This window comes from Homalodisca vitripennis, chromosome 1 (assembly GCF_021130785.1).
Source record: "Homalodisca vitripennis isolate AUS2020 chromosome 1, UT_GWSS_2.1, whole genome shotgun sequence".
NCBI lineage: Eukaryota > Metazoa > Arthropoda > Insecta > Hemiptera > Cicadellidae > Homalodisca > Homalodisca vitripennis.
The window spans coordinates 150,243,666-150,532,023 of record NC_060207.1 but is presented as its reverse complement, the minus strand read 5'-3'; positions in this window follow the sequence as shown (position 1 = coordinate 150,532,023).

Below are 288,358 nucleotides of genomic sequence, written 5' to 3'. Positions count from 1 at the left end.
TAGATGGGGCATCAGTATAGAACCATCACGTAGTATACTGATAAACCTTATTCAGGACCAACAAAGAAATTTCAATTAGAATACAAGAACTAAAAGGATAATAGTATTTCGTAAATTATATCAAATCTCCAATTTTGAAACGAAATCAATCAAATCAATCAATTTTAAACGAAGAATGCATAAACCGTTTTAACTTCTTCTTTAAAGCTTAGGCTGTAGATTAATATCAATAGTAGCGTATCGTTATCGTCATCCTCAGCCATAATTTTTGAAGTGCTTACATACAGGGAACACTCGTCGTAAATATCGAGAACAGCATAAGAGGTGCTTATGTGCGCTATCGGTCAGTGAGATTAGGTTGCAGGATAGGTTGCAGTAATACCTAAAACAGAAATTTTACGTTGTAGTTTGTTGTAAACAAACGCTGCATTATCTAATTTTTCAGGTAATTTCCAACACACTTGAGCTCATGAATCACTGATTAGTTTTTTAAGATCTTATCGATGATATCTATGTTCTGGCAGATATCTGAAAAACTAAAACACTAACCACTCACGAGCGTTCCAAAGTTATCAATTCCTTATAAATTATTAAATAATGGTAAAGTAAAATTTTTACATTTCAGGAACTTAATGTTCAATCTGACAGATGTTAATTTGAGAAAACGAAAACAAAAACGCTTGCACATTGTTGCTACGTTTACAATACTAATTACCCGTAGATAAATAAGAATTTAACCAGACTATTATTAACATAAGTAATAGGCTTCCATTGCTAATAGTGTCAGAATACGATAAAATTTACAAATTTTTTACATTTCCATCAATTTAAATTCTCGAATTTCTTGTTGTTTAAAAATAGTGTTTTCCAATAATAACATTCTAGAGGTTCCTTGTGCCGCTATAGTAAATTCCAATGGCGCAGTGTAGTGGGTACGGCGGTTATCGCAAGATAACCAGATCAAGCAACGCCGAGCGTGGCTGCTGCTTCGACAGGTGACCGCTGAGCGATCCTGTTCTTGCAAGCGGCCCGCCTGCCCGGCCATTGGTGGTGGTTCGGAAGTCACCTTTAAGCCGTTGGTCCCCAGGTTGTGTTAGAGAGGGCTTCTTAGCCCTAACTTCGCCTGGTAAAATAAGACATTCTTTACTTTTTTACTTTTTACTTTAAATTCCCATTTTTTCCCCCTTATTTTTCGTCATGAAGCTTTTCAATGCCCTTCGAACCCATCTTAAGTTTTGCGATTTTACGATGAGATCTTTTAAAACTTCCCTCAGACACTACCTCTTTGCTAGTTCATCGCTGTGGTCGAATTTTCAAATGAAGTGTAGTTAATTTAATAGGGATAATAAGTTCAAAAATTTTTTCAAGTAAACAGTTATTGCCTAGCATTGTATAACTTATAATGTCTGACAATTTGCATGTTAACATTCTGTACTTGCATTTAAACTGAAACTCATGTAAATGTAATAAATAGATAAATAAGTGCACCATTAATACAAAATAGTACGCGAAAATTTCGTCCAGTGTTTCTAGATCAGAAGGTTAACATTTGTTTCCTGTTTTTTCTACTCCCAACAAGATAATATACTTCATTTATCTCTGAAAATGACGAAACACAACATGCTCTCAATAAATTAACTTCACGTTCTATTATAGTGATTAGAATGTAGTATTCATTGACTTGACTATTTAAAGAGGTAAGATGGATCAGTATCTATGGTTATGTATAAAACTTTATGTTAATGTATAAAATATAATATAGCAAAAAAAATCAATATTTATTTTGTATATAGAAATTAACAAATTAGTTATTGCTACCAGAACGTACTTAATTATTATTTTTTTAAATAACCTTATATTTTTAAAGCTAATCTAAAAATACGATCAAAAAAGTTTCCGGAATTGTTAAATTTTTTACAAACGTGAGTCAATAGCAAATGAAATTATTTAAAAATTTATAATAATCTATATGCTACAGAAAGTTAATAAAAATAACGGTTTTCAATTCAGATTAGTGAAGGAAGTAGCGAATCCTGATTACAGTGCCGCTCAATATTCATTACCAGACTTAAACACAGGATCTCATACAATACCGGATATCACAGTATATCCCAGTAAGCTTCTGTATACCACCTGTACTTATAGCAGAGTCGATGAATGCATGCATAGTAAATACGGTCATAGAGCTGGACACCAACAGAATTAAACACGTCTATCCTGCTCTCTATACCTCCAATTCCATGTTATATACAGTTTTATCAAATTGGAAGTGTTTGAATTCTGCACCTAAAATTTTACACAAAAATTCATTAGCATTCAGATAGTGAAAAATAAGTTACTGAAATGTTATAAATATCTTTAAAATATAACGTAGTTATCTAAGTTCACACTGTCTTAAAAACTGGTTGATTATTATTCAGTAATAAGGTATTGTGTTTATAAAAAATTAGTTTATAGAAAGAATACAAGATTACTATGGATTTTTACATTACTTCATGCAAGCATCATAAAACAACAAGCAGTATGCAAAGATTTGTACGCGATTTCTTAAGTAATAACAGGCAGGCATGTCCTTATTAATTGCTTAATGTACATACTCTTGATCATAAGTTATGACCACTGGAAGATATTTCCAGTGCTTTAGTAGCGTTTGCATTGTTGCTGCGAGTACTAAAAGTTAAAAAGTCAAATTTGCGTAAAACGTTATTAGTTGTAGTCATTGTAATTTACTAAAGGTGTCCATAGTGCCCTAGTAGCGTTTGCTTTGACCTGCTCAAGAAAGTACACACATAAAAATGTCTGGAAAGTCTTCTTTGGTCAGAACTGACTGTGCCTTACTATTATAATGTACTACTGCTCTAAGTTAGTGTCGGGTCGTAGCAGCGTTTCCATAGTTCTCCCGATTAAGAGAATATAGAATGCTTTTGTTTCGGAAGTCTTATTCGATTAAGAAGTGACTACTTCTAGCCATTGGAATCTTCTTCCAGTGCCATTGTAGTGTTTCCATTGTTGCTCCTATTAAGTATATAAAACGTGTGGCGTGTGAAAAATCTATATTTTTGAAGAGATTAATTTCTGTGTAAGGCATGTTTTGCCAAAGAGTTGAAAAACAAAACATAATTCTTCTTAGGGCTGCAAAACCCATTTCAAACTACTATTAATATTTTATATTAATAAATATTCTTTAATTGTCCTATTAAACTCAAGAGTCCAATGTGTGCCTAATTTCAATTTTTTCGGATATCAGGAAGCTAGAGAAATAGTGATCAGTGAGAGAGTGAGTATGAAGGGAAATGAAACCTTTTATATTATATAGAGATCCCACAACAAATATTTAGTTAATTGTGTTTAAAAAACTGTACACCCCAATATTGAGCTCAACTGTTCCAAGATTATATAAAATTATAACAGACACGATATTTTCAACAAATTATATATTCTTATTGATATAATTCTGCTATATAAAGTCTCTGCATGGAATTGCATGGTTTCAGAAAGATTACGAGAATAGTATCCAAACTTCTTTCTTTTATTCTATAATCTTAGTCACATAAAATTATACAAATAAATGATTGAATTTATAAAAAAGGAATAATATTTAGCCAAAAATGTTCATCACTAGCTCCGTATTTCTCTAATAGATCATTTATCCCCTTTCAAGACTATTCAAAAAAGTTATGAATTTTAAATATTCATTTAAACGATCACTACCAACATGTAGGCTAAAGCAGAAGCACATATAAGTGCATACTTTGAACATATTCCGTCCGATTAACTGTTAATAAGTCTGACCACGTTGCGCTCATATTTGTCACAAAAATGTTTTATATACATATATATATATATATATATTTTACTAAAAATTAAGAGCACATTGGGGTATTCTCAAAAACAAAAATTTTACTGATATGTGGAAATATTTAAATACTGTAAATCAAAATTTTTCCAATTAAACTTTTGTTGGATACTAAGAGCCTGAATTATGTTATTATATGTATAACTGGTGCACGTCCTCCACAGTAAAACCTTTCATATAAACAAACTATTGGGTAGTTTATTCCTCGATATATTTCCACCTGATTTAAAAATTTGTTTACTTGATGTAAATTCTTGAAGAATGAAAGGTACAAGAAGTACAAGGAGGCGCCACTTGAAACATCGTAAAGTCGGATCGAGGGTTAAATTATTAATTGCAGTCAAAGAACTGCAGATTGGATTTTTATCTCTAAATCAGCTGACAGCAGACAGCTTCTGGCATTGCTACATTACACCGGCATGGACAATTACATCTTGCCAAGAATCAGTTTCAGGCGTTTGATATATATAAACATATATTACATATATACGTGACACTAAGGTACGACTAGTGATTTAGTTACTAGAACAGTGGTACTTGGGCTTTGTAACAATTTCTATTGGTGGACTCAGAATATGCGGACAGAGCTACAGAATATTAAGAGGTTCAAATTACATTTGGAGAGAGAAAGGAAATGGTACAATATGTCACTAGAACTGAATTTTGGAATCTACGCCACTACTCTTTCCATGGTTAGGAGTTAAAAACACCAAAATTTCAAAGCACGTTTGGTGTTAATCATTGGACTATTACATTTGTGACACAAATTAAGAAACATCGAATCTTAATGTGAATTAAGATCAACTATTGCTGACCAACAGTGGTCTGCAGTACTCACAACCAAAGTAACCAAAGCACTATTTAGATGATGTGAATAAGGATCATCCCGGGGAACAGGTTTAACTGTGGTGACGTTGACGGATAACCGTTTACATATTCCGAAAAACGATCACTTGTTACATGTCATTTTTTTACAGAGGCTTCAATAAGGCATTTTTTTAGAGGAAAATATTTTTTAGTTTAATGACATGTTAAGATCTTTATTTCTTCCACCTACAATTATACTCCAGTAGCTCAACATCAACGCAGGAGACGTCAGCAGGCAGGGTCCGGCTCAACCAGGTAACGAACACGGATATTCAAAATAAGTCCGCTGGAGTTCGCTTCCAAGTGCTGAAGCGCCTTACAGCGGACGGCTCAGGTACTATAGTATGTAAGTACGCAGTGCCTGGCTGACTCGCTCTATCAGACGGAGCCATTGAGCCGTCGTCGAGTCGGAGTCACCGCCCCATGATACGATGCGATAAGGTGGAAATAAGTCATAGCCGTAGTAGGCACTCATTTTGCCTACCAAAACACGTTTCTGCCTGCACTTGCCTAGTCACTAACGATACGATCAGCAAAGGAGGTTACGTACTTAAGCTGCAATAAAATATTATTTTAGATATAAAATATAGCAAGAAATTAAAGCAGTACGAAGAGGACTAAACTTTATTACTAGTACAAGGATCTTGAATTTAGCTTGTATGTTGTTTCACAATTCTTTTCGAGGCCGCTGGGTTGCTTGACGTACGTTGGCACCAGCGTTCCTTAGTTTCGAGCTCAAGTCGAGCTATGCCCCATTTCGAGCGAACTAGTGTTCGCATTTAGTATTTATTTAGTTTATCGTTTGGTTTCGAGGCCGCTGGTTTGCTTGATGTGCGTTGGCACCAGCGTTCATTACTTTCGAGCTCTATTCGAGCTAGGCGCCATTTCGAGCAAACTAGTGTTCGAATTTAGATTTATTTAGTTTATCGTTTCTTTTCGATGCCGCTGGGCCCCTTGACGTACGTTGGCACCAGCGTTACTTATTTTCGAGCTTAAGTTGAACTAGCAACTGTCGTGTTAGGGAACGTTTAGGTAGGATAACAGTCATCCTAAAGCAAATGCTGACGCCTTCCCTTTATTTCCTTCCGTTTCCGAGTCGGCGATGATGAAAGTCTGTTGATCCGTTGATCATCGGTGCTGTACTTGCTTTAGATTTTGGTTTTAATTCGGGTCCGAGCTGAACTTGGAAACTACCTCTCCCTTTTGAACCCTGGATTTTACCCCTCCCCGCTGTTCTATCCGGTATCTTAGGGCTATATTGTATTATAAACTATCCCTGTCCCGATTACACGTTATACACTTATAATAATTTTAGCTAAAATTACATTTATTTTATATATATATATATATATATATATATATATATATATATATATATATATTTCTTTTCTAATTTTTAGTTACTACTTTATTCTTCATGTTTTGTTATATATCAACTTCAAAATTGATTTTACTGGCGTACATAAATGATTCACGTACTAAATAAGCGAAATAAACATATATATGCACCGCCTAAATATATGAGTTGGTCTAATAGTTCAATTATCATTGGAAAAGTAATGCTGCGTTTACGTCAGCCTAAATAAAATGTTATACTAACATTCAAATGAATCATCCTAAGAAAATCTTAAGTTATTTGACATAATAATTTAAAAATTCAGCAATATGCTAAAAAAATACTGATTGCCGAATGGTCACCTGCGTAGAAAATAAGATTTATTTGTTTACATGGAAGGTAGACTGGCTGGCGTCCAACACCTCCCTCTGTCAAAACTATTGATTCCTGTAACTCCAGGAGGTTCAGGCTTGCATGCAAAAGCTATCGTTTGATATCATCGTCACATTTCTGCGTCATAACATTCATCAAAGAACATGTATCAAATAATTTAGATTAGATGATAAAAATGAAATTGTTTTTTAAAATCTAGCATTGATAAATATGTATTATACAAACACTTTACATACTAGCAGACTAGCATTCTTGATATTTGAGTTAACCAGAAAATGTCAAAGAATCTAGTCTCTAAGGAACACACACTTCAATCCAGTTTACAAGTTTTGTTATTTCTTTGTATATCCATTCAGAGATATTTTGAAATTTGGTCTTATTTTGGGGTTTAGAGTAATACTTATACGAATAAACTTTAAGATTTTGATAATTCTGTTTTTGCTCCACATGAGATTATAACATAAAGTTAAAATAAGCTTTCAAATGAAGTGATTATTGATTTAATTTTACTTATATACTTTTCGAAATTCAAATCCATAACTGAATTTCAGAAACACCCTGTTAATTGAATCAGGAACTAATTTTAACAGATAGCCAATCGCTTATTCAGCTATTTAGTTTAAAATTTATTTGGTGGTTCTAGACCATACTATTTTCCATACATATTTAGTGGACGACTAGTCTGGAGCACTTGGATTATTATCAACCTAATACTATAATATAAATTAATGCTAATCGTTATTTTCCTGCGCGCATCTCTGGCTTAAACACAGCAATGCTGAACAGGTGAACAACCTTTATTACATGTAATTATTAAAGTTGTTACTTGCCAAAAACAATAGGGCATTATAAATATCTCTAACAATAGACTTTATATAACGCTGCAAAGAAAAACAACACAGGTATGAATGCAACTTCAGACAAAACATTCGCAAAAGAAAAGAAAGGAAATGTGTGTCAGAGGAACGAAGACAATTGTGTAATAACGTTTCCCCACCTTATAATTCTTTAAGATAAGATTCTACGGCATACATTTTTTACTCTTTAATCGTACTATACTGTATTAAATTATATTTCAAGTGTTATAGTAATATATTTCAATTGCATTAGTTCTTTGAATTTGATAATATTTTTTACCTTACTGAATACATCGTGACATTGCAAATTCTGAAAGTAAACTGAAATATATAAATGTAAAAATATGTAATTGAGAACGCAAGAATTATGTTTTGTGTTGTTATAGATGTTTTGTATACACAAAAGAAATTTACGTAACCAGTCTCATGACAGAAACCAAACCAAGGAAAAACATGTCGATAATACAAGTTATTAGTAGTGAAAGTCAAAGAATTTTACACATATATTTCAAGAAGCGTAGGAAACATCCAGAACATTAAAAATTATAATTTTTTTTCTTTAGCTTCAATTGCTGCTACTGTGCAATCTTGCACTTTATTGCAGATAACAGTAACGTACTTAAGATGACGTCAGACCAGGGATGCGTACAGCAACAAAAAATCATCTTTGTATAAAAAAATGTGGAATATAATAAAAAATATTCTAATACCTTTAACTTTAAAAAAACACCATTTAAGTTTCACTGACGAACAGTTTAATGTCTACACCAATATCCTACCCATTATACCTACTCTCAGTTATACCGTCCGTCATTTCAATGAAAGTATGTGTATTTAGTTCTATAAGTTAAATGAAATATTACCGTTGTCAGGATGAGGGGCATGTAATTGATTACAGCTAAACTGATACATAGCTGGATAGTCTTTCACTCCAAAGATTAGTCAAGATATAATACGTAGCTCAGTTTCACTTAAGACGAACCTACTAAAACACTTTCTGCACAAATACTATGCACAAATTATGAATCCGTAATTTTAATCATAATTGGTATGCACATTCTACAAAACCATTCGGAAACGAATTAATTCCAAGAGATTTTATTAAGTAGATGCTATACATAAATAGTTGTTCAATATTTCATGGGCAAACTGGGCGTAGGTCGATAAATAGATCATAAAAATTGTTCTTCAAAACTACAATGCAGAGTTTAGAACAACGTTGCAACGACAATGATTCAAACTCTGTATGAATATTTCCAAAAAAGCTTTTGGATCCGATCATGTAAAGTCCCAATATAAAAAATGGCTTCCAAATTAACATAACACAAATTACAAAGACATACTGTGAAACAAACAAGTTAATTAATAAATGCTAATACATGCTTTTTGATCTTTAGACACAAACTACTTTCATGACACCTAATTTATTAAGTAGATGGGCACCCAAATCCTCAGTTTCCTGGAGGAATTGCTTCGTACCTATTTATAGTAATTACTAATCACTAATTTTCCTCTTCAAGTCAGCAATATACACTTCGATCGACTTCCAAATTTCAGCTTTAAGATTTTTTATCTGGGTCATATATTCCTCGCATTTTTTGTAGTAATTTGTAAACGCTATTGTTATTAACTTCATAGCTGTTAATTTTCGATTTTACCTGCTCATCTTCATTCAAATTGTCAATTTACATTGATCAACATTCTCTTTTTTAGTCAATGTCTTCTTCTGACATTTCAATACAAGTTCCATAAAAAATTTAGTATAGTCATTACACTAGATCTAGGTTTGACGGTTCCTAACCAATTTTTTAACATTCCATTAAGAATACAGTGTAACTATATTATGGGAACAATATTGCCAAAGCCGAACAATATTGTGGGAACACGCACAATTATTATATAACTTGTAGATAAGAACGTCCGGCCACAGAACATCTGCCTGTATCAAGCAGTTGCACATAACAGACGATAGTATACATATTTTCTTATTTTTAAACATATCTGGTGAGTTTATCAAATCTTTAAACGTAATTCATAGTATAGTAACAAAAATAAATTATGAAAATATTTGTTTCCTGCTTAGAGGACTCTAAGATGCAAAGTGACATCAGAGAACTTCATGACGTCATTAAGACGGCTCGTCATCACGCTCTCGTCCTGTAATCTGAGTACATTAACTAAACATTGAAACTTCTTATCTTCTCTTGCTCTGGTTCATCATTAACCTCAGAACTATCCGTCTACCGACTTACCATCTTAATGTGTTTACTATGTAATGTATATGGAACGTGTTATTTTTAGAAATGGTGTATATATTTCAATTTATACTCACATAACATCATTATGACCCGATACTAGGAAAAAGGGAATTATTGATTTTCTATACACATCAAATGTTACTAGTTTGGTAACATTTTTAATTAAATTACATCTATATTATGATTTGTATAAAAAAATCATTTTCGGTTTGTAAATACAAAAATCAGCGAAGGTTAAATTTAAATATCTAAAAGTTTTGCTTCAACACATATATGTTACAATTTAAACTAAAATTTTATCAACAATGGTATACCTTGGTTCTTTTAAGGATACACCTTATCAAGCTCTTTTGTTTACTTTCGGTGTTTGTTAACTTGGTCTGTTATTCAGAAGAATATTTTTTTAAACATATAACAATTAAAAATTTCCTAAGTCCTTACCATTCTTAAAAACGATAGCCAATAACAAAAAATATTTGTGCTCATGGTTAAATTTAATTTTATTCCAGTATAATAATTCAGTACAGAACGGGATCCTTAAATGAAGAAAATACAGGAAATCCTCTAATTAGATTTCTCAGGTATTCTAAAAATTCAAGTTAATAGGGTACCATACTCGTTCAGCAAGATAAGGATTAGGGTCGAACAAAACCTGAAGCTGAAGAATCTAGTATTTTTGCGTCAATTTTACTAAATTCTAAAGTACTAACAGTAAAATCAGTATCAGTACTGACAGTAGTATTAAAATTTAAGTGCTGTAATTTGTCATAATTGTTAAGTAATTCATAAACTCTGAATTTTTATATTTCTCGTTTAGTCGTTTACGAATTATTTCGAAAACAAATTTTGGTTTTCGTGAAAACCTTATTAATAGTTACATTAATTTCAGTGTCATAAAGCGATGCAAATTGTTTAGATGTTTTAAGATTTTAATCCATAATAAACTTTGTGATTGGTAAGGTTTTGAATATAGGTTAGAGTAATAGACAAAGCGCATATGTTTTTTACATTTTGTATATCAATTATTTTTTTAATGATTTTGGTGCACTAAAAACTAAATACCATTTTTGTAACTATAAAATAGTAATTATGTTACCTTTTTAAGGCGCGTACCAGGTAAAATGTTAGAACGGTATTGAGCAGAGGTATCAGTTTCACCAGTGCTGTTGTTTTATGAAGTCCGACAGTCGACAGTTGGTAATCCTGGCAGGTTTAAAGCAGCTTTTAACAAGAGCTTATGATATGTGACATTGATAGTGTGTGAAATACATGATACCGTAATATTGCTTACTCTTCTTGGAGATGGCAGTAAACTATTCCTATCTAAACATAAATTATAAAATTATACGACGTAACTATAAAAAACAACACATTAGATTTACGGGTATTAAATTGTTTATTCTAGCTGAGGTATTAGTGTTCCAGTTTGTCAAAAAAGAACCTGAAATTTATTCTGATTTGCAAATTAAATTTTGACATATTGTCAAAGAACCATCCTGAAATAATAAAGAAATGTATTTTTTCAGTATAGGGTTTCAGATTAACCACAAGAAAAGGCAAAGTAATGAAGACCTTATAACCATTGGCACCAAAATTGAATTTTAACTTTTAGTACCTTTTTATAACGCTCATAATCAATCCCTATGATGTGATATGGAATAAGTGCAATGGAATACAATAAGTGTCGGATTACGCTTTGGGCCTGGAAGTCGTCCAGATCGACAACAAGCGATAAGCACGATCGACAGGACAGTATGTTTATATAAGATATTGGTACAAGTGCATGTAATTTAATTATAGTTCTTATTTGTACACAATTTATAGAAGGTAAATTACATAAATTATATTCCCAAAATTGTATATTTTTAAATAGAGTATAAAAACCATGATATAACAAAGAACACTAAAATTATATTAGAGTATAGTATATTAAGTATGAAATGTCAATTACTTAATAATATCAGTGTAATTTTTGTCCGCCAATAATGTTTATTTTTGGTTCCTGAAAGATGCGAATGAACTAAATCCGATCTATATCTGTCTCTAGTCAGGATTGACCTAGAGGGTTGTAACTTGGTGTGAAATTGGTTTTAAGATTGAATAAATAAATAACCAATCATCTTAAAAACATGGAAATTGTTTTATTAAATAGCAAATTTAAAACAGTTTTATTACCAATGAAGGACAAAAAGATTACTGTTACTCATACTTTTACAAGGAAACTAAACTAATTCCACGTGCTCTCCGAGGTTTGCATGCAAAGTTTGTAGTCTAAATTCAACCTCACACCATGTGTTTCTGAGCATTGCTGGAGTTATGCTTCCAATAACCTCTCGAACTCTATTCTTGAGTTCCTCAAATCTTGAACTTTTTTGGCGAAGACTCTGTCCTTGACATAGCCCCACAAAAAAAGTCTAAGGGTGTAATGTCTGGGGAACGTGGAGGCCAAGGAATTGGACCATCCCGTCCAATCCAACGACCAGGGAACGTGTCATTTAGGTAGTCACGTACTATCTTACCCCAGTATGGAGGGGCACCATCTTGCTGCTAGTAAACATTTGGTTGTCTATGCTCAATTTGCGGTATTGCAAAAAGTTCAAGCATGTCGAGGTATACCTCTTTAGTGACTGTCGGTTCTGCGAATAAAAAGGGTCCTATCACTTCATCTATAGCCAATGCACACCAAACGTTTATTTTAGGGCTGTCTCTTTCTTGTTCTCGAACATTATGAGGATTTTCAGTACCCCGAATCCTACAATTGTGTCTATTCACCTTACCAGAAACATGAAAGGTTGCTTCATCAGAAAAAAATACTTTTTTCAAGAAATTGTTTTCTCCAATGTTTATTGTTTGTTCTTCGAGGTCAAGTAATCTAACAGCGAAATCGTAGCGTCGAGGTTTATCGTTAGGTTTTAGTTCATGTAATAAATGAATTTTGTATGGATGGAGCTTAAGGTGTTTGTGCAAAATTTTTAAGACTGTTGATCGAGGTAATCCTAATTCCAAACTTGCACGCCGAGTAGACTTACCAGGGCTCCTCGTAAACAATTCTCTTACTTGATCAACAATAGCTTCAGAAACTGGAGGTCTACCAGCACCTTTTCTATGTTGGAAACTTCCCGTCTGTTCAAACTGCCTATACCAACGTTTTATAGAATTGTTACTCGGAGGATTGCGGCCAAACTCTAAACGAAACCTTCTTTGAACAGTTATTACAGATCTGCTTTCATGAAACCAAAGAACACACCTTGCTTTTTCTTGCACACTAGCCATTTTGATACTGAGGTTAGTTTAGTGTTTGTTTAGTCAACTGTAATTAACAGCTGGTGTGGAAAGATCCATTGTTGACCAGCTGACTATGTCACAACACAAGTCATTAAGAAGAATCATACCTTACACCCACAGTTTAAGTGACATTTTTACTTTCTTTCTATAACTACTTTTTATAATTATTGTAATGTGTAAAATTATTAATTTTCAGTCAGTATATAAAACTGTTTTAAATTTACAATTTAATAAAACAATTTCCATGTTTTTAAGTTGATTGGTTATTTATTTATTCAATCTTAATATGTGTACAATAATTTATAACCACCCTGTATATCATATCAGTTCGTATATAGAATTGTCGGAGTTCTGTTTATTATCAGTATTATTATCTGTGTTATTATTAATTCTTAAGATGCGAGAAAAGAACTGGAGATAGGTCAAAGGTAAACATATCTCTATACAATAAAGTTATCCTATTTGATACCGTTCTGATCTTTGTTGCTTTGTTGTTTCTGATTTTCTCTTCTAGCATAAACCACGCCATACTGAATAAGATATATATATTTATATTGATATTTTAATTTAAATTCAAATACAAAGCTCATCTTTATACAGTGTTAATGTCAAAAGTTGGTGACAGGATTTTATGTCAGTGCACTTCTGTGTGTAGTACCCTACGTACCTCACCAAAACTTTTATTACTAGAACACTGCAATGAAACCTAACTTAATGAACGAAATGTTGAATTTATCACGTTGGAAAAATGTCTTGAGAAACATTTCATTCCAAGGTATAAATTTTCCATAAATCTTTATTTCAACATAGACATGAATTAATGTATATGCATCTATCCGATTTAGTTGAGCGTCAGTTCTGTGTCAATTTCATTTCTGTATGATTTTCTATTTGTCCATCTCTCGAATTAAATGTGTGCTATATATCTGAAGTTTTCCACACATCGTCAGTGAACCCTTTTATGCGATACGTAGTGTGGCGTACACCTATCTTGTTTATTAGTTTCTTAACTGATGGCATAAGCTTATTATGTGCAATAATTATGAACTGGTATGATGTATACGGTCTATTCTTTGGTAAATTATCTAGCTAGCTTAAAACTTCAAGATATAACCAGTTTTTCTTTGCACTAACAAAAACATCTTTCATGCAATAGTTATGAATACCAGAGTAGATAAAAAATACTCTTACTTAATCAAATATCTCAAATTATCATTATTATCATAATTACTCCAACAGCCATCGCAACTGTGCTCGAAAAATTCACGATAATTAGGTCTTTAGTTAATTATTTTGCAGTAGGATCTTCGGGGAGTCATTTTATGAAAAAACACTCATAAGGCATCCTACTAAAATGAAGTGTTTACCTTCCTACTTAGCAATAATAAACAACGGATTATCGAATGACCCGACAGAACGTAAAGAATGAGAACTTGAGTTATCGCACAGACGGACAGGCAGACAAACAATGACACGATTTTAGGAAGACCCACTCAAGTTCTTTATAATACCTTTATGTGGTGGTGCATAATTTCTGAAATAGAAACTAGAATACTTACAAAGGCCAGTACTTCACTCGTTGTAGTGGTAAGTTTTGGAAATACACACACGAGAGATATTTAGTAAATTTTATTATTACAAAATATAATTCGATTATTAATTCAATTTTCGTAACACTTTAGAGGGTATAAATTCATATTATGAATAACAAAAAAGATGTACTTGTTATTAAAAAGCTTAGAATTTTTATGAATGGCTTATATGATAATGATTTTCGTAATAAATTATGTTTCTGGTATATAAATGCATCTATTTTATTAGACTCGGATATTGTATTAAGCTAATTTAACGGTTAGTAGGTATTTTTAAATGTTATGTTTCTTCTGCCCCGCTGCTGTCTTATAGGAACGTAAATCCTTTGTGTGTGGATAATAACCTTTTACTAGCATTTATAAATACAGTTGGTATGACGAGAAGTGCTGATTCAATGCAAATTTTGATTTCAGCTCTTTTTCTCTTTACGCTTATTTCTATTCTATTCTGAAATCGAATGCTGTTACAATCTTAACTATTGAGATCTGGAGTCCACGTCACTCTAATGAGATCCAGAACTCCATTAATCAAGTAACTGAATTGTGCACTGATGAGAGAATGAGAATACCTCTTAATTTTGTAGTGTAAGTTTCTATGATGTCAAACGATGTAAAAAGTCTTCTAAGCTTATTCGTCGCCGTCTTATTTAGATCTCTTCGGACTTCAGATTTCAGGAGTATAGTCTAAGAAAGCATCAGATTTCAGACGCTGCTCTAAATGAGATGTGAAAAGCAGCCAAATTCATCATTAGTAATTAAACAATGTTGTTTCACTTCAAAGTTATTTAGACTTATTAGTGGATTGAAGTCGTAATTTGGTTTTAATTGCATTTCACGTGCACTTGTACTTGGTACATAACATTTTCTTTAACACTATGTATCCTTTAGACGAAATTGTTGAGCTATGACAAAATACCACAACGAACTAAAGACAGTATGTTGTTAAATTAATGTCTTGGCCAATTATAAAATCCATCTTGTATTATAATACAAAAATGTGAAAATTGATTATCAATAACAAAGCCGAAACCGTTCGAAAGCACTATCAAGAAAACTTTAAATATATAAACATCTTTTTTAGGATTTATTTTGCAATTATTTTTATACAACACTATTTAATAGTTAAGTCCAACGCAAGTTATCGTGACGCAACGTTTGGTTCGTGTAATAACGTAGTATATTATTAATGACGTTATCCTCTCACAGCATTAAGTACGATATGGCTATTTCTTGAGTAATGTTTGAATCCAATTCCGAAAAGTAGTACTGCTGGCGAAGAATGAGATAATTGATTGAACGGTTTCATTAGGACTTGTGAGCTGCCTGGGATGATGAATGGAGATGTTTGGGTTACTGCAGAGTGGCGCCACCTCTTCTAGGTCCTGACATGGCACCTCCATCTTCCCATTCTTGAGAACTGATCTCCTCTCTCTTGAAACGTAGTTTATAAGACCTCTACTTGAAGTCTTAAACATATTTACAACCTTTTTGAAAACAAAGTAGAAAACTTAGGTACATTTCATGATTTCATCGCCTTAACATATATCATATTACTTATATCGTCTGTTGCAAATGTGAGCAATAAAATCACGAAAAACTTGTGTTTTGTGTTTGTTTTAATGCCACATTGAACCAACATAATTAATACAATAACATTTATTCATATAAAAACTACGACTTTTATACTTATACTTTTATACTATTTTATACTTCTATTAGTTGTCTAGAATAGTATCAAACAGTTTTATACATATACAGATTTTATATATATATATATATATATATATATATATATTATATATATATATATATATATATATATATATAAAATAATTAATTACATTTTAGGGGTAAAGGTTTACCAATATAGAATCTTTCAAGCCACAAACAATCTGGAAATTTAATTCATTTTTAATTTAACGGTAATTATACGGAACAAATATTAGTTCTTCTAAAAGGGGGAAAATAAGCTTAGGAATTGTAATTCATGCAACCATTTAATAATACGAAAACGTTAGTTTTCATATCATAAATTCCACAGCTAAGACTCGCTATCGTATATCATTGAAAATAAGAATCGCTACCTTTAATCTGAGAGTTAAATGTAAAGATGTTTTGTCAATTAACACTAAAATAATACAATCTCACTAATGTTTAAAACTAAATTCCGACTTAAACATATCAAATTAACAAGATTTTGGAGGTTTGCTATCGTTATAGGGTATAAAACACCAACCTTTTATAACCTATAACGATGGCAAATGTCTAAAATACTGTTATCCTTTCAAACCTTCTATCGTCATTAACAAACTCTAAACAGAAAATATCAAATAAATTTTCTTTAATATCTTTATATCCAATTTATTACAAAATTTTATTAAGCATTATAAAATTTAAGGCCATATGTACGATATCCATCCGAGCTGTTTAAGCAAGTGTAACACGATTTCAATGTTTTTCATTATTAAGAAAGATATATATGTATATATACATATACTATATATATATATATATATATATATATATATATATGTATACATATATATATTTAGTTTACTTAAATAAAACTTATGTTTGTTACATAATAAATTACTTGACCAAAAGAAAGGAAATGTTTATAATTACTTATAGATGACCTTTCTATAAACATACAATGATCACACACTTTAAAATTAATGCGATTCTCAACCTAAATATTTGGTTACTTTAGTTTACTCATGGCTAGGTGGCCATAGTCGAGGAAAGATATTCTAATCGAGGGTTCTACCAACTTTTACGACTTCCAGATTTTTACCCCGGTAATAACTTCTCAAACACATTCAAAGGTTTCCTGCTCTTTTTGAAGCTTTCTAGATTACTAGATTAGCATTAGCCGTTTGAAAGTGAATTTAGACTATAAAATGGGGTGCAGCTATAAATTTTATGTTGCCGTTGGCTCGTTAGTTTTAAAAATTAAAATCTAATCTGCAGCTCTTTTATTAGGACTAGTATTTTAACAACCGATCTAAAGAGTCAGACAAATAAATCCTTGCTAAGGAAATATTATTGTGGTTGTATATCCCAATGTTATATGCATGAACTATACTGTTTTTCATACTCAGTTTGGTATAAATGTATACTGATACAATGGATTTAGATTCTGCTCTTGGAAACGTAATTCCTTTTAAGAATATACAATGTTCAAATTTGTATATTTTAAAGCAAAAACCAACAACGTTAAGTACGTGTATCCGAACACTTAAAAGATAGCGATGACTAACACTAACTAACCATAATTAACCTTAGCACACACAGTAACTAATTTCAACCTATATAAAGTGGAATATGTACTCTCATTAACTATGCTACTTAACATTTTGCCCCTGCGTTGAAATACATAGATGAAAATTTGCTCTGTTTATTAATGCTCTGGCCTTGTATGATTTATTTTAGAGGTTAAATCTTCATTTATCATCTGTTAATGAAAATGTTTTTATTAATGACAATTCATTTCCTTATTTTAATTTAAGTTTTTTGTGTGTTATTGGTAGTGCAGACTGAGGAACTCGTTTCCCCACACACAGGATGATGCCCATGTGGGGATAATTTCCTATAAGTTTTTTGTTATGTATTATATTTAACTCTGTACATAAATTTTGGAAATAAATCAATCAATCAATCAACGTTAAAAGTGTTACATATGAACCTCACGGTGAGGCAGACCTTATAGAGCAGACACGAATTCTATAATTAATAAATGCCCAGATTCTGATAAGGATATCAACGAAAGCACTGCTCTTGTAATGTGCTGTCTCAGTCCTAATACACTCAATACCAATCGTATAGTATCTGTAACACTGATATAAAAATATTTTGTTTTAGTATTATTTTTATTAAGTATGTGGCCTTATTCATAAATGTAATGAATACATTGGCCTGTTATACTAGCTAGCTATCGGCCTTCTTGCCCCTGATTGGTCGGAGATCAAGCTATGTTTTACACCCAATGGTCCAAACCCCTCTAGGCTACATTGAGCGAATACTGCGCGTCCCCTCGGCCGATTACTGTATTGCTTCTCGTATTGCCTATTGTTCTAGAGGGCGTAATCAATCAACCCCCTCAGCTTTGTGCGAATAAAGTAGCTTTGCCGCTCACCGCGTCAGTTGTTTTGCTGCAAAGTGCTGTTTAGTAACCAGATTTTCATGCGCATCTCTCTCTTTGTATTTTCGAGGACATCTCTATAACTGTTCCCTCCTCTGAGGAACTGTTCTGAAAGTAAAAGTGCCGATGTTAATTAGATATACTGTGTGCCGTTTACCTTGTTGTACTGGTGTGGAGACGATTACTACCTCACAATGTTTTTTAGTGGTCACGGCTACTTCCGGTCGTACCTAAACCGGATGGGCAAGGTCGTTTCGCCGGATTGCATTTATTGCTCAGGCGTTCCCGACGATGCGGAACACACTGCCCGCGTTGGGAAAGGCCCCGCCTTGAAGTGACTCAAACTTTCGGTATGATTTTGGTGGACACGGTCTGTGACCGGATGTTGGAGGGCGAAGACTACTGGTGCTGCTGGTCCAGCTTTGCAAAGGTTATACTCCGCGCCAAAAAGACTGATCTGGACCGGAACGCGGGACAGATCCAGGATCCGAACGGCTAGATAAGTGCGAGCCCTGTGGGCGTAAGCCAAAATTAGACCTAGTCCGAAGTTTTAAAGCGATAAGCGGTTTCCAGGCTAGAATCCTAAGAGTAGAGGAGGTTTTTAGTGGGTATTCTACGTAAGTAGGAGTCCCACACTACAAGCTGGCCACCTGTGTGCGTAAAAGTTTATTAGTGTTTTTACTGCCTCTCCCTCAAAAAAAAAAATAAAAAAGTCTGGTTTGGAGACGATAGCTTTAAGAATTTTCAAAGTCAACCTTCTTAGTTAATTTTTTATTGTCAGTTAAACAAACATTTTCATTCCTTCAATTTTAATTTCCAATTCTAATATACTTATTCATTTATGGAAAGAATACCTGTATTCCTTGATCAAGAAAGATGTGTTTCTGATATTTCCTTTTTGAAAAAAGAAAGCTCTATATATCTCTTCGGTTTAGGATAATCCGGTCGTATCCAATACATACTGTAGGGCTTTCCATCCTCCAAATTCACATTGTATTTGGTAATATTTTCACTGATAGTAAATATTGATTTGTCACAAAAAATTAATCAATCAACAAATTAATTTTATTCTAAAAGTGTTTCCCGATGTCGACACAAAATGTCAAATGTTATTTAAGCAGTATATTGCCATTTCTCAGTTTATTTTCTTTTAATAATTTGTGAAAACTGTTATGACCGTTGAATAAATAAATGAACTGCATATCCTGTATGAATATCTTAATTTCAAGCACAAAAAAACCTTTTAAACTATATTGACCATTTTTAAACAAACAAACATCCAAACAAACAAAGGTTTACGTACCAGCAATGTTAGAACAATTAGTTGTTAAAGTAAAACTCGTTTACGCACTAATACCGCCATAGCCGAAGTATACTATGCAGTTTCAATTCTATTAAATTAAAATAGCTAAAAATAGATTTTCACGTTACACATTCTTAAATTATTATTTAAATGGATAGCCTGGAAGTAAATGGCCTGAGCTTGAAATCAGTGGTTTTTTCCTAATAAAATCATGTCAAGCATCAACAATGGTATCTGCCTTATGGATAGACAACCGCTAAGCGAATTAATCAATAATAAGTAGTGTTTGCAAATTAAAGTAATACGATTAATGTACATACATAGTATAAAGTGTATTTATTCACTTATACATACAGCTGGCAGGATTACTAAAGTTGCAATACATCCCTACACCCCAATAATCCAGCTGACCCGATAAACGATCCAACACAATAACCTTGTTATTTCATTTTTGAGATGTTCAGAAAGGGTATATCATCAAATTGTTATGTGTTACTCGTAATTACTTTTTCTGTGGAATTTTTGATAACATAAAAGCTTAACTGTGATTATACAGATTATATACAATCTGTTAACTATTATGATACTTATGTAACTGTCCTGCTGGGGCGGAACTTATAGCACAAATTTAGGAACCTTGATATCAGCGCAAAAGATTTGAATAAGAATAATGACCAAAGTAAAGTTTAGGAAACATTCGTATCCCTTATTTGTAAGGATGAACATATTACCTCTTCATAATACATTATATATATACGCTACGCTATATATATACGTTTATAAAGTATTAAAATGGTTTTATATTACAAGTGGAAATGCTCTGAAATATGTAAATAAAATAGAAATGAGATTAAGAAATGCAAATAACTTATGTATACCCATGCCTCAAAAACACATTTTACAAATTTATTTTCGTTTATAGCTCCGAGGGAAGACACATAATTTATTGCCAGACTTGGTGAAAAATAACAGAAACATATATATATATATATATATATATGTTTTTTCTTAAATAAATTAAAGTATGGTTGATCGTTCCAGATGATATATGAGTATATGTTTTAGATAATAAATTATTGGTTAGTCTAGTTTGCCTTGTTATAATAACATGTAAATATACAATATACAACAAATATATAATAATTGATTATAATTGATTATAATATGTAATGTCACATGTTTAAAGCCTAATTTATTAATTGTAAATCACGCATAAATCCTTTTATTTAATACAGCACAATAATTATACTCAATTTAAACTTTGAAATGTAATACTTCATTATTTACTACATAAGTAACAATGAATAATTTTTATTATTTAATTCTTGTTTGTTTCCGCTATTTTTAAATTTTAATCTTTATGTATACAGTATCCCCAACACAGGAACAGTCTTATGAAATGCCTAAATTTCCCTTATTGTGTAATATTGATTGGCCTAGTAATTAGTATTAAAGAAAGAAAGAAACCCATAAAGTATTTAATCTACTTTTTGTTTTTTAAAACTCTAAGTCATACGTACTAATTGGAAATGAAATAAGTAGAATATAATTGTTTTTACATTTGTTATTTACTGTTATTGTAAATAAGTTGTCATTTTGTTATTTATTTTTAAGCACTGGCAATAATATTTGGTTGTAATATTGTTATTTTGGGGAAATAAATGATTTAATATTATTGCTATTATGATAAATGATAAGCATATGTACATTTTTAAATGAAAATTTAATATATGCATAGTGTTTGCTGCATATATTTTTATAAATTTACTAATTTTAATTTTTTAATAAATAAGTATGAGAAGGCATTTAAAATAATAACTTAAATTATAAGTAGAATTGTTAATGCATACGTAAATTTTAAATGTAATTACTCAAGAAAGGATCCGCAAAGGAAGGTTTTGACACAGAAAGACTCTATTTCTCTGGACGTCGTGTACAATATTGATCACAATAGGGTAGGCTATAACAGTTGACACTGAATTTTTTAACCTTTATGATTGCAAGGCTGGAAATCAATCATAGCCTTCGGTTATGATGGCAGGAGGTTAAGAAAGCGGCGGTACTTAAGGTTGGCGTATTATTTATATTTGTTTCAATTTTCAGCAGTTTGCTTGTACCTGCCATTCAATGTTAAGGTAATGCCCGTTAAGACACACTACTCAATTCGACTACTCTGATGTCGTTATGACCGTTGACCGCTATGACGGTCGTAATGACATGACCGTTGAGCAATCGGACAGACTCCAGCGTACTCAGAACTATTGTATAAAAACGATTTTTAATCTCAGATGTCATGAGCACGTTACACAATATTTTCAGCAATTTTCACTCATAAAATTTTATTCGCTACATTCTACAAATTCTACAATTCTACATTCTTTGTATTCTACATTTAATTATAAAAACCAAATATCCTGTTAATCTGTCGAATCATTTCAACTTTACCTATGATATTAGTGAACGACCTACAAAAAGCCACATTACTATCAATTCCAATTCATCGTTCTACAATCTTTAATAGGTCCCTTACTGTTCAGGCTTGTCGCCTTTGTAACGCTCTCACCTATGATATCAGATGTATTGCAGATCAAGCTCGCTTTGGGGCGGTGGTTAGGGGCTTGCTGCTGGAGAGCTGTAGGGGTGACGGCTGGTGCTGCTTGTTGCGTTCATGTGGTCAATCAGTGCGTTAGAGTGATTGAATGTTTCTTAGCTTCGTATTCTTCAAATTTAATTTTCTTGTATAGTGTATACAGTTTTTCTTTTGTATTTTAAGTATGTATCCGTTTCAATATATAGATTTTTATTTTAAGTATATTATAATTTCATTTTGTATATTAATTTTGCATGTTTGTTATTTTCTATTGAAAGAATAAGTAATAATTTGCCACAATTCTATCAGACTATTGCAAATTTACTGTATACAATATGAGATTGAGCGGTAGAGAGGGCTTGATATCCTTAACTTCGCCTTTTTAATAAAAGCATTTGATTTAAAGTTTAGTGCCCAAAAAGAGTTCCGTTTGGGGTTTTGTGTAAGTAGAAATCTTATATTAGAATCAAGATTTTCGTAAAAGAAATTTTTTTCAAATAATTAGGTTTTATTTTAGAGGGAATATTCTATTATTTTAATTCAATTTTTAACTGAAATTAGAACTTTAGCTTAATTAATGATACAAGATTGCAAGATACAACCAGTTCAAGTCGACTTTTGAATCACGTAAAAGACAGGAGACCGTGATTTCTAAGTCGCACTCACCACGCATCAAACTTCGATTACAATTATTTTTTGTAGAGATCGTATTTCAAACTTGGTAATCGCGTCGCATTTGAGTGCGACTACTTCTGTGACAACCTGGCGCTGGTTCGGAGACGAGCTTTCAATCTCCTAACCTCTGAAACGCAGTAGTGATAAGAGTTTATATTAGTGTTCATTTAAATTGGCTTATTTATTGTCCCACGTATTTACTTTGCCTTTCGCTTAGCTGTATTCCTTATTTGTTTTACTATTTATTAATTGTATCGTAGCTGTCCGTATTATGTACTTATTTACACCTATTTGTGTGTATTTAATTTGTGTTCGTTGATTGGTTAAATTTGTGTAATAAATAAAAATACAGTAAAATAAATAAGTATGAATACAGTTAAATGATTTTACAAGAGTATCTATTCCTACTCAAATATAATAACTAACTAAACTACCATTAAAAAGATAATACATAGACCAACATTTCAAAACCCTTCTAAAATGTAATGGCGGAGAATCCACTAGTTATCGCCCCATTACGGTTAGCTTGAAAATTATTTAAATGGTTAACAATATTTTTTTAAACAAAAATATTTATATAAAATTTAGTATTAAATATATTAATGTTTTCTTTAAGTTTATATTAATGTGGATCTACAAAGTGAGTTCTTTCTGAAAATGCCTTATCAATAATATAATATTAAACATTTGAAAATATTAATTTACAGGGCAATGAATGAGTTCTTTGATTAAAAAGTCTACTGTAAATGAGTTTCCTCATCTATAAAGATAAAAACCTACACTACCCTTTTCATACGTCAAAATAAATCTTTATTTTTTAACTACAATTATTGGACAGATTATAGCCGTATTATTTTTGTAATACAATAATATGTACTTTTCTCTTATCTTTGCAAAATATAATAAATTTAGAAATTTATTTTTCATCCATACGAACCATTTTATGTTGTTACTTCTACTTATTGAAATATTTTTCTAATTCTATTTGTTGAATTATTCATATTCTTGATAACAAGATATTTCTGCTTACATACCTTTGCTGTTAACAAAAGTTTTTAGTCGTATGTGCAGACGCTTCCAATGAGAAAAGGGCCTATATTACTTCAGGGAATGCGTTGCAATGTCACAAATATACTGCAAACGATATTCAGTTTTTATAACATCGCTCAGTATGAATTCCCGATAAAATTCCCATCAAAGTTTCTATCTTGGACCGTATTAAAACTTTACTTTAATTAAACATAATAGTGAAAATGAAGTATCAATTTTGATATGTGAGTTCAGTGTAATTACCAATACTCCTATGATAAAATTGTTTCAGTTACTATTTAGAAGGACACAAAATAAATTTCTTTTTATTTAGTAGTACAGGTAATAATAACCTAGAATTTTCAAACATACAAGTTTTATTTATTTCATACCAAACAGTAAAGATGGTCGAAAACCCCCATACAAAGACCTGTACATGCCAGAACTGGAGATGGTAAGCAACTCAATGATTTTTAGCCATATTAATTTTCAAAAATTCAACAGACAAGGACAAAACTTAGCACTTTATTACCTAATCTTCGTCCAGAGTTTTTTCCCATTTTTGAAGATGGTTTCTCTCTGACTTGAACTATTTAATTAACATATCAGCAACTATACATTCTATGCACTCCAAGTAAAAAGTAATACTTTAAGATTCAGTCATCAAAACTACAATCTACATCTGTTTTAATATATTTATGTAAAACTTTTACTGTTAATACATTTAGCGTGTATTCTCAAAATACCGATCTTTTGGAATGTTTAAAAGCCGAACTGATAGTAAAGTTAGTATGCAGTACCAACCCAAGTAATCAATATGCTATCCAAACATGCCCCTTCGATTGTTGCAATAACATGATGTTAATGAAAAATAATAAAGATAAATTTAATTACAAAAAGCACATCATTGAAATCGCTAAAATATTGATGACATAGATGTTTATAAAATACAGTAAATATGTAAGTGATTGTCCCTATGTAAATACGTGTTGTGTGTTCAGTTCGGTTAGGGACAGTAAAGCCAAGCAGGACAAAAGGACTCTGGACGCCATTATCAGGATGAGGAAGCATTACAGGACAGTCTCGGCTGATGTGACTCCATTACTTCCACCGTATCTATCTTCTGCACCTGAGTAAACTACACATCCTTACTTACAAACACTATCCACGTTAATTAAATAATTTGAATTAACAATTTTCTAGAAATTTAGAACATTTAATTATTTAGATAAAACTAATCATTAATTTATTGACTGTGCTTCAGCAAAGGGGTTTATTGAAAACAAACTGACCTATATACTAGAAATTGTTCATGAAGCTTCATTTCTATATGAGAAAAACTGTGTTCGAGGTTGGTACATATGGAGTTTGGCTGACAGTTAACGAACATTTTTACATTTGCCTTACACTATCATCATAACTATGATGATGATGGGATAAAGCAGAATGAAGAAGTTTGTAAGCAAACACAATGCACCCATAATAGATTCAAACATGTGACATATTAACATATTTATTTAGCCTAATTATCTCAACATATACAACACAGGCTTATAATAACTTGGTTTGTAACCCAGCAGGGATCACTTCTGGCTAGTTTATACCTTCCAGTTGAACCTACCACTGGGCACAGAAAAAACCCAATGTGTCACTTAAATCTGAGCAACCTTGTGGATGTCCAGGAGCGGCACATCACTAACCGCAATTGTCGAGATTCTGGGCTTCATGGGAAATTCAATAGGTCTAGTCTACTGTGGGAGATGACTGTTGGAGTTGGAGGGGTTTGTTTCCTAACCCCGGAGGTTCTTGCTAGCCTCAACAAGGGTGTGCCACCCCTGCCTACTTTGATTGGAGACGCTGGTTCAGAGTCTCCCCTTCTTCCGGGGAGGTATTACTTTCATATATAGTGACCTAATTCTTCCTCGTGGATCTCGATAGGAGGCGGCCCCTACTCCCTAAACCTTACCCATCCTGAATATCTTGTCACTTCGGAAGCAGCGCAAAGGTTCTTACAGGACTAAGTGCAATTTATAAGCTTCTTGTCCTAAGAGAACAAAAAAACTTGGTTTGTAAACTTTTATTATTTAAACATTATTTTATTACTATCTATCTGACCTCGAGAATTAAATGATCTATAGCCTTGAAATTTTGCATGCGACCTTAGAAAAGCCTATTACGCGACATGTGGTGTTGGGTACTCATACCTTGTCTATATTTAGATTCTTAAGTTAATTTGAAGATTAGGTTACATCATAAATTAAAAGGTCTGCATCAGTTTAACTTGTGATGGTGGTATCAAGGTAGTTGTTCTAAATTTTACATATTGTTTTTAGACACATAATAAAACTTAAATCAAGTATTGTGAAACATGGGGTAAAAAATTGAAATTATATATATATATATATATATATATATATATATATATATATATAATTTCAATTTTTTTCATATATATATATATGTGTGTGTGTGTGTGTGTGTGTGTGTGTGTGTGTGTGTGTGTGTGCGTGTGTGTGTGTGTGTTTTGAATTTTTGTCGATACTAAGACAATTTTATTGATGTACTGTGTGTTTGTGCCCGTACTATATCTCGATTATTAAAACCTATATAATTAAATTTTTACATGTATCTTTATTTTATGAGCGGAACATCGAGTTCGACGATGGTGCATGACACTACAGTATTGGAATAAGCGTTAGCGAAAAATTTTATATTGGTATTATGGATAACCATAACTGAAGAGAAATATCAGTTTGTATTTATATACATTTATAAATAAACTAACAACAATTACATGGCATTTATACATGTGACCTATTAACACGTCTAGCCTATTGAAATGAGCCATATACTTGAAATTTTCTATATAACTTTAATCCGAAGCCTATCACGCGATAGGTGGTGTAGTCGACTCCTAACTTATTTGGATATAGAACCATCAAATGTACAGGTGAAAGTCGTCTTTTAAAGTATAAAATTCTTCTTCCTATCAAACTGAAACTGAGGTATTTTCTTAAAGCACTGTTTCAGGTAAACACACATAAATATAAATATACATAAAACAATTTAAGTCATAGAGTTGATATATTTTAGAATCAAGGCTAGTCACCAAATTAATTTGTGTAACAATTAAATATTAGTATAAAAAATAGACTACAAAATTTGACATCGCTATACCTAGAGTCAATGAAAAGGTAAGTTCGACTTAATATTATGAGGGATATCCATGGATATTCCTTTATTAAAAACTTAAAAATTAATTCTCATTTAATAACAAATTCTATGCAATTTTCATGTATTCTCGGATATATTGAAATCTTTACTTAAATTACAGATTATTATAAATGTACAGACTTTGGTAATATATTAAAATAAAATTTATAAGAACAGTGCACAAGGAAATCAAATTATTATTTATAAAATCAAAATGTTTTAGTTAGTAAACGCAAATATTAACAATATATTAATGTAAATTGTACATACCTATATTATAAAACACACAGTCTATTATTATTTTAAACATCGATTAAAAAAATATTCATACAACCTTAAAACAACTTCATTAGCTATCTTTATTTGGTCCAAATATAGCTGTTACTCGCTGGGAGGTAAGCGGTTGTGTTCTCTTAACTGGATCATTATATATAATTTACAAAGCTCTAATTAACCATAGCTGTGGTGGGCTGAGTCTAAGGTAAGCAAGAACGATCTTTGATAACGAGGTTAACAGAAGAGGCGGCACCTTCTCCCAGAATCATTCCCATCCCTACAGTTTGTTATTTAAATTTGGAGTATGTTGAAATATTTTCTTAAACACATGACATTAATTATATTTAATGCTATTTTAATAACTAGATTCTTTAAATATGAATAATACAGAATTTTATAAGATGTAATATCAGTATGTGATACCTGTATTCCCTTTAAGTTCGAATTCATGGGTAAACTTCAACGATTAGGTAAGTCTATATAGCTTATATGAATCATCTACTAGCTATATAACTCATTAAGCTGTAAAAAAACGATATATATATATATATATATATATATATATATTTGCTATTTTTACAGCAGTAACTCTATGGTCATTTGCAAAAAGATAAGTTTCGCAAGAGTAATAAATAATTCAATGAGTGTCTATATATTGTAGTAATAAGTTAGCTTTAAGTTTAACTTCGATCACAAATTAGCGTCGAGTACGTTACATGTGTGGAACAAAGAGTGCATGTATAAGGTGAGAACACTGTAACCACTAGTTACTACTCTAACTATCTCATTGTGCTTTCCAGAACGAAAGACTAGTAATCCTCAGAGTTAAAGGTTTCATTGTGAAAGCGTAGTGTGTTAATTCAGAAATGGTGAGTGCGTTCCTTTAACGGGAGGATTATATATAATTAACAGAACCCTAATTAGCCCTGGCTGCATTATCAAGGGTAGAATGAGCCCAACTAAGGGAGGCTTTCACCGACCTGTAATAATGAGTGTAGACACAGGAGTCTTTCCTACCATACTTATGTTGCCCCTGTCCATTACTATACATTCTAATCATACAAAAATAACTAATTACAAATGAAATTGTATAAGGGCTCAAAAACACCACATATACTAAACAATATACGAATTAAAACTGTGTATAATCAGCATGTATTATTCTCGTAATTAAAATAAAAAAGTAAACAAAGTATATAAAATCATAATTTTTATGAACATGTCTCTACAGATTTTGTAGTGGTCTGTAATAAATTAAAGATAGAACTTATCTTAACAAAAATTATCTGAAACACTTAGACCTTGTTAGTATCCAACCTCGCATACGTTTATCCAAATTTATTTAATGTTCAGTTATATAAGTCGCAATTACAAAAACTAAATTTATGTGCAGTATTTAAAAAAACGAATTAATTTAATCTGGTATTACTTTTTACAAGTATTATGCATTTTGAATTTTATATTCACTACACAAGACTTTTGAACATGTATTAAAAGAACTGTGTAAAATATGGGATGAGCGTAAACTTTATTTCTAAATTTACTTTTCGATTTTTAGAAATCTATGACATTTTTGTTATTCTAATGAGCTTATTTAAATTTTAAGTACGTACCACGCGTATTTTTAGACACAACGTTATCCTCTCACAGTATCAAGTACGATTTAGCTGTTACACAACATAACGTGTGACACCGATCTGATATGTACTGCTCACAGACAGGGAGGTAGTTTATTGAACGTTTCATTAGGTTTTGTGAGCAGCCTGAGATGATAAATGGATATGTTTGGGTTGGCGCCACTTCTTCTAGGTCCTGACATGGAACCTCTACCTCCCAGTCTTGATCTTCTCTCTCACCGACGGCAATTTATAATTCCTTAACTCCTAATCTCAAGAAAATATTGAGTATAAAACTGTGTGTATTTTAAGATGTTCTGATCAGAATCTACCCCTTGGGGTATAAATGTTTCAAAGAGTATTGTTTTTTTTTCTTTATTGACTGGTGTTATTCAATGTAATTAATCATTTGACCTCCAGAGGACGACATAGCTTTATTTGGTATATTGCGACTACGGTACATTCAAACCGTCACCTTTGATCGAGGGCCTTATAACAATACCTGAGTAGGTAAAATACAGAATGTTATACCTCTGACCTCAACCCCAGGAGGATATCAGTAGAACAGCATTTATTGCACTGTGAAAGCGTCGTCTGAGGCCTATAAAGTAAAAGTGCTGTTTTCATTAAGTTGGAGAATCGGTTTAACCTTTTAAAGTTTGCAAACGTTTCGGAACAAGTGTTTATTTTATGTACTATTTATTGTTTATTTTCCAGATTTTTTCTAAAGTTAAATATGTGGTTTTGTATTAGTCAACATCGTTCGTGTTTTTTATTGCTCTTTAAATCGTGGTTACAAGGGAGTTTAGGTAATTTTCATACTTTAATGCTTTCAATTCTTTAATCGTAAGTAGTTATGGAAACCACAATTAATATTCAATTATTTCTATTACTTCTGTTTTCGAGGAAATGTATGATTTGCCAAAAAACTAACCTCTCGAAACATCAACATGACAGCGATTGCAACAGGATTTCTACGAAATTTGGATTACCAAAGAGAGATCTCCACCTTATATGCAATAAACAAGTCACTAAAATTCAGACTCCATTTTTTCAGTTTAATTATGCGTGAAACACAAGCATTATGCTTTAAAGTAAGTAATCCTTCATTCAACTTCACGGAAAATTTTGAAGCAAACAATAACTTCAGCTTCCGCTCTTACTAATTTTGTAATTAAAACCCACCTTAAAATGGCAAACGGCAGGCGGAAAAGCTTGCTCAAAAGCGGGAAACATTTGAATGTGTTTGAGAAGTTACAGGACGAATAGCAGGAAACCGTAAACGTTGGTAAATCCTCGGTAAGTTTATCTTTCTTTAACACGGCTCACCTTGCAAAGATTCATAGACAACTAAGACGTGAACAAGTCGTACTTAAAAATGCGGCGATTAAAGATCGTTGAGATAACTGTAAATGTTATTATTCAAGCACAATTACGAATAATAGTTTGAAGATACTGAAGAACCATTACTTTTCAGTCTTTATCAAGATTACTAACTATACGTGACAATAAGTCCAAGATCATATTAAGGCTAAAAATTGTAGTCAGTGAACAGACAGATAAAGTTTAATACAAACAAGCAGAACAGCTGAACCCTTCGTTTTTGTGATAGGTATCCAGATTACTGGTTATTATTTTCAAGCAAAACACTAGCGAAAACATAGCCTCAAAGAAAAATCACTCAGCCCGTTTATACCCTTTCTCAGACGTAATATGGTTTTACATAGGTGTTACAGTTAGAACAAAGTCTAAGACATGAGCATCATCTATAAATAATTTTAAATTTCAACTAATAATTGTTTTAATTTGTAACGTAATCATCAATAACAGTTATTGTAGGATTTTTTAAAATTATTAGGCAGCAATCTCTCAGCCACAATTCCTTTGAGTTTAATTTAAATATTTTTGTTAAGAGGAATGTAGAATAACATTTATTAGGACACTTTTTAAAACGTAAACTGCTCGATATCAGAATTACACACGTATTTTGTAGCTTTCTGTTAAATTTAATTTTGATGTATTTTAAAACTAATACAAATACTTGATACTTAGTTACATTATTGAACCATTAAATTAGTTTCATTCTGTTTACAAAAAATTCTCTTGTAGTTTATAAATAGATATTTTCAGGATGGGAAACTTCAGCTGCTATATTATATATAAGAAATCAAAATTTAGTACATCACGCTCGTTTGTATCTTTTAGAATTGAAAGAACCAAATATATTATTGTTTCTTAAGTATAAATAAATTTTGATTAGCTTTATATTATATTAAAATCATGATTGATTTCACTAAGAACAGCTACAGGCTTCGACCTTAAGATTCCTCTACATAAATAGGCTTCAAATAGTTAATGTATAACTTAAATCGTTGGAGCTATTAAATTATATGCATTAAAAATATTGTTTGGTATTTAGTTGGTATTTATAAAATTTGTTTAACTCTCTGAATTCAGGACTCCAAACAAAACCTTTCCGGTGTGATGCAGAAAGTAAGATTATTTTCCAGTCGCCATTAGGTAAGTCTGCAGAGGAATATATGACTATGATATTCCTATTATTCGGCAGTAAACTGCATGCGAAGCCGCGGTTAAATGCTAGCATATATAAAGTAGAGGAGATAATTCGAACATTTTTAAATCACTGCGTAGTTAAATGTCTATTAACTTATTTGCCATTTCTGTCGTATTAAGTAAAGGGCAAACGAAACATTAGCTTACGGTACCTAACGCCTATGTACAATAGTGAACCCAACAATCCAACAATTAACGAAAGAACTGTTTCATTAAAAAAGGGCTCATATAAATAAATAAAATCAAGAAGACCTTACAAACTTTTCCCTTTTGTTTTCACGAAATAAAAAGTTCGGATAGGTTTTTAAGAATTATGAAACAGATAAACGTTGATAATTGTTTTCTAAATTAACACCGGCAATAATGAAACAGTAATCAGTAGTTTTGCATGTTATGTCTGTATTATAGCGAGACTAAAACCCTTGAGTATCATTTTAAGTTAAATCATAGTCATGTAAACATATAACTCACTATATAACTGAAAGTTATAACTGTTTTTAAAACTAGTTCGCTGTCAAGGGTATAACTATTATTTTACGTGTCTGACGGTTTTCAGTATGCAAATTTACTAAAATATAACTCGAGGAAAAATATTGTTTTATATTCTTTGAGTCTCTAATCAAAAATAATGCTCCGACAACAAATTTATTTCTTACTGGTAATTTTCCAATCAGTTACACGGATAACTGGACTATGACTCATATACTAGATTAACAGTATGGGTCGTATAGTTATCTAATTATTTCATACCAACATCTCAAACCTTTTACGCTGAGAAATAGAAAGAGTTCACTTCCTTGTGAATACGTTATTAATCTTGTATATTAATTAAAAGTAAATAACACTTAATGTGACCATAAATCAGAAAAGAAGTACTTTCAGAGCATTATAACCCACTGTTTAGCATTTAGAAGGTTTTATCATGTATTATATTTTAGCACAACTACGACATACTATGTATATAGTATTGCATAGTGACTTATGTGTACTTTAAGAGGTAATTTGATGCCACAAAAGATGTGTGTTTCTGTTTAAACTTCATAACTTTCATATCATTTAAGTGGATCTATTTTTATGAATCGTTTAATTATTATTTATAAAACGAAATTCGCTAATTTAATACTCAGGGGCATTATTTTAGAAGTCTTCCTTACTGTTCTTTGGGACATAATCTGTTATTTATTTCGTTTGTTCCTTCAGGTTATAAGGAATTAATATAACAAGGAAACAAATTAAGAACTGAAACACAAACACATTCACGATGCGCACACACTGTGTGATCCATGCACGGATTACTCTCAAGATCATTTAATGCAATCTTTGTGATGTATTATGAATTTTGTTGAAATAAAAGTCATTCCTTTATTCTTAATTTTAAAACAGTTTGCGATATAACACACGGGAGTCGATGTTAACGTTCAACGTATAATTTATCGTTGTAAAAGATTTAATATTTGTAGGAGTAGTACAATGAAGTCTTATTCCACACAATTTGACTGTTCGTTTCTAAGACATTATATTTGTAGATTCCAGAGTTTAATACAGTTATGCAGTAAGTATTGTTCATAATAACTGAATTTCTAACTGTGTGCCACATTGTTTCTCTGTATCAGGTCAAGAAAGTCGAGGCCGTCGGTACAGGCCTGAGAAGAAATACCTGTTTAAAGTACCTCAGTATCCTGATGCCATTATTTATTGATGCGGTGAAAACTTAACCGCACTAAAGCGCATTTAAACTAAAATATCACGAGATCCCATGTATAGACATGCATCTTCGTGGAACTAATTCTTGTCCTATGTATAGATGAAGTTTCATGCACATATTAGAGTCTACAAATGAAATAGTTTTGATAAATTTAGCAAAGAATCGATACACAGGCAAATAGACGGATAGAAAGAAGAGCAATTTTACCATACTGAATTAAACTGATGTCTCACCAAACAATCCACCAGATTATCGTGTTAAAATACCAAATATGAAAAAAGTTCGCTAATGCTCATCCAAATCCCAAGGAGCTACATCCACCATCACCATACAAAATATAGTCTATAAAGATATAATATCATAGATCTGTTCATAATCGAGATAACGTGTGGACAAATAGGCAGACAAATGAAACTTTTCCAGTCCTTTGAGTGATAGGCTCCATTAACACTCAGCCTATTTGTAATAACGTGTGTGAAGTATATCTGGTATCTTCAATACTTTATTATACTACAAAAATTTACAATATTAATGGTAAGAAATTTAAAAAAAGTAAGATTCATATTTTTCAACCATGAAATAACGTGAAATTGCAACATTTCATGAAATTGCATTTTAATATTTGAGATTGCAGCATAATTTATTAAAATTATGAAATTATACTCTAATTTAATAGATCCAATTCACAATTATCGAAGAAAATTATGAGATTTTTTTTGAAATTTCTTCCATCAAATAATAGAAAAAATCTAATTTAATAGTTTAAGTCAAATACATAATTTAACTTCAATGAGTTAATTCAATCTTTGTTGCCATTTATGTTGTTATAAAGGTTTGCATTATTACAATGGAAAGAAAATGTACTTTGATATTATACCGACCACATCCCTATTCGGAGGAAAATGTTTTATATAGATAAACAGTATTTCTGTAATTTTAATTTTAATTTATTAACTTCAAGAAATGAGTTTCTATTATGTGATCTGAGCTGGTACTACCTCCAAATATGTTTTACTTTTTCCAACTAGAAGTTTGGGGTGCCAGGTATGGTCATTATAATACCAAAGTACCCAAGAGGGTTAATTTATACAAATTTAAAAAATGTGTGAAACCGTGAAAATTCGCTGTCCATACTTTTGTTAAAAAGTGGATTTTGTGTAGATTAAGTGTTAAAAAATAAATCGTTCAGTCCTTAATAAAAGCATTGAGAAGTAATTTATTCAAAATATTAAGCATGTAGTGTAACCAATAAACTACTGAAGAGAGGCATGAGATAAACTTAATAAATAACAATACACAAATGTATTTTCCTTGTATGTACGTACGTCTATGTTACATTTGGCCAGGACAGTAAAGCCAGGCAGGACAAAAGGTTTCTGAACGCCATTACCAGGATGAGCAAGCTTTACAGGACACTCTCCGCTGATGTGACTCCATTACTTCCATCGTGTCTCTCCTGCACCTGAGTAAAATATACACCGTTACTGTATACACACAGTGACCATTAAAAATAAGTGACTTCAATTAACACATTCCAGAAGTTCAGAATATTGTACTTTCAATTTCCTAATGTTTCCAAGATATTAGTTATATTGTAAACATGGGTAGAAGCTCTCCGCTCTTAGGACAGCACTCGAACTTGCGATCTTCAAAAGTAAAGAAGAGTTTATACATACGCTGATGCCATTTTACGTCAAAGAAAATAATCAAAAGATGTTCAATGAGGTAACTTATCATGATGGTACCGTGATGTTTATGACATTTTGTGTATACTACTTCTATGATCATATTGATACTTAATAAAAATAATGTCAAATATGTGGCTAATATTGAAGTGTTTCTAAGACTGTACAGAGGTATAAACAATTATATGTTGCATTATTGCATTTGCCATTATTTTCGGAAAGCTTATTAAACAGATTATCATTCGCAAGACAAAAATGTTATACAGTTGATACAAATTATAAAATAATTTTGGAACAAATGTGACGTATCTACAGGGTGATTCAAAACTAAACGGCAATCTTCTCGGGAGCTTATTCTATAGCTAAAAACAAGTAAAAAAGTTCATTATAACCATATGCCCGGAAACGCTTCGTTAGCGAGTTACGCCTAGCGAAAGATTTCGCCCGGATTTCAGAACCCTTGGTGAAGTCAGGCCGTATATAAAAATGGTAAAGATAGTTACAAAAGATACAAATACGATTGTTTTTATGTTTTTATATCTGACAAAATTTATTAAAATTCGTCCCCAGAGCTGTAAATGCAATACTTTCAGAGATATCTTACGTAAAACACAAGAATTGGTGCAAAGAAATAACACATTTTTGTGTTTAACGTAAGATTATTCCATAAATGTTAAAATAAAGGTCATTATTTTCTTAAACAGATTTTGTAGAAATTAAATTCTGAAAAGATTCATGTGAATTACATAGGAAAAAAATTAATAATAGGTATTGAAATTTAGCTTTATTTAAAAATAAAACAGACGCACAAAAATGCATATTCTTATCTGCATAAAATATTAACTAATGTTTAGTTTGTGAGTAACAGCTGATCATTTATTCTAGACTGAACATTAACATAAAATGTATTTACCTTTATAAAACTGTAATAATCACCTATAATAGTTGCTCAAAGTGTCCTCCTTTGTTAGCAATGCACGTTTTCGCACGACGAATCCACTCTTTTCTAGCGCGTTTCATAACGTTTGGAGCATTCTTGATAGTTTCTGCCGCCTCTGTAATGCGAATTACGTAACTCCTCAATGGTGTTAATCCGTTTTGAATAAACAATTGACTTCATCCAACCCCATAAGAAAAAGTCTGCTGGCGTGAGGTCAGGAGAACGTGGTGGCCATTTTACTGGTCTATTTCGACCAATCCATTGTCTATCGTATGTATCATTTAAATAGTTTTTCACATCATTAGAAAAATGTGGAGGTGCTCCGTCGTGCATAAACCATGCATTTAATTCTGTTTTGAACAGGAAATCTTCCAAGAGGGTAGGCAGGTTTGTTCTTAAAAAAATTTAAGTACGCTACTCCATTAAGTCGATTAGAGAGGAAAAATGGACCAATAAAATTATCACCCAGAACACCAAGCCATACATTGACTGAAAATGTATGTTGAAATGCCTCGTCGCAGTTTCATGTAAGTTGTCGTACGCCCCAAGTATGGGTATTACGAAAAATTTACCAATTCCATTTCTAGTAAAACAGGATTCATCAGTAACGAGAATACGCCGAAGAAAATACTGATGTCGTAAACAATTTCTTCTTAACCAGCGGCAGAACATCTTCCGTTTATTAAGATCTTGCGGTGATAAGTCTTGAACACGTGTTATATGGAATGGGTACAACTGTGCTTCATGAAGTGTCCGCCATACGCTTGACTGGCAAATATTTAACTGACGTGATAATCGTCTGGTGCTTGTGGTTGGTGATAATTCTACAGCATTTATTATTGCTTGTTCATTATTATAGTTCCTTTGCGCTACGTTGACGACCAGTATCTATTTCGCTTCGGTTTAAAGCTACCAGTTTCTCTAAGTCGTCTCTCCACAGCTTCAAATGTTTTGCGATCAGGTTGTTCTTCGATGTGAAAAAGTATCACGATATTCCTGAACTGCAGCTAAAACCATTCTTGTTAACTTTGCCGTAAATCAGTATCATGTCCGCATACTCTTCAAACGAATACATACCATTTACATTATCTGCCATTATTTACTAAGATAATTACAAACACTTTTATAAAAATATTTAATAAAATATTTTAAAAATAAATATTTACATAAAATATTTTATACAATTGTAATAAAAATATTTCCAAATAATCACAGGATCTCACAAAATACAATCTTCACACGTCACAATACAAAAACCTCCATAAAAGTTATTCAAATATTACTTCATGAACTTAATTGTTGATCAGCTGAATATTGCCAACCTTTGCAAAGAAAATATGACGATAAAAAGTGTTGAATAAATGATCAAGTGTTACTCACAACCTAAACATTAGTTAATATTTTATGCAGATAAGAATATGCCATTTTTGTGCGTCTGTTTTATTTTTAAAATAAAGCTAAATTTCAATACCTATTATTAATTTTTTTCCTAAGTAATTCACATGAATCTTTTCAGAATTAAATGTTCTACAAATCTGTTTTAAGAAAAAAATGACCTTTATTTAACATTTATGGAAGTAATCTTACGTTAAACACAAAAATGTGTTATTTCTTTGCACCAATTCTGTGTTGTTTTACGTAAGATATCTCTGAAAGTATTGCATTTACAGCTCTGGGACGAGAATTTTAATAAATTTGTCAGATATAAAAACATAAAAATAAAACAATCGTATTTGTATCTTTGTAACTACCTTTACCATTTTTATACGGCCTGACTTCACCAAGGGTTCTGAAATCCGGGCGAAATCTTTCGCTAGGCGTAACTTGCTAACGAAGCGTTTCCGGGCATATGGTTATATGAACTTTTTTACTTGTTTTTAGCTATAGAATAAGCTCTCGAGAGATTGCCGTTTAGTTTTGAATCACCCTGTATAATTCAATTTGTTTTATTAAATATTAACGCAATCTTAAAAAACATCATCTGAATATTCAACATAATTTTTTCTATATATATATATACGTAGCCGCTATGCGCTGATAATAAAGCGCTTCCCATAACTGGAGCATTATGTCTAATATAAAAAGCTGTGGTGGGCTGAGTCTAACGTAAACAAGAACGATCTCTAATGATGAATTAACAGAGGAGGCGTCGTTGGTTGCCCATCACAAATAGTCTCCCTACCCCAGTTCTACTAATTAAATTGGGTGAACTAATTATGTTACTACTGTGTCTGAAAATCGAGACACTTCTATTTATTTATTTAACATAGTACTAGATTACTTTAAATGTTTATTATAACAATTTTTTGGATCAGTAAACTTTTTTTATAAAATTCCATGTGTCATACATTTATGTTTTATATTTTAAATAAACATTTTAGAAATAAAAACTAAACAATTATTCTAAGTAAAATCAGGAACAATCAGGAGTACGAATTATGTCATTTCTTCAAGTATAAAGTTGTGAGATAAATTCCATTAAATAGTGACATAAATTTCCTGTGAATTTATTAAATAGTAGTACGCTTTATAGTATCCATTAAACATCACATTGATGCATCATTTTCGTAAGAGTTTTTGTGGAATTCAATAACAGATCTATTGGGTATGCCAGTTAGTTTCTTAAACTTATACTCCAATGTTCTAAGTCGGATTTATTTTGGCTCATTCGTCTTAAGGCTCTCAAGGTCGTCATGGGTAAAATGAGAGATGTAAAAGGTCGTATAAAAAGAGTGGTTGGGTATTTGTTTCGCCGGGATAAGACCAACATTAAACTATTATTCAGCAAAACAGTACAGTAATACCTGTAAAAAGCTAAAATTGTTTAAAGTTAATAGAATTATTAAATTTATTTTTCACTTGGCACGTCAATTTTTAATTTTAATCCCAACAAAATATACTTTTCACAAGCAACCCGATGTGGTTTATTTACGAAATTTGTTTCCGTGAATGGAATAACTATTTCAATATGAAAAATTCAAAACAAATGATCAAAATTTACAATATGAAACTACATTAATTATAAAAGAATAGCTTAGGTTTATTTGAAAGGATGTAATCTATTTTACTAGTTTGGTGATTTTTAGTTATCCTACTATAATATCAATCTATAATACCTTAACAGAATGGGAAAGATCCCGAGTCCGGAATGCCAGTACGGGGATTCGGATGCGGACGATGCCTTGCACACCTTCTTCAAATGTAGAAGGTGGGAAACGGAGAGAAGGGAGCTGGAGGCAGCTATCGGGCATGTTTCGCCGGAGACTCTTATAGAAGAGATGTTGTCCAGTCCCGAATCGTGGAACGCTGTGGCTGCGTTCTGCAAGAGGGTGCTAAAACAAAAAAGAAGAGAGCAGCTATAAAGCACCACAATAGCTCATGGTGGTGGATTTTAGAATGAAGTAATGCCCATTGGGCGAACGATGACACCCTCTTGAAGTAGTTGCAGAGATGCGTTCCCGAGAGGGTTTCCAATGCCTGGACCGGTAGGTTTTTAGTGGGTGAGAGTCCCACACACCAGGGCGAACACCTGTCCCTGACGGTGCATAATGCATTTTCCTATCGTAAAAAAAAAAAAATCAATCAGAACTGCGTAATTTGTTACACTTTATATTATTCATTAAAACGATAAAAATGCTATCTACCTAATGCTGTGTATCTACTTCCGGGTAATACTGTAGCAGCCTGGAGGGTTATAATATCTTTGGCTCAATAATAGTGTATGTATAAAGTGGAAGTAATATCTATAAGGAGGGACAGAATGGGTTTAACTAAAAATATTTCCCCTGCACAGCCTCAATGGATGCAATGTTCTATTTGCCTCAAATTGTCTCTTCCACTGGGTTAAATTCGAGGTAGCTCTATAACATGTATCATTATTTTGCTCATTTGTCTGCTGTATACTCTGTACCCTAGCTAATGCCATTGTAACTGACAACATAGTCAGTCTGGCCTCGGACCAAGGAGGTTTCAAGTTATCACGGTTGTTTAAACTACTGCTTTAATAATTGATAACCACGCAAAAGTAATATAAGGATTAAATATACAGCCTAGCCCGAGACCCTTAATGTTGACTAAACAGTACTAATTTAACAAAGTCTTTAGTGGCTGAAAAAAGAACTTATGTAGAAAGTTATGAACATACTCATGAAAACAGACAACAGTAAAATTTAGTTATATTACTTAAGGATGGTGTAAAGAAAGCGCTACAAAATGGAAAATTCCAGTTACAGTTAATCCTCCAGAATAGAGTTTGTATGATAAAATATTAAATACATTGTAGGATCTAAAAACCCAGTATGTAACAAATGTGTTGTAGTAGATGTTTTGATGAGTTCGTTTTTAGAATACAGAAATTATTCTGTAAAAGGAACGCAAAAACCTTTATCAATTATCAATTATAGTTCAAGCTTCAGTTTTTTAGTAAGTATTAAAAATCAAGGATCGAAATACTTAAAAAAAGTGTATAACTATAAACTACTTACTAAATACTACTACTACTACTACTAACTTATTTTGGTTATGGCCATTATAATTTACCTCGTTCTTAGTATGCTTTGTTTCATAGTTGATTTGATGTTTTAGCAAGTTTCAAAATGTTGTTTAGTATAGTTCTTGTCGACTGCTTCAAAGGGAGTCTTTGGAGTTAAATTCCGACCTTCTTATGTTTTAGGGCATATTATTAGATAGATTAGTACTTACCTAATCGCTGAAATCTAAAGTTGAAAAATATGATTTTTCTTTAGACATTTTACTCACTATAAATATAACCTAAAAAGCCCCTGGGCATTGCTGGAAGGCTCTATGCTCTTCACTCATCTAGACGTCGCGTCGCCCATCCTCAAACTCCGACGACGTACATCTTCTTTATCGTTTATCTACTTGTTATTGACTTGACCCCGTTAACTACACTTCAGCAAACGTATCATTCTCCCCCAGTACTAAAGTTTATGCTGAAATATATTGATGCTTCTACTATCCAGTAGTCATTGGGACATTTGTTTCAGAAACTGTTCTGAGGGGAAGCACCACCTCTTTCACGGTTCAGTTCAGTTCCCTCACTATAAATGTAAACCAACTGAAAATAATAAATAATGTACACACAGAACAGTTGATTACATTTGAAAGGATTATTAGATTAATATTACACAACTTTAGAGACCAACATGGCATTTTCGCTACTTTAAAGAGCAGTGGGGCCTAGTCCTGAGGGATTTTCGAAATAATAATGGGCCTATATTCATCCCAGGGACCATAAGAATGTCCATTTAAAATTTCAGGACAGTCAAACCGAAACAAACAAAGGCACTTTCTCATTTATAATATTATTAGGATGACGCAATAATAAGCACATCCAAAAAGTAGAAATGTATCACATCAATACTCGGTGTAAATTACTTAAATACGACCATCAGAATATACTATTCAAAATTATCATGATTAGTAACCTTGAAATTAGTTTTGAAACTGTTATGTCCAGGGCATCACTACCACAAGTCATTCTGATAAAGACCTTCTTATTTATTTATTTGGCGTAATTGTGTGGTATAGGTAAATTAGGTAAATTCTACTAAACTTACTAGGATCAACTACATTGGTGAAAAGCTGTTATAAATACACAGAAATTTTAAGAAATTAGCACTACCCTCGTAACACTGCGTAGTGTAACATTATGTTAAAATGTTAATTATATTTAATTGTGTTGTGTAACAAACAAGCATTGTTGTGTTGGGTACTCAAATTCAGGAGAGAGAGACGATGAAAGCAATGGAGTAACATCAGCTGAAAGTGTCTTGTAATGCTTCCTCATCCTGGTAATGGCGTCCAGAGTCCTTTTGTCCTGCCTGGCTTTACTACCTTTCACCAAGCTTAACATCAAAACACATATACAAAGAGAAACTTCATTCACGCAATCTAACCGATAAGGATAACCTTCAAAATATAATTATTTTTTGATAATAGTTTTACGATATTAATGACACATTTGATTTTCCAATTTAACGTCTTTTACATTTATTTTTTACTGTCCGCATAGTATTTTGTATATTCTAATCCTAATTATATTAATAATGCCAACGTAATTGTTTTATGTCGCGTGCACGCACGCGCTCGTGTGTGTGTGTGTGTGTGTGTGTGTGTGTGTGTGTGTGTGTGTGTGTGTGTGTGTGTGTGTGTGTGTGCGTGCGTGCGTGCGTGCGTGCGTGCGAAACAAATCGACCGAAGTGTAGTGAATTGTTTTTTTGTATAATTTCTTTGTATTCATAAATTTCTTATTATGAAAAACATCAAAACCCAAAGAATATCCAATTGCATACATTCTGAATATGTTTTATAAGCGGACCCGAATAGAATTATACAATCATATCTTAAGCATAGTGCAGTATGAATAAACATCGGAGGATACCAGTGATCATTCCTGTTAGTATAATTGCTGCTTTATTATTATTCATGCTAATTATTTACAATAAAATTACATACTTTTTATAATGCGTGTTTATGTTATTACAAGGTAAAGTACTCCTTCGTCTCACATGAATGAACAGCCTTCAATGAATTTGCATGAACAAATTCAAATTTATGGTTCATTTCGTTCTTTATATGTCCTGCGTGTATCATACAAAAGATGTAATTATGCTTGAGGTAATTATATTTCCGACATCAATTTTGAGTTTGCTTAGTTGCCACAATTAAGAAAATATGTTAAAAGATTTTAGTTATGGCCATTTTAAATTACTCCGTTCTTAGTGTTCTTTGCTAGGTTTATTTTGCCTGGTCTCTTGATCAAGAAAATACATATACATACACAGGTCTGACAAGCTGACCTCTATCAAAAGACACCAAAAATTGGTTTTATAACAATATTCTTCAAATTTATAGCAATAGTCAGACAGTAACTTTGTCTTTGATATCTGCATTACTGTACTGACCAATCATTCCATATTTATTATTTGCTAAAATTTTCAGTTAAAAGAATAGTTTTACTAAATATTTTATTTTTTCGCACTCTGTGCTCAACAGAATTTGCAGAAAAGATATATACTGCAACAATGCAGTAGATTACACTTAACGTTTAACAGGCTCTTTCAACTAATAATATTAGTTCATTCCAATGCAACTTTAGAGACCAGGGAGACGTAGCTCGGATTTTCAAAATAACAATAAATCTATATTCATACCAGATACCCATGTATATGTAATTTTTCCGTACAATTGATAACTTGGTTAAATAATTCACGCGTGAAAGCGTAACAACTTTTGTCTGTGCTGATGTGACGTGGATTGTGAATCATGACTTCTTTGCAGCAGGTGGATATTACGAAGGCTATCGTAATAAGAGACCAACCAATGGCGCTATAAACAGCGGCGGTTAAAACTAGCACAGAGATAATGTACTAAAGTCTTTGTAAATATATTTACTTCAGAATTATAAGACAAAGGTTGTCGCAAACCTCCCTAATTAAGTTCTGAGATATCTGTACTATAGTTAATGACGTCAGTTGCATCCCGTTAATTAAGAAAAACTTTAAAATGAAATTTAAAAGTAAAGCTTATCTCGAATTTGTTAATTTAATGGATTGTTTAATATATTAAAAACTACTAAAAAAATTATGGTTGCCTGTAAAGTCGGTTTTACGGGCGAAGATTTTACGTGACAACGTCTTTTTCTCGGTAGAATATTTATTGATATGAATATTATTAAATTGCACAATAGGAACAAGGAATTGAATGAAAATAAGAATTGCACAAATTTTAACTATAGAAATATATTTTGTTTACTAAAACATTGTACATAATTTGAAATTAATTAAAATTTGTTATTGTAAATGGTAAAGTTGAATAAAACATTTACTAAAATTGGAATTTGAAATTCTTGCTAAACACAGTTAAATTCTAACTCCGCGCGTGGTGATTGGTCGGTTTAGTTCGTTTGTTTGGTCGCACTGTTATGACAGGTTAGAGGTTATAGTTTGTTATTTTAAATGTTTGACTAGCAATACGCGCTGTTTCTTCTCAATCGACTGAATTACGATTGATTGCAGAGTGATTTAAACTAATAATTTACTTAACACTATCAACATTTGTCAATAGTATGACATAACCTATAAACTCAGTTTCTCAACTTTTGTGTCAATCTAACAATTAATCAATCAATCATAGTTTACGATAATGAAATATCAGTGTACAATTATTTACCTTTATTGTTGTAGTTGTTGTAAATGACGAATCTAAGCACTCCACATTTTCACGAATAAACATAGTTATCTGCTTTATCCCGTGCGGCGGACCCACAGTTATCTGCTTTATCCCGTGCGGCGGACCCACTGGACGGGCATCGTAACGTTACCGGGCGTTACACTTTTTCATGAGTGACTCCGAGCCGCAACCTAATTTAAGACGTTGTCACGTCAAAAATAAATCAAAAAAATGTTTTATTAAACTTACTAAATTGTTTTATAATTACAAGTTGTTCTTAAGTGGTAACTTCATAAAAAATGATACTGTACCCATGGCCTCTAATATGATTTAAACAGCTTTTTGCGCAATATTGAAAATCACACACACTCGCAAAGGACTCGCACGTCTGTGTGAAAACAACTTTTTCACACCTGTTTCCAATAGGAAATCTCATTGAAATCGTAATTAGAGTTTTAAACTATAACAATACTTTGGCATAAAATTAATGAGAAAAGGTTAAACAATTATATATGATGGCAAATTTACCATTTCTTTCAGTCCTGTATCAAATACATAGAAAATATAAATTATTATTATTTTCAAAATAATCGAATTTGAATATCGTGAGAAGTAAAGGTGCATTGAATGCTGATGAAAGGGATGCGAACATTTAGATCAAAGCTGTCATTCCGGGCGTGAATTGCTCTCTAGCAAACCGCCACCTAAAACAATTTCGTTAATTAGTTTGATAAAATACGTAAGCATTCCACTACATACGAACGTAGTTTTTTATGTTGGAGTTTTCAATCTCCTAGTAATTTATATTTAGATTGATTCTGAACCACCACACACACACACACTCTCACACACACACACACACACACACACACACACACACACACACACACACACACACACAAATTAGTGAAATTATGTTTTGTTATGAGAGGCAATATAAACTATCAGTATTTTATGCAATTTAGTAATGATGTATCTTTGAAAATCTGACTTATGATGATGTTTCAAAGGTGATGTTGCAAAATAGGTTTGAAAAGTTAGACTTCTGAATTACGTCTGCCTAAAGACTGGTTGCCACGGGATATTTCTTGATTGCATTAAGACTTTTATTACAGAAGTTCATTATTTAAGGTCCTTTTTTGAAAAATACTCTCGTTTAGACATCAAGAGTGAAGTACATCGCCGGGCCAAATGCAACATTTTCTATCAGCCTTCATTGTCACTCTAGGACAGTGGAGATCATTTCCTAGAATGTGAGTCCCTCACTCTTATCACTTAGGTTACTGAGGCTTTATTAAGAACATTGTGAAACATGCAGCTTGAATATGGTTTCCAGTGATAGTACGTTAGCATTACCTCGATAGATACACGGGGTATTGAATCGACGAAGGTGGAAGATAAATTGTATTAGGTTTGCGGAATTTATGTATTCATTTAGTTTCACCCATAAGGATGTAATTACGAAATTGAAGATAGTAGTAAAACATGTATGGAGCTAGTGACAACATAAGATACAATTTAGCGATAACTGCAACAGGAACATCCCTGAATTTGAAAGGGCTCCTACGCAGCTTTCTCAAAACAAACTGTATAGCATGACTATCACAAAAATAAGAGTATGAGGCTCTTGTCTAACAAGAGTTTTTATATACCCACACACAGCTCAAATCTTGCTTAGCAATATTGCATACCATTCCTAATTAGAGCCTATACTAAGGGCGATGTAAATTGTAAAAATATCGTCAGTCTTGTGGTTGTGTTGGTATTATGCCAGCAGATACGGTAACTTTATGTCTCAGTGTTATGAGAGAATTTAGGAAAATCCCATATAAACCGCTCACCGAAAATATGTTATATTGAAAGTATACCGATCTACCTGACTTCAGGATTCTTACCCTGCGGTACTTAAACTGCCAATACCGATTACATAAGTTTCAGAAAATTTATAACTAGATACCTTGTATTTGAAATTATTCAAAATAGGCAGAGATAACTATCTTTCCAAATGACTTGCAGGTTGCACTTTTTTTTAATTGTGCGTTCGCATGTGAAGCGCCGTGCAACATCTGGTCGTTAAATATAACCTAATAAATATCGTTAAATTAATTTTTGTTATAGCACTACATAAGATATAATAAAATTCAAATTAAAAAAATATTATTTCCAACATTATTATGCAATAGCAGTGCAGGAAAAGATAGAGCATTAACAATAGAGATATTGCATTGGTATCGATGAAGAAGTCTCCATAGCGCCTGGTACAGCGCATTATATAACCATTGACACAGTTATATCCGCTGTATTTGCCACCAGGAATGAACTTTTATCGACACTGATGACGACCATTATATTAAACTATCGAACTATTAACCCAAATGCACGGGACATCAGTATTATATTACAATTATTACTGCACACTTAATGTAATTTGTTCTGGCAAATTGATAGATTCATGCAATATTGGTTCTATATCGCTAATAGACGTATGAGGTTTACTAATAAATTAAAATTAATTTATTTTAAACAACCCCAAATTGTATACCCGTATATGTATATATTTCAGGCTTCGGAAACCCGTGCAGGTAAAAGCCAGCGTTCAAGAGTTCCTCGCCTCAGAACGTTAAAGCTTAAAGATATAAATGTCCAACTTTTAGATGATATGAATGCCCCTGACCTCTAATAACTCCTAAACTCTAATACCTCCTGAATTTTTATAACTCCTTATTTAAAGAACTAGCCTCTGGCAGCTTCTATGAATTCACTCCCAGCTCCTAATAAGATAATATTTGAAGTATTAGAAGTTCTCCTACAACGAGACTTCTTAAATTTAGATGCACTTGGTCTCTTGGAGTTTTTGGTTCAGGAATCAGCTCCACATAATAGGTTATAGTCTATGTGATGAGAATCCGTGTTTTTCAGATGCCTGAAATATGACATATTCTACCATAAAGATGCTCCCAAACTCCGGGCGCCCTTGCCTATGGGAACTTCTGATGTATGAGAGTTTGTGTGAGAGCCCTTGTATATTTCCAACTTGTAGAAACTTTGAGTAATAGGAACTTCTAAAATGAGTGAATTTCCTGCATCTGATTCTTTATATTCATAAAAATATAACTGAAATTCTGTTTAGTAAACTTCATTCCTTGTTAAGTGACGTATGAGTATAAGAATAACTTGTTTGTATGTTGCAGTGTTGTTCTATTGTTTATTATGTTTCATTAACTCCATTAGTTTCGTCATTAATAATTTTTAATGTGCTCTACTATGGAACAAATAAGAGTAGTGCTATTTTAAACGCTGAGTTAGTTGCATATAAGTGCAAATATAACAATAAAACCTCACGAAATCACAATAAAACCCGTTTATGATTAATCACTTTTAACTAAGAATACAACTGTACAACTACAGGACTGACACACCGAATGTATCTTCGTCAGCCACACAGCACAGCACAAACGTTTGAATCTCCTCAAGAAAGGATTGTAACAGGGTTTCGACACTGTCTGGGCACTTGAGAATATATTAGAATTTAAACAGTAGTCCCATGGTAGAGTGTAGTTAGGGGAGCGGAACATATAAACCTACAATAAGCTCCTGCATTTAAATAAATAACGACTAAATACACACACCTCGGAGAGAGGCAGATTTAGATAATCATTTTAAGAGGGAGAATGTCCTTGATCCAGGGGCGCCACTCCACAGGAGGCACGAGGCAAACTCTTGAGACACGCTTAACAAAGAAACGGTAATCTGATACCACGGCAACTTAATACAGTCTACAAGGCATGGCCAAATGCGTTGATCCCTGGCCAATCAGATACAAGAGGTGATGAGCTGATCATCCAGCTATTATTTGTGTGCATTTTCACGATTTGCTAATTTTCTTATCAAAAGAAAGACGGCGACGAAGAAGCTTAAAAAGAACCTTTACATCACTTTGACATCAGAGACACATACATTTTGTTCGAATTTCTTTGGAGTCAAATCTGAGATAGCGTCAGGTACCAGACGCTGCAATAAAGGAAGGTGAACTTGAGCTAAACTTAACATTCAAACTGAATCAACCCTTCATACCATAGCTGCGTTATGTATAATAAATGTTAGTTTGAATATAATTAGCCTATCCACAGTTTCCTTATAGTTAATAATGTATGTTGGCAAATTTAATTATGAATATGTAAAATATTGTTTTTAAAAAATCGTGATTACTGTTATTAGGACTATAATAAACTATATTTAGCATCTATTTCAATTATTTTTAAATTTATAAATAAAGAGTACCTACACATAAGTTAAACTTTAAATTAGATTTGGAATCGAACATCCTGCTAAGCGTATTTTGAAGGCTTACATTTTCTCTCATTAAGATAGAGACGATTTGGCCGTGGTGGGCTTAATTTTTAGGATTTTATCAATGCAAAAGTAAGAAAGCACCCACCCTTAACCGCTTTTACTGGTAGATTTGGAACAGATTTAGTATACTTACCTTCGAAAGTGGCATTACCAAGATCATGCCAACTATCTGCATCGTGGCTGTATGGAATTATTTCGCAAGAGGAACTTTTGTTTCCCATGCACAACCGTTACCCAACCTGAATATCCTATCACTTCGAAAGCAGAATATGTATAACTTTAATTGCAGTAAAGGTTTTATCTGCTTCTTGTTTTAAGAAAAATAATAAAAAATGAATACACATTTCAAGGCATTGATAGTCAATTAATTAAGTGTCTCTTACGTTATGAAAGGTACCTTAGCTTAGGCAGGGTTCGTTACGACGCACCGAAGAATTCTATTTCTCTTTTGCTCAATCCTGGACTTCATAGCCATTGTGGAATTTCAGCATCCTAAAATGAGTAAGATAATTCTGTAGGACCTAAATTTGTGTAAAGTATGAACAACAGCATGTACGGTTTGCTAATTTATTACTATCATAAATAATACATGCATACAATTATTAAATACTCCTTTTCTCACTGTAAAAGGTCTAAAAGTGCATATTAATTTTTTTCTTCGAGGATAATAAATCTTGGTCTTAGCCAATTTGTAATTCATGACAGATTCCATGTTTCGGTATACACCGTCAGTTCTGATTTTTGACCTTTCGATACTCTCTATCCGTATCTACTATTACAAAAAGTCTTTGCTCCAAATGTTGTGTCTTTGACACTGTTAATGAAGATAATGTTATAGTTTTCTGTATATGTTACTTATTTCGTTGCTACGTTTTCACTGCATGTTTAAAGTGAACAGTCCAAATAGTCTTAGTACGAATAGTCTTAAATAAATATTGCTAAACACAATCAGAAAGATAAATATACATAATTACTATACCTTCGTTTTCCTTTGTAATTTATTTTTAAACCAAAACCAAATGTCTTGTAAACTTTAATGCATTTTGGTTTTTGCCTCTCGTGAAGATTGTCATGTATTATGCAACTTCATGTTTGGGTAACTTTTATCACCAATTGGTAACATTTTACCTTAAAACAAAATACTGATTTATTTGTACACTACCTGTGTTTGTGTATTTGCAGATAATTTCCTACTAAACACAACCTTTGAAATTTACATTGCCGTGATCACTCACGCTTCTACTGTACAGCGCTTTGACCGTGATTTCAATCAGTGTTTGTTTGATCACTGCGTTTGGAGATTCGTTTGTGTCGTTCCGGTCTCTACTCCAATAATAATTCCAATCTTCTCTATGTGGCTTTACTCAGACCATAACACTGTTTGAATACCTTTGATTTAGGAAGCTGTACCTAATTTGCAATAAGAAAATATCTAAAAATTAATGTCTGTTGATTTTTTAATGACGTAGTTGTTTTAAATTTAAGGAACTCAAATTCTATAAAACTCAGTTAAATTTACACGATATATTGAATTAGAACTGTAGTAGTGAGTAAAATTTTAGATCAGGCAATTATTATGAATTAAACTTTTCATTGTAAAAGAGTGTTTTAAGTATTTGAAAACTTGTTATGATCAATAGGAAAACGCCTTAATATTTATGATATACGTAAACATTTTAAATGGCACACTAAAGAAATTAAATACTCTCCGACATTAATTAATGCGATCTCTTATCTTAAAATGTAATGTGTATATATATATATATATATATATATATATATATATATATATATATATATATTTCAATAAACATTGAATCGCAAAAAGTACTTGCTCCGCCGGGACTCGAACCCGGGTTCGAGTCCCGGCGGAGCAAGTACTTTTTGCGATTCAATGTTTATTGAAATAAATTAAATTCGGCTATTGCCATTTATACAAATTTAATGAATGTATATATATATATATATATATATATATATATATATATATATATATATTACAGTACACACCTAAACGAGTAGAGGGGGATTATTATTGCTTAATCATTACTTTAGTGGTACCAACAGTGATTGGTTGCAATATATTTTAATGTCATAGATTCAGTTGTTTAGATACTTTTTAAAAATACAATCAGTAAACAGACATTCACTATCCTTTCGAGGAAACTGCAAATTTTTTCACACGATTGAGATAAACTTTATAGTTACTAAATAAACGTACTGTTAAAGAAAGCACTAGCAAATTGTTTAGTAAACAAATTTTTTTATATAGATATCAAATTTTTGTGATTGCCAATTTTTAATCTAGAATCCTTATTTATCCATATGAATACTTAAATAGTTTCAACTGAAAAATAGTTATGTTTGAATTCAAGTGTACGAATATACAAAAAGAAAGGACACGAGTTCAAGGAGACGCCACTTGAAACATCGTAAAGTCGGATCGAGGGTTAAATTATTAATCCAAGTCAAAGCACTGCAGAGTGGATTATTATCTCTAAGTCAGCTGACATCACACATCTCCTAGGATTGCAACACCACACCAATATGGACACTTACATCTTACCAGGAACTTAGCTGTAAAAGATAAAATAATAAATTAACAATAGTAAATTAATTTAGTGCCTTTTCCTTTACATATTTGGTGATAAATTACGACTATATTTTTCCATGAATAATTATTAAAACCATAATAAAAATAATAAGAGAAACAATATATACCACAATCTGTCTCCTGTCACATAAAAGATTATGTATTTTGGCTTTATATTATCAGTAATGAATGTCATATAGCAAAAGTAACTAATAATAATAACAATATTTAGCACAAAGCTTCTTCCTTTACATAATCAATAATGCATTTTGACTACTCTATATATGATTATCAGATCGTAGCATATAAAATAGAAAGTAACAACATTAGTACAATCGTTTATCCCTGTGAGTTTTTTGTTTGTGATAATATAAATAGTGAAGAGATATAGAGTAATATGAATACTTAGCAAATATAATGCTAAGTATCCATATCACTCATATTTAGTATCCTCATATTTCAATGATAGCAACTGAACCTAATTTCCTGAACTGTATCGCTGAAGTCGGAGAGAAAACTCATAGTTTTAGAGAACACCTATATGTTAAGATGTAGGTTGATGCAAAAGTGGAACTATGGACTTAATAGTCCCTGAAGTTTAGGATTTCAATATTTTGTTCTTGAGTATTGTCAAGACCATTGAGGTGGAGTTTTACCTTATACAATAAAACTGCTTGGTAGAATTCACCATAACTGGTTTTTGTAGTTAGTGCACGTTGTCATTACCATCGTTTAGTCATTCCTTCAGTATATGACAGTATAGAACCATCAAGTGGAGTAAACTGATAAAACTTCATAGGCCTTTCTTCAAGACCACTATAGCAGTTTCGTTTAGAATGTAGGAACTTAAAATATAATTGGATTTCAGACATTATACCTAATCTTCAATTACAAGTTTTGAACGAAGAATACATCAACAGTTTTAAATTGTTTTTTAAAGCAACGCCGTAGGTAAATGTAAATGTTAGCGTATCAGCTACTGCGTCATCCTCAGCAATAATGTTGGCATGCTTGCTTATAGGAAACACTCGTAGAGAATATCGAGCAGCATAAGAGGTGCTTGTGTGTGCTATAGGGCAGAGAACTTAGGTTCTGGCAAAGTTGGTATAACTTGACGCATTAGTAGTTAACAAAAGCCGTCATTATCCAAGTTTTTCGGTTCGAACTCCGTTGGTACATACAGGTATATATCACAAATAAACGCAGGTGATCAATCATTATTACTTTTAAATACCTTATTGGTGATATTTATATTTTTTTGACAGTGGATATATCTGAAACTACAGCACCTAACAATCAAAGGTGATCCAAAGTTAATAATAATTAACAAATTATGTAATAATGGTGATTTAAAATATAAATATTTGAGGAACATTATTTTCAAGCAGACATACGTTACTTTCAGTACGCATGCAAAAAACAACGTGCATATTGTTGCTACGTTTACAAAACTAAATACTCGCAGATCAATAAGGATTTAACCACACCATTGACACGAGGAATAGGCTGCCATTGCTACTTGTGTCGAGATACACTAGTATTACAATATATAAATATTTTAGAATTTATTGTTTTTCTAAAAGGGAATTTTACCTGTTTTCCAATAATAAAACCTGAATTGTTGCGTTAACTCTTAATAAGTTCATCTCTGTGGCCAAATTTTAAAATTATGGATAACTAATTTTAAAATTTGTCCAAGAAGTTTTTTGAAACTGTTAAAATTCTTATACAAACGTAAGCCAACAGTTCATTATATTATTATTTTTTTTATAAAATGTAGCTTACACAAATTTAACAAAGATAACGGTTTTCAATTCAGGTTAGAGAAGGAAATAGCAAATCGTGGCTACAGTGACCTACTCAATATGCATTACCAGAGTTAGACACGGGATCTCATACAATACCGGATATCACAGTATATCCCAGTAAGCTTCTGTATACCACCTGTACTTATAGCAGAGTCTATGAATGCATGCATAGTAAATACGGTAATATAGCTGGACACCAACAGAATTAAACAGTTCTATCCTGCTCTGAGTGCTCCCAATTTCACATTGTATACGATCTTATCAAAGGACAGTGTTTTTATACAGCACATAAATTATCACAAACTATCACACAAAAATATTGCCAGTATTTAGATGATGAAAACAAACTGGTAAATGTTACAAATATTTTTTTATCGACTGATATATATATATATATATATATATATATATATATATAAAATCAAAAAAGATATCTAAATTCAGTTTGTTTAACAGACTGGTTGACTTTTATTTAGCAATAAGGTTTTATGTATTATTAAAAATGAGTTTCCATAAATAATACTAGATGTATATTAAGTTATAAATAATACTTAGCGATTTCCCATTTCATAATAGGAAGGCTTGATCTTTAGAATGGCTTGGTGTACACTCCTGACTATAAATTGTGATCACTGGAAGATGTTTTAGGAGCTGTAGTAATGTTTTCATTGTTTCCACGATTATGATAATATATAATAGGTTAGTTTTAAAAGTCATTTTTGCCTTAAACGTGACTTCTTCCAGTTGTTGTTATTTACTTCCGGTCTAAGGTACTTTTGGTGCCGTAATAACGTTTGCTTTGTTGCCCTAATCAAGAAAATATAAACAGCCTGGAAAGTTTTCTTTTGTCAGAAGGTAAGTAGGTCCTAACATTGTAGTTTATTTCTGGTATAAGGTATTGTCGGGTCGTGGTAGCGTTTCCATTGTTGCTGCAATTAAAATAGTATTTAAAACGATAATCTAAAAAATTATCTTTTGTTAAAAATAAATAACTTCCTGTCTAAGATATTTTTGTGACGATAAGTTTAAAAATAAAACATGGCTCTTTTAGGAGCTTCAAAGCCAGCCCTTATGCGTATTTTAAATTAATGAAATTTTTAAAATTTAAGTCGTGAGGCCGTTGTATGCTAATTTTAACTTCTGAGATATCAGGAAGCTGGAGAATTAGTGATTATAGACTGAGGGCTTTGCCTTTTATGGCAAATATTATATAGCTTTTATATTATATAGAAATCCTGCTATAAATATAAATTGAATTATGTTATTAAAATGACATTTAATAAAAAAAAATAAAAAATAAACAAGAAATTCATATTTCTGTGGTATTATCAATTAATAGTTAACATTAAGTTACATCTTTAGGAACTTTTACCCCAATATTGATCTTAACTGTTATAAGATTTGTACCGATTGTATTAAATTGTAATTCTGGGGTAACTTAATTACCGGTGGAAGGAGTAGGCCCAGAAGAATGATACGGACTGGACAGTACAAAAGAGGCTGCTGTCAGCGAGGCGCGCATCGCAGATGGCAGTGTTTGATAACGAAATTGAGAGATGGGGTGAGGTACCTCCCGTCACAGTTGATCGGAAGTAGTAGTAACGAGAATAGTATTTGAAAGTGCTTAGAGTTATCTTTTTGCTAATCGTCATCGAACCTGCGGGTAAGTGAACTTTTTAACTGGAGTCCAGTCAATATTCATTCTTAGTTATTTTGAATAATTTTGGGGAAAGAAATATTGTAAAAATTCAATTTAATGGGAATTTAGGAACTTGTCCTTTTGATCTGTGCAATATAAAACTTGTTGGTGCAGTGAGCACATGTATATAAAGTTTTATGTAAAAATACTAAAAGAGTTTTGTGGTTGTTACAGATGCTTTCAGCAATAAATAAAATTTAATTTTGAAGATAAATTAAAGTGAAGAATTGCCAGATCAGATTAGAGTGTGAAAGTTTTGAATTTTGAAAATTGAAAATTGAATAAAAGACAAGCTGTAAGAACTTTGTACATTTTTTAGTGACGAATATATTACAAGTTTGAATTTAAAAGTCATCAAGAAGTTTTATTTTTATTTTAAAATCAGTAATTATTTTCAAGAAGTTTTATTTTAGTTTGAACTTTATTTATTTCAGAAGATTTTCTTTTTCTTTTTGAACCTTCACAAAAATTTAAATTTCAAAGCTAACCCCTCATGTGCCAGTAAAACGGTACAGATTAAATAAAAAAATATCACAAAGAAGACCTTATCATCGAATTATTTATAATTACTGATATGAGTCCGTTATATAAACACTTTGTAAGGAATTAATTGAACTCAGAACAATTACTAATATAAGTATCAAAACTTCACCGTCTTTAATTCAACCCTACCCACATTCAAATATACAAGTACTGTAAATATTTGAATGTATAAAATGGGTTAATATGTAGCCTAACTTTTTATAACTTACTATGTATTTCTTTAATTGATCCTTTTCTCCCGTTCAGGATTATTTTAAATAATTCATGTGTTTTAAATATGAATCTAAAGTATCACAATCAAAAAGTTGGCTATAGTGAAAACTTTTATAAGTAAATACGTTGAACATTTTAATTCCCATTACTGTTGATATTTCTGACCACGTTGCTCTCATATTTGTAACATAAAATATTTCCACTGCATGAATATAAACGACAACCCCTACAAACAAATACAATGCATTAGACAATTCTCAAAAAAAGTTTACCGACGAGTTGGAAATATATAAAATATGGCAAATTTAAATGTTTTGCAACATTAAGTTTTGTTGGTTACTAAGATCCGAAATTATTTTATAATGTGTATAACTGGTACACATCCTCCATACCAAAAATGTTGATATAAACTATTTGGAAGTTTATCGCTCAATATATTCCCACTCGATTTATTTATGTTTCCTTTATATGAATTTCTTCGGGAAGAAAATACACAATATGAACAAAGAGACGACACTTAAAACATCGTAAAGTCGGATTGAGGGTTAAATTATTAATCTCAGTCAAAGAACTGCAGATTGGATTTTTATCTCTAAATCAGCTGACAGCAGATAGCTTCTGGCATTGCCACACTACACTGACATGGATACTTACATCTTGACAAGAATCAGTTTCAAGGCATTACAAGGATATATGCAAAACATTTGACATATTTATAAAATTAGTAATTTATTTAGATTTTAAAATTTAATCTTACCGTGAATTAAGACCAACTATTGTTGCTTGTATGGTCTGCAGTACTCACAAATAAATAATGAGATAACCACCGAAGCTTAAATATCCAATGATTTGAATAAGAATCATTCTAGGAATCAGGTTTAACTTTCTCATTGTGGCTATTTTTACTAATAACCGGGTACAGATATCCGAAGAAAAATCAGTTATATTATTGTGGGCTTTAACTATATTTAGTATGTATATTTTTTTATCATTTTTAAATATAGTTTTCATATATATTTTGTTAAATATTTATTCCACAAGCGTTTTTATAGACATACATAAAAGACTCCTATACCAAATATCCGAAATAAAATTGTGTTTCATCGCATAAATGAGTTGGTTTTGCATTTGAATGTTCTCTTGCAAGGTTAATTATCATGGCCCAAATAAAGCGGCTGACGTAAAAATCTAAATAAATTGCCATAATAATTTTCAAACCCGCTACCCTACTAAACACAATTTATTTGAAAATATCCCTTTCATACATGCAAGTCAGGCAATATGCAAAAAATTACTGATTGTGGAATAGGTCACCATCGTACAAACAAATATTTATATGTTTGCATGGAAGGTAGACTGGCTGGCGTCCAAAACCTCCCTCTGTCAAAACTATTGATTCCTGTAACTCCAGGAGGTTCTTGCTTGCATGCCAAAGCTATCGTTTGATATCATCGTCACATTCCTGCCTCATAACATTCAGAAATGAACATATATTAAATCATTTAGAGCAATACAAATGAAATTGTTAGTTTTAAGCTAGCACTAATAAATATGCATTAAACCGAGTGTATAACCTGCTATATACTAGCAACCTTAATATTTGATGGATATTTGAGTAATGTGACATTTTGTTATTAGGTGCTATTTATAATTTAAATAGTTTTGGTTGGTTGCAATACCATCTTGAGAGTTGTAATACAGATCGATTGTTGTCTGTTTACACAAGCACATAGTACATACCTTTATGTACATGCACTCATTAAGCATATATACCAAGTCAGTCAGTAAACCAAATTGTTAGTTAAAAAGCTGGCATTGATAAAAAGTATTATACAAACTTTTTGTTCTTCTTTACCAGCATTCTTGAGATTTGAGAGTAGCCTACTTAAGATTATAATTCATTAATATTAGTGATCTGCGAAAAAAGTTATCATTTTTCAAATTCCCTTCTCATCATTACGAGATAATACAGTTGTCCTTTATATCAGGCAGCATAAATTAATTATTTTAATAGGTAACGTAAACATAGACAAGGTAAAAAGCGATTTATTTATGTATTAGTTTAGAGGCACTTACATAATTTTAATGCATTTTAGTGTAAGTTTGAAATCAGCCCGATATGTTTAGTGGCCAACACATTAAAATAAGTGCACAAATTTTGATGAGAAATGCTTCAAAGTGACGTATCAGTGGACTTTTTTATTTATGTATTTTTCTAGATTCAAACCCATGACTCTATTTCAGAAGCACATTGTAAATTGAAACAGCTGAAACTAATTTTAGTAGATAGCCAATCGCTTATTTAGCTATTTAGTGTACAATTTATTTGGTGGTTCTAGCTTATACTGTTTTCAATATATATTTAGTCAACTGGTGGTCTGGAGCACCCTGTATTTATGGTCAACGTAAAAATATTACAAATTATTCCTACTCGTTATTCTCCTCCCAAGTGTATCTCAGGCTTTATCAAAACCAGGATGAATAGGAGAATGACATTTCTTACATGTAATTTTATTAAAGTTGTTACTTGCCAAAAACAATAGGGCATTATAAACATCTCTAACAATAGACTTTATATAACTCTGCAAAGAAAAGCAAGAAAGGTACGAATGCGACTTCAGACAAAAACATTCGCAAAGAAAGGAAAGGAAATGTGTGTCAGAGGAACGAAGACAATTGTGTAATAACGTTTCCCCACCTTATAATTCTTTAAGATAAGATTCTATGGCATACACTTTCTTATTCTTTAATCGTGCTATACTATATTAAATTATATTTAGGTGTTATAGTAATATACATCAATTGCAACAATTCTTTGAATTTGATATTATTTTTTACATCGTGATAATAACATCGTAACATCGCAAACTCTGAAAGGAAACTAACAAATATATAAAGGTAAATCATATTTAATTGAGAACTCAAATATTATTTGCGGTGTTATAGATTTTTCTTATAAAAAATCAATTTTCGTGACCATTCTCATTACAGAAACCCTAAACAAATTAAACAGAATACCTAAATAATATTCGTTATTTTCTTAAACTATTACTAGAATTCAATAAATAGTCTTTTTCACATGTCACAAAAGTCAAAGTAGAAATAGGTCTGTCCTGTTTCTAAATTGTACATACTGGACCGCCTGGAAAAATATATTGTGTAGTGGTTACGAATTTCTAGCTATAATTCTAGAAATGTTTTGATTTTCGATATTAAAAATAATTTATAGACCTCTCTCTAAACACCATTTATAAAAAACTGATTACATGTGAAAAAGGATTCGATGTTCCTTTTTTAGGACGTTAAAAAGATTCCACATTCCTATACTTAAGTTAAAATTTATGGATATTTTGTTTACTTTTCCAAAGTTAAATTTTTGGCAGGTAGACAGATATTTTTTTACTATAAACATGCTCATAAGGAAAGTAACTAATAGTTTGAGTTGCATTGAAAAAAAATTACGAATTAAGTAGTTTTATACTGATATTTTAAGACGGTTAAAGTTTAGAGAAGTATGTAAATATAACTTTTATACACTTTATTTTGAAAGATTTAAAAACTGTTTTACAGTTATCAATTTTATAAGCAATTTAGGTAGGTTGCATTATGTTTCTATAGTAATGATTTTCAGAGTTACTTGAAATTTACTCATCCATAGTTCATATAAATACAATTTTTTATCGTTACTTCAACCGTGTTAGGAATATTTGCGGTCAGTATGTATTACCTGGCACACACTAATATATATGGATTAATGAACGGATCTCTTGTAGAAATCACCTAGACAATGCAAATCAAGAAAGAAAAATCATGTTTCTACGAAAAGGTGTTAATTAGTACTGCAAGTTAAAGACCCTTTTGTACATCTATTTCATGAAACGCATGAAACATACAGACCATTTAAAAATAGAATTGTTCTTTTTTAGCCTCAATTGATGCAACTGTGTAGTCTCGCTTTTTATTGTAGATAACAGTAACGTACTCAAAATGACGTCATAACAGGGATGCGTACAGAAACAGACGATAATCTTTGTATGTAAAAAATAAATGTGTAATATAATAAAAATATTGAAAATCTTTTAACTTTTGAAAGTTCCACTGATCATAAGTTTAGATAGAGTCTATAATAGCACCAATGTGCTACACGACATTTTTACTCTCAGGTCTACTCTCCGATATTGTATAAAAACGTATGTATGTTTAGTTTTACAATTAAAATTAACTACTACCGTCTTCATGCTAAGGGACTCATGGTTGATTTATTTCAGCTAACATTAGGTAGTTGATACAAAGCTTCATAGTCTTCCAATCCAAAGATTAATCTAGATAATAATATGTACGAGTAGCTCAGTTTCATTTAAGTCACGGTTCCTAAAACACTTTCTGCACAACTATTCTGCACAAATTATGAATCCACAATTTGAACCAAAACTGGTGTGAACGTTCTCTAAAACCAATCGGAAACGAATGTACCAATCCGTAAGATGGGCAATTTATGAAATACATGTTATATATAAGTAATTGTTCAACACTCTTAAGAAAACTGGGTGAAGCTCGTTAAGTGGGCCATTAAGCAATTTCCTCAAAACTGCAGCAGATCTTATAGTTGCACTGAGTTTTAACGGTGATGCCTTGGACTCTGTAATAAGGCAGAGAATATTTCTGAAAGAGCTTTTGGATCCAAGCGTGTACAGACAGCCCTAATAGCAAAACAGACTTCCAAATTACCACGTGTATCGTGTAAAATGTACACGAATATCCTGTGGAAAAAATAAGAGTTCATTTATAAAACTTAATACATGCTTTATGATCTCTATGCATACAATGCTTTCATAAGAGATAAGTTATTAAATAGTTGGGCATTCACATCCTCAGTTTCTAACAGGAACCGTTTGAGGATTGAAAAAAAATCATTTGCACTCATATTCTTTTTTTATAAAGGCAAAATAATATAAAACTTAGGTTATGTAAAAATAAAATAAAATAGGTTTCTGAATATATTTCTGTTTAGTTTAGATAGGCGTACGTAATCTATTCCTTAAAATTTCCTAAATTTGCCTATTATTACTACATATATGAAAGAACATTTTGAGGGACTTGTATTGTTATTAATATTGTTTTAAAATGTAACTTTAAATACTCTTGTTTCTCATTATTCTGAAATAGGAGGGGAATATCAAAGTTTATCTTTTCTCTGAAATCCTTTGCCACTGATCCAAAGAATGTGTAAAACACATTTGATAACCCCTTAGCGCTTTCAACTAAAACAATTTTTCACAATTAATAGAAGTGCCATATTCAATTACTTGGTTTAAGATTTGTAATTTTTTTATTAAACATATCGCTTTAAAATAATTTGCTATAGTATAAATGTTTCTGATTTCTTACATGATTATATAGAACATTTCGTACAGCATTACATGTTGTTCTCACGTCCATTATGCTTTAAGCATCATTTTCATAACGTATTTTCCCTGTCAATTTGTCGAAACAGGTTGTCGTTTATCCAAGTATTAATTTAATTTTGGAATTCGGTTTTTGTGCATTTACTGCGTGATGCTTCCATGAATAACAATAATTTACTTATTAGTATGTCGCATCAACAAATTCATATATATATATATATATATATATATATATATATATATATATATATGTGTGTGTGTGTGTGTGTGTGTGTGTGTGTGTGTATCATTCAAATTAAATTTCTTCAATTACCTTGAAAGGTGTTTAAGATTTGTAAGTTCGACATTTCTTTCTTTTACAAAACTTCTCTTAACAGTATTATAATTTATACCATATTATTGATGGTCTGTAGTATCAACGCCCATTCATATATTCATACCCATACCGATATTAATCTATGTCGAAAAAATATAATCAATACATATAATGGAATTTGCTGTTACTCTTGAAGGTGAATTAAAATACGATAAATTAAGGCCATGACTTGACATAATTATATAATAATCGTCTGATGTTAGTTTCAATAAATCAATATTTATACCTATGACGATCACAATAAGGCTGGGGCATTTTCTTACTGTCAGAAAAATATTGAACTCTCCATTACAATTATGTATATTATATTCTAGAAATCTAGAAATACACGATATCTAAATCAGTAAAACTGCTTTTACTCTAATCTAATGTGAAGGCTAACATTATTGGCTGAGATGAAATTGTTGACAACTATGTTTTTACATTATAAAGTATTTTTAACCAAATCATTATATCACCAGCTCTTATTCTGTTGTTGCAATTTTTAAAAATGCAGTAATTGGGTATTTAATTTAGATCCACCTCGTTTACCTCTAACCATATTCCACCTAAACTAAGTATCCGGTAACCTGCCCATTTGACACTGCATACTTTTTAAAAAGAGATCAAAATGGTGTCCTGACTCTCTTTAAACTTTACTGGACTATCGCTATTTCATGTATGTATGAACTAAAAAAACAGTTAGTAAAGAGCTCACTCGTTGCTGGTCTCATACTTGCGGCATATATCCCTACGGCGGTGCGAGCCTCAGAACATCCACCGGTTCTAGGATTGTTTCTACGACTACTTTGGATCCATCTCCGCTCAATTCAACATATTTCAATTAGGCATCCACACGTACTGCAAAACATTCTCCCTCATCCACACCCTGGCTACATAGAATACTTGTTGACTCCCCTCACCTAGACTTCTCTTTTATGTAGACCAAATCAGCTTGGCAGTCCATGAATTAAATGTCCTTCGTATTCAAATTTCTTTTTATGTTTCTGTTTTGGAGTATTTCTTCTATGGTTGATCTCCTCACAAGCTTGACAATAATTCCTATAGTGCGCCCTGAGTTTCTTATTTACATCTCGCATTTTTTGTAATTTTTTGACGTCAGTAATGAGTGAAAGTGGGATCCTACCTGCGTACTTTTATTTTTATTTTTCATACATAGATAACAATGTTAGAGCTCTTTGTTAGTAGTCAATGTCATCTTTTGAAATTTGAATACAAGTTCCATAAAGAACAATAGTACAGTTCTTACATTGGACATTGGGTTGCCGGTTGCTAACCAATTCGTTACACATACACTGCACTTATCAGTAATGCAATGACAGAATAATTATCACTAGTTACAAAGCTAAAAAATATTGTGGAACGCGCCTAATTATCGCTTTGGGCTAAGAGCGGCCTGCTACATGCCCGTCTCGACCAGTTACTTATAACAGTCGATATTAGATATTACACACATTTGTTATTATGAAAGATATCTGGTGAGTTTATAAATGTTTATATAGTATACATTTAGAATGTGATAGAATAGTGAATCAATGTAATTATAACAATATTTGTTTCGTGCTTACAAGACTCTAAGATGCAAAACGACATCAGAGAACGTCATGACGTCATTAAGACGGCTCGTCATCACGCTCTCGTCCTGTAATCTGAGTACATTAACTAACCATTAAAACTTCTTATCTTCTCTTGCTCTGGTTCATCATTTCCCTCAGAACTATCTGTCTATCGTCTTATCATCATGTTTGTACTATTTATTGTTTATAGAATGTGTTATGTACATACAATTATGAATATGATCTATACTCACATAACATCACTGCAAACCAGTGAAAAGAAATTTCTTGATTTGCTATATCATATCAGATGTTACTAATTTGGCAGAATATTAAAATTAAATTACATCTATTACGTTTTGTTTAAAATAAACGTTTTCAGTTTGTGAATAAAACACTACCGATTATTACATTTAAACATTGAGGCTTTTTGTTTCATCATGGCACCCGGCAAGTGAGAGATCCGTGTTCGAGTCCCGGCGGAGCAAGTACTTTTAGTGATTCAATGTTTATTGAAAAATTAAATTAGGCCATTGTCATTTATACTAATTTAATTTATGTATATATAAGATATAAGCTAGTTTGGGCAGTGAAATATTACTAGAATTAGTCTTGTCTATCATACGGTAACTAGTACAAATATATTTTTAATATTTTCTATCATATATTTCCCATCACACTTAACCGTATTTCCCCTACTTGTTTACTATCTTACTCCAATAATTTTCCTTGATACATATATATATATACGATATATACGATTTTACACACACACACACACACACACACACACACACACACACGATTAGGAACGTTTCCTTTTAGAACACAGCTCCACACCTTACCTTGCTCTTTGCTTACAACCTTTCATTGTATGTGTTATTATTTTATCTATTTACCTTTCTACATTATAATACGGCTCTTTCATACTACACAGCAAGGGGTTACTAAGAAATGGAGAACCACGAGTCTAATACTCAACTCAAATTACATTCAGTTATCCAATAGCTCCTTACACTTTATCGTTGGTTTCCGCACACAAAATGTCTCCTACTTTACACTGTCATACTCGTCTGTTTTTATTATTGCACTTGTGTTGTTCTAAACTATGTGATGTTCTCTACCTGAATTTCAACATTCCTGATCTGTGGATTCAGAGTTTACCTCCAATTTATCTTTCGATTAGTGCAGAGTCTGAAATCTTACACTGTCATAGAGTAGAGTCTTTGAATCTGGAGTTTACGTCCGTTAGCAGAGATCTAAAACGGTTGGCGACGATGGCATTCAAAACGAACTCTGCATCGTTTCAACATCAGAAACACCTAGACTACAAAATAGAACTGTCTGGTTTACCTAGCAACTATACCGTGCAATGCAGATGAAGCAATATTTTTATTGTCTCGTTAGCTACACAACTGAGTGGCACTATGATTTTTAGACACAATCACTAGCACAGCAGAGCAACCGAGTTTTCTACATATAACGTGACTTGACTCAACAAGGATTAACACCATTTACACCTTAGATATGTTATGTCAAAATTCCTGAATTAATGTTGGATGAGCAAAATAATTGAAAATCATTCATAGGATAGATTATCTTACATTTATCACCATACATGTACTACACGGCATATTATGTACAACAAAAAGTAACAGTACTTGTATAATTTTATAAATTACTAGGTACAAAAGATAACTTTGTTCTTAATGAACAGGAACGCCACGGGAGAAACTGATAATCATGTTACCAGATTTGACAGACTGAAGTCCATTATTTCTGCAGGAAGTTATCAAAATTTAATTGGTGTAATCGGCTTATCCTGTCCACTACCTTTGCAGGTATTTTCGAAGCTGTACAAAATCATCAGAAGTACTAAAATATATTCTGTTATACCAGCACATAGATAGCGTAGTCGAGATTATCTGTAATTTTTTTTAAACACGATGCACCCAAATAGTATAAAGATTATTGTATCAATTGATTTCACGTTTTAGAATAAGATACTGAGACACAATATGTAATTTTCTGACAGGACTATCACCCAATTGACTCGTTATATCAATACTTAGTTAAAATCACAGCCAATGCACAAATTGACTGCTATCGATTACCTCAACTTTTAAACCAGTTAAAGCAAGTGTCATGAGGTATGTGACAATGTTAAATCGTGTGGCCAGCAATTTTCGGTACATAATAAACGACCCAGTACTGAACATCTAGATATAATACTTCACCCAAGTCTCCATTATCAATGGGAAGGGAGGGATTGTAGGTGTTATTGAGAAAAAATTAATAATAAGGTTTTGCATCCTTTACATTCTGTTTTAATATTACATTTCTAAACTCACAACTCTGTTTTGCCTTTATTTCGGTTCGGTATTTTAAAAGAAAGAAACTCCATATACAGTTAATCTTGCCAAATGTGCACTCTTACCAAGAACAAAATCATCCTTCAATATTTAAAAATGTGACGTTTTATAGCAACTAGAATTACTTAAAATGTTTTAAATAACTTAAAACTTAATTATACTTGCCCCTTTCTGTTTCCAATTAATCCTCCTAAGTTTATTCCAAGGTAATTATTTCTCAGACGTAGAAATTCTGGGAACTAAAATGGTCATCTCATATGAGTATGAAATAGATCATGTTCCCGCTGTCCAGGTCCGGACTAGTTTCCAGACATATGTCTATCTGCATCTATTGGTCACCAAGGGTGACTTTTATACTATAGGTACTATACTAGAGGTACTATACTCCTTCCGCCAAGACAAGGATCTATTTCGATTTAGTCCTAATTAAGCTATTTTTACATAAATGTAATTAAATTCTAAGTTACAACAGTAAAAGTAGTAACAGTATAACCTATGGTACTAAAACCCACAATGTTCACATTTCTACCTTACGGATTATTTAGTTAATAAAACTTGGTTTGCGCTAAAATATTACTAATTATTAGTTACATCAATTTTTAGTGACTCAAATTCGTGTAACTTTTTGTTTCGGATCTTTGAAGATTTTACTCCCTAATAAACATTGTGATTGCTAAGGTTTCGGACAGAAAATAAAATAATAAAGGACAGAGATCATATTTTATATATTTTATCTATAAGTTAAAATATTAACAGTGCTGGTGTACTAAAAAGTATCCGAATATCGAAGTATAAAATGGCGCATGTTTTGCCATCTTGCATTACAGGTAAATAAGTTAGCACGGTCTTATGTTGAACATAGATATCAACTTCACCAGTGCTGTTGTTTTATAAAGTCCGACAGTCGACAGTTGGTAATCCTAGGGTTAAAAGCAGCTTTTAACAAGAAGCTTATAGTATGTGACATCGCTAGTGTATATGTGTGATATGCTTCATATAGTAATATTTCTCGCTCTTTTTGGCAATAGTAGTGTTCCATTTTATCAACGCAGAACCTGCGGTTTGTTCCTAAATTAAATTCACAAACTAGAGTTTGTGAATTTAATTTACGCACATTAGGAAGAACCATCTGAGTCCAGCCTGAATTGATTATATATGGTAAACAATTTCAGGGTAGTATTTCAGATCAACCACACTACAAAACAAAGCTATGACATGTTATCTGAATCTCACCGATAGTAAATACGACTTCTCTACACTTTTTAAAAAACGTATAATTATGATAGTAACAGTTATTTCATTTCACGAACACAGTAGTTTTTAAAACGTATATATATATATATATATATATATATATATATACATATATATATATGTATATATAAACTGTATATATATGTACTGTATATATATATATATGTGTGTGTATACAACTCAATTCCGTATTGTGATATGAAAAAATAATTACTGTGGATTTACTACAACAAGCGAAAGAATAGACTTTGGGCTGGAAGTGGTCCAGATCGACAACAGGCGGTAACAACGGTAAGTGTCATCGACACTACAGTCCTGTTTACACAGGGAGTCTCTAATAATGGTACATAGAATAGAATGTAATATTGTTTAGTTATAATTGGTATCTGTACACGATTTCTTGAAAGGTGAATACATAAACTATACTCCCATATATGTATATTGAGAAATACAGTATGTCATAAACCATTATAGAATAAAGAGCAGTGAAACGATATATGTAATACTGTCGTGGCCTTCTGTGGTGATTTGTACATCTATTGAATTTGAGGACATATACATAAAATTTCATTTTTATATAACTTGTTCATTCAACATTATTAGAAAAACACTAATAATAAAAACCCTTTTATCGTTTAGTTTTCAAATGTAAAGCAGTTTACATTAGCAAATTATCTAACAAACAATTACAGTGAATTTTGAAATATTATAAGTACATGTTGATTCACAGAGTGCATTATTGATTTTTAATTTACAATTTCGAACTGGTGTATTTTCATAGTTTAATACTGTACTTACATAAAGATATATCACCTAATTATTTTCAGCTAGCAATGGGTCTTTGTAATGGTGCAGTTGATTTCCCAACGGGGGTTTTCTGAGATTCTTTTACTCTAAAATATCTTGTTCTTGAAATTAAGCCTTCAAATACAAAACATTCATTTTTTAAAATTTGTTTATATTGCAAGAAATGAATTGCGTGTGCTTTTACAGTGATGAAACAGTTGTGAATAAAATAATAATGAATTTATTGTGATAACTGTAACTTATGAAGATGGTTCTCAAGTCTCCACAAAACATTCAAACTCCAATCAAATCCTTAAAATAAATTTCGCAACTTATGAATGTTTGATGGGGAAAATTAAAAACATAAATACATAATTTGAATTAAATAATATTACTTTTATACTAACTTAAGTAAACATTCCAGGAACTTTTACGTTCTAAGAGGCGGTGTTGTTTTTGTTTAGTTTTTATGTAGATGATAACAATTGTAGTTGGTTATTATTTTCTAGTAATTTTAATGGAATATTTGCAGTACGTTTTAGAAATTTTTTGCAGAAATATATTTAATTTAATTATAAATAAACATTAATTATTACTGTGACAACTAACTATAACTCAAATTTTACTATAAAAACTCACTATAAAATAACGAAATATTACGTATGAATCTGAAATATTTAATAGTCTTTTTATAGTATGTTTTATGTGATTAAAAAAATAAAAATAAATCCTTGATAAAATTTTTTTTGCAAGTAAAAGTCTAACTAATATACAAAAATAAATATGATTCAAAAAATTACTTTGGCACACAAGCTCCAAATATTTTAAGTCATGAAACACAATGTTAGTTGACGATCATTCAGTACATAGATTGGTCAGAGTTTTGTTTATTATCCTAGCTTAATTCTCAAATAGCAATAAAAACAACTAGAGATAGGTCAAGAAAAGAGATATAACCCCCCACTATGAGTTATCTTATATTGGTTTATTTATTCTTTCAACGGAATTACACCAGTAGTACTCGTAATAAGTTAAAAGAGTATAAATGATTAATATAAATGATTTGTTATCGTACCCGAAATTACGCTGTATTACACAGATATGCGGTGTTTGTATATATTTAGTTTTAATTTAAAAAACAATTAAGCATTATATATTTATGCAGTTCCAAGGGAAAAAATATAAAAACAATCAGTCTTCTAACTGTTCATATTTTATGTATCGACATCACCGTGTCTGTTTTTTTTAATCCCATATACCTGTAGGAAAAACAAAGCCGAGATTTTTAAGTTCCTTATCAAATATTTGAAGGTTTAAATGTTTGTTAAATGGTTTAAATGTGTCCTCCGAAATTTAATTGTTAATTTGTCAAAAATTATAAATTTTTATTTCAAGAATGATACATTTATTTTTACATCTTGACAGTTTTTATTTTTGGTTTGTTTAGTATTCTTATTGTCTGAACCTTAACGAAGCCTATCACTCGTGGGCTGGAGTATGTATATTTATGTCTGTCTTGTCTGTCTATCACAACATATCTCAAATATATAAACACATAGTTTTGGAAAATTGTAAAAGTTTTGTCTGTCTATCCCCATATTTGTAATCAAATGAGCTATAAGGTTCGATTTTATTTTCTTCATACATCGTCAGTGAAGCCTGTTACGCAATATGTAGTGTTACATACTCCTACATGTGTAGTAAGTGTCTTAAACTGAGTGAATTTTTTTACAAAAGCTTATTATTTGCAATAATTATGAGCTAATATGATACACACGGCCTATTCGTGATGAATTATCTAGCTAGTTGGAAATTTCATTATATTTATCAAAATAATATATATATATATATATATATATTTTATTTTATTTTTTATAATTAATATGTATATATTGTATATATATATATTTTATTTTTATTTTTATAATTAATATGTATATATTGTATATATATATATAATATATATATATAATATATATATATAATATATATATATATAATATATATATATATATATATATATATATATATATTATATATATACGTATATAGGCTTGAAAAAATTCTATATCGGTTTTATTTGAGGCATTTTTCAATTGATTATTAAAAACATCAGGAAAACGCTCCATACACTGAGGCATTGAAAAGATGTGTTAATATGGGGAGCCAGTTGAATAGCATATTCTTTAATAAATGTTGAAGATAGGTCAAAAATTTCCATTGAATAACTATTATTCAAGGATAAATAGGCCTGTACTTTTTCTTGAAGTTCAATTTTGCAGAAAAGAAAGAATATGAAAGTGATGGAATTCAACTGAAAATATCTGTCTGCGATTTATTAACAGCTATTTGAGCATAATAATTGGCCCAGACGATCCGCAACATTAAGGAAGGAATCGTTTAGAACAAAAATACTATTTGCTTGGGACAACGCAACCCCTGCATATTCCAGCTCACACACTTCAACGCCCAACGGGATTCTTGGGATGGTCTGCAGCTATTAATAACCTGCCAGAATTGCTCTTGTACGGTTAGGACTGCGAGAAATTGATTGTTCTGCCTGTCTGGATTAGAAGCAAGAATAAGTTGTCGGTGACGATTGCTTCAGGATGTTGTAGTGGGCCCGAAGCTGATGAGCACCATCAAGCCGCGAAACGTATGCATCTTGCAAACTGAACATTTGAGCTGTCTTAGGATGATGAATGGAAGTGTTTGAATTACTACGGAGTGGCGCCACATCTTCTGGGTTCTGACATAGCACCTCTATCTTTCCAGTCTTGAGCTGATCTGCTCTCTCCTGGAAGGTAATTTGCAAGTCCTATATTTAAAGCTTTTAATATATCGACAAACTCTTTAAAACAAAATAGAATACCTATATATTCATATGTACTCATCTTAATCCACCGCGTACATGATAAATAATAACCATACATTTTGTTAATTTAAACTTGTATATATTTTATTGGTGCAATTTTAAAGCAGAATAAATGGAACCAGAAACGCACGAGTCGGAAAGCCTAAATATCAGGGATGTAAGAATTCAAGGATATAAAGGTCTATACATACATTTTTTTGGTTGGGACTCTAAATAACCTCTGATTCAGATATAAGATAATGAGGAGATCAAACTGCTGACAGATCCAGTAGTCTTGCATGAAGCAAACTGAGCAGTTAAAAAACCAGACACTTGTGTAAACTTTACGATGTTTACAATGGTATGGCTTCAATGTGTCTAGGAATCTAAGAAATTAAGATAGGCTATCTAAAGGAAAAAAAATACAGTAACAATCTACATTTTACGAAATGCTGTTGTAACAGTAATCTTATAGTATTTATAATTTTTTTTTTTATACAACAATGTTTTTCTTTTTTGTATCTGTCTTTTAGAGCCTTGTGTCTAAAAGAACATTTTCACACCTCAAACAATTTGACACACTTGTTTGTGGTAGTAGACTTATGGGAGATATCATAATATAAAATTATATTTAATACGCATCCAAACTTTGTATGTATTTGTTAATTTTATTAGTTCTGTAGAATAATATAATACTGTTTTCCACTTTAGTTCCACTGTTTGCTTCAATATTAATAAATTAAAAAATAGTTGTAAAAATAAAAGGAATACACGTTTGAATGCATATGAATAATTATTTGAACGGAGACAAATTCCATAATTCTAGATCCAAAATGTAAAGAGGAAAAGTTGGAATTAAGGTTGTTCTTAATGAGTTTTCCTGTTTTTATGACCAGATAATTCCAGATAATAATACAGAAGTATTAAATTTAAAATTTATTTTGGTTTGCTAATCATAAACAGTCTGGAAACTGACTTTACTTTTAATTTAACGATAACTATATATGGAAACAAAAATTTGTTCTTCTAAAAGGGAGAAAATAGGCTCAGGAATTTTTCAGAGGTAATGTTGGAAATAATTCAACTCGGTTAACTGGATACCAAACGCAAACAATGAAGGGTCGGCTGTTCTGCGTGTTTGTATTAAACTTCATCTGTTTGCTCGCTTGATTACAACTTTCATCCTATACACTTTGATATATTCTACTTTTGTGTTTTATTGGAATTTAATTTATGAAGCCATTTGTTATGAAAGTGCAAGTTTGCATAGCATAAATCCCACAGCTGAGCTGGAGGTAAGACTCGTTATCTTCAACCTGAATATTAAATGTAAAAAATATTTTTCTCAATTATCGGCAATGTGAGTGTACAAATCAACCTCAGTAATATTTAAATTGAAATTGACTTACAGGTATCAAACTAATTTTGCTTAATATATTTATATCAATTTTCTTATATAATTATATTAAGCATTATACAATTGGTGGCCTCTTGAACGAAGAGAAACATTTGTAACAAATAATATTTTAGTTTAATTAAACACATCGTATTAATAATTGTTGTTTAAATGCTATAACTGTAGAAAGGAAAGGTTTATATTTACTAATAATAGATTCCCTTCTTGCATGTACTAATATAAAACACTTTAAAATTAATACTTTCCTCAACCTAAAATATTTCGTCAATTTAGTGTATAAATCATGGACAGGCGGGCCGTGCCGAGGAAAGATATACTTATCGAGGGTTCTACCAACTTTTACGACTTCCAGCTTTTTCCCCGGTAACAACTTCTCAAACACATTAAAAGGTTTCCTGCTCTTTATGAAGCTTTCTAGACTAACGTTTGCCATTTTTAGGTGCGTTTAGACTATAAAATGATGATGTTATATTATTTTATTAATATTTTCATGATGTTGCTTATTGGTCTACTAATCGTGATATTTTTGGCATATTCCGATACTTTTACCCAGAATAAAATTGATCAAAAAATATTAAAGATATTAAAATATTAAAGCGTTAGTGACATAGTAGTGACATAGGTAATTCGGCTTTAAATATTTTTAGTTATTTGTTTACATTCATGTTAAATTGAGAACTACTGACTGGATAAACCTTAAGGGTTATCATGATGGTCACTACATTAGAAATTCTAACTGAGTTTGTTAATCATAGTATCAAAAAGATGCCTCTTATAATTTACCTTTCCTAAATGTCTAATCATACCGGTTATTGAAAACCTATCTATTAATGTAAAATTAAGATTCTGCAAGCACTATTGTCAACGTCAAAAATGTTCAAGGATCACGACGTCGACAATGATATATTATACCCTCTTTCAATTAAATAAGAGCCCCTTAAACACGAGAAGAAAGAATGCTGATTAAACATGGACATTGGATGAGTCCATTCCCACAGTATATACTGATTGTTATAGTTAATGCAGTGTTATAACATCTTCGTTTGTGTGAACGGTGCAAGTATTTTTATTTTAGTAATATCTCATACGTTTGAACATGTTATAATAATATTCAATTTATTACAGTTAATTATAATGTTGCTTTTTTTTTATTGCTTTAGTTACATTTATTTATTTTGGTTCGAATAATAAATGAAACTGGATCGTCGATATATATGTCCTAAGTATAAAAGTGATTCATACTTATATACCATTGTTTAAATAGTTCTTCATATTTTACAGTTACAGTATTACGTTAAACAAGATAAAGATTAAGACTCCATTTTTGTCAAGGCTAGAATACCTAATTTACTGAGTATTACACTGCAAGTAACAATGATATCGTAAGGCAATAAAAAGACCTAATGAGTGAATTTCAAAGATAAAGTCTATAATCATTCAGTATTAACATGTGCAATGTATCATTTAAAGTAAAAATGCGATTGTAATTATTTTTGAAAACCACTAAGTAGTATGAATACTTATTTATTTATTAGGATCATCGTATTATACTAGTATTAAGAAATGCTTGACTAAAATTTAAATTGAACACAGTATCTCCCTCAATATAAATACACATGTTTTCAGTGAGCTATGGCCACAAAATGAAACCAGGCGGCGGCATTATGTCCTACTAACTCGGCTGAGATTTGGAGATAAAAATCCAATCTCCAGTTCTCTGACTGAACTAATATTTTAAGAACCAATCCTTATGAGTCAGACCAAGTAAATTTCTTATTAAGGAAGTATTAATGTGGCTGACTATGTCAATGTTCTGTTCATACTTCTTACCTATACTTATTTTTCGTACTTACTTTGGTATAAATATATATATATATATATATATATATATATATATATATATATATATATATATATATCGATACAATGGATGAACATGAGCTCGTAAAAACTTAATTCCTTATAAGAATATATAATGTTTACATTTTTATTTTTAGTAGCAAAAATAATAAATAAAGTTGTTACATATGTGTATCCAAACACTTATATAACTAACACTAACCATAACTAACCTCGTCATACACTGTAACGGATCTTCAGCCCATAGAAAGTGGATTATGTACTTTCAGACTCGTATTAGCTATGCAACTTAAATTTTGCCACCGCGTTGAAATACATCGATGATTATTTAATTTGATTATTAATGCTGTGGTTATGTAAAAGCCCTTCGGGTTACAGAGCAGACAGGAATTATATATGAATAAACATATTCCGTTAAGGATATCGACGAAAACTCTCCTTATAGCTTATTTCTAAGAGGCTCAATTCTAATTGTATAGTACGAGTATTTATAACATTGCTTAAAATATAACTTTACTCTAATGATGTTTTATTAAACATGTTGACTTATAGGCTACATTATCTGGCTATACGCATGCAACTAATTTCAAGGATCATGTGAACGCTCGTTTTGTCCATAATTGGTCAGAGATTAGGCCATATTTTTAACACAATGGACCGATTAGGCTAGATTAGGCGAATACCATTGAGTCCCCCGCCCGATCGCTTATTCCCTGGAGTTTATCGTGTTTTTTTTTTATAAATGGCATAGTCCATCAACCTCATCATCTTTGAGCCAAATAAACAATAGTTGTCACTCGCCGACTTTAGTTTTTGTGCTGCAAATTCCGTTTAGTAAGTATCTTTCTTTTAACAGCTGTATCGTGTTTTTAAGGACATCTATTTAACTGTTCCCTCGCCTGAGTAATTGTGCTGAAAGTAAAAATTGCGATGACATTTGGATATACTGTGTGCCGTTTACTTTGTACTACTGTTGTGATGAAAATAGCTCTAAGGACTCTTCAACCCGAGGCAGTTCCGAGAACTAAAACCATTACTGCACTGTGCCATGTGAGAGAGAAGCCTTCGTTACCGTAAGTTAAACAACCAGTTTCGTTTTTATTAGGTTGGTACAAAAGTTCTCAAGGTTTTAGTAGGTAAATTTTAAAATGGCATAACTTCAGTAATACTGACTAGATTTAATCAAAATAAGTGCCAGCAGAATCAGTACAACTTTGCCCACGTTTTGAACGTCAATTGGATCTATCAGCGTAAAAATTGTTTGCTCGGGATTCGGTGAATTCGACGAAAGCCGTTTTGGCCTGATCCCAATTAGCGAAGGTTCCACCGGTGTGAAAGTGATTGAAGTGCTTGAAAAGGTGGTAGTCGATTTTCAGAGGTCCTGAGATTATAGTGACTGAGGCAGTACTTCGAAGTTCAGTTTGCTTAGTTTTCGGACGGTGATTTGTACAATGTGCGGACGGGCGTTGTCATGGAGCAGGGACTTCTTGTGTTAAACAATGCCGGCTACATGTCGTAAATTTCCTCAAAATAGAACTCTGCTGTGATGGTTTGACCAGGTTTACTAAACTGTTGACAATCACTTCAGCTGCATACCACCATACTGTAACAATAGTGTTCTTTTGATAGGTTTTCGCCTATGCGAAGTGATTGGCTAGTCGGCGTCCAACCGCTGTTCCAAACTTCTCCGAGTATTGTACAGGATTTACTTTTCATAACTTGTTACGATTCGATTTCGAGCTTTTTCTCCTTTGCAATTTACGTTTTAAACCATCTAAGCCTCTTTCTTGGTGACTGAATCCTAGTTTCTGGACAATTCCTCAAGCTATTTGTGACGGATCAGCTCCCACCAGGGTCCTCAACAAACAAATAAAAACAGTAACACAAAAGCCTGAGAACTTTCGTGCCAAAACCAATAATTCTAAGATTCTTATTCACCTAGGAAATAAAAATCTGTATTCAATCATCATTTTCAAGAAATATATGTACGTCTGATATTTATTTCTCGGAAAAAGACATCTAATTTAGGAGAATACACCATTTCTGGTACATCCATTCCACGGTCCCAGTGTATAAAAGACCTAGGCGTTATATTTTTCAGCGACATGGGATTTTCTGGACATATAGACCACATCAGTAGCAAAGCAAACAAGATGCTTGGTTTCTTAGCAAGATTCTCCAGAGGCATCGACAACCCTTCTGCTCTTCGCTCTCTGTATTGTTCCCTTGTGAGACAGCTTGTGGAATATGCAAGTCCCGTGTGGTCGCCTTACACTGTTGGCAATAGGACGAGACTGGAGGCTCTACAAAGGCGTTTTCTTCGCTTGATTGGTGTCCGGCTGGGTTTTGCCTATCTTGATGTGCCTGTGGAGGAACTGTCCAGCAATCTGAACTTGTCACCTCTTGCCCTGCGACGTGACGTGGCTGATGTTGTCCTTCTCTGGAAGATAGTGAATGGTCGCATGAACTGTCCAGATCTCCTAGCTGAAATCGACCTCAGAGTTCCGGCAAACACAAGATCTCGAGATCTGCTGGGTCGAAGATACCACTCAACCAACTTCGACTTCAACAGTCCTTTCGCAAGGTTTATTCGCCTGGGAAATCAGGTTGCGTCTGGGTGTGACCTGTTCTTCGATAGACTTCACCAGGTTCGCCGGCAGGCCTTCTCTCTTCTTTCTTGACAAACAAGGGATGGACGCTAATCTCACGAGGCTGCAAAGAAGTTACTACCTATCAGACTGAACGGACACACACGAATGAAGGCTTACTTAACAGCCCCGAGCTCCATCAGCTGATCGACATCCATATTCCACAGAAAACTCGCCTGACACAGACTTTTAGCAGACATCACTATCACACTGTGTATGCCTACCACAGCACAGTCCCTCGTTTTATGCGCTTGAGAAATGGATCTCAACTGGAGTTCTTTGGAATGACCCACCAGACTTTCAGGAGGCAAGCCCTCTCGCTTCCATCTGAGTCTAATCAATTTACTTTCTAAGTCGTTATATTATATTATTGTTTATAGTGTTGTATACCTTATCTTCTATATTTTGTTATTATTATTAGATTCGATTACCTTATATAGTCTATTAATGTTATTTATTACCACGAGTTTACTGGTTGCTTTATGTTAATGTACGTTAGCGTTGTTTCATTGTTACGGTTATGTTTGCTATTATTGTTAATACTGTTATTGTTATATAAATGATTTTCCTAGTGTTAACACTATTTATTGAACCACTGTTTCAGTACTAAGTTTGCTTATTGATTTGGCTTATAGCTACACATGTTGGTTGGCGTGCTTGCAACATGTTATTGTATTGTTCCTTATTTATACTTTTATATTTTTTCTATAATATATATTGTTATCTTAATATCCTTATATGTAAAATAGTATATTGCCGTTAATAAATAAATAAATAAATACAGTTTTTTTTTTTTTTTAAGAAGAGGCCGATCCCCTTTTAAGCCTTATTCTGTCCGTTCTCATGGGCCACTGGCCTGTGCGAGGATCTTATCAAACAGAACAAGGGGGAGAGTCGATACAGTACAAGGTCGAAGGTACTGATAAAAAGTGCATCGGCCACAGACAGGATTTGAACCTGCGCTATCTCTAACTCAGACCCAAAGTTCAACGTCTTAGACTACTCGGCCATCGGCACTCCCATTCATATCCAACATGTGCTCGAGTATACTATTTTCATCAGATATGCATGTTGTATTTGATAACCTTTACTCTGATACAAGTTGTTGATTTTTTCCCAAAGGTTAATCAATCCATGGATTTTTTTAAAATGTCAGGATATAAACACAAAATATCAAACTTACTATCATTACGTAATGATTGCAATAGCTTTAGCTTGAGTTGTATAATCTTCGATGGTGTTCTCTAACCATCCAAACAGATGGTTGAGGAATTTGAAGTCCTAAACCTGTACGTAAATTTTTGTGGACTGTGCAGCTTATATCCTCAAGCCTGCTCCACGTGATCTAGAATAAACTGTCTACCCCGGGACGGTTTTTAAAGCGCGTCCTATAACTGCGTTCAATTGCTAAAGTAATTACAGTTTTCACAAGTTTAAGCACACAAAACCTCTTCTAAACGATGTGATAGACCATTTCTAAACAATCAATCACCCAAACAAATAAAGGATTACGTAGCAGCAACGTACAAATAGTCAGCTGTTAAAGTACAACTTTCAAGTACGCACAAACGTGAAATGGCTGAAATAAATTACGCAATTTCAATGTTATTGATTTAGAATATCTTCAAAATAGATTTTCACGATACACTTTTTTAAAAATTATTACTTAAATTAATAAGCCTGCTAAGAAATAGCGTAAGCTAGAAATCAGCGGTTTCTCTTAAGAAAATCATGTCAAGCATCGACAACGGCATCTGTCTCTCGGCAACAAACTTTGAGCGAATAAATCAATAATTAATAGTGTTTACAAAGTAAAACAATACGATTCTTGTACGTACATAGTATAAAGTGTATTTATTCACTTATACATACAGCTGGCGGGATTACTGGAGTCCCATTATATCCCTCTACCCAAATAATCCAGCAGACTCGATAAACGATCCAACACAATAATCTTGTTATTTCTTTTTGGAGATATTGTGAATTGATAAATTATCAAGTTGTTGGATGTTATTTGTAATTGCCTTTACGGCTCTGTGCCTAATAAAAATTAGACATTATGTGGAAATGTTTATAATATAGCAGCTAAACTGTGATTATAGTTATTAAATACAAACTATTTACCTTATGGTAAATTAGTATAGGAAGGTGAACTGGAGCTTACCTCAACATTCACATTGAATCAACCCTTTCCACTACAGCTACGTTATGTGTAGAACACTCGTTTACTACACGGTGTTTAGAGATCGTATGTACGACTATCATATCATTGTACACTTCATGACCCAATGAGACTACCTCTTCACCTAGATTACACTTATTTTGTGGTCTAGGTGTCTCTGATGCCTAAGCGATGTAACGAATTCATTTTGAGTTTTTTAATCGCCGACTTTAATTGGATCTCTTCAGACGAACATGACTCCAGATTTCAGGAGTCAAGTCTGTAACTGTGTCAGATTTCAGACGCTGCGCTAAGAGAAGTGAACTAAAGCTTAACTTAAAATATATGCGAATATCCAGCTCCAATTCACCTTCCGCTTAGTGCAGCGTCTGAAATCTGACGTTATTACAGACTTCACTCCTGAAATCTTGTGTGTCCACATCCGTCTATAGAATTTAAAAAAAAGACCTCGGTGTCGAAGAAGCTTAAAAAGAATGTTTTGCATAGTTTCGACATCAAAGACACCTGGACTACAACATATATTGCAATCTAGGTAAAACAAGGTTCTCATTGACTCAGCAGGTACACAATAGTGTGCATTACGTTGTTTTAGACACGATCTCAAAGTGCGGTGGAGCAACCGAGTTTTTAAAACATAATTTTAGTAAACTCAGGCAAAACCTTATTTATAATTTATAAAGTTGTTTACACTTATTTTATCAAGTAGTAACTGAATTTAAATTACACATTTATATGGGAAGTGGGGCATAGTTAATTATGTTCAGTTAAAAAATCAATTTCAAAATATATAACAAACTATAAGTAAAATAGTTTTACAAAGTAATGTACGAGTGAACTTGAATTTAGTTAAGTAATCTTAAGATGGGCTTAGTTTTAACAAAGGTCGATACTTCAATATCAGTTACAGTTATTGAACTGTATATTGATATTGATATAATTGGCAATATAATGATATAAAATTATAATTATAAATCAAAATAAAAGTACGAGGCTACACAGTGTAATGGTATTTACCAAACCATAAGCACCTTAGCAAATATAATATAGTAACTAGATTACAATTCAAAGGATAATAAATTGTCTATAACTTCAAAAAATTCCCTTCCAAAAATAATAATTTATGCCAATTCCTTATAAGATTTCTACAACAAGGAAATTATTAATGGACAAGCAGTAAATGATCAGTCTGAAAGCATGCCTAAAGTTCCTTTCAGTACTAAGTGCAATAACAGTTTTCTCAGCGTCTCGTCCTAAAAGAACAAAAAGAGCAGTGAAGAGAATATTTCGTTGCCAAACCTACATCACCTACATGTTTTTAATTTATCTAGTAGTAGCCAGAGACACATGCTCTCCCGTGGTAAACACGGTTGCCTTAAAATGTCTGATTATTTAATTGATAAATAATATTCTTGTTCTAAACAGGACAAAACAAAATTATGTCAAAATAATATTGTTTATATTTTATACACGGACACGTATACAAATAATATTATATATAATTAATGGTTCCTTAAGTATTATATTAATTTGGATGTAAAAGATTATATTCTTATTAAAAATACTCTTTATCAGTGTAAAAAAATATTAGAAATACAGCAAAGTATTATTGTTTTACAGCACAATGAATTTAATAGTTTTAATTTAAAATCTACTGTCAATGATTTTTTTTTTCAATTTTAAAGATTATAAACCAACTTTAATCCATTTGACACGTTTAAACAAAACTTATTGTATTTTAACTTGGAATAACTGCACTTTCATTGTATTAAAACAGTAAATAGTTTTCTATTACTTAAAATAAAACATTTACTGTGCTTATTTAAATATTTCAAGTATTTATTTCAATTATTAATACACTATATAACCATATATTTCTTGTAACTTAACTTCGCAGATATTAAATGTTTTCAGTCTTGTGTGCAGAATCCAGGAAATACCTCGCATGTACACAAAAGTACTGCAATGTACTATGAACATGTAAATTTTATATCATCGCAAGTATGACTTCCCAATAAAATCCCAAACACAGTTGTTATCTCAGATCGTGTAAAAAGTTAATTTTTAGTAAAAACGATTAAAGCGATGTAGTATAAATTTTTATATGTAAATTAAATGTAATAAACCAATACTGGTACAGCAGAATTTTTTGAAATAGTATTGGGAAGTATATAAAAAAAATTTTTATTTTATTTTTGTATGAAAATTAACAATTTTTAATTTTCAGATATTCGAGTATTATTAATAATTGCAAGTCCTCACCAGCTTGTCGATATTCAGAAATTAGAAGTAAGGACGGCAATAAAGAAAACAATTATATCAACTTCTGTTGTTGGGGGATTTGTAGATGGTCTGTGACTCACTGAATATTACGCATTTTACCTTTGACAAAATCACACTGACAGGAACAGAACAAACTTGAGACTATAGTAAACTAATTCATCTTAACATAGATCTTTTGCCTAGTTTGGAATTTGGATCTTGTTTTTATTTAACTAACACATACAAATATACGAGATATACTATTTTTATAGTAAGTTATATAATAATATATTCAATAATGAAACCTAACTTTATATTAATATATAACTATCTAAAACCTTTATCGTTAATATATTAGGTGTTGTGGGATGATAGAGGGCTAATGTAAGTTTTGATGGGGGGAGGGGTTAATATTCACAAAACGCACATCTTTCGAGCCATATACAGGCAAAGTTAATAATAAGGCTAAGATAGTATATGTATGTACATTGCCCCTATTGAATACGTGTTTTGTGTTAAGTTTGGTCAAGAACAGTAAAGCCAGGCAGACCAAAAGGACTCTGGACGCCATTACCAGGATGAGGAAGCATTACAGGACACTCTCGGCTGATGTGACTCCATTACTTTCATTGTCTTTCTCTCCCTTTCTCTTCTGCACCTGAGTACACAACGCATCGCTGCTTACTAACACTATCAGTATAAAATAATAATTTAAATAAACACTTTTCTATAAACCCAGAATATTTCATTATATAGAGTAAATAAGCATTAATTTATTGGCGAAGCCTGTCTAGAACTAGAAGTATTTAAATTCTATCTGTTCTATGACGGTACAGGTCGAAAAATTGAATTTGTCTGAACGTCATTGAAACTTATAATTTAGTAGGCTGACACGATCTTTTTTTTCTCCAAGGGTATATCAAAGTTTATTTTCTGTACGATGTCTGTATGTTTTTTATCTGACCGTAGTACATCTCGCGAATGGAATTAGTGATGGGCTTGAAACGTTGCCTGCAACATTAGCGAAGACTGTTACACGTACACACGTGGTCTAGAAAACTCCTTCCTTGTCTATATTCAGAGGCTATATAGACTTGAATAAATAAATAAACTGGTCTTAATTAAAATTAAATAATAATAATAAACAATTATTATTAAATAATGTAAATTGTGATTACGGCACCATGATAACAGTCACAGCTACTATTTAAGGTTTTTAGTCCCTTAATGTAACGTAGATCAAGTATTGTAAAAACTGCGGGTCGTAATGAAGTCATCTGCAAAGAGACATTCAACATTTCTTTTTTCTCTTGTTGATGCTGGTAAATTTTTCATTGCTCTCTGTCTTTCTGTCCGCATGATATCTCGATAATGAACAGGCCTATAAAATTGAAATCTTACACGCAGTTCCGTTTTCATGCAAGCAACATCAAGTTCGATGATTAGGCTAGGATTAGGATGAGCGTTATTGAACAATTTTACAGTGGGTAACAATGACAGCAACGCGAAAATCTTAGTATTTGTTTGATTAAATGCATAAATAAATTGAGTACGTAAAATATGTTAAAAGTTCTAGCCTGTGACATAGTAACAAAATATAGCATATTGCAATAGCTATAGACTTGAAATGTTGCATACAACCTCAAGCCAAACCTATCACGGTACACTTCTACTTTCTTCAGTTATATAAAACAAATGCAGGTGACATTCACCTTTTAAATATAACATTCTTCTGTCTAACAAATTGAAATTAGGGACTTTATTAAAACTCTGTTAGAGGTGAAAAAATAAAAATAAATATACTTAAAATGGTGTAAGTTAATAGATTTTAAAATGGAGACTAGTCACTAAATAATTTGTATGATTACTAAATATAAATATACATGTTTGACTGTAAAAGTCGTTTTTGTTATGTACAGAGCCAATGACCCTGCTTAGGTACATGAGGGATATCAGTGAGGTAATGCGGATAAAATACATAAAAAAACGTTATTAGGTGAAAAACTACCGATATAAAAGTAGGACAGGGTTTGGTTAGATGTATAATAATATGATTGGCTTGTTAGAATGATCTCTCACACTAAATACGAGTATAATTAAGCTTTACTTTAAAAAAAGTTGTTTTGAGTTCTTTCATTTTATAGCACCAAATATTTTATTTAGTATATTCTAAGTAATGCCATGTACTCTTCTTGTACTATAATTTATATTTAAAATGTCACCAACATTTAAAATAAATATAATATATTAAAATAAAATTGATAAAATGTGTTCTCATAGAATTTCATTTATAAATTGGAGATGTTTTAATCGGTTCCCGCAAATATTAAAAATATTCTTATATTGTAAATGTAACAAAACTATATTTTAAAGGCATATTTTTGTAAAATATCTAATACATATAATAAATGACGTCATTATCCATCATTATTGGTCCAAATATAGCTACTACGCGCATCGAAGTAAACGCTTGTGTTGTCTTAACTGGATCATTATGTGTAATTTACAAAGCTCTAATTAACCATAGCTGTGGTGAGCTGAGTCTAAGGTAAGCAAGAACGACCTCTGATAACGAGGTTAACCCCGGCACCCTCTCCCAGAATCCTTCTCCAAACCTAAAATGTTGTTAATTAATTTTGCGGTATGACAAAACAGTTTCTTAAATACAGTAAAATAAATACAATTTAGTTAATTCAGTTAATTCAGTTAAATATTGATAATACGCAATGTTACAGAAATCATTTACAAAAGTCATTTAGCAGTAATTAATATATAAATATACGGTGCAGTAATAACTGCAGGATGCACTGTTTTCATATTTTATTCTTTCAGTGCTGTCTTTTAGTGTGCGTTTAAAAATTAGATACATAGGTTTAAAATCGAGACTATGATCCCGTATTCCTTATAAGTTTGACTTGTTTTGGTAAACTTAAACGAGTAGTTAAATCTGTATCGCATTCGTCAGATGAATCATTAAGTTGTATAAATAACAATAAGTATAGATGGTTTTTTATGGCACTAAGTCTATGGTTCATTGCAATAAAGATGATTTTCACAAGAGTAAAGAAGAATTCAGTAACTGTCGTCATATACTATGGTATATAAGTTAGCTTTACTGTTGACTTCAAACAAATCAACACCCAATATACACTCAAGCACGTTATATAAATCGTACAAAGAGTGCATATGTAAGGTGAGATCATTGAAATTACTATTATTACTACTGTATCTAACTGATTCTGCTTTCAAAATCCAAAGAGTAATGAATTACAGAGTTAAAGGTTTCTTCGTGCTAAACGTAGTTTGATCACTCATAAAGAGTGAGTGCGTAAAGGGAAGATTATATATAATTAACAAAACCCTAATTAGCCCTGGCTGCATTATCAAGGGTGGATTGAGTCTAACTAAGGGAGGCTTTCACCGACCTGTAATAATGAGTGCAAACAGAGGAGCCCCTCCATTGACGCTCATCTTCTCCCTCACTATCACTAAAATATTAATTTGAATTAAACAATGTAGCTGCAATGACTGCAGCTGTGTAATTACCCAAACACCACCGCGTATATTAATAATAATATATAAGAGTAATATGAGAGATTAAGCTGTGGACAAACGGGATGTAGGTTTGTAAATTATATGTATGTATATTATTTTTTAGTTATCTAACTTTCAATGTATGTTACAGTTCTTTTTGCACGTGTTATTCTCATATTCTTTTATTTTATATTTATAAAAAAATATTCATATTTTATAAACATAATTTTCACTTAAACCCCTTAAATCTGAAGAAGTCGTCAACCCGTTGACTTATGAGTAGGAAGTAAAATTAAAACAACTTCGATAGAGCCTAATGAAGTTTATTTTATTTATACAAATGTATCTATCTAATAAACTTATTTTATCTTAACGTTGTAGTAGTTTAAATGGAATCCTCATTATGTGGAGCATAATCTAAACATCAGAATCTGCATCATTAGCATTGTCTCCTTCACATTCAACATCAACTTCAACTAATCCTGTTGCATTATGGGACAGCACTATGTAAAATTAATGATAATTTGGGGGGGGTTCATATTTCGTTGCTTGTTTCATTGCCTTGTCAGCGTTAGAGTCGTTACTAAAAAAGATGGTAGGTCTCAATAGAAAAAGGATTAGGCACAGGGTTATGTTGATTCGGGTTCAAATATGACAGACACCATAAAATCTAAGGAAAAGTTCTAATCACCCTCTCAGCTCTGCGCGTATATATCGATAAAGCAGTCCAATAAAAAGTAAATAATGTTTTTTAATATGCTCGTAAACATAAAATTACTCATATATAAACTGACAAGCATGAGTTTGAGATTTATTATATATTTTTGTCTAATGAACAGAATATTAAATAATATAATATTGTTAAAAAATTGTACAAATATTAAAAAAAAAAAAAAACCTTAGGCCTATTTAAATTTTAGATTATATTAAAAATTATGTTCAATAAGTTATTAAAAACATTTTACAGCTATTATTCATTTACTTTTTCTCGGACTGCTTTATCGACATTCATGCTTAGAGCTGAAATTGTGTGTATAACTATTCCCTAGATTTTATGGTGGCTTCATTATTTGAACCCGAATTAACACAATCCTGATAAATATATAAAAAAACCTTTGCTGATGAGTGTATTATTTTAACTCTTTTACTATCGGTAAAAGCTTATGTTAAATAAACTTTTACTTGAGTTTTTAGTATTTACTAACCACACTCAGATAAACAGTCAGTTATGTCTGTACTTTCCCCCAGGAATATTAGGCATTGAAGAATCCATTATCAATGGTTCGTTATAAAGGATTATTTAAAAAATGTATCAACTATAACAATATATTCACTATTAAACAAACGAGACTAATACAACACGTGGTTTTGCTGCGGTTCAAGTCTACACGATACCAGTTAGAAGTAAAGGGATCCAAGTGGCACATAGTACCTCTTGCGCTCCAAGGAATGAACTATATTTTCTTGTTGGTGTTGGGGCTTCACGCAGCACTTGTAGTAGCATACGAGGTATGGCTATTAAATAACGGGACGGATATTGTAAAAAAATTTATATTCATTTTAAACATAATTACTTATTATCACCTTCAATATACACCCCTTCTCTTTCCCTGCAACGCTCCATGCGAATTTTCCATTGTTGGAAACAATGCTGAAAGTCATCTTCTGTCAACTCTTTCAGGAGTCTTGCCGCTTTTTCTTGAACAGCTTCTACGGATTCAAATCTCGTACCTTTCAATGCAGATTTCACCTTAGGGGAAAGATAAAAGTCGCATGGTGCTAGGTCTGGCGAGTAAGGTGGATGTTCTAACACTGGGATGCTGTACTTGGTCAGGAACCTCTTGACAGATAACGCGGAATGAGCTGGCGCATTGTCTAAAATATAGGCTGACTGATAGTTTTATTTTGAAATCTGTTTTACCGTTCCGTCCGTAATGTTATAGCACTACTTAATTTAAATCTAATGACCTTTTTAAAAGTTAAGTACAACCCATATTGTCAGAAACAGCATTACACTCTCACAATAATAAGTATGATATGGCTGTTACTTGACTAACGTGTGACACCGATCTGATATGTACTGCTGACAGAGAGGGAGGTAGTTTATTGAACGTTTCATTAGGTTTTGTGAGCAGCCTGAGATGATAAATGGAGATGTTTGGGTTACTGCAGAGTGGCGCCACTTCTTCTAGGTCCTGACATAGCACCTCCATCTTCCCAGTCCTGAACTGATCTCTCTCATCGACGGCAATTTATAATTCCTCCATTTCTTATCTCAAGAAAATATTGAGTATAAAATAGTAGTGTTTTTTTTTTTTTTTTAGATTTTCTGATCTGAATCTACTCATTGGCGTCCGCATTCAAATATGTATAGAGATTGAAAGGCAATAGAATAATAAATAAATTATTCATTCAGTACCATCATACGTGCTGTACGTATTTTCTTGTAAATGACTGATGTTATTCAGTTACCACCACCATTTGAGCTCCAGACGACGACATAGCTGTACAGAAGTATCACGGTTACTTTACATTAAAAATCGTCACCTAGGATTAAGTGGTTTTATAACAATGCTACAGTAGGTAAAATAGAGCGTTAAGCCTTTTGAGCTGAGCCTCAGGAGGGTATCAGTATGTTTATGTTTATTTTACTGTAAAAGCGTTGTTTTAGGTTTACAAAGTAAAGTGCTGATTTGTTTTCATTAAATTGATAATTTGGTTTCACGCTTTAGATTTTGAAAAACTTTAAGCACTAAACTTTGATTTTTATGTACTCTTCATTGCTTTATTTTAGAGTTTTATTAACAATTAAATCCGTAGTATTTTAATTCAATTTCATCGTCTGTTATCTGACGCTGTCTCAAACGACTCCTCGAATCTGGAGGAGTTAGTCTTGACATGTTAGTCTGCAATGGTCGAAAGAAAAATCTACGACGAAGAAGCTTAAAACAAAACAGAGACACCTATGAATAGGTGAAGTGGTAGTCTCATTGTCTCATCAGGTACACAACTGAGTGCACTAAGATATGATAGACACCATCTCTAAGAGAAACTTAGTTGCTTTAATTTTAATGGTTGGATTGTAACCACAACACGCCCTCCAATCGACGCACTTGTAATGTACCCATAGTAAAATTTATTCATGGCTAAAATGTATTATTAACTTTATTATTAGAAGAGACTTTTGCCATTTTAACATTTATCACAGTTTTGTGTCCAAATGCCAAAAGTCAGGCAGTCTAATCGCAATCTAGCGTCTACCTAACAATGTTCCAATGTCAATTTAAACTGTTTTGCTGTATTACGTATGATTAAGTATGTGATTGCCAGTCACACACTGATTTATTTTTTTATGAATTTGAGACACTGAACTGTTACTTGTAGTGTAAATAATTCAGATTAATCCATTTATACGGCTTAATCAAATATTAGCTTAAGCTAGACGCGCTTAGTAAACTATTAACTATAAAAATTATGTTGAGTAAACAATTTATTTCTTATTCTCATTTCTTACAGTAAAGGCCGAAATGATTATTCTGAACTACCAGGGAGAGCTAGAGTGAGCATTCTGTTCGGCAGTCAGACTATATATTTGGACAAAATAACCGGTTTATAAAACCGGGGGACCAGAAAATCATCAGACGTTAAGCTAAAATTCAGGCATGAAAAATATAGTACCTAAATTTTTTATACAGAAAACCTGGTTGAAGCTACGTGTGGCCATAGATAGAGGTTTCTAACGAACCTAACCCAACACTTAGCCTTCAATGTTATTTCAGTTTCTTTGCGCGTTGATCACAAAGATTATACCTTAAAGTAAGTAGTCGAAAATATGGAAACAAACAATAACTTCAGCTTCCGTTCTTACTAATTTTGTAATTAAAACCCACCTTAAAATGGCAAACGGCAGGCGGGAAAGCTTGCTCAAAAGCAGGAAACATTTTAATGTGTTTGAGAAGTTGTTACAAGGCGAATGGCAGGAAACCGTAAAAGTTGAAATCCTCGGTAAGTTTATCTTTCCTTAGCACTGCTCACCTTGCCAAAATTCATACACTAAAAATAATACACTGTCTTGTCTACGGTTAGGAATCCTTGAGTAAACCATCAATGTTTTATTATTTCTGCCAAAGGAGATAAGAATCTCATAGCTTAATATTTGTAGCTACTGAAGAATCATTTGTACTCGGTATTTATCAAGAACCTTAATTAAACGTAACAATAACTGCAAGATCCTATTAAAACTAGAAGCTGTAATTACCGAACAAACCGATAAAGTTTAATACAAACCAGCAGAACAGCTGACCCTTCGTTGTTTGTGTTTGGTATCCAGTTTACTGTGGTTATGATTTTCAACCAAAAGACTAGCCAATAAATAGTCTCTTAAAGAATTTATTCAGTCCTTTTTTATCCTTTAATCATAACTTATATTTCGTTTACATAAATGTTACAATTAGAATAAAGTCTAAGACTTGAGCATCATTTATAAACTATTTAAAATGTCAGATGAAATTATTTTGTTTTCTCACTTAATTAAAAACAACTGCTGTTGTAGGCTATTGAAGGTTCTTTTGCATTGTTGGGTATTAATTTTCTAGTTACAATGCGTTAGAGTTTAATTATATTTTGTAAAGGAGAAAGTAGATAAACATTTTAGGCCTACATTTTATTACGCAACATTTCGATATTAGAATCCCATATATATTTTTACGCTATATGTTATTTTGTTGTAGTTTAAAATTCTTAAAATAAATGTTTAATTTGTTATATTACTAACTCATTCTAGTAGTATCATTCTGTTTAAAAAATATCTTACAAAAAAAAGGTATTTTCGGGATAGGACACTTCAGTAGCTCTGTTATGTGCTACCAGCAATGTGTTAAATCATGCATTCTATAGAATACCTTGGAATGATATAAATTGCGTTAATGGGGGCGGTAATGTATGAAATTATAAAACTTTCATGGTTTGCCTAGACATTCTATAGAATGCCCAATGCGCTCCACGCAAAGTATGATGTTCCATAGTTATCATGTTATAGTGTGAATACGTCCTCCACTCCCCTAAATCCCTAGAATCTGGAGTTAATAAATAGGAAGGTGAACTGGAACTAAACTCAACATTGAAATTGAATTAACCGTTACTACCATAGGTACGTTATATGTAGAAAACTCGGTTGCTCCACCGTATTTAGACATCGCTTTAGAACATCGTAGTGTACTCAATAGTGCACCTGATGAGACAATGAGACAGCCACTTCACCTATTCATAGGTGTCTCTGATTTCGAAATGATGTAAATGTTCATTTTGAGCTTCTTCGTCGCCGATTCTTTGATCTCTTAAGACGAACATGACTCCAGATTCCAAGAGACAAGTCTAAGACAGCGTCAGATACTAGGCGCTGCAATAAAAAGGAAGGTGAACTGGAGCTAAACTCAACATTCCCTAATGTAGAGCTCGACATCATGTAGAGTAACATTTTTATAATTGCTCTTTAGTTTTTTAACATTCGGACTCGTCCACCATGGCCAATAACTAAATGAGCTACATTGAGCACAGTCAAAAAATACTAAAATACTCAAACACGTCACTCTGAAAAAAGAGCAAAGTTATAGCTTGTTTTTTAAATATTTATTTAATATGTGTCAATGTAAAGTATATAACACTTATAGTTCTCATAAATTAGAAAGGAAGCACTCTAAAATTGTTACACTCTACTATGTAGCGTTTAGAAGGTGTTAACTTGTAGTATACTCTGTTGTAACTATGATATGCCATATATATCGTATTTCGTATAAAATGGTGTAATGTAATGTACATTTAAGAGGTAATGTAATGCCACGAAATTTGTCTGTAAAAAACAGAAAAAGTCGAGGTTTTTAGTCATTTATGAAAAGAATTTGATGTTTATATACATTATTTTTATCGTATTCTTTTCTGCTCTTAGGAACACAATCTGCAACTCATTCATTTTTTTCCTGTAGATTATAATAGATAGAACAAGGAGACAAATTATCAACTAAACATGAACTCAAATACCACGCACTGATGTGTAACAAGGATAATTTTGTACAAACATTTGTTGTGCTGTATTACGTATGTTGTTAAAATAAAACTTTTTTATTTCCTAATTTAAAAACAATTACTGCATTTTACACTTGGTTTGTTGATTTATTCTAATTCTATCAGTTTTTATGAAGCTATATAGTCAGATACAGTCTTAACCATTTTTAAACCTAAATGGAGAAGTATAACTATTAATTTAAATACACGACTAAAATGTATTGAAAATATAAATATTAAGGTGTTACCGATAAATCACTTATTTATATCACAGCTGAAGATGAAAATTTACCAACTTAAAATGTAGATTTCAATTATATAAGCACCAGTGTAATGTTACCATCAACCATTAGCTTGGATAATAGTAAAGCAGTAATGCAAATTAAACTTTTACAAGTATAAGCAGTGTTATCGCCCAGTGCCGGTGGATACTGTTTATTGATTAAGACATGATTGTTTGGCTTATTTACATTGTATACACTTTAGTATAAGTCCAGATAGTATACAGAACCCTGCGGAAATTTATAGTGTCTTCTGGTATTGCAAAACATACTCGGCTGACTGAAGGAATGGATGGAATGGAATCAAATGCTTACAAATATAATATTATTAACAGTGTAATGTTCAGAAAACCTATAGAATAATGATTGTAAATCCTGTTAAAATAGTTATTTAAATAAACAATTCTGTAATTATGACAATGTAGGAGTATGCCACAACATAGGTAGCCATCGCTTAATTATATAGCTCATTTTCTTCTTAATTCCTGCAGATAGACTGATAGACAAGTAATCAGAGAGGAAATAAAGTCGACCAGCCTACTGAGGGAGAGACTGCATTGACTCAATTAGATCCCATGGAAATAATTCCTGTCTATAGATAAATTCCTGTAATGCAAATATCAAAGTTAACAAATGAAATCGATACACAGGCAGATAGAGAGATGAGGAATTTTTTAAAAACTCTTAGTGGTAGCTAATTAACATATAAAATAGTGCGTATTTCAATTCATTCTGAAGGTATCAACCAGAGTTGTAGGCTTTACTAACGGTCAGCCAAACCTAAAGTCTTACTAATCAATCCAGCAAATTATTGGCCTAAAATGTTACATGATTGGTTTCGATATGTTTTCAAATAGGTATAGGTTCATTTTATTATTTTCTACTTACCATAATGATTAAGCATAAATTCCATGTAAAAATGTTAGCTAATGCTCATCCAAATCTCATGAATGACATGCACCATCTTGATGTTTCATGCATATAATGAAGCTTATAAATTAGCCTATATTGATTTAAAATAATAATCTGTTCATTTTAGAGATACGGTGCGGATAGATAAACAGACAGAAATGAAAAATTTTCCAGTCCAGAGACTTCATTAGCGCTCACCAATTAATAATAACGTGTGTAAAAATTTCACATATTATCAGTATAATAATAAATGTTAGGCTTTGAATATATGTATATCTAGAAATACCACGTATGCAAGTAATTAAATAGTTATTTATGTTATAAAATACAGAATTTAACATAAAACTGCTCTAATTCCAATTAATTTCATACACCTTTTTGGAATATTTTTACGTTTCATATATTATATTAAGCATTGACTTCTAAAATATTGAAATAATAAATATGTATATATTTTCATTGTGATCCTTTATATTACTTTCTATAATTTTTTTCAGTATGATTTACACTATAACCTTGAATTTCCGCAGTAATTACTTTATTTTCATTGAGATTATATTGTAAATATATAAGTGATATTTGTGATTAATATCAGAAATAAAAAATATAAATTGAAAAATCGTGCTAAATATCTTGTAAACACAGCATCAATTGTTCTTCCTATATCCATATGACATTGTTAAATTTAGTTTATCTTTTAAAAAATCAGTCAACGATTTTGACGTTTCTTCAGACAAATTTCTATTAAAATATGTTTTTACGTAATCTATGTTTTAAGTAAGGCCCAATCTAAATATAAGGTAAGGCCCAATGTAATTGAGTAAAGATTATAATTACAATCAACAGAAAGGCTAATTTTCATCAAGGATTGAATTATACTAATTTTTTAGCTAGAAAATATCTAATCAATTTATTTAAATCCTTTTTTAAATCTCGTTAGGGCGAAACTAGTAGTGAACTGGAATATGAATTAATATTAACCGTGCTAAAATTCAATTTAGAATCCGATACTTAGATACCGATACGAGCTTTAAATACTGTTAAATGATGCAGTAATTTAATTAATTTTACTTTGTATTCATAAACAATTCTAAATTAGTAGTTTGTAAATTTTTTTAAAACCAGTATATTACCAAATTTTTTTAATTTGTTGCAAAGATTATTTTTTTGCAAGACGTTTTTTAGTGTGTTAAAGTGAACATAGCTACTAATAGCGGAGTATGAATTGATTTTTTTAATGTTTATAGCTTTTAAATTAGACTTAACATGAAAAATTCCATAACCAAGGAAAGTCTGCAGTAACAGAGATTGATCCAGACGATACAATATTTTGGAAAAAAACAATAATAATGTTGGTAAACCGTTAGAAAACAAATCATTGTCAAACACTATTAGATCCAGGGAAACGTTTCGTTATTTTCCTCATCATGTACAATGTGTATGTTATTGTGGTTTATATTTCCCTTTCAATCCTTCCGGACATCAAAATGACCGCGTTAGTCCCGCGTCCAGCGGCTAAAGAGCGAACAAGCGTGACTTTCCGTGACGAAAACGGAAGATATACTCCCGTGCAAAACAATCATCCGTAGTCCACCAAAAGAACTCACTTAAAAAATTGTCCATGTAATGGAACCAATAAACTATTTCATTGGAATGAAGAAAAGGATTTAAAATTCTATAAATTAGAATACAGAAATGTATTTTCCTTGTGTAATGCAGGTACAGTAAAGTGAGGCAGGACAAAAGCTCCTAACTGGACGTCATTGTCAGGATGAGGAAGCATTATAGGACTCTCTCGGCTGATGTGACTCAATTACTTTTTTCGTCTCTCTCCTGCACCTGAGTACAAGACACACCGTTGCTTCAAAAACAATGTCCATCAAAAATAAAAATTACAATTAATTCCAGAAATCCAGAATAATCTACTTTCAGTTTCCTAATTTTTCCAAGATATTAGTTACATTGCAGACACAAGTACAAGCATTCCGCTATTAGGATAGGAATTGTATTTACTATTCGTAAAATTAAATTAAATAAATAAGGACTTTTATACATATTTTGATGCCATTTGATGTCAATATAAAAAATCAATATAAAACTGTTCATTGATGTAACCTGTGATGATGGTGCCGTGGTGTTTGTTACACTTTGTATATATGTATTTCTATGATCTACACATATATACAATTATGACAACTATGTGGCTTATAATGAAGAGATTTCAAGATTGTGTAGAGATATGTCCAAATCTACTTTGCACACTCGTGCTATTATATTGTTACATTTTATTTTAAACACAATACAATTTTATATATTTTCAAAGCTATATTTCAGTGGATGTTTCAATAATTGCCAACGCTATCTTCAAAATACTATATACATATTCAACATCCTTTACCCATGTATAGCTCCTACGTGCTGAGGAAGCGGCTCCCATAACTGGAGCATTATATCTAATTTACAAAGCTATGGTGGGCTGAGTCTAAGGTAAACAAGAACGATCTCTAATGATGAGTTAACAGAGGAGGCGTCGTTGGTTGCCCTCTCGCAAATAGTCTCGCTACCCCAGTTCTACTAATTAAATTTGTAAACTAATGATGTTACCACAGTTTATTAATAATTTGGCTCTATTTGTTTATTGCGATAAATTATTAGATTAAGTTAAATGTTTATTTTATAAATTTGGGGAACAGGAAATATTATTCAATAAAAATTTATGTATCATACATTTATATTTTACTACAAAATGATATTTATAATAACATTTTTGGAAATCATAAAGTAAAACATTGCACTAATTAAAATTAGGTACAATCACAAGTATAAAATTCGTATTCTCCTCAACTATAAAAGTGTGATACAATCCAATAAACAGCTAAATCACTATAGCCAATGAATTATTGAATAGCTCGTTTGAAATATAAATAAACTATTGTGTCTTGTTTATTTGGTTTAATAAGAAGTCAATGACCCATTGAACATCACATTATAGAGAAAAAAATTTCATAAGATTTTTTTGTGGAATTCAATATTCTAGTTATTAGACATACCAGTAAATCTTTTACACTTTCTTTCTATTTTGGATTTATTTGGGACCATTCGTTTTTCGGTAGAGGCTCTCTCAAGGCCGTTGTGAGCAAAATGAAAGTTATGAGAGGTGGTATAAAGAGGTGGCTACTGCCTTTTATACATTTAACAGAATTTGATTTTGTGGTTTACAGTGATAATCTGGTTGATACTGTGGTTGACGTTAATGCAAAAAACCAGTACAGTAAAGATATTAAAGTAGTAATTCTCATAAAAACAAAATTAATTTAATATCGTTAATATTGAATTTCTCTTTTTGTACTTGGCATGTCAATCTCAACAATCTCAAAATTTTTAAAAAATACAATATTTATAGTACAATAATTATAAATGGATCTATTTTATTTTAGGGTGAGATTGACCTATATTCCTTTAGCCTCGTAGTTGTACTACTAAAAAGATCCTCGTAAATTATCTTCTCTTGGTTTATACTGTACTAGAATAAAGAGTTGTAATATCTCTGGACACATGATTATTGTACATACTACACTGTGGAAGCGTTGCCTACCAGGAGGACATAATGTGTTTAACTTTGGCACTAGCACTGTTCCCATGGCTTATACTGTAACCGACCTAAAGCTAAGACCAATAAAATAGTTTTCTATTCAGCCCTGCTGACTCCTAAAGGTCACTAAATTTTACACTGTGCATTGACATTCCACCTGTGAAACTTTCATAGTGACTTCAATTTTTAATTTCAATCTTTCTATTGTCGTATACATGTATGTCAAAAGTCAGTAGTACATTATACTTAAAATATAAAAATACAATATTTGTATCAAAGTCAAGCTGAATAAGAAACTAAATTTGCAATAAATAATACAAGAAAACAAATGATACAACAAAGTTTAGGCTAGAAACTCCTAAACCGAATAAAAACAACCCTCTAATAGTTATTCTTTGAGTTGTTTTTTTAATTGTTTTTTCTGTTATATTTTTTAAATTTCATGACAATACTCTACTCCAAAATAAAAATCGTTCAAGTCAGAATAGCGTGATTCTCTCATCACAGTGTCAACGACTGCACCTTTCTGTTCCCTTCAAACTTTCCCTTCCACTGAAATACTCGAAATATAATACGAGTATAATCTTTATTTTGCTCTTTCGTCTACTAACCACGCAAACGTAATATTAAGACTAAATATACAGCCTAGGCTGAAGGCCATAATTTCTAGAAAAAGTAGCCTACTAATTTAATCCCTGAAAACAAAGTTTTATAAATAGATGCATTCTCAAAGTGTTTGGTACATGAAAGAATATAATATTTTTGTAAAAAGTTATGAACATACTTTATAAAAACCAAAAAGAGAAAAATGTATTTAGAACACTTAAGGTAGGAAGGAAGAAGCGCTGCAAAATGAGAAATCTTTCATCATGCCACCTCATTTTCCAGCGTGGAGTTTGTACGTTAAAAATTTTTAATATATTTCAATTTAATTTATAAATTTACCCCTGTATGTTACAGATTTGTTTTAGTAAATTATTTTTTGAGAATGTACAATGTATTCTGTAAAAGAAACACAAAATCCTCTAATAACGTCTAATTTGTTACTACACGAAATCAGCGAAACTGTTAAACAAAATGATGATGGTTCCACATTTTCAGTGAAAAATATCTAACAGGTTTTTTTACATAAGCTAGTTAGTTCTCAATAATATACTGCAAAAGTATTGGTTTAATGTCATCTGAAATGGTGCTGTGGTGAAGGTATACTTAGGAATTATATAATCTTGCTTAAAAGAGAAGTTTGTTATACAATTTATTAAGATATAGTGTATAGATAATAACAGCCTACACACCAACTTACTATAAAGTGATGATGTATTTTGTGACAGGTTGGCTACATGTAGTTAATATGTCCAAGTTAGAATCTCTTATGGGTGTATTGGGTTCGTTTACAACTTGGTTTACCCGTAAGGACAATATAAAAAGATTTGCTTATGCTTAGCCAAATTCCATGGAGTGACTTGTACCATCATCGTATTAATTTTCTTCCTCATATATAAATGAAGCTTAATTAATATTTTCAAATGAACATGTATATACAATGCATACATATTCAGATTTTTATCTGAGAAATTTGTTTCTTCAAATAGACAATAAAACATATTAAGGTCAGTATAATAACATATATTTGATTCTGCCTTTAAAACGAAAAAGTATAAATTATAGCGTTAAAGTTTACCTTGAAAATCTTCGTGTAGCATGTTCACTCAGAAAGGGTGAGTGCTTTCCTTTAACGGAAGGATTATATATAATTAACAGAACCCTAATTAGCCCTGGCTGCATTATCAAGGGTAGATTGAGTCTAACTAGGGAAGCTTTCACCGACCTGTAATAATGAGTGCAAACAGAGGAGTCCCTACAGTGACACTCATCTTTCCCCTCACTATCGCTAAAATCTAGATACTAATTATACAACATAATTACAATAACACTATAAGCTGTCCTAAACTACCACTATAATTACATATAACAAATAGAAGAGTTTAATCCGTCCGTGTAGTTATTGTACGAGAATAGATAGCTAATTGAAACCAATAAATAAATAAATAGACTACAACATTTTGGCCGAAAAAGCAAATCTCTCACTCACTCACTCTTAACTAAATTTACATCTTGCCGGTTCTCAGAAAGTTCGGCTCACGATTCGGCTCACGATTTTATGCTCTCGAGATACAAATAAAAGATTTTTCATGACGATACACTACCCACAAGGATTCAAATTAATGTAGTTGCGATCCCTAGAAGAACTATATCAAATCTCAATCTTCTATAAACGTCAAATTTGAAACACATGTGTATTATGCTTTCCAAAGAACAAAGATGCGGCGTTGGAAATTTCTGACATCGGAATTACAAGACACATCTAGATTACAATTGCTGGTTGAAGCCTTTTGACTGAATTATTCTTTTTATACTAACATGTGTATGTAAATTCTTGATCGCGTCAACAATCAAACGCCGCTATGGCGCCATAAATACATTAATCCAGTATTAGATTATTATAATTGCAATTAGACGCTTTTTCTACCTAAGAAAACTTTTGAGACTTTTGTATATATATATATATATATCGTATGTAGCATACTCTTGAAACGATTTTACGGCACCGAAAGTATCATAGATCGCAAGTATGATACGTTATGAAGAGACGTTGTATCACCAAAGAATGCTTTTTACACCTATACATCCAATCATTAACTGGACCATTAACTAAAAGTAGATTTAAATGGTAGAGAAATAGCATTATTTTACCGAAGTTACTTTTTAGACAAACGTAAGTATATATTTTCTAGGTTGGGACAACAATGCAAACACTACTAAGGCATTGAGAGTAACTTATACAGGAAAAAGATTACAAGGATAAAAATTAGATACTTTTTGACTAATTTACGGTTCTCAGAGACTGACTTTTGACCTATTTCTTATTGTGGCAACATGGCAAACTATGGTTTCTGAAATATAATTAATTCCAGGCATAAATGCTTCTTCGCGCGCTAAATCTTAAATACGAGTAAGTCAGGGGCTATTTTATTTAACATTTAAACCTCTCAACAATAAACTAATAATTATATAAATACTTTAAGTATGTCCACGTCCGATTGAAAATTATCAAAGCGCTCCATTTTTTTAGTCGAATAGTCACTGTTGAGTTATATCTCCACAATTATTTGTCATGGTTTAGTAATACGAGAAATCAGTAATATTATGTTTCAAATCTACAATCTATCCGTTGCTGAGATTAATAAATAACCTACGACATGACTGCAAGTAAGATTGTTGTAGTTTTAAACTTAAACTGGTCCTTAGTTTTAAATACCAAAGTATTGATTTATATCCGGATACAGAAATATACGACCATACTTAATCTCAGGATGACTGATGTACTATTCTAAACTGACAGTTATCTGACGTGCTTAGTTCTCATATAGTACAAGAAATCAACGTATGTGAAGAAAATGTAACATCCAAATATATTAATTCCCACAAATTATAATAGATAAAATCAGTTCTGAATGAACGAGCACGTCTCAAAAACTCATTAACCTTGTTTTACGCTATGACAGACATGTCGATTATTTCTGCAGAAAGCCGACTACATCAAAATTTAATTGATGTAATCGGCTTATACTGTCCACCGCTTTTGCAGGTGTTCCTGCATCTGCATAAATCCATCCATGGGACTTTATTGCATTATGTTCTATAAACACATAGATAACATTGGCAACACCACCTGTCAAGTTTCATGGCGTACAAAATTCCAGTAATATAAAATTGTCATTTTGTTAAGTTCTTATTCTGATTTCTCCGTAATAATTATGCGTCGTTTTTTAATTAAAATCAAAATCATGCTACAGCATTGCATTATTTATTGTGCTCAATTTAAATAAAAACAAAAGGGTACTGGTGGTGATACTTATCACACAGACCTTATATAATCATCGAAGACGAAGAATAAATGTTGAAAATGTTTTGGAATTTATAAATATTAGTTATAAATATATTTTATAACTATATATTTTTATTTGTTAATATAAGTTTAAAGTTTGAAGCTCGAAAATATGTTTAAAATTAACTTTTATAAGTATTAAAGATTTATTCGTTGAATCACAGAAAAATGTATAGTTTATTTTATTTATTTCAGTAACTTTGGTGGAGACGACATTTATTTTAATTTATTACTCTCAAGTGATATTTTAGTTTTAGACCTGATCTTTATTTAAATAAATTAATTGGTGATTGATAATTTTATATAAAGTGAAAACTCAATTATATATTTTTTAATCCTTTTTATTGATTAAAAATATATAATTTCCAAGTGAACCTACAGTCTTTTTTTCCACGCAGTGAACCCCTACTAATATTTATTTTACTTTAATTAATATTTCACAACTAATAATTTGAATAATGATAAAGTTGATAGTTTTCTGTCTTTGTCGATTTCACACAAATTCTTGGTGTTAATTTAAAAGTGATACCAACCACTTCGAAGTGACCTCCGATAGTTGATATATGGATTAATTAATGCACAATAAATATTTTTGTTATTTTAAAAATTCCTGTATCATTTAAAATAATGGCAGATTATGACAGGCATTCGTTTAAGAGATTATTTTAGGAAATGTAAGAGACTGTTTTTAATAGAATTTCCCATTAATGCGTAAAAACTAACTAGAAAAAGAAACTTTTACATCTATCCACTTACACTAACTTTGTATTTTTGATACCACAGTATTTTTCTCAATCACATATTCTAACTCATTATGTGAATGCAAACAAAGTGGTGTTGTAGTGGTGCCATATCGTGACGTACTTCACGAATCAAACAAAGTTTAATCAAGTTTCAGATTTACCTTGATATCTCTTGATAAGATTTCCATTTAATTACTTATGAGAACTAATCTGGTATGTGCAATTGATGCACGTTTAATCTCCTTTAATCAATCGCTGTGAAAGCTTTGAGAAAATATAGCGCAGACAGGTATGTGTAGGCGGTTTTTCATGTTACTGTAAATGATGTGTAAAATAGGTCTTGAGATTTTTAGAGACTAGTAGAAGGTAATCGATCTTGGCTTTTCTATTCAAACTCAAGGTTCATTGGTTCCCCCGATTTTCAACTGATGTTGACCGTAGAGTCCACAAAATACCAGATTATCAAAACTGGATAGGTAGTATAGTATAACTAAATTAACTTATTCACCTTTTACATTCTTATAACTTTCTTTCGAGCAAAACTTCATAACTTTAAAATACAACTTTGCTGACACTTTAACATTACCTCAAATTAATAACAGTTAGGTTACTCAGAGCTGGTGTTTAATCTTACTGGCAGTGTCAAGGAGTGTTTGGATTAAAAAAGGACGATTTTTAAATCTTACACATCAGAAACTCATCTTGAAATGGCAAATCACAGTTAAGAAAGTTTCCTTAAGAGCAGGAAACCTTTTAATGTATTTAATTAATTGTTGCAGGGAAAAAGGCAATAAGTAGTAAAAGATAATAAAATGGTCGGTAATTTTAAAATTTCACTCCACGGTCTACTGTAACATGCAATTTGTAAAGTTGTGTCATAGAATTATAAGTATTATGACTAATTTTAAACTTTCATTGCTTATGAAAGTCAAAAAGTTTATGTACGAAATTGTAGATACGTTATTGTTAATTTCCAGTAGACAGTTTAATGAAAGTATACTGCGTATTGCTACTTACTTCAGATAGGAATCATACAGTAACCTGCCATATTTATAACTAATTAAATGGCTACAAGGATTTTAAAGATTAATATTTGAATCTATTAAGAAATGTTTTGGGTTAATAATTATCACGGTACTTAACCGAGGTATTATTTAAAATATTTGAGAATAAAACTATTGTCTCAAGTTGCACTTGCAGGTTGAAGAAAACTCATTTTATCCTTCCATAACTGTGGAATCGTCACTTTTATTTTGTAAACTAGTATTTCATATACACGGTTACTGTACTTGAAATTTTCAAACTCGTGTACAACTGCGGGAGCCTGTTAGGGAAAGAAGTTGTAATCAAGCGAACAAACAAATGCAGTTTCATGCAAACGTGCAGAACAGCTGACCACTCATTGTTTGTGTTGGGTACCCAGTTAACCAGTGCGAATAATTCTTAACCACGTTCTCAAATATTATCAAGTACTCATCTGAGAAATACCTCAGTTCATATCACCTTATATGAGTATTTTTGTAAATTATCATAATTAAATTAGATTTAAAGTACGTTGCGACCGTGTTTTAAACCAAAGATAACATTATAACAAAATTCAGTTTGAATGGCTTTATTATACAGGAAATGGACTGGTTGTGAACACGATTACGTTGTAAACACTACAAATTAAAGAAAAGAAAATATTACATAAAATATTGATTTTGTTTAATGCTAACTAAAGATTGATGCCTCTATGTCTCGGACGCTTTAAACTAAACTTGAAAGTAAGACTAAACACGCACCAAGTAGTTTTTAATATTAATATAAATATTACCATTGCCTAGATCTTTGTGAGCTTTCGTACAAATAACCATTTATTTACGCCCCATTTTTCAATTAAATTTATAAACAAAATAATATCTAATAACAATAAAACTGGTATAGTAATAAAAATTATTTAATTAATTTGCTTTGTACTACTTTCGGATTTTCTGTCACTTCGTTTGCGTGGCTATTCGGCAAATCCTTCTTTTAGTCTGTATGATTTTCAATACGACTGGGTTAATCAGTCAGTTTGTATGTAACACATGTTATACATGAAAAATCCATTTGGGTTTTGGATTAAATTGGTATTAAACGCAAACCATACTTTTAATTTCTTGTAACTTTGGTGATTTAAATTTCAGCTAGTACCGCCAGACCCTCACCAAGGAGTACATCATAAACCGCAAACGGACTGAAATTTATTTCATTATCAAAGTTTATATTATTAACCCATTAAAGCCCAAAACTTTTTTTTTCTCAAAATACTTTATTCACTATAAAAAATCAATTATTCCTTATCTAATTTACACTAATATGACAAAAAGAAATATTTATTTTAAACATTTTGGTACTTTTTTAACATGGGTCGTTAACGACCCGTTGGGAGTAAGGCCTTAGTAAAACACAATAAAGTGTATATAGTGGAAACTTTATTTACAAACACATTTGAAAGACATGTTAATTACACAAATGATTAATCTTTGTGGAAATCTGCATAACAGGTATCATGCAGTGGGACCTCACATCGTTTGCACGCTTTTACAGTTTTATTTTTACATACAACACACCTTCTTCTACTTTGACCTGTCACTATAAGATGACCTCCATGGTCACTACGGAGTGGGTTTGAAGCCCTCTTCAGTGCTCTTGTAGGGCCAGTTGCCTTAGGAGCCCGTCCAAATTTTTGAAGTAAAGCCAGGACCACACTTCTTGGGAAACTGAGACTGTCCAAAGTAACTCCTTGAGAGCGAGCCAGAAACCAAGAGTTGCTCATCACAACATCAAAAAGCCAGAGAACGATTGGGATATACCACCGTTTTCCACGAACGCCTATTCTGTAGTTCGATATATTATTGTCCATTAGATCGACACCTCCCATATTCCTGTTGTATTGCGCAATAAGATATGGCTGAGGAATGGAAACTTTCTTTCTTTCTGTCACTGAATATCTGAATATCTCACACTGAAGGGGTACCTCTCTTCTTAACTCTAAGTCTCCTTTTTCCCAGTTTCGAACATGGTTCATCTTTTTATTGGGTGCAGGCTTTTCCCGGCTTACTCCCCCCTTTTCAAATTTAGACCCCTGTGTGGCATTCGAAACGGGTTTTCCTCTTTCCAGTAGCTTTAGAATGTGTAGCTATTAGAAAATTATTACCTCTGTCTTCAACGCGTACGTCACTAAGATCACCACGTTGATCACCTAAATCACCTGGTGTATCTTCATCGTTTTCAATTCCTTCTAATCGAATGTCTGCCTCGGCTTGGAGCTGACAACGGCACACTCGGTCTGGGTCATTAGAATCTTCCTCTCCAGATTCTTCATCTGTGACATTGTGAGGGTCATCATCGTCGGGAGGACTTATATAGATATCACCTACGGTGTATTCTGATGCAGTGTCTCCCAAGGCTTCTAAGATCTCAGCTAGTGAAAGCGGACTGTCGATCATGAAATAACCCAAAAGTAAAAAATAAAATAAAACATTTTCTACATAAATTTTAATATTGTTTTATGTATAATGTGTATACATATTGATTTCAATTTACCACCGTGCGCTTTTTACTTACAAACTTGAAAAAAAGATTCAATGCTAGGTTTGAGGTTAGGCCTATGCTATGGGCTTGGTCCCAACGGGTCGTTTTCGACCCACTAATAGTTTGTCATGTAATAGTAAAAAGTCAGTAAGTTTCGTGAATTTCACTAATAAACATTTTGTTTACTACATATATTTATAGTAATATTCACTTATTAGATATATTTTAAAAGGACATGGTATGTATAAAACTAACCTATGAAGTGGAGCAGACATGATGTATTTTGCAACTCTCAATGTATCAGATTGCGATTAGTAGTAAGGGTGGGGGAAGAGGCCCCAAACCTTTTCTCAAGGTCAATAGACTAGTACACTCTCAGGTAAAAACATCACAGACGGAATAGTACGCTTTACTACAAAATGGTTTACAAGTATTTAGATGGGTCGAAAACGACCCGTTGGGCTTTAATGGGTTAAGAATGATATTTTTTTCTAAGAGACTTATTTTCAAGGTGTGTGATACAGTTTTTTAATATTATATTTTAATTTTGTATTTAAAATAGCCGCTAAACACGAAATCATAGTTTTAATTGCCTTTTCACTACTTGCAGTTTGCTGACCAAACAAACTCCAAGCTTGCAAAAACTATAAATGCACGAAAACAAATTTAAATATCACTATAAAGACAAACTGTAATGATTTATAATAGCTGTGTATGCACAAGTACGTAGTAGCTGTAGTTATCGAATAAGTATCCAAATCAAAATGTCTCTAAAAGACAAACTGAGCTCTAAAGTAGTTGCATAGTTATAGCTCACATATAATTTTCAAATTCGGTACTAAAATTATAAAAATATTAATTGTAATCTAACATTCAAATCTAAAAACATATTCTTCCAAATTCAACACTTAAATATCCTCGTTATCATATAGGATATATAATCATTATATAGGGACACGAATAACCTGTTAATAACCAAGTATAAGGCCTGCCACAATCTGTATTTCTGACAAAGCTATAGAATCAAACAATAGTAAATCAAGGCCATACCTGCCACGAAACATGTGAATAGCTTAAATCGTTGTGCACCAGGTTAATATAAACTACAATACCTCATCCTTTGGACCTAAAACGAACGAACGAAATTTGTCATGGTATAGGAAATTTAGATTAGTTTCATACTAGATTACCTGGTAAGTGCTAATATTTACATCATTATTTATGTATATATTGGTCACTGTAGCAGAGTTGAGAAAAACTTTAAATATAACCATATTTACTACTTTATGTTTATTAAAAGAATATAAATTTATATCAATTTTGAAATGGAGTAATTATGACTTAACGTACAGGAGAGAATATATTTTTGAGGTTGTGGGAAGATGGAGGTGCTATGACAGGACCTAGAAGACGTGGCGCCACTCCGCAGTAACCCAAACATCTCCATTCATCATCCCAGGCAGCTCACAAGTCCTAATGAAACCTCTAATTATCTCACTCTCTATCAACAGTACATATCAGATCGGTGTCACACGTAACTCAAGTAACAACCATATCACATATTAATAATATACGAATTTCACGGACAAAACGTGGTGTTCTGATAACATGCTTTAGACGGGAATTGATTCGTATGATGTCGTACGGTGTAAATCTTAATTTGTTTCTAATGTAATCGTGCAAAGAGAGATTTCAATTTCTGTTGCTTATAAAATTAATTGATTTCTGTTAATTTTAAGATCTGTTGCTATTAACAAAATTCCACATTTTCAGACTACAATACGTTGATTCGAAAGGAAAGTAGGATCTCAGACATTTGGCATAGTTACATTTTGTTTTATACTTTTTACAACTTAAATTATAATAAGTAATTTTATATATATATATGGAAGAAGGATGGAGGTGGGTAGGACACAAACAGGAGGTATAAGAAAGGTACAAGTGACATACAAACTGAATAATGTACAAGCGCCCTAATCAGCTGTTCTCTCCTTTAACTACCTCAGGCCCGTGCTACATATCAAGTTCACAGCCTTACGATCCGTCTGCCTGCACTAAACTCACGAGATATGTTAAAAAATCTGCACCTTCAAATAAAAACACGCCACAATTGTTATAAATTAATTAAAACCGGTACAAACCAATTATTATATTTGTGATGAATTGTAATCAGAGATGAACCATACGAAATTGTTACCTTCGTTCATGTGAATTCTGATTGGGGGAAGGGTAGACATACAGTTATTATTCACTCCTCAATTTACTCTTATTTTAGTTCTTGCAAACAGTTATTCAATTTATGGAACATTTTTTCAATACTATGTATTTTATTCACATGATAATACATCAAGGTTATATTAGTTCATGTATTACTCAAGATAATACTCCAATACTAAAAATTAACGTAATATCCATTATGATGAAACAGTTTAACCAATACAAAAAATGTAAAGCATTCTTATTGGATAAACTATATCCACGTAAAAATCTGGTATGAAAGGGCTGTGCATATATTAATATATTTCTAGCTTACATGTCATTGCTACAAAGTTACTAATAAAATACCAGTATCGGTGTGACCGATACTTCATATTTTCCAATATTTCATTTTTTCTTTCTATTGTTTAAATTTGGTTAAATTACTGCTTTGTCTCTTGTAACAGAGTATTTTATTCATTGTTTAGCAACGTATTCTTTAGCTAGATGTGTATCACATTTTAACAATATATTTCGTAGCTAGAAATGTATCATATTTTAATAACGTATTCTGTAGCTAGATATGTATCATAGTGTAACAACGTATTCTGTAGATAGGCATGTATCATAGTGTAACAACGTACTCTGTAACTAGACATGTATCATAGTGTAACAACGTACTCTGTAGCTAGACATGTATCATAGTGTAACAACGTACTCTGTAGCTAGGCATGTATCATAGTGTAACAACGTATTCTGTAGCTAGGCATGTATCATAGTGTAACAACGTACTCTGTAACTAGGCATGTATCATAGTGTAACAACGTACTCTGTAGCTAGACATGTATCATAGTGTAACAACGTACTCTGTAGCTAGGCATGTATCATAGTGTAACAACGTACTCTGTATCTAGACATGTATAATATTGTAACAACGTACTCTGTAGCTAGACATCTATAATAGTGTAACAACGTACTCTGTAGCTAGACATGTATCATAGTGTAACAACGTACTCTGTAGCTAGACATGTATAATATTGTAACAACGTACTCTGTAGCTAGACATGTATAATAGTGTAACAACGTACTCTGTAGCTAGACATGTATCATAGTGTAACAACGTACTCTGTAGCTAGACATGTATAATATTGTAACAACGTACTCTGTAGCTAGACATGTATAATAGTGTAACAACGTACTCTGTAGCTAGGCATGTATCATAGTGTAACAACGTACTCTGTAGCTAGGCATGTATCATAGTGTAACAACGTACTCTGTAGCTAGACATGTATCATAGTGTAACAACGTACTCTGTAGCTAGACATGTATCATAGTGTAACAACGTACTCTGTAGCTAGGCATGTATCATAGTGTAACAACGTACTCTGTAGCTAGACATGTATAATAGTCTAAGAACATCGTATTCTGTAGCTAGACATGTATAATATTGTAACAACGTATTCTGTAGCTAGACATGTATAATAGTGTAACAACGTACTCTGTAGCTAGACATGTATAATAGTCTAAGAACATCGTATTCTATGATTAGGCATGAATCATACGAGTAGTTTAAAAATGTATTTTGAAGTTGTTAAAGAGCAAGATTCCATTGGCTTGTTAGTTTGTATATATATTTAGTAAATATGTAATTTGTTTACAAACGATAGCAGAAAATCAGAATCCATTATGTACAAGAACACAATTATTGTATTGACTTCATAAACGAAGCCATGAAAGCAATACAAAATAACACAACACAAAATATATATATATAATAGCATTTTTTATTAAACGAAAGAGAAAAGAGAGAGAGAGAGAGAGAGAGAGAGAGAGAGAGAGAGAGAGAGAGAGAGAGAGAGAGAGAGAGAGAGAGAGAGAGAGAGATCAGTCTTCATTGTCTTAAGCAAACAATCATTTACCGTACTTAAACGAAGCCTATTACTAGTAAGGATGGAGAAACTTCATTCTCCGTCTGTGTTTTAATCAGTCTGTCATCTCGAACCAGAGACTTTACATTGTGCATGAAGCTTAATTTCTGTATGAAGAACACTGATTTCGATTACATTGGATGTTACTCCATTAGATTTTTATGAGCGGTACAGAATATTTTTACATTTTTCTTATGGGGTACCATGCTGCTAACGAGGAAATAGCTGAATCAATTAATTTTTCACTAACTTATACACCTATAAGAGATTCAAACATCTGACATATTAACACATGTAGCTTAATTAATAAACCAACAAATACTTCATTTTATAGTCATTTTATAGTTACTTGGTATGTGGGCTTTGTATTATTTTTACACTAATATCATACTCAGTTTAATGAACACAAAACTGAACGGATGCAATGTCCTCTCGACGATTTACAGTCACACAGTGAATGATGGTTCGTTGAATTATACTCGTACCAGGTCCCTCCGTGTTTGGTCTTCAGTAACTGTAAATAAGCCGCCTTACGATCTCCAATGAAACTAAATTCAAATGCTCTACATCAACTAGTTCACAATTTTCTTTATTCTGTCTAATCCAGAATAAATGAATGGGCTTGATTTCGCCACTGCTCCTATCTATAATACAAGTTAAACAATACTACATGCATCACTCTATGACAGATGGCATTTCTTCATGCAAATACAAAGTAATGTGACATTGTGTGTCTTTGCTCTATCACCTATCAACAATATTGCCCATCTCTAAAGTAAATAATTTTGTTTAAATTATTTTAAAATGTATGTGTAAGTTATATTTAAGAATAACAATATTTCTGTGTTCAATTCCTCTATCTAAATAATGCTTATGACAAATTTTGTCCAAATCCGTGCACTATATTTTGTTTGGTTTATTACCAAACAACCAAACATCCCAACAACTAAACACGTCTTCAAAAACACATTTATAATATACTGGCAGTTACCCGCGGCTTGACTTTGCACGCAATTTCCTATTGAGCAACAGGTACGCCATAGGCATGTCTTTTTTTTTAATTTTATAGAAAACATTCCTGAAATAATTGATGATCTCAAATGGTATTTCCGATTCCTAACTTTGATTCTTGAAACATATTGTCCATATAAATCGTAAAAAAGGTTTTGAGGAATTTGCAATAAAAAGAAAATAATCTGAACGGGAAGATTTAATATATGATTGATCTTCGACATCCACTACAGTTCCAATCCCCCTCTATTACCTATATACCTACAATCTCACAGATAAATAGAAGTGCTGACCTACTTGTGTAGCTTGCCCCTTCAGCAAAAGAATCAGGATATCTTATAGAAACATTTTTTAAAGTCACTGTGGTGCAAAATAGACTTCCATTACTTTTCTCTTGACTTATTAAGGATAATGACTTAGCCAGTTATTAGGTAAAAATCATTAATACTATTTGAACTACAAAACTTTGAAATAAAAGTTATCTCTATCGAACTTTAATAAAAAGTTATTTAAAACAGTTTTGAAATATAATAGGTTTTATATTTTAAGAATATCTTACAATTAGAATGTTTTCAAATAATATCATTCTGCACACTAAAATAGTCTGGTATTTGGAATTTTAATACGTCTGGTAATTACGGAAGTAAATATGAAGAGGCATTTTGCCTTCTACACCGGCAGTTACTATGGTGTAATATATCAAATTCTTCCACCACTGTTTTTGTCTGTCATTTTAAAAGAAGAAAGTAATGTTTAACTTAGTTTACTTAAGTGTTTTGGCCTACAAATCTTTGGAAATTATAGGTAACATCATTTTATGTTCGTATTTGAAAAGACTTCACAATCCCAGACCTCCTGTATTTATGCACACTCTGTATTTTAAAAGTGATGAAAATATTGTAATACTGCTTTTGAGAATATATTTTACTAGCAAACTGTCCAATTAATATATTTAGGACACCTTTTTTCCACAGTGGGTTTGAGAAACCCAACTATGTAAAACTCTTATATACAGTTGTAGTATAAAAAACTCAGTATTATCTTTAATTGTAAGCACTAGCCTTGGGAAAAATAAAAACCACTAATGTTTTAGTTGCTGCTTGTAATGATGTCATATAAGAATTCCATTACTATTAAGTTTTTATATCTTATTCAGTCCTTTCGATAACTGGAAAGTAACTACTCTACCGAACCTAATAAACTAACTTCGACAGAATCTGAAAACATAATAAAACTGCAGAAAACAAAGTAAAATTTAATTTGTATTTGTAAGGTAATGAATCTTTGTTGTATTTCTAGCGATTCGATAATAATTTTTTATTTGTTTATACGATATTTGATATGCTCCTGTATATATATAACTATATATATTTAGGATCTTCAATAACAATAGAAAAAAAGAAAAGAACATACAAATTCTCTATATTTCGTCTTAAGACATTTTCAAGAGGTAAATAAAGTATTATTATTATAAGTATTATTATAATATGTAAGTATATATATGTATATTGAATTGAATTGGTTTATTTCCAAAAGCTTACATTTCCAATGGCCCCGCTAAGTACAACACTTATCAGCGGGGTCCAAATTAAACTATCTTAACTAAACCATACAATGTATTTATTAAATTACGTAATCAAAATTGGCATTCATTACTTTGTTAAAGTTTACAAGCAAGAATAACAGCATACAGGTTTGTTTTATTTTATCTTTACATTTCAAATTATTAACACTGATAAAACCGGTCTCTTAACTCTTAAAATTAAGTTCATGTTCCTAACTAACAAAATTGCACTGGTCATATAGTGTGATTGGATTGTATGATTTATATTCAGAAGCAGTCGATGTCCTTACCCAATTCCAATCGGTATGAGACAAGAATAAATACCCCCTCCCATCAGGCGTTCCTTGTTCCTTGTTCCGCCACTACCAGTGTTTATTTCTGCAATTGCAATGCACGTGCAAAATCTAGCATGAATTTGCTCTAATTATTAAAGTTCATTTTAGTTGATTATCAATAAATAAATAACTATGTTAATTTATTTCACCCATGTGTAGCATTTACAGCATTCAAAATATATGTCAATGTGTCTATTTGCCTATTTAGTCTGTGATATGTGTTTGTGTTATCCCTGTGCTAACCTAATTGTGTTTTGGTATTGTGTTATTGTGTATGTGTTATTGCATTGTGTTTTGACGCATTTATATATTGATAATAATTCATTTTCCTACTCCTTCCAAAATTTAAGTTATTTTCATATTGCATATTGTTTAGTCATATCTAACGAATTTTCCATTCCCTAACCTCTCTTACTGCAGTACAGTACGCGGTCACCACAACAACCTGCAGCTCCTTCCCTCTTTAGTCTAGGCTTTCATACCAATGGCAAACCCTAGCAAACGGTTTATTATTGTATAGATAAAATTCATGTGTTATATTTGGGCATGTGTTTACATTAAAAAAGTAATAAATAAATAAATAAATAATAATAAGTAATAATATTTAAACTAATAAACTTTAACAAAAACAACTTATATATATCAACAACAAAAAACTATAGGCTATGCTTTATAAATATATCTGTAACATTTTCTTAACAACAATCCCATCACCACATCAAAAACATTTTAAACACATACAAACTGACAACATTACGTCAGAATCTGAAACAAAAATATTCAGTTTACTCTGTATCTGATTTTATCTATAATAGGGCAACCAGATCCACCATAGATTCATGAAGCTTAATCAGGTTACATAAATAATTAAAAACTATTAAGCTAGACTATAACACAATAAATAACATATTACAATAACTATATATACTAGGCCTATATGTTTATCATATATAACACAATCTAATAATGTTTATTCATAATATTCAAAAGCATAACAAAACTATAAAAAAATATAACATGGACCACAATAACAGATTAATATACACTATATGTTTATCACAGCAATAACCAAAATCAACAACAGACCCCAAACAACAACACTACAATAACAAAACTAAACTATAAAAAATAACAATATTATGGTATAAGTTTAACAACAAGTTAATATAGACTATATATTTATCACAGCAACAATCATTAAACAACAGTAAATGTCCACAGTAACATTTAAAAATAATAACATACATACATACCCTACATAATTACAAGTTCTCCTTTACTAATAAACAAAAGTAAGTTAATAATATCTAGAAATGTTTATACAGATATATATTCTAAATTTATAACTCTTCCATTAACCACCTGTAAACAAGTTTTTTTTAAACTTACAATAATTATGTTCATTAAAAATATAATTTGGTAGACTTTTAAATAGGCAAGGAACAATATATTTGGCCAATCTTTTACCAAAAGTATTTGTTATTCTATAAACTTTGAATTTTTCAATATTTCTTAAAGCTATAGAAGTGTTCTTGCTGTTTGAAATTTTATATTTATTGTTTGCAAAATAATATACAAGGATGCTATACTTGTAGTAACCCTTTGGTGTCAAGCTATTGGCTTGTATATACAACTGTTTTACTGTAATACCATTAGCTCTGCCATTCAACATCATATCCAGACATTTCTTTGAAGGCTTTGTATCTTATTGAGGTGGTTGTCTACAGCTGTTCCATATGCAATTATTCCATATCTAACAATTGACTCCACTAACGCCTTGTATACTGAAGTCTTGCTTTCAATATTCAATACATTTTTTAATCTATAAAATTACAGCAACACACGAGCATATCTTTTTCTGTATTTTCTCAATGTGTGGTATTTCCATGTTAAACCATTATCTATTGTTATCCCAAGATAATCATAGGTACATACTAATTTTATTCTGTCACAATCACATGAAGTGAGGTTATAAACGTGTGTGTAGTTGCTCACACATACATGTGTGGTATTTTAAAAACAGGCTCATTTCCCACTTTTTTATTTCTTAAGTGAATATTCATCATAACAGTCTTTTTTGGATTTATAACAAGTTCCATATTATGCAAACCATTTATTTATTTCATTAAAATCGTTTTGAAGCATTGCTTGGGCAGTTACCAGATCCAAATGAGATGCTACCAGAAGGATGTCATCTGCATATGCCCACACCTTTACATAATTAGTTACATTAAAAATATTATTTATATAGATATTAAACAGTAATGGACCAAGGTTACTACCTTGTGGTACACCACAGTTGCTTAGCTTATATTCACTATAAGTGTTTACTATTTTTACTCTGTAACCTCTGTTTTGTATACATGATTCGAACCAGTTTTAAGTTTACTCCAACAACACCAATGTTCTCCAGGACTACTAACATCTTATTATGATTGATGATATCAAATGCCTTTGATAGATCCAAAAAATAAAGCCAATACATAACACCCTTTTTTCTAACTGTTCAATTACATAGTTAGTAAAGTCCTTCAAAAGAAGTTCAGTTCCCTTACCCTTTTGAAAAGCATATTGATTCTCATTAATAATGTGGACATTGATTCAAGAACCCATTTAACTTATTCACAACAAATTGTTCATCATATATCTTTTCTTTACTGGGAAGCAATGACACTGGCCTATAATTCTCATTAAATTTCTCTAGAGCCCTTTTTTATATATAGGTCTCACTATTGAAGTCTTAAGACACTCAGGGAATATTCCTTCACTCAAAGACAAATTTATTGCTCTAGCCAATGCAGGTCCAAGTGAATGTGAGAGTATTTTTAAATCCTTTTGTCTTATTAAATCTATACCTGGAGGCTTATTTTCAGCTCACTGATTGTATAAGATTTATGATTTCTCTAGCTGTAGCCTTAGGGATATAAAGGTTTTCTCTTAAATTATTTTCTCTTATTAGTTCTTTAACTGTATTGCATCTATGAACAGCCTGTGTAACTCCCACGTCAAATAAGTAGCAAATTCATTTGTAATATTACCAATTTTTTGTTTCATCGAATTAATAATCAGCAAATCGGTATTTTTGTCTTTTCGTTCTTCCTAATAAATTATTTATGGCCTTTCACATTTTTCTTATATCATTCCTTACATTTGAGAAATAAGTTTTGTATACATTTTTTCTGTTTCTAAATTTCATATGTAAACCCTATTTCTAAAAAATGTATAATTATTTCTATGCCTAGCATTTGTCGGATCCGATTTCCATGTTTTAAACAATCTATCCCTTTCTTTGGTCAAATCCCTTAAAATAATCCGTCATCCACTCTTTTTCAATCCTTCTACCTGTATTGTGTTCTTGTACTTGTTTATTATTATACTTGTTAAATTTACAATTTTCATATGTTTTTTTTTAAAATTGGTTAACTATATAAATTCAAATGCTCTATTGGTATTATCTACAGGCATATGATCCCAATTAATATTCTGTAGTGCTATTTTTAACTTAGACTCGTCATATGTTATTTTACCTTAATTTAAATCTAAGCACTGGATATCTGATTTCATTTTAAGGGACAGCTTAAACACCAATAGGATAGTGATCAGAAATTTTAGTTTTCAGCACACAACCAAGAATTTCATTAAAATTAAAAAACGTCTCTCATGTACAAGTGATCAATGCAAGATCTGGTCACCCTACCTGCCTTGATTTCCTCTCTAGTAAAATCATCAATAACTCTAACAAGACCTTTAGATACTAACATTGTTTCATAATCTTGAGCTATATTTTCGGTATTTTCTATAATGTTGATATTAGTATCTCCCAAAAATACCACACTTCCTACAGAAAAATACTGTCTGAAAATATCATCAATTTCTGTCACAAAATATCTAGTTGAAAACCCTGTACTTGTAGGAGGAGGCCTATAAATAGCTATAATATGTATTGTACATTTTTTTTAAGTAGTAAATATTCTAGTTTACCAGCTTTGCATTCAAATGGAATCTACCCTTAGCTTCAACTGACTGAAAGTAAACATTTCTGACTTATAAAATTAGTACTAAGCCTCCTCCTCTTCTACCTTCCCTACATGAAATAACTTTCGAGAATCCATATAAATTGTACCCAACAATTTCGTCACATGGGCAAGCTATCTCTGACAGAACTATGATATCCAATCTATGAATGAATTTTTGCAACTGAATGTTTAAGGCATCCCTTTTTTTTTTTATTGAACCTTATATTTAAATGGAAAACTCTTATTTCAAGATCCTCAGAAATATGAGAAAACCAACTGTATATATCACTGTAATTTTCAAACCTGACATTTTTATCTAGATCTGTTTGAAGACCATCCATTTAATTTTGTGATGCATTACTAAAAATAATATAGGCTAACCTAAGAATCCTTATACACCAATTTTCTTTATGCCATCTAAGCTTCTGATTACAATTACATTTTCACTTCCTTCACCTATTTTTACAAATACCTTCCCATTTTTTAAACCATAACATACTTATAGTTATAGATTTAGCTCTTGCCTTGGTGTCTCTCAGCAAATTCTTGTAGTAGAGTGATAGGTTTTCATTGAAGAACACCTGTTTACCTGCATCCCGATCCGGAAAGTCGTGATTTCTTCCCTGCTTGAAGCCATTTTATCCCGCACTTGGCTGGAAAAGAAACTGTACTATTATAGCAGGAGGATTTCCATCTTTCCTTTTCTGAAGCCTGTGAAGCCTATGGATTTCTTCCGGTACAAAGGGAACGTTAATAGTTTACATAATTCCTTCACAACTTCATATGTATCTTCTTCTTCGACCTTGGGACCCCTCACAGGCACTCCATGAATCTCCAGGTTCACTCTTCTACCATATTGTTCCATTTCGTTGACCCTACTCAGTAGGTCCTTTACAGTAGCATCACTAACCTGCTGCTTTGCCTTGACTTCTTTCAGCTCAACTTTTAAGTCTTTATTTTCCTGACGAAGCAATTTAATTTCACTTAAAATATCATCATATTTTCCGGATAAGAAATCCAACGTATCCTTAATTTGGTTTTACTGCCGGAATGAGTGCCAGTTAGGCTACCTATCTTGGTCGTAACTTGATGAGATAATATTTCATCCTCTTGCGTCTGACTAGAGGTTCTTTCTTTGGACCTACAAGATACACAACTCCATTTTCCTTGTCCAGCCTTCCCCAGACTTTTCCATGACTGCGCCTTCATGCTACAATTATCAAAAATGATATCTAGACTGACATAACCTACAAAGTGCATACTCTCCATCTAGAGGGATATCTTCTTTACATTTGCCACATTTTACACCATCACCATTACTCGGCATTGTAAACTATATCTTTACAAGTAGATTTACCACAAATTAGTTGTATGCAATACGATAAATACTGTTAAAAACACGAAACACAACAGAGCTAGATTTCCACTGAAACACAGCTCACCACTCATATATATATATATATATATATATATATATATATATATTATATATATATATAGTATTATTATTATTTAAGACATATATAGGTAAATAAGTAAATATATCAACCTATGTGTATATATATATATATATATATATATATATATATATATATATGTACATATTAATGTAATTAAAATAACTAAAACCCTTTAAATTAAAACTTTTTATTACATACACGTGTTTCGGTTTTTAACCATCATCAGCGTACATTAACCTCTAAATAAATAAATAAATAATAAACAATTAGATATACACATGTGGACCTTTTAATTACATTAATATATATATAGATAACCCTATAAGTGGAGTTAATAACATAACATATATGTACATATATATACTATTGATGAAATTTGAACTCCTCAAGATACGAGTATACGAAGAAGTTTACAGTAAATTCTGGCCACAAAGACGAGCCCGCCATTACGTTACGCTTCCTCTCCTCTGAGATCAGGAGATAAAAATCCAATCTTCAACTCTTTGACTAGGATTCATAATTAATGAATGAATTCTTGTTTGAATCGTTCTAAGCAAAATCCATAATATTGTGGTCATCTATGTAATGTTTAAACTTTTAACTGCTTATATGTCATATACAAATATAAATACTGTATAAAACCTAAAAATATTGAATATTATATTTTTAATAATGGTATGCTCCTCAAGAGCATCCAGTACTCGAATTATGATATTTATAGACACAACAAACGTGTATGTACAAACCACCATTATAACTATCGTTAAACCTGGAGAACGTGGTGTGTGTACTTCCATATTAATGAAAATTTCTGTTCACGTATAAAAATACAATAGAATAAAAAATTAAAATAAAAAAACTGCAGTTGTTAATCAGGGTGCCGATTGCCGAGCGGTCTAAGACGTCGGACTTTAGAGCTGATTTAGACCTAACTTGGATTAAAATCTTGTCGGTGACCTTTTTCGATACCACTAACCTTAAACTCCTCTCACAGGCATGTGGCCAACAATTACGGCCGGAATAAAGGTGATCGGCCTCTCCTTTTCATTAAGAAAATAATAATGATAGTAATCACTGATTTATTTCCCTTTGGTTGATAATTTTCATTTTAACACTGGCTAAAAATGTAACCACTTTTCTCCTAAACTGATCGTAATAATCGACGATATACATAGTTTAAATTTACATTTATGTAACTTAACCATTTGTGGACAACCTGTCAGCGCTCTTACCTAATGGGTACAAAATTTACCAGCAGTAAAGATTATACGAGTATGGCTACTCCATTCATGCATGATATCTAACATCTTCGTCTAGAAAGGAGCCATCATCTGAGACCGTTTATTTGTGGTGGTTCAGAAATCAATTGCTTACATTTCATTGCTTTACAGTAAAAGCTTTGATATAAAACTGTCTACATGACATATCTAAACACCTGACTGAAACATCAGACTTGTTTAAAACATATTGCCAACTTTTGGGCAGGTGAGGTATTGTGACTTATTCACAAATCCTGCACAGCAAGGGTTATGATAATACATTACTATTTCTTATATGATGTTAACTCTTACGCTACCAACTTCCGGTCGTGTAAGAATATGATTTTTATTACTTGAAATATTTTATGTTGTCCTGCTACTTACAATTGTATGCTACGCCAAATTCTACGCCTTAATATTAGAATTATTGGAAGCGGTACGAATGGATATATTGCGAATACTTAGTTTCCCTCGATGACCATTTGATGAATCTACTTTCCAAGTATCTATTTTAGGTCTATAATATAATAACAATGGATGAAACATCTGGAGGACTACTCCAAATCACATATTGAGCAGCACGTTTTGCTGAAATGTTATTTTAAATCTCAGGTATATAGTTAATTTCTTTTAGAAGATATCCCTTGAAAATACAGGCAGACAAAAGTATTTACTGTCATCAAACTCTATCTTACATATATAAAAATTGCTAAATTTAAAGTTAACATTAAATTTTGTCTTAACATATCATGTGGAAGATACTAGTGGACAAAAAAACAAAAAAGTAACAGACGGAAGAAGACATAAAACAAACAAAAATATTTCACGTTATTAACTTAATTTGTTCTTGAGATATTATGCGGTAAGTTAAACTTCACTAATGCTCAGCCAAATCCTTGAGGCGCCATAATTAAACTCAATGTTTCCTAAATATTAAACGTTGTACAAAATCCAAGCATACATAAATTATTTTTCGAAATATTGTGCAGGCAGGCTGCCAGAAGCGCCATGTTTAGCCCCCTGAGTAAAAGGCTTCGCTAACTCTCAGCCGATTAAGTTTTAAAACATTTTTAGAAAATTAAGCCTCTAAGAAATTTAATTTGTGGCTTTAGGCTCTACAACAATACAACAACAACCAGTGAATAAAACAGCAACAGCCGGTAAGGTGTTTGCCGGTGAATTTCTAACATCTCCCAAATTGCATTATTTCATAGTAGTAATATTTGGAAAATATAACAAAAGAACTAAAACTTTCAGAAAATAATATTTTTTTTGTTGTAGTACAAGATTACATGCAATCATGCTAGTTTAATTCCAACCTGATAAACACAGTTTTAATTCTTGTATATAGTAAAACAGAGTATACTACTTCACCAGAATGACCAAAATATTTTAAAATATACACACCCTTAACAGCCGAATAGTTAGTGTGAAGCTAATTATAAACGATGAAGCTAATCATAAATGAATTTGACACGGTAAAATTATTATTAACATTTACTATTTATAAGTTAAAGCATAAAGTTAAGAAATGTTGCACTTACGTTTTCTAATTTGAATTAGTCTTCTTTCAAAAAATGTATTTAAAATCCCAAAATGTTATTAGGAAAATACTGTGAGGCTTATTATTTAGCAGTTTTTACATGTTGCTTCTGAACTTTCTTTATATTTTAGACAAATAGTTATTTATAACTTTACAAACTAGTGTCAATGAGGTGAAACAGTATAACTATTGATAATATTTATACATTATGAAGTGTATCTCTACTCCAAGCAGCTGAGCAAGATTACTGAAGTCCCAATGCAACCCTATACCCAAATAATCCAACAGACCTGATAAACGTTCGATACCAATTTAACAACTAAATATAGCTCATCTGTCTTATGGTCTAGATGAATAATTCGTGTAATATGTGTATTTTATTTATACTTGCACTCTTAACGCTTTGGCATTGTTCATCACGTGGAAATGTTTATAATCTGGATTATAACAATTATACACATACTATTCTTTATTGTGATAAATTATAGATAAAGGTTAGATGAAAAATATTAAATGAATGATAATTAATATGTTAATATTATAAAAGAAATTAATTTTAATTGTAGCATAAATAATTAAGTGGGAATTATTTAAATACTCTACTACACTTAGCATTTTAAAAGCGTTCATGTATAAAATTCAATCATGTAACCGCATCAATGACAATCGTAAACCACACACTTATCTAAGGTTAACGGATAGGACCAGATAGGATCATTCACTTGTGATTTTTAAGATTAAATTTTAGTATAACTTCCTTGTACCTCAATAAAATATATATATCTATATATATATATATATATATATATATATATATATATATATATATATATATATTTATTTATTTATTTATTTCTGTATCATTTTTCATTGCAATAATCCATATACAAATAGTTTACATATAGAAAAACGTTTACAATTACCTTGATGTATAAAAGTCTATAACTTTTCAGCATCTAATAAGGATTACTATATTTGCTATGGGTTATTGGTAAATTTATTGTTATTTTAGCACATCCTTGCAGTGAAAACAGTCTGTTATTCAGTTTTGTGTATTTATTATTGTTTTATTGTTATTTAAATGGTCCTGGTAGCCACTGAAATATTTGTAATAGTCACGAAGCATAATACAGAACGATTTACAATATATTCCTTATTGTCTTCAATTGAGACATTCTACAGCACTATACGTCCTACAAAAAGAACTAAAATATTTGTTTTTATATTTTTCCATCCTTAAGTATTTTTGCTAAAAACCCTGCTGAAATTTATAAAATATCTATTTGTAAGAAGTACTGTACCTATTTGGTAACGGTAAAACAATAAGCCACAATTGAGATTATATTTATCGTTTTCAGCCACGTGAAATTTTGCATGAAAATGCCTCAATAAAACGTGTCAACTCTCAGTTTTCTCCTAAAAGTAACAACTAATAATTAAAACTGAGTTGAGTATATTCTACTATATATATATATATATATATATATATATATATATAGAGAGAGAGAGAGAGGAGAGAGAGAGAGAGAGAGAGAGAGAGAGAGAGAGAGAGAGAGAGAGTAGAATATGAATAGAATATATATATGATGATTATATTTTTTATATATTTCCAAACATAATAAAATGTAATCCCAACTTTCCAAATAAGGAAAACGAACTTAACATATATTAATCGACTTTCTTTGCACGAAGTTCTTTTTTTTATATAAACCTTAGTAGTTGAAAATAACTGTATAACTTTAAAATTATTAAATTATAAATACTGTCCCAGTTTAGGCGAATGAAGTTAATACCTTCTAGAATATGTATTTATTCAAAAGTTTCAAAAACTTTTAGGGGACAGTGCCCACAAAATATTAACATACATGAATTGCATAAACGAAATAAATATTTTACAACTCACTCCAAAGGTGTATTAATACATATATGTTACTGGGGACTCAGCTCAGGAAATATTAAAATCTTGAAACATATAGAGTCTTTGTCAGATTTTGATCTCCCAAATCAAGGGTTGTCAGGAGAAAAGGCTCGCAAAGCCCAGTAGCTAGTAGGGCTTGTACTTCATAGTTTTATCTTTGAACACTTCTAGAGATTAGTCTATCACTGAGGCGACGAACGTTAGAAACTAGATATATACAGCGTGCACACCCTAGCGTTCACACTATTTTAATGTTTCTATTTTAAGTCACATAGCACATATTTTTCCAAGCGTAATAATATGCCTAATTATAACTTAATCAAGTTTTAAAAATGTAAATGTAAAATTGTTATCGATAATCATTAGTATGACTGAAGTTTACTAACTGTAAATTTTAAACAAGTATCAATATATTATAACCAAAACAATTTATCACAGTTTGCAATTTCACTATAGATAATTAACATATGTAAATAATAGTTAAGCAGTAATAATAAATGTGCCTTAATACAAGAATAGGGAATGGTCTCGTCTGCTGTTGATGCATACTGTATATTGATCAAGATATGATTGCACATCACTATTTTTGTTCGGTTATAAAGCACTATATATAATGCATGCAATCGTACTTTAATATAAGTCCTAGTGGTATACAAAAGCTACTATATGCATCCTGTATGGAATAAAAACCTCAGGTTAGACTCGGGTAATGCATATTGAGCTGGTCACTGAAACCGTTCGCTGTTATTTTTACATCCAACCTAAAATAAATACATGTTTCCGAGTCTAATAGTGATATGGTTATTATAGTCAGCCCGTATAAGTTAAGAAAGAAGTATTGTAACTGTCATCTAAGTAATATTAAATTAGAGAATAAAGCTTTTAACTATTTTAGTTTTTGGCCTCTTAATTATCTACTTATAAAGAAACACTATAGACTTTCACCTGCCACCCATAAATATTATCTGTCGCATTTTTGTATGGTTAGAGATAGAACAGAACTTTAAATACGAAAGCTACTCAGTTTTCTACGGCCTTTATTTGACGTGTCGGAAGCCAACCTCCTTAACACAGTGATTTATAGGCTATACGTATTTTTATTTTCAATGAAGTAAATTTTACGTGGTAGAACATTTTATGAAAATACAGTTATTTACAGTGATATTCTAAGAGTCCCAGTCGTCGCATCATTTTAAAGCTTGCGTCATGAAGTATCAAAAATAAGTTTTATTTTGGACTTGGTGCATGTAACACGAGTTCCAATAAAACTCGCGGTTTTTTATACAGTTTTACTACAATTTTTTAAAAGAGATAATTAAATTTGTTCTCCGCCAAATTTTTAGGATTCAAAGACCTTTAATGAGGTGCATCATAAAGTGTGTTTGCATTTGAAATTTTTGAGACCCTAACATGTAACCGCCTGTTTTCGGGTACTCTGTATTTTACAGACTTAAAATTATTTTAGACAAATTTCTTTAGGGTCTATTTAGTAGGAGATCCGTGTAAACTAAATCTAGCCGTTTTTCCGCTAGAACTTTGAGACGGTTGGTATGAAACCCCCTGTATGTGTACTCTCAGAAGATTTAAAACTCTCTACCGATTGCTACTAACTCAAATAAACTCGCCTCTGATCCCTTCCATATGTACTACTACATCCAAAACAATATAACGTTGTCTCAGGAAAATTTCATTATGATAACAATGGCCAAGCCACATCCATATCACATAGAGCTTAAAGCCTAGTCACCCTGTGTTTCGGGCCAAAAAGTAATTTGCACTTTATTTAACTTATCAGTTGATGGACAATATTTACATTACAAAAAAGATAACATTTAGTGTTAATGTTTTTTATAAAAATTTGTATATATTCATAGAAAACCTGGAATGCCCTTCAATTACCTTAAACCAGTTCCATACTAGATATTTTTATTGAAACATACATAACCTAAATTAACGTTAAAGTTCATTCCTACTGCTAGAACGTATAAAATATTAATAATTTATAAATTTTTGTTCTAACGTCCCTTAGTAAATCTTATTACCATATTTTACAAGTAACAAACGTTTTGATAACAAAGCTGGTCCATGAAGTGGTTGTTATATATCTTAAAAAAGGGTCTGAACATTTTTTTTCATACGTAACCTGTCAATATGGTAATTTAGTTATTATGTAAAGGCTGAGTTGTATTGTGGTTTATACATACAACATTTTATTTAGTTCTTACAAAACCAGCTACATCAGAGTTTATGGCATACGAGACATCATTCAGTAGGTCAGAGTACAATGTAAGTTATCGGCATATACATGATAGTATGAAAAGCTCAGATCTTTTGTTTAGTCATTGATGAAAACGGAAAACAGTTATAGCTCAAGTACTGATCTTTGGGGTACGCCTATACTGCCTATTGGGGTAACTCAGGTGTACTCTGCTATATTTATAAACCAAATATTGCGTTTTACTGCTTACACACGAGCTGACCATCACAATAACCACCCAGATAGTGATTATGATGTTTAGCTAAAATTATTTGATGATTAACTATGAAATTATTACAGTTTAATGAACTCATTTCAAATATATAGTAAAAAATACATTAAATATTTAAAAAATAGATGTTCTTAGCTAAGTATTTTATATATTCAAATGAATCAGATATTTAGAGAAAAAATATTAGTGTTCCCTTTTAATTGGGAAAATATTTCAACATACTACAAATTTAATTATTAGCATTAAATTTAATTATTAGGATTAAATTAGTAATATTTTGGAAGAGATTAAGGTTGCTCGACGTCTTCTCCTAAAACCTCATTATTAGACGTCGTTCTTGTTTACCTTAGATTCAACCTACCACAGCTGAGGTTAATTAGGGCTAAGCAAATTATACATAATGCTCCAGTTAAGGGACCACATCCGTTTCCTTCCCAGCACTTAGTAGCTATATTAGAAGACAACATAATTTTGGACAGTTAGGTTTCACTTTTAAGATTTTGTTGACTCTTGACAAAATTATATTCAGGTTATATATTTTCCAAAATAAGTTTTAATATTTGAATTAACATTGTATTAAATGGTTATATTTGAAATCATGTTTTGTTCGTTATGTGGCAAATAATATCTACGGAAGTAATAACGCTGCTAAAAATAGAAGAAATGGTGAATATATGCCTACCTTCCAGTAACTTCATTAAGGATGTGTATTTTCCATTATTTCCATAAAATAACTTCTTGTCCATTTCTTAAGCATAACATGACATCAGAGTACGAATAAACCCATTTATCGTATTTGTAGAAAGTTTTTGTCTAAGAGTGCATAAAATAAGTAATGTTTTTTAAAACTTTAAGAAACTGAAAATATTCTGAACTTCTGGATAAATTGTAAACAATAGCTAATTATTTTTAATGGACGTTGTTTATGAAGCAGCGGTGCGTTGTGTACTCAAGAGCAGGAGAGAGACGATGAAAGTAATGGAGTCACATCAGCTGAGAGTGTCCTGTAATGCTTCCTCATCCTGATAATGGCGTCCAGAGTCCTTGTGTCCTGCCTGGCTTTACTGTCCCTAACCGAACATAGCACATGAGACGATTCACACATAGTCAATATATTTGTGCATTCTATTCTATTGTAATTTAAAATAGAATATAGTTTGCTCCACTTTGGTGTAATTAATTTAATATTTTAATTATCCTACAAAATTGTTTGCGATTACCACACTGTTATTACCTAACGAATGTTTCTTGATAGAATTAATCTTTGTTTACTATTAATCGCTGTTTTAAGTTTTATAATTGTATGTATATTCCTTACCTTAATTTTATAATATTTCACAGCTAAAAATGTGTATGTTCTAAACGTTCAAGATGTTTGATTTGAAACACCCTGTATATTATTAATGACATTTATGAGTCATAGAGAACGTTCGATAACAGCTTCTTGTTTGCCTTCGCTCAGCATACTGAAATATACTATACTAAACTCACTTAGTTAAAACACTTTATGACCATATTAAAGACTTAACCAGGCCTTACCAACTAGAACTCCTTGAGGCACTGGTTAGAATGTTGAAGTCACATCAAATCCACAACAGAAAAATTGTCATGTACTCGTTGTTACACACCGCATAATTCAAATAAAAGTACTATTGCATAAGATTCTGTTTATCATTGTTGTAACTTATTATTGTAAATAGTAACAATTCCCCTTTAGATTAACCACACATTAAGTTCAATAGATTAAAAAAAAAAAAACGGAATTTTGAGTAACCCTATCAGAATTTTAAAGAAAACTTGGACAATAAAAATAGTAGTAATAGCTTATACAAACATTTTTAAGATAATTTGCACAATCAATAACGTACAAAGTTAACACATTGTATAAAACCACAAATAAACACATCAATAGTTTACCATTACAGTATTTAATAAAATTTCAAGAGACATTATCAGTTTTTGTACATCCAGAGGTAGACTGGCTGGCGGCCAAGCTCTATTATTCCTATATTGATTTCCTCCTTGTATTAAGTTCTGAGCATATATTATGCTCTGCCTTCAAATATCAAACACATATTCAATGTTTGTTTAGTGCTGTATATCAAATTGTCTGACATAGATTGTATTTTTACATCGTGAGCTGTACACATTATAAAAATATACAGTTCATATGTTTATGATTAACTGTTTATTGAACCTTCTTATTAGGGTACTTCGTAGGGTACAATAAAACCAAATGTACCCGGGCTGAAATAGCACATATTTTCAAAAATCAGGCGAATGAAGTATTTTTTCAGAATTTGTCTTTCTCTGTTATTATTAAACTCCTAATACGATAATCTTAATATATCATTTATACGCCACAATTTATTGTTTACACTTTCTTAAGACACCATTGACTTAGGATTCTAAAACCAAGATTCTTGAATTTTTTATATTCTAAAATCCTCTGAACTAAGAATTTACAAAACTTTCAATAATTATTTTGCATCAAATTTTTCGAATTACTATTTTTGCCATGAAAAGTGGTGGTCATCTATTTTTTCAGATAACAGTTAATATATCTTATTCATGTGTAAATACACACACACACACACATCCGTATATATATATATATATATATATATATATATATATATATATATATATATATATATATATATACTGAAATATACTATACTAAACTCACTTAGCTAAAGCACTTTATGACCATTTTAAAGACTTAACCAGGCCTTATATTATATATATATTTAGTATTCGTACATTACTTGTATGAACTATTTTAAGACCACATGAACGCCACCTGAAATTGAGTTTACTTTAACGACACCAATTCAGTGTTATGTGTTTCTGGTCATTTTATAGAAGTCAGATTGTTTTTCTTTAATCAAGAGCCAGCTGTAGTAAAACTGCCTTAGAAACCCTATAAGAACAATGTTAAAACTCAAACCGTTTTCACCTTTATTGTGCAACTTTTGGAGGTGTACTGTTTGAAAGATATAACTAATACGTACCCAAAAGTCATTTTTACAATTTGAACAGGTGTATACATTCTCTGAGCACTTAAACGATACAATACGAAATCGTTTGAGATGTTTTTAAGTAATGAATAAAAATATTGAAAGCGCTCGCATACGTATTCATCATATTTTTTAAATAAGATATTATGGGAACGTTTCGGCCCCCGTCTCTACGGTGTTTCGGACACCCCCAGAGACGATTTCTGGGTGCGCTACTATATAGCATGATAAATTCCTATTACCTAGCTTAGGATGAAGAATTTCTGTACGAAAGTCCATTTCTTCTACTCTATATCAAAATTTAAAATCTTCAACATCGGTCAATTGGGTCCATTGCCCAATCCGTGCCAGGTCCGTGGCAGGTCCTTGTGGAATAGGAGCAGTGAAGCCTCCCATGTTGACCCAATGTCTGGCGTGTGTTTCACCTTGTGTATCCTAAAAAATAATTACTATTCTTTTAAATATAAGGTTCATTACACACACACACACACACACACACACACACACACACACACACACACACACACACACACACACACACACATAATGTTTTCTCTAAAACTCTACGTTATTATAATAAGCAAATATTTCATCCAGCTTACACGAGTTCTCACAGCCCCATACATTTTCTTTTATACTTTAAAAATCATTATTTGTAATCTGTACAACCGTATGAAACATTAATTTTCAAAATGTTGGTGTTTCCACATTTGAGAGGGAATTTTTTTATCTTTAACAGTACAGTTGAATGTGAAACATCTATTAATTTTTAAACAAGCTTGTTAAAAAGTTATATATTTTTACGCTAGCTTACGGACCGTGATAATGGTTTAAAACCAAAATTTCTCTCAATAACCATCTAAAGATTAATTATTTACTTCTTTAGATCTAATAGATTGATCAAAAGAACTGCTTCCTTTTAAACGACCCCATCTGAGATATGTCAACTAAGTAAAACCATCTCTCCATTTTTCGCATCATCTGTCATCTAAAACATTAGCTACATAAATGATTTTTTGTTTTTTTTTTAACTCAGCGTAGTAAAATTTTATTATAATGGGTTTTGTGCAAATACATTAAAGAAAAGATTAGGTTACATCATGGTATCTCTGCTTTGAAAATAAAACTCATAGAAAGTAATATTGTCCTCAACTTAAAATACTTATTTTGTATTACTCTGTAAAACACATCATTTTAGAGTATAAATCATTGCAATATGGGCCGTGCCAAGGAAAGCTAAACTTGTCAAGATTTTACTAACTTTTATGACTTCCTGCTTTTTTCTCAGTAACAACTCCTCAAACACATTAAATGGTTTCCTGCTTTGAAGGAATCTTTCTTGCTGGGATTTTTTTAAAACTATTATTTCAGGTGATTGCAATTAGGGTAACAATGAAAGTTATTGTTCCATTCCATATTATATCCATTGCAAAACATACATTATCATTCACCAGTATTGGTATTACAAAAAAGCAATGTTCATTTTTCACATGAAGTAAAAAAAAAAATAAAGACGTTAAAGTTGAGCGTGAATTTCACATTTTCTGTGAACAAGTTGGAAAAAGGCATGTTTCATTAAATTATTGTTTTTTATATCCATGTCCATTCGATAACTACTGATTGATTAATATTGAACCTTCACGTTTTAAGGTCTTATGTGCCACATTATGTTCATCTCCGAATCTGACTAAAGATATATATAATTTAAGTAGACAACCCAACTAAATATATTAGTAAACTATCATATGAAATCAAAATGTATGATAATAACATGAAGGTGATGCCCCTGTTGGGTTAAATGGAGAAAATACGTTCTATAGCTACGAACATGAACGTATATACGTTCATGGAGGAAGTATCTACGTTCAGTATAGGCATTCAGAGTGTAGGAATTTCTCCAACAATAACGATTATAACGTCCAAAACTTATTTCTAACATACAAGGCGAAACTTGGTTAGTAGTTTTAACAACAGTGTTCTATGTCTACGTCTTTATAATTTGTATTTATTGGTTACGATTTCTTTCTATGTTACCTTGTATGTTACCTATTCAATCAACAACAATCACTTTCAGGTTTTCCATGTCATGAATATATCGAAAACTTACTCATACTAATAGTCTGCTCATGGGTACTTTAAGTGTATTCAGTAACATTTGGCTGGCTCGTATATACAGATTTAGTTAAAAATCTTTCATTTCAATAGATAAGTAGATTTTAATTAACTTTTATACAATGTTTTAAAATTATTTACGATAAAACACTAGCAGAACATTTTATAACAATTTTATTATAAAGGAATTTTGAGAACAATATACCGATTGCAGTTTAAATTTTCGTTACGTTGTGTCGTATTTTGTCATTTTGGACAGGCTGTATTATGCAAAATTTAATAAATATTTTCCCTCTTTAATTTCAATTTTTTAGCCATTATGCATCCTGTGTAAATATATACTTATTCGTAAATGTATCTCCATTCTGTTCGGTTATATTTTATTGCTTAGTTGATTTATAGAGCTGGCGTTGCTGAGGTTTTTTGTGGGCGTTTATTACTTTGTTAGTTTCCATTTCCTAGAAATGAAAAAGCATCTAAATTTTTTGTAATGAAAACAGTTTTAATTATTATGACTCAGTTAGTCAAACACAATGTGTTTATTTTTTTCGGATATTAAAACCTTACATCGCCGCTCGCACACCCACAGCAAACCAACAGGGAAGCGCGCGCCCATGGTGGCGAACGGGATGCCGGATCAAAACTAAACTAGGTAAAAAAAGAACACCGTGGTCAGTATACTCAGGTTCATTTACTAAGCCATAACATAGGCCTATCCAGTCAATATAAATATATATATATATATATATATATATATATATATATATATACTATAAATAAAAAAAAATAAAAAAAATAAAAAGTGCCTGCAGTAGTATATACCTCAAACAATCCTTGTCAGGTGCACCTGCATACAAAAATTAGAAACGCCATAATTTGAAACAAGAAATGCCAATTCCACCCGGTATCCTTCGGCTAAGGGCGGGCTCCTAATGAAATCCAAGAAATAACTAAATAATATCTAAAACTAACTTAAAATTAAATAACAAAATATAAACTATATAAATGGCAACAATAACAAATAAATAAAGAATATGAGCAGGGTATCACAGATGTTGACTAGAAGAAATGTCCATCATGGTGGCCGTCCTTCAGCAGAGCGCAAAAGCGAAGGTTCTCTGCGACCACGCATGATGGAGAGATGACAGGAGGAAATCAACTCATCTCTTGGACCTCATCAGTGAGGAGCCGTAAACTTAGCCGCACATGTCAGAAGGAAAACAGCTCAGCAAAACTAACAAAACACTTAATTAAACAAAAATTTTAAACTGGAGCTACTCCTAACTTGTACACCACGGCTCGGAGTCTTGACGCCACTCTACCGGAAAGGCCAAACGCCTTCAAATGTCAGTGGCCTCTGCAGCCAATAAACCACACACACATACACTATATAAAAACACACACATGAGCCGGGGAGATATAGGTATTGAACCGGCTCAATATACATGGAATTATAAGCTCCGTACTGTACGCAACTGTTGTGGTGTCAATTACCCATTCTTGACCGACGTGGAGCATCAGTGTTCAAATTTTCTCCAAGGGTTGGTTCACTTATTGAGAGAAGCATCTAAAAATTGAAAACCTTTTTATCCTACATTGTACACTCAATCTCAAATCACAAAGAGAGGGGTCCTTTGAGAAGGAGAGGGGATAAATATTATAGTAAAACTGGGATTAGTTAACACAGATGTGTTTGTGCATCATGAGATGGAGATATATTTTTATTGAGAATGATGAGGCAAAATGCAGTAAGAGGAAGCTTAAGCACGGATTCAGAGCATCCGCCCATAAATATCATCTTGTTCATTATATTAAATAGTTAATACGTTGGTAATAAAATCTATTGTTTTTAATCATATATTTACGCACTTGATAGTACAATTCGGTAAGTTTTTGTCATTTTTCAAATAAAATAGTTTTATTTTTTTATTTTTGGTAAAATTTCCCTTTGTGGGATTTTCCACACATTCGTAAAACTTTTTTTAAGGAATTTTACTTTCTATCCACGTATGTTGCTCATCTATAACTTTTCCGTTTGAAAAATCTACCAAACAAACTTTTCATAAAGTAAATCAAATATTTACTTCTTTTAATGTATTTCAGAACGTATTAACCGGCGAAAGTCCTGGTAAAATTGAAGAAAAGAAAATTGGTAAAATTCTTGAGGCTTATCTACGAGATTTTTATTTGTTAAGCAGTGATATTATGATCAAATGTAAAGTTTTCTAATTTTTGGTTAAATTATTGAAACCGTTAATAAACATTTATCATAGAGCATTATAATAGATTAGTTGATAGATTTTCCCTCAGAAATAAATTTTTCAATTTTTTCACTTATATCAATAATACCTCTGACAGCCGTCAACGTTTGTGGTTAATTTAATTGGTCTAGGTTATCATATATTATTATAGATGCTTACTAAGGAAGGTGAGGATTTTAAACAATAGCATGGTTCTCAACTAAGTGTAAAGCTGATTTTACTGCTTTCTGACCAAAAAATCGCTTTTTGGTCAAATTTACTTTTTAGTTTGGAGATAATAAATTTTACCCTCATATATAAGACTTCCAACTTATATGTTTCATAAACTAGTACAATATTACCTACCAAAATTAATTAAATTGAAATAAAACAAAAGTAAACGATGCCAAAATTAGTAACTGCAAGATTGTGTTAAAGGGGAAAATTGCAATCAAGCGAGCAAACAGATAAAGTTCTATACAAACAAGCAGAACAGCTGACCCTTTATTGTTTGTATTTGGTATCCAGTTTACTGGTGTGAATTATTTTCTCAACCACAACTCAAAGTACAACTCTATTACAGATTCCCATAAGGGATTCCCATTTCTCTATTTTATCAGAACTAATAATTTGTTTACATAGATTATCACAGTAAAAGTAAAGTTATTATTCAGTGTTTACACGCACTGAAACAGGAATAATTGAAAACAATCCACTTTGAATAATGTTTATTCAAGTTTTATTATACATATATTAGTGTAAGGCATTCCCTGTTCTCTGTTCTCCTGAGAAGACATTATACTGCAGACAGTGCCATTAAAGAAAACCAATAAAACACTAAAGGATTACTGTCACAGCAATACAGCGAAAAGTAGAGTTTAATCATTGTGTCTTTCCCTCTTCCTAGGTTTATTACTGTTTTTTTAGATCTGTTCACATCAAAACTGTATATATTAAATATCTTTGACTTTCTGTAATGTGAAGATCTCTAAGGTGCTGAGGTCTATAGCACGTAATTTCTCGTGTGTATAAATTAGTAAGGACCTTTTACTAAAATTATATAATTCAAATGCATAGAGTGCCACATACCATTTCTAATTCAGCCACTTTGCCAATAAACAACATGATTTACAAATTAAAAGAACTGTATAAAATTATCAATATTATGATGTTTTATATTATTATATTCATGACTTAGGTTAAAAAATATCTCAGGATTAGGCATTTTAAAATCAAAATTAAGGGTCATAAAACTATATGACGCCAAAAACGAGTCATATACTGTATTTACCCACACCCCAATGGCTTGAGCATTCGAAATTAAATACTATTTTTTTAAATGGAGAACACATCTGCAAATCTGCTTAGGAAAGAATATTGGAGATCAGTAATTAAATTGCATGGGTATAGTATATTTTGGTAAAAATTTTGCACAAGCATATGGTTATTATTAGTTTTATTCAAATATCCTCTAAATAATATATACAAACATATTTAGAAAAATGTGAGTATTAAATAAAGAATATAACAGTAAAAGATTTAGTTAAAATCTTGGTTTTTTTATATCTCAAGTTAATCATATACACGTTCTGCAGAAAGAAATTTTAATATTTCGGAATTTAAATCATGCTTTGCTCTTACAATTTTCAAGTTCTTGACATATCATGACCATAGTTAATGGTAATACAAAACTCCTCCCTTACAAGTAAAAATAATACCTACAAAATTGCAAGAGAGGAATATAAAATTCTAGATTTCAATGTAGTTAAAATTAACATATTATAATGGATAATTTTAACATTTTCCATGTCGTTTTTATTTTTCAGTTAACAAATGAGGGCAAAAAATCAGATAGAGAACCCCAAAATAGACCAAAATATAGAACATCTAGAATTTGGACATGACCTAATGCAAATTCTGGTTTAGAATGCTGAATTACAAAATGTGCTTTAACTTAGAGAGCCTTTGCCCGCCAGTGGAAACTTTCGTCTTTCATTCACCTTCGTCTTAAAATATGAATTTAGGTATTTAGATGTGTCAGCGTTCCAAATCAATAACTAATTAAATTTACTTCTCGGAATTAATTGTTCAAAAAAGTCTTTATGAGATCAAAATAAATAAAATCATCTGATTTGTTAAATATAAAATATCTTTTTTCCTATATGAGACACCCTATGCAGGGTGTTTCCGATAAAAGTGCGCTTTTTTTTAGCCTTGATAGAGGATGTGAATAACAAAATTTACTGTCCAATTCACATAAGGTAACAAAGCTTGGTTTCCAAAATATTGATAATTTTTTTAACACCTCGTTGTAGGCAACACGTAGTGTTCCGTTTGAGATTCGGCCAGAAAAACGCAAAGTTACTAAAACTAAATGTGTTTTTCTTTTTAATTACAAATAAAACAACCAATTCATGCAAACAGTAATGTAAAAATATAACACTAGTCAGAATAGTGGAAAAAATAAGACAGTCGATATTTTGAAGAACAAAGATTGGCATTGACAAAAAGGGGAGAAATTATAATTTGCTGTAATAATAATGTTTAGCATTCTTTTTCACGTTATTTGTTTCTGTTATTCATCATTACGATGGAAATATAGTTTTGTTTCAGAAGCTTTGCATTCTTGGTTGAATCTCAAAGAGAACGCTATGTGTTGTCTACAAGGAGGCGTTTGACAAATTCTCAATTTTCTTTAAAACGAAACACTTGCGACCCCATGGGTATTAGACAAACAATATTTGTATTCGCATCCTCCATCGAGCAATTGATATTTACAGCTCTGATGTCTTACGGAAACTTTTGTAGCCGCCATCTTGAATTGGTCAGAATAGACTCATCCATACATTGTTTGTCTTTTATTAACCCTCAATCAATTATCTTGCAGAAACTCAAAATTATAATTTTTCAAATATAAACATCAGCACGAAATAGTAAAGTAAATCTAAATTAAACATATGCATGAATTGATTAAATACGACACAGAATTTTATTAACTGGACTTGAATATTTGTTATTTGTTTCAAACAATAAAAATTGAAAAAACAAACAGTAAACATATGATTTAATTTACATATGGATAATACCTCCCTCTCTAGTTGAATACTTGTACCACGTTCTTGGTTAATTTTTCACCTGTTTTTAATGTTTAACCACAGCACGTTTTGACAGTGTAATTCGATTACTGCCCCTTGACTTGTACCACAGCTCCACTTGTTTTTCGCACTACTGTAATTACTCGCTTGCACCCTATCTCTAGGTTTCGTACACATCTTCGTCCCTTCAGCCCAATTATTTTATATGTTTATTCACTGCTAGGTTGCAACTTTTATTGAATTTGGGTTTGATTAAATAAATGTTTGTTCTTATTTCCTTTTCAAATACCAAATGGTAAGATAATGATAAGAGTACAATTTGGAGGTTAAAAAAGCTGAATGACAGCTCTCCACTTCAGTTAGGATATAAAGGGATGTCGTATTATGAAAAATGCATCCACAACTATATAAAATACTACTGGTTATGTTTTCAGCCAGCGTAGTCAACATAAAATCGTTACAAGAATCTGAAGGTTTTTATCAAGGGGGGGACTTGTTTTCAGAGGCATATTCTTGTTTTCCGCTTATTGTTGACAAGACGAGACCATTTTACCATCTATATCACGTTTCTTGTATTTTCACAGCAAACTTTATTTTTAAGATCTAATATTAGCTTACAATTCCTTTAGAGTTTATCTTTTCAAAAGGAACCAAACCCCCATAATAACACCCTTTAATAGGTAGGCCTGTTAGAATCCGATTCATCAAAAACCCATGTTAGTATTAAGTGCCTTTCAATTATATCGAAATTTCGACTGATTGTCCAGGTTCTAATGCTTAAAGCATTAGCATTGCTTGTGAGGTACAAGAGTATCTATTTGAATCTTCTCTTTAAAAACGTGACATGTAATCAACCTTGCAATAGTGATGTATTTCTAAAGTTTTGCAAGTCTTAATTTCTAGTTGTATATCTTACCGTTATTTAGTTGTATTTTATATAATACATATTTTTACAACCCTGCTACTCGTTATTGGTTAATATAAATTACATGCAATGTTCTTGGAACTAAATTCTTGGCGGATTAATAAGGTAATCGGCACGTGTATTATTTTTTTTTCTTTCGTGAACTTTTTGTCGAAACATCTCGCGCGCCTTGTCCGCAAATAAAATTTATATTTTCTTCTTAAAAATTAGCCCTTTCATGCGAGACATTTAATTTTGAAAGTAATATAAATTAAAGTTGTAAATAATAAAGTAACTTACCTTGGTTGATGTTTTATTTGGCAGATAAATATTGATAATAGTGGGGTGATGTCCTTCTGATGATACCACTTTGTCATGAATCTTAAGTTGACTCGATAAATGGCTAATACCGTCGTAATTTTTTTAGTAGAGGTCAACTTCGTCTTTTATATCAACTTCGAGTCTCTGATTTTAACTTCGAGTGCTTCCAGCATTCAAGTTTTAGAACTTCTAGTTTACTATCTTCACTTTTTCCGAATACAGCTGGAATGTCGAGCCAAGATGCTTGCGCTTGGGTGTCGACATTAACGTGAAGGGAAGTCAATTTTAACGTTTTAATAATTATTAAGTTCCTATGCAAAATTTCCATACAACATTGGAACCATTAGGCCCACCCCCATGATATCATTTAGTTCGTTATCACTCTATTTGGCAGCAACGTGGCAATACATCGTTTCATTTTTAATATTAAGTGGTGGTGCTTTTATGTTTATTTTCCACAATGAAAAATATAAGTAAACTTTTAAAATCGAGTATTCATTACTACGACCTCAGTGGTATCCAACCCCATGTGTTTCATCCATTCGGTACATTAGGAGTCTTCTTTGCTTCTTAAATTTTAAAATAAATGTTTTCATCACCTTCTCACACTTCGTTACAAAATATAATAAATAATTACACAGACTTTATCAACCAAATTTTAATGGTACAAGTATATTTTTGTTTCTGAAAAATTATTTCTATATGTAAAAGGCAAAAGTCCTTATTGATCCCTCTCTTATCCACTCATCCCTCATTCTCCAGGTTTCAGATATCCCAGAAATCTGGCACAAGTATGCCTCATGACTTAAGTAACAAAAACAAAGCATTTTCATAAATATCGCACATCAATACGGGTTGATATGAGGTTGCAGTTCTGAGTTTGCCTTGATACATCGATTAAGAAATATTTCGAAAACCCTTCCGGGCTATACCCGACTGGAACTTATATATTTTTATGTATTTCTAAACTTACTTTGACCAAAAAGCGTCTATTTTATTCTATTCCAATCTACATCCGGTCTTCTACAGGATATCTCCTGTACCATTGCATGAGTTTGACTCATTGTCCCAATAAAGAAAATATATTTACAGTTACACGTGGCTTTGCACACAATTTCTTAGGCTTCAAAGTGTATGTACTAAATGTGAGTAAATCATACTTCCGACGCCAATGTAGAGCTTTCCTTGTTAATATGGTCACGAAAATGTGTCAAACAGTGTATATTTATGGCATTTTAATTTGCTTCGGTCTTAGAATTTTTTTTTTTTTTTTTTTTTTTTTTGCTAATTTAAAGGTCAGTGGGGCGAAGCCCGGAGGGATATTCGAAATAAGAGTAAGCCTATATACTAACCAGAGACGATAATAAGAATGTCCTTGTAAACTTTCAATACAATCAGTCCAGTAGTTTTTACGTGGTTGAGAAAAAACATACGCTATTTCACACATACATGAACACCTAAACAGAAAACGTAGATTTTTATATAATATTAAATATATGAAGCACAAGGAAGTTAAAAATTCCAAAACTGAACAATTTGTTTTAATATGTTAACACAGCATGATTTAAATTCTGAAAAATTAAAATTTCAGTACAATTGGTTGAATAGTTTAGGCGTGAAAGCGTAACAAAGAAAATCTCTCTTTTGCAATTATGATATTATCAGGAAGCTGGTAGAGAAAGTCTACTTTAATTCTTAAAAAGTCTACTTTTAGACATTGTAGTATATTTTTGGTTTCAGTTGATTCTGGTGTCGAAGTAGCGTTTTCCTTGTTGCTGAGATAAATGAAATACATACACATATAAAAGTCTGAAAATAATGATTTTGTTAAAAAACATCTTCTTCTAAAGTATTTTCGGCATCGTAGTAGTATTTACCTTGTTGTCCCAACCAATAAATTGCGTGAATATTTTAGTCAGATCGGTAAAAAAGCAACTAATTCCGGCCTTTTTAACCTACTTCCGGTCTAAGATATTTCCAATGCAGCACATATTAATAGAGCGCGTATGTGTGCCAAATTACTCAAATTTCATGTTTCTAAACGAATAGGGAAAGTGTCAAAAAGAAATTTAGTTCATCTAGGGTTAAAGTAGAGTTTAGGATATGGCTGTTTGATTTGGATAAAAAAAATTTTTTTTCTTGAATTATTCAGAGGATGAGGCCAGGTTTTACAATTTTCAGTTAAAAATCCTGTATGCCATTGGGAACTTTAAAAAAAACTATTCTAGGCTACAACCCTCTTTAACTATAGGTAGTTAACTCATAAGAGACGGTGTGTGAAATTTAATCTTTCCTCAACATCGGTGAGTTTAAAAACAAAATATAGTTCTTCTAGAGGTTTAAAATCCATTTTAATTCCTATGGATGTTTTATCTTAATTTTCAATCTCATTTCAACCCCTATAAGTGGTTTATCCGTGGAAAATATGTACATTAATGTGGAGGGTGTAAGACACCTCATCTTTCTAGGACATGGAGAAGGTAGAGAATATAGTACTCCTAAGGGTTTCCAACTCAATTTCAACACCTATAGTTGATCGGTAAGCATGAAAAATTCGTTATTTTTCCTTCGGGAACTTAAGGTGCATTTGTGTCAAATTACATCGTTTAGAACATCGAAAAGGTCAAAAATAAATCATATTACTGGAATAGAAACCTATTTCAACCTGTATGAGGTGTTGATCTTCATGATTATGCTGTAGTTTTTCAATTCAAGCTATACGTGTGCCAAATTTCAGCTTTCTGAGATATCAGTAAGTTGGAGAATTAGTGATAAGTGAGTGAGCGAGGGATTTGAATTTTATAAAAATGTAATAAACATGTACGAGTATATGGTGTCATAATGGATGTTAAAATAGTTAGATATTTATGGAATTTACCTATAAGGTAGTAATAACAGTGCATATATAACTATAAGCAGCACGTTCTAGGCCAAAGTAAAAACATCTGAAGTTAGTATTAGCTGCTGCCTCGTCGCTGGTAACAGTGGCTCTCATTTTGCTACTAGGTTAACTTAAAAATTACCCAACTAACATAGAGACGCGCTTTTCTCTTTAACTAAATCACTCAATTCGTTTTATCTTGTCTTACCGCCGGGTTCTTATAAACTGGATTTCGAGGATAAATGAATTACCACACACATTTTTGTGAAGTCTTTACTTTTAAAGAATTCCTCAAAGTCAAAATCAAACCTGTAAAAAAACCCCGTTCCCAATTTATACGTAAACCAGTATATAGTTAACCCTCTTCTTCGCTTCGTTACCCATAGATTGTCGAACATGGGTCCTGGGGATATTATTGAGTTTAAAAAGATATTTAAGTATTATTTGTCCTACGATTTTAAGTAAGGTTATGCTTAACCAAATAGATACTTAGAACTTCCTATTCACGAATTGCCCATTATTAGATAATTTGGTACCTTATTACATTAGTCAGTAGACGTTTTTTATTTTATATATTTTTGTATGTAAAGGAACTATTTATTAAATACCTACAAGAGATATGTTGAAAACTCAAATACTATTAATCCTTTATTGTAATTATAATACAATTAATTGTAGACTTATTGTCTCCTTTGAAATATTTATAGCTATTAAAACGTTTTTCAGTATTGGTGTTAGTTTCAGGGGATACAGATACATAAAACTTTTTGCTTTGCATCTTTTCACAATTCAAACTTTAGAACCTCAAATCTTCTAGACGAATATAAATCATATGTTATATCATATTGACGAAATGTGATTGAAAATATCTCGTCTTCAAAGGTTGTGAGTGTAAAATACCACACAAGACCCAGTTCTTCCAGTCGACGCTGAACAATGTCTATGCGGGTGTAGTTGGCGTCACTGGCGGCTGACGCGATGCTGCCTTTGTGTTCCGGGCTTTGTTGATACACAGACAATGGGCAAGGGTTCACATACCAGAGTTTTGTGGCAACACAGCAATCAAATAATGGTATTCGTATATTTTATTATGATTTACTAACTTTAACTAAACTAAACCACGACATTAATGTTGTACTTTTTCTTCAGTTTAATAATCTCTAACAAGATTTTTGTTGGATTGAAAGGGGTTATTAATTGGACTAGTCAACATTGGTAATTCCATACTCTATTATTTTATCCAAACGCATAGGTTTTTGAATTATTCGTAACGTTGTTTCTTGTGAAATCTTATAAGTTAAACCTATTTAATTTAAATAACATTTATCAAATAATACCAAATGTATATATTTTCTTCTTCTTTTACTTCTACCATCATATATGATATGATGGATCAATGCATGCGTGTGTATGCGTGCGCGTGTTTGTATGTGTATGTGATGAATGTATATAAGCCGCAGCGGTTTGTGTAAGTCAGTAGTATTGTTCTAAATCCATTACGTACTTCAGAGGATCCTGTGATTCATATAATTTTCTTTCACTACATATCTCCTTTGTGGGATATATCTTTTAGTAACACAATGCACATTCTCGAGCTGTTTGCCAAACACTAGACACATTGAGGAAATAAGTTGTAAACAATTGCCTACTCCCTTGAGTATGTATCATCTTATTTTCACTTATTTGTTTCATGGAAGCTGTGTGTGAATAATTTACAAAAGAGTGATCGTGAAGAGATTACACAAGGTCAAAAACTAGTAAAAGCTTTGAAGCAGATATACAGGTGTTATTCGTTGAATACACTAACTTCGCACGCATAAACATCAATCAATTTTAGTGATATAATAATCACCTTTGAAAACAAAATAATTTGTATGAAGTTGAATGTAAGGACAATGGTATTTCAAATGTAAATTAAACATTAGTTAGCATGACAGATAGCACGATATTTTGGGCTTTGAAAATTTATAAAAAAATATACGAAACCCGTTTTGACATAGCTTATATTAAAAAAGTGGGTAATTTCAAATACGTGCTTACATATGCTCGCATCATTTTTTATAAACGTAAAGACATTAAATGTATGTTCTATTCAGTGTATGATCTACATATGTTTTTCATTTTTTATAGAAATACGATTGTATAACACATTGATGATCTTTTTTAAAGTGATGTATACACATTAAATACACACTCTCTTATATCATAATGCTATGAGAGGATAGTAACCTGCGAGATGGCTTCTAAGTGTCCTTGACAGTTATCGTTGTTACCGCCTGTTGTCGCTCTGGACCACTTCCAAGCCCGCCATCTGTGCTGCTCCTCGCTATTTAGCCTTGTTCCTCTATTTATTCATATCTTGTTTAAGGATCTTGTATAATATACAATCTATATTTGCTCTTAATTCTAGATTCTATGGTTTTGTTTTAATAAAATAAGAATATTATATATCCAGTTTCAATTTATTTCTTTATGAAAGACATAATAATCTGTTATAGTTTACATTTTACCGAAAAACATACCAAGATAATAAAGGCCTGCCTAGTGTAAATGAAATACTTCATATGGCAATAAGATGGACACATTCTTCATTATAGAAAACAATGAACTTAGTTTATTTCACAAATGTTAGGTATTTGTGTTAATATTCAGAATTAGTATTTCATCGATGATGAATAGAAAGTTCTCTATAAAGTCTGATACTAAAAGTCTCAGGCGAAGGTAAACAGTTAGTGCAAGATGATATTTTTAATTATTATTAAGTAAATGAAGAATATAAATATCCCTCCCGATTTAGTTGGAAGAAAAGAAGATTTCACATGTGGCTGTCATCAATAAATGTAAAAATGTATTTTTAGATAGTACGATGACTATGATAAGCATGTTATAATATAATAATATAGTTGCTTGATTTACTTAATATCAATACAAAAAAATTATGATTGCAGAGATCAAATTAAAATCATTTACATCAAATTATTTTGGTGTAAAGTGTCCATTTGTCATCTATACTGTGGTGTAATGTCCGAGATAAAAAACAAATGAGGTTGGGGGCCAACTTTTATTGTTTGAAACTACCTAATGGACTTTTCAAAACAATGTATAACTATTAATAATATTAAGTTTCGTTTCATTAGGCTATGAATTGAGGAAATTGTGCTGTTCACGATGATTTCCAAAGTCTTACTGAATAGTCTAGTTTTATAAACTTTCTTTGACTGGTAAGTGACATTAAGAAGATTTTAAAAGAGTCAGGCAAATGACCTGAAAAATCTTACATAAATTTGTGACTACCATCTTTAAAACGAAAGGTACTAAGAAAAATAACAAAAATAAAAGTAGTTTAAAGTTACTCTTATTATTTTGTTTAAAGTAATCGTATTTGGGTCTATTTATGAAAATAGGTGAGTGAAAATATTTTAAAAAATGCAATGGCCGCTATTTTGAAACATTTGTCTACTTAAAATTGGCTAATCGAAGTGGTATTCAAATATGTTCTTTTTTGTCTGTATATATTAAAATTACAGCATTCATCATGTCGCTCGCGTTATATTCCATAAGCCCTAACATAAATATACGAGTACATTTATATAAATATAACATACATATTGGTTTATGACGGTCTTAGACTATGATGGTTTTGAGTTCTGGAAGAGGCAAAAATCCCTAAGAAATTCTGTCGCGAGGCTGATGATTGTAAAAGGCTTTTTCAGTGAAATCTACCACATTCACTATTTGCCTGTTCACATTTATACTTTTTACACAATATTACTGTATTATACACAATACAGTAAACAACTTTTTTTGTGCTGTAATTTTTTTCCGATGTATCTACCAGTATTCCACAAATTTTAGTCAAATTTGCATTTAAGCTATTAGTCGTAAGTTTCTAAAAACAATTCTTGAATTTATTATTAATTGATATGGAGTAGTGACGGATTGGCCGTCTGATACACGCTGTTTATTTAAAACATACATTTTTCACTAAAAATCTCTGAAACTCCTCTTACAAAATGAAATAACCACAATTACGAAAAGCCTTACTATTACAAATATTCATTCATATTGTTGGCAATATTAAAAAACTTAAATTGCCTGGCTCAAGTGGTTCTCAAGGTGTATAGAGATCCAACATATTGAGAAATATTTGCACAGACAGCTTTTACGATTACTTGAGTAAAGGGAAACACTAGTATCATACTATTTAATATGTAGGGAGAGGTATCAGGGTGCTGTATATTTTACACAGTGGAGCTGCGGTAGGGATGTCACATACTGTAAGCTTCTTGTTAAAAGCTGCTTTAAACCTGCCAGGATTACCAACTGTCGACATAGCGGAGTTTATAAAACAGCAGGAATGGAAACTATGCTATACATGAAAACCTCCTTAATTATTTACTGGTTTAACATTAGATATCATAGTAACAGCCGCAGTGTATGATACATAAAAACTAATTAGCAGAAATTGTTACAGATATGCTTTTAAAACAACTTAAATTCTACACGTTGTCAAAATTTTACACATATGACATTGGTCAATATCTTATGTTTAACAATAATGAGGGCAAGATACGGCAAGTACAATGAGATGTATGGTATAAGCATGAAACTTGACTTCACCTTATTAAAGGCTGGGATGTACACAATCTGGAACTATGCTTTATTAATATATTCAAATATGGTAAATAAAGTAATCCAATAAAGTTTATTTAAAACGGAACTGAAAACGTATTAATAATATACTGTTTATTACTATTATATATTTTTTTCTATTATACAAATATAAATTCTATTTTTTATTACTTTATTCAGGTAATTTAATGTTTTTTTAACTTTACTAGTACGGTTGAATGTACATGACTACGGACACCACATCCTCGTGCCAACCAGATAAAGATTTCCGATGACGTACTATGTGTAGACTTTGATATGATCAAATATAGCCTAATAAGCTAGCTATGATTTACTCATATCTCATAAAGTAAGATTATTCAAAAATATACGGTTAACAGCTAGTAGGTATAATTATTTTAATATTTACACCAATACATTACATAATAAATTATTGTATAGTTTCATACAAATTTTTTCTCTGCGAATAATAAAGTAAGTAGTAAAAGTAAGTAAAATAGACCAAAACTAAAGAGGTAACTGAAGAAGTAAATTGAGCTTTTACTCTGAGCGGTCAGTTAAAAGAAGCAATTAAATTATCACTTGACAGTTTGTCACGAACATACCCATAGCGCATGGCGGAGTTACCGAGGCAGTTTGATGGTTTCTACGTTCAAACTTGTAGGTCGTGAGAAATTAACAAAACCTGCCCGACTAAATCTGTGATAAAAATTAAATTGTTTAAATAGCAGTTTTCAAAAATACACTCCAAGATAATAACTCTTATTAAGATGTACATAACGTGGCTAATGCCAAATGTTTTTGAACATTGCGGCCAAGAAAACATTTAATAGTAGTTTTTTTTTTTTTTCAAATAAATCTAAAATTACATATTTAAAAAACAATAAACTTATACTTATATTGCATAAGAACTTGATCGTTAAGTTTTGTGACTAAGTTTTGTGTTAAGTTTAAGTGACTATAAGTTTTGCGAGAATATTATAAGTTGAGGTTTGGTTAAAAACTGAAAATTATGGTTCGTAAATTATTGTATTTGTACTCCTATACGCAGAAATAAGGGAGTTTAACTTGGATGTAACTGTCTTTATTGTAAAATCACTGGTTACGCATAACGTAACTATGATGGAAAGGGTTGAGTTTAGCTCTAGTTCACCTTCCTCTTAGTGCAACATCTGGAATCTGTAACATATTTCACTCCTAAAATCTGGAATTCGTCTGAGGTGATTTAAAAAAGGATAAGGTTTCAGACGTTGCACTCAGAGGAAGGCGAAATGAAGCTATACTCAATGTGCATTGTTTATTTGTGGTATCTATAATAATCTAACTTGGGTATCTATAATTTTTAACCCTAGAGTAATCAAACGTTTAGACACGGATATACTTAATATTTTTGAGAGGTAAAAAGAACTAGGATAATTATTGAATAATGCCAAAAATAATACCAATATGCACCACATATTGAAATGGTTTGCTGTCTGAAAGTGTTTAAAAAACGGGTGGTGTCTATTAATGTTCTGTTCATTTTTATTTTCTATGTACGTTTTCAAAAAATATTTAAATCATATTATCTTCAAAAACATTACAATAAGTTTTAGCTCAATCTTGTCCTCAATGTGTCATGAAAAATTAATAAATCAAAATGAAATCGTTAATAACAAAGTATTTGAAAAGTAAATATAGCAAAAGCTTAAATTTGATTGTCTCAAACAGTTTTCACTGAAATACTTTAAATTTTACTGACTGATATTTTTGCCATGGACTTATATCATGATAGCTACTAGGAGATGACAGAATGTTAGAGATAGAAATATAACGAATCTAACTAGCTTTAAGCTCCGAGAACACCTGCAGGAGAGATGGCCAGAATAAGCCGATTACAGCAATTATATTTTAATAACTTCTAATTGTTACGTAATCAATTTCAGTTTGTTGTAGTGTAAAACCTATTAAAGTAGTTCATTATTGTAAAATGTACTATAGTGATAATTTTTTTATCGATTTGTACTTATTTTCCTGTATCTATAATTTTTAACCCGAGAGTAATTTCAGTATTTACAAGTGTATTACGAATAATCAGCTAAGATTAAGTTGGTTAATGGATTGAGAATAACTTTACTGCCTGAGTAATAATGTTTGTTTAGTAAGCTATTTTAATCAAAAGAAATATACTCTCCTAAGATTAACATTGGAACTTTGGAAACCTGTGAGGCAGAAGCCTATATATATTTTATCTTTAATACAGTATATGATTTTATCTTTAATCATATCATACGCCATATAAAATGATGTAGCGTATTTCAGATCCCTTAAAGACGTATCTAGAGAGTAAGAGCTTTCTATAGATACCAAATATGAGTGCATATTATCACATATACAAGGTGTTTGAAAAGTCTGGGTACGGCTTAATATTGTACAAACCATAGCAGATAACATCTATAAACTTTGCACCGTGTCATATGGCTATGTAAACTATTTTTCCTTGATATTACAATGACATTCCAACCATGGGGGGACGGCCCACAAAAGAAAACATGGAAATCTTAAATGAAAGCATGGATCGAGTGATACCTCATTTGAAAGAGCTCACTTAGTAGATTTGAATTCCGCAAACCGCATCTCAAAAGGTTTATCCAATCAGAAATGGCGGGTTTGTTTTAGGTACACATTGTGAAGTACATTATGCGCTGCCATTTCTGACTGGATCATCGTATTCTGATGCGGTAGGCGGCGTTTCACTCTACTAACCGATTTGTTTTCACTTACTTTTTTTAATTAGCAAATTATGTCATAAATTTATAACACAACAAATAAAACACAATAAATACCGATGTTTTTTAGTTTTATTTATTGTGTTAATTTATTGATAGTTATTCTTTTATAACTATTATGATAAATTTAATAGGTAAGACATTAATTAATAATATTCATTCTTTCAGCTGGTTATCGAGACTTTAAAGTAATAATCGGAAATGTTTGGTAGCTATTAAAATATTGACACTTAGATGTCCTCTATATGTGTGTGTGGCGTTCAAGAAACTTGTGCGGGTGTATATTTGTTTTTTTATTTTTAATTATAACATAAATGCTCTGAATTTTCATGCAATCACGAGTAAAGGAACGAATTAAAAATTAAATAAAATTATTATTTTAAACTCATTTTTTTACATTTTCTGTTTATATCGTGGTACATTATACATTTTCAAATTTATATACTTCCACTAAAGTAAAATATTAATGCAGCCTGTCAAATGATATCAAGTTCTCCGTGTAAAGATTGTTTATTATTTCAATTTATTTATATCTATAGAGATATATAGAGAGAGTGAGTTTACATGCGTTTAGATTTCATTCATGTCATAGATATTCATTTACCTTAAAAAATACCCTAACCATAAAATGGTCAGATATTGACTCCGAAGACTCCCTTTGAAACAGTCGGCATGAACTATGCTACATGAAAGTTCACTAGAATGTGCTTTTGAACTAATGTAACAATTACAGCTCTAAATTTTCTAAAATACTAAAATTATCTTTCAGTTTATAAATAACATAGTGTTATTGTTAACATACTTTTAACTGTACATTTTTAACAAATAATAAGTATTAGATATAAAATACAAATTTAATATTTAGCTTTAACAGTAATTTTAAAAACTTGTCAAAACTCATCTTAGTTCCCTTTTGACAGAAGTATGCTTCTCTGATATTTATTTTCTTGATCAGGAAGAAAGCGAAATTAAGTATGAAATTCTTAGTTATACTCTTAATTATACTTCTTAATTATACATACTAAGAACGAAGTACACGACAAAGGCCATAAATAGAACATTTTTATGTATTTTCTTGATCGTGGCAACAAAGCAAACTGAACGTTGGCGTCGGAAATAGAATTCACTCGAAACCAGAAGTGCTTATACACGTGCAACGCCTATTAAGATGCGTGCAAAGAAGCGGGTAACTGCTAGCAGTGAAGAAGAGAGAGACAATGTAGTTTTGTGTTAGTTAATTATGTGTTTTACTATAATTTAAAGACTGTTATGAAACCTAAATTAGCTGTCTTTTGAGAAAATTTGGCTTCTCAGAGTTGTGTATGTATATATAAGTTTTTGATCGGGACAGAGGCAAAATCAGCTATGAAACAAAAAATACTGAGATCCTAGTAAATTACAATGACCAAAGATATATACTGTTTAACACATTTTCTTGATCGCGGGAAGAAAGCAAACTCAACATTGCCGGAAATATAATTCACTCGAACTAGAAGTTCTCATACAGGTGCTAAACCTATGAAATTTCGTGTGAAGCCGCGGGTAACTGCTATTTAATTATATAATTCCCTTAGATAACTTAGTCTGTGCTGTGGTTTGACTATAATTTAATAGGAATATTGCGATTTAATTCATTAAAGATTTGAAAATTGATAATAATGTATTAGAGACGGTCCTGTGTTTTTCTTTCTTTTAAAGTACTTGAACATAATTTATAAAGACCAAACAGCATGAGTTCTGAGCAGGTGATAAGGAAAGAATAATATCCAATACCTTTATTTTGAATAACATTTTTTATTTTATTACCTTTTTATACAAATTTATATAAGCTTACATTTTAATAATTAATGCGTAATAAACAAACGATACATGAGGTTTAAGTCTATTCCAGAAACTCGTTTCCAATCGCGAAGGATCTGACGGATTCGGAGCTATTGCGTGAAACATTACCTCATATAGACAAGCAGCTGTTATTTACACACAAAACCCTCTTTAATGGGATGTAAGAATAACAGAGATTATGAATTATTATTAGAAAATATCCCCATATCTTCTAAGTTATAGAGTGAATATGTTCAAATACCAGTAAGGGAAAGTCCAGAGGATTGTAATCAATCTGGTGCTATTAGTGCACATGAATAAGGTAATATGAAATTTTAAGAATCACTATGGATTAAAGCATTTGATTTTGTTGAGATATAAGTAAACTATATAGAAAATCTTGAGTCAAGAGGTTATATTGAGTAACAAAACCATTCCTCGCCTATGGGGTGTTTCTACACAAAATTACACATTTTGATGAGAATTTTAAGAGAGACTGACTAAAATTACTGAAAGATTACTGTGTGATATGTATAATTTATTTTTCGAATGCTTCTTAGTATATTTGTAAGGCCATTTAAAAATTAAAATACCAATGTTTACCCAAAATTCACGCACATATTGGGTTTCGCATACTTGTGGCCTCTAGAGTGCATATCCCGAATTTTGTTTCCATCTTAAAATCTAATAATCCTACACTCCAAAGAAAAAAATTGGAATCACTCTTGTGAACTTTTGCATGCTTGTGACAACCTCATACGTAAATATTTGCGTGTACATACTTATATATGACGGCCATTCCGCAAAAACTATTTTCTTAACTCAAACGCTATATTTTCATCAACAATTTTATTTGTAGCTATCACAATATTAAAAATACGAATATGTTAACAATACGTAAGAAATAAATAGTAAGATGTAACTGATATTCATTTTATTTCTCAGCACGATACCACGAGCACAAAGAAAGGAAGAAAATTCTCTTTTGAGAAAATCCTTTGTTTGGAATGAAGCAAACACGTTCCTTTCTAATTAGAGTCTAGGGAGTCACATCTCTCCTTTTGTTTGGTTAATAATAATGTTTATCTTGCGCTTTAGATTATTGTGTTTCTCGAAACACGCCTACTTTTTCAAACAAAGTATATACAATCATCTCACAAACCACAAATATAAAGAAAACTCCTTTTAATCTATTTTATCAAAATGTAAAATCTAATATTTGGAAACATGTTAAACAACGTATATAATAAAATACAAGTATTGTATCATATAATGGCGTTATACAGCGATCATCTAAATATACTACTTACCATTGTTTTAGAGATAAGTGACTATTATGGCTAAGCAGATATTAAATTAAATCGGCCCTTTGAAACATAAACAGCTAAAGAAAGCTATTGGTATATTTTCTTTCATTAATACTGTACATGATAATATTTAAACATATCTTCACGACCGGCAACTCATAGTGAGAAATATACATACTATAACAAGTAATATAATTTATACTTCTTTCAGTTCTTTGGATAAATTCACATTAAAGTCAATTCACTTAAATTCACATTAAATATAGCCTATAATCAAACATTTTCGAGTATTTCTTGTAAACTCCTACAAAAACATATACCTCGTTTGCCGATTGACTTTCTTGGTCGTAACAAAAAGAAATAAAACACCGTATCAGAAATATATTTTATAGAATGTATATTTTAAAGACTGGAAGTAGTGTTTAATCGAATATGGTTTTCTAGACCTACATATGTAAATATTTTCTTGGTCAGGGCAATAAGGTAAACATAACTATGCATCGGAAATATTTCAAATTCTCTTAACCATACACTGCAATAAAATATAGTTACTTAAATTTGAAAAAAATATTAGATAGCCACATCATATTATATGACGAACTTCAATTTTGAATATTGTGGGTTAATCAGTGAGTAACTGCTATTATTATATAAAATTATAAATATAAAGTCAATAATTATTTACTGGTTTCTGAACTGTATTAGGTGTGAACGTAGGTTATTGAACGTCAAAGCTGATAATATATACAAATATGACAGAATAAATTCAGCTTATATACTAATAATCGACCTGCTTATAGAGAGAGAATTTTAGGAAATTTGTATAATTACGACTAACCACAACGTAACTTGTAATCCGCAAGTTGACAAGGGTGATAATGGTTTACAATCTAAGAGGTTACGGTTCCTGTTCCAGTGATTTAAGGTAATGCGGCTACTGTAATTGTAGCCATACTTATTTTTTTATCGTACCCAGATTCAGTGGTTTATTTAGAATATTTGTTTGATAAATAATCTGAAAGGACCTTTATTATTTGTACTTGTATGAAATAACATCTATATAAATTTTGGAATCATAAAAACTAGGTTGTAACATCGGTCGTAAAAGTTTGTAATGGTAAGGAAGATGCTTGTTGTGACCCTTCCCGTGGTTGTCGACATTGCGACGTTCCATCTGTCAACGTTGCAAATAATCTTGTGTGGGAATAGTAGTGTACAGACAGATTTCTGACCCTGCTACACTCGTCATCTTAAACTATTGTAAAATTTAGAGTGTGTTGTGAGAACTGTAGACTCAGCTATAGGTGCAAAAAAAAAACTCTTTATATATATATATATATATATATATATATATATATATATATATATATATATACTGGCAAGCAGTAATTGCTAGGGATAAAGCTAGTTACTAAGTATAACGCATTCTGGCTCTATTTTATATTTTCATTGTGAATACTGCAATGTACATTCATGTATAAATAATATCATATCAAAGGTAACAACATTGTTTACGACCAATAAATTACCACTATTCAAAATTATGTGACTTCAAAAATAAAAACTTACTTGATTAAACAATAAAACACACATCATTTTACTCGTACTTTTGTAATGTCTCTAAGTGTAAGGTCCTGAGGTAAGGAGAGAATGTTACTTAAAAATGCATTATTACAGTACCGTTATATCATTGTGTTATCTAGAAGCCACGTTCACTTTAAGCTAAACTTCTTAGGAGCTTCTTTAAGGAAATTTATATCTTGCTTTAAAAAAAATATTCTTGTTTCTTTATAGTAATTATCATCTAAAAATAATCAAACTCCAGATGAAAATAAACTTTTATTTTTAAGTTTAAATTTTTAAATCTCTATATCACAGGAAAAAGCAATTGGAAAATAAGATATGCTTTTAATTTCGTTCCCGTTTTCGTTTAATTAAGTTAAATTATGTTCCCTCGTTATATGTTCATCGATCCTCCCTTTGCCCAGTGATGCGGATAAACCAATCAGGATAACTCTAGAAGAATCCAATGTTACGATGCTAAATACACGTGAGGCCTTACAATGAGAGTGCAGAGTCTCAGAATCAATCCGTGATCAGAGCGATGGATAGGGATATCATTATCATTGTTAAGAGTTTCGTAAAACCTAATAAAACTGTGATTAACCCAATGGTCGCGGTGTTTGCAAACATTAAAAAGGCAACCTAAATCCGTACTTGCAGTCTAGATGCCTATTGGAATGTCAAGAGTGAGTGACGTTGGAAGTGGAGGGGCCTGGTGACCTTCAGCCGCAGCCAGAGCCTCGTTTTATGAAGTAGCACGGATATTAGAACACGGTTGTAGGGATCGCGATATGGATAAGTAGTAGATAGCCGGTGAAAAGGACCAGCCCAGCCTTTCACCCTGCGTTTCTACCCAGCATGAGAGTTTTTACATGGATAGTGTACGACGATTATTTTTAAATTGTTCAAATGCCTTGAAGTGCAGTTGGAGTACGTAAAAACCACAATGCCAAATGTAATAAGGCTGAGATTTCACATATGTCCAAAGGTCCTTACTCTTAGAAAATGGGTTCATTTTTCTGTAAGAGAAAGGATGCGTTTAATTATTTGTTTAAGCACATTTTCCTATGCGACTTTAAACGACATTTAAAATATAAATTGTTAAAACATTGTACAGAAAAATTTACGTCCAAGCTCCAACTGTACCACGTGCATCCGTGCTCTGTCCGAAACAAACAATCACGCTGTAACATGTTAAAATAAAAATAGTACTCCTCCACGGTTCCTAGATTTTGGTGATTTGTCCCTGATATTGGTGGCCCGAAAAGGAACCTAATACCTGACCTGGACATAACACATACAAATTCCAGCATAGAAAACATTACTCAGACAGTCATGTTATTTAGAGATTTTTATATGCCTTCAACCCTTCTAAAAATGTTTAGAAACCATATTTTAGATGAGGGCTATTAGCTTTTAAATTGAAGAAAGAAAAATAAAGATAATTGTATGGGTCTTGTAACCATCAAAATAGCTATTCAAAGATCACATTTTAGGTATGTTTTTAGCTTTTTTGGTAATAACTGTTTTGGTAAAGGCACATTGTAAACTTTTGCCTTGCCATAAATAACGGATTTGACGTTTAAATTCAAGATGTTGCTATCATCCAACCAACAAACAGAAAAGCGATATTGTGGAAACCTAATGAACAACATTTTTTTGTAGATGATTTATAATCATCTATACAAGTTATCCAAAGCTTCCATCCTTTTACAATCTGCATTTACGATTCATTTACAAATTTACTATTTGAGGGTTATAACTACATTTTATCCTCTAACTGTAACCAAAAAGTTCTGGAATCTTATTTTTCACAGATAGAGGTATTTGTAAACCCAAGTAAATATAACGTGGCTAAGATTGTTGGGCTTGATTCAATCTTAATGTTGGGCTTTAGCTTGTTACGAAGTGGTGCACGATCAATGGAGGATTAAAAACACAAATATTGAAAATTTTAAGCGAAGAAAATTCTTTAACAGTTTATCCACAGGATAAAGTAGAGACTGTTTAACGGGTATTTATAAGAAAGATATATCTTCGTGTTCTTATACTTAAATGTTATACTAACCATTTTGGAAAACAAGCAAAAGTAATGAAGACGAAGCACATTTTCTACATCTGCTTCAATCAGCTGCGGAAATTAAAGACCAAACACAACTTTTTTTTCTCTTAACAATCTCGTTTACTCACTACTTATTTTTTGTTTCTGTGTACGGATTCAAAATGAAGTATTTTATGTTTTTAAGAAAGTATCAGAAATATAAAAGTGTTATTAATACTCATTTTCAAAACAGCGTTTACATCCATCCAAATACATTTTACATCAATGATACAATTCGCAGGTAAAATTAATATATATTAAGTGTAAAATGATGGATAATTCAAACATTTTTGGTTTCCATTAATGTGTCTCATAATATACTAATTTAGAGGAATTAAGTATAGTAAATATACACACTAATGTTGTACTAAACAAGTTAGATTTCATACCAGGCTGAATTAATATTGTTTGTAAATTATCAATCTAAGACAACATTTTAATTAGCAGTAATAAAATAAGTATATATATATATATATATATATATATATATATATATAATAATAGTATATGTATTAGCTTATAATCATTCATAGTACGAGACATAACACTGGACGCTTGGCCGTTGAGCTTTAATATTTATTAATAATCTAAAGAAGACACAATTCGTAAGTTTAACACTTAACATTAAACAAAAGTGTATTTATTATAAACCCAGGTTTGCAATGACATGCCTCGTACTACAGTAGCTAAACAATGGTACATGAACCGTAACCGCATTGCTTGTAAACCACTGCCACCCTTGTCAACGCGCGGATTACTAGTTACGATGTGGTTAGTCACATTACACAACTTAGCTGGAACTCTCATCAATTGTACAGACCCAATTACTTTTATTTTTGCTGCATTTGTATTGTCATGTCTAAAATAACATTGTATTGTATCTCAATGTTCATCTCAATAAATATTTCCAAGCAATGTCATCATGTGATTTTCACTTGCTTTTATCATATAACACAATTGTTTCTTATTGCTAACATTGATATTTGATTGAAATTAAAACTGGTTTGAAATAGGAACTATTCCTTATTTAAAAATTACCCTTCATTGGCATTGTTCTTTTTTCTACCACCCCCTGCCACATCACCCCAAGTGTGATGAAAACTGTGTAATCATACTACATAAAGAACTATGTCCTTTTTATCTGTATGATTTTACTACCTCTGTATTGTATTTTCGTTTCACAGCGTTCATATATATTCATTCCTCAATAGTAGTGTACAGTAAGCAATTCTAGATTTATGTACTGTGTGTTGTGAATTCAATCAGCCAGAGTACATTTGCTGATCGGTACATACTCGTATACACGTTTTAGTCAATATTGTGCCAACAGGATAACAGATACCACAACCGTTACCCGCAATAACTACAGCAAACACTGAATAGAATCAGGTTTCACTGTGCAGCCGAGAGTTTGGAGATCTTCTATTTCACATTGATTTACATGAACGAGTTTTAAAATAAACACTATTCGCAAAGCAAATAATATTACAAGTTCAATTTTCGTATTTGTTTCCTTTTCCATTGGCATTAGTAGTTTATACATGTGTCGTGTAACAAAGGTGATTTGTAATAGCTGTACTGCCTCTCCCTCAAAAAAAAATAAAATAAAAAAATAACATGTCATGTATAGTGTATCAGGTATAGGGCTACCATTTACTAATAAAACAATGGACGCTGCAGATTAACATGTACTCCCCTACTTCAAAGCAGTTTCACTAAATCTAATCAAAGTGCTGTCATAGCTATTACGTCCTAAGGTATAAAGGTACTAAAGTGCGTAGGAGGGTCATACTTTCTATGGGGTCAACATCGCAGTATCTCTCACATAAGGACATCAGACCAGACGGGACAGCATTGAGAGTCTGGCCCAGACAGTGGTACAGTTGTATACCCAGTGTGTCATTAAGGTGTATAATGGTTGTGTATAACTACCACCAGATAAGTGTACGTCAGCCAATTATAATGAATGTTTGCATACACGTTGCAAATCAAAATTCAAATTTTACGTTGTTATCTCCAATACGCACTAAATAAGAACAAAAGAGATTTTAATAATTATTCTTTTTATTTTTGTGTTTATGACTGAAAAATAACAACAATGGCGTATTAAATTTCTTTGTATGATGGAACACAGAAACAATAATTACTTAAATCGCTGACAGATGGAAAATCTAATTTTGTATTTAGTGCTTGCTGGTGTTTGAACTCTGACGTTGCTGTCGATATACACTCTTTTTGTTTCTATTGCAAATATCAACTTCAACTTTTAAGGTACACTTTTTAATATACTCCCAACGTGTATGCAAGCATTCAATAAATTGGATGACGTGTACTCATCTGTTGGATGAGTAAATAATATTAAAACACTTTAGTGTGACAAATGGTAGTTAAATTATCTTATTAATCCAAGAACTTTAGTACCCTAACTCCAACAGTCAGATATCTGCCATTACAGCAATGTCTATTCAATTAAGGTGCTTTAGTAATACTAATCTGAAAGATGTGTTATTGCTTGTCTTTCTGTTGTAAGGAAAATTAAAAATACTAGGTATTTACAACATCCTAAATCTTATGAATAAGAAAAGAGAGTAACTAGGCAATATGACAGTCTTACTTCTATGTGTTAGTCAAGAGATTATGTCTCGAATATACAGTCTCCAGCTTTAAACACTACTGCATGTTACTTAAAGAAGAAACGACAGATTTAGGAATTCTGTTTAAATTGGTCTGAGTACGAGTAACATGTTCGATATCAGATATGTACAAGTACAAGTATCAGGATGTGGGCTATTGATAGAAATACTACTTTTGAAAGTGGAAAGCTTCCGCTTGAGAGCAAATGAGTTTTTTTTTTTCAAATATAAATAAGCTGTTTAACAGATGTTTTTAACGAATACAAAATAATTTAATATTTTTCTGAATAATAGGAGCTCTGAATAATTAGTACAATAAATATACAATAATAAAGTACAATTTGGGACTTATCCTCAGCTCTTCCCTACCTTCATAATTTGAGAGGGAATTTTCCAGGTAGACTCTTCAGTGTTATTTCTAAGAGAGTTGCAGGTTTAGGTGGGCGTTTGGTCATTAAATAGGTCGTCAACAGGTTCTGCTCGTTAAAGATTCCTGGTGGATATAGTATTTTTATAACTCTATTATGTTTCTTAAAGAATTGAGAACATTTCTAGTGTGACAGTGTTTTTGCACTAAATTTTTAGGTTTATAATTTGAAACCTTTATACAGTGGTCTCATTCATGAATAAAATAAAAATGGTGTTAATTAAACATACGCGCGCGCGTGCTCATGCCCACAAGCACACACATTTTCGTACATTCTAAAGGTGTTTTTCAACATTATTGATCAAACTAAGTACTTAATTCAATATTAAATCCAAGTTTTAAAGTTAAAGCAATACTTTCCTGGCCAAGTAAAAACAACTAAAGTTTGTATTAGCTGTTGCGTCGTTCTTGGCAGCTGTGGCTCTCGTTCTAGATCCTAAGTTGACTTCAAAATTACCTTATTACCATAGAAGCGTGCTTTTCTAGTTAATAAAGTGTCCTGACTTTATTCTTAAGATAATATTAGAATTCACTATTAAGAACTATGTCCACTTATACGGAATATAACAAGTCTTCTCAAATTCATTTTACTTTGCAGCAGCATATTTTATACCAAATTAAATAATTAGTTCATTTACAGTATCCACGTGTTAAGAACATATTTTAACGTCGCTGAACTTGCGGCGTTTTGAGTTGTTTATATCAATACACAACTTATTATTGTTATTTAACAATATGAGAACAATCTTGTGTTTGCAAAATAATTACTTTATTTTCATTGTCATTATATTCTAAAAATGAAATAATGAGTTTATAATAACTGGAGTAAGAAATAAAAATTCCTTAATGTAATCTTGCTAAATATATTTCAAACACAGCATCTATTGTTTTTGCATGTCTTGTAGTACTTATGTTTTATCGTTTAACATTGATACATTTAATTTATCTTTTGAAAAGTCTGTCAATAGTTTAGACATTTCTTCAGCAAAACTTTCATTAAAATCAGTTTTACGTAATTTATTTGTAAGTGAATGTAAAGTAAGCCCAATGTAATTTAGTAAAGGTGTAATTATAATAAACATAAAGCCTAATTTTCTTCCAAGATTAAATTACACTGCGGCTTTGTTAGCTATAAAACATTTAATCAACTACTTATTTTTAATCCTTTTTTAAATCTCGTCAAAACGAAACTAGTAGTGTACTAGAATAAGAATTAAGATTAAAATTAAGAGAAGCAGGGAGAGATCCAGATTATATGATGTTTCGAACAACATTTATATGAAAAATAATACAAGTAAACTGATTAAACAGTTAGAATAAAAAATCATTGTGAAACATTGCGTACAAAACATATATCCATAGCCCGCCAAAGGAAGTAGTCACTTCAAAAGTTGGGAAAGTAAAATATTATTTTGTTTATAATCGTTATAATACCTAATGTAAAGATTTAATGAACTTACAGCTTTGGCTAATATTAAACTATCAGTATAGCAATTTCTAAATATGCCTTTCAATATAGCGGCCAATCAAGTTTTCGGAATGAAGAGGTTAAATTATATCTCACGAATTAGATGCCGTAGAATTAAACTGAAAATGGCTTTTGAATTTTCAAATAACTTACCACTTTTTTAAAGTCATTTTTATGTTTCTAGGGATAAAATTAGTAGTAAGAGTAAATATTTTCTGAGAATTATATAATATAATAGCAGTAATACAATTTAATAATGAAGTTGTCATAATTTCTAATATATTCCAACCCAACTTTTAACAGGCTTCAAACTTTTATAATTGTATCCTTATATTATAACGAGTTTCGGAAACCAATCAAGATAAGATTTATATTTATGAATTAGATATACCTACAGATTTAAATATGATTAGTTCAAACACAGTATATGATTGATAATAGATTCAACGTGTTACATTGGTAGCCGTGTGAAGCTAGTAGCAATCAGCAATCAAAATATAATACTTTTATAAATATTGCAATTGTTTGTATAGGTTTGTTTGGATACTTTCAGCGTTTGCTTGGTATTTATATGTGAAGTATAAAACAGTGAGTGCCGCTACCTTTACAATAGCTAATTTTAGCGTTTGTTTGATATTAAGTGTGCAATATTCAAAAACGAAGTTGGTCCTACTAGTTCGCTAGCACCCATTCACCCAATTACACAAAAAATTAACGGAATCGTTTCTTTAGGTTTGTTTGGATATTTCTAGCGTCTGCTTGCCATTAATATGCGAAATATCCAAAACCGTGTGCGCCGCTATGTCGCTAGCAGCATCCATTCACCCGATACGGTAAAACCAAACGGAATTTAGAATCCAGAATCCCTTGCTGGTAAAAATAGCAACACTCCTTCTGGTTGTAATCAAGGCCGGCTCCAGCAGTATTGTCAACCTACATGTGAAACATTTTGCACCCTTATTAAAGTGCTTTTGCCTTCTTATAAGATCCAGTATATGCGCCTTCTTTGTGGTCTGTCAGGTAAAAAATTTAGAAAATATCGTTTCTGTTAACAATTTTATAACAAAGAATTTTATTTCATTACAAGAAAAGATATAAAATCTATCTATCTACATATGCAAATTAATAAATCGTTTCTCTTGATCTACTGGCACCCACTTTATATATAATGTTAATGACAAAAATAATTCCACAAACCTAAACAGACGCTGAAAAAACTATTTCATTAGTTTTGGCGTATTTTGGTTGATGGATGGTGCTGGTGTTTTTATGGTGGCTTCCCTTTATTTTTAAATTTCGCAAATTAATAACCAAACAAACGCTAAAAATAGCTAAACAAACAATTCCAATAAATATAAAAGTATTTTTGAAATGGGTGATGGTAGCATTAATCATTGTATACTCGACCAGAAGACCTAAACTAATACTGTTTTCAATTACTTATCTACGTACATTTAACTCATTAAACACTGAAGGAGTGTAGGAAGACTCAGGAATTAGTTTACCTGTGAAGTCACAGATATATTGAATTTATTGAAAGTTTTACTCAAGTTTATTAGTTTTTTGTATAATCCCAACGACCTTTGAATAGAAAACTTCAACTAAGAAAGCTTCTTTAGACCAGGACAATTGTAATGTGATTAAGAAGTTGTTACAGGTAAAAGTCAAGAAGTCATATGGTCTTTATAATTCTCAGAGGGCTTATTGTGATTGGGTCTGGTCAGATTTTCAAGGTTCACATTCAGAATTACGAAGATATAAGTATTACTTATTCAAAAGTTTTAGAACTAAAACACTATATTGGTTAAGTATCATTTTAATAGAGTATATTTATTTATGTTTTAATGGAACACAAGATAATTTATAGAAACATTACATTTTATTCATGTGTATTCCATTGACATTGGTAATATTAAATGATCCTTAGTTCTTTCACATCATAAACTCATCTCTAAGATAGAAATGGCAAGCCGCAGTTGAGAAAGTTTCCTCAAGAGCAGGAAACCTTTTAATGTATTTGAGAAGTTGTTGTAGGGCGAAAGGCAGGAAGTCGTAAAAGATAATAAAATGGGCGATAATTTTATATTTCCTCTCCACAGCCCACTATAATAATATGTTTTACGCTTTACTATGGAAGCATAAATATTATAACTAAATTAAAACTTTCATTGCCTTAAATTAAACAGTTGATGCACAAAATTGTTAGTAGATGCTTTTAATTTCCAGTAGACAATTTTAAGAAAGTAAACTGGGTTTAGTTACCTTCCTTAAGTTCAGATAGGGATAGTACAGATAACCTGCCATACTTATAATAAATTGAATGAGCCTAGAGATTTTAAATTGTAATATTTGTATTTATTGAGTAAGGTTTGGGTTAATCATTACCACAGTACTCAACCCCGGTATAAATATTTTAGTGTTCTATGGAAATAAAACCATTGTCTCACATTTTACTTTAAAGTTGAAGAAAACACATTTTATCCTCCCTTACTTTTGGGAAAGACGCTTTTGTTTTTATAAAGTAATGTTTAATACACACAGTTATCTAAATTACACTAAAATTTATAAAACTCGTGTGGAACTGCGAGACCCTGTAAGGGATAGAAGATGTAATCAAGCGAACAAACAGATGAAGTTTAATACAAACACGCAGAACAGCCAACCCTTCATTGTTTGTGTTTGGTATCCAGTTAACTGGGGTGAATCATTCTCAACCACAACATCAGGCAGTAAATTGCTTCTGAAAAATTCCTCAGCACGATTTTATTTCAAATTTAACAGTACTAATCTTTTGTTTTCATACGTGAGCATCCCTGTTAAAAGTCAGCGTTACCCTCGCTTAGTATAAAATTTATTAGGCATACATGTCAACAGTAAAGTCAATGAATCTAGATACATAACTTTTCCAACATTTATAAAAATTCATAATCTCATTCAAATCAAACTCAAATTTTGTAATAGTAAATTTTAATATATATATATATATATATATATATATATATATATATATGAAATTTCAAGCATTCATGCTTGTAAAGTTCAAAAAACCTAGAGTGCATAATTAGTGATTATTGATGTCAAAAATATAATTATCTTATTCAAAAATTTCTTTCCATTCCACAAGTACTTTTATACAACATAAATTTTTTAACCAACTTTTTTCACTTACTTGTAAATACAAAGTGAGTTAAGAGTATGGATACACTCGGTTTAGTTTTCATGGATAAAGATGGAGGGATGGACCTCGCGATACGTTTCTAAGAAATAGAATGAACTTTATAGTCAATGTTACAACTTTGCCCATTTTCTAAAATTGGGATTTGAAGTAGGGGGGGGGGGTGACTCAGAATGTTTAAATCTAAAGACCCATTAATTTGACACCTCAGTTTCCGTGTCCCTAGTTCCATCCCTCACTACCTTTGTATATGAAAAAGGAAACCGTGCATATACATACTTTTAACTCGAACTGTATTTTAAAAATAATGTAGTAATATTATTTCAAAATCTAATTATTACGAATTTTATCTTTAAAATAATTTTTTTTTAGAAATTCGTCTATTTTGAGTAAAATCCATAAAATCAATACAAAAAACATGAATTTTATGCTTCGACGTATCTGTAAACATTCAAATATATTTAACAGACAAACTGATTTAATCAAAACGTTTTAAGAAGGATTTTAGGCTAATAATTTACGAGTTTAAATAACGACGACTCTAATGTCACATTGAAGGATGGCAAAGAGCGAGGCCGACCACCTGGCGCTATACAGTGTGATGACCGCTTTAGTTAGACCAATCCGGTCAACTTCAAATATTATACAAAAATATTTTACATTATTACACATAAATATTATACAAAAAGGTTTTGTTGAGTCACTTTTTACAAGTATGATGTAGCTTTCTTCATGATATATTTAACTGGGATGGCTGCAATTAGAAACGTTTACAAAGTTATTACCAACCAGAAAATTAGTTTTTAGTTAGATAAATATAATTTTTCCAAACATCATCTTGCATAAAAGTTGTGAATATATTCACAACATAAGTAAAGAATCAGTACACTAAAATACATATTTTTTTAATATATCACAATTTGAATACGGTCTAAGTCTAAATTTGAAATGTATTTAAAATTAAAGTATACGTGCTACAAGCAGACAGATCTTTTAAATAAAACTTTTAGAAACTTTTTTATCTTATTAATTTAATTACCGTTTTGAGTTTCTTGAAACGTTTATTGCTCTTAAACTAATATTTACATTAATTATTTTAATTTACATCGTTTGTTCAAAGCTTAGCAGTATTTCGGTTGATAGTTTAAAACTAAATATGTGAAATAAGTATATCTTTATAAGGTGGGGAAAAGAATAGTGATTACAACTCTTAAAATTATATCACACGCGAAAATAGACCTAATCTTATAGTTAACCTTTTTATGAATTGTTTTTGTTACACAAAAATACAATTATCAAACTAAAGTTCTAGAAAAATTACATTTGAAAATCCTTGATAAATTTATTAAAATATAATAATAAAATTATTTACAATAACGATTTGTGGGCTGCTAGCACGTACACACCTCCTTTGGTAACGTATATCCGGATACTTTAGATATTTAACTAAATAACCATAAGATACTGCGCTATTTAATGTGTATTATTGCCCTAATAAAGCTTACCATAACATCGCCTATGTTGTTGAGCACAGTATTGCCTATATTCTTTATACCTGTCTGAGTATGGCAAACAATGATTTGTTTCTATCGGTATAACTAAATTGGCATTTTACTACACCGCTCACCATTCTGTGCTACCTGTTGACGCATCACAAGTATCACAAAGATTTTCTTTGACAACCTTGGAATATAATATAAGTAAAAAGCAATATAAGTAAATCATTCCTTAAGTAGCATATTTTATGTCATAAATTGTTGAAATTTACAATATCATACAGTACTAAAGTTTTCAGTAAAATCCTAACTGTGTATCATGCTTATATTATTTTCTCGAAGGGTGCGGAAGGTTGTGATAAGAGTACCACAGAATAAACAGCTTGGCGATACGACTATTTTCCCGGTGCTACTACTTCGCCAGGACAAGAACTCTCCGTCGTTTTCAAAAATCCAAGAAAAATACATTTTCTTTGTGACATTTCTGAGATGTTTATCATACGTGCGCCTAATTAGAATTTGGAAGGCCTTTCGTCGTCCGATCAACGAAATAACATTTTTTAAACACTGAAAGTATGTAATTATAAAATAAATTTACTTTTATAGTTGGCAATAAATACAGATCCAATCACAATTGAAATATTGAAACAGTTTTTGTTTTATTTATCTTAAAAATTAAGTTTTTGAAAATTAGTCTTGCACCGGTTTAAAAAAAGATTTTAAAAATTACTATTTCATTTTATAAAATAGTATGGACTTTAAAGAATATACATTCCGTAAATTTCATTACTAACATTGACGCCTCCGAACTTTATTTTACTTAATATACTGGGTTTGAAAGAATAATTCAAGGTTTAATCTGAAATTAACACTAAAAACATAAAATATAAAATACCTACATAAAGGTTATCCGGGATTCAAAAAGAATTAATGATGTCTCAAATTAATTCTTTCCTCATAGAATGTTTCCAAAGCTATATGGGAGATCATAAACAATCCAAATTGAGACTTCAACAGGTCTCAGTCAAAATTGGGTACAGACTTTCAACCCTTCAACTATCACAGCCACAAGGCAGTCATGCACGTAGACAGAGTCCTGTTGCCTCAATGGCTCTGGCTACTGTAGTTGAACTTCAGAGAGTTGTGCAGGACAGAATTTAAACATTTCTGAGCGGTTGGTTCTATCCAGTCTCTACATTAAAGAAACAACTTTATCCTGTATGTCTAAGTATGCCCTATTCAGTGGCCGGGACATGGATATAAGACAAGAGGGAGGGACAACTACCGTACTAGAAGACACAGAACGGTAATATATGTGCAATTCACAGGCAGGTGTTCAATTCTTCAGCAGATTGCCGATTTTATAAAAAAGATTTCCTACACGCAAGGCGTCCAACACTCGTCTGAAACACTTCCTAACGTTGAAAACATTTTACGGCATTGACGAGTTTCTGGCATTTAACTGAGAGACCACCCAATTCCATGACTGGAAGTGAATTGAAATTGGAGCTGGACAAAAGAAACTTGAATGTATTAATTTGTTGTAAGTTTGAATGTTGTAGGATTTTGGTGTGAGTGTTCCAAATCTCAGAAAAAATACGTTTGCTACGCAACGTTAATTGTAACGAGCAAATAAACGATTTTATTTAATTTGTAATACACTTTAATCATGCGCGACACTGTGACCTCAATTTGTGAAATACCTCATATTTCAAGACAGAAACATATTTTTACTGTATTCCCTTTGTTACATTTAGGTGTAATTTATTACATCATTTTATGGTTAGAATCTCTGTCGTAAACAATTTCAAGCAACCTTATGGTTGCGCACAGCAAACTTTATAGCCAGAAAAGGAATCGCAAATATATTAGTGCAGTGACGGAATATTTAACTTTCAGTAAAGGGCGAGTATTTAACATTAAATTTAATACAATGGTTTAACCATCATAACCAATTCACTTCCCTGCTCTGCTAGCGGAAAATGAGAATGCTCAATTATTTGTATGGGCACCGTCCTTACGACAAGCATTCCGTTCCCACATCCCGGTCACATTAGACGTCATGAGTGGCATTTTTAAGTTGAATGTGCACACTATTACATCCAACCTCAAAAACCGCCACACGTGCCTGTTATCGCATGTGTGCTCACAGTATCCTACAGCACATTAGTAATGATAAAGTGACAGTAATAATACTGCCTGTTATCGCTCTGGATCACTTCCAAGCCCAACGTAGCGTCGGTCTGGTGTTTAGATTATATTCATATCAGATTCTCGGAGCTCGTAATGTATCGCGTTTATTTTTCATTATTTGTTTTTCAAGTCTTTTTTCAAATATATCTATTTTTGATTCCTCAGTATGTTTACAGTTAATTCCTTAATGAGTTTACACATTTAATTTACTTTTTCCGTAAACACAAGTTACATAATACTATTAAATTTACTTTTACTTTCTGACAAGCGTCTTGATAATTTTTATATAAAATTTATACAGAGTTATTATAAATTGAATTTAATGCGTCCATTTTGTGTAATCAAAGCGGATTTCATTATTTTATATGACATCTAACCAATCAGGAGATCGGTTAGAGTTGTTGTCCAAATAAAGTAATGGTTTATTAAATCAGTTTAGTGTGCACAATTGGCATTACCAAATTATTTTATGGTCTTTAAGAGAATGTAATAAATAGCAAGGTTGAAGATAAATTTATAAGTAACAATTCCTATTTGTTATTGTTAAGTAATGAGAGGAAAGATTTAGTCTCAAATTTAATTTTTCTAAAAAAATACAATAATATTGTATAATATTTCTTCTTCATTGCCGGGTAAAACATATACACTGTCAACAATAGTTTAAACATAAAGTAAATTATATAATGAGTGGTATAAATTATGTGAATATTTGCTATTATACTTAATTTCTTCAATAAATATTCATTCTTACAACAGTACATATAAAATAAAAATACACTCTAGATGTGAGCTGGCGGCAAAGACTCTATAAGTGCCAACTTTACGCCATACATTTTATATTGGCTTTTTTCAAGACAAAAAAATTATGTGAAATTATTATGTGAAATCTTACTTATCAAAGTAAAAAAGTTGTCATCAAATAAAACATCAGTTTTACAGGGAATGTATAGAAGATACTATGTGCTATATATTGTTTGATTTTAATGAATAAGCTTCAGAGTAACACTCTGTTGCTTTCTGTGGAGAAAGGACAGCATATTTAATATTTCGTCTTTTTTTCCAAATTCCATAACATCTCGTTAAGAGAAGATTAAAAATCTGTTGTAATGTTGCAATTGGATTTGTTTCCATTGCCAATTATATTCAATGATTAACGTTCAAAGATTAATTTTAATTCACAGTTTCAACTTAACACAATTGTTTACTAAGTAGATCTTGTTACTAATGCCGTACTTGATTACATTTGGACAGATCCCCAACCGCAACAGAACTAAATTTCAACTAGATCGGATTTATAGTTTGGGAGTTATATGGCCGTTAGACAGACATACGAGTACATTTGCCTGATTGGTTTTACATACGGAGCCTACACAAATATTGAAGGCCGTTGTATTGGAGAAGTACATATTATTGCACTTGGCAACATCACTGGCATAGAACTATTCAATGAACTTCTAATTCTTAAGTACATTTAAAAGAGATAATTTATTAGAATTTATAAATTGATACAATGATTATATACAATGTATACCTGTTATTAACTTACAGATTAGTAAGTTGATAACTACAGTAATCTGTAACAGGACTAGCTAAAGGTAATTGAGACCATCCTGTGTACTGTTATTATTCTTAAGTGAGTTATTTAGCCAATAATATTTAATAAAAATAGTAGACTTTTAAATCTTTGTTCATCTTCTCACTGGCCACAATGATTTTGAGTCAAAATCAGGTCGTCTTCAACAGTAGACAATAAGATACAATAAATTAAGAAAGATACTTGACAGATCTCTGGGGGCTGTATTTGATAGTTTGTCCATATACCTCTCTACTAATAAGAAATAAAACGTATTGGTGGTACGACTATCCCATCTTTTATTTTTTGCTTTTTATGCCTTTTTTCACGTTAACTTCCGTTTGTGTTTCTGGCAATCAATCTTGTCGTAATGTTAAGCCAAAGTTTTCTTTTTCATTTAAACCTAGGACTATGGGCCCGAAACTGAGTACACCACTACTATAATGGCAACAATGTAAAGGCAAAAGTAGTACTTTCTAAAATTTACAAATAAAAACGAACAAGTGTAAGTGTAATTGCTGCAATTAGAGCAAAATATACTATGACATGGTAAATCTCACACAATAATGATGTCACGTAATGCAAGCTTATTTTTAAAACCTGCTTTAAACCTGCCAGGATTACCACCTGTCGACTGCCGGACGTATTAAAAAAGCACCGGTAAGCACTGTCGTCTATGAACAACAAAGTAAGACCTTGCTAACTTATTTACCAGCAAAGTTAACATGAACGATGGGAATTGACCATGACGAAGTTTTTATCAAAATTGTTCGTCGTTTGCTGCTAACAAACATGTTATTCTTGTGTGTGTGTGTGTGTGTGTGTGTGTGTGTGTGTGTGTGTGTGTGTGTGTGTGTGTGTGTGCGTGCGTGTGTGTGTGTGTGTGTGTGTGTGTGTGTGTGTGTGTGTGTGTGTGTGTGTGTGTGTGTGTGTGTGTGTGTGTGTGTGTGTGTGTGTGTGTGTGTGTGTATTCAAATAATGTATTAGTACCAAAAACTGGAATTATTCCAAATTTTTAATACTTAAACATTAAAGTTTACTGACCAAACAAATTGGTCTCATGACCTTTAGAGTTGTGTCCTAATTTCTTCATGATCTCCACAGTATTGAGAGATTATGAGTAACACTAGTTAGTTCAATAGAATTTAGGAGATTTTTGTCATATTTTAAATAAAGCAATAAGATACACATTACTTTTATACACCAATAATTATTTGTTTTAAACTATACAGGCCCTATATTTACCTAAAGAAACAAGAATTAACGCGCCGATAGGAGTATCACCGGAAATATGATTATTCCTTTTATGAGTGGATTAAAATTGGTATTAATCTCACTTCATGGTAGTTTGGTAATGCCAATTGTGCACACCAATCTAATATAGTGACATTGACTTTTCCATATACTCCTTCTCATACGCTGTAAGACCCTTTGCAGAAAGCATTCCTTACAGATAAAAATCTTGGTTTCAATGTGTGCTAACACGACTATAACAATCATTTTACTATATGGCCCTTCCCGTCTTTGTTAAACTACTCACACATGCACAGGAGCAATCGGTAAACATCTCTGGTGCCAGACAAAATCATAGTTCGATGTTAACCAAACGTTGATAAGTACTTCATTGAGAAAGTCTGCTGTTGGGATTGTATTATTTTTACACTAATACGTAAAAATCACATGATATTTTGCGGTTACCTCATCTGCGTATTTAAGTGAGGCATGGTATTCAGTTAAACTTATACTATTCGGATATTGTTTGGCGAAGCGTAATAGATTTTGTAACAGTTATTCTTATCTAACCAATGCCTATACTGCACTGTTCTTAAATCATTTTCATAAAATATCCTGTTTTAATGTTATTACGGTTTTAAATTGTTGTAAACCTGATATGATATTTTTCTGAAATTTTTTTCGAAACAAGTTCTAATTAGACTTAACATTTTCAAAGTGTAAAATTTGTACCTTTACTCTATTTAGTGATATAGTATTTCTGTAAAAAAACAAACAGACAGAAAGAAGTTAAACTAAGTAATATAAGACTATAATTTACATAATAGGTGTTACTTATTTCTATATAACAAATCAAATAGTGAAGTTTTAGTTTTATCTATTAATTTATGGAATCCCTGTACCATATACTGTACACTAACGTTAAGTAGGAATATTTATTTTATTTTCAAGTTAAACTCCAATGTTTCGCACGTTCTTAACCATGAGAAAAGTAACATTTAATGATAAGTGTTGAGTTCTAAATGGATTCAACAACGCAGCATTTTGCTATATCTAAATTCCTTTAAATTGTCTTTTTTCAAAGTTATTGTTTTGGAAATACTAATATAAATCTGTTGATACTCAACAACTTACTGACTCAGCAGCAAATAAACACTGCTAATATATTTAACGTGTAAATACTCCAACGAACCAATGGTTTTGTTTATTAAACCATTTAGATAATGTGGGTTTTAAGGAACTTTTAAGGAAGGAAAGCCATAAATTATTATCTTCTGATTTATTATGATCTATAAATTAAAAAATACTACAATTATTAAATTTTAAAATGATGAAGATACCTATAGACATTAATCAAAACTTACAAATAAATGACTTGTGAAAGCAGTAAAAACAAACCATGAGTAGTCGAAGCCTATAAATATTATACGTTTTAATGAAAATCTCGTATAAAATTAAAGCCCACTCATATTATTACTACATATTGCTACACTTGCTGAATTTGAGGACATGTAAATATCGAATTACTACAACTACTGTGGTGACATAAACTAAAGCAGAATGTGAAAATGGGACATTGGCCAAGCCTGAGTGTTTTCTACAACCTGGAGACTGTCCAGAATCGTGACTTACTTTAACATCGTTAATGTCATAGCCATTCTGCCACAGGTATTGGTTAACGTTGTCATAACAACCACTACCAAACTTTTACAGTAAACCAAACATTTATGTTGTACAGTTACTCCCATTATAATGTCAGAGGTTAACAATTACGCCGTAGTTTTTGTTTTAATAACAAAAATCATCTATGCTTTAAAATACTGTATGAATACTACTAATAGTGTAGTATTCATTGCCTGTGCTACGACATAATGCTAGTAGGCTGACAAAATGGACACTTGATCTGATAAATGTAACTCAATTATGCTAAATACCCTTAGTTAATTTAAATATCACAGTTTATGCACAGAAAGGGATGGTAATAATATAACTTCGGAAAGGGAGGAGATCAGTATAGGTATAAAAGTACTTGGCTGCCGGCCAGTCTAACTCTGGAGTCACAAAACTGATGACTTCAGAATTCCCATTCAACACTGAGTATAAACTACGGGTGATCTTACATATTTTAAGTACTTTACTTTTGTACTCATGTAAATGTTAGAAACCATGTAAGTTCACTTCTGAGTACAAACTATTTTAAACTTTTATCTTATGTCTCTTTAGTAAAACTTATTACCTCATTTACATCAACTTTTTAACCCTGTTTAATAAGGAAAAGCACAGTTTAAAAGTTAATTTACGTGTTATAAATGTCAATGTGCTGTCTATTTCATTACTTCCTCTCTGCTTACGTCAATATATTTTAAGGGATAAGCAGTGATATAATGAATTAAATGAGGACCAAACATTTGCTATATGGTTTATTTATAGCCTATAAGAAACCATGATCTATTGCTAATCTCATGAAAATGAGAGCCGCGTACAAGAAATAGTTCTAACAAGAGGTAACTCTGTTTGAGAAGTAAAGTTAGTGTATATTTTGTATGACGCACTATTACAAAGTGATAGTATTAATCGTGTTCAAGGTTCAGTTATACTCCATGTAATAAGATATAGTATGTAATACCTACTGCTTGAGTATGCGTTGTAAACAAGTAAAGAACGTATATAACATTAAGTAGTATGAATGGCAAACAATTTATTAGTAATGTTCCTTATGTTTTACTCAACAATTATGCGTGTTCATAGATGCGTTGTATTAAACAAATTATAAAACTATACCATATAAACTTAAACATACAGCGAAGCGAAGCGAACACAGAAGGTAAAAAGGGTAAAGGTTCGTCTTTCCCTGAATAAGTTGCAGAATCTCTTATACCTCCTTTCTCGGATCCATCACTGTGACTGATTGAGGCCGAGATCGTGTGTTGCTCTACTCTGTGTACAAGGTGATTCATAAAGGGAGGGTTTAACAATTTCTTGTAGTTACAAAATTACAGTGCTTTACTCCCCACATTACATTAAACATGCGTAATGAATAATCCGTGCCTTAACTAAATATATTATTAGTATAACAAATTGCTAATAAACTAAAAGAAATTAACGTTTTATTACTATAATGAGTTAAGTTTTTTTATTGGCTTTTCTCCTCATTAGTTTTTCTTTACAAAACTATATAATAAATAAATATATAAATCCTAAAACATATGTAATAAATAAGTAAACTATATTTCATGTGGAAACATTCTTCTTTATAAGAATTTAGTGAACTCTTCAGATTTTTTTTCCCATTTTCACGAACAAATGGCTTATGATCAATTACGTCAGTATAACTATTTATATCGTCGGTTGAGCCCAGAAACGTATAGATTGTGGCATCATTATGATATATTCATATTAACAAGCATACAATTATAAGATGTTAATAGAATATCATAAAAGCCCTTCATGAAAGGTTAAATATGGTTAGTTATTTTGATAGTTTTATAATATATTTATTTATTTATGTCATGCCGTTTTCTAATCTTTAATAATTTTAACGTGCTGGCGATCCCACCACAGGAATTTTTCCTAGGGGATAACCTATTTATTTTGCTTAGTTATGAAAACATAATGAGTAATCATTTGCAACCAATTGTTATGTTGGAAAACTTGAGTGTTTTTTATCATAGTTTGTTCAGTTAATGTAGTCAATGTACAACTATTATTTAAATTTAGATATAAGTATATTGTAATTTAGATGTTTGGGGTGACTGGGGTGCCCTTTGCGAGGGACTGTTTGTAATAAGTCAAAGTTTCTTGATGGTAAAATATGTTGATAGTTTTATAATATATTTATTTATTTATGTCATGTCGTTTTTATTATGGAATGGTTTTTTGCGGGGGGTGTTTCGGTTGTTTCGGGCGTCTAACATGTATAATAGCATCTCTAAGAATCGATTAAAAATTATCTTTAAGTATAATATAGTTATTTATTTTTGTACATGTTTAAGGGTGTAAAATACATATTCATGTAGAGTTGTAAATGTGTATTTAATGTACTAAATTGTATTACAGCAAAATAAAGAATTTCTATTCTATTCTATATTATGGCTATAATTAAAAATAACATAAAATATTAAAACAATTGTTATTATTTTTATCGTACTTCAAATACTATAATTACTATTAAAACTTGAATATAGTGAAATGGAATATTTTTACTGACGTATTTTTTCCTGACATTACGTATTATTATTAAAAATTTAATTAGAATTTCCTGTTAAATGACTAAGTTTCTGTAAACCTTTAATAAAGATTTTTATGATTATCTTTGTTTACTCGTTGCATTGATGAATTCTATTTCAATAGTTTCATTCATTCCATTGGTATAACGTCTGAATAAGACATAAAGCCTTATGAAAACAAATACTTCTTTTAATATGAACCCATCGTCTAGGCCTGCATTTAGCAATTCAGTATATTTTAATGAATTTAATCGTTAAAATAATCAAATAGTTTACAAACGAAACACGTCAAAGTCGTTATAGAAAATTTTGTTCGTTTCTTACATAGAACTTGGTTGATTTTTAAAATATTTTTTCCTGTTACTTAATTTTAACGTCTTTCGTCTGTATTTTTCAGTTTAGGATTTGTGATTCTCAAACAGATGTGAACCTCATGTTCATTCTTGAATGTTTGGCTTAAAACTTGTGTGATGTGACTTGATTTACTTTTGTAAATATGGAAGAAATCACGAATTGTTTTGTACTTGCTCAACCCTATACATAATGTCTTTTTACACCTAAATAAGAAGATAGGTTACAATCATTGTAACGTAGTGCACTACCATTGTAACACATGAAGATGGCAAAGTCTTAAATCCATAACAGTTTTCAAAGCGTATGATTGTGCTAATAATAAAGCAGAGAGAAACTATAAACTCTTAAGTAACAATTAAGAAAACTGTTTTCATTGTTTGTAAAAGGAATCAATATCATTTCAACCGAGCATAAAGCAAACAACGCTGCACGATAAGACAGTGACTTATTTATATGTATTACATAATAGTATTATCATATAAGCAATAGTAATTACACTACCGCTAATATAATAATAACATTACTTAGAGCGTTTGTACAGCAGAAAATATCAAACAAAGAAATCCCACTTTAACGTAGTTCACATGGTAATAAATAAGGCCAGACCAAGAAGTTAACATTACTACCATAAAGCGCAATACTAGAATTTTTTCTAGTAATAACCTCGGTTAGCCTTCTAGGTCTTGAATGTGAACAATAAATACTTTTTAAATACTTACAAAAACGATTTCACAGTACAAATGCTGGTAGTTCAACATAATTTGAAATTATTAATTCATAAACTCTTTGATAGTACATATCAAATTGAACTTAACAGGTAAAATGAAAACAAAAAGTAATACAACACGTAGTAATAAAACTAGTAAAAAAGTAGTAGTAAAAGTAGTATAACTCGTATAACAGCGTCACCCCTATATTTCACTTCTACTAGATTTTATGTGCAAAAATACCCCTAGTTTATATTAGGAAAAATTTTGAGATTAGGAGTAAGACAACATTTACAGCATTACATGTTTTTAATTTCAAATGCAATGGTGAATACTAGTTGTTAAAAATAAAGAGACTTTTAAAATCTATTTTGTTATAAACTTTACTTAAACTAATCTCTCATTTGTGCATACATTTGAATCCAATGAACAAGACACCCCGAGGCTCAAAGTTCGGCTAACGTTGCTGTGTTTGGTTCTGTTTATCTTCGACTCATACTGTTCGTATCCCACTTGGGGTTTAATATCTGATAATAAACAGAACCTCGCAGTCCCTCCCAGCGTCAGAACTTCCAGTTACTTCATTGCTTTCAGAATGATCAGGGAAACCGACAAGTGGGTACTATTGTTCACACGGCTTATATTCGTGTTCACTCTGTCAGATTTGTAACATTTTGTAAAGTTTTTATCATAACCAAAATAGGTTCTTCATTAAAATTTACATTTATCTCAGATGTATGGTCTCTTCAAATAATTTAATATTGAAGTGAAAACTTCTTTAGGCGCGTTGAGCGTTTTGGTAGAGGGTAAAATCCTCGGTTCGCGTCACCGACATGCTAATGATAATACTCTATGTAAAACAGCTGATCCCTATCAAAAGACAAACTGGTTGTTGTTCCAGGCTTGTGCAAGCCTACCTTTAACGTGGTTGTGTTTACTTGGATTGACGGAATTCAATGAAACAAGTACCGTTGGAATTGTAATGTAATTTTTCATTTAATTGGTGTCTAGTAAGTTTTTTATAACTGTACTGGTTTTTTCTGATTTGCCTTTAAAATTTTAACCGTAGACTTGGCCGCGGACTACTAACCTGCATGAAAAAGTCAGTCTCGCTGTGTTAAAACTGTCCCGGCGGAGTATGAAAACAGACTGCGAAAATCAGTGACCTCTACGGCTTCCTCTCGCGATTTAAAAGTGAAGCCAATGTCGTACAATTCTGTAAGATGCGTCAAATTAAAGCTCTTAATATTGGTAATCTATTGGTTACATTTTTAAATATTAAAAAAATTTCGAAATAATTTTGATTATTGTTTACATTTTACATATCGTTTACAATGACAAGAAAAAAGTAGTATTTGAAGTGAAAACTTCTTTAGGCGCGTTGAGCGTTTTGGTAGAGGGTAAAATCCTCTGTTCGCGTCACCGACATGCTAAAAACATTACCATTAATACAAATCTAAGAATAACAAATATATCGAAAATTCCAAGTGGTTTTCCATGGAAACGTTAAAAATCTTTGGAAAATTTGTTTATTCTATTTTAGTCACTTTGTGCTATTTATGATATATTAAACGCCTACGTTGTACATTAAGTATTAGAGTGTAGAATACATAAGTAAAGTTAAATTGACCACGTGGGAAGTTCAACTTGTGTGTACTGGATTTTGTTTTTTTTTTATTTTTTGGTCAGACAAAATTTGTCAGCGAGAAAGTTGTGTGAAAATAGATGAATATTTTTTTTAAATTTATCATTTTTTTATTGGAAGTTTAGTTTAGCCTGTAGTAGCGTATGAAGTGATGAGTGAACGTTTCTGCCGGAACTGTAGTTGGCGCATTGGCTCACTGATACCGTATTAACTCAATAAATTAGTTTATTGTGCAATAAAAATGCCTTTACGAAAGAACCAAGTTAATTTAACTAATTTATTAGTCTTAAAAATATGTGGGTTTAATTGTTAATGCAATTATATACTTTATCCGTAGCAATAACTGTATTATTTACAACGGTGTTAACTCACTTGTATTCTATGTTTAACTAACTATTAATATTGAGCAATTACAACAAGTATAATGATTGCATTGAACTTTTTTGCATTAAAATAATATTCTTTAATACCTACAGTACTTTTTTACAATGGAGCGGCGAGTTCCTCCACATCACTGGCGTCACTATCCTCTTCACTATCGCTGGTCTCAGAATCACCGATGTTTATTATAAAACTTTCACTAATACATCGACTATTTCTGACTGTATTATGTGCGCGTTGGACGCTTTTTGGATAAGTATAATTTTGTGAGTCACGTCAACAATACGTTATAGTAGCAGTACATTTGTATAATTTTTGCATATAGTTTTAATTACTCTCAACTTAATAGTTCCGTTTTCACTTATATCGGCAGTCCCACGACTGCTACTGTTTTTTTATTTGTATGTTTAGTGTTTTGGCCTTTAAATGCACATTGGAAATGATCAAACCATTGTCAAACTATAAAAATTTATAACATCCACACTGAATTATGCAAATAACTAACTTGTATATTAAGTTAAATTGCTTACATAGACTAATAAAACCATTCATAGGTCGAACAAACTGAAATTAAGCACAAACTATATATGATTGCAGAAGATTCTAGTCAAAATAGTGCATATGAAAGATTTTCGAGTGAGTCACATACCATGCCTTCTATTCAACGTGCAATAACTTGTTTAAAATAAATGGAGTTACATTACAATTATCATTCTACCATTTATATTAAAGAAAAAATGTATATTCCTAATATATTATTTACCTTTCAATAAAAACATAAGTTGAAAATAAAAATAGTGAAACTGATATATTTTTGTTTATTCAAAAATAAAAAATATACTTAATTTTCTAGGGTCAACTAATTAGTAAAACGGTTCATGTAAATTAATAGCTGTAAGAATATGTTTGGACCACTGTGGTGTTTATCTAGAGAATTTAGTGTATACCTTATTATATATATATATATATATATATATATATATATATATATATATATATATATAACAATTTAGACTTCTTAGTTTAAATTTCCTTTAATATTTCGGCTTTGCCGTTTTCAAAAAGGTATAATAAAAGGTATAATAAAAAGTATAAAACAAAAATAACACAGCAACAAAATTTACACAAGTAAATAAATTGTGTAATTTATTTACTTGTGTAAATTTTGTTGCTGTGTTATTTTTGTTTTATACTTTTTATTATACCTTTTATTATACCTTTTTGAAAACGGCAAAGCCGAAATATTAAAGGAAATTTAAACTAAGAAGTCTAATTTGTTATAATAGAGCAATTCTGCATTATACAACCGAAGTGAATATATATATATATATATATATATATATATATATATATATATATATATATATATATTCTCTTTATGAAGTTGAGGCTAAATTACTGGGTTTGGACTGTGCGGAGATGATAGAAGTCAGTTCCTTGTTGTTGTTTGAAACTCAAAGGCCGCTTGGTATATTGCCTGACGCTTTTCTACCACCATCAATTTGACCAATATTGGACTGCTTTGAGCGATGACTCTCCACTCAACTCTGTTATGTACCCTTAAACCTTCATTGATCTATGGTATTACAGTGCAAACGTCTAAGTAATACTGCTATAAATGTCTTGTCTCATTATGAATGTCTGTAGTACGAAGGGAAGGAAATTCTTATAACAGTTTGAACACAGAACCATGCAAATAGTGTTTTAGTATGAACTATTTATCACGTATTGATGAAATGACCGTAATATTTTAATACTGATGTACTTACAGAATATTTCATTTATATTATTAATATATAATTTATTACTCGTTGAATCTTAAATAATGTAGCTTGAATAGGTTTTGGTGATATTTGCGACAGCATTTTTGGATCTCATTTAACGCTATCTCCATGAAGTTACTGAAACAAAATTAAATTGTAGATATAATATTTGATAGAGATCTTTAAATCAATTTTTTGCGTTTTCTCCCTAAATTATAGACCGTAAAGTATAGTTTAGATCCATCATCCCCAACGACTCACATACTTCTCCTTCAAGTAGCCGGGATTATAAGCTACGTATTGTGCCAACCTGTTATAGCACCTACACGTGCTAGGGTCTCAGAAGATTTTATTGTGTGATCTCAATACTTTTGAGCAAAGCTATTCCAATGTTTTTGTCTTAAGTATTCTAGTAAATGTTTTGCTACTTGTCACTAGTTTTTTATATTTTTGGGAATGGTCTTTGAGCTTGGATTTGTGCATTTAATGCCATTAGTTAAGGTTATCATACTAATTCAAATTTTGATATTCTATTATTACTGATAGTAATGACATTTATGTTGTGAGTGATATGCCAACATTTATAATGGTGCAAGGCGTTTGGTGATAAATAAACATATGCATAAAGTTCTCTCCATAATGAAACGAATTTAACTATTACATACTTGTTTATATGAATATAATAATTTAGTATTATATTATGAACTACATTAATTTTACATATCTATGATGACTGTTTACAGTATTCGCCTGATTATAATCATACCTCTGTTTATTAAAACATGAACTCGATACGATTGACGTAGTTAATTAAAGACCCGGTCCTTGGGACCGGTGGGGAATATTTCCCCACGGAAATCCTATGCCCTTTTTATTGTGTATTTGTTATATTTATATTGGTTTACTAACTAGCCTATCACTCGCGCGGTGTAAAAATGACATTTCTATCTTGCTGTCTGTCTGTCCGCATGATATCTCGAGAACAAACTTAACTTTGGACATGAAATTTTACATGAAGCTTTATTTATAGCCTATATAAGAACAAACGAGTTTGATGAAGGTGCATGTCATTCCATGGAATTTGGTTAATCGTTGCAGTACATTTTTACGTTGGTCTATGGCAAAACCATGGGACATCACAAAATAAATACATTTTTTACAAACTGTAGCCTAATTACCCTCAACAATTAAAATATACTTAGTGACTTGGTGAGTAGAATTTTTACTTCAACACTGCTATAAAACCCAAACTAATGAACAATAATTTCAATTCATCGTTTTTTCAAAACAACCCTCTTAGTATTTAAAATGTAGACTTTAATTTTGCACGTTACATAGAAAGTAATGAGTTTTGTAGTGGTGCATGGTGAGTGAACTCTGTTATGCGTCACGTGGTGTGTTGAACTTCTGCGTTATATGTATACAAACCTTTGGAAAATAAATAAATAAACCAAACATTCTCTCTAAAATTAAGTTATTTTAGCTGTTTTTACTCAAGAGAGAGAATAAAGTAATTTTAGAAGGCCTTCATCCCCTCTAGTAGGACACCATATTTCTGAATTTCAGTGATCTCTGAGACTCACCTCTAGGAAAATTTCCCATGAATTTATGTGTCAAGTTCTCCAGATTTTTAGAACTTCTTGTATATAATTTTTAGTACGTGGAAAATCACAATCTACACGAAGTTTTAAGCCTTTAAACTTCCGTAACAAATATGCTAAGCTCTTAACCTCTGCCAGCATCTCTGTCTCTGAGGACTCTTGATCTCTGTAACTTTTATCGCCCAAAAGATTTAAATGTGTTAATCTTGACATTAACTCTATTTTAATCGACTTAGAAAAAAGGAAAGTAATACAGTTTCATCCGTCTATATGTGAATTTTTTGTGCTCATCCATTTCTCCAAATCTACTGAACCGATTTTTAATAATAATTTTGCCAGGAAACATCAGTATTCATGTTTGGCTTTGGAATGAAGTCACTATTGGAGGAAAAAATCCAAACTACGTCATACAGCAACATTCATTGTGGGATTGAGTGTGGAGATTTGAGTTTAACAAATCAAAATCAAATACCTCATGATTGCTATTTGGTGTTTTCTAGCCTACTAAATAAAGGTTCGAAGGTAGAGGCATAAAATAATATATTTCAACTAAACATAGCTTACTCCACAGACACGTGGATAATTTATTTAGGTATTTCATTTTGGATTTTGTGCAGAGATTATAATTTAAAAAATTACCCGATTAAATTTTCTAATCCACATCAGAGTTCAATAAAATGCTGCTGGAGAAGATATTTTGATAATGGCAAGGTGCGACGATATGAAATAGGTTGTCGTGATATATTCTTCAGGCTAATGCCTCAGAAAATATCGGCAATACTAAGAAATATTTCACTGGGGTAGACCAGAGTAATAAGAAAGGATAATATACGTGCTATTTTGGGGTAGCACCTTAATTTTTGTGTATATAAAATGTGGAACACGTGTAGCAGAAGGACAGTACGGAGTGCAGATATAGCAATTTCTCAAACTACCTAAAATCTCATACATGGTATGGGAATTCTTTCACTTTGTCCGAGTATTCAGTGCCGATACATTAGAGACTGTTTGACTTAGCATAAAACAATATCACGCAATAAACCAAGAAGTGGACGCAAATAACCAAGAAGGTTCATTTCCTCGATGTAATTAATGCCCCAATATGAATTGGGACCTTCTCCTACAAAAAGACACACACGCATACACACACACACACACACACACACACACACACACACACTCACACTCACACTCACACACACACACGCACGCACACACGCACACACACACACACACACACACACACACACACACACACACACACACACACACACACACACACACACACACACACACACACACACACACGGACACACGCGCACACGCGCACACACGCACACACGCACACAATATATATAATATTATATTTATTTAACATAGTAACTATATTTTAGATTTTAGTCCCTGAATATCATCTGCACTTTTAAATTTAAAGGTTTTATTTTCAGTATTGCATAAACACATTTTTAAATTTATTCTATTTGATAACATTAAACAAAAATGCATAGTAATAAAACGAGCGTATTTATTATATCAAGGAAACGTAATTACAAGGTTGGAAAAACCCAATTAGATGACACTGAGTGCCATGTTGTTGAATACAGCATTCAATATGACGTGTAGACCCATTCGTACATTTTAGGAAGTAGATTTATTTCATACCAAACCACTAGCTATGAACCGGCTTACTCAATTAGCTAGAGAAAAGAGACAAAGGCGGTACACGAGCGAAGCGCTCTGTGCTCAATCAACGTGAACTGTTCAGTAAGCGAGTCTGCAACGATATTATTGCAATTTTGTTTCCTCTTTTAAATTTATCTGTGTGTTGGGCCTTTTCTTATAAAAACCAGACTTTTATTTATTTGAAGAACCATGATTTTGAATATTTATGTTATTGTATTGTTAAATCTGTTTTAACTAACTACTTTTGAACTGTTGGAGAGAAAAAAAACTTTAATTATAAAAAATATTGCTAACCAATCTACTTTGTTACGTAATAGGCGATTAAAAATTTTAAAGTTGTATGCTTCCAATTTGAAATATTTAATGCTAACCAATTTTTTTGCGTAATTAAAACAGACGTAAAACAAACACGTTTGAATACTTTACAATATTTTTGTGATAGTTCTTTTCGTTTACAAGCTGTATGATTTAACTTGTCCTCCAACAGGACTATTTTTAAGTTGGCAAACTTGTATTAAAACAGAAACCCTGTAAATCATTTGCAAATAATTCATTAACACACATTTCACTGTTAAGTAACACAACAAAAGTATACGTAAACAATTAATTAGCAGCAAGCAAAGCAAATATAAACCTTTCAACAATTCATTTCATCAGAGACGTAGGGCAGCGCGGAGTGGTGGCAAGTTTTCACAAAGATTTAATTACGCCAGTTTTGGATCACAAAGCCCTAAAGACAAAGCCATCTCGGGCTCAATCACTGGAATCACAATCGGTTTTAAATCAAAGTCAGCATGGTTGATGCTGATTGGTGTAACGATCTGGTAAGGGGGGCTGTGTTTTACAAACGATTTTTACGCCTTTTCAGTTTTATGTTTTTACTTCACTAAAATAATTTCGTTAAAACGATCAATTAAATTTTTATTTCCATCTGTTGGTTGCCATTGAATGAAAGAATTTATTAGCTGAGCGTTAGCGAAGGTTACAATTTTTTACTCGATGGGGTGGAAAAAATCTCCTTTCCGAATGCCCATTTGCCATTTATCAGACTGACATATAAACTTGAAATTTTTCATGATTCTTCATTTCTATATAGATAACACTAAATTCGAAGATTATGCATGTCACGCCATTGATTAGGAACGATAGCGAATATGTTTACATTGGTCTTATACCACGGCAACGATAAAATATCAGAATAAATAAATTCGTAAAAAAATAGTGTACAATCCATACAACCACGAGATTTTAAAATATGACACTTTATTCACGCAGCAAAAAGTTGTGTTGTAGACCTATAAAACCTAACTTAATGAACAAAAATGTAAATATATATTGTGTAGCAAGATAACACGGAAGATTTCAGATGAAATTTTAAATTTTTCTTTTTAACTACATTTTTTACACAAACACGGATAAGTTGCTATATATATATATATATATATATATATATATATATATATATATATATATTCTTTTCCGATATTCTTACATAGTTTTATTGTTTTAAGACTCAATTTTTGTATTTTATTATATTTTATAGCGAAGCGCCGTACCTATTATCTGAAGTTGGAAATAGACGTTGCAGATACATTTATGGATCACAAATTAAGTCATATTTAAATTAAAACGTAATGGCTAATTATTCACATGCAACTATTGATTTTTCAGTTTTAGATTTTTATACGTAACAATTTACCTTTCATTTTTTTCAAAAGCCAGCATCCATATTTTGTTAGTATTCATATAATCATCAATGAACTCAAATTAGAGTTTTCGCTTTATCAACATAGTATTTTTACTTAAAGTTGGTTCCATATCTATTTACAGATTTTTAAGGATGTGTCGCTCCTCAGAAATTACAGTTTCCAGGAAATAATCCGTCTTTCTGGCGTAAATTTTTTTGAAAGTCAATATTTACTATGATTCATTAGAAAGGACATCAGGATTACAGATACTTGCCACCATCTACTCACTTTAAAATTGTATAGCTTTAAGTAAAAAAACAGTTCTAGCTTCATAAGCATGAAACTACCGAACTGGACAACACAGAACGGGGGTTTATGAACACCTGCCCTCACAAGCAGGTGTGCATTTCATCAACAAGCTGCCCAATGTGATCAAAAATGCACCATCGCCCCAGGCGGTCAAAACTCGGTTGAAAAGCTTTTTAGTGTCACAAGCATTTTACAATGTGGCCGAGTTTTTGGCATTTAACTGGGAGACCACCCAACAGGGAGATTGACTTTGGCTGAGGAGGTGGGGAAATTGGCGAATGGAAGTGCGATGAGTGAATGCGGATTTGTATGTATGAGTGTGATCTTGATGTGGGGAGAGTGGACAAAATTTTAGTTATTATAGTGACGTTTGCTATACATGTTATACATGTCTATTGCAATAATAAATGATTGATTGATTGATTGATTGATTGAACTTTTAAGTGTGTCCAATATATATTGGACTTGTTATTAGATGTTTATGAACTTGGTTGAAAATATTGGCATTCGACTTGGACTGTCTTTAACATTTTTACATTATACATCTAAATTACACAAACACACACACACACACACACACACGCGCGCGCGCGCGCGCGCGAACGCACACGCACGCACACTATATTTCCTAAAGAATCTACGAAATTGGCTCTCTTTAACAAAACAGATCATTAATGTATCAATGTATGCTACATTAATGGTATTTATGTATGTAATCAACCACTAAAGAATTGTATATTTCTTATTCCCTCTATAACTAATCTCTGTTTTATAAATTTTTTATAATTGTTTTTATAAATTCGATTCTTTATCGGTTTTAATAATTTAAGACTCGGTACACTGATTGGCTGCACCAGACTAATATTAACCCGTAACTTTGATCTTGCCTGGCCGAGGGCGGATATGACTGGCCCCCATCCCATCACCACCTGCCAGTGTATGTTTCGAAGTACGTTATATGCAGTCCCTACTGTAGAGTTCATCGTATGAAAATCATATCGCTACTCATTCGTATTAAAAATACTCATCCACACCTAGTGAAAAATACTTTTTATTTTGCTTACTTTTAAAGCAAAAATAACTTTAAATAATTCATGCCTACGGACAGTCTATGCCGTCCATGTAGGCATTCCTTGTAATATAAGTTTCCCTATCTAATTTTAATTATCTGTTCTTATGCTTTCTTATTGTGTTGATACCGGTGTGGCGCTAAATTAAGTAATCAATTTTGACATGACCTTGTCATACAGGTGACTAATTATCTGGTGTATATTACGATTGATAATCGATTATCACTTTATGTGATATGATCAATAGACGGGAGCCTGTAATGGGGTTAATTCAGCTCCAGGTCGGGTGCTTAATGGGTCATCCACACACTCTCGCACCACACGAATCGCAGCCTATGTGCATCTTAGTCAATTAATAATGCGCTGTTAGTTTCACAGTAATACTCAAGACACCTTGAAAACTTCAACTTTGTTCCATAATTGTAAGTTTAACTCTCCATAGACGCAATGAACCTTGGTGACTGATAGTAAAAAAATATAATTGACAATTTATTCACAAATAGGGGCCACTGTTATACCGCTTTTCTATGCTAAATCAATATTTACAAATCTTAACTTTTAGATATTATTTTTTATTCGCGGAATCCTGAAGTACTTCACTTTAAATTAGCAAGTGATGATCATCAAATCAAATCAAATCTTTAATTGTTCGTAACAATTTCTTTACATTGTATGGCAAACGTCATAATTATTTCTAACTTTTAAACTCTCATACCACACAACTACCACATTCAAACTTACGTAATTTTCATACATTCCAGTCTCATTCATCCTTCGCCAATTTCAACCCACTGGAGTCAGTTATCGAATTGGGCGGTCTCCCAGTTAAACGCCAGAAACTCGTCAACGCTGTAGAATGCCTTTGACACCAGAAAACGCTTAAGACGAGCTTTTGACGCCTTGGGCGTTTGGGCGTTTTTCATAGAATTTGGCAATCTGTTGATGAATTGAACACCTGCTTGCGAAGGCAAGTGCTCATAAACTACTTTCTGTGTCTTCCAGTTCGGTAGTCATCTCTGCCTCTAGTCTCATACCCGTGTATGTCACGTCCCCTGGTAAGGGCACATTTAGACAAACAGAACAAAGATGTTTCTAAAATGTAGAGACAGGGCAAAGTCAACAGTTTTCAAATTTTTGAATGCTGTCCTGCACGACTCTCTGAAATTCAACTTTGCGATAATACAAATCGCTTTTTTTTGTAATTTGAACACCCTCAGGAAATTGTTGCCTGCACAGGCCCCCCACAACACCACCCCATAGGAAAGGTGGGAGTGAATTAGCCCATAATATGCCGCAATCAATACCTGACTGGGGCAATACCGGGCCAAGGACCTCAAAACATATATTCCTGAGGACAGTTTGGTACACACATGGTCAATGTGGTTATTCCATGTCAACCCTCGATCGAGGAGTATTCCAAGGAACTTTGCGGAGTAGACTTCTTCCAATATGGAATCTGCCAACATGACAGCTGACCCACATTGGGAGTCCACTGGGCGCAGTGCGAAATTTAGCACGTTGGATTTAGAAGAATTTGTTTGAAGGTTGAGGCTGTTGAAATATTGAACACAGTTGTTGATATCGACAAAGGTTTGTAGTTCCAAACCTTCTTGTGAGTTATCTCTGAAACAGAGAGTCGTGTCATCAGCATACTGCTCGATTTTGCCATGCCGCAGCGATGAATGTACGTCGTTGACATACAACAAGAACAGGATTGGGTTGAGTATAGATCCCTGGGGAACTCCATAGCTCAGTTGCATTGGTTTGGAAAATTGGTTTGAGATCTGAACCACTTGAGCTCTCTGACTTAAAAATGATTTAAGCCATAAGAGCGGCACGCCTCTGATGCCATGAGATTGTAGTCTGTCAAGCAGTATTACATGGTCAACGCAGTCGAATGCTTTAGATAGGTCAAGGAACACACTTAATGTGTGCTCCTGACGTTCTAGCCCCTCTACAACCATATCAACCAGACTCACCACTGCGTCTATTGTCGATTTATTTTTCCTGAATCCAAATTGGTGTTCAGAAAGCTGGTTGTTTTTATTTAAGAAGTAAAGCATTCTCGCTAGAAAAAGTTTTTCAAATATTTTGCTTAAAATAGGCAAAATTGAGACGGGCCGATAGTTATTTATTGAACAGGGGTTTTCTTTCTTGAAAATCGGATGCACTTTTGCAATTTTTAGGAGTGAGGGAAAAACTCCTGAGTTAAAAGACAAATTGACTAATTGAGTCAGTGGTTTTACAATATGCCTTGAGCATTTTTTAATTAACCACATGGATCTCAATTCTAGATCATTTGATTTTTTGGCAGGGAGTTCTTGAATAATTCTATCGAGCTCTTCCTCAACTACGGGAGTCAGAGCCATTGAGGCTATTGGACTCTGTCTACGCGTGGGATTCCCCTGTGGCATTGATGGAAGAGGGCCCCGTCCACAAGCAACAGACGCAAAAAAGCCGTTAAACTCGTCGGCAACCCTAGAAGCATCACTCACAAGTGTGTCCCCAATTTTGACTGTGATTTGCTTGAATTCTTGATGTTTATTGTTAATGATGCCCCATACAGTTTTGGAAACGTTTTTTGAAGAAATAATTGATTTTGAGACATCATACGCTTTTGCAGCTTGGATCACCTTTCTGTAAATTTTTTTTTTATAATTTCGAAAAAAGATTTTGAATTGTTCATTGGCTGACTTTTTGTTTATTTCGGAGAAAAACTTGAGTGAACTTTAACCGTTTTTGTAGGGCAACAGGTGTTGAGGTGGAAACTCAAACATTCATTGAAAGTTTGGAACTGCTGCTCTACGGGATGTGACCAATTTAGAAAATTCCACTTTTGAAAGGGAAGCGTTGAGGAGAGCGATATTTTCTGGCCTTGTGTCTCTTATTGTTTTGATAGTTTTTGGTTCTCTCGCGATTTGTTTTCCACTAATGACAGCCTCTTGGCCATAGTGGTCCGAGATAGTTGTGTTGACCACCGACACTGTGACATTTTCAATGTTCGTAATGATATTATCAATAGCCGACTGTGTTGTGGCCGTCACTCTCGTTGGAGTTTCGACCAACAGTTCAAGGCCAAATGACCTCAGCAGATCGACTAGTCGCTTGGTGGATGGATGGTTGCTGTCCATCGCATCCACGTTGAGATCTCCCATCAAGACGTAATCGTATTGATGGTTAGTCAGGTCAGTGAGTAACGCTTCGAATTTTGAACAAAACTGATCTTCATTTCCACTGGGAGACCTGTAAATTCCTATCACAATTAATATTGACCTGTTAGTTTGTACTTTGATCCCAACTACTTCGAAATCTTTCGCGGTCGTTACTTTGATTGGAAATTTTGTGAAAACTAAATTTTGTCTCAGAAAAATTGCTACACCACCTCCTTTGGAGGTCTGGCGACAGTACGCTTCTGCCAATTTGTAATTTGGAATTTTGCATAGTTAAAACCGTTCTCAGTTACAACGAGAATGGCTGAATTTCATCCAATTTGTTGGTTGCGTACTGAGCGTTTTGGTGGAGTAGTCTTAGAGAACCTTGAACATGTAATTTTTGATATGTCTGATTTTGCCGATTTTGGTCTGTCAATTTAGTCCTTTGCTGTAAAGTGGGCTCCCTAAAAAAAACTGAATTCTCTTTTAAGTTTGCAGAGCAGCCTTTGCTCTGCAAAATGTCAGGACTGGGGGAGCGTCTCACGGCGTCCGCGTAGGTGACATCTTGTTTGCCAGCTGGCCGTTGACCGGTGGTCGCCGACTCTCCTCTGGCAGCAGCGGGCGTTGGAATGTTGTCGGTGGTTGCAGCCGTTGTACAATGATTCCTCTGGAATCGCGGCTGCGCCGTCATCCCCGGTCCTTGAGTGGCAGGTCTCATCGCTGCCACGATCTTCCCAGCCAGTAACCGTTTGCCCCGCCAGGAGAGATGTTGGCCGTGTCCGTGAAATACCTACGGCCGATATCATCAAAGTTTAGCACTCTAAGTTTGTGTATAACAGCCAGTTCCTCTATGTAAGCATTCACGAGCACGGTCTGATAGTGTACAGGGTGGGTTGGGTCCAGATCGTGGCGGTGCGGCAGTGTGGTGAGGATGATCTCGGTGTTGGAGGATCCAGCAGCGATGTACCCCTCCAGATGGCGGTAAATATTCCGCTGCTCGCCGACTGCCAGGTCGTTAGTGCCGGCGATCAGCACCTCGCAGCAAGGTCGGGGCTCAGATGACGTTCGAGCTGGACTCACAACATCCAGAAACCGGGCGCCCGGCACACAGACGCCGTTCACTGCGGTTGTAGGGCCGATCAGTTTTTTAACGAGCCCAGCGATGTGGCGGGCATGGCTGTCACCTCGAATGGTTATGTATTTGAACTGAACGTTGTTTTTAAGTTCTTTTGGAGCATGCCACGATTTGTTTGCGGTTTTTAGAGAGTTATTTGGAAAAGTTTGCTTTTTTTTCTTTTTAGAAAAGGGTTCAATTTTTTGTTAGGTTGCATTTTTTTGGTGGGAGATTACTAAGTTTATTTTGCACCGGTACAAGATTTTTAGGCTTCCTCCTTTTTATTTCTGTCCACCTGTTGTTCCCTTTATAATCAGCGCACTCGCAAGTTTTTAGCTGCAGCTTCAGACTTTGGTTTTCCGCCTCCAAGACCTCTATCGTTGTCCTCAGTCTGTCGAGGAGGTCAGTTCGTTCACACGTGCCAGCGGATGGCTGTTCCGGCACGTCGCACTGCACTCCGACCTCCACAGAAGCGGGTGGGCTGAGGAACGGCTCGCACTGCACACCGCGGTCCAAACTTACGGAAGCGTGAGTCCTCTGGTCGTCGCGGGACGAGGTGTCGACAGGGAAAATCTGATCCGTGAACTGCAGTAGGCGCAGTGGCGTAGCGAAGGGGGGGGTCCAGGGGGTCCGGACCCCCCCCCCGAAATTTTAAGACATATTAAAAAATAAAGCATAGAGCAGGAGAAAAAAGGAGAGTTATCATTAATCTTGTCTACAAACATTAAATTGATTGATTTAATTGATTAAAGTAACCGTTGTTAAAAATATAATTGTCCTTTCGTTTAAATCATAAAGTATCAAACGATACTTTTGGGGTCGGCCTTTTGGATAGTGTAGTGTAATCACGGTATTTCTATAGGGCGCGGTCACGTGACGTCGCAAAGTAACCTGAACCGTAACACGGTGAACAGTTTAAATTAGCGACCACTTCGTTCAAATCCGTCTTGGGGACGTAAAATGACAGCTTAGAATTAAGTTACGACGTTGATTTTAGGTGTCATTAAACTGTAGACATGTATATAATTATCGAAAGAAATATAGAATATCACTTTCGGTCGGAAAATACACTTGAAAAACTCTACTGATTAGAACTTCAACTAATTTGGACTTCAGTGTTTGACGTAAATGTGGTGTTTTCGATTGAGTTAGGACGACGATTTTTGTTATCATTAAACTGTACACTGTACCTATATAATTATCGAGAAAAAAAATTACTTTCGGTCGGTAAATACCGAAGAAAAGCTCTCTACAGATTAAAGTTTTGACGATTTTGGATTTCACTGGTTGAGTAGTTGAGGTAAAAGTGGTACTTAGAATTATGATAGAATATTGATTTTAGATATCAATTGAACGCCGACTGATACCTATATAATTATCGAGAAAAAAACAATAAAATCGCTTCCGGTTGGAAAATACCCAGGAAAAGCTCTACTGATTCAGATTTTGACGATTTTGGATTTCACTGGTTGAGTCGTTGAGGTAAAAGTGGTACTTAGAATTATGATAGAACATTGATTTTAGATATCAATTGAACGCCGACTGATACCTATATAATTATCGAAGAAAAATTGAAAAAATCACTTCCGGTCGGATAATACATCGGAAAAACTCTATTGATAAGAAGTACCGACTACTTAGGATTTCACTGACTGAGGTATTATTTCATTTTCCTTAGTATAATTAAAATCAATGTCCTAACAAAATTATAAGTACCACTTTTACCTCAACCACTCAACCAGTGAAATCCAAAATCGTCAAAACTTGAATCTGTAGAGAGCGTTTCTTCGGTATTTACCGACCGGAAGTGATTTTCTTCTCGATAATTATAACACTCTCGATAACACAGTTCAAAAAGAGTTTGAATTTTAACTGCATTATAATATCTATTTATCATTTTAAGGTCGTTATCTCTTCGATATTTAACGAATGGCGCATGGTAGATACTAAGACGTCAGCAGGGAATATAAGAATTTAGGGGGCAAAAAACACGTGTAGCCTAACTATCTGTAAGATATCTCGTGAAAGGTTTCGTATGAAGACTTAAGTAAAGACTTGCACGAAACTTTCTACATAGACAAGAATGAGTTATATGGCAGTGCATAGCATTTGGATGGTGGTCTTTGAAGCCTATCACTGAGAAGGCTGGCAAAATTACTCTTCTATTTGCCGGAGAGACTAAATATTTCTTCTTTTTTTTTGTTATGATTGTACATCTGTATGTCTATCTGCAATACTCCTCGAAAATAGAATGAGCTATAGACTTGAAATTTCCTTACCGCACGAGGTGTGGTGAGATACGAATATACGTTTTTACTATAATAAGATTTGGTGACATGTAGCATTCTTGCACTTCAAGAACGATCGTGTAAACACGTAAAAGCAAGTATAGATCAGCACGTTGTATATTTGTTTTTAAATAAACATTTTGTCTGAGGATAAGGTTCAATTTGGTATTGGTAAAAATTATAGCTACTTAAAATGAAGGCTACGTAGTAATTAAAGTTTTATATAATCTTAGTTAAATTTGTAAATGAAAAGAAATATTGGCATGTGACTTGTCTTAAAATGGATTTAAATATGGTGGATGAGTTCAATAAACCACCTCAAAGTATGTATGGGGCAATATTATAGGTCTTGATAAATAGAAGAGCCATACTCAGCTTGTGTGTTTATTGTAGTAATTAACGTTAGTCACGCTTAAGGTTTCATGCTTATGAAGCTATTTTTAGCTGTTTTAGCCTGAATTTATAAAATTTGAGGTGAGTAAATTATGGCAAATATCTGTCATCCTGATATCCTTTATAATAATCCATAGTGAATAATGACTTTCAAACAAAAATTTACTTTCGGAAGACAGGGGTTATTTCCTAGAAGCTGGAAATTCTGAGGAGAGGCACTTCCGTAAAACATTTGTAAATATATATATAGAATCAACTATAAGTGAAAACACGTTATTGACAAAATGAAAACTCTAATGCGAGTTAAATGAGGTTGGTGTTGTAGGTACCATCGCCCTTTGCTTTTATACTTATCTGCAATACTTATCTTACTTTTCATTTATGTCACTGACAATTAAAAAAATAAAACTCTCAAAAGAAAAAACATATGTTTGTTTTTCGTCATATAAATAAAATAAAATTATAAAGTTATAAATATCTCTATTTAAGACTCATTGTTTTAACTATGCAGATGTCTTGTAAATTTCTTAGAATTTCTTTTTGAAATACATATGTTAACAACCCTGCTAATAAGGCAACAAATAGGAAACATTTGCATATATTAAGGATTTGTCAGATCATCTTTAGGGTATGAAAACACAGAACGCGACACGACACGACGCGGAAAACTAGAATTTTGTTATTTTAATTGTCTATATTAGAAAATTATGGAAATCTGTATAAATATATTAATCTCCTAAGAATCAGATGAATATAGTCTACTAAATCTTTTGCCTTTAACTTTATACTAATAGTTTTTGTAAATTTTGTAATGGAAAAAATGTTTTATGGCTAATGTTAAAACATTTTGTCAACTGTCATTTGGTCAAAACCTTGATTAGAATCCATTAAATATAAATAATAAAATACATAAATATCTCACATGTTACATATCGCGATTGTAGACTAGAAAGTGTTAAAATAAATGAATGTATTAAGCACTTATTTCCGTTGTCCATCCTTTTCAGAACTCTAACTTTCAAGAGGAAAAGAAATGTACACAGATTCTTTTCCACTGACTCTTCAACAAACTTGGTCGATACAGCTTCTTGGAATATTGGATAGTTTTCATGTGCATTAGCTTCTCTATAGCAGCCTCATCTGGTTAAATTAGGGCAAGTAGCACTGCGAAAAAATAAATTAAATAATTTAGTGATAACATATAACAATAATTAAAGAATTTATTCTCTAGTTCTTGATTTGACAGTAGAGAGTTATTTATAAAAATTAGATTTAAAAAAATTTAAAAATATAATCATTATGTGTAGCCCACATGCAATTATTGCCTGATCTCCCTTCTTTGAGCCTACTAGAATCAAAACGATGTATTATAAATGCCATCAACTGGATACTGGTTTATGTGAATAGAAAAAAAACTAATTTTTTAAACGGTCGAATTCTTTATTCCAGATTAGCGGTCAGCCTTTGCCGTATACTGTTTATATGGTTTTTTTATGATTTAAGATAGCAAACCTTGAGTTTGTCGCCCTGAAAGACAAGTTCGACTTCTGAGACAAAGACAAAAGAGACAATTGAAATTATGTTGAGTAAATAAAAAGTGTTTGAAAGCTCTTGTACTTCACTCTCCCCCCGTGATCTTCATGCCCTTTGAGTATTAAAGTTGAGACTTGTATAGTTTGTTATGAATGGAAATATTGCGTTTTTGTTCAAAGGAATCTTATGTAACCGGAATATTTATGTACTGAAATTTAAATCAACACTATGCTGAAAAGAACAATCAAAGAAACTTATTACTGTTTGCAATGGTAATCTAGATACCTTTCACAATCTAAAACAATTTACGTGTTGATTTTCAAAACCACTGTTGTGAATATTACATTCGATAACATACAAATATAACCATAAATATATTTTTTGTTGTTGAATATACGATTGAACAAAAAACTAAAGACGATATTATAGTGACACATATCCGTCTTTCTCTTGAACGTTTGAACAAACAAGTTTTAATTATTCTACAGATTTTTAGCCCTTAGAATCATACCACGATCATTTTACCTAATGCAGAAAAACTTAAATTGTTAGCTTAAAGTATTTTACAAATTCTCAGCTGCACATGAATTTTCTGCATAAATTATTTAAAACTGTACGTTTTATAAGAAATGAGCAGTTACATATTATTTGCTAACTATTTTTAACACTTTTAAGAGGGTGATCGCCAACTGAAGGTGAGAATGAACTTGCAAATTTTAAGCAGTAACGCTCTATGACATATGTAGAAGTAACTTCTTTAGAAAACACAATTTAAATTATAATTGTATAAAACTCAATATATATTTAACCTATGAATTTCCTGGTCTTAGTAGAAGAAACTTACGACGGAACATTGTAACCAGGTCAGAGTGCCCCTGGCGCCATACTGGAACTGGAGCCCTAGAGCTACTAAATATAAGCGTATCTCTCACCATCTGCACTTTACTATAGCGGTTGAAAAGTAGCGTACTAAACTTTAAACAAGATTATTTCTCTACTCATTTTATCTCTTACAGCCAGAAGAGAACAATAAGTACTTAGGAAGACAAAAGAATACTTTCAAAATACTTTATTAATTTGCAGCTTAGTAAATTCAAACTAAATTGAACTTAAAAGAACAATATTTGTACTTTTACATATTCGGATTTAATCCACAAAACCTTACACAATCCCTCTTGTAGTAAACATTTTCTCAAGAAACAGTATTCTTCTTATAAATATATTAAAGTTAATTTCGTGATTAAAAAATAAAATCTAACTAAAAATTTAACTTTCTTAAAAAAACTAACTCTCTTATATAAAGTAAAATTTCTAATTTAAATCAAAATTAAATGTACTTTTCTTTGTTGTAATAGTATAAACAATTCTGAATAAAACTGATCTGAATACTCCTGAAATTTCTTCGTACCTCTTGGGCCACAACCTGTAACTTGTTACTGGTACAGCTTCAAAGTTTAAACTGTAAAGTTTATTCTGGCTATTGCGTACTGAGTGGTTATTATTAAGTTTTTTTATAATATTAAAATTTAAGACTTTACTTTGAACAATAATTGCAACGGCACTTGAAAACTTACGTTAGTTATTAGGTGAATTCAAATCTTCTTATTTCGCTTTTTGTATTAAAATTATACAGTATCCCTGTAAAAGAAAGGTAACATTAGTCGATAGCAAAACTCCATCTGAAAATCGCAATTCGACTATAAAACTACACATGCAGACCCTTTCTTTAAAATTCCCTTTCTGACATCACTAATCAAATTCGAAAATATTTCGCGTGTAATTTCTCCCATCAGTATTTAATAAATAAACTTTGAATTACCTATGTAGCAAATGCAACTGTTTCTTTGATTTTTCTTTTCAGCATCGTCTTCCGCTCCGGAGACAGGATATCGATAGGCGCCACTCCGGCGATTACGCAGACTGCGATTTCTGACACGGAGCGGAATGCACTCTGCCGGTAAACAGGTCATCGGAACTCAGCCGATAACTGGCAATGCCGATGAGGGCAGGAGTGCTCTCCTTTTCTGTTTGGGACCTCCCACTTTGGGCTTGAAAGAATCTTTGCTACTATATACGCCCTAGCACTGGTATTCTGAACTTGTTGCTTACAAAAGTGAGTCGCGAGTAGATCATTACTCCGAAAATACCCCTACCAAATACCTAATAAGTAGTCGGGAAGTTATCTCTCGGTCCCTGACTCATAGCTTTGATAGTCTCCATCTTCTTCCTGCCGGCGATCAGCACGGCCTCCGTTTTGTGATTTGCCAGCGCCAGTTCCACAGATTTCATCCCCTCGTGGTTCATCGCAAAGGCAATATCAAACAGATTTCCAATGTCTTCCCCACGATCGCCAATGCCACGTCGTCCGCAAAATCCACAGGCGTCACTTCTCTGGGTAGCTTTAGTCATAAAAGTTTATTGTACATTATGTTCCAAAGGAGAGGGCCCTGGACTGAGCTGTGAGGAACACCCCCTGTCACCCGATACTCCTTGTGACCAACTTCTGTGTCGTTTTTAAGGATCCTGTCCGTGATGTAGCTGGCAACTATTCCCCTAAGGTATCCTAGGATATTCATTCTTTTCAGGGATCTCATGATGCAACTCAATTTAGAAGAGTTTAAGGCAGTTTTCATGTCTAATGTTGCTGTTTCTGTCCATCTTTTAATCTTTTGCCGGCGATCACTTCTTGCCGTATTGACCACCAGTTTAATAGCGTCGAGTGTGGAGCGGCCTTTCCGGAAGCCCTATCGGACTGCTGGTCCGATAAATAATTCTCAGCTACTTCCTCGATTCTGCCATGGATGACCTTCTCCAAAATCTTTCCAGCTGAACCCAACATACATTATGAGAATGCTTCATCTGGTGGCTTTTATCCCTTCGGTAGGAGTACCAGACTCTATATTTTCCATATTGTAGGAAATATTCTTCCCCTGAGACATGCTTTGTACATAAACAGAAATATTCCTGGTTGTGCGGTGATGGCCGTCTTTAAAGCGTTGTTAGAGATTCCATCGGGTCCTGGAATTTTCTTGTTTCCTACCCTCACGCAGGTCTTGACGCTCTAGATATTCAAGAACTCCCAAGAAATCAGTTGATGATCGCTGAGGTTAAAGATATCCAACGCTTTCTAAGCGTTGCTCCTTCGTACAAGGGTATCACTGACAAAAGTGAGGTCTAAGTTGAAGCTCTTTTCTACTCTCATAAAGGGTGGTTTATAGTCGTTGCTTAGGAGTACGACCTTTAAGCACGACATCGCCTCTAATATTGCTTCGCCTCTCGAGTTAGTCTTCTTGCTTCCCCATTAAATGGCATAGGCACTTCATTTGTGGTGTTGATTTAGTTTTAGATCTCGTATATTTAATTTTTATGTTTTTGTTGGAAACTTAGTAGTTATTTACTTATATATTTTGTTAGATTAAACTCCAGATTTGAGCACTCACTTTAGATAGAGTAAGAAACAGTGGTTAAAAAAATTATTTTCCATCAGTAAAAGAGTTATCCTCTTCAATTTACGCAGCGAAAACAAGCAATAACAGGATGATTGCATAACGATCCTGTTTATTCTGCAGGGAGAAACCTAATTAAATCTGACAGATCACTCTGACTCGATGATCATATTACCAGTTGATTGTATCAGTTGCTGACAACATCCCTCAGACCTTCCGAGTTCTCTAAACTGAACAATTGTTAATTTTCTGTTTTATATTCAGATAATTTAACAGAGTTTCGTTCCTCACAAATTTTATTTTGAAAACTCCTTTGTTAAAATATTTATATACAGTAACTGTTCCCACCACTCATGTTATCATCGTCAAAAAATTGGTTTCAAACTTGCGTTTTTGTGTATGTACGTGTGTAAAATTATGCGCACCGTAGATATGTGTGTAAAATCATTGGTATTTTGATAGAACCTTCTTTTAAGAAAGAAATCAACGAAAATACAGAACGAAAAATTTGTTAAATCTTTACTACATACATTTATTTTGATGTTTTAAAGATATAACAAAAATGCATTAAAAATATTATTCAAATGTTGACAAATTTTATTGTTGGACTTGAGTGAAATTCAGAGTGTCCTAAATCAAACGCCACTTCTCAAAAAATACAAGGTGAAATATTAAGTGAAATTCGACTAAACGTATAATGCAAATTTATTTATATACATAATAACATGCAAAGTGAGGAGCGATTTATGCTATGTAATTACGCAATTGTGTACTGCGCAATTACGATTGTAAAGTTTAATTTTAATTTTAAGACTGAGATTTAAGAGCGTACACTTCTCAATTTCCAGTCATAAAATGTACTCTATATTTGATTTTTTTTAAATGGTACCATCTACATTTAACTCAATTGCATGATCTTGTTAAGTCTAAAAATAATCTTTCAATTGTAACACTTAAAATAAGGGTTCATCCGTAATCGTTTAGCATAGTTTTTTTGCATATCGTTTAGCATATGTTTTTAAAACATTATCAGGTTTGAAATATGAAGCCGGATGGTTTAGTTAAGAAAATCTTTTTATCGTAATGTCGATTGCGAAATGTTAAAGTATAAATAAAATAAAATTTTAGATCAAAATGAAAAAACTATTTTAAAACAAGAATACATAGTTTCTTATCGAAGAGGAGTGCAAGCTTACCTAAAAAGTTCTACCACTTAATTTTTAAGGGTGATTCTATTAATAATATATGTGTATATATATATATATATATATATATATATTATATTCTAGAAAATAAATATATATTCTATTAATTATATATATATTATTAATAGAATATATATTTTTGACACTTTATCACACTACTAATAAATTTGGACGAGTAAAATCATGAAATAAGCTATTGGTTCTCTGTCATAAATATTGGTTTAAATTCTATCGATATTGACTTTGAAGCCTTTGAAGTTTCTATATCTATACAGCTCTGATGATACATTGTGATTAATATTAAATAAAAGAGTGAATATTAAAATAATTTTTTCAAAATTGATGGTTGTCAAAGTGCATGTTAATGCATATCCAAGTTGATGAAATTATTTACGATAAGGTACATCTGACTAGTAATTTTCACACACTCAGAATTTCTGACTAGCCTATATTTATTTATTTGTTATATGTTTATGCCACAATACAGGTAAAAATCAACAACAGTGGGGCAGTTAATAATAGTATAAATAAATACATATTTATGTGAGTCCACAGTTAGTCCATAGTCTTGCAAAGTAGGCAATCCCATACTCACTAAACATTTAGCTTATATCACTTATTCAATTTAGAACACATTCGTTAATAACAAAAACAATAAAAAATATATAAGGCTAGGGAAACAATAACATCATACAAAATATTTATCAAACGCAAACATTAAATAATTCGAAATAATTAAGTAATAAATATAATACAAACATGCAAAGTATATAATACAAATAGAGGGGTTCTGTTATAAGAAAGATATACCTTAATTTCTTAGATTCATTTCAAAGAATCCATACATAGCGTCCATGCAGAGCTATACATAAAACAAGGAATATATCTCAAGCAAACCGTAGTAATAAGAGTATCTATGAAAGTAAGGAGTATTATAAAAAGGACGTTAAAACACTCGTTTTCAAAACAACTTTAATTCTAAGTTTAAAGTTCAAATTGTGTTTCGAAACCAAACTGCAAAAAGATCTTCTGTAATCCAAGTAATATAGATGTATTAGAGACACGTACCAGACATATTACGCTTAACTCTACTAGATGAAGAATTATGTGATCGAGACCCTGAATATAATAAAATATGTAACAAAGATTAGTTTTAAGAATGTATGTTAAAAAAATTCACTTTTAAAATGATGGTTGAAATATATTCTGTGTAATGATTTCACCTAAGCTCGAATAAAATCCCTTCCATACATACAGGGTGTTCACAAATATCTGCAAAAATTCTACTAATTCTACAAAATTTAGTTTCTGTAGCTTAATTAGTTTTAGGGATAGAAACTTTTTTATATAAAATACAAAATGGCGGCTAGAAGTTAAATTTGACATTTTTGGATCTAAGTTTATGTGACAGTTTTTGTTTAAAATAATGAATAATATCACCCACAGAAGTTTGTGATACCCTTTTTTGAACACATTGTATGTATATGGTCAGTATATTCCAGAAACATTAATTAACAGTAAGTTTATGTTAATAAAACAAGTATATATCAAACTATGAAGGTGCATTAGCTTAAAACCACTTAGTAGCTATAACACTGGTACAGTCACTACTTAACTCGTGAACCTAATGTTATCCTTGTCAGCACGCGGATTACTAGTTCTCGCACATTCATTGTGGTTATTCAGCATTTCATATCTTCGTTACTATGTCATAAAATATACTCAATTAGTTTCATTTGTATGCCTTTTATCTACTTACGTTCTCCATCACTAATGATTATGTTCTCTCAAAATCTATTGCATTTATAAAAATTTGTATAAAAATTAAAATGTAATAAAATTACTACAATTTTAAATTGATAATATCTTATAAGGGTATGCTTGAATAGCTACCATGCTAAACGTAAGAGGGCATCATGTGAACAACTGTTGTGGATTAATCGATATTTATTAGGTCGAAAGTTTACATTGGTTGTAAACCTATTTTTCTGAATACCACCTTTTATGATGATAGTAAGGCTATGCTAATTATACAGCACTTCTTTTATTTAGCAGTTGCATTCATTACATGTATTGCCAAGTGTAAATATTAAATTCAACCCTGAGATTCGTGGAAACTGGCTGACTACTTCCAACTATGTTGTCAAGTAAACAAGATGTTATATTTTAATGGTAAGTTTAAAAATTTTTACTTATAAACTTTCAGGCAGGCTCGATTTCCTTCTGTGACATATGGAAGTTACGCAAAAACTTGGATCTAAGGGGTACGATTATTTACTGTAACTCCCAAAACATTGAATGAATATTCAATATCATTGGAACCGATTTTCTATATATGACATTTTCTTTATGAGGCATTAGTATGGTAAAATTCGAATTTCAAAATGACTAACTGATAGAATACAAAGCCGTGGTCACGCTCTATACACCAAGAGATGGTTAAAGATTTTGTTTTTATAAGATTTCTCTTCAAGAAAGAGCATGCGTTGACTAAGCAACATCTATGAGTAAGCTGTGACGGCAACACTTATTTTCATATGAGGGACAAATAGTAACAAAAATCATGGATATGAGTCACTGTTGGTTTTTCTGTTATAAATCAACCTACTACTACATAATTTTTGGAATATGGCAGTTTTAGTCATAAGTGCCTGGAAAATCCAAATGAAATGTCTTTCTCGAAAGATATCCTTTCGGTATTGGTCAAGAGATAGCAAATCTTCGTAAGGTATATCTTATATGGTTCTCTTTCTTTCCCTATAAACACCATCAAATGCCTAAAGTACTTATTTCGTACTTAACAAATAATAGTTACATAAACCACATTAATTATTATTATTGGTTTATAGAGCGTGACCACGGCTTTCTATTCTATCAGTTAGAATGTAATGTGCAAAATATTAAACCCCAAAGTGGTTACATATTGAATACTACATTTGATTATATCAGTTACAGAGGATATAAATCTTTCACACGGACGAGATGGGTTAAGGTCGGGGAATTGTTTTAGTTAGTTCATACGTTCTACACTAGGGCTGTGCCATTTAACTTTTATTGTTACAGTTCCCATATTTACTAACTGAGTTTGAGCCTCTCACTCCACAGAGCACTCACTTGCCTGAATTGATAGCATTGGATGAATAATAGTAAACATTGTATTCTATCATAATCAATATTTATACTATGATATATCTATCAGATCAGGACACCTGCAAGGAGGTAGCCTAGCAATAAACAATCGCCGTCACTCAACTCCACGGTACCGGCATACTGATGTACATCAGCAACAACGGCAACGCTCAATATCTTTCCCTCTTGAGAAAATTTTCTAGGTTTATTGAAGAAGACTGACAGGTTTACTTTTCAGTTTGACACCTCATTGGGTTGAATATAGATCGGCTCGTGGCCATTTTCACAAGTCAAATCAGTCAAGGATGACATCTTTCCAGCTTTTTTTTTCGAGTCATGTAACTCTTTACACCAACTCGTATGAAATATCCAAGTTTATTTTTTAGCTATGCATCTTGTTTCTACATAAATGTTTCTTGCGAGTCTCGTATAAATCACGATAATCGAAATGAAAAGACCGTTATGTACACCTACCAAAATCTAAATACCAGCAATTAGAAAGATTAGAAATAGGAAACTGGTGGTAGCAGGATAGGTACCAATATTAAAAAAGAACTAACTAGGAAACCTAAAATTATTTTATCCATTAAACACACTTCAACCGAAAAATGTGTACACACACCATGAGGACCAGAAATAGGACCGAAATCTTCTTACCCCTTCCCCCTCCTGGCCATCGCCTTTATGTCCCTTGTCTCAGATGATACGACGTGGAGCTGATGAAAGAGCCGACATTGATTTTCTTGTTAGTATCTCACTTTCGCCTGTACATGACTGGTGTTTGGAACTTGAACGACGACGCCTGGACTGGACTCCAAGCAAGCTTTCGGGTGTGTTTGAATCCTTTTCACTCCCTTTTTTCTAGTTTCTGTTCTTTATTTTTGTATCTAATAATACCCCTTACTACTTGACGAAGAGGATAGATTCCAATTCTTACTACGTTGTGTTGTACTTTTTGTAACATATAACGGTGGTAAATGTCTGACATCCTGCAATGTGCTGTTCTAATAGTATAAAACTGTTACGAAAAACAACATAGTACGTCACAATACTGAGGGGGGAGTTTGTGTGCCTATAACAAACAATAAGTTCTACACATAGAGTCGTGCGATATAAAAAGTGATATATCAAATAATGTCATAAATATAAATAAACGTGAAACTGTATATATCAAAATGTATAAAACTGTGATACCTTTCTAAGGAAATTTTAATCAATCGAATAAACAGATTAAGATTAATAGAAACACGCAAAACAGCCGATCCTTCATTGTTTGTGTTTGGTATCCAGTTAACTGGGGTGAATCATTCTCAACCCCTACACCAGGCAGTAAATCGTTTCTAGGAAATCCTTTGGCGCAATTTTATTTCCACTTTAACAGCACTAATCCTCTACTTTCATTACTGCAGTCATTGAAGCATTATTGGTCCGAATTTTTTTGTACTGGGAACCGAATTGCATAAAATTTAGGAATTAGGTTCATCTTACCCTTAACTTCAAAAGTGAAAATGATTTGAACTCCGCAACCACCCTGGGGGTGGTTGCCACCCCTTCTCGGGTGTGAATTTATTTTTTTTCAAAATAACCTCGGATATCGATAGAAGGCCTAAGTTTAAGCAAAAAATCATCTATAACGTTTTTTCGAAAAATCCAATACTTTTCAAGTTATTGGCAATTGAAAATTCGCAATTGTTTCACGTTTTTCATCGGTTTTTTTGCAAATATCTCCAAAAATATACGTTTTATCGAAAATTTTATAAATAACATAATTGTAGCAGGTAAAAACAATGAACAATTTTGTTTTTTATAAAGTATTCTAAGTGCAATATTAAGCTAGATATTAAAAATCAAAGCCGTTTTTTATTTTGTCTGAAATTTAATCGATGTGGTCAATGCCATCTAGCGGCGAGCAGATGCATTTTAGGCATTCTAATAAAAAAATAGTTTTATAGTGCTTGAAATAAGCTTTTAAAATGATCACTATTAAAAGTCTTTTGCACGTAAAATAAGTGAGCTGTATTGCAAATAAGAGGAGCATCTAATGTTTTTTTTCTTTTAAATCAATGGGTTTCATAAGTGCCATTTCCACCAAAATTAAAATTAATCGTATTCCACCTAGAATCAACTTTATTATGAAGATTTTAATAGATTGTATCAGTTTGGCTGCTTCAGGACACATATTTTTCAAAAAAGTCCCGATTAAAAAAATTTCAAATTTTTAAAAAAACCACCTTTTTTCATAATATCTCAAAAATGACGACATATACGAATAAAAGTGTAGGTATGAAAAAAGTAGCTATATTTCTGACAAACAATTTGGATTTTTTTGATTTTTCTGTAAAACAAAAATTGACGGAAATATGATTGTTTAAAGAGCGCGTGGCAGCGCAATCACAGCCTCTCTTAAGCCCTTTAACCCTTCACCGTTTGAGAAAAAGGTTTTTTAATATATATTGCAATAAAGGATGTTGTAGCTCTCTTAATTACCTTTACAATGGGTTTTTATAAATTGTGATAGCATGAAAAATTGAAGGAGTTATGGTCAAAAAACTTATCATATTTTATTCTACTTAGTAACTGAAAATTTCGGACTGTGAATATTTGGAGCAATGTGAAAGTACGCAGTATAATAGAGACCCAAAAACTATTGTAATGTGTATATATATACATAATATGGCTTCATATATTTTGGAAATGTAGGCATGAATACATACCAACCTTATTATATGTATATATAACACATTTGAGTGAATTTTGTATAATTTGTAAATATTTTATCCAATAAATGGCAATTTTTTACTCTAAATTAAATTATTTTTTAAACAATATGTAATCATATATATTTACTGTTTTAATTTAGGGGTAGTTTTAAGGGTAGAAAAGCTTAAGAATATGATAATCATTTTCAAGCGTGTGGAATAATATTAAAATCCTTTTCATTTTATAAAAATAAATTTTAACAATTTTTTTATCAAGGGGTAGTTTTTCAAGGGTTGAAAGGGGGTTAAAAATTGATAATTATTATAGAAAATATAAAATATTACTAACTCTATACTTACATCTTTTTATATCATACCAAAGTATTTTTTTGTGATTTTTTTTTATTCGATTTAGGGGTTGTTTGCAAGGGTTGTAAGATGTTCAAGGGGTTGAAAAATGATTTTAATATGAGGTAATTGTGTTAGAAAAACACTTTAAAAATTTCACCCACTTACTATTAAACATGTTTTCTAGCGATAAAATGGCTCAATGTCGATTTTTTCCATTAAGGGGTTGTTTACACCCCTTAAAAATAATAGGCGGAGTTCAGATCATTTTCACTTTTGAATTTAAGTGTAAGATGAGCCTAATTCCAAAATTTTCATGCAAAGTCGGTTCACAGTAAAAAAAATTCGGAGGTAAGACCGTATTTTTCGCTTCAATGACTGCACTACATAAGTAATCACTGTTGAAAATGTATAGTAGCGTCACTGAAAATTGCTTATAGTTACATATCTTGGTCAAGAAACTAATTAAATGTTGTGTTGTTAACAACATTTTAAAATTAGGTTGTATGATCTTCTTGAAGTTTCAATTTGTAATATGGTATTAAAAACTATTTAGCCATTTTAATCTCGTGTAAGTTGTTACAATTACTATGTATGTAGATACTTGTGATTGAATTATATGTAACATTCATATTATTACTAAATACAAAATAATCATTTCTATTCTTTAAACACAAAAAGGTTATAATTACGTAACGGTCTTGTAAAATCACCCAATTACGTGTAGTATCTCATTCGTTACAGCAAAATGTGAAGAAAACAATTGATACTGTTTTGATGTGTTACAACAATTAGTGAACACAAACATCGTAAGCAAATGTCAAGACACATAGTTCCGTAACACGATATATCTTGCACATAGTGGAAAGCTTTTACTACTTATAAAACATATTGTAAAATTCGGAGCAGTCATAAAGCAGAAAATCTAGAGCTGTATCAGACCAGATAACACAGAGTGGGGAATTATGCTTGTTTACATTGAACTTTCGTTGTTAGTTCGAAGTTCGGAAATGTTAGTACTAATTAAAAATTTTTAAAATACTATCACACATATCCATGTACTATAAGGCAATAATATAAAAAGTATAAAAGTATTCAGGTGTACAAGAGTAGCGACGTTTCGTTTGACAGAAGACAGACAATTAATAGAAATACAAATTCCACTACCTGTAAACCCCGTTAGAAATATTTTGTTACTAACGCAGTTGAAGATAATAAAATAAAAACTCCAACAAACTTCACTGTATTTCCACTTAGCCTAATTGCATTAAACGAAGCTAGAAAACTCACGTTATAAATCCAAATCCAACCTACGTCGTGCAGTTGCAGGATCCAAGTTTTTATTTTGGAATACAGGAGAAAGTTACATTTTATTTTTAAATTTAAAATACATCAAGATTTAATTCTCTTTATTTTCGTTCGCCAGTTATAGTAAAGGAAAGGAAGTACTTAAAAATACCCTACAAATCCTGATATTAGGTACTATATATGTCATAATATATCTGAAATATTGAAACTATCATATGTTAAAAGAAGTTTTATACGTTACGAACATAACAATGGCAAGTCTCCAAAATCCTATTATCCTTTTAAATCACCCATCGTCAACAACAAACTACAAACCAAAGTTGAAAACCTGTACAAATTTTGGCAACCATTTGTCAAATACAGTGCACGTAAAGCTCAATACTTAGTAAGTTATAACAATTGGTTTTGTAAGTTCTACTTACTTAATGATAGAATTTAAGCAAAAAAAAACTTTCTCAAGTTTAAAATTTACATAAGGTAATATGAAACTAAATAGAATAATTTACTCAATTTAATATGAAGGTTATTTATTATTCAGTAATAATGTTTCATTAAAAATATGTTTTTGAAGTCTTTGAAATTATTAAAACTTATAATTTCAGACAGAAAGTCATTCTATAACTATATAATACACAAAAGGGATTGTAATTATGTTTAATAGTTACAAAGATGGTTCCTAAGAAACCTGTTCTTTTCGTAAACCTTTTCCTCTGTTTATAAATACTCATAGAATCCATTTTATTATGGCCGTAACAATACAACTGTATTGATTTATTCCAAAAGCAAACTCAGATCTTTCGACTACCGCTCTTACTATTTACTGCCACTGTTCTTATTTTTTATAAGACTAATGTTAAATGTTTGAAAATTTTTCAGCTTTAGCTTACTATCCATTATTTTTAAGTTTACAGTTATTACTTTATTACTATTTATTTGTATACCACCTGTAGTGTATCTAGTTTAGAGTTTCTGAGCCACAAACAGAACTTTGTCATATATCATGTCATATTTCTTGTAAAGGATGAGATGAACAGACCTGCTTTATAAATTATTTTGCATTTTTAGTATACCATACATTTTACCTGTCCAAGGAGTGATTCTCAAATAAGGAAAGAGGATATTTTAAGAAAAAAAGTGTAAACTTGATTTTGATTATGATCGAAAAACTTCTTTACATGATGTCCAATTAAAACTCTTTAATTTTCTTACATCACTTTTTTATACTCATGATATATTTATTACGTGCAAAAAATATATTTTTAAATATTCATGGTACGAAGAGCACTAACTTTAGACTAACTATAGGTTTATTTGTAGTAAATATTCATAATCTTTATTTTTTATCATTTATAAAAATAATTGCTTTATCTCTAAACGATGAAACACACATTTTGAATTACGTGAATCCTAAGGAAAGCTAATTTTATAGCAAACAAAGAAACTTGAGAAGTGGTTGAGGATACTTAAAGCCAAAATCAAATAAAAAGTAAAATGACACGTGGTTTAATTTATTGAGGCGGATTTAGGGCTATTGTAGCCCTGTCTATCACTGAGCTCTTTCACTGGTGTGGTTGGGGGTTTTCCCGTTCCTCTCATGACAGTTTGCAGACTGTATTTACCACTCTCATGATCGCCTCATTCACTGCACTATTCTGATTAGTACGGCTCCACTTTTTTTAAAGAGGCCTCACCTCTTCCAATGATATTTGTAAATGCTAATGAGTGTCAAGCTCAATGAGTGAACACAACTTCCTGTAAAAGATTGGTGATGATAAGGAGACGAAGGTAGCCTCCAGACGTTGAATAGTTTAATTGTTGTAATCTTTTTAACATTTTCTACCACCTTTTTCTGCTCAGTTAGTATTTCATTTAAAATCTTATAATTATATTAATAATTGTTAGCAATGAAGATTGAAATCAAATGATATAACTCACTAGTTATTTTTTTAAAGAGCTTTAGGCAATTCTACTGTGAAAGTTACACCTACTGTGAATATATTTTAAAGCACTGTAATTAAAATAATTCCCAACTTTAACTTGCTTTCTTTATCTCGTGTCTTATCCTAGTACGCTAATAACGTTAATTTTTTTAACATATAATTTGTTTAACATGTAAGTTACCGTACAGGAATAATCATACCTTTCCTATTGCCATGCAAGTTTGCCTGAATTACTAGAACTGAATTTTATTCCAACAGTACTTTCCATTCATAATCACGCACGTGGAGAGGTATTCAAACGTTTATATTTACAAACAAATTGAAATTTTTTTCGTACACCTGAAACATGGATCAAGTCTCATATTATCAACCAAATGAAAAGTTTTCGTTATATTTTTGTCTCCAGATCTATCCCAAAAATTGTGGCTTCACCTCAGAGTAGTCTACTCTGTATACATAACCGAGTATTGTGAATCTACAATGAATATCTTACGATTGTTAATAAACACGTTGAGTTAAATCAATGATAAAGTTCTATTGTAGCATAGCCGAGTAAAGTTAGACATTACTTACAAAGCTGAAGCTAGCACCGAAGAGATTTGCTTTCTCCTGAATAAGTTGGAGATACTCTCATTGATCCTTTCTCGGATCCATCACTGTGACATATTGATCATGTGTTACTCGACTCGGTGTACAAGGTTATTTATAAAGGGAGGGTTTAACACCCCTAGGCTTCAGGCTCGAACACTAACATTATTTTCTACTCAATGCTCGGACATTCACTAAATTCTCCTTTATGAATAATTTATAAAAAAATAAAAGTCTTAAAACATATATAATATAATATAATAATAATATATATAATATAATAGCAATGGCCTTATTCTTCGTGTGAAAGGCTGGGCAATCTAACGGGTTCTTTTGTTCTAAACCTTATCAGTGAAACGTCCCAGAGCACTGTGAAACTTACATTTGTGTGAAAATAAAGGTAAAATATGTTTAAATCTTATTTATGCAATGCATAATATATATTTAAGTACAGATTTTTTATATCCTAAGGTTTCAAGATGGCGGTAGTTCAAAGTAACGAACGTTTTAGTTACAACTTATTTATTTCATATCGTAAAATAAAACACAGAATTGTTTTAGAGCTCTTGGGTTATTGACAGAAACATTTGTCATGTAACTTTTGACATATATTTAGTGTTCAAGGTTTCAGTATCCTCCTTATACTTTTTTGGCATACAGTAATAATACTGAGACTTTTACTACGTAATTTTAACTGGTTAAAACCACCTTATTGACGTTCATTCGTGTATCAGTTACCATAAAATATAAATTATTTAAAATCCTAATAATATTAAACGCGAAACATGCGAATCTTTATTCCGAAAATAAAAGGAAATCCATTCTAATAAACGGGTAATTTATACAGAAATAAAATACGAATCAGCAATATTTATTAATTTATTTACAATATTTCATTAAAATAAAACTCGAAATATTACAGATATTTGAATTAAGGTTTACCTTTTGATTTTCTTAAATCCCTTATTTTGAAATTTGAGATTATTAAAACATTCGTGTAAGATAACTTTGCTTCTGTAGATCTTTGATCTCGATTTTAATCAGCATCTGTGCTTTCTCACTACATTGAAGGAATCTGTTTGAATCGTTCGTTTGTTTTCAATACTTCCTCTGCCATAATATCTTATGCTGAGAAAAACTTTAAAAATCTATAAACTATTAAATGTCGTTACCTAGGATTTACTGTTAATGTTTAAATTGTACAGTTTAATTTGGTTTAACTCACTAAAATTGTTTAAACATACAAAGGATTTACGAAAGGTTCAATGATCTATTCAAAAATAAAAGCAACTTACATGCTCTAGCCATTGAGTATTTAAATGTTAAAATTCAACTTTTTTATTTAGTTTCATATTGAAATTATTTCTCCTAGTGGCTTTCGTCAATTGAATTACGTACTTTATCCTGTGTGTGGTTTGAAATGGTTCAAATGATAAAATTGATTTATTCTTTAGAAGTTTATGTAAGATTCTAAAAAAATGTATGTTTATATGAAAAAAGTATATGTAAGATGAAATAATACCTAATTCATCGTGAACTATAAATAGAGTAGGGCTACTTTAAATTTCGTCCAGAGGCACACAAGTTTTTATGCATAGTTTTTATGTCTGAATAATCGACATCACAAGAGTTATTTGTCACGAACACTCTTAGAATTTACAAGAGCTAGCATCTTTAGTAAAAGTTACAAGACGTATTACTGTAAATTGTGTTAAAGTTACAAAATTAATTTTAATGTTCGAAAACGACATAAACTTTAAACGGTTCATGATGTATTGTGGATTGGCACATTTTCAAAGTCGAAGTCTGCATTCGATTACCTACTTACGTACTTCATAGGGTAAAATTATTCTAAAGCCGAGCAAAAATAACAAAGATTAAACAATTTGTAAGCTGTAACTTTTATATCATTAACATATTAAATTTTCGCATATTCTCAGTTGTGGAATGTCCTCACGCGGTGTTTTAATACACTAGTAGGTCTTCTATAGTAAACTCTTCTATAGTTAATGCTAGTCTGTAGTAAACCGATATGAAGCATGAATCTTTTTATTTCACAATTTTTTACAGAGTGATATTTTTTTATTTTGAAATAATATAATTAATTTCTAAACTACAAAAAATAAATTAGAAGAAAAATATCTAATGAAGCTATTACATTTTAGATACTGATCTCATGTAAACTATACATACTTTTGCGGGATAACCCTGAAAATCTCACTTGATGATGAATGGATGTCATCTTTCGAAGATATGTAGAAGTGTACACGATTTATACTCTTTCATTAGGATAGGCTAGAACATACTGTGAGATTGATATTTGAATAAAAATTAGGAGTGAGCTACCAGTTGTAATACGTTACGAAAGAAAGTTATTTGAACACTAGAAGAACCTAGGAAGAAAAGTATCAAACATCTTAAATTAACTGAAAAATAATCTTCTAAGGTGTGACATAAATATGACATAAATTCAGAAAATAAATAAAGTTGCATCAATTGCCTTAACTTTATTATACTACAATTATATACTATTTAGTTACCTACTTTAATATTTGTATTAAATGATACATTGAATTTCAATTAATAAAGTGACAAAAGCACTATATACATAGTGAGGAAGACCACCCGTGTTCGTATACCTGTTGCACAAACTATCCTTGACAATTTTTTTATTATTTGTTTTTATTACATCCCCTTAATTCGACATTACAGAATCGAATTATATTATGTTCTACGTTGTAAAATACCCAAAGAATTACCCAATTTCATGTTATCATGATTTTTGTGGTATTTACAAAAGCAAATACAGGTTGTATGATACATTAAATCTACGGGAAGTAGAGTCCAAGCATTTGACCATGATATAGGTGGCACAAACAGGAAACAAATATCTGACCTTGGTATAACACATGAAAATTCCAGGATAAAAATCCTTGCTCAGACAGTTATGTTATTTGGAGATTCTGTGACGTCACTAACCTTCCAAAAATTTAAGAAACCATATTTTATATGGAGGCTGTGAGATTTTCAATGGATACAAGATTTCTAAGGATATTTTTGTGGATCTAATCAGGCATAACACAAAATCTCTAAAGGAAAAACTTGAGAAAATGTGCTGAATTGCTCTCAAGATCTTCCGGAAAGGCAAGATCATTTCGCTGGTAATTACTACATTTTAACGTAAAAATATAACGGATTTAACGTTTTAAATTCAAACATCCCCTATAATCCAACTGATAAACTGAAAATCAACAAAACTTTATTTTATAGAAACTTAATCATTTGTGTTCTCCTATGCGAGTTGTTATGAATCGAAGCTTACTGGCTTTCTGATCCATCCGTATTCTCAAATTTGTAATAATAAATTTGTAATTTGAGAGTTGTAGCTCCATTTTATCCTCTAAGTGTATCCAATGAGTTCTGGAATCTTATTTTTCATAAATTAGAGATTGCTACACAACGTAGCTATAGTCTGAAGCTTGACTGTATATCCTTGATTGGTATGGACAATGTGTATAATGAGTTTAGCTCCAGTTCACCTTCCTCTTAATGCAGAGCCAAGAACCTCACACTGTTACATACTTTATCCTGAAGTGTAGAGCCATGTTCGTCTGAAGAGTGGATCCGAAAAAGCCGGCAGCGAAGAAGCTCCAAATGAACACTTTACATCGTTCCGACATTAAAGACACCTAGACTACAACATACATTGTAATGTAAGTGCAATGGTACTCTCATTGTCTTATCAGGTGCTCAATTAAGTTATTACGATCTCAAAGGACGGTGGAGAAGCCGAATTTTTTGCACATGGCGTAGCTACAAGTATCTATGATGAGAAGGGCTGATTCAATGTGAATGTTAAATTTAGCTCCAGTTCACTTTCTTGTTAGTGCAGCGTCTGGAATCTGATGTTATTACAGAATTGAATCCACATTCCTGGAGTCTTCTGTTAGGTAAACGAAGAATTTGTTTTCAATCTCAACTTTAATTATGATAGCAATTTGCTTTACATTTTAAGATTACAATTGTTTTTATAAAGCTGCGGAACTAACTTAAATCTAGTATTTATCTACCGTTCATGATTTAGGCTAATTAAAACACAAGTAAAAAAGTTTAGTAGTAATAAAATGTTAAATGTAATAACTTAATAGTGGTATTACCAGGCATTATTGTACCCAAAGATTGTAATTTAGACGTATTACATCGTATAATCTTGTTGAAATACATGTAACCGGTATTCAAATTAAAGCATAAGATCAAATTAAAAACATAGAAAAAAAAGTTAAATTAAAATGTAAACTGACACAAAATCTGTACTACCAAATTTAAACTAAAAATAGCGCAGACCCACGACCAACTGCTTTACGAAGTGGTGCGCGACCAAAGGTAGATTAAAAACACGAAGCATTAAAATTTATTTATTGTAGAAAATTTTGTAACAGTTGATTCAAACGCTAAAGTAAGGGGCTATTAAACGGGCATTTGTAAGAAAGGTATACCTCGGAATCCTTAGAGTTAAATTTTGTGGTAACCATTTAGAAAAGACAACAGCAATACGGAATAAGCACATTTACTACATCTGCCTCAATCAGCTCCTGAAATAAAGACAATACACAAATGTTTCCTCTTAACAACTCAAATACTTTTTTTGTTTGTCGATGTTTAAAGATTTAAAAGAAAGTTCTTCAGGTTTTTAAGAAAGTTTCAAACCTTAAAAGAGGGATTTCTTGATATTCATTTTTAAACAGCATTTGCAATGTATAATAAATAAATGATAATATATTTATTATACATTGCATTCTAATATATGCAATATTAAATATAAATTCTAGATCTAAGAACAATTCAAAAATTTGAATTTCAAATGATATGTCTCGATATTAATGTTGTGTTAAACAAACTAGATTCCAAACCAGGTAGCATTTTTTTTTCAATATAATAAATAATGTAATTAGTATTAATAAAATAAGAATGGATATCATTATAGCAGATGTATTATTTTCTATGAGACACATCATTGGAAGTCCGGCCGTTTAGCTTAAATATTTATTAATATTGTAAAGAATACACAATGAATAATTTTAACACTAGTGTTAACGCAAGAAATTAACTTCAATAAGCATGCAAAGTTTGAACAATATATCTCAGCCAAAATGCGTTAAGGGGACATGGAACTCAATATTTTGATTTTGTTTAGGTTTTTATTTTTTTGCAAATTATTATAGTTTGATTTGTTACAAAATAAATGATACCACTCCCACATTTCTATGACAACTATAACCCTTATAGAAAAATTAAACAAAATATCTTGTACCTTGCGATATTCAACCGATCCGTGATGACAATAGGTGTAAGATATCTGACTTACTTAGGGGACGGTGACTCTAAGGGTCATGCAGCTGTCAATGAATCAAAGCCTTATGGAAATATAAATATAGAAAAGGCTGAGTGTATAGGACATGTTTCCAAAAGGATGGGGTCGCGACTTCGAAAGCTGTGTAAGACAACGGGAACATTGAGTGATGGTAAAGCACTTGGTGGAAAAGGTAGGCTTACTGGCCCTGAAATAGATACCATTCAGTCCTACTATGGTAATGCCATAAAAAAACAACAGGGATGACTTACTTGAAATTAAAAAGGCCATATGGGCAATTTTCTACCATAAAATGTCAACAGATGCTAACCCTAAGCATACTTTATGCCCCGAAGGAGAACTTTCATGGTGCGGTTTCAACCGAGCAAAAATAACTAAAGAGCCATATTCCCACAAGCACTCTCTTCCTGAAGTAGTTTTAAATGCCATCAAACCTGTCTTCAATGACTTATCAAACAACACTCTTCTAAGTCGATGCACTTTAGGTCGTACCCAAAATCCAAACGAGTCATTGAATAGAGTTATAGGGAAGCGCCTGCCAAAAACTGTATTTGTAGGTATGACAACCTTAAAAATAGGAGTATATGATGCAGTTATTAGTTTTAACAAAGGTGCTTTAGGGAAACTAGATGTTTTACAAGCTCTTAAACTAAAATAAAGTGATAATTGCAATCTGCGCCTTCAGAAAATTGATAGAAAAAGAGTGCATGAAGCTGAAAAGAAAGTTCAGGATTCACAAAAGAGGAAAAGGAAACAAAGGAGGATGGCTAAAAGGAAGATTGAAGAGAAAGATAAGTTCAAGGACTATGAACCAGGAATGTTTTAATGATGGTAATTTACAAAAATTTTAAATCTAGTATAATCACTTACTTTAAACTGCGTTTACCGAAAATTTCATTTTCGCACACTTATGCCCGGTTTTCTCAGAAACCGTTCAAGATAGAAACTTCAAATTTTTGTCACATAATTATAAGGCATATTTGTACAAATATACCTATTATTATCTTGGTATCTGTTTTTATTGGAAATATATTAATTAAACATGTTAAAAAATAAATCTTTAAAATTGTACTTAAAAAAAGTTTTTGAGAGGTTTATAGTTGAGATATTTATTTGAAAATAGGTCTGTTTGTAAATCAAAAGAGGTAGTACAAACTGTGAAAATTTCATAGGTCTATCTCCAATGGCCTCTGAAAGAAATGGGCATAAAAATAGCAAAATTAGCATTGTCGGTATAGGGTGTACCATGTCCCCAATAAGTTAAACAAAAACTTATTTTTCACAAACCAGGTATGTAATGTTACGTCTCGTATTACAGAAACTGTAAACCACTACTACCCTTGTTGTCAAGGATTACTAGTTACGATGTGGTTAGTCAGCATTACACAACTTAGCTGGAACTCCTATCAATTTAACGTGCCTGATTACTTTTATTTGTACTGCATTTGTATTGCCATAGCTTTATGTCTGAAATAACATTGTATCTCAATATTCTTATTATTCTCCAAGCAATGTTATCACATGTTTTTTTTACTTGATTGTATCATCAGACATATTTTCCATTTATTGCTAAACATTGATGTAGTACTTTAATCGATATTAAAACCATTATTACATCATCAATATTTCTTTTATAGCAATTAGCCTTCATTTTCCTTTTTCGTTCTTTCTCCCCCCCCCCCAAATTTTCTAAAAATGAAAATTATTTTTCTAAGCATTGTAGTATACTATTCATACTATTATACATTATACTATTCATTCTAGTAACAATCTTTAAAACTCTAATTTTTCGTTAAACTCATATAAATTTATAATAATAAAACTCATGTTGAAGTAAATGTCATACTCTACAACTCCCCTTCAAAAAAGTCTCTGTGAAATGACGGAAAATGTGTTGTCATATGGGGGTTTTCGAAAATTACTAATTTGTAAGAACCTCTGTTTTACTTACTAAATGGTGGTATTAGGTGGTATGTCGTGTTAGCTGTAATTTCACATTTGGATTACATATGTTTTACTGAATAGCCACTGATTTGCTGACCGTATAGTTAGCTGCTTTATGCGTAGAGACTTCAATGAAGACTTTCTATCGTGATGGCTGCATGATGTCCTTAACTTATTCCTACTCAAGTTTTCATGCGATAATATTTGAGATAGTAACGGAGTACACTAGATTAACTTAATAAGATTTACCTTAATTAATATGTTTAATATTTTAGATATAGATCCGATTTATAAACATAACATTACTAAACAATGTCTCATTGACCCAAACGGTTATAACCATACTACATATATAACTACGTTCTTTTATTTGTATGATTTGACTACCTCTGTTCTATATTTTCATTTACAGCGTTCAGATATATTCCTCAAGAACATAAGAAAGCCATTCTAGATTTATGTACTTCGTGTTGTGAATTCAATCAGCCAGAGTGAATTTCTTTGCTGATCGGTAGATATACACGTTGTAGTCAATATTGTACCAACAGGATAACAGATACCACAACCGTAACGAGCAATAACTACAGCAAACACTGAATAGAATCAGGTTTCACTGTGCAGCCGAGAGTTTGGAGATCTGCTATTTCACATTGCTTCACATCAACGAGTTTTAAAATAACATAGGGGTCATCACTATACACAAAACAAATAACAATACCAGATTTGATACAATCTTGTGTTTTTCCTAGTCCATTGGCAAAAATAGTTTATATATGTGTCGTTAAAAATATGTAGCTCGTAATAGCTGTAATGAAACATCAGTAGGGTTACAGTTCATGTGTAGTGCAACAGATGTTGGGCTACCATTTATTAATGAAACAATTTACTGAAACTGCAGATGAATATGTATATCCCTAGTTCAAAGCATTTTCACTAAATCTAATCAAAGAACTGTTTGATGATAAATAATTGTTGATGATAAATCATTAGTTTTTTGTTTATCACATTTAACAAATCATCACATTTGTTTTTTAAGCATTAATTTAAGATACGAATCATATTCGAATTCTAAACTACGTGCCAAGGTATAAAGTGCGTAGGCAGGGTCATACATTCCGTGGTGACAACATCGCACTGTCTCTCACATAAGGAGTCTTAGATCAGACGGGAGAGCACTGAGAATCTGGCCCAGACAGTGGTATAATTATTATAAACCCTGTGTCTTACTGAGGTGTTTACATTTTGAAAAGCCACCAGGTACTTATACGTAAACTAATTAGAATGAATTTTTACATACACTCTACAAAACAATTCAATTTTTAACGTTGCCATCTCTAATAGAAATAATGGCGACTTTTGGCAGCAAATCATAGTAAGGCACTACATACGAACAACAAAATTAAGTTGTATACTTTAAAGACTGTAATAATTATTATTGCTACTGTTTAATTTATTACTGGAGTATAACATCAATGGCTTAATACACTTATTTATAACATGAAACACTATAGAATAGACACAATAATTATTTATATCTTCAACAGAATAAAACATATTTATATCTAGTTCTTCATATTGTTTATACAATGAGTTGTAGAAGATATCCACCTTTTTGTTTATATTGAAAATATCAACGTTCTTATTTTAAGGTACACTTTTCAATATATTTACCTATTAATAGTTCCGATAGACTACAATATTGCAGTCAGTTCACCATAGTACAATTTTTGAAGTTTAAATCAGCTCAGGTATACCTATCTAATTTTAGTAACATTTTTCAGGTAGACTTCAGTTTGACTTCTCAGAGGGTTTTAAGTTTAGTTCAGCGCTTGGTCAATAAATAGGTTATCAACTGGTTCTGCTCATTCAAGATTTATGGTGAAGATGGTATTTTTATAGCCCCATTATATTTTTGACTCAATTGAGGAAATTTCTAATGTAACTCAAAATGTATAATATATAATATTTGACAAAATATATAATAGTTTAATACAATAAATAGAAAATGTATGTATATATTTTAAAATAGCCTCATAGCACTATTCGTAAACAAAAGAAAGAATGGTGTATATATTTTCATTTCTTTTAGATTAGTTGATGATAAATCATTAGTTTTTTTGTCAATCACACTTAACAAAACATCACATTTATGTTGTAAGCAAAGGGGATATGGCACTGAAATCATGGAAAATTTTCCAAAAAGAGATTTTTTTTATTAACGTTATTTTATTGTTTATAATGTTAAAACAATAAACAACTGTCAAAAAAATAAAAAAAATAAGTTTTTTTCGTTTTTTTAGGCGTTTTTTTTGAATTGTGGAACAGGCTCTTGAAAAAGCCGGTCGGACGAATTTTTTCAACAATATGATATAACTTGAGTTGTAATTGTTAGATTTTAATGATTTCAACGTTAAATTGTAGGATATAATGTCCTCTAAATATTTTTTAGGAAGCTTGATAAGTATAGTCCAATAAATAATAAATATTCAAGCTAATTTCGAAAGAATAATGTAAAAATTGATAAAATTTTTTTATATTTTTTATATGTCTTTTTATCATCATATATGACTAATTCTACCTAAATATCTACATAACCACAGCCCACTCATATAAAAAATTTCAACAATGTAGCTCAAATAGTTTTTTAGTTATATCAGTTTGTATAGCAAAGATTTTTAATAAATCGAATTCGCTTGGATCGCGTTTGCAAAGTAGCCTCAAACTGTAGTTAGAAAATATTTGTCACTCAAATATTTTTTTATATGCATGTAAATATAAACACTAATTATGTAGGCCTATTTTTATACATATAATTTTATATATATATTAAATTAAAAACTAGGAAATTGTTAAATCCTAGTGCCTGCCTTTATTGGTCAGCTGATGAAACAAATAACATGAAATATTCAGAGTATAAAAGAAAAGTTAGACAAGACCAAATGCGAGAGGAAGAGAGAAGAAAAGAAATTGAGGGACCTACCTATGGAGCTGGGGAGTTTTAAATAATGCATGTTTAGCAATGTAAGTGCAGTATGCATGTTAGTATATGTACGTTAGGCCTAATTTACAATAATTTTCGTTGTGTCACAATTACATCTTTCCTTTGTTTGAACAAATAAAATTTTATAACCACCTGAAAGTGTTGCTAATACTTTTATTTATTCCCCATAAAAGTGCAACAATAAAAAAAGGCCATATCAAGTAATATGTTTGACTATAACACTCTAGTAAGTCATAAAACCGTGGTAAATTTTTCAACGCGCGATTCCCGAAAATCGAACTTTTGGCTGTTATTAATTTTTAAATTGATATAACTCAAAAACTATTTGTACCACATGATTCAAATTTTTACCAAGGGTTTAGGGTATTGTAATCTACATATTTAGGTAGAATTATACATGTATGGTCATAAGGAAAAAAAATATGATTTTTTTATAAATGTCAAATCAACTTTTTAAACCTAAAATATTTTTTAAAATGACACCACAATTTTGTTTATTGAGATAAAGTTATAATTCTACCTAAATATTTCAAGGCAGTTTGTAAGCTACAAAATGATAGTTTATTTGTGTCAAAATCTAATCAGTATAACTGGAGTTATATCAAATTTTGGTAGTTACCTAAAAACTTTACAAAAAAATTATATTTAATATATGTATGATATTTTTTTTTTTTTTAATTTCGTATTTGTATATTCTTATACCCAAGAAAACACACATGCAAAGTTTCAAAGGCCTAGTGATAACCTTATTAAAGTTAGTAATTTCAGTGCCATATCCCCTTAATTTAAGATACAAATTATATTCTAATTCTAAACTATGTTCATCATTTCTAAAGACTTAATACAATATTAATAATAAAATTCAGTGATTGATAATAAATTAAATATTTTTTTTAAATTAAAGCACTAGTCGCCATACCATATATAAATGGTAAGCAATTAAAACCTACTAAAGTTTGTATTAGCTGTTGCATCGTTCCTGGCAGCTGTGGATCTCATTTCTTTCTCCTAAGTTGACTTCAAAATTACCTGATTAACATAGAGAAGTGCTTTTATACTTAATCAAGTAATCTGACTTTTCTTTTATCTAATCTTAAGAAACCATTAAAATTTAGTGACAGGAATAAAGATTACCATTATCCACTTATGCGGAGTATAAAGTCTTCTCAATTGTATATAATGATATACAATTGAGAAGACTTTATATTGATGTTGCTACATCATATTTTACACAAAATGTAAACTTTATGCACTGTGTCACAGTATCCATCTGTATAGAACATAGTTTGCTGAATTTGAGATGTTTTGATATGGTTTTATTAATAAAATTCCATTTAACTATTTATTCCGCAACTGAAATCAATGTTCGTTCACTAGCTACCTAACTAGGTATGTATTCACTTAAAATATATCAAATACTTTACTTTCCTCAGGTAATCCAAAATCCTGAATTAACTATTCTAAAATAAGATAAATAAAAATTAAAAATTTGAAATAAAATGTTAGGTCTTTTCTTTATAATGAACGGCTAGATATAACGAATTAGCTGAACATATTTTCATTTCTATCTGTCTATGTATCTGTACGGACGATGTATCTGAGCAAACTGGCATAGATACTTGAAACTTAGCATGAAGCTTTACTTCTATGTAGGCAATATTGCGTTTGATGACTGTAAATGGCACTTGATAGGAAATTTGTTATCAAATATTTCTACATAGGTCTATAAATAACCATGAAAACAACAAAATAATTGCAGAATAGAACAATTTGTAAACCAACTGAGTCTAACCATAATATATAATGTTAACATGACACATATTAACAGATAACTTATAGCCTAAATATTCGAAAGATTCTCGAGTAAAATTGTATCTGTTAACTGTAGATTCTACACGCAACTGATTTTTACATAGACAAGAATGAGTTAGATTATGGTATTCAAACATGGGATTTGCTGAGTGTCACGGAACGCTGTCATTCAATGTCTCTTCTGCCTGCCAGGGGGTTGAAAAAGTTTCTTTACTGAAGAATGAAATGACTATGGATTTTAAATTTTTCATGCAACCCTCGCAAAGCCTGGTACGACACACTTCACCACGTTGTCATTGTTGTGTATTGTTATGTAGGACGTGTTGTTATGGTGTCAAAGCTAAGCCAAATCCCATGGAGAAATGAAGAATCGTCAAAAATTTCAAGTCAGTATTTTATTTTGTCCTCTAAATATCGTGCAAACAGACATACAGATAGATACGCTAACGGAGTCAGAAATTAATTTTCCCAGATCATCTAGTAATTACTTTAAAGACCTATATGAAATTTTTAAGGTTATATCAAATAATTACATTTGACTAATGTACTGAAATTTATAATATGTACCGCGTAGCCTCAGGTGCTGCGCATTAGAGACTAGCGCAAGCAGGAAAACTTATGAATTGTTTTTTAAAGATAATATAAAACTGGTATTTAGCTTAATTATTTTACGAGTTTTACACTTTACATGTCAGTGTATTTTTTACAGAATGTTCAAAAAATTAAATTTTGCTTTAATTTTTGATAAACGTAAGGGACCTTTGTTTGAAAAATTGGTTTAATATTTTTAATTAACTGTAATTTTCAAATATTTTTGTAATTTATTCCTGCATTTAAACATACTTATAAGAAGTAGTATAAAACTAGTTTGTTTATAATCGTTACAGTACCAAATGTAAAGGTGATTTGGTGTCCATTTAGATTTAGGTAAAGCGACCTATCAATATAGCAACTTATCAAAAATATCTTAATTTGACTTTGGATATACAGACCAATGAAGTTTTTCAGGAATGGTTAATTTCTATCTCATCAATTAGGTTTTGTAGAGCGAAACTGAAAATGGATTTGTAATGTTTATTCCATCATTTATACAAATGCATACTCCCAGTATAATTTAAATTTATTCTATAATAGTAATATATGAAATATAATGAATTTTTTAAAATATAAATATAATATATAATGCGTAAAAAGTATAAATATAATATTTGTATATGAAATAATAAAATATAATATGGAAATATTAAAATCCCAAATATGGACATTTCAGTTCCAAAACCAAGAGCGCATAGTTATTTACATTTAAATTATCAATACCTTATTCTCAAATTTCTTACTATTCTACAAGAATTGTAATACTAATGTAATTCATTATCACAAATTTATTATGAAACCAACCATTGCAGCAAAGTAACAACCTACTGGTAAGTGTATAATGATACAAATAATGTAATAATATGTTAAAATCTAATAGGAATTTAAAAAAGATTCAGTTTAATAATTTACTACTCTAAATAAAGTCGGCTCTGACGTCAAATTAAAGCGAGGCAAAGTGTGAGTCCCACCATCGCGACGCCACATAGTGTGATGACCGATGTAGTTAGAACATACTACTCCAAAACTACTCTCAGAACACAAGACCATCAAATATTATACACTAGATTTTTTTGTAAGGTTTCGTGGAACTTATAATGTTGTTGAACTGAGTACAAGTTGTACATGCATGTATTGTACATTAATACGTTTTTTTTATGTACACAATTCCTTCAAAGTTTAGCATTATTTCGGTTAAAACGAATAATATCCCAAAGTAGCTAAAATCAACCAAAATATTAAATCATTAAATTTAACATTAAGATTTAAACAATTATTTTAATTAAGACATTCAGTGAACATTTATATTACATGGGATGAACGAATGAAGTAAATGTTTACTCAGCAAGAACTGGAATTTGATCGATAGATGATTTTAATTTGATTTTATTTTAGTTGATTTTATACAACAAGCGAGCAGTAGGCTACTCAAGGAGCAACTGCCTGGAGATCAATGGTGTGCCGGAGGCAAAGACTGAGGACATCTGTGAGGTCGTGAAGAAGGTAGCGAATGCTGTCAACTTCAAGTTCGAGAGCTCCATGGTGGACGCTGCCCACAGACTGGCCAAGAACCCGAGTAAGCCTGAGTCTCCGCGCGGCATTATTGTCAAATTCTGCCGTCGGATTGATATGGAGGAGATGCGCCGCCGAGTCAAGGTGAAGAGATCAATCAACGCAGCTGAGCTGGGCTACCACAGCGAGAACAAGATCTTCGTCAACTTGTCCTTGTCGAAGGATACCCGTCATCTCTGGGCCGAGGTGAGGAAGTTTAAGACCGAGCACGACTATAGCTACGCCTGGATCACCAACGCCGGGAAGATCTTTCTACGCAAGAGGGAAGGCCGAGCTGCTGTTCTTGTCGCGGATGTGTCGGATCTGGACTCTCTCAAGTAAGATACATCAACCTTTCATCACAACTTCGGTTTATATGTATTCTTTTTACCGCATGTTAATAAGCACTGTTGTTGTTGTTAATTTATTGCATGTAATATTTATTATTTTGTTTTGTGTTTATTTGTTACGGTTAATATATTTGCCTGTATTAGAACTTCTAAATAATAATTGATGGGATCAAATAAGATTTTGCATGTATATTATCAAAATGTAAGGGGGCTACGGTCAAAAACTACAGATTTTCGTTTAAATATATTGAACAACAATTGGAATATAATTGCCTTAACAGAAACTTGGTTAAACGAGTCAGTGTATAACGCAGAACTGTTCCCCGACGGCTATCAGGTATTCCGTCGGGATCGATGTCAACTGCGAACAGGAAAGACAAGGGGGGAGGGGTGTTAATTGCAGTTTCAAATTATATTAAAGTTCAGAGACTTAGTGATCTAGAAGATTTTGGAGAAAACATATTGTTAAAGTTGGAGTTTCTAAACAAATCATCAATAATTGTATGTTGCACATACTTTCCTCCCAATTCACCATTGGCTGATTATAATTCTTTTTTCGACAAATTTCATTCCCTATCACTTAAAAACAAAAAACTTTTAATCCTTGGAGATTTTAATCTACCAATTACTGGAATAAACTTTGATTTAAAACTGGGTAATGAAATATGTAAGCAGTTATTATTTTTATGGAAATGTATAATTTACTTTTGCATAATGATATAAAAAACGAACTTGGTAAAACTCTAGATTTGATTTTATCTGACATACTAGGTCTAACTGTTGAACAGGATTGTTGTCCAGTAGTCAATGTTGATAAATATCACCCACCACTCAGTATTACTTTTAAGTCCACTGTTCAGAGCATTAATTACATAGTTCCTAATACAAACTTGTTTAACTTTAAAAGAGCAGATTTTTTAATATTGTATAATTATCTAAGAGATGTTGATTGGTCTAATTTATTAGAAATGTGTAGTGTTAATGAAGCCGTTAATTATTTTTATTCAGTTTTAAATAGAATTATTTGTCAATGTGTACCTGTTCATCGTAAATTGAATTCTAAGTACCCTCCTTGGTTTGATCGTTATTTAATTAGTTTGATTAGGCGTAAGAACATTGTGAGACGTAAATACTTGAAATATAAGATCCCTAACATTTATGAAGAGTACAAGGAATTACGAAGTACAATAAAAGTTTGCACTAAGCAAGCGTTTAAAAATCATATTAGTATTGTTGAAAGCAATTTAAGGTTAAATCCTAAATCTTTTTGGCGAGAAATAAATAATTTGAGAGTAGTAGATGGCAGACCGGCTGTTATGAGTTTAGACGGGGAGGAGGTAGTGGGGGCCGCCCAGATAACAGACAAGTTTGCTCGGTATTTTGGTTCAGTGTATGAACACTGTCAGCTAGACAGTGAGGAGTTGTGGCGCTGTGCGCTCCGCTCCCCGGTCATGCCCGGCGTGCCTGTCATGACACTCGCCGCTGTCACCCGCAACGAGGTACTCTCAGCTCTTCAAAAATTAAAACCAAAAACTTCCGTGGGGCCGGATGGTCTGCCTCCCTATATTTTCAAAGCTTGTTCCGAATTACTGGTTTCACCTTTACTTCACATTTTTAATATTTCCATTTCTTCTTCACAATTTCCTGACGTTTGGAAACGAGCCAAAGTTACTCCTATTTTCAAAAAAGGACAAAGATCAGACATAAAGAACTACAGACCCATATCTATTTTATCAACACCTGCTAAAGTATTTGAGTCCATATTGTACAACAGATTGTTCGCTCATGTAAAATGCTTCATTAGTCCTCATCAGCACGGCTTCTTTCCTGGTCGATCCATCACATCAAACTTAGTCAATTTTTCTGAATTCTGCATTTCAACTTTAGATTCTGGAGGACAAATCGATGTCATATACACAGATTTCGAAAAGGCATTTGACAAAGTGGACATTACTTTCAAAACTTAATTATTTTGGCTTATCTTCTTCATTGATAAAGTTGTTTTCATCTTATCTGTCCAAAAGAGTTCAATATGTTACTTATGAGGGTAAATTGTCTTCTGAATTTCATCCGGGATCTGGAGTTCCTCAAGGCTCCAACTTAGGTCCACTTCTGTTTATTATATTTATCAACAACATCACTTCTTCAATTAAACATTGTGAATTTTTACTTTATGCAGACGATTTGAAAATATTTAAAGGTATAAACGATATTTCTGATTGTCAGATTCTGCAAAATGATCTTGACAATCTGTTTGAATGGAGTAGAACTAATTTAAAATTCAACATAAAAAAAATGTTCTATAATGCGTTTTTCAAAAAGATCTCAGAATAACAATGTTATTTTTAATTACTCGATAGGAGGCGTTGACCTGGCATCCAACAGTTCCATTAAAGACCTAGGCATCACGTTTAATGAAAAATTCTCATTTTCAGATCATGTTATTTCTATCTGTAAATCTTCATTCTCAGTACTGGGTTTCATCCGCAGATCTAGCAATTTCCTAAAAAATACAAATGTAATCAAACTTCTTTACTGCTCCTTAGTAAGGTCTAGGTTAGAGTTCGGCTCAGTCATCTGGAATCCACAGTTTGTTTACCTCTCCGATTTAATAGAAAGTGTCCAGAAGAAATTTCTAAGGTTTTTATATTTCAAGGAATTTGGCCATTACACAACAGTAGTTCCATATCTCGAACTGCTGTCAATATTTAATCTTGATTCCCTGGGTAAAAGGCGGCGGGTGGCTATGTTGGTCTGCCTGTATAGGCTGGTGGGTGGCGCAATCGACGACTCAGCTCTGTTATCAAAATTACAGTTCTACGTTCCTAGACACAATTCACGAAACCGTTTGTTGTTCTCTCCTCGCTACTCTCGTACCAGCCGGGCTGCCAACTCGCCAATCAATGTAATGATTGGTCTTCACAATGCTTTACCGCTAGATGTGGATGTTTTTGGTAATTCTCTAAGAATATTTATCAAAAATGTTTCAAATTGCATTGATTAGTGTTTATTGGTGATCTCCGTATTTTTAGTTTTTTAGTTTTGCATGTATAAATTGATTATCAAGTTCTATAAAATATTTCCATTTTGATAGTTTGTATTTTGTCATCTTCTTCGATAAAATCGGTCTTGTTGTTATTTAGTATTTAGAGTATTTTGACTTTAGTTGTTGTTCGTGGTTTACTATTTATCTATTATATTGTTCTTGTTATTATTGCTATTATTTTTTTAAACTTATACTATGTCGTTATGCATATTTATATACTTATGTACATATAGTATTCTCTCTGTATTTAATTAATTATATAATTTAATGCTGCATTGTAATTGGGGAAACCTGTAATGTAAGCATTATTCTTAATAAACGAATTTGAATTTGAATTTTAGTAATGAAAAGCTATTCGATAGCGTAGAAATTGAGCGTAGTGGTGCTAAAGGAAATTAAGCATTCTCGGAAACAGACTGAAGTGGATAGTGAACCATTTTGTAGATCGCTTTTCTATAGAAGCTTTCCGTTGGACTACAGTTTTCAAGATAACTACAGTAAATGACTAGGCAAAAAAATAAATATAAAGCTATATGTATCATAGATAATAGCGTGGAAGCAAGAAGACGATACTGCGAGGCAAGAAATAAACTGAATGCATCTATAAGGAAGGCCAAAAAGAAATATTACAATGATAATCTGAACTTAAAAAACTCGAAAGCTTTTTGGGCTACTGTTCGATCCTCGGGTGCATGGGAATCCAAACAGGCAGGTGATGTTTATGGTTTTTCACCTGATGATTTGAATGACTATTTTTCTCGAATGGGTTGTGAAAAAAGAATCAGTGAGGAACAGCTGGAGTGTTATGAGAACAGTCAGTGTGATAGAATTAAAAACAGTTTTTCATTTAAGACCATTACTGAACAAGACATAAAAAGAGTGATGAACAGCATCTCCTCTACGGCCTGTGGAGCGGACGGTATAAATATTGTAATGGTGAAGAGTCTCAGTCCTTTCTGTGTTGGTGTTATCACTCACCTAGTAAATAGATGCCTGGTGACTGGCTGCTTTCCTGATTCTTGGAAGCGAAGTATTGTCTTGCCTCTGCTCAAAGTCTAACAGTCATTCATTACCCTCTCACTTACCCTCTCAGACCTATCTCGATTCTTCCAGTGGTTTCTAAAATATTAGAAAAGATAGTAGTTGAACAAGTTTCATCCTTTATAGAACAAGAACATGTCTTGCCTGAACATCAATCTGGTTTCAGAAAGGATTTCAGCACTTCCTCTGCTCTTGTGGATATTCTTGATGACATGTATTCTGCAGTTGATAGGAATCTCTGCTGTACCTTGACGTCTTTAGATTATTCACAGGCGTTTGACTCTGTCAATCACCGAATGCTCATCGCAAAACTAAACTTTTATGGGTTTGATGATGCCTCTGTAAGATTCTTTGCATCTTATTTAAGTAGAAGATCTCAAATCACCAAAATTGGTAATGATTCCTCTAACATACTGCACAGATCTGGTGGAGTTCCACAGGGCAGCTGCCTCGGTCCTATTTTGTTTTCCATCTATACGTCTGATCTTGCCGACACGATAAGGTTTTGTTCCCTGCACTCATATGCTGACGATTGCCAGCTATTGCTTCCTTACCCATCCTCAGAAGCAAAAACGGCACTAACAAAAATTAACAATGATTTGTCAAAAGTGCTAATGTGGTCGGAAAGAAATGGGTTGGAGTTAAACCCAGATAAATGTAAAATTTTAAATCTGAGATTTAATAATGCCGGCCAATCTCTTCCCGGTGACGTCATGTTGAACAACTCGCCCCTGTCTCTCAGTGAAACTGTTAAGATTTTGGGTGTTAAAATAGACTCACAACTAGAGTTTACAAGTCATGTAAAATATATATATCAGAAGGTCATTTGTAGATTGAGGATTATTTGCAGGCTGAGGTCGTTCCTGCCGGTGTGAGCTAAGCTCCAGATTGTCAAGTCATTGATATTACCTTTAATATATTATGCTCTCCCCGCATTTGGAAATAGTTTGACCAAATAAAAATTATTAATTTTAACAAAGTTAGAAAACATAGCCATAAGATTTGTGTATGGTTTGAGGAAATATGACCATATCAGTTCTTATCGTAAATTGGCTCAAATTCCAGCAATACAGGACGCTTGCAAAATTCAAACTGTGTCTCTTGTCCACAAGGTATTGACAACCAGTAGGCCAACATATTTAAAAAATAAATTAGTTGCCCGGTCAATAATCAGGGAGCGTAAGACGAGACAGGATGCCCTGCTGGCGGTGCCGCGCGTGCGCCTTGAAAGAGGGAAAAAGGGCTTTTCTCACTTCGGTCCCCAGCGGTACAACAGCCTGCCGCCTGAAATGAAATATTTAAGTATGAGGGCGTTTAAAGACAAATTTTAAAAAATGTTAGCTTAAGGAATATTGTTAAGATATTTTTATTGTTTGGTTGTATATTGTATGTTTAGTTTATACATGACCTGAGTTATTTTGTAAAACAACATCAATGTTGAAAATCGCTCATGAATAAAGGCCTTTTTATTTATTTATTTATTATTTTAAAATAAAATTAATAAAGTTGAATTTTCTTGAAAAGTTACATTTTAAAAACCATAGTACATTTTATTCTAGATAATATTAAAGTATCATGTAAAATTATGATTTCTGAGTTAGTAATAACATATCCTGCTCACCTAGTTTACTAACATCTACCCGGAGATTTACAACTTGAGATATTTAACTAAATAATCATAACATATTATATTATTCTATGTGTATCATGACTATAATTCAAAACTTTTTCCACTTTTCTTACTATAACCGCCTTATCAGACTACATTGTGCAGCATAGTATTGTCTATATTCTTTGTACATTCCAGTATGACTAACAATGATTTTTCCTATTTTGTATAACTAATTGGCCATTTTCCACATTGCTTGTCATTCTGTGCTACCTCTTAACGCATCGTAGTTATCACAAAGATTTTCTTGCCAACCTTAATTTGATGTAAAAAAAACAATTAAATATTTCATTCCTAAAGTAGCATATTTGAACGAATAAATTGTTTAAATCCAAAATACGATAAAGTACTAAATTTTTTAGAACAAGCGTAATTATATATCATGATTATAAAGTGAGTTATTTTTCCTAAAGGATACGGCACGCACACATACGCGTGCGCGCGCGTACACGATTAAGGTATTGATGTTTTTTTTATATTTTCAGAATAAGTTATTATTTTAGACGAGATTGTGAACAGGGTACGGTTATTAAAAACACTGGTCAAGAAATTGAGAGTACTATGTTATTTGTTTACTTATAAAAATTCAATAAATATTAATTAATGAAGAATAATAGGAAATTTAAAAATTAATAAAAGTTTTTATTGCATACAAAAAACTAACTTTGTAGTACAGGTAAATTTCATAAAAGAAATAAAGTCAATTAAACGCGACACATTACGAGCTCCATGAATATGATATGAATAATCTAACACCAGGCCGACGCGACGTTGGGCTTTGGAAGTGATCTAGAGCGATAACAGGCAGTATTATAACTGTCACTCGCCTTCGGCTCGCTGGGGGCTACGCCCCCAGGCCCCCAAAGTAAACGCTTGCAAATTCGGGGATAAGCGGAATTCGGTGACTGGTTAAGTCCGGACATTAAGTAAATGACAAGGGATTTAAAAATTGACCTTTTTCATAGATTTTTTTCCGGATTCGTAAAAACTTTTGACTTTGAGGGCATTTTGCGGTTAAACCGTTAGAGATACGACAAAAAGTGACTGGACCTTTCTTGTCGAAAATTTAATTTTGTCTTTCGATTGTGCCCTCAGATCTGATCTACGACCTATGGTTTAGCCAGAAATGAGCTCGGGAGAAAAGTCTGCACGGGTCAGCTATCTTGAATTGTTTAGTATAAACATAATAAAAACCGACCTCAAGGCAGTATTTTAAGTCGAACAGGGGGTTTAATATCACCAGGAGACTATCTAGTCAAGGCGAGAAATTCCCTGGGTGGGTGATTAATGTTAAGGAGGTTAAGACAAGAGGGGGTTTAATTTCGTCAGGATATTGTCTGGTCATATGAACAAATTCCCAGGGGGGGTTAACGTTACCGGGGGATAAGTCTCCAGGGGGTTATCTGGTCATACCAGGATCTTCCCAGGGGGGGGGGTTAAGAGATTTGGTGACTGGTAAAATTCGGACATGAGGTCATGGCAGGAAATTCCCTGGGGGGGTTTAATGTTACCAGGGGGGTTAACACATCAGGGGGTTTTAATTTACTCAGGAGGTTATCAGGTCATACCAGGAAATCCCCGGGGGGGGGTTAATATTACCGGGGGTTAATGACACACTTGGGCCTTTTTTAGAGGGTATTGTGTCTGTGAACATAATAAAATATTCCTCTGTCCCTATCTACTATTGACGCTTAGCTAACGCTCAGCCAACTCCCGAAGTCACTGAACCTTTTCTGTAGATCACGTGATTTCCTAAATCCCGTTTAAAATTTGTTTTGAGTTACGACCAACCGTTTAGCCGCTATCAAGCCCGGAATGTAAATTTTTAGGCGAAAAATGTCCAATATTTTCACTTAATCGCGTTTTGCGGTCAAACTAAGGGAAATATAGTAAAAAGTCACTGGACCTTTTTTGTAGGTCATCTTATTTCCTAAATAAAAACGTTAGTCTTATTTTGACCTCCGACCAATGGTTTCGCCGCTATCGACCCCAAAAACAAAAGTTTCGCGTAAAAGTTACAACAAAATTGTACATAATCACGTTTTTTCGGCCAAACCAATCGAGATAGGGCAAAAGATTACTGGACCTTTTCTGTAGATCGCGCAATTTGCTAATTTGATGGGTCAATCAGATTTGAGCTACGACCAACGGTTCGGCCGCTATCGGGCTTGAAACATTATTTTTATCGAAAAAATCTCTGGAATTTCAAATGTTCGAGCGTTTTGTCGCTTAACCATGGAAGATAGAGCAAAAAGTCATTAGACCTTTTTTGTAGTTCACTTCATTCCTGACCATGAATTTTCCGTCAGATCCGAGCTAGCTCCAACGGTTCGCCCGCTATCGGGCTTACTACAAAAAATGCCTGCAGGGGTGAAGAATGCGCGATTTTTTGGGAATTTTTTTGAGGGGTTGAAAATGAAAAATTCTCACTTTTCGGGATTTTCCTGGTGGTTACACGTGGAAAGCTATCTGTGTACCAAATTTCAAGTCTCTAACTCATCTGGAAGTAGGTTAGAATTAGTATACGTGAGTGAGTGAGTGAGTCAGTCAGTCAGTCAGTTACACATGCGGTTGTATATATATTAGATAACCGTTAGAGATATGACAAAAAGTGACTGGACCTTTCTTGTCGGAAATTTAATTTTGTCTTTCGATTGTGCCCTCAGATCTGATCTACGACCTATGGTTTAGCCAGAAATGAGCTCGGGAGAAAAGTCTGCACGGGTCAGCTATCTTGAATTGTTTAGTATAAACATAATAAAAACCGACCTCAAGGCAGTATTTTAAGTCGAACAGGGGGTTTAATATCACCAGGAGACTATCTAGTCAAGGCGAGAAATTCCCTGGGTGGGTGATTAATGTTAAGGAGGTTAAGACAAGAGGGGGTTTAATTTCGTCAGGATATTGTCTGGTCATATGAACAAATTCCCAGGGGGGGTTAACGTTACCGGGGGATAAGTCCTCCAGGGGGTTATCTGGTCATACCAGGATCTTCCCAGGGGGGGGGGGTTAAGAGATTTGGTGACTGGTAAAATTCGGACATGAGGTCATGGCAGGGAAATTCCCTGGGGGGGTTTTAATGTTACCAGGGGGGTTAACACATCAGGGGGTTTAATTTTACTCAGGAGGTTATCAGGTCATACCAGGAAATCCCGGGGGGGGGTTAATATTACCGGGGGTTAATGACACACTTGGGCCTTTTTTAGAGGGTATTGTGTCTGTGAACATAATAAATATTCCTCTGTCCCTATCTACTATTGACGCTTAGCTAACGCTCAGCCAACTCCCGAAGTCACTGAACCTTTTCTGTAGATCACGTGATTTCCTAAATCCCGTTTTAAAATTTGTTTTGAGTTACGACCAACCGTTTAGCCGCTATCAAGCCCGGAATGTAAATTTTTAGGCGAAAATGTCCAATATTTTCACTTAATCGCGTTTTGCGGTCAAACTAAGGGAAATATAGTAAAAAGTCACTGGACCTTTTTTTGTAGGTCATCTTATTTCCTAAATAAAACGTTAGTCTTATTTTGACCTCCGACCAATGGTTTCGCCGCTATCGACCCCAAAAACAAAAGTTTCGCGTAAAAGTTACAACAAAATTGTACATAATCACGTTTTTTCGGCCAAACCAATCGAGATAGGGCAAAAGATTACTGGACCTTTTCTGTAGATCGCGCAATTTGCTAATTTGATGGGTCAATCAGATTTGAGCTACGACCAACGGTTCGGCCGCTATCGGGCTTGCTTGAAACATTATTTTTATCGAAAAAATCTCTGGAATTTCAAATGTTCGAGCGTTTTGTCGCTTAACCATGGAAGATAGAGCAAAAAGTCATTAGACCTTTTTTGTAGTTCACTTCATTCCTGACCATGAATTTTCCGTCAGATCCGAGCTAGCTCCAACGGTTCGCCCGCTATCGGGCTTACAAAAAATGCCTGCAGGGGTGAAGAATGCGCGATTTTTTGGGAATTATTTTTGAGGGGGTTGAAAATGAAAAATTCTCACTTTTCGGGATTTTCCTGGTGGTTACACGTGGAAAGCTATCTGTGTACCAAATTTCAAGTCTCTAACTCATCTGGAAGTAGGTTTAGAATTAGTATACGTGAGTGAGTGAGTGAGTCAGTCAGTCAGTCAGTTACACATGCGGTTGTATATATATTAGATAACCGTTAGAGATATGACAAAAAGTGACCTGGACCTTTCTTGTCGGAAATTTAATTTTGTCTTTCGATTGTGCCCTCAGATCTGATCTACGACCTATGGTTTAGCCAGAAATGAGCTCGGGAGAAAAGTCTGCACGGGTCAGCTATCTTGAATTGTTTAGTATAAACATAATAAAAACCGACCTCAAGGCAGTATTTTAAGTCGAACAGGGGGTTTAATATCACCAGGAGACTATCTAGTCAAGGCGAGAAATTCCCTGGGTGGGTGATTAATGTTAAGGAGGTTAAGACAAGAGGGGGTTTTAATTTCGTCAGGATATTGTCTGGTCATATGAACAAATTCCCAGGGGGGGTTAACGTTACCGGGGGATAAGTCTCCAGGGGGTTATCTGGTCATACCAGGATCTTCCCAGGGGGGGGGGGGGTTAAGAGATTTGGTGACTGGTAAAATTCGGACATGAGGTCATGGCAGGAAATTCCCTGGGGGGGTTTAATGTTACCAGGGGGGTTAACACATCAGGGGGTTTAATTTTACTCAGGAGGTTATCAGGTCATACCAGGAAATCCCCGGGGGGGGGTTAATATTACCGGGGGTTAATGACACACTTGGGCCTTTTTTAGAGGGTATTGTGTCTGTGAACATAATAAATATTCCTCTGTCCCTATCTACTATTGACGCTTAGCTAACGCTCAGCCAACTCCCGAAGTCACTGAACCTTTTCTGTAGATCACGTGATTTCCTAAATCCCGTTTAAAATTTGTTTTTGAGTTACGACCAACCGTTTAGCCGCTATCAAGCCCGGAATGTAAATTTTTAGGCGAAAATGTCCAATATTTTCACTTAATCGCGTTTTGCGGTCAAACTAAGGGAAATATAGTAAAAAGTCACTGGACCTTTTTTGTAGGTCATCTTATTTCCTAAATAAAACGTTAGTCTTATTTTGACCTCCGACCAATGGTTTCGCCGCTATCGACCCCAAAAACAAAAGTTTCGCGTAAAAGTTACAACAAAATTGTACATAATCACGTTTTTTCGGCCAAACCAATCGAGATAGGGCAAAAGATTACTGGACCTTTTCTGTAGATCGCGCAATTTGCTAATTTGATGGGTCAATCAGATTTGAGCTACAGACCAACGGTTCGGCCGCTATCGGGCTTGAAACATTATTTTTATCGAAAAAATCTCTGGAATTTCAAATGTTCGAGCGTTTTGTCGCTTAAACCATGGAAGATAGAGCAAAAAGTCATTAGACCTTTTTTGTAGTTCACTTCATTCCTGACCATGAATTTTTCCGTCAGATCCGAGCTAGCTCCAACGGTTCGCCCGCTATCGGGCTTACAAAAAATGCCTGCAGGGGTGAAGAATGCGCGATTTTTTGGGAATTTTTTTGAGGGGTTGAAAATGAAAAATTCTCACTTTTCGGGATTTTCCTGGTGGTTACACGTGGAAAGCTATCTGTGTACCAAATTTCAAGTCTCTAAACTCATCTGGAAGTAGGTTAGAATTAGTATACGTGAGTGAGTGAGTGAGTCAGTCAGTCAGTCAGTTACACATGCGGTTGTATATATATTAGATAACCGTTAGAGATATGACAAAAAGTGACTGGACCTTTCTTGTCGGAAATTTAATTTTGTCTTTCGATTGTGCCCTCAGATCTGATCTACGACCTATGGTTTAGCCAGAAATGAGCTCGGGAGAAAAGTCTGCACGGGTCAGCTATCTTGAATTGTTTAGTATAAACATAATAAAAACCGACCTCAAGGCAGTATTTTAAGTCGAACAGGGGGTTTAATATCACCAGGAGACTATCTAGTCAAGGCGAGAAATTCCCCTGGGTGGGTGATTAATGTTAAGGAGGTTAAGACAAGAGGGGGTTTAATTTCGTCAGGATATTGTCTGGTCATATGAACAAATTCCCAGGGGGGTGTTAACGTTACCGGGGGATACAGTCTCCAGGGGGTTATCTGGTCATACCAGGATCTTCCCAGGGGGGGGGGGTTAAGAGATTTGGTGACTGGGTAAAATTCGGACATGAGGGTCATGGCAGGAAATTCCCTGGGGGGGTTTAATGTTACCAGGGGGGTTTAACACATCAGGGGGTTTAATTTACTCAGGAGGTTATCAGGTCATACCAGGAAATCCCCGGGGGGGGGTTAATATTACCGGGGGTTAATGACACACTTGGGCCTTTTTTAGAGGGTATTGTGTCTGTGAACATAATAAATATTCCTCTGTCCTCCTATCTACTATTGGACCGCTTAGCTAACGCTCAGCCAACTCCCGAAGTCACTGAACCTTTTCTGTAGATCACGTGATTTCCTAAATCCCGTTTAAAATTTGTTTTGAGTTACGACCCAACCGTTTTAGCCGCTATCAAGCCCGGAATGTTAAATTTTTAGGCGAAAAATGTCCAATATTTTCACTTAATCGCGTTTTGCGGTCAAACTAAGGGAAATATAGTAAAAAGTCACTGGACCTTTTTTTGTAGGTCATCTTATTTCCTAAATAAAAACGTTAGTCTTATTTTGACCTCCGACCAATGGTTTCGCCGCTATCGACCCCAAAAACAAAAGTTTCGCGTAAAAGTTACAACAAAATTGTACATAATCACGTTTTTTCGGCCAAACCAATCGAGATAGGGCAAAAGATTACTGGACCTTTTCTGTAGATCGCGCAATTTGCTAATTTGATGGGTCAATCAGATTTGAGCTACGACCAACGGTTCGGCCGCTATCGGCTTGAAACATTATTTTTATCGAAAAAATCTCTGGAATTTCAAATGTTCGAGCGTTTTGTCGCTTAACCATGGAAGATAGAGCAAAAAAGTCATTAGACCTTTTTTGTAGTTCACTTCATTCCTGACCATGAATTTTCCGTCAGATCCGAGCTAGCTCCAACGGTTCGCCCGCTATCGGGCTTACAAAAAATGCCTGCAGGGGTGAAGAATGCGCGATTTTTTGGGAATTTTTTTGAGGGGTTGAAAATGAAAAATTCTCACTTTTCGGGATTTTCCTGGTGGTTACACGTGGAAAGCTATCTGTGTACCAAATTTCAAGTCTCTAACTCATCTGGAAGTAGGTTAGAATTAGTATACGTGAGTGAGTGAGTGAGTCAGTCAGTCAGTCAGTTACACATGCGGTTGTATATATATTTAGATAACCGTTAGAGATATGACAAAAAGTGACTGGACCTTTCTTGTCGGAAATTTAATTTTGTCTTTCGATTGTGCCCTCAGATCTGATCTACGACCTATGGTTTAGCCAGAAATGAGCTCGGGAGAAAAGTCTGCACGGGTCAGCTATCTTGAATTGTTTAGTATAAACATAATAAAAACCGACCTCAAGGCAGTATTTTAAGTCGAACAGGGGGTTTAATATCACCAAAGGAGACTATCTAGTCAAGGCGAGAAATTCCCTGGGTGGGTGATTAATGTTAAGGAGGTTTAAGACAAGAGGGGGTTTAATTTCGTCAGGATATTGTCTGGTCATATGAACAAATTCCCAGGGGGGGTTAACGTTACCGGGGGATAAGTCTCCAGGGGGTTATCTGGTCATAACAGGATCTTCCCAGGGGGGGGGGGGTTAAAGAGATTTGGTGACTGGTAAAATTCGGACACTATGAGGTCATGGCAGGAAATTCCCTGGGGGGGTTTAATGTTACCAGGGGGGTTAACACATCAGGGGGTTTAATTTACTCAGGAGGTTATCAGGTCATACCAGGAAATCCCCGGGGGGGGGTTAATATTACCGGGGTTAATGACACACTTGGGCCTTTTTTAGAGGGTATTGTGTCTGTGAACATAATAAATATTCCTCTGTCCCTATCTACTATTGACGCTTAGCTAACGCTCAGCCAACTCCCGAAGTCACTGAACCTTTTCTGTAGATCACGTGATTTCCTAAATCCCGTTTAAAATTTGTTTTGAGTTACGACCAACCGTTTTAGAGCCGCTATCAAGCCCGGAATGTAAATTTTTAGGCGAAAATGTCCAATATTATTCACTTAATCGCGTTTTGCGGTCAAACTAAGGGAAATATAGTAAAAAGTCACTGGACCTTTATTGTAGGTCATCTTATTTCCTAAATAAAACGTTAGTCTTATTTTGACCTCCGACCAATGGTTTCGCCGCTATCGACCCCAAAAACAAAAGTTTCGCGTAAAAGTTACAACAAAATTGTACATAATCACGTTTTTTTTTTCGGCCAAACCAATCGAGATAGGGCAAAAGATTTTACTGGACCTTTTCTGTAGATCGCGCAATTTGCTAATTTGATGGGTCAATCAGATTTGAGCTACGACCAACGGTTCGGCCGCTATCGGGCTTGAAACATTATTTTTATCGAAAAAATCTCTGGAATTTCAAATGTTCGAGCGTTTTGTCGCTTAACCATGGAAGATAGAGCAAAAAGTCATTAGACCTTTTTTGTAGTTCACTTCAATTCCTGACCATGAATTTTCCGTCAGATCCGAGCTAGCTCCAACGGTTCGCCCGCTATCGGGCTTACAAAAAATGCCTGCAGGGGTGAAGAATGCGCGATTTTTTGGGAATTTTTTTGAGGGGTTGAAAATGAAAAATTCTCACTTTTCGGGATTTTTCCTGGTGGTTACACGTGGAAAGCTATCTGTGTACCAAATTTCAAGTCTCTAACTCATCTGGAAGTAGGTTAGAATTAGTATACGTGAGTGAGTGAGTGAGTCAGTCAGTCAGTCAGTTACACATGCGGTTGTATATATATTAGATAACCGTTTAGAGATATGACAAAAAGTGACTGGACCTTTCTTGTCGGAAATTTAATTTTGTCTTTCGATTGTGCCCTCAGATCTGATCTACGACCTATGGTTTAGCCAGAAATGAGCTCGGGAGAAAAGTCTGCACGGGTCAGCTATCTTGAATTGTTTAGTATAAACATAATAAAAACCGACCTCAAGGCAGTATTTTAAGTCGAACAGGGGGTTTAAATATCACCAGGAGACTATCTAGTCAAGGCGAGAAATTCCCTGGGTGGGTGATTAATGTTAAGGAGGTTAAGACAAGAGGGGGTTTAATTTCGTCAGGATATTGTCTGGTCATATGAACAAATTCCCAGTGGGGGGTTAACGTTACCGGGGGATAAGTCTCCAGGGGGTTATCTGGTCATACCAGGATCTTCCCCAGGGGGGGGGGGTTAAGAGATTTGGTGACTGGTAAAATTCGGACATGAGGTCATGGCAGGAAATTCCCTGGGGGGGTTTAATGTTACCAGGGGGGTTAACACATCAGGGGGTTTAATTTATCAGGACGGTTATCAGGTCATACCAGGAAATCCCCGGGGGGGGGTTAATATTACCGGGGTTTAATGACACACTTGGGCCTTTTTTAGAGGGTATTGTGTCTGTGAACATAATAAATATTCCTCTGTCCCTATCTACTATTGACGCTTAGCTAACGCTCAGCCAACTCCCGAAGTCACTGAACCTTTTCTGTAGATCACGTGATTTCCTAAATCCCGTTTAAAATTTGTTTTGAGTTACGACCAACCGTTTAGCCGCTATCAAGCCCGGAATGTAAATTTTTAGGCGAAAATGTCCAATATTTTCACTTAATCGCGTTTTGCGGTCAAACTAAGGGAAATATAGTAAAAAGTCACTGGACCTTTTTTGTAGGTCATCTTATTTCCTAAATAAAAACGTTAGTCTTATTTTGACCTCCGACCAATGGTTTTCGCCGCTATCGACCCCAAAAACAAAAGTTTCGCGTAAAAGTTACAACAAAATTGTACATAATCACGTTTTTTCGGCCAAACCAATCGAGATAGGGCAAAAGATTACTGGACCTTTTCTGTAGATCGCGCAATTTGCTAATTTGATGGGTCAATCAGATTTGAGCTACGACCAACGGTTCGGCCGCTAATCGGGCTTGAAACATTATTTTTATCGAAAAAATCTCTGGAATTTCAAAATGTTCGAGCGTTTTGGTCGCTTAACCATGGAAGATAGAGCAAAAAGTCATTAGACCTTTTTTGTAGTTCACTTCATTCCTGACCATGAATTTTCCGTCAGAATCCGAGCTAGCTCCAACGGTTTCGCCCGCTATCGGGCTTACAAAAAAATGCCTGCAGGGGTGAAGAATGCGCGATTTTTTGGGAATTTTTTTGAGGGGTTGAAATGAAAAATTCTCACTTTTCGGGATGTTTCCTGGTGGTTACACGTGGAAAGCTATCTGTGTACCAAATTTCAAGTCTCTAACTCATCTGGAAGTAGGTTAGAATTAGTATACGTGAGTGAGTGAGTGAGTCAGTCAGTCAGTCAGTTACACATGCGGTTGTATATATATTAGATAAACCGTTAGAGATATGACAAAAAGTGACTGGACCTTTTCTTGTCGGAAATTTAATTTTGTCTTTCGATTGTGCCCTCAGATCTGATCTACGAACCTATGGTTTAGCCAGAAATGAGCTCGGGAAGAAAGTCTGCACGGGTCAGCTATCTTGAATTGTTTAGTATAAACATAATAAAAACCGACCTCAAGGCAGTATTTTAAGTCGAACAGGGGGTTTAATATCACCAGGAGACTATCTAGTCCAAGGCGAGAAATTCCCTGGGGTAGGGTGATTTAATGTTAAGGAGGTTAAGAACAAGAGGGGGTTTAATTTCGTGATGTCAGTGGATATTGTCTGGTCCATATGAACAAATTCCCAGGGGGGTGTTAACGTTAACCCGGGTGGATAAGTTCTCCAGGGGGTTATCTGTGTCATACCATGGATCTTCCCAAGGGGGTGGGGGGGTATAAGAGATTTGGGGGGAGTGACTGGTTATAAAATTCGGACATGAGGTCATGGCCAGGAAATCTCAGCCTTGGGGGGGTTTAATGTTACCAGGGGGGTTTAACACATCAGAGGGGTTTAATTTACTCAGGAGGTTATCAGGTTCAATATCCAGGAAATCCCCGGAGGGGGGGGTTAATATTTACCGGGGTGGGGGTTAATGACACACTTGGGGCCTTTTTTGAGGAGGGTATTGTGTCTGTGGAACATAATATAAGTAATTCCTCTGTCCCTATCTACTATTGACGCTTTAGGCTAACGCTCAGCCAACTTCCCCGAAGTCACTGAACCTTTTCTGTAGATCACGTGATTTCCTAAATCCCGTTTAAAATTTGTTTTGAGTTACGACCAACCGTTTAGCCGCTATCAGCCCGCGAATGTAAATTTTTAGGCGAAAAATGTCCAATATTTTCACTTAATCGCGTTTTTGCGTCAAACTAAGGGAAATATAGTAAAAAGTACACTGGAACCTTTTTTGTAGGTCATCTTATTTCCTAATTAAAACGTTAGTTCTTATTTTGAACCTCCGATCCAATGGTTTCGCCGCTTCGATCCGAACCCCCAAAAACAAAAGTATTCGCGTAAAAGTTACAACAAAATTGTACAATAATTCACGTTTTTTTTTTTTTTCGGCCAAACCAATCGAGATAGGGCAAAAGAATTACTGGAGATCCTTTTCTTGTAGATCGCTGCAATTTGCTAATTTGATGGGATCAATCAGGAATTTGAGCTAACGACCAACGGTTTCGGCCCGCTATCGGGCTTGAAACATTATTTTTATTCGAAAATAAATCTCTGGAATTTCCAAATGTTCGACGCGTTTTGTTCGCTTAACCATGGAAGATAGAGCAAAAGTCATTAGACCTTTTTTGTAGTTCCAACTTCATTCCTGACCATCTGAATTTTCCTCCCGTCAGAATCCGAGCTAGCTCCAACGGTTTCTGCCCCGCTATCGATCGGGCTTTACAAAAATGCCTGCAGAGGGTGAAAGAATGCGCGATTTTTTGGGGAATTTTTTTGATGGGGTTGAAAAATGAAAAATTCTCACTTTTTCGGGATGTGTTCCTGGTGGTTACCACGTGGAAAGCTATCTGTGTACCAAATTTCAAGTCTCTAACTCATCTGGAAGTAGGTTAGAATTAGTATACGTGAGTGAGTGAGTGAGTCAGTCAGTCAGTCAGTTACACATGCGGTTGTATATATATTAGATAACCGTTAGAGATATGACAAAAAGTGACTGGACCTTTCTTGTCGGAAATTTTAATTTTGTCTTTCGATTGTGCCCTCAGATCTGATCTTACGACCTATGGTTTAGCCAGAAATGAGCTCGGGAGAAAAGTCTGCACGGGTCAGCTATCTTGAATTGTTTAGTATAAACATAATAAAAACCGACCTCAAGGCAGTATTTTAAGTCGAACAGGGGGTTTAATATCACCAGGAGACTATCTAGTCAAGGCGAGAAATTCCCTGGGTGGGTTGATTAATGTTAAGGAGGTTAAAGACAAGAGGGGGTTTAATTTCGTCAGGATATTGTCTGGTCATATGAACAAATTCCCAGGGGGGGTTAACGTTACCGGGGGATAAGTCTCCAGGGGGTTATCTGGTCATACCAGGATCTTCCCAGGGGGGGGGGGTTAAGAGATTTGGTGACTGGTAAAATTCGGACATGAGGTCATGGCAGGAAATTCCCTGGGGGGGTTTAATGTTACCAGGGGGGTTAACACATCAGGGGGTTTAATTTACTCAGGAGGTTATCAGGTCATACCAGGAAATCCCCGGGGGGGGGTTAATATTACCGGGGGTTAATGACACACTTGGGCCTTTTTTAGAGGGTATTGTGTCTGTGAACAATAATAAATATTCCTCTGTCCCTATCTACTATTGACGCTTAGCTAACGCTCAGCCAACTCCCGAAGTCACTGAACCTTTTCTGTAGATCACGTGATTTCCTAAATCCCGTTTAAAATTTGTTTTGAGTTACGACCAACCGTTTAGCCGCTATCAAGCCCGGAATGTAAATTTTTAGGCGAAAATGTCCAATATTTTCACTTAATCGCGTTTTGCGGTCAAACTAAGGGAAATATAGTAAAAAGTCACTGGACCTTTTTTGTAGGTCATCTTATTTCCTAAATAAAACGTTAGTCTTATTTTGACCTCCGACCAATGGTTTCGCCGCTATCGACCCCAAAAACAAAAGTTTCGCGTAAAAGTTACAACAAAATTGTACATAATCCCGTTTTTTCGGCCAAACCAATCGAGATAGGGCAAAAGATTACTGGACCTTTTCTGTAGATCGCGCAATTTGCTAATTTGATGGGTCAATCAGATTTGAGCTACGACCAACGGTTCGGCCGCTATCGGGCTTGAAACATTATTTTTATCGAAAAAATCTCTGGAATTTCAAAATGTTCGAGCGTTTTGTCGCTTAACCATGGAAGATAGAGCAAAAAGTCATTAGACCTTTTTTGTAGTTCACTTCATTCCTGACCATGAATTTTCCGTCAGATCCGAGCTAGCTCCAACGGTTCGCCCGCTATCGGGCTTACAAAAAATGCCTGCAGGGGTGAAGAATGCGCGATTTTTTGGGAATTTTTTTGAGGGGTTGAAAATGAAAAATTCTCACTTTTCGGGATTTTCCTGGTGGTTACACGTGGAAAGCTTATCTGTGTACCAAATTTCAAGTCTCTAACTCATCTGGAAGTAGGTTAGAATTAGTATACGTGAGTGAGTGAGTGAGTCAGTCAGTCAGTCAGTTACACATGCGGTTGTATATATATTAGATAACCGTTAGAGATATGACAAAAAGTGACTGGACCTTTCTTGTCGGAAATTTAATTTTGTCTTTCGATTGTGCCCTCAGATCTGATCTACGACCTATGGTTTAGCCAGAAATGAGCTCGGGAAGAAAAGTCTGCACGGGTCAGCTATCTTGAATTGTTTAGTATAAACATAATAAAAACCGACCTCAAGGCAGTATTTTAAGTCGAACAGGGGGTTTAATATCACCAGGAGACTATCTAGTCAAGGCGAGAAATTCCCTGGGTGGGTGATTAATGTTAAGGAGGTTAAGGAACAAGAGGGGGTTTAATTTCGTCAGGATATTGTCTGGTCATATGAACAAATTCCCAGGGGGGGTTAACGTTACCGGGGGATAAGTCTCCAGGGGGTTATCTGGTCATACCAGGATCTTCCCAGGGGGGGGGGTTAAGAGATTTGGTGACTGGTAAAATTCGGACATGAGGTCATGGCAGGAAATTCCCTGGGGGGGTTTAATGTTACCAGGGGGGTTAACACAATCAGGGGGTTTAATTTTACTCAGGAGGTTATCAGGTCATACCAGGAAATCCCCGGGGGGGGGTTAATATTACCGGGGGTTAATGACACACTTGGGCCTTTTTTAGAGGGTATTGTGTCTGTGAACATAATTAAATATTCCTCTGTCCCTATCTACTATTGACGCTTAGCTAACGCTCAGCCAACTCCCGAAGTCACTGAACCTTTTCTGTAGATCACGTGATTTCCTAAATCCCGTTTAAAATTTGTTTTGAGTTACGACCAACCGTTTAGCCGCTATCAAGCCCGGAATGTAAATTTTTAGGCGAAAATGTCCAATATTTTCACTTAATCGCGTTTTGCGGTCAAACTAAGGGAAATATAGTAAAAAGTCACTGGACCTTTTTTGTAGGTCATCTTATTTCCTAAATAAAACGTTAGTCTTATTTTGACCTCCGACCAATGGTTTCGCCGCTATCGACCCCAAAAACAAAAGTTTCGCGTAAAAGTTACAACAAAATTGGTACATAATCACGTTTTTTCGGCCAAACCAATCGAGATAGGGCAAAAGATTACTGGACCTTTCTGTAGATCGCGCAATTTGCTAATTTGATGGGTCAATCAGATTTGAGCTACGACCAACGGTTCGGCCGCTATCGGGCTTGAAACATTATTTTTATCGAAAAAAATCTCTGGAATTTCAAATGTTCGAGCGTTTTGTCGCTTAACCATGGAAGATAGAGCAAAAAGTCATTAGACCTTTTTTGTAGTTCACTTCATTCCTGACCATGAATTTTCCGTCAGATCCGAGCTAGCTCCAACGGTTCGCCCGCTATCGGGCTTACAAAAAATGCCTGCAGGGGTGAAGAATGCGCGATTTTTTGGGAATTTTTTTGAGGGGTTGAAAATGAAAAATTCTCACTTTTCGGGATTTTCCTGGTGGTTACACGTGGAAAGCTATCTGTGTACCAAATTTCAAGTCTCTAACTCATCTGGAAGTAGGTTTAGAATTAGTATACGTGAGTGAGTGAGTGAGTCAGTCAGTCAGTCAGTTACACATGCGGTTGTATATATATTAGATAACCGTTAGAGATATGACAAAAGTGACTGGACCTTTCTTGTCGGAAATTTAAATTTTGTCTTTCGATTGTGCCCTCAGATCTGATCTACGACCTATGGTTTAGCCAGAAATGAGCTCGGGAGAAAAGTCTGCACGGGTCAGCTATCTTGAATTGTTTAGTATAAACATAATAAAAACCGACCTCAAGGCAGTATTTTAAGTCGAACAGGGGGTTTAATATCACCAGGAGACTATCTAGTCAAGGCGAGAAATTCCCTGGGTGGGTGATTAATGTTAAGGAGGTTAAGACAAGAGGGGGTTTAATTTCGTCAGGATATTGTCTGGTCATATGAACAAATTCCCAGGGGGGGTTAACGTTACCGGGGGATAAGTCTCCAGGGGGTTATCTGGTCATACCAGGATCTTCCCAGGGGGGGGGGGTTAAGAGATTTGGTGACTGGTAAAATTCGGACATGAGGTCATGGCAGGAAATTCCCTGGGGGGGTTTAATGTTACCAGGGGGGTTAACACATTCAGGGGGTTTAATTTACTCAGGAGGTTATCAGGTCATACCAGGAAATCCCCGGGGGGGGGTTAATATTACCGGGGGTTTAATGACACACTTGGGCCTTTTTTAGAGGGTATTGTGTCTGTGAACATAATAAATATTCCTCTGTCCCTATCTACTATTGACGCTTAGCTAACGCTCAGCCAACTCCCGAAGTCACTGAACCTTTTCTGTAGATCACGTGATTTCCTAAATCCCGTTTAAAATTTGTTTTGAGTTACGACCAACCGTTTAGGCCGCTATCAAGCCCGGAATGTAAATTTTTAGGCGAAAATGTCCAATATTTTCACTTAATCAGCGTTTTGCGGTCAAACTAAGGGAAATATAGTAAAAAGTCACTGGGACCTTTTTTGTAGGTCATCTTATTTCCTAAATAAAACGTTAGTCCTTATTTTGACCTCCGGACCAATGGTTTCGCCGCTATCGACCCCAAAAAACAAAAGTTTCGCGTAAAAGTTACAACAAAATTGTACATAATCACGTTTTTCGGCCAAACCAATCGAGATAGGGCAAAAGATTACTGGACCTTTTCTGTAGATCGCGCAATTTGCTAATTTGATTGGGTCAATCAGATTTGAGCTACGACCAACGGTTTCGGCCGCTATCGGGCTTGAAACATTATTTTTATCGAAAACAAATCTCTGGAATTTCAAATGTTCGAGCGTTTTGTCGCTTAACCATGGAAGATAGAGCAAAAAGTCATTAGACCTTTTTTGTAGTTCACTTCATTCCTGACTATGAATTTTCCGTCAGATCCGAGCTAGCTCCAACGGTTCGCCCGCTATCGGGCTTACAAAAAATGCCTGCAGGGGTGAAGAATGCGCGATTTTTTTGGGAATTTTTTTGAGGGGTTTGAAAATGAAAAATTCTCACTTTTCGGGATTTTCCTGGTGGTTACACGTGGAAAGCTATCTGTGTACCAAATTTCAAGTCTCTAACTCATCTGGAAGTAGGTTAGAATTAGTATACGTGAGTGATGTGAGTGAGTCAGTCAGTCAGTCAGTTACACATGCGGTTGTATATATATTAGATAACCGTTAGAGATATGACAAAAAGTGACTGGACCTTTCTTGTCGGAAATTTAATTTTGTCTTTCGATTGTGCCCTCAGATCTGATCTACGACCTATGGTTTAGCCAGAAATGAGCTCGGGAGAAAAGTCTGCACGGGTCAGCTATCTTGAATTGTTTAGTATAAACATAATAAAAACCGACCTCAAGGCAGTATTTTAAGTCGAACAGGGGGTTTAATATCACCAGGAGACTATCTAGTCAAGGCGAGAAATTCCCTGGGTGGAGTGATTAATGTTAAGGAGGTTAAGACATGTGGGGGTTTAATTTCGTCAGGATATTGTCTGGTCATATGAACAAATTCCCAGGGGGGGTTAACGTTACCGGGGGATAAGTCTTCCAGGGGGTTATCTGGTCATACCAGGATCTTCCCAGGGGGGGGGGTTAAGAGATTTGGTGACTGGTAAAATTCGGACATGAGGTCATGGCAGGAAATTCCCTGGGGGGGTTTAATGTTACCAGGGGGGTTAACACATCAGGGGGTTTAATTTACTCAGGAGGTTATCAGGTCATACCAGGAAATCCCCGGGGGGGGTTAATATTACCGGGGGTTAATGACACACTTGGGCCTTTTTTAAGAGGGTATTGTGTCTGTGAACATAATAAATATTCCTCTGTCCCTATCTACTATTGACGCTTAGCTAACGCTCAGCCAACTCCCGAAGTCACTGAACCTTTTCTGTAGATCACGTGATTTCCTAAATCCCGTTTAAAATTTGTTTTGAGTTACGACCAACCGTTTAAGCCGCTATCAAGCCCGGAATGTAAATTTTTAGGCGAAAATGTCCAATATTTTTCACTTAATCGCGTTTTGCGGTCAAACTAAGGGAAAGTATAGTAAAAAGTCACTGGACCTTTTTTGTAGGTCATCTTATTTCCTAAATAAAACGTTTAGTCTTATTTTGACCTCCGACCAATGGTTTCGCCGCTATCGACCCCAAAAACAAAAGTTTCGCGTAAAAGTTACAACAAAATTGTACATAATCACGTTTTTCGGCCAAACCAATCGAGATAGGGCAAAAGATTACTGGACCTTTTCTGTAGATCGCGCAATTTGCTAATTTGATGGGTCAATCAGATTTGAGCTACGACCAACGGTTCGGCCGCTATCGGGCTTGAAACATTATTTTTATCGAAAAAATCTCTGGAATTTCAAATGTTCGAGCGTTTTGTCGCTTAACCATGGAAGATAGAGCAAAAAGTCATTAGACCTTTTTTGTAGTTCACTTCATTCCTGACCATGAATTTTCCGTCAGATCCGAGCTAGCTCTCAACGGTTCGCCCGCTATCGGGCTTACAAAAAATGCCTGCAGGGGTGAAGAATGCGCGATTTTTTGGGAATTTTTTTGAGGGGTTGAAAATGAAAAATTCTCACTTTTCGGGATTTTCCTGGTGGTTACACGTGGAAAGCTATCTGTGTACCAAATTTCAAGTCTCTAACTCATCTGGAAGTAGGTTAGAATTAGTATACGTGAGTGAGTGAGTGAGTCAGTCAGTCAGTCAGTTACACATGCGGTTGTATATATATTAGATAACCGTTAGAGATATGACAAAAAAGTGACTGGACCTTTCTTGTCGGAAATTTAATTTTGTCTTTCGATTGTGCCCTCAGATCTGATCTACGACCTATGGTTTAGCCAGAAATGAGCTCGGGAGAAAAGTCTGCACGGGTCAGCTATCTTGAATTGTTTAGTATAAACATAATAAAAACCGGACCTCAAGGCAGTATTTTAAGTCGAACTGGGGGTTTAATATCACCAGGAGACTATCTAGTCAAGGCGAGAAATTCCCTGGGTGGGTGATTAATGTTAAGGAGGTTAAGACAAGAGGGGGTTTAATTTCGTCAGGATATTGTCTGGTCATATGAACAAATTCCCAGGGGGGGTTAACGTTACCGGGGGATAAGTCTCCAGGGGGTTATCTGGTCATACCAGGATCTTCCCAGGGGGGGGGGTTAAGAGATTTGGTGACTGGTAAAATTCGGACATGAGGTCATGGCAGGAAATTCCCTGGGGGGGTTTAATGTTACCAGGGGGGTTAACACATCAGGGGGTTTAATTTACTCAGGAGGTTATCAGGTCATACCAGGAAATCCCCGGGGGGGGGGGTTAATATTACCGGGGGTTAATGACACACTTGGGCCTTTTTTAGAGGGTATTGTGTCTGTGAACATAATAAATATTCCTCTGTCCCTATCTACTATTGACGCTTAGCTAAACGCTCAGCCAACTCCCGAAGTCACTGAACCTTTTCTGTAGATCACGTGATTTCCTAAATCCCGTTTAAAATTTGTTTTGAGTTACGACCAACCGTTTAGGGCCGCTATCAAGCCCGGAATGTAAATTTTTAGGCGAAAATGTCCAATATTTTCACTTAATCGCGTTTTGCGGTCAAAACTAAGGGAAATATAGTAAAAAGTCACTGGACCTTTTTTGTAGGTCATCTTATTTCCTAAATAAAACGTTAGTCTTATTTTGACCTCCGACCAATGGTTTCGCCGCTATCGACCCCAAAAACAAAAGTTTCGCGTAAAAGTTACAACAAAATTGTACATAATCACGTTTTTCGGCCAAACCAATCGAGATAGGGCAAAAGATTACTGGACCTTTTCTGTAGATCGCGCAATTTGCTAATTTTGATGGGTCAATCAGATTTGAGCTACGACCAACGGTTCGGCCGCTATCGGGCTTGAAAACATTATTTTTATCGAAAAAAATCTCTGGAATTTCAAATGTTCGAGCGTTTTGTCGCTTAACCATGGAAGATAGAGCAAAAAGTCATTAGACCTTTTTTGTAGTTCACTTCATTCCTGACCATGAATTTTCCGTCAGATCCGAGCTAGCTCCAACGGTTCGCCCGCTATCGGGCTTACAAAAAATGCCTGCAGGGGTGAAGAATGCGCGATTTTTTGGGAATTTTTTTGAGGGGTTGAAAATGAAAAATTCTCACTTTTCGGGATTTTCCTGGTGGTTACACGTGGAAAGCTATCTGTGTACCAAATTTCAAGTCTCTAACTCATCTGGAAGTAGGTTAGAATTAGTATACGTGAGTGATTGTGAGTGAGTCAGTCAGTCAGTCAGTTACACATGCGGTTGTATATATATTAGATAACCGTTAGAGATATGACAAAAAGTGACTGGACCTTTCTTGTCGGAAATTTAATTTTGTCTTTCGATTGTGCCCTCAGATCTGATCTACGACCTATGGTTTAGCCAGAAATGAGCTCGGGAGAAAAGTCTGCACGGGTCAGCTATCTTGAACTTGTTTAGTATAAACATAATAAAAACCGACCTCAAGGCAGTATTTTAAGTCGAACAGGGGGTTTAATATCACCAGGAGACTATCTAGTCAAGGCGAGAAATTCCCTGGGTGGGTGATTAATGTTAAGGAGGTTAAGACAAGAGGGGGTTTAATTTCGTCAGGATATTGTCTGGTCATATGAACAAATTCCCAGGGGGGTTAACGTTACCGGGGGATAAGTCTCCAGGGGGTTATCTGGTCATACCAGGATCTTCCAGGGGGGGGGGTTAAGAGATTTGGTGACTGGTAAAATTCGGACATGAGGTACATGGCAGGAAATTCCATGGGGGGGTTTAATGTTACCAGGGGGGTTAACACATCAGGGGGTTTAATTTACTCAGGAGGTTATCAGGTCATACCAGGAAATCCCCGGGGGGGGGTTAATATTACCGGGGGTTAATGACACCACTTGGGCCTTTTTTAGAGGGTATTGTGTCTGTGAACATAATAAATATTCCTCTGTCCCTATCTACTATTGACGCTTAGCTAACGCTCAGCCAACTCCCGAAGTCACTGAACCTTTTCTGTAGATCACGTGATTTCCTAAATCCCGTTTAAAATTTGTTTTGAGTTACGACCAACCGTTTAGCCGCTATCAAGCCCGGAATGTAAATTTTTAGGCGAAAATGTCCAATATTTTCACTTAATCGCGTTTTGCGGTCAAACTAAGGGAAATATAGTAAAAAGTCACTGGACCTTTTTTTGTAGGTCATCTTATTTCCTAAATAAAACCGTTAGTCTTATTTTGACCTCCGACCAATGGTTTCGCCGCTATCGACCCCAAAAAACAAAAGTTTCGCGTAAAAGTTACAACAAAATTGTACATAATCACGTTTTTCGGCCAAACCAATCGAGATAGGGCAAAAGATTACTGGACCTTTTCTGTAGATCGCGCAATTTGCTAATTTGATGGGTCAATCAGATTTGATGCTACGACCAACGGTTCGGCCGCTATCGGGCTTGAAACATTATTTTTATCGAAAAAATCTCTGGAATTTCAAATGTTCGAGCGTTTTGTCGCTTAACCATGGAAGATAGAGCAAAAAGTCATTAGACCTTTTTTGTAGTTCACTTCATTCCTGACCATGAATTTTCCGTCAGATCCGAGCTAGCTCCAACGGTTCGCCCGCTATCGGGCTTACAAAAATGCCTGCAGGGGTGAAGAATGCGCGATTTTTTGGGAATTTTTTTGAGGGGTTGAAATGAAAAATTCTCACTTTTCGGGATTTTCCTGGTGGTTACACGTGGAAAAGCTATCTGTGTACCAAATTTCAAGTCTCTAACTCATCTGGAAGTAGGTTAGAATTAGTATACGTGAGTGAGTGAGTGAGTCAGTCAGTCAGTCAGTTACACATGCGGTTGTATATATATTAGATAACCGTTAGAGATATGACAAAAAGTGACTGGACCTTTCTTGTCGGAAATTTAATTTGTCTTTCGATTGTGCCCTCAGATCTGATCTACGACCTATGGTTTAGCCAGAAATGAGCTCGGGAGAAAAGTCTGCACGGGTCAGCTATCTTGAATTGTTTAGTATAAACATAATAAAAACCGACCTCAAGGCAGTATTTTAAGTCGAACAGGGGGTTTAATATCACCAGGAGACTATCTAGTCAAGGCGAGAAATTCCCTGGGTGGGTGATTAATGTTAAGGAGGTTAAGACAAGAGGGGGTTTAATTTCGTCAGGATATTGTCTGGTCATATGAACAAATTCCCAGGGGGGGTTACGTTACCGGGGGATAAGTCTCCAGGGGGTTATCTGGTCATACCAGGATCTTCCCAGGGGGGGGGGTTAAGAGATTTGGTGACTGGTAAAATTCGGACATGAGGTCATGGCAGGAAATTCCCTGGGGGGGTTTAATGTTACCAGGGGGGTTAACACATCAGGGGGTTTAATTTACTCAGGAGGTTATCAGGTCATACCAGGAAATCCCCGGGGGGGGGGTTAATATTACCGGGGGTTAATGACACACTTGGGCCTTTTTTAGAGGGTATTGTGTCTGTGAACATAATAAATATTCCTCTTGTCCCTATCTACTATTGACGCTTAGCTAACGCTCAGCCAACTCCCGAAGTCACTGAACCTTTTCCTGTAGATCACGTGATTTCCTAAATCCCGTTTAAAATTTGTTTTGAGTTACGACCAACCGTTTAGAGCCGCTATCAAGCCCGGAATGTAAATTTTTAGGCGAAAATGTCCAATATTTTCACTTAATCGCGTTTTGCGGTCAAACTAAGGGAAATATAGTAAAAAGTCACTGGACCTTTTTTGTAGGTCATCTTATTTCCTAAAATAAAACGTTAGTCTTATTTTGACCTCCGACCAATGGTTTCGCCGCTATCGACCCCAAAAACAAAAGTTTCGCGTTAAAAGTTACAACAAAATTGTACATAATCACGTTTTTCGGCCAAACCAATCGAGATAGGGCAAAAGATTACTGGACCTTTTCTGTAGATCGCGCAATTTGCTAATTTGATGGGTCAATCAGATTTGAGCTACGACCAACGGTTCGGCCGCTATCGGGCTTGAAACATTATTTTTATCGAAAAAATCTCTGGAATTTCAAAATGTTCGAGCGTTTTGTCGCTTAACCATGGAAGATAGAGCAAAAAGTCATTAGACCTTTTTTGTAGTTCACTTCATTCCTGACCATGAATTTTCCGTCAGATCCGAGCTAGCTCCAACGGTTCGCCCGCTATCGGGCTTACAAAAAATGCCTGCAGGGGTGAAGAATGCGCGATTTTTTGGGAATTTTTTTGAGGGGTTGAAAATGAAAAATTCTCACTTTTCGGGATTTTCCTGGTGGTTACACGTGGAAAGCTATCTGTGTACCAAATTTCAAGTCTCTAACTCATCTGGAAGTAGGTTAGAATTAGTATACGTGAGTGAGTGAGTGAGTCAGTCAGTCAGTCAGTTTACACATGCGGTTGTATATATATTAGATAACCGTTAGAGATATGACAAAAAGTGACTGGACCTTTCTTGTCGGAAATTTAATTTTGTCTTTCGATTGTGCCCTCAGATCTGATCTACGACCTATGGTTTAGCCAGAAATGAGCTCGGGAGAAAAGTCTGCACGGGTCAGCTATCTTGGAATTGTTTAGTATAAACATAATAAAAACCGACTCAAGGCAGTATTTTAAGTCGAACAGGGGGTTTAATATCACCAGGAGACTATCTAGTCAAGGCGAGAAATTCCCTGGGTGGGTGATTAATGTTAAGGAGGTTAAGACAAGAGGGGGCTTTAATTTCGTCAGGATATTGTCTGGTCATATGAACAAATTCCCAGGGGGGGTTAACGTTACCGGGGGATAAGTCTCCAGGGGGTTATCTGGTCATACCAGGATCTTCCCAGGGGGGGGGGGGTTAAGAGATTTGGTGACTGGTAAAATTCGGACATGAGGTCATGGCAGGAAATTCCCTGGGGGGTTTAATGTTACCAGGGGGGTTAACACATCAGGGGGTTTAATTTACTCAGGAGGTTATCAGGTCATACCAGGAAATCCCCGGGGGGGGGTTAATATTACCGGGGGTTAATGACACACTTGGGCCTTTTTTAGAGGGTATTGTGTCTGTGAACATAATAAATATTCCTCTGTCCCTATCTACTATTGACGCTTAGCTAACGCTCAGCCAACTCCCGAAGTCACTGAACCTTTTCTGTAGATCACGTGATTTCCTAAATCCCGTTTAAAATTTGTTTTGAGTTACGACCAACCGTTTAGCCGCTATCAAGCCCGGAATGTAAATTTTTAGGCGAAAATGTCCAATATTTTCACTTAATCGCGTTTTGCGGTCAAACTAAGGGAAATATAGTAAAAAGTCACTGGACCTTTTTTGTAGGTCATCTTATTTCCTAAATAAAAACGTTAGTCTTATTTTGACCTCCGACCAATGGTTTCGCCGCTATCGACCACAAAAGACAAAAGTTTCGCGTAAAAGTTACAACAAAATTGTACATAATCACGTTTTTTCGGCCAAACCAATCGAGATAGGGCAAAAGATTACTGGACCTTTTCTGTAGATCGCGCAATTTGCTAATTTGATGGGTCAATCAGATTTGAGCTACGACCAACGGTTCGGCCGCTATCGGGCTTGAAACATTATTTTTATCGAAAAAATCTCTGGAATTTCAAATGTTCGAGCGTTTTGTCGCTTAACCATGGAAGATAGAGCAAAAAGTCATTAGACCTTTTTTGTAGTTCACTTCATTCCTGACCATGAATTTTTCCGTCAGATCCGAGCTAGCTCCAACGGTTCGCCCGCTATCGGGCTTACAAAAAATGCCTGCAGGGGTGAAGAATGCGCGATTTTTTGGGAATTTTTTTGAGGGGTTGAAAATGAAAAATTCTCACTTTTCGGGATTTTCCTGGTGGTTACACGTGGAAAGCTATCTGTGTACCAAATTTCAAGTCTCTTAACTCATCTGGAAGTAGGTTAGAATTAGTATAACGTGAGTGAGTGAGTGAGTCAGTCAGTCAGTCAGTTACACATGCGGTTGTATATATATTAGATAACCGTTAGAGATATTGACAAAAAGTGACTGGGACCTTTCTTGTCGGAAATTTAATTTTGTCTTTCGATTGTGCCCTCAGATCTGATCTACGACCTATGGTTTAGCCAGAAATGAGCTCGGAGAAAAGTCTGCACGGGTCAGCTATCTTGAATTGTTTAGTATAAACATAATAAAAACCGACCTCAAGGCAGTATTTTAAGTCGAACAGGGGGTTTAATATCACCAGGAGACTATCTAGTCAAGGCGAGAAATTCCCTGGGTGGGTGATTAATGTTTAAGGAGGTTAAGACAAGAGGGGGTTTAATTTCGTCAGGATATTGTCTGGTCATATGAACAAATTCCCAGGGGGGTTAACGTTACCGGGGGATAAGTCTCCAGGGGGTTATCTGGTCATACCAGGATCTTCCCAGGGGGGGGGGGTTAAGAGATTTGGTGACTGGTAAAATTCGGACATGAGGTCATGGCAGGAAATTCCCTGGGGGGGTTTAATGTTACCAGGGGGGTTAACACATCAGGGGTTTTAATTTACTCAGGAGGTTATCAGGTCATACCAGGAAATCCCCGGGGGGGGGTTAATATTACCGGGGGTTAATGACACACTTGGGCCTTTTTTAGAGGGTATTGTGTCTGTGAACATAATAAATATTCCTCTGTCCCTATCTACTATTGACGCTTAGCTAACGCTCAGCCAACTCCCGAAGTCACTGAACCTTTTCTGTAGATCACGTGATTTCCTAAATCCCGTTTAAAATTTGTTTTGAGTTACGAACCAACCGTTTAGGCCGCTATCAAGCCCGGAATGTAAATTTTTAGGCGAAAATGTCCAATATTTTCACTTAATCGCGTTTTGCGGTCAAACTAAGGGAAATATAGTAAAAAGTCACTGGACCTTTTTTGTAGGTCATCTTATTTCCTAAATAAAACGTTAGTCTTATTTTGACCTCCGACCAATGGTTTCGCCGCTATCGACCCCAAAAACAAAAGTTTCGCGTAAAAGTTACAACAAAATTGTACATAATCACGTTTTTTCGGCCAAACCAATCGAGATAGGGCAAAAGATTACTGGACCTTTTCTGTAGATCGCGCAATTTGCTAATTTGATGGGTCAATCAGATTTGAGCTACGACCAACGGTTCGGCCGCTATCGGGCTTGAAACATTATTTTTATCGGAAAAAATCTCTGGAATTTCAAAATGTTTCCGAGGCGTTTTGTCGCTTAACCATGGAAGATAGAGCAAAAAGTCATTAGACCTTTTTTGTAGTTCACTTCATTCCTGACCATGAATTTTCCGTCAGATCCGAGCTAGCTCCAACGGTTCGCCCGCTATCGGGCTTACAAAAAATGCCTGCAGGGGTGAAAGAATGCGCGATTTTTTTGGGAATTTTTTTGAGGGGTTGAAAATGAAAAATTCTCAACTTTTCGGGATTTTCCTGGTGGTTACACGTGGAAAGGCTATCTGTGTACCAAATTTTCAAGTCTCTAACTCATCTGGAAGTAGGTTAGAAATTAGTATACGTGAGTGAGTGAGTGAGTCAGTCAGTCAGTCAGTTTACACATGCGGTTGTATATATATTAGATAACCGTTAGAGATATGACAAAAAAGTGACTGGACCTTTCTTGTCGGAAATTTAATTTTGTCTTTCGATTGTGCCCTCAGATCTGATCTACGACCTATGGTTTAGCCAGAAATGAGCTCGGGAGAAAAAGTCTGCACGGGTCAGCTATCTTGAATTGTTTAGTATAAACATAATAAAAACCGACCCTCAAGGCAGTATTTTAAGTCGAAACAGGGGGTTTAATATCACCAGGAGACTAATCTAGTCAAGGCGAGAAATTCCCTGGGTGGGTGATTAATGTTAAGGAGGTTAAGACAAGGGGAAACAGGGGGTTTAATTTCGTCAGGGATATTGTCTGGTCATATGAACAAATTCCCAGGGGGGGTTAACGTTACCGGGGGATAAGTCTCCAGGGGGTTATCTGGTCATACCAGGATCTTCCCAGGGGGGGGGGGTTAAGAGATTTGGTGACTGGTAAAATTCGGACATGAGGTCATGGCAGGAAATTCCCTGGGGGGGTTTAATGTTACCAGGGGGGTTAACACATCAGGGGGTTTAATTTACTCAGGAGGTTATCAGGTCATACCAGGAAATCCCCGGGGGGGGGTTAATATTACCGGGGGTTAATGACACACTTGGGCCTTTTTTAGAGGGTATTGTGTCTGTGAACATAATAAATATTCCTCTGTCCCTATCTACTATTGACGCTTAGCTAACGCTCAGCCAACTCCCGAAGTCACTGAACCTTTTCTGTAGATCACGTGATTTCCTAAATCCCGTTTAAAATTTGTTTTGAGTTACGACCAACCGTTTAGCCGCTATCAAGCCCGGAATGTAAATTTTTAGGCGAAAATGTCCAATATTTTCACTTAATCGCGTTTTGCGGTCAAACTAAGGGAAATATAGTAAAAAGTCACTGGACCTTTTTTGTAGGTCATCTTATTTCCTAAATAAAACGTTAGTCTTATTTTGACCTCCGACCAATGGTTTCGCCGCTATCGACCCCAAAAACAAAAGTTTCGCGTAAAAGTTACAACAAAATTGTACATAATCACGTTTTTTCGGCCAAACCAATCGAGATAGGGCAAAAGATTACTGGACCTTTTCTGTAGATCGCGCAATTTGCTAATTTGATGGGTCAATCAGATTTGAGCTACGACCAACGGTTTCGGCCGCTATCGGGCTTGAAACATTATTTTTATCGAAAAAATCTCTGGAATTTCAAATGTTCGAGCGTTTTGTCGCTTAACCATGGAAGATAGAGCAAAAAGTCATTAGACCTTTTTTGTAGTTCACTTCATTCCTGACCATGAATTTTCCGTCAGATCCGAGCTAGCTCCAACGGTTTCGCCCCGCTATCGGGCTTACAAAAAATGCCTGCAGGGGTGAAGAATGCGCGATTTTTTGGGAATTTTTTTTGAGGGGTTGAAAATGAAAAATTCTCACTTTTCGGGATTTTTCCTGGTGGTTACACGTGGAAAGCTATCTGTGTACCAAATTTCAAGTCTCTAACTCATCTGGAAGTAGGTTAGAATTAGTATACGTGAGTGAGTGAGTGAGTCAGTCAGTCAGTCAGTTACACATGCGGTTGTATATATATTAGATAACCGTTAGAGATATGACAAAAAGTGACTGGACCTTTCTTGTCGGAAATTTAATTTTGTCTTTCGATTGTGCCCTCAGATCTTGATCTACGACCTATGGTTTAGCCAGAAATGAGCTCGGGAGAAAAGTCTGCACGGGTCAGCTATCTTGAATTGTTTAGTATAAACATAATAAAAACCGACCTCAAGGCAGTATTTTAAGTCGAACAGGGGGTTTAATATCACCAGGAGACTATCTAGTCAAGGCGAGAAATTCCCTGGGTGGGTGATTAATGTTAAGGAGGTTAAGACAAGAGGGGGTTTAATTTCGTCAGGATATTGTCTGGTCATATGAACAAATTCCCAGGGGGGGTTAACGTTACCGGGGGATAAGTCTCCAGGGGGTTATCTGGTCATACCAGGATCTTCCCAGGGGGGGGGGGTTAAGAGATTTGGTGACTGGTAAAATTCGGACATGAGGTCATGGCAGGAAATTCCCTGGGGGGGTTTAATGTTACCAGGGGGGTTAACACATCAGGGGGTTTAATTTACTCAGGAGGTTATCAGGTCATACCAGGAAATCCCCGGGGGGGGGTTAATATTACCGGGGGTTAATGACACACTTGGGCCTTTTTTAGAGGGTATTGTGTCTGTGAACATAATAAATATTCCTCTGTCCTCTATCTAACTATTGACGCTTAGCTAACGCTCAGCCAACTCCCGAAGTCACTGAACCTTTTCTGTAGATCACGTGATTTCCTAAATCCCGTTTAAAATTTGTTTTGAGTTTACGACCAACCGTTTAGCCGCTATCAAGCCCGGAATGTAAATTTTTAGGCGAAAATGTCCAATATTTTCACTTAATCGCGTTTTGCGGTCAAACTAAGGGAAATATAGTAAAAAGTCACTGGACCTTTTTTGTAGGTCATCTTATTTCCTAAATAAAACGTTAGTCTTATTTTGACCTCCGACCAATGGTTTCGCCGCTATCGACCCCAAAAACAAAAGTTTCGCGTAAAAGTTACAACAAAATTGTACATAATCACGTTTTTTTCGGCCAAACCAATCGAGATAGGGCAAAAGATTACTGGACCTTTTCTGTAGATCGCGCAATTTGCTAATTTGATGGGTCAATCAGATTTGAGCTACGACCAACGGTTCGGCCGCTATCGGGCTTGAAACATTATTTTTATCGAAAAAATCTCTGGAATTTCAAATGTTCGAGCGTTTTGTCGCTTAACCATGGAAGATAGAGCAAAAAAGTCATTAGACCTTTTTTGTAGTACACTTCATTCCTGACCATGAATTTTCCGTCAGATCCGAGCTAGCTCCAACGGTTCGCCCGCTATCGGGCTTACAAAAAAATGCCTGCAGGGGTGAAGAATGCGCGATTTTTTGGGAATTTTTTTGAGGGGTTGAAAATGAAAAATTCTCACTTTTCGGGATTTTCCTGGTGGTTACACGTGGAAAGCTATCTGTGTACCAAATTTCAAGTCTCTAACTCATCTGGAAGTAGGTTAGAATTAGTATACGTGAGTGAGTGAGTCAGTCAGTCAGTTACACATGCGGTTGTATATATATTAGACTAACACTTTATCATCACTAATGTGCTGTAGGGTGCTGTGTGATTTTAATTTATGTTTTTAAGGTTGGATTTACTAGTGTTCACATTAACTTAGAAAATGCTATTCATGACGTCTAATGTGACCGGGATGTGGGAACGGAATGTTTGTCGGCAGGGCGGAGGTTGTCATCCTGTGGAAATAAATGAGCACTCTCACAGTATGGAGACTGTTCCAGAAGAGCAGAATTGTGAATTTGATACGATGGTTAAACTATTTTATTACGTTTAACAATAAAACACCCCCTTTATTGAATAATAAATATAATAATATTCCGTCACAGAGGTTCCTTTTCTGGCTTGAACTTTGATCTGTACTGATGTGTAGCAGGATGTTTAAAATTGTTTACGGATAAAGTTTCTGATGAAAGTATGTCGAAATACATTATAGACACGCAATCCCGCAAAAGGAATTGCAGTTAAATATATTTCTGTCTTAAAATTTAGGTGTTTCTCAAAGTTAGGTTACAGTGTCGTGCGTGATTAAAGTTTGTTAAAAAAGCAGTACGATAAGTAAAATAGAATTAGCAGGTGTCAAAGATAACTTTTACTCATGCAATAAATGACGCAATTTGCGGAATCCATGTACACTCTTAAAATTTATACTAAGTTATAAAATAAATAATAGTAACTTTTAAAAACATTATTTAAAAATAGTTGCAGGACCAATCTTTCCAAAAAAAGAACATAACGAAAAACATTTTTAATTGATCAGTACGTTTTGTAACTTTCTTGTAACATAATTTATAAGATCATAAAAAATAAACTTTTATATTTTAAATGTGATTGTATTTGTATCTGTTCCAAGTTATATGGGAAAATCGGTTTATCAGAAAATGTTTATACTGCTTTTGGTTATGACATTTCATTGATCGGACAAAGACTTACTCAGAAATTCTTTTGACAATCCGATCACTTATTTTTCTGCTATCCATGCCTTTTCCAAGTTCACTTCTGTTTTGAAGAAATTAATTACGAAATCATACACTCTATCTTTTTCCAAACATCAGCCCAATATTTTTTGTAACAAAAACTCAAGACTTTCAGCCCAAAACTACTACCACAGTCACAAACAATACAAATGCAATAGTAGTACTTTCTATAATTCACAATTAAAACGAACAAGTGTTTTGCAATTAAAGCAAGACATACTATGGTATGGCATATTTCACACAGTAGCGATGTCACATACTGTAAGCTTCTTGTTTAAGCTGCTTTAAACCTGCCAGGATTACCAACTGTCGACTGTCGGACTTTATAAAAAACGTCACTTGTAAAACTGTCGTCTACGGACACCATGATACCTCTCTAACTTATTTACAAAATCGTTAAAATTAACAATAACAGTTGAACCGTATTGTTCATTATTTATCAGTATTGTTCATTATTTGCTATTAACAAATGTTTAACTCAAACGGATTACTTAAAATATATTTTTCCCTTAACAAGGTTTAGCACCAAATTAAAGTATTTTAATCAAACCAATGGTCTCATGTACCCTAATTCCTCCATGAAAAAGTAATGAAATCGGAACAAGTTATGTCTTTCATTACTTGAACTAGAACAAACCATATTCATAGGTGTAAGACAAGTATGATTTTCTTTCAATCTTTAATACTTTCAGGTTTTATTTCATTATAAACGAGTAACCAAAATTTGTTGGTGTTAACAATGTTCGTAACGAAGACCAAAGTTTCGTGAAAACTTAATGGAATTCTTAGCTGAATCATGAAGGACAGGAATGAGACTACAGAAATCTACAGATGGTTACAGCAATCACACAAAATATGTTGTTATATTAAACTCGAATCGTTATCGATTTATTAAAACCATAAAGAATAAAAGCGTGTGCATTTCTCACCATAATGTTCCTTTCAGAGTTAGTGGATAACTTTTTTTTACATAACTCGTTCTACTATTACCCCACCAAGACGTTTCGGTAATATTAAAGAAACGGATGTTACTCGTTAAGTTTATTCCCATTGTATAATACATACAAAGGCCTTGCTAAATTAATTTAAACTTTTTCATATTGATTTTAAGTAATACTCCCACTGATTTATCTGAAGTCGACCTATTTAAACAACTAAATGCAGTTGTGGTTCCTTAAAACTGAAACTAAAGATCACGGGTTTACATCTTGCGGAGATCCCAACATGATATGTCATTATAATTATTTATTGCACTTCGAAACCGACATAGCTTAGACCTAAGCCATGAAAAAATAGAGAAATAAATAAACATTCTTAAATATAGAAATAACAATTCGATTTTTTTAGAATCTTTATAAATATGTTTTTTTACTCAGCCTTCATTTTGGTTTAGTATGAGTTCAATTAACCCAAACAGGGGCTCAAATTTAAAAGAACTGTATTATTTTTGTAGCTTTTGGAATACCATATCTCATTTTATTGAGTACTCTGAAAATTGGATATGGACAGAAAAATCTGTCCAATGGATAGACGGAACTTGTTTAACCTACATTCGTTTCATATCACTGAGAGATTATGATGAACATTACTTTTATACACGGTTAAGTATTTATTTTAAACTATACAGGAAACGAGAAAAAGGTATGAGGTTCTACATTTAACTAAAGATTACTATCACTTTAAAACTATTAAATAATTTGGTCTGTATTTGTAAGATATTTAGTTGTGTATATAAGATTGTGCTGTCGTTTGAAAATAGCTGCGTATTGTAGAGAAAATTAATATATTTGTTGAAGTGGATTACAAAATATTTGGAGCATAAATATTTTATATATTGTGCTTTAATAGAAAAAGCATAATCTTGGCATTGCATAACTCATTTTTATACAAATATGAACTTCAGAAACCCATAAATAAAAATATTAAATGTTAAGAATTTTGTTTTTGAACCCAAAACTTTTGACCCGATAATCCCAATAATGTCACATAACATCTAGTAAACTCTTTAAAAAACCTTGTAGGAAAAATATTTTTGAATTGTGCGACTTGTGTAGCTTGATATAAAACGGTAATATGTATGACTATTAATTAGATGCATACTTGACTAAATATTGTATGTACAAATTTCACAGTTTTTTCTAAATATATAAATGACTCCTTATCTAAAACTGTAAGGTTTAATTTCATTATAATATAGTAATACATTTTTAAAGGCTTAATCCCATTTCTATAATGTAATAATTATCGAAGTAATACTTTTTAGAGAATCTTTGGTAAAAGCAAACACTACACCAAATGATGACTACAATAACCAAATTTCATTATTATCATTAAGATTTGGGAATTTCAAAATTGATATTAGTGTGTGTACCCGCTTTAAAAACCCCATTAAAATTTTATCCTAGATCCTAGATTACGTTCACATTACGCTCTCCTAGTGTAGATCGCTATAACTCGTACTTTTATTTGTTACAAAAGTACTCGGAACAATATTAAACAAAAATATCTCAAACATAACATTTCGGAGATATAAAACTTCTGCTTACCCAGCAAATCATTAGCTTTGACGATCCTCAGTATTCAGGTAACTACACTAACAATGCCGATTATTTTGAAATCATATAATGCCATCAGTGAGCACTAAAAATAATCATTTACTGCAATCTCGTATTATATATTTATTGTTTTGTGTTTACAGGCTATATGATTGAACTTATCCTTTAACAGGGCCACTTTGAAGTTGGCGAAAGTTAAAACAGAAATACTTCATTAACGCATATTCCATTGTTAAGCAGCACTACGAAAGTACACGTAAACAATTAATTACCAGCAAGCAAAGCAAATATAAACCTTTGAAACGATTCATTTCACCAGAGACGACGGGCTGCGCTGAGCGGTGGCGAGTTTTCGCAACGATTTAATTACGCCAGTTTTGGATCACAAAGCCCTAAAGACAAAGCCATCTCGGGCTCAATCACTGGAATCACAATCGGTTTTAAATCAAAGTCAGCATGGTTGATGCTGATTGGTGTAACGATCTGGTAAGTGGGGCTGTGTTTTACAAACGACTGGGATGCCTTCCCAAATGTATTGTTTTTACTTGTCTAAAAAAGGTTTTATTTGTCGCTTGCGGTCTAATTTAGATGTTATTAACTGAGCGTTAGCGAGGCCTATCACTCTAGGAGATGGAATAAATCTCGTTTCTGTATGTCAGTCCAAATTTTAGTCACGAAGAGAATTGTTGTTAGTGCTCGATCCCTCCATTTTCATTTCTTCTTCTACTGTAACTACTGCCCCACAATGTCAAAGGAAGCAAATTTCCAATACCTTGTGTACACATATTACATTTTTCTCATTAGGGAAATCCAGAATAACCCAATTGGTTTTAATTCATCACTGCAGCAATGTATGATAAAAGTTAAATAATACTTAAGTCATTACATATATTTGTCATTACTATAAGAATCTCACAATGGCAGCTTATATTTATTCATACAAATACAAGGTAAAATGAAACTGTGTGTCTGTGACTTTATCACGTGTAAAATATTTGCCAATCTTTACAATAAAGATTTTTCGCCAAAATGCCAAATTTCATCCAAATCTCTTAACTTCATTTTGCATGATCGACCAAACATCCAGATATCAATACATTCACACATCTTCATAAACTTTCACGATTATAATATTTATTGATATTAGAAGACTTCAAATGTTTTCTGAAGACTCTATTAACTGTATGGCTATTTTACAGACATGACATAGGTAGACTGTTCATTTTGCCTCTGTCACATCATTTAATAATGTGAAAACGGATGAGTTCGGTCTAAAAATGTGATGTACTCTAAGTTTTTTGTTCTGTTTTGACATTCTATTCAATAATTAATTCTTTGAAACTGCACAGTTGTGTCTTAGGCCTTAATTACAACAATATAACCGTACTGCAAGAATTTTTTGGCAGTGGAACCTTGAAACAGGAAAATATAAATAACAAATACTCTTTCGTTATTAGTCCGGAACTGATGACTTGAATGTTGATAAAATTTATGTCTTCCAATACTTTCCAAAAATAACTGGGGCATGTTTAAATTTGTTTGTTAGATATAATTTTTAATCGAGAAGTAGTTATTGTCATCTCCTGGCTATAAGAGATAAAATGTGTATAGAAATGATCTTTTTTAAAGATTATAACGCTACGTTTTAACTATTTGATTCAAATGTAGATATTGGAAGATATATTTGACTTTTGATAGCCCTATAGAAACATTATTGGCACCAGGAGCACTCTGACCTGGTTACAGTGTTCCATCGTAAGTTTCTGCTAAGATCATGAAGTTCATTGGTTTAAAAATATAGTGAGATTTATAAAATTCTAATTTCAGTTGTTTTTTAGTATTTATTTTACACCCGCCATGCAGAACTACTATTTGAAACTTACAAATTCATTCTTACATTCAGTCGGCGATCAACCACTTTAAACTTTAATAAATACTAAAAAATAATATTTAACAGTTTAAAATAATTGATGATGAACAAAATTCATGTTCAGCTGAAAACTCGTAAAACATTTTAAACGAGGTAACGAACAATTTTTTCGGCATATGTCCAATCATTGTGGTGTATTTTTATGGGCTAAAAACTGTGGAATGATTCAAACATGTTTTTTTTTATTTATTTACATGAGCAAGAAAAAGATGATAGAGATATTTTTCTACATTATCCTATTTAGTTTTTTTTGTTTAACGTCAAAAACGTATGTATGATCATATTTTCATGTTATAGAGCAAACAATTCGCAAATTGCATTGTCATTGAAAATAAACATGTAAATGGTAATAGTGTGTGAAAGGTATCTAGGGTAGAATTGCAAACAATCATAAGTTTCTTTGATTGTTCTTGTCATGTTGATTTAAATGTCAGTACATAAATAATCCTACATACAACTACTTTGAATAAAAAGAGAATGTTTCTTTTCAGAAAAAACTACATAATGTTTTAACTTAAGTACTCAAAGGGTATGAAGATCACGGGGAGGAGAGTGAAGTACAAGAGCTTTCAACAACTTTTTGTTTACTCAACATAATTTCAATTGTCTCTTTCGTCTTTGTTTTAGAAGTCGAACTTGTCTTTCAGGGTGACAAACTCGAGTTTTGCTCTCTTAGGTAATAAAAATTATAAAAGACGTAAACTATAAGGGCTGGCAACTAATCTGCAATAAAAACTTCGTCTTTTAAAATAAATAGGTTTTACTTAATAAAATAATCCAATATCCAGATTATGAAAAATTATTATAAATTATTTTGACTCAACCTAGTTAGCCACAACGCAGGGCGATCTGGTAATAATTTTACGTGGGCTGCGTATAATGATAATAATTTTAAAAGTAATTATAAAACTCTGATTTTGATCAAGAATTCTTTACTGTCTAATCAAACCTTTATTTATTGTTATATGTCATCATTACTACATTATTTCATTTATTTTTGCACAGTACTATTTGCCTACATTTAACCGGGTATGACTGCAATATTCCAAGAAGCTTTCTTGGCCAAGTTTTTTGAAGAGTCATTGGAAAAGAATCTGTATACATTTCTTTTCTTTTCCTCTTGAGATTAAAAGTTCTGAAAAGTATGGACAAAGGAAATAAGGACCTAATACGTTTATTTATTTCATCACCATCTAACATAAATCAGGATAGACAAGAAGTATGTATGTATGAAGAAATTTTATAAATCAAGTTATTTAACATGTGAGATATATGAATGGGTTATGTGATTACTTACATATAAGGATTTCTAATCAAGATTTTTATTTATTTGTGTGGCCATAATGTAAGTCACTTTCTAAACTACATCTTGAAAATAAATATAAATATAATGTTTTCAATACAAATATTTATTATTAGCCTGTTATTAATTAACTTTACAAATATTACAAGTACTGAAACCCTTTTGTGAAGGATATTCGTTTTATTAATTATTAAGTATCTAACACTCTGTGATATAACAATAGATAGAAAGTTCTTAAGATTTGACACTCGATACATACGTTCTTATGGAAGAACCCTATTTATTTAAGAGTTGAAGAACATTCTTTTTGTCTGCCTGTCTGTTTGTATGAAAAACCTTCATAACATGACGGGGGTGGAAAAACCTATAAGCTCAAGGTGGGGCAATCGATTTCGGTTTGAGTAATTTTTTTTAAATATAATATTCACGATCCTTCATTATACCCTTCCTGAAGACATAAAAAGACATTGGGTCACTTCGCGAGAAATTATAGACATTTGAAGGAGTCACTTTGGGTCTTTTTATAATAAGGCTCAAAGGAAAACGTCTGATGATAAGAATTTAACATTTTTACAGTTAAGAATGTGAAATAGTATCAGAGAGATTGATACTTTTTTATTTTTAAAAGCATTAGTTAGTTTAGTAAAAATTTTACGAAAAGATATTAATTTGAAATTAACCATAACCTCGGCTCTACCATAACCAAACATAAATAGTTTTATGACAAGTCTAATCTCATTGAGTCGTGTTTGTGTTAAGCTGAGTACACTTATTTAATTACATTCTGAATTAAGATATAGGTATAAAAAGTTATACTAATAAGTTTAAAATAACTAAACCATTCAAAACACTGTTGGAGGTGAAAATTACAGTAGATTGAATGAACTTCAACACTTGACAAGCGCGCTTTAGGTGACCTGAGTACATTCTTTAAAATCTTGCATTCTTTTTTCAATAACGTAAAACAATAAGAAAAATGTCACTACCCAAATTGTAATTACTCAGGTTAGAATTATTTAACCTGTCTAATTAATAAATTATTAATCTATAAATGTTAGGAAAACTAGAAAACAACTATATAAATTAATCAATCGACTAGCCTTTGCATTTGACGCAGAATGTAGGATTATCTTATAATTTGGCTCAAGAAAAATGGCTGAAGATAAGGAGAAGATTTTTACGGTGTGTATGCGAAAGATAGATCGAAACGAGGAATGGATGTGTGTTTTATTTTAAACAATTAATTTCTTAAAGAAGAGATTTATTATCAAATATTCAATTTTCTAAAAATATGATGGTTATTTTTTAATTACTATTTGTACAAGTATCCATGTGGGAGTAAATCTACAAATCATTAAAAAAAGAATTAATACGGACTGAAAATAAAAAGGAATATAGATTATTTAACAATAAGAACGGACTCCCAGCTTATTTGATCTCCAAATGTCCAGTCGTTTCAAAATTAGTATCCTGTCTATTAGAATGATTATATCTATAAAGCAAATAATATTTCCTATATTCTATTGCAATAATGTATAAACAAAACCAGGACCTCCCGTGCTATCATTATTTGGATTTTGTCCTTACTACATAAACAATAGCAACACCCTACGGGTATGACATATCTGCATTACGTGTAGGGTCTACTCAAAATATGTAGGGTATGGGAATAAATATTCCTATCGGTTTAATCAAAAAATTTAAATTTCACTGAGGGGATCACGAACACTATATATATTTATTTATTTATATTTATAATTTAAACGATTAATTTGTACAGCACTGATGACTATGAAGGTTGGCATGATACTTGCAACACCTCCAAATATTTAAAAAGTCAATGATCTTGAAACCTTAGGAACAAAAATCATATAAAAACGTAAGGTTTAAGTTAAAATGAAACATAAGTTATATTTTTAACATGTTTATTTATAGCAATCGAATATATATATATATATATATATATATATATATATATATATATATATATATATATATATATATTTTGTATACTTCCAAATGAATGGTTATATTTCAATTGTTCATCGTAAAAACACAAACTAGAATAATACCTTAAAGGGTTTCAGATAACGGTGGTTCAAAACTTTGAATAATATACAGTATCTTTATGGGAATAATAGTCAACATATGTTTGACACAATTTACAGACAATTCAAACTGAATTTATACAATATTTGGGTAGGTTCTTTGGCTAGTCTCAACCAGTTGAAAGTTTCAGGAAGTGCATATTAATTGGTACATAAATAAACTTTAATGAAAACATCAATACTAATTACTTGATGTATTGCTTCAAAAAATAATTGTTATGAATTTCTAAACAGCGGTCACTAGCGGTCAGTGTGTGACACTGACGCAAACACGGCCTTAAAACTTGGTGTATATGGTTATCTTGGTTCTAGTAAAAACTGGATGGATTTTACAGTCACAATGTTAAAAAAAGATTCTATCTTTCCGTCTGCTCCGTATATTTTCATTGTGTTTTCTTAGATACCCCATTGAATTTTTTATTCTAATTCAGTATGGAAAGATTTTGGTCAGTAGGGCTTAAAAAAAGTCATTTGTATGTCCTGCAAAATCCACGTTTTTTATAGACCACAGTTTAATAGCTCTAACTTGTTTTATATTCGTACAAAGTCAAAATACGATATTACATTTCATACACTCACCATAACTGCTCATCTCCAGAATTATGACAGAGTTACGACACGTTTTAGCGCAGACAGGGTGACACAGTGGGGTCACAAGCCACTCAGTAATGTGTCTCCGTAATAGAAGACTTGCAGTACAATGTGCCCTGGACATGTTTACGTGGTGGTTCACCCTCTTTCCGCTCCATATACGTACTGTACTTCACATCCTTACTTACCACTCGAGTTTATGCAGTAGTATGTTCTTGAAAGGTATTTTGTTGGAACTAAAAGTCTAGAGTTAACTATAGGTTCAGTTTTATAGTTTGTTGGGAATGTATGTAATCACTCGTTAGATTTAATAAGAAAACATTCTTACTTAAATAAGATTATATTTATATGTATACAAAAAAGCTTATGCCACCAATACATTGTTAGAAATTATTCTTTCAGGTAAATATAAAAGTAAGACATAATTCTAGTGTGCTTCTAATCTTCAACAATCAGATTAAAAACCTAATTATTGTTAAAGTTTTATAAGCTCTTGCGAAGGATTATGAAAGGAATCGACAAAGCGCAATGAAAGAATTATCGCTCAGAAGGTCAGACTGACGTTTTACTTTGAATCCCAAAAATTAACAGGAATCTCCTTTGGAACCAAAACCAACTATGTGCAAAATTTCAAGTTTATAGGACCATTCTATCTAGAGCTATCGCAAAAACGAACAGACAAACCCACCGACTGCTTTTCGACCTTACGGCTCCAAAGTCAAGAGGCTTTTTCCTTTGTATAAGGTTTCAAATTTCGAGTACCTTTATGGCAAGAGTTACAGACGTGCAGGCAGACGATCACTTATTTTAAGCTTACGAAAACATAAGACGTAGCAAAAATAGATCATATGTTATGTTTAGGTAGTATGGTACCATGCTGTGCTACTCTTTGAGTGTTCATACACTAAGAAGGCTCTGTTGAATCCTTAATATATGCAAATGTTTCCCGTTTGTTCCTTTAATAGCAGGGGTATTACCGGATTTATTTCAAACAGTTCAAAGGATGAAAGGCTTTCAGTTGAAAGCCAAAACGTACAAAATATATATTTAGTTAAAACTTAAGTCTTAAATAAATATTTTTATAAAGGTTTTTAATTATTTTGATTTATACGACGCAAAACACATTATTTTATTCATTTAAATGCTCCGCACTTGGACATGTTCATACGAATAGGCTCTGATTTTAAAATTTCCTTACTTGTACTACAAATATAATATCTCATTATTTTAAAATTTGTATTTTGCTATCATTTTGAGAGCTTTTCATTTCTTTAATTGTTAGTTACATAAACGGAAAGTAAGATAAGTATTGCAGATAAGTACGAAAGCAAAGGGTGGTGGTACCTACAACACCGACCTCTGTGAGATATGCGAAATTTATTACCTCATTATGGACAAACCCTGTAGCTTTAATATTCTTTTATTCAACGTAGTAAATTCATATGGTTTTCATGGATAACGCAAATTTTGATTGCCCTAAGCAGCAAAATGTTAAGCATAAAGTCACCAAGGGTACTACGAAAAGATTATTGGACTCAATATTCTATTTCTCGTGGCAGGCAATCTTGCTGGTTATCTCAACCACTTTCACAGCAAGCAAAATACTCAACGCAGATTTCCACTTACCATCACATTCGGCACATACGTCATCGCTTTAAAAAAGCGTGACTTGGAGATAACCTCAGAGATTCCACCCATATCCTCGAGGAAAAGCCAAAGACTTTAGTCAGTGTCAGGTATTTGGCAATTATCCTCTCTTCCTTTCTTCTTGAAAATGTTTTCTCCTACTTATAGTCACATTCAGAGAAAGATCGACTCTATTTAACTCCTACACGTAACTGTTCATTTAATGATCCAGTTTAATACTGATATTCAATAATTTCCTTCGCCCTTTTTTGAATCTTTTACAAATCTACAAAACTGTATATCTCGTTTCTAATAGCCTAACACAATCAAACTCGTCCTCTTGACTGAAGAGCAGGAATCCTCGAAAAGAAACTGTGAGATGAAACTAAATTATATAGTTTATTAATTATAATAGTTACGTTAAGGAAATTGCAAAAAGCCAGGTGAATCCAGGATCTGAAATCTATAAAACACTTCTAGACGTTACGTTACTTGATTGCAGGCAATTTTAAGAAGACTTGAGGAACCTTGTATTGTAGAATCCTGGAGTTTTAGGTGTAAGGTGCATTAAATAATAAATATACTGTGTAAAATATTTGTTGTAATACGTTATTGACATTTACTTTTAAATAAAAAACCTATGAATAATTATAATGAAATAATGAAGTATTAAATGACTATCGTTTCAATTTGATGTTCACGCCATGGATAAATATTATAAAACAAACGAAAATCTTGAAATTTCTGGTGTGCTATGTAGAGCCAAATTCACTCAGTACATTTTAAACCAACAAACTAACATGCGTCATAAAACGGAAGAACTGACCATATTTTATCATTTACTGATAAAATTGAAATAGTACAGACTATTTATATATTGTGAAAAAGAAACACACGCAAATTTACATAACGGCAAGATTCTGTATGCATATTAGCCGATGTAACGTTCAAAAATATCGAAAACAAAAATAATATATCTATTATAAAAAGACTAAGCTATGTGTTACGAGACCACATACTATAACGATCAGGTTTAGGATTTTTCTTATTATAGTGTAATGTTTTATTCAATAAAATAATTGGACAGCTGAAATCAAGAAGGTTTGCAAACCGTCAATAATAAGATGATATGAGCAGCCTTTCTCAATGGGCTAGCATTATTAAAACCATAAATACAGTTCATGTCCTGCTAAGGCCATCATATTCCTGAATATGACTTCAATGTTATTAGTTACTGCTATATGAAAACATTTTATTAATTTATGGAAGTGTAATATAGACCCTTGCTTTCTCAGGAATACGTCTTGTTTTCTTACTTTACAAGTGTTGATATTATTAACTAATTATATTAAACCCATTATTATGATTCATATTAATTCACTATGAATAATAATGCCCGTAGAGATATTACGATTTTAATTTTGAACCAATTAACCACTTATTACATATTATACTTATTTACTACTTATTATATTGCCGTATAATTTGAATTTATGTTAATATAAATTGCTCAGAAATTAGTCTATCAACGAATCTTTCAAGTACAAATATACATTTCTTGCAAATTCTTGTAATATTGATTGGTCAGATCTTTCTTCGTTCTCTGACTGTCTCTCAGTCCGTGTTTTCCGTTGAAACTATAAATAACAATTATTATTAAGTAACTTGGTACTTTTATTCTATAATTAAAATAACATAAAGGTATAAATTTATAATTTTCTATGTATTTTTATATTCATATAATCATACTTAGTGGTAAAAACTGGAAATATATTTTCACTAGATTTTATATGATGGCTAATTTTAAATTTTCATGCCACATTTCAGGAAATAATTGTAAAAAAAATGGTAAAAATACAAAACTAGATTATATTAAGATAAAATATTTAGCATTATATTTTTGATGATCAGATAACAAATTCAAAAAATGTATATTTACTGTTGTGTAACCGTTTTATGAGGATTTTAAATATACAAGTTAAATTTATAGTTTATAATACCCAATTTAATATATGATACCTGAATATTTGGAGGAGGAAAAGGCGTGTAGAGGTCAGCTAGTATATTAACGTTAAGATTTCCATGGTAGATATATTTTAGTTCTGGTATTTTTATTTTTTAATGTTTTGGAAACTTAAGTAAATATTTACTTTTATATTTTGTTTCATCAAATTTGTTATACGATTTCTAACGTGAGCCCATATGTTAGATATCGCAATTAACAGTTTGTGAACGAAAATAATTTGCGAGGAAAAGAATTATACCCTTCAATTTACACAACAAAAACAAGCTCAAACAAGATAATTGCATAACGATCCTGTTTATTCTGCAGGGAGAAACCTAATTAAGTCTGGCAGATCACTCTGACTCGATGATCACATTATCAGTTGATTGTATCAGTTGCTGACAACAACCCTCAGACCTTTCGAGTGCTCTAAACTGAACAATTGTTAATTTTCTCTCTTATATTCGGATAATTTAATAGCGTTTCGTTCCCAAACAATTTTTATTTTGAAAACTGCTTTTCTGAGAGTTATATTCGTCGATGTTATCATCGTCAAAAACCTGTTTTAAATTTTTGTTTTTGTGTATACGCATATACTTGTGTGTAAAATCATTGGTATTTTGATCAAAAATCTGTTTGAGAAAAAATCAACATTTACTAAAATTACAGTACGAAACATTTGTTAAATATATACTACACACATTAATTTAGATGTTTTAAAGATAGAACAAATATGCATGAAACATATTATTCAAATGTACACACTTTTTTATAAAAATGTCTCGGATTTCAATGTTTTAAGCTCTTATTTTTGTATGTAAGCTTTTGGTAACTCAAAACGCTGTTTAACTTTTTAAGTTTCATTTTATAAAAAGTTCATACGATGATTCTTAATTTTTAACATCAACTTTCCTATTATATTAAGAACTATGTAATATATAATTAAATATATAAATAAAATGTCCGTGTATGTTTGAAGTGTGGTTTGACATCGTCAATCTTGTAAAACATTTCCGGTATGACAAGACTCTCAGAAGACTTACAGTATCTGTAGTGATGAGAGAACCTTTGATACAAATTGATTAAATATTACATTTTTTACTAGCCTTTTCACCAACACTGTATTTTTTTACTACTGAACCATTTTCTGTACAGTTTTTTTATTGAATTACATTTTTATGTTTACATTTTCCTATTTTTATGTATTTTAAACTCATTTATGGCACTTTTGTGTACTGATGTGGACTAACAAGTAGGAACAAATAAATCACGCAATATAAAATGGTAAGTTATATGGTTTTAAAAAATAATTTAATGCTTAATTTCATAGAAAACAATGACGGAAAAAAAAACGATAAACTAGGGACATCATTAGAGAAGAGCGGGAGCAAAGTCCGACCAGTGCAAGACATTACTCCCGCCATTAAGCCAGGGATGTCCAATTCAGCGTTCTCCTAAGTCACATGGTTCCACAATCCGATTACAAAGTTGGTCGAGTTTTCAGGCAATTGATGCTGTTGTGTTCATTGTTTGAAACTCATTAAGACAATTGTATCACATAGTATTACTGGATATTTTAAACATAACATCAAAATTACTGGTATCACAAGGAATGGGAGTGTGCAGAATAATACAGAAACATTACTAGTAACAAACATTTAATTATAAAGCAAACTGTTTACAAGATTCCAAAATAGGTCACACCTATTGCAGTTTCATAAAAGTTTATATTTGTACAGCTGCCGTTATGAATTTCGAAACTTTTAGCACTTAATTTAGCGTTAGTACGAGATTTATGCAAGATGATCCTAAAGTTTTTTTTGACCAAAATTCTAAGTTAAATTTTTTAGTTGTCACAATACTTTGTACATATATTATCAATAGAGGAATTGTAAAAAGTAAAGAAGTTACGGATGCATTCTATTTCCCAGCACGATACTACAAGCACAAAGAAATATAATGTTTTATCTTTCGGTTTATATTTCTATATTTCTAAAAACAAACGTGTAACAACAATATATTGTATACGTTACTGCCTTCATAAATGTTTATGGCTGCAATTTCACAGCGTACACTACTAAACTTTTGACTGCATCTGACTCAATTGCACGATTTCGTTATGTCTGAAAATAATCGTTCAATTATAACACTTCATATGTCTTCATCCTAATCAGTTAGTATGTTTTTAAAACTTTATCAGGTTGAAACCTACAGCCTGAAGGCTTATTTGACAATATTTTTATCGTAATGTCAAATTTTAAACTATGTAAAAATCAAAAATTTAAAGCCAAATGAGGAAAAAAACTGATGAGTAGGTTAAAAACTCTCGTAATTTGTGACTATTGAGCGGATCTCTTATTAGAAAGATATACCTCAAATTCATAGATTGATATTAGGTGATGGTAAATAGTCTCCATGCAGAACTATACTTAAACAATGAATATCACAAGCAAACTGTAGGTATAAGAGTGCCTATGGAATTAAGGAGTTTCTTTAATGAGTTAAAAGGGCTTCAAAAATCTCGTTTTCAAAACAGCTTTATGCTAAGTTTAAAGTGAAAATTGTATCCCAAAATAACTGGCAAGCAAAATCTTTTGTACCCAAGTACTGTAGATGAATTAGATATATATATACATATATACGAGAGATATTAAGTTTAATGTCTATTAGGTTATCCATTGTGTGATCAACGAATCTGAGTATAATAAACATATATAACAAAGATTGTTATAATAATGTATTGAACAAAATTTCTTTATATATAATTATATATATATATATATATATATATATATATATATATATATATATATAGTATATTCTTGACATTTTCGTAATTAAGTTTGGATAGATTAATAAAACGTATAAAACGTATATATCAAACTGTGGAAGCTGTATTATCTTAAAACCCTTTAGTAGCTATAACATTGGTACAATTACTACTTAACTCGTGAACCCAATGTTATCCTTGCGGATTACTAGTTCTCGCACATTCATTGTGGATATTCGGTATTTAATATCTTCGTTCCTTTTTATGCTAAATGGAATCAATTTATCTTATTTCTTTAAATAATTTTAAAGTTTAATTTAAGTTTTAAAGTCATTAACTTATCGCATTATTTCTTCATTTCGAATATTCCAGAAATTTTAGTAAAAAATTAAATGTATTAAAATAACCACATTTTTAAACGATAATAGCTTAAATGTGTGTGTGTGTGTGTGTGTGTGTGTGTGTGTGTGTGTGTGTGTGTGTGTGTGTGTGTGTGTGTGTGTGTGTGTGTGTGTGTGTGTGTGTGTGTGTGTGTGTGTGTGTGTGTGTGTGTGTGTGTGTGTGTGTGTGTGTGTGTGTGTGTGTGTGTGTGTGTGTGTGTGTGTGTGTGTGTGTGTGTGTGTGTGTGTGTGTGTGTGTGTGTGTGTGTGTGTGTGTGTGTGTGTGTGAATATGCAGTATTATAATGGTGACCTTAAGGGCATTAGATGAACAACTGCTTTACGGAATAGTCCGTATTTTTTTGGTCAAAAATTGACATTGGTTGTAAATATGTCTTTAGTAAATGCGCCTTTTAAGCTGATAGTAAAGCTAATTAATCATACAGTACCTCTTTCGTTTAATACTAGCAGTTACCTGCTTTGCATGTAATTTCCTATTGAATAATGGGTATGTCATAGGCATAAGCTTTTTACATTAGAGAGTACGAATGTCATTGAAATTTCTCTTAAAATACTCGTATTACGTCATATTTGAATGAATAGCTTCAAAACTTTCACTACAACTTGAAATATTTCACACAGAGTGGAAGAATACTAAGTCCGTAGTAGTCTTAGTAAAAGCAAATATAATGTAGTATCATCTCCATAATACTACATTATATTTACTACATTTTAATACAACCGTTCCTACCAGCTGTGGCTCTCATTTTTGATCTCAAGTTGACAAACATAGATACGAGTTATTCTATTTAATCTTTTCTTTTATCTCGTCTTAATAAACTCTCAGAATTTATTAACATTAATATAGATTAGATTATTCAATTATGAAGAAATATTGCCATACTTTTAAATTTCGTTTCACTTTACTAAAGCATGTTTTATAAAAACAAACTTATATATATATATATATAATATATATATATATATATAATATTAAGCAATATCCACACCACCAAAGGACTTTGGTATATAGAATATAATTTTCTGATCTGTGACATTTATCACTTAAATTCGAATTAACAGCATTCTTCTTCCAGCAATCACAACAGCTTAGAAGATTTTTTGCCAGAAACACCCTCTATTGATTAAATATTTACACATACTACTACATTAATTAGTATTGTGACAGGAATATAAATACAATTTTACAATAAATTATGAAGAACTACATAGAACTCTTTCAACTCCGTTTTACTTTGCTAAAGCAAATTTTTTGTATATAGAAATATAATAAATTGTAGTTAAATTCTTTACACTACCTAAACAAAAACCTGGAATAAAGTATTCTAAAGTAATGTGAATTAAACCCGGTGAAAGGATTTAGTTTGTAATGAAGGACTTATGCTCATTTTAGAGAGGAGACTTTTAAATACCTCTTCCCAGTAAAAGCTCTACTGAATAAAAATATAAAAAATTATATTTAAATGACTAATTCTGAGAGTTTTTATGTAAGGAATTTTAAAGAACCAGAATTTTGTTCAGACTTGTGCTATCGTTTTTGTATCACTAAACGTTGTCACCAAATGTCCGGAAACCCTTTGTTTTTTTTTCATAATCCTTATACCGTCAAAACAAACTTTAAACGAATGATAAGGATTTTTATTCATTTAAGAGTAAACCCGATTACATTTATTTTGTTTTTTCTTATCTTGGGAAGGAAAGTATAGACATTGCTCAAGAAATTCACCAAATTGGTCAAATTAAATGTGATGATATCTAGTAAGATAAAAACTAAATGAATTATGTTCATTAATATATACCTTATTCCTGTAATATAATTTTCTCAATATTATACAAAACAGATGCACATTTTAAGTAGTTTTTATAATAAATTATTTACTAGCTAACACTTGATAACACGTCACTGTTCAACTTCCCTCGTCTGTAAAATACAAAATTGAACATTTAAATTAGTTAAAAGTCCAAATATATACTATAAACATGATAATCGATGATGTGTTAACTAATAGGTAATAACGTTCTTTTAGAGCGTTTGTATTACACAAAACGCGATACTCGATCATTCATGAAACACATTAAATGGAAGGCTCAAATACAAGTTATATTTGTATATAGAAGAAGCGACATTGATCATTGGTTTGGCATATTTGTTGTTTGTTGGATGAGCTACATCCAAACCACGTTACCTGTATATTCAACTCGTCTGCACAAGAAGACGTGCTTGATTGGTATTTTTAGTTTAGCGTTTATTTTAACTGAAGAATGCTTTCTACAACGAACTTAAATATATATATATATATAAAATTTGTATGGGCGCTTTATCAAAATCCTTTGTAATAGAAATATATAACAAAAATTGAACTATTCCTTTTGAAAGCTGGAACGGTTATTTAAATTTGCTTACGGTTCCAAAAATCGTTATCATTGGTCTCACTGCACAATGGTGAAGTGAAACATTGTTGTAAAGCCTATATATATATATATATATATATATATATATATATATATATATATATATATATATATATATATAAGTGTATGCTATAATACACTGATGCTTTGCTCTCCAGTAATCATTGGGACATATTTTCAGAAGCTGCTCTGAGGAGTACCATCCCGTCTTCCACGGTTCAGTTCAGTTCACTCAATATAAAAGTAAACAAATTGAATATAATAAACAATGTTTACACAGAACAGTTGATTACATTTGGCAAGCTCATTCAATTAATATTACACAACTTTAGAGACTAGGATGACATTTTTCGCTACTTTCAAGAGGGGCATAGCCCAGAGAGATTTAATCAATATAAAAAAATCGAAATAATAATCAGCCTTTATTTATAGCAGGAACTGTAAGAATGTCCAAGTTCAATTTCAGTGCAATCGGTTGAGTAGTTTATGCGTGAAAACGAAACAAACAAACAAAGGGACTTTCGAATTTATGATATTATTAGGATATCATAAATACAAACAAACGTGAAATTCGATTTATAAAAATGTTTAAAACTGAGATTGCTTTATAAGCCTGGAATTTTTAATCTTAAACAGTACTGTGGAACTAAATGCGTTATCTTAATGAACCAAGATGCACATACCTGTACAACATCTGACATCCGAGTTCCCATACCACTCTATTATTCTATATATCATACCACATCCAGTGATCATCGATTACAAAGCATAATATACAAGAGTTAATTAACGACTTGTATTACAATGTCAGAACAAATCAAAATGTATTACTTCATTTCTCATGACATCGTGGACAGCATAGCCTGTGCGTATCCATCCAGTGATCATCGATTACAAAGCATAATATACAAGAGTTAATTAACGACTTGTATTACAATGTCAGAACAAATCAAAATGTATTACTTTATTTCTCATGACATCGTGGACAGCATAGCCTGTGCGTATCCATCCAGTGATCATCGATTACAAAGCATAATATACAAGAGTTAATTAACGACTTGTATTACAATGTCAGAACAAATCAAAATGTATTACTTTATTTTCTCATGACATCGTGGACAGCATAGCCTGTGCGTATCCATGAGTTGCATAAAATCTTGTCACAAACGTAAGAAAAATAAAAAAAGGAAATTTAACTAGGTGTATTTCTTTGTAATACGAAAGAGTAACCTTATGATTATCATTTGGATACAATTAACTCTACAGTATGGACAGCATTGTTCAAGTGATGACGCAATACCTGGACTGGACTCCAAGCAGGTTACGGTTGTGTTTGAATCTTTTTCTCTCCCTCCATTTCTTCTTTCTGCTCTTTATTTTTTATGTATTAATACTCCTCTCCACCTAACGAATAGATTCCAATCCTTGAAACGTTGTCTTATACCCTTTTTATCATATATAATATATTATAAATTATATATGATTTATAATATATAATGTATAATACTCGTACAACAGGAAATGTCCGAGATCCTGCATTACACTGTTTCAACAGCATAAAACTGTTACTAAAACAACATAGTACACCACAGTACTGAGGGGAAGGTTGTTTGTCATGAATAATAAAATATATTTTACACGTGGAGTTATGAGAAGTAACAACAGTGATCAAATAAACCCATAAATGCAAATAAATGTAATACTGAATTTATAAAAGTGTACAAAACTTGTGATAGCTTTCTAAGGCTGAAAGTTATAATCGAGCGAACAAACAGATGAAGTTTAATACAAACATGAAGAACAGACGACCCTTCATTGTTTGTGTTTGGTATCCAGTTAACTGGGGTGAATCATTCTCCACCACAACACCAGGCAGTACATCGCTTCTGGGAAGTTTCTCAGCGCGATTTTGTTACCACTTTACCAAAATTAATCTTCCGTTTTCATGCGTGAACACCGTTACAAAAATTAAAGTAGCGTCATTGAAATTTGCTTATGGTTAGACATCCTGGTCAACAAAGTAATTAACTTTTATCGACATTGTAAAATTAGGTTTTATGATTTTTAAATTCCAATTTTAATCTGGCTTCGAAAAACAATGTTTAGCCAGTTTAATCTCATGTAAGATGCAATTCATATATAATATTACAGAGATTTAGTCCTTCAATTATATGAAACACTCATATTATTTAAAAAGACATGATTTCTGTTAGCCACAATAAGGTTATAATTGCGTTGTACCGTTTTAACAAGTTTCTTAACTTATTTTACCTTGTTTCCTAAAGTTTCCAAACAATCTTACTATCGGGAGTAACCTTGAAAATTTTATACACATTGTTTATTCTGGTTGAGAAGTGGTTAACCTTGACATTGCAACGCACCAACCCAACATTACTTGTACTTTCATCATACTTGCTTGCCTTAATATTTAATAAATCCACTTGATTAGAGATGTGACTTACTTCTGCTGAAAATGACAATACTTCTTTTAAATTAGCATAGTTTCCTTTAACTTTAGCACAGACCTTAAAGTCTTCCTAAGTACGGCTACATTGCCATCAGTACTGTTAATACCTCTGAACCTCAACTCATAAATTAATTCTTCCTTATTTATTAACTCAACATGTGCAGGCTCCATGTTAAATAATAAAAATAAAATCAAAACTTCTTAAAATAAAAAAAAAAACAAATCTTCAAATAACAGTTCACTTAATATACAAAGTCAATTGAGGTTATGTTTATTGTTTACAAAACTATTGTAAACAATCAAGACGGCGGACTAGTAGTACTGACTTCCTGTTCTTGTAATACTCGTAGTTACAGGAAAATACACGCAGGTCAAATCGTGCACAACAAGTCTTTGCAATCGTGTTCTTACACGAAAATCAAACACGTTCAGTCCTTCACAAAATTAAATAAAAATCAAAGTCCTAGTTTTTCTTCACTTCAAAACAAAATTAGCACTTTAAAACAAGTAAGCAGTTCAAAACTAGTTAGCAGATAGCGTACTTTTATGTACCGATTTTAGTGGCACATGAGGGGTTAGCTTTGAAATTTAAGTTTTGTGAAGGTTCAAAAAGGAAACAAAAATCTTCTGAAATTAATAAAGTTCAAACTAAAATAAAACTTCTTCTTGAAAATAATCACTGGATTTAAAATTAAAATAAAAACTTCTTGATGACTTTTAAGTTCAAACTTGCAATATATTCGTTACTCAAAAAGGTACAAAGTACTCACACCTTGTCTTTTATTCCATTTTTTTAAATTAAAAACTTTCACACTCTAATCTAATCTGGCAATTCTTCACTTTAATTTATCTTCAAAATTCAATTTTATTCTGTTACTAATTTCTTTACTTTACTTTAAATATCAACAATATTTGTATTATAAAAATTCTTCTGTGTTATAGAATATTAGATATTTTTTAGTGTTAGAAAATTATTAAAACTACTTTTTTTCAGTGTTATAGAATTAAATTGCTGAAAACATCTGTAACAACCACAAAACTCTTTTAGTATTTTATACATAAAATTTTATACACTTTTGCTCACTGCACCAACACACTGCACAAGTTTTATATTGCACAGATCAAAAGGACAAGTTCCTAAATTCCCATTAAATTTAATTTTCACAATATTTCTTTCCCCAAGATTATTCAAAATAACTAAGAATGAATATTGACTGGACTCCAGTTAAAAGTTCACTTACCCGCAGGTTCGATGACGATTAGCAAAAAACAAATCTAAACACTTTCAAAGGCTTTATATCGTTACCACTACTACAGATCAACTGAGACGGGAAGGTACTACAACATACTGAGGTCTACCTCACCCCACCGTTATCAAACTTTCCCATCTGCGATGCGCGCCTCGCTGATAGAAGGCTTTTTTGTACTGTTCAGTCCTTATCATTCTTCTGGGCCTACTCCTTCCACCGGTAATCCAGTTACCCCAAAATTACTATTTAATACAATCGGTACAGCGTAACGGTCTTCGAAAGTCACACCAATTATCTGTCGTGTTCAGTGGGTTAGAGCGAAATATGATAAACCACTTTTTATTGTTTTCATGTATTTCTACTTGTATAGACACAAAAATTCTCAAGAAACAATATACATATATATATATATATATATATATATATATATATATATATATATTATTGCGGGACTATATATACATGTATATATATACATATATATACGCCAAAGATCAAAACGGTCATAAAACATAAAAGTCAGAGCGGTATCAGATCGGATGGATAATACAGTGTGGGAAGTTTTGTTTTGTTTACCATGATATAACTTTCGTTGTCTTTCCGTTGTTCAGAAATTTAAGATCTGATTAACAGAATGCCGACAAATGTACTCAGCACACAAATAAATTCTTATATATTTATTGTTAGTTCACTGATTGGGTTTTTATTTGGCTAAGCATAATATTGATATAACAAATGCTCCTTATAAATAAAAAAAATCATGACATATTGTCATGTACTACAAAACGACAATATAAGAAAGAATAAAAGAGAATGTGTACAAAGAGAAGAAAGAGAATAATATGTGCAAGAGTAGAGAGGTTTTGTTTTACAGAAAATAACTAATTAATAGAAACAAAAATTCACCAACCTGTAAATCCAGTTATAAAAATTTTGTATTATTAAAGAATTTCAAAAATAAAAGTTCAATTGAAAATGTTTTATTAATTTAATCTAGTGATAGTAAAATAAACCATTTTTCCAATGCTCCAAGATTCTACATCCTACAAAGTATATCAAGATAAAAAATTAGCAAATCGATACAAACTTGACTCTAACGTAATTGTATTATTCGAGTTGTATAAGATCTCCCTTTATAAATCTAAACAAAACCTACGTCATGCAAGTACAGAATTCTAAGTTTTTATTTTGGAATACAGGTGAAAGTTACATATTTAGAAATTTATGGTATGTAAAGGTTTTCCTCACATGATTTAATTTTCGTTCACCAACTATAGTAAAGTAAAGAACTCAAAATTCAAAAAATACCGTACACACCATTAGATGACATATATCGTAATATCTTGATTTCAATTTTTGTAAATTAAATTCTATTATATGTTAAAATAAATATGTATGAACATAACAATGGCAAATATCCAAAATTCTATCGTACTCGAATTATTTATTTCAAAACATGCACTTCAAACTGGATAATTGTAAAGTTATTAAAAGAAATCCAAAATAAAAAATGTCTCGATGCATATGAAACATTTTTTATAAAGAAGAACCAAAATAATCTAGTAATAATGAACTTGGGCCTTTTCAAAATTCGCCGTTATTTTATTTTATGTAATTAACTTTTATTTTTTATACATACATAGACTGAGTTTCCGGTGATATAATATTATTTCCTTGTATTTTTAAGGACATGTGGTTTTATTTAAGTACAAAATTGTTTATATTATTATCGTAACCACGTTTATTCGGTTATGTGGGTCTGGTGATGTATTCCTTGAGCACAAAAATAGAAATTATATTATTAGATTACTTGTTTTTAAATTTATAGTGTAAATAATATTCAATTAATAATTTTAAAACTAGTTTTATTGCAAGAGATTAGCTTCTAAATGCGTGCAAACTTTTAAAACTCTATCTTAGGTAAAAGTGCAATAAACAATAGTTTATTTGTTACAACCCAGGTTTGCAATGACATGTCTCGTTCTATAGTAGCTAAACAATGGTACAGGAACCGTAACCGCATTGCTTGTAAACCACTGCCACCCTTGTCAACGCGCGGATTACTAGTTACGATGTGGTTAGTCGCATTACACAACTTAGCTGGAACTCCCATCAATTGTACAGACCCAATTACTTTTACTTCTGCTGCATTTGTATTGCCTTGTCTGAAATAACATTGTATCTCCAATGTTTATCTCATTAAATACTTCCAAGCAATGTTATCATGTTGTTTTCACTTGATTTTACCATCACACACATCTTTCACTTATTGCTAAACATTGATTTGATATTTTTAATTTATCAGTTTTAAATAAGAAATATTCCTTTTTTAATAATTACCCATCGTTTCCATTTGTCCTTCTTTCTTTCACCCGAACCACCCCCCACCCCACATCTCAAACAACCCCACCCTGTTTTCTGACCATGACTAAAACTTAGGTAGAAAGTTTACAAAAAATCATTTTTGGATGGTTCTTTCCTGCCAAATTCACTAATTCCAGAAAAAATATCTGTAAACCCGTTCATTGAATTCATATAAAATTGTAAAAAAATCATGTTGGAGTAAAGTCTACATTCTACACTTCTTTTGAAACATTTTCTGTGGAATTAAGACTAGAGGCAGAAGTTTTACGAAAAATGTGTTGCCATTAGGGGTTTACCGAAAATTAATAATTTACGATAGCTAATACATTATTAACGGTAATATCTAAGCATATATATATATATATATATATATATATATATATATGTATATGCTTAGCTTATATTACATATATTATTATATATGTACAAAAAGTATAAGAATATAAGATATAGAAAATGTTATCATCTTCAGTTTTTGGTAAGAAAACTGAACATAAGTCGTTTCCTGAAAATCGTAGCTAAACATTTTACTCTACGGTACAAACTTTTAGTGTACTACCAGGTAACCCGAACGTTACATAGTTCATTATTCCGTATATTGGCTTTTCTTCTAGAAGCTCTTTTGCCCATTGACTGTTACTATAACCTTATGTTGTGTTGCTGACCTTAAATTGACATTAAGCAAACATCTACTAATATATATATATATATATATATATATATATATATATATATATATATATATATATATATTGCACGACTTGTTGACTACATTACGCGCACTTTTTTACTGAATAGTTCATGTCTGATGGACGCAAAGCGACATTGAACGTACACCTGTTTTACATGTTCTGTTTTACAGAAAAGCCTCGTTTTTATTTACTAAATAGGGTGAAATTAGGCGTACACCTGTTTTTCTGAATACTTTGACTTTAGCTGTAATGCGAGATTGCACGTACATCGGTTTTGGTGTACGTCGTGTATGTACTTCAACATTGACATTTCATCTGTTTTACTGAATAGCCACTGATTTACTGATCGTATAGCGGCTTTAGCCGAGTACAAGGTGCAATGAATATTTTCTCCCATAATGGCTGCAACATACCTTTATACTTATTTCTACTGAACGTATATTGGGGTTATTTTCGAGATAGTAATGGAGTACACTAATATTATGATTGAACTTGATTCCAATATTATCCAAAATTATAATCATAAAAATACAAAAAATACATCTCATTGACCCAAACGGGATAACCATACTACACATATAACTACGTTCTTTTATTTGAATGATTTGACTACCTCTGTACTATATTTTCATTCACAGCGTTAAGATATATTCCTCGAAAGAGTAAGTAAGCAATTCTAGATTTATGTACTTTGTGTTGTGAATTCAATCAGCCAGAGTACATTTGCTGATCGGTACATATACACGTTTTAGTCAATATTGTGCCACCAGGATAACAGATACCACAACCGTTACGAGCAATAACTACAGCAAACACTGAATAGAATCAGGTTTCACTGTGCAGCCGAGAGTTTGGAGATCTGCTATTTCACATTGCTTCACATCAACGAGTTTTAAAATAACATTGGGGTCATCACTATACGTAAAACAAATGACAATACCAGATCACCAATATTGTGTGTTCATTGGCAAAAATAGTTTATATATGTGTCGTGTAACATATGTAGTTTGTAATAGCTGTAACCTGTAGGGTGACAGTTCATGTGTAGTGTAACAGGTGTAGAACTACCAGTTATTAATGGAACAATGTACTGACATGAACTCCCCTAGTTCAAAGCAGTTTCATTAAATCGAATCAAAGTGCTAGCATAGCTATTACGTGCCAAGGTCTAGAGGTACTAAGGTGCGTAGACAGGGTCATACGTCCAGTGGTGTCAACATCGCAGTGTCTCTCACATTAGGAATATTAGATCAGGCCGGAGAGCATTGAGAGTCTGGCCCAGACAGTGGTACAATTATAAACCCTGTTTTTTACTGAGGTGTTTACATTTTTAACAGCCACTAGATTCGTATACGTAAACTAATTAGAATGAATGTTAATATACACTTTGTAAAACAACGCAATTGTTAACGTTACTATCTCTAATATAAAATAATGGCAGCAATCCATAGTCTAAAAGGCTCTACATACGAAAATAAATTACCACATTTATAAAATCATTTATGTTTTAAGTATTTAAGATATGAATTATGTATTGTTATTTAAAACTAAGTTCATAAATTCTAAAGGCAATCCAGTAATATTTATAGAATTCTATAAATCCAATATAAAATGTTTTAAAATAAAACCGTTTTAAATTTACTTGCCCATGGTAATAAATGGTAAGCAAGTAAAAACAACTAAAGTTTGTATTAGCTGTTGCATCGTTCCTGGCAGCTGTGGATCTCATTTTGGCTCCTAAGTTGACTTCTAAATTACCTGATTACCATAGAGAAGGGCTCTTCTACTTAATCAAGTAATCTGACTTTTATCTAATCTTAAGAAACCATTAGAATTTAGTGATAGGAATAAAGATTACCATCATCCATTTACACGGAATATGACGTCTTCTCAATTGTATTTCATTTTGCTACATCATATTTTAGACAAAATGAAAACTTTATGCACAGTTTCATAACCATACTCCACCTTTACAGAACATGGTTTGCTGAATTTGAGATAGTTTCATCAATAAACTTTCATATAACTATTTATTCCTTTACTGGAATCAATTTTTATTCACTTGCTACATTATTAAGTTTGTGTTCACAAAATATATCAAATACTTTTCTCTCCTCAATCAAACAAAAATCTAGAATTAATTATTTTTCACCAGATTGCTTTACATGTTTTTAACTATTTTTTTCATACGTGAGCCCCGCTCTTAAAAGTCAATGTTACCCTCGCTTCGTGTAAAATTTCTTAGGGTTACATGTTAAAGATAAAGTCAATGAATCTAGTTAGATAACTGCCTACCTGTATTAATATAGGATCTACGAAATATTCGTAAAAAAGCATCAGTAGACATTTCGTGTAATCTGTACTGGTTTTAGCTAGATAGGTGTACCCGCTTTTAGCCATATGAACTGGTTTAAGATATCTGTACTGGTTTTAGCTAGGTGGTTTAAGTTTAACTTCGCACATCAATGTCAAACGCTTGTTTTTCGGCTTAATTTCCAATCATAATTCTGGATAACGGTTATTTTTTAATAATTTCTGTAGTATTATAAATAATAAAATCATTAAAAACCTGTTTAACCATTTTTAAACAACCTTTCCTGAATTTATACATAGGCATTAACCCACTTAAATTAAAATCAAATTTGTAATAGTAATATAGGAAATATAATGAATATTTGTAATATAAATATAGTATACAATAAATATAAAACATATAAATATAATATTCTTGATACAAAATAATAAAATTTAATATTTAAATATATACGGAAATGCTTTTAAGGTCAAAATCTTAGAGCGAATAGTTAGTGATTTTATATGTTTATGTTATCAATACCTTATTCTCAAATTTATTTCCATTCTACAAGTATTTTCACACTAATTGAACTCATTATTATAAATGTGTTATGAAACCAACCACTGCAACAAAGAAACTTTTCAGTTTAATAATTTACTATTCTAAATAACGTCGGCTCTGACGTCAAATTAAAGCGAGGCAAAGTGTGAGCCCGACCACATCGCGTCGCCACATAGTGTGATGACCGATGTAGTTAGACCATACTACTCATAAACTACTGTTAGAACACATGACCATCAAATATTATACACAAGGGCTTTTTGATTTTAAGGTTTCGTGGAACTTGGATTACTGTTGAACTGAGACTTTACGTTAATTAAATTCTTTTATGTACATCAAGTTCAGCATTCTATCGGTGTTAAAAGCGTGTAATACCCCAACGTAGGCTAAAATCCCTTAAAACAAAAAATACGTGAAATAAGTAGATCTGTATAATAAGGCTAGGGGAGAGAAAGGCGATAAAACAAAATATTAAAAGACAATAATTGAATATTAAGATTTAGGATACTATGATTTGGGGAAATTACTTTGATTACGAAATTCAGTGATCATTTATATTTATATATTACGTGAAAATTTATATATTACGTTTAATAAACAAATGAAGTAAAGGTGTACTCAACAAGTACTGGCACGTGATCGATAGATGATTGTAGTAATGAAAAGCTATCTCGATTCTCGATATCGTAGCAATTGAGCGTAATGGTGCTACAAAAATTAAGCATTCTCGATAACGGACGAAAGTGGATTGTTAACATTTTGATAAATCACTTTTCTGAAAATAAGCTTTCTATTGAACTACAGTTTTTCAAGGTAAATACACTAAAGTAAAATAAATAAAATATAACTTTCTAGAAAAATTCAATTTCATAAACCTTAATACATTTTATTCTAGATAATATAATAATATCGTGTAAAATTTCGATTTATAACTTATTAAAAACTTACTAACCTCATTTAGTAACATCAACCCTAACACTCAACTTCAGATATTGAACTAAATACTCATAAGATATAGCAGTATATAATGCGTATGATGCCCATAATTCAAGCGTGTCACGACTTTTCTTACCGTAACATCATCTTAGTAGCCTGTATTGTTCGGCACAGAAATGTTTGTTTTTAAAACACACACGGTACAGAATTATTCGTACATATTTGAGTATGACTGACAATCATGTTTCCAATTTTGTCTAACTAATTTGGAATTTCCCTGCTTGTCTCTCTGTGCTACTTCTTAACGCATCGCAATAACCGAAAACATTGTCTTGCCATCCTAGTATTCTATATCAAAAAGCAATATAAATCTGTAATTCTTAAAGTAGCATAATTGTATACAATTGAGTATTGAACTCTGCAATATGGTACAATACCAAAGTTTTCAGAAAAAGCGTGACTTTATATCATTATTATAAAGTGAGTTTTTCTTAAATGGTACGGTAGGGTGTATTTAGAGTACGCCTTGTCATACGGCCATAGTGTTAAGAATTATTTTTAATCAATTTCTGTTTTAAAATATGATTATAACATTTTTTAATAAGGAGATTGGTTAGATTTGGTTTCTAAGTAAATTAAAGTACAATTTCCTTTTTTCATTGTCAAGTAACAAGAGCAACTTTTTGTCTCAAATGTAAATCTTATGTACAAAGAAACCTATATTATAAGAAATGTATTCTTTATGTGTAGACGAATACATACAAATACGTATATAACGTGTATATATACGTAAAGCTTTTTAGTATAATGTATTATTTTCACCAAAATATTCCTCCTTCCAACAGTATATATACATTTATTGATAAATTTAGAGCAAATGGATTAAATAACGCCTAATGTTGCTACATAGAATTTCCTTTAAACGTTATTTTTATAAAATGTCCATACTTTGGAGATAATAATCTAAATTTGATGATATTCAATGATTATTGAGTATCATTGACACAGCAGCTAATAATAATCAATGCTAATACATTTGACGTGTAAATATCCCATCATAAAATGGTGTTTTTTATCATGTAGATAAAGTGGGTTTTAAGGAATTTATGGCTTATGAACATCATCTGTAAGTTATTAGCTTCTTATATATCTAATATACTATACAGCCGCATGTGAAACTTGACTGACTGACTGATATATGTATACAAATTCTAACCTACTTCTAGAAGTACTAGAAACTTGAAATTTTGCACGCAGGTACCTTTTGCCGTATAACCAACAGGAAAAGTCTTAAAACCAGGAAATTTTTAGTTTTAAAACCCCTCAAAAAAATTCGCAAAAAAAACGCGCATTTTTTACCCTTGCAGGCCTTTTTATAAGCCCGATAGCGGTCGAACCATTAGAGCTAGCTCGGATGTGATGGAAAATCGTTAGTCAGGAATGAAGTGAACTACAAAAAAGGTCCAGTGACTTTTTGCTCTATCTTCCATGGTTAAGCGACAAAACGCTCGAATATTTGACGTTCCAGAGATTTTTTCGCTAAAAATAATGTTTTGGAGCCCGATAGCGGCCGAACCGTTGGTCGTAAACTCAATTCTGATTCATCCATTAAATTAGCAAATTGCACGATCTACAGAAAAGGTCCAGTAACTTTTTGCCCTATCTCCATTGGTTTGGCCGATAAACGTGATTATGTGCAATTTTTTTTGTAATTTTCACGTGAAAACTTTGTTTTTGGGCTTGATAGCGGCTAAACGGTTGGTCGTAGCTCAAACAAATTTCCAACGGGATTTAGGAAACCACGTGATCTACAAAAAAAGTTCAGTAACATTTTGCCCTATCCTCAACGGTTTGGCCGCATAACGCGTTTTAAAGTTTTGATTTTTAACGTGAGATTTTGTTTTCTGGGCTCTATTTCAGACAAAATCTTAGTTCTAGCCCAGATTAAAAATTTTTATTTTAATACAAAATAATGCGATCTACACAAAATGTCAAGTGACCTTTTACTCTATCTTCCCTGATTTAGTCGTAAAACGTGATTATATTGAAAATTTCACTTAAAAACTTACTTTTCGTGCTCGATACTGGCCGAACCGTTGGCCCCTAGCTTAAATGTAAAACTTTTTGTAAGTAGCTATTGATACGATCTACATAAAAGGCTCAGCAGCTTTCTATCGTTTATCTTTCCGTAAGTCTGATAAATGCTCTAAATGGCTAATTCTTTGTCGTCACTTTTACGTGTTTTTAAATTTTTGCAACTATAATTAGTGCGATTCATGCTGGTTCCATATTGACCTTGTATTACTACTACGTTAACGAGTGACTAAAACCCCCCTCCACATCGGGAGTTGGCTGAGCGTTAGTGAAGCTTCAATAGTAGAATAGGGACAGAGTGTTTTTTTGTTTGTTTAATTTTATGAAATGTTAGTTTATTGTCAAAACTCTGGCGTGGAATGATAATTTCCGAGGTAATTTTAAACCCCCTGATCAACGTTTTATTTTGATAAAATTACTGTACACATGTTCTCGTATCACAGACGCACATTTCCCAGAAAAGTACCACGCGTTCTTATAACCCCCGATAACATTAACCCCCCCTCCCGGGAATTTCCTGGTTGATGAACTCCTGATTAAATTAAACCTCCTGATCAACTTAATAATCTGATAAAGGTAGTTTTTAATTTATTTACACTAAATCTGTTTACGCAACAGCTGACCAGTGCAGACTTTTATCCCAAGCGTTGTACCGACTAAACCAGAGATCGTAGCTCAAATCCGAGGGTGAAATCGAGAGACCAAATTAAATTTCCGACACGAATGGTCCAGTCACTTTTTGTCGTATCTCTAACGGTTAACCCGTGAAATGCCATTAAAGTCAAAACTTTGATTAAAACTGAAAAATTTCAATAAAATAGGTCCAATTTAATTCCGAATTCCGCTTATCCCCGAATTTGGCCAACACACCCGAAAGGTAGCCTGGGGTGTGTCGTTAACCCCCGGTAACATTAACCCCCCCACCGCAATTTCCTGGTATGACCAGATAACCAACTGAGTAAATTAGACCCCCTAATGTATTAACCCCCGGTAGCATTAAACCCCCCCCCCAGGGAATTTCCTGGCATGACCTCATGTCCGAATTTTATCAATCTCCAAATCTCTTAACCCCCCTGTGGGAAGTTCCTGGTTATGACCAGATAACCCCCTGATGTCTTAACCCCGGTGACGTTAACCCCCCCCCCCCATGAGAATTTCCTGGGTTGACATAATGTCCGAATTTTACCTATCACCAAATCACTCTTATCCCCGAATTTTGCAAACACCCAAAAGGGGGCCTTTGGGCGTAGCCCCCCAGCGAGCCGAAGGCGAGTTATTATCTATAATGTACCATTATAGAGTATCAAGCAATGAGCACAGACGAAACCTATAAATGGAATGCATTTAAATGTAAATCTCAGATAAAGCCAGTCGTTATTACTACATATGCTAAAGTTTCAGAATTTAAGGACATGTAAATGGTAACATAACTACAGTGGTAACATAAACTAAAGCAGACTGTGAAAATAGGACATTGGCCAAGCCAGTGAGTTTTCTACAACCTGGAAACTGACCAGAATCGTGACTTATTTTAACATCGTTAATGTCATGGCCATTCTGCCACAGGTATTGGTTAACGTCGTAATAAAAACCACTACTAAAGTTTTACAGCAAACGAAATATTTCATTTTGAATGTTGAGTTTAACTCCTGTTCAACTTCCTTTTACTGTAGCATTTCAAACTTGACTCCTAGAATCTGGACTCATGATCGTTTGAAGAGATCCAAAGAAAGTCGGCGACGAAGGAGCTCAAAACCAACCTTTACACTTTTTCTAAATCAGAGACACCTATAAATAGGTGACGTGGCAGTCTCATTGTCTCACCCTCTGCACAGTTGCGTCTCTACGATGTTTCTGAAACAATCTCTTAGTACGGTAGAGCAACTGAGTTTTCTACACATAACGTAGCTATGTGCAACTAGAACACCTACTAGCTATACATACTGAACTAGTACTAGTATAGAACTTGTCTAGAACTAAGTAATATGTATTACAAAAAATATATACATATTATGAGATAAATATGTACAGTATTATTATGTGATATAGTGCAGTAAATCTTTAGTGAATATGTTATATATGTGTTATAATAACGATCGTGAGTGTACATAGGTACTTTGTATAAAACTAATTATAAGAATATTCCATAGCTTGCCAGAGTACACTTAAACGCACAGTAAAGCGAAGACAACACCGAAAAGGCAAAAGGAGCAAAGGTTCTGAATAAGTTTGAGAACGTCTTTCCATCCTTTCCTAGATCCATCACTGTGACTGATTGAGGCCGATCGTGTGGTGCTCGACTCTGTGTGCAAGGTGATTCATAAAGACAGAGTTTGACACTCCCTCTAGTAACAAAACTACAGTGCAGTACTCCCCACATTATATTAAACATACCTAATTCATAATTCGTGCCTCAACACAATATATTATTAGTATAACGAATTGCAAATAAACTAACAAATTTTAAAAGTTGTATTACAACAATGATTTAAGTTTTTCATTTGGTTGACTTTTATTTCTCCTCAGTAATTTTGTTTAAAACAACTTTCAGGGGAAACATATATAAATCCTAATAAATACATAATAATTAAGTAAATATTATATTATATTCCTCCATTTGAAAGCGACCCTTCAGATTATTTTGGTTCCAGGCTTATGAACAAGTAGCTTATGGTGAATGACTGTATACATTGTGCGCATAAACTATCACAAAAAGGATGTATGGAT